Source organism: Bubalus kerabau, chromosome 6, assembly GCF_029407905.1.
Source record: "Bubalus kerabau isolate K-KA32 ecotype Philippines breed swamp buffalo chromosome 6, PCC_UOA_SB_1v2, whole genome shotgun sequence".
Lineage (NCBI taxonomy): Eukaryota > Metazoa > Chordata > Mammalia > Artiodactyla > Bovidae > Bubalus > Bubalus kerabau.
In genome coordinates, this window is record NC_073629.1 from 103,115,801 (window position 1) to 103,361,519 (window position 245,719).

The 245,719-nt window shown below is 49.4% G+C and overlaps 9 protein-coding genes, 2 long non-coding RNA genes and 1 other non-coding gene across 18 annotated transcripts in view; 7 read left to right on the top strand and 5 right to left on the bottom strand.

Annotated features, from left to right (window-relative positions):
- Positions 1-26,448, bottom strand: part of PTPRF (protein tyrosine phosphatase receptor type F) — an 84,012-nt gene extending 57,564 nt beyond the window's left edge. Inside the window, exons 1-5 of the mRNA XM_055586141.1 lie at positions 26,290-26,448; positions 19,400-19,476; positions 12,189-12,324; positions 3,402-3,547; positions 3,099-3,240 (exon numbers count right to left, since the gene is read on the bottom strand). Of these exons, the coding sequence (XP_055442116.1) occupies positions 3,099-3,240; positions 3,402-3,547; positions 12,189-12,279 (379 nt within the window). The 5' untranslated portion in view covers positions 12,280-12,324; positions 19,400-19,476; positions 26,290-26,448. The remainder of the gene's footprint in view (positions 1-3,098; positions 3,241-3,401; positions 3,548-12,188; positions 12,325-19,399; positions 19,477-26,289) is intronic.
- A 74,226-nt stretch (positions 26,449-100,674) lies between these two features.
- On the top strand, positions 100,675-103,611 carry HYI (hydroxypyruvate isomerase (putative)). Its single transcript, XM_055586146.1, has 8 exons — positions 100,675-101,008; positions 101,088-101,199; positions 102,220-102,334; positions 102,730-102,808; positions 102,898-102,947; positions 103,051-103,120; positions 103,209-103,343; positions 103,454-103,611. Exons 1-8 carry the CDS (start codon positions 100,714-100,716, stop codon positions 103,525-103,527), a joined length of 930 nt encoding a protein of 309 aa, XP_055442121.1. The 5' UTR covers positions 100,675-100,713; the 3' UTR covers positions 103,528-103,611.
- On the bottom strand, positions 103,605-156,054 carry SZT2 (SZT2 subunit of KICSTOR complex). Of its 3 annotated transcripts, none has more exons than XM_055586143.1 (72): positions 155,954-156,054; positions 143,681-143,806; positions 143,210-143,383; positions 142,743-142,913; positions 139,329-139,460; positions 138,428-138,569; positions 137,913-138,019; positions 134,189-134,399; positions 133,834-134,004; positions 133,240-133,474; positions 132,922-133,051; positions 131,845-131,987; positions 131,444-131,596; positions 131,197-131,311; positions 130,771-130,988; positions 130,473-130,688; positions 130,009-130,087; positions 129,717-129,811; positions 129,283-129,451; positions 129,000-129,114; positions 128,771-128,884; positions 128,412-128,582; positions 128,195-128,289; positions 127,835-127,958; positions 127,579-127,743; positions 127,288-127,492; positions 126,877-126,992; positions 126,522-126,768; positions 125,577-125,718; positions 125,376-125,468; positions 125,147-125,225; positions 124,752-125,045; positions 124,447-124,588; positions 124,173-124,268; positions 124,022-124,085; positions 123,608-123,793; positions 123,119-123,289; positions 122,944-123,031; positions 122,774-122,845; positions 122,396-122,477; positions 121,493-121,592; positions 120,661-120,790; positions 118,754-118,906; positions 118,549-118,651; positions 118,358-118,463; positions 118,161-118,272; positions 117,516-117,634; positions 117,244-117,408; positions 116,918-117,002; positions 116,618-116,782; positions 116,366-116,533; positions 114,919-115,052; positions 114,364-114,530; positions 114,153-114,250; positions 113,931-114,063; positions 113,701-113,831; positions 113,463-113,563; positions 113,213-113,389; positions 112,757-113,024; positions 112,574-112,653; positions 112,366-112,491; positions 112,062-112,261; positions 110,659-110,749; positions 110,354-110,434; positions 110,197-110,271; positions 107,467-107,680; positions 106,954-107,107; positions 106,691-106,813; positions 106,191-106,596; positions 105,961-106,077; positions 104,598-104,666; positions 103,605-104,436 (listed from the first exon to the last, which is right to left on the bottom strand). In XM_055586143.1, exons 1-72 carry the CDS (start codon positions 155,978-155,980, stop codon positions 104,293-104,295), a joined length of 10,170 nt encoding a protein of 3,389 aa, XP_055442118.1. In that variant the 5' UTR covers positions 155,981-156,054; the 3' UTR covers positions 103,605-104,292. The 3 variants fall into 3 exon arrangements, with proteins under 3 accessions (XP_055442118.1, XP_055442117.1, XP_055442120.1); XM_055586142.1 differs by having other exon boundaries at positions 122,396-122,597; XM_055586145.1 differs by lacking the exons at positions 142,743-142,913; positions 143,210-143,383; positions 143,681-143,806; positions 155,954-156,054 and adding an exon at positions 139,928-142,541 and having other exon boundaries at positions 122,396-122,597.
- A 111-nt stretch (positions 156,055-156,165) lies between these two features.
- On the top strand, positions 156,166-161,720 carry MED8 (mediator complex subunit 8). The gene is made up of 7 exons (XM_055586147.1): positions 156,166-156,184; positions 157,771-157,889; positions 158,892-159,036; positions 159,573-159,713; positions 159,908-159,989; positions 160,358-160,606; positions 161,336-161,720. Exons 1-7 carry the CDS (start codon positions 156,179-156,181, stop codon positions 161,398-161,400), a joined length of 807 nt encoding a protein of 268 aa, XP_055442122.1. The 5' UTR covers positions 156,166-156,178; the 3' UTR covers positions 161,401-161,720.
- An 11,513-nt stretch (positions 161,721-173,233) lies between these two features.
- LOC129656501 (transmembrane protein 258-like) lies at positions 173,234-176,829 on the top strand. Its single transcript, XM_055587128.1, has 2 exons — positions 173,234-173,455; positions 176,674-176,829. Exons 1-2 carry the CDS (start codon positions 173,234-173,236, stop codon positions 176,827-176,829), a joined length of 378 nt encoding a protein of 125 aa, XP_055443103.1.
- Positions 174,091-181,812, top strand: ELOVL1 (ELOVL fatty acid elongase 1). Of its 4 annotated transcripts, XM_055586151.1 has the most exons (10): positions 174,091-174,185; positions 176,304-176,509; positions 177,029-177,135; positions 179,630-179,689; positions 179,824-180,014; positions 180,234-180,314; positions 180,437-180,493; positions 180,584-180,689; positions 180,772-180,908; positions 181,077-181,812. In XM_055586151.1, exons 3-10 carry the CDS (start codon positions 177,045-177,047, stop codon positions 181,296-181,298), a joined length of 945 nt encoding a protein of 314 aa, XP_055442126.1. In that variant the 5' UTR covers positions 174,091-174,185; positions 176,304-176,509; positions 177,029-177,044; the 3' UTR covers positions 181,299-181,812. The 4 variants fall into 4 exon arrangements, with proteins under 4 accessions (XP_055442126.1, XP_055442125.1, XP_055442127.1 ...); XM_055586152.1 differs by lacking the exons at positions 174,091-174,185; positions 176,304-176,509 and adding an exon at positions 177,832-177,924 and having other exon boundaries at positions 177,033-177,135; XM_055586154.1 differs by lacking the exons at positions 174,091-174,185; positions 176,304-176,509 and adding an exon at positions 177,832-177,901 and having other exon boundaries at positions 177,038-177,135.
- A 174-nt stretch (positions 181,813-181,986) lies between these two features.
- CDC20 (cell division cycle 20) lies at positions 181,987-186,007 on the bottom strand. Its single transcript, XM_055586149.1, has 11 exons — positions 185,853-186,007; positions 185,492-185,680; positions 185,229-185,377; positions 185,046-185,142; positions 184,757-184,885; positions 184,463-184,659; positions 184,258-184,352; positions 183,888-184,116; positions 183,602-183,727; positions 182,588-182,705; positions 181,987-182,238 (listed from the first exon to the last, which is right to left on the bottom strand). Exons 2-11 carry the CDS (start codon positions 185,670-185,672, stop codon positions 182,060-182,062), a joined length of 1,500 nt encoding a protein of 499 aa, XP_055442124.1. The 5' UTR covers positions 185,673-185,680; positions 185,853-186,007; the 3' UTR covers positions 181,987-182,059.
- A 2,782-nt stretch (positions 186,008-188,789) lies between these two features.
- On the top strand, positions 188,790-189,656 carry LOC129655576 (uncharacterized). Its single transcript, XR_008716050.1, has 2 exons — positions 188,790-188,968; positions 189,435-189,656. It is a non-coding gene; the product is annotated as an uncharacterized LOC129655576 (long non-coding RNA).
- Positions 189,657-191,024: 1,368 nt separating this feature from the next.
- On the top strand, positions 191,025-210,798 carry LOC129655575 (uncharacterized). 2 transcript variants are annotated; one of them, XR_008716049.1, is made up of 4 exons: positions 191,025-191,224; positions 192,669-192,961; positions 205,446-205,509; positions 210,559-210,798. It is a non-coding gene; the product is annotated as an uncharacterized LOC129655575 (long non-coding RNA). The 2 variants fall into 2 exon arrangements; XR_008716048.1 differs by lacking the exon at positions 210,559-210,798 and having other exon boundaries at positions 205,446-205,893.
- On the bottom strand, positions 191,327-204,991 carry MPL (MPL proto-oncogene, thrombopoietin receptor). The gene is made up of 12 exons (XM_055586148.1): positions 204,913-204,991; positions 204,615-204,747; positions 204,092-204,270; positions 203,278-203,576; positions 202,483-202,645; positions 201,982-202,108; positions 197,026-197,204; positions 196,721-196,863; positions 194,243-194,402; positions 193,954-194,050; positions 191,820-191,907; positions 191,327-191,614 (listed from the first exon to the last, which is right to left on the bottom strand). The coding sequence occupies exons 1-12, from the start codon at positions 204,989-204,991 to the stop codon at positions 191,327-191,329; spliced, it is 1,935 nt and encodes a 644-aa protein (XP_055442123.1).
- On the top strand, positions 198,097-198,200 carry LOC129656662 (U6 spliceosomal RNA). Its single transcript, XR_008716453.1, has one exon. It is a non-coding gene; the product is annotated as a U6 spliceosomal RNA (small nuclear RNA).
- A 9,993-nt stretch (positions 210,799-220,791) lies between the features above and the next one.
- Positions 220,792-240,489, bottom strand: TIE1 (tyrosine kinase with immunoglobulin like and EGF like domains 1). The gene is made up of 23 exons (XM_055586155.1): positions 240,352-240,489; positions 237,429-237,746; positions 237,229-237,339; positions 235,640-235,795; positions 235,353-235,484; positions 235,053-235,193; positions 234,704-234,832; positions 233,768-233,913; positions 233,379-233,523; positions 231,145-231,303; positions 230,843-230,980; positions 230,360-230,656; positions 229,537-229,827; positions 228,651-228,841; positions 226,199-226,409; positions 225,927-226,037; positions 225,528-225,718; positions 224,484-224,597; positions 224,303-224,373; positions 223,104-223,144; positions 222,906-223,002; positions 222,721-222,820; positions 220,792-221,258 (listed from the first exon to the last, which is right to left on the bottom strand). The coding sequence occupies exons 1-23, from the start codon at positions 240,407-240,409 to the stop codon at positions 221,187-221,189; spliced, it is 3,420 nt and encodes a 1,139-aa protein (XP_055442130.1). The 5' UTR covers positions 240,410-240,489; the 3' UTR covers positions 220,792-221,186.
- Between the last annotated feature and the right edge of the window lie 5,230 nt (positions 240,490-245,719).

A 245,719-nucleotide genomic window follows, 5' to 3' on the forward strand; every position in this document is an offset into this window, starting at 1 on the left:
GGGAGTGGCAGTCTTGCCCAGGGAGCTGGGTGCAAAGGCCACGGAGTGGGAGTGGTGTGGGGTGCTTCAGATGTGAGAGGAGCTGGGCCTGGCACAGCAAGGCAGGGCAGGGAGCCCGGTGTGGACACGCAGGCCGGGGATGCAGCAACCTCTCAGCTGAGCCGAGTCACCCCAGGGAGCCCCGGGCCACTCCCCTGAAGTGCCCAGCGTGTGCTGAGCTACACGCAGTGCATGCTGCGCTGCACGTAAGGAACTCAACCTTGAGTCCCAATCCCCAAGCCAGCTTCCTCCTCTCCCCAGCCCTCCTCCCAGGAATGGCCCTGGCTCTCTTCTGACCCAAGCCCACAGCTGTAGTCAAACCATCCTTTCACCCCACTCCTACATACACCCAGCCTCTCTGGCTAGCAGGGGAGGCCTGGCACGGTTGGGGGGAGGTGCTTTCCTCAGGCCCCGCCCTCTGGCACCTTTGCGACCTCCTACTCCACTCCTTTCTGCCAAGCCCAGAACCAGTCAAGGTTACGCAGACCAACATGGCAAGTCAGCATTTCACCTTCCGGGTGCTGTGTTTCAGGAGCAGGACGGGGGCTCACTCAGGCCCACAGCTCCATCTCAACCGGGCCAGGAGCAGGCCTGGGGCCGCCATGCGCTCCCCAATCTCATCAGACACCTCTCACACCCAGAAGCATGAACACACCCCTGTCCCCTGCTACAGAAACCCTCCTCCAAGAAGGCCCCTCCAGAACTAGCATGTAGGGACTTTGTGGGGACTTTTCCTCCAACACTAATAAGAAGTCTCTCTTCCCTTTAATGCGAGGGCCTGAGAGATGCCCTCTGGGGTGGGAGCCACAGTCTGGCCCTTCAGCCACCTCCCAAATGCCAGGGCAGGGCAGATGGCTCCTGCTGGGGCAGCGAGCAACAGAAGGGACAGCAGTGCTGAAATACTTATCCTGAGCTCACGAGTGGGGAAACTGAGGTCAGGGGTGGCAGGGAGGAGCTCGAGAGCACCCAACCGTCAGGGATCCTGGTACAGGGCCTGTCCTCTGGGCCCCCACCCCTCAGGGGAGTGGACCGTGGGGGCTGCGTCACCCAGAGGCCAGGCAGCACAGACACCAGGCGCAGGCAGCTCACGCGTGTGGACCTTAGGGTGTGCGGCTTTCAGCCCTACAGCAGCGACCATTCATGCTGGAATCCAGCAAAGTGCTTAACTGCATCCCATTTAATCCTCCCAACCAGCTTGGGTGGCAGGCATCACGTCCCGATTTACAGATGGAGCAAAATGAGGCTCAGAGGCACAGCTACTCACCCAAGGTCATAAGGAAAAGAGAATAAGCGGTCCAGAGCCCCTGATCCTAGCCGCTGCCCCTCTAAGCTGGAGGGCCCTGCCCTGCCTCGCAGGAGACACACAGGCACAAAGGAGTTACCGAATGGATATGAACGTGAACACATAAAGCCACAGTGTAAAAACGGCTAACACAAAAAGATGTTCAACTGTTCTTGTAATCAAAAAAATGCAAATTAAATTGAGATGCCATTTTTTGCCTATTAACTTGGCAAAGATTTTTTTAATGGTAATTCCCACTGCTGGTGAGGATGTGCAGAAAAGAGGCCCTCTCATGCCCTGTTTGATGGGTGTGTAAACTGACACAGTCTTCTGGAAATATTGAAAAGGCTAAACATCGCATGTGGCCCTTTGACCAAGCAATTCCACTTCCGTGCATCTAGGAAATAATCAGGAAAGTGAACACATCTGTAAGGAAGCACGCAGTCCCTTATTTATACAACCAAAATACGGGAAACAACATGTGTGTCCAACAATAAGGGAATGGCTGAATAAATTAGGGTGCTTGCATGTGACACTCCCCCACAGCCATTAAAAACAATGATGCAGAAAAATACTTAATCGTGAGGAAGATGTTCATATGTTTTTTTAAAAAGCAGTCTACAAATCATTGGGCAGAATGTAATCTCGTTTTTGTTACATATATAATGCATGCACAGAAAATGGGCTATAAGGAAATAACCAAATGTTAATAGTAGTGGTAAGATAAACAAGTGATTTTTAATTTTGCTTATGTGCTATTTTATACTTACCAAAATTTCAACAGTGAACAGGTATTGGTATTGCAATTTTTTTTTTTAAAGCAACAGTCCAAGCCATATTTTGAAAATACATGCAGACATAGTCAGACTGATGCCTTCATCGTGGCAGGTGGGGGTGGGCAGCGATCATGTCACTCCCTGTCTGCGGCTTCCTATGTCCCCAGGAAAGTGTTTCGCAGCCTGGTTGGTCCTGTGTGATCTGTCCTCCAACCTCTCCAGGCTCATGTTGAACCACCTACTCTTGCCCACTTTACTGTGTCTTCCAGCCACCCTCTACCCCAAAGCCAAATGGAACCACTCAAGAGTTCCCTGAAAGCTCCACGGTCTCCTGCCTCTGGGCCTCGGTGTGAGCTGATGCTATTTCCCCACCGAGGCCCCCACCCCAACTGCCACTTGTCTTCAGGACTCAGACAACAGCTCCCTCCTCCCCTGAACCCCTGCGCGCCCCCCACCCGCCGCAGTCCCCTGGGCCTCTCGCACAAAACGCAGAACATACTGGAGACTGAAGTCGCAAGGGCAGGACCAGGTCAGATAACTCTCAGGACACAAGGAGTCATCAGGGCATGTTTGTGAATGAATGGAGGAGCCACCAAGTGAGAGAGGTCATTAAAGTCCACATACAGAGCCCCAGCCTCCAGCCTAGGGCCCTTGCTCATAACAGCGACTGGGAACACACTTCTCTGAAGCCCCTTGCCAGGTTCCACAAGAAAATCACATCCACTGGCATGAATCATGTACCCCAAGTGATACGTAGCTACCACCTCACACCGCAGGTCAGGCCCCAGACCCCAGCCCAGCAACACCCCGGCTCAGCACAACACAAAGACACCACGCATATGCCAAACACCCAGCAATCATCGCTGTCCACCACTGACCTTCTCTGACCCCAGGATGGCCAAACACACCACAGTCCACAGTGGGGCCGGAGCTGGCCGGCTGGCTGATCCCCTACATGAGTCTCCCCGCCCCCCGATGCCACATCCCTTTCCAGCAGGTACCTTCGAGCACTGAGAGCTTGGCACTGGTGTTGATCTCCCCCAGACTGTTGGTGGCCGTGCACTCATAGATGGCTTCGTCTCGCTGCACCCGCAGTGGCTGGATCCGCAGCACAGACCCTGCCCCGTCGTCAAACTCAATGACCTGCCAGAGGAGAGAGACACGGTCACAGCCTGCTCGGGACAGACAGCGGGGCCTGCTCAGGCTCAGCCTTTCTCTCAAGATCAAGAGGAGGTGATATAGGACCAGACCTCAAAACAGGCAGAACCGGGGCCCTGCCTGCCCCTTCCCACCCGAGGCTGTACCTCGAAGCGCTGGGAGCTGACTTTCTTCCCCTTCTTCATCCATGTGATGCGCGGCTTGGGTTCCCCCGTGGCTTGGCACACGAAAGAGGCCACCCCTCCTGACAATCCAGTCTGGTCCTCGGGGACCTTGACGAAGACAGGTTTGCCTGGAGAGAGAGGAACATCAAGTCACCAAGGGATGGTCACTGCAGACATGGCCTATGTTACAGCGGGCAGGCGTGGGGGAGGGGAAGGAAGGTCTATAAAGGAAACAATGGTAGTGATGCCCGGCCCTTACGCAGTGCTTCTTGTGTGTCAGGTGCTCTTCAAAGAGCTGTGAGCTCCTCAGGTGGGTTTTATTTCTGCTTATAGAGAACCCAAGGTACACAGAGGTGATGGGATTTGCCCAACATGACAGCTGCTTAGTGGCAGAGCCAAGATTTGAACCCAGGCAACTGAGTCTGGAGTACTGAGTCTGTACTTTAATTGCTTCACTCTTCCGTCTCCCATCCCCTCAACAATTCCAAGCTCCAGGACAAAGGCATGCTGAGAGCTGCTGGGAACGGCCCAGCCTCTCTCGCAGACATGACTGCTCTCCACCCAGGTGATGGTACCACCACCTACCCCAAGGCTCAAGCCAGAACCCATGACTCCTCCTCTCCCCAGCCCCCACGCACCATCAGTCCCGGAGGACTAGACATTCCACGTCCTAATCCAGAGACGTCCTATCTCTGGATGTCTTCCCAGGTGAATGCTCTCCTGTAAATCTACCCTCCCCACCCAGCTCCCACTGACTGGGTGATTGTCTTCTGACGGCCTGGACGTCTCCCCAGAGTTCCACCGAGAAGCAGCGGGAGGGGGAGAAGGGAATGGGCTTGGACACTGTACGGTCATGCCCACCCACACCACTCTGATATACAACAGGGTCAACCTGGAATCCCACCCAGGGTCATGAGATGCGGGAAACCGTGCCTTCATTAAGATGTAGCAATGCCTCGTTAATCCCGACAGCGGATCCATTTCCTATTAATCAGGCCAATGAACAGCTCCAGGAAGGCTGATACCGTGAGAAGTGACCTTTCAGACCACCTGCTCGGTGCTGATGAGGCCAGGCCTGGCCTGGTCTCTGGCACAAAAACATGTTTGTGCAATGATGATAATCCCACTCTGTACCTGGTACTTTATCTCATTTAGTCCTCCACTGCTTGTTGTCCCCAGTTTAGAGGCACAGAGAGGTCAAGTCACTGGCCCAAGGTCACACAGCCAATGAGCAGCACATCTGAGATTTGAATTCAAGCCTGTTTGACTCCAAAGCACCTGGCAGAAACAGTTCGCCTTGGTGTAGTTGGAGGCTTTGTCACGAGCAGAGTCAGGGGGGTGGCAGGGGCCAAAGCAAGACCAAAGAAGGCTGAGGAGTAAGTTGAGGGTGAAGAATTGGAGAGCAGAGTACAGTGACTGTTTAAAGGAGACTGGCTGTGATGGGGAAGAGAAAGAAAAGATGGCACTTGGAGGGTATGAAGATTGGAGGGAGGTTTTTACATTCTTGTTTCTTTTTTTCCTAAGATGTGACAGTACTTTTTAAAAATAATTTATTGACTGTGCTGCGTCTTCACTGCCGCACAGGCTTTTCCCTAGTTGCAGAGAGCGGGGCCTACTCTCCCGTGGTGGTGCATGGGCTTCTCACTGTGATGGCTTCTCTTGCTGCAGAGCACAGGCTCTAGGGCAAGCAGACTTCAGTAGTCGAGGCTCGCGGGCTTGGTAGTTGCAGGTCTCGGGCTCTAGAGCACAGGTTCGATAGTCGTGGTGCATGGGTGGCTCAGCTGCTCTGCGGCATGTGGGATCTTCTCGGATCAGAGATTGAACCTGGGTCTCCTTCATGGGCAGGTGAAATTCTTTACCACTGAGCCACCAGGGAAGCCCAAAAGATGGTATTTAAATGCTGATGGGAAGGAGCCAGCAGAGAGAGAAGGTGCTGATCCAGGACAGAGAAGAGGGACAACAGATGGAGCAGTGTCTCCGAGGAGGGAAGGGTCTGGGGACCAACCGCTAGGCTCAGGAGTGACAGATGCAGTGCAGAGCTGGGGGGCTCAGCCTTGCAGCGAGCAGGGAGGGGCCCATCTTACCCAGCACCCCAGGGTCCAGCGGGCTCTGGAGGTTTTGTGTAATTATTAAGAAAGGTCACTAACCATCTCTGAGCCTCATCTGCTAAACAGTGCTAGAGGCAGGGGTCTGGGCAGACAAAATGTGACAATGTCTGTAGGATGCTCCCACAGCTGGACACATGGCAGACTTCGTGGGTGGGCAGCTAGCACCCTTTTTAGCACCAGTGGTATTATCATTCCCATTTTAGAGATGGGGAGATGGAGGCTCAGAAGGTCAAACAGCAGCCAGATCAACACTGATCTGGTGTAAAGCCAGGGTTTGAGCCAGCATTCCAAAACCTAAGCAGAACTCAGGGCTTCCCTGGAGGAGGGAGACTTGGGGACCTACCTGACTTGCCCTTGGGAGTACCCAGAGAGGGCGAGAGCAGCCCTATTGGGGTAACACGCAAACCTGCTGCGGGCCAGAGTGGCACGGGGACACCACAAAGGTTCAGAGAGCCTCAGGTTGCCTCACTCTTGCCCCAACTGCCCTCTGGAGGCTCCAGACACTCCCGGACTGCAGAGCCTGTCTTTGTACGCTGGTCCTTTCACTCAGGTCTTCTCAGAAAGGACCCCTCCTCCCACGTTTGGGGGTGGGGAAGAGTCTCCTACCCACCCCTCTGCACACTGCACACCCCTCCCTCATACCTGCAGACTGCAGCTCCCCTCTCCTGTTCTGCCACCACCTTAGTCCAGACAATACCTTCCCTCGACTGGACACTGCACCAACCTAACCAGCTGCGTCCCTGCCTCCAGTCTTGTCCTCTCCAGCCTAGTGTCTATTCAGCAGCCGGAGCGAAGTGGCAGCCTCTTCCCTGATCAAAACCCTTTAGAAGCCTCCCACGGCTTCTGAAACAAGACTTAAACTCCTGTCGTGGTGGACAGAGCCCTGCCAGGTCTGACCCCAGCCCTTCACACCCCCCAGAGCCCTGGCTTCCCGTCCTCTGGATGAGCAATGCTCATCCTGCGCCTCAGGGCCTTTGCATAAGCTGCTCCTCCTGCCACAAACCTCTTAGACCACCTCCTTACCCACTGTCTCCTATGCACCTTTCTGGTCTCAGTTTAGACATCATTTCCTCAGAAAACCTTCCTTGCCCCTCTGCGGTCGCCCGACCTCGACTGGCGTGGCTCTGTGTTTGGGGCTTTCTGGTGACTCCCCTCTGCCTCACAGCCGTGCTCATGGTTTGCTACGTCCCGTGTGAGGCTACTGCTTTTGCTCCCAGTTTGTTATGTACACATGTGAGGTTATTACTTTTTCCACATTGTGGAGGAGTATTTGATTCATGGCTGCTTCCCGACAGAGAACAATAACCCTGGGCAGGGCAGAAACCTGCCTGCCTTGATTCCCTCCCTGTCCCAGCGCCAACCCCATTCCTGGCACAGGGCAGCACGGGGCACAAGGGAGGTGACCTGAAGACCATGGGGGAAGGCCTGAGGAGGAGGGTGGAGGCCTCCGGCCCCTCACACACCACACTGGGGAGCCCTCAACACCTGCTGGGGAGAGCAGCCCGGGGTGGAACCCCCCTGGTTCCTGCCTCAACCTGCCAGCTGCAGAAACCAGAGGCTGGAACCTGCTGAACCAGACAGCCGGGTGAGTGTGCCTGGGGGTGGGGCCTCTGCGCCAAACAAAGAACCGGGAGCTGGGGAGGCAGCCAGGTACAGGTCACGAGAGAGAGAAAGGGGCAGGCCTGAGTACAGTGGAGGCTGGACGGTGCCCAAGGCCTGGGGCCGTCGAGGAGGCGGAACCTCCCGGGGAGGCTGGAGAGGGGCCAGGGCCCTGCCCAGCCCACCCACCCACCAGGCTCTGGCAAAGACTGGCAGTGTGCAAGCCTGGGGCAGTCCAGGGGGCAGGTCTCTCCCCTTCATCAGACCAGACCCTCACTTCTCTCAGCCCACTCACCCCCAACAGGAAGGCACCTCTCATCCCACAGCTCTGCCAAGCCCTCGCCTCTTTCACCAGCTGGACTTCTGGGGGCACAAATCCTGTCCCCCTGCTGCCTTTCCCACACTCACTCCTGCTACCCTCTTGGGGCTCACCTATCTTGACTCTTTCAAAACAAACAAACAAAAAGTCTCTGCCACGGGCCAAGCACTGTGCGGGACACAGCTCAGGTCCTGTGGCGATGCCATCCCACCCAAGCCCATGGGCATCCCCCATGCCTTTGCATGTGCCAAGACCCTCTCATGCACCCTACCCTAAAGCCTATGAGAGCCTGCTCTGTGCCCCTCAGCCTCTGGGCTACAGTCACTGGTCATGTCTCCAGGCAGGCAGGTAACCTCAGTGACTTAACCACTCTGCCCAGTACTGACCAGAGCTGGCGTCCAGGAAGGGTCTGAACAGAACTCCCAAGGACACATGCCTGGAGGGGCTTTTTGCCCCACCAGAACGTGGGGCCACCTCCCCTCCATACCCACCCCTCCCTGACCACATGGAAGTCATGGCTGCACAGGCCTTTGGGCAGCAACTCCCAGGGGCATATGCCTTGGACACTCTTAGGTAGCTGAGCCCATGCCAAGTGGGAGGGAGTGGCCTAGGAGAAGAAACAAGTGGGCTGCCCTGGGGGGCCATGAGTCCCAGGGCCCAGCCAAACTCAGCTGCCGAAGGCTACTCCGCAGGGAGATGACTGCTATTTTGTACCTTCCCTGCAGCCCCTTGTACACAGGCACATAGACACGCAGCAGCCAGGGGCTGTAAGGGAGGGCAGGGAGGCGGGATTCCCCGGCCCTGAACAGCCTAATGAGCTGGGGACTCATTAAGGCTGGCTCCTGTGACCACTTCTGGCATCCCCGGGAGGGAGATCCGCTCAGAGACAACCCTGGGCTCCCAGGGGACACACAGGGAGCTCCAGGTCATGGCCTGGGATGGAGGGAGCGCGTACGAAGTGTCAGGTGCCTTCAACATGTGACCTCAGTTAACCTTTCCAGGTAGAAGTGACTATCCTCATTGTGCAATAGGAAAACAGTCCCTGAGAGGGAAAGCAAGCTGCCGGAAGTTCCACGGAGGGCAGAGTCTAGACAGGCCACCAGGTCTGGCCTCCCCAAGGATGGCGGGGGTGGGGTGGGAAAGGCACTGCTGAACCCCGTGCAGCACGCTGCCTGCCCCGTTCCAGCTCCATAGACCGGGTCGGAGCTGTGATGACAGACGCATCCCCAGTTACTTAGTAAGACTTTACCCGCCCACCTATACTTCTAGCCTTTAGGCATCCTGCTCTGCTGCTGCTGCTGCTAAGTCGCTTCAGTCGTGTCCGACTCTGTGCGACCCCATAGACGGCAGCCCACCAGGCTCCCCCGTCCCTGGGATTCTCCAGGCAAGAACACTGGAGCGGGTTGCCATTTCCTTCTCCAATGCATGAAAGTGAAAAGTGAAAGTGAAGTCGCTCAGTCGTGTCCGACTCTTAGCGACCCCATGGACCACAGCCCACCAGGCTCCCCCGTCCATGGGATTTTCCAGGCAAGAGTACTGGAGTGGGGTGCCACTGCCTTCTCCGCATCCTGCTCTGGGCTCCTATGATTTCAAGTAACTGGTCTGCCCTACGCTGTCCGGGAACAAAAGGGAGATGGTCCTCACGGTGGTCCTCTCATGGGCTCCAGGGAGAAGCCCGTTTCTCCATCTTATTAGGCAACACCCCCCCTTTAGCAAATGCCCACTCACCCTTCAGGGCCCCGGTTTTCCAGGAAGCCTCCTACCCGCTCCCACGACGCTTAGGTCACTACCTCTGGGGGTGCCAGCACCGCCCCCAGCACAGCGCACGCTGCAGTAACCCCACCGCAGGCTCCAGAAGCAGGCCTGTATGGATTCTTCCCACTGGGCACCTGACAAGCACAGAGCGGATCAGCAGAAACCTCCTCCTGCTCAGGGCCACCTCTGGCCCCACAGGCTGCCCTCTTCAGAAACACAAGCCCTGGCTGGGGGAGCCCCCGAGCCCCACGCCCAGGTCCCTGCTGGAGTTGACTCAGCATTGACTCGGGGCCTCTGGGCTAACTCTTGGCAGCTGCCTCTCTGCCCCTCTTCCCTGCACTTCCTCAGAGGCCAGGGCCCCCATTCATTTGTCTCGTTAAGAGGCCTATAGAAACACATTTGTCCGCTCCGCGCTCCACTGCTCCGGTCGTCAATTCTCTGGAGTGCCTGCCCTACCTTTTGCAGCAGCTCTGTCCACGTTGCCTGCTTGCCCTGGCTAGAAGTCTCCCAGGTCCAACCTAAGGCTGGCCAAGGGTGTGGGGGTGGGGACAAATCCAAATGTCTGTGCAGTGTGAGGCAGACCCTGCCTCCTGGGGTCAGGTCATCACAGCCCCCAGCCCATGCCCCTCTTCCGCTCTCTGCCTGTGAGCAGAACCCAACTCACCTATTGCAGCATCTCCAGCTGGTTCCTACCTTCAAGACTTTGGGCTCTGGTCCTTAAGAGACCAGCATGGAGGTTCTTAAGACTGCTCTGTTCCACTCCGCTCCTTCTAGGGGTTCAGGCCTGACTCCACCCTTCCAATTCAATTACTCATCTACCAAACTCCAGGCCCTGAGTTGGACAATGGTCTGACCCCCTGGGACTCGCAGACTTGGCACAGAGTCACATGTGCCCAGGGGAGCAGCACATGACTAAGGCTCCTGGAGGAGGTGATGGCTCCAGGTGAGTGGAAATCGTCAGGCGAAGGGGATGGGGAAGAGGGTTCCTATCAGAGGACACAGAAGAGCACGGGAGCAACTGAGAAGTCAGCACGGCGGGGGTGTGGTGAAGGATGGGGCAGGTGGAGGATGAGGCTGCAGAGGCTCAAAGATGCAGGGCCTGGACCCCAAGGCTCCAACCGAAAGGCAACAGAGAGCGAGGGATTTTCAACTGAGAGACAACATGATCAGGTTTTCATTTTGCACCATGACTCCCACCATGGAACAGAGACTGGAGACAGGAAACCACCAGGAGGTTGTGGCCTGCAAAAGCCCCAGAGAGCGCTGAGCCTGGCTTGGATGAGGCCGTGGGGGGAGAGGTGGATGCATTCCAAAGATATTCAGGAGGGAGAAACAGCAGAACTTGGTGATGGATTAGATGTGGGTATGAGAGTGGGAGGAGGCCCAGGTTTCTCACTTGGGTGGCTGGGTGGGTGGGAAAGCCATTCACAAGAGAGAGAACACAGAAAGATGGGCAGGTCTGGGGGGATGAGGGTGTGGGCACAGGTTCCAGCATGTTGGGTCTGAGCAGGAGGGGAGGCAGTTTTGCTCCCAGGTGTACTGTCTCTCACAGCCAGCAGAGTGGTCCTCCCTCTGCTCTCAAGCTCCCATTTGAAGTCCCTACGAGTGTCCAGAGTGAGGGTGGGGGAGCGAGGCCAGCAAGTCAGTGTCCAGGGGCTGACTCTGATGAGCTTTGGCCTCCTTGCCATCTCAGAGTCACACCCAGTGACTTCTACCCTGGGCTGTCCCTGCAGACTCCAGCTCTCTCCAGCACCCCCTACCCTGCCCTGCTCCTGCTAGCCTGGCCCTTTCATCACCAGCACCTTAAGGCTCTCATCACCCCACGCCCCGCACCCCAAGAGGAATACCCTGTCTCCCCCTTGCCCCACAAGCCCCACCCAGCTCAGCCTGGAGGACAAAGGGCGGAGCTCTCCAGTCCCACCCCCTCCAGGATCTGGTCCTGAATAATTAATGAGCCCTTAGGAGAAAGGGCTTGGGTGGGGCAAGGAGAGAGCTCTGCACCCAGATACTTGGGAGAGGGGGCTGAGGGAACCTATGGACTGCTGACCCCCAAGCTGACCCTCAGGTTGGCCCTGGGCCACCTCTGGGCTCCAGACAGGATGGGAACAGCCCCGTTCCCCGGGGACCTTGGCTCCGACCTCGCCCCTCCCCCTCCGTGTGTAGATTGGCTAAATCTGCCCTGTGCCCCGCCTCCCACCAGTAACCAAGCAGTGGTAACCATGGTGACGGGGCGGGCTGCGGCCAGTCTTGTAGTGCCAGGCAGGGGGAAGGGCGGCAGGAAAGGGACCAAAGTTCCGAGTTGGATGTGGGCAGGGGACAATCCCACCTCCCCCAACACACAAGGAGGGGCTCTGGAGTCCAGCTTCCTGTGGCCAAGTGCAATCTTCCCTCATTCTAAGGGCTGAGGGGCTGGGGGAGGGGATGCCCCTCTGCCTTGAAGTGGGGAAGGGAAAGAAGGGCTCAGCGTCTACAAGGGCCTAGACCAGGGGAAGGGCTGTGGTGGCTCCCTTCTCACCTTTCCCTGGACCTGTGCACACACCTGGTGTCCCATTCACACATCCACACACGTTCCTTGTATGCGGCGCCCCTATTCCCACACCATCGCTTGATGCAACCCACACTGTGCCTTCTGCACAGGTCCACAGCAGTGGACACAGACACGCCTGAGCACATCATCTGTGACCACACAAATCCTGGGCATGTCTCACCTCCAGCCCACAAACAGGGTCACACTCACACACGCCTCACCCTGCAGCACCTTAAGAGACAGGCGGGTATTCCACAGGGTGCTCCCGGAAAGTACAGGGCTGGGGTGCTCCTTGGAGGCGGGTGCTCCAAGCGGGAGGCCTCTCTGGGACAGAAGGTCTGGAGGTGTATTAGCCATCCGGTCTCTCCTGGTGACTGGTACCATCCCCCCTCCCAGAGTCCTACTAGGAAGAATGCATCCTTTCCATCTGGGAGGCCCCACACCTTGAGGGCCAGACTTACTGTCGCCATGGGCACCTGCCACCAAACCAAGCATCACAAGTGCAGGGACGAGGGGCACCATCGTCCTCCCTGGGGCTGGCTCAGGGGTCATCCGGGGCTCTAGCACCACGGCCAACCACAGCCTGGGACGATCAACCTGTGATGGAGATAAGGGCAGAGTTAACTGGCTGGTATCCACCCATGTCCCATTGTCCACCCGCCACCTCCTGGCTCCCACTCACCACCAAGACCACCTGGTTCAACAGACACCCCCACTCTGGAGTGTGCAATGACCATCCAGACCTTCCAAATCTTGTGCAAACCCAGACTCCTCATCAATTCCCTGGAGACCCCAAGGATAACCCACCAGTCATACGCAGGGAGAGTACGAGAGGCCCTCAGGTCATTCTCTAAACCTGAGTAGGGGGCAGGGGATTCTGAGACCAGAGGATGTACAGGGATGTTCCATTCCAGACCTAGAGTTTCCAACACGCCTCCGTAAGGAGACTGGGACAGGGAAACAGGGTCCAAGAGACACAGACACACAGGGGGAGACGGAGACCAAGACAGAGCAGTTAGCAGACCCACAGAGGCCAGGAACTCCAGAATTCTGGGGCCTCCTGTTGCCCCTCCTCTGCCCAGCAGAGCCCACATGCTGGGCACAGGCCTCAGAGCACAGCCCTGGCAGTGGCAGACAGGATCCAGGTATCAGAGGCTTGGAGCCAAAGCCGCAACCCGTCTGGGCTCGCCAGGACACGCTCTGGACGAGTTGCAGCCGCCCTGCCTGGCCACCCTCATCCTACCCAATTCCCATGGCACCAACCTTCTCTACAGGGAAATCACAGGGAGGCCCCAGTGGCCAGGACTGGGGGTGCTGGACCCTGAGAGTCAACCCCACACCTCCTCTGCCCTACCCCAGTGGCCCAGAGCAGATCAACTGACGGGGTGGCAAGCTTCAGATGGCAACTCACTCACAACTGCCCTCCGGGCTGAGCCAGAAACCTGGGCAGGGGAAGACCATACGGGATGGTCTGAATGCCTCCAGGCCTTTGCTTACAGGGCTCCTCGGTTGGGTGTGCTTCTTCCCCCTCCACACACACACTGTACCTGGCACCCATGTGGAGCACTCAGCATAGTCACACTAGACAGTATAGACACACTGCTATCACTCCCCGGCCCTGATGGCGAGCTCCTGAGGGTCTCTCTCCCACGGCTCCCATTCAGGGGGCTTCAGGAGATCTGCTCCAGTGCCCACCAGCTCAACTCACACCTTGCTCTGGGACAGGGGCTGGTGTACAAAGTCCCTCATTAATGCCCTGAGGACACAACAGGGCACAGAGTGCTGGTGGACACACCTTGGGGCTCCATGATGGTACCTACAGACTTGGGTGGGAGATGGGACCAGACCCGGCTGACCCACAGGGTGAGAGAATCTGCAAGGAGGTGACAGGGCTGGTAACAGGAAGAGACAGGACTCAAAGATGGCTCTGCTCTGCCCTGGAACTTGGACCCCAGTCTCAACCGGGACAAAGTTCAGAAGGGCAGAGGGCGAAAGTGAGCAAAGGTGCTGGGACAAAGCAGGAGGACCGTGAACTGAGGTAGGAGCTGACCACAAAGGGGAAGGGGGGAGCTGTCTCTTGTCCCAAGATCTTACCAGAAGTCTGAGATGGGCTCAGCAGCAAAAGCAAGAACACTGAAGCAGCCTGGTGGGCATCCAGCCCCATTTACCCCACACTTGGGGTTCTGCTCAATGATCAGAGTACAGGTAGCTGAGACCAGGAGAGAGGGCATCCCCACCATGATGCCTTGTATGGCCAAGTTGGGATGGAGGTCACGCATCACTAAGGCCCTGTCTGTCTGGGTGTGGTCACCATGGCACTGTCGTGCTGCACCATGACCACTGATATTCAACTTCCCAGCAGACATCAGGTGGTGAGCTGCCAGGCCGGGCTGTCATGGGGGTATGGGCCCTTGATAAAACCATCCTGCATCCTTGGTATGCATATCAGTGGCATGTCGCACCAAAGGACAGAGGCAGAGGGGACTAGTACAGACATCATGGGGTGCAACAATACGATATTCACAGAGGTTTCACTCCCAGGTATTGTACAAGCAGTCCAGGTGTGAACCTGTCCCCCCTACCACCAGTGCAGACACACACAGCTCTCTGGCATGGATGTAGAGGTGATGAAGCTACACAGGAGAGACACTGTGGAGGAACAGCACAGCACAACCATCATGGAGTGTAACTCCCCAGTATAATGGCCACTGAGCCATAATCCCCTGTAGCTGCCTTGGCATAGTAATCACAGCAGTAAACTCCCAGGCAGAGACATCATGGAGGTGTAGCCATCCTGGCCAGATGCCATGTGAGTGTGGACAGACATCATGGGTGTGCAGCTGCCCGATGGACATCACCGAGGTACATTATCACAGATAAATAACACCAGTTATCAATATCAGGGGGTGTTCAGTCCCCAGTACAGCCATAGCATCACTTGGTCATGTCTGATTCTTCTTTGACCCCATGGACTGTAGCCTACCAGGTTCCTCTGTCTGTGGGATTTCCCGGGCTAGAATACTGGAGTGGGTTGCTATTTCCTTCTCCAGGGGATCTTCCTGATGCAGGGATTGAACCTGAGTCTCCAGCATTGCAGGTGGACTCTTTACTGCTGAGTCACCAGAGAAGCCCAGTACAGCCATCGTGGGGTTGTTATTCCAGAGCAGATATCATGTGGTATCCTCTTGGATGAGATTCTGGCCATGGGTGTCAGAGAAACTGGGCCTCTGATAAGCCCACTGCCACTAAAACAAAGACAACTGGCCCTGACGTGGGGACTCCTGGCTTGCCCTGTGTATCTGGGTCTGGAGTGCCAAGGTCACTGCTCAAATGCAAAAAGAGGAGACAGAGGTAAAGAGGTTGAAAAGATGACGTTCCCTCCTAGACAGCTTCTCCCAGCAGTTCCATGGACATGGGGACACCCAGAGTGATGGGGAAACATGGGGACACAAAATACAGACACGTTCTCAGGGAATTACTCTGGCCAGCACATAGCTGTCCCGGCCAGGGCTTCTCCCTCACCAGCTCCGGGTACGAGCAAGCTGCCTCCACCCCAACTCTGGGCACAGAGCCCACCCCAGTGTCAGGCGGTGCCGGCTGCTCCCAGCTTCAGGGCCCCGCACTGAAGTCCCAGCAGAGTCCCAGGCCCTGAGTCTAGACACTGGCCCTGCCCCCAGCCCCAGGGTGCTCAGGGTCACCTGGGAGGAGACGGCAGGAGGGCAGTAGGGAGGCGGACTGACACCCTCCTGCCTGGGGTGGCCGAGAACCTTCTGAATTCAGTGCAATGGTGTTAGGAGCAGAGTGTCCACTTCTGCCCATGGCTGGGTGAGTCTGGACTCTCAACAGCCGAGATGAAAACACAGCCTGAGCACTTGCACACTCGGCTCGTCTCTGGATTGCACTGCGGACTGTCGGTTCTACCAACTGACATACTTGGGCAGGAAAACAATTCTGTACTGAATGCTATTGTACAGTATCACTGGATGCCATTTTTCTACACTCAGAATGGTTTTCATATATCCTTTTTCTTTACTATATCAGCATAAAGCTGCCAACTGCCCTTTCTTGGGAAGAACTGTCCTTTATTCTGAAATTTTGTCCTTGGTGTTAAAATGTCCTTTCTTATAGGAAGTGATGGGGGATAGCAGATAACAGTTATTTTTTAATAATGTCCTTACTTTGGCAAAATAAAAATGGCTAACCCCATGTCTGGCCTCCAAGTCCTTCTGGAAATTGTACTGGTTTGTGAAATTGAAGAGCCTGGGGATTGCTGCTGTGAGGAAAAAGAAAGGAACAGGCACCACACCAAGCCATAGGATTCAAACACAAACATCTCGGACAGGCCTGTAAACAGAGGCCAGGCCACCTCCATGCAGCCATCCACCCCTGCCAGCCTCAATGGGGGCTGCCCCAGAGAGACCATGTGACTCCAGCCATGGTGTGTGGGGGGTGTTCCCTGGCTGGAGAACAGCTGGGATCATTCCGAGGCCTCCTCATGAATATGCAAACACAGATTGATTTGTTTCCCTTGGGCACGTGTTATTATTCACAAATATTAATTAGTCTCCAAATACCACCTGTTCCTACAGCTTCCTCCCCACTTCCTCCCTGGGCCAGGACCCTGGCTCCCAGGGGGGCCTGGGGCCCCAGAATGGATGTTAGTAGAAAGAGGGGTATGCAGGGCCCCAGGGAGCGGCCGGCCAAGGGGAGGCCAGCGCCTGGGCAAGAGGAATGTGAGGGCGGGCAGCGCCTCGAGCTGTTCATCTTCTCACCGGCGGGCAGCTAACCGAGCCCTTTTGTCACGTCCCGGACACTTCACCGTGTGGCACTGCAGCAGCGGCCGCGGAGGCGGAAACAGGCCTTGTTACACTTGGGAAGGGAAAACCAACGTGTTTCCAACTCTCACCAAACCAACCACCAGATTAAGACGGGAATAAATCAGTCTCAGCCGTGCCGTGACCTCGGCCCCGAGAAAGGAGGCGGCCGGCAGCAGGCCGCCTTTGCTTCTCCAGCTAGTTGGTCAGGGTCTAGGGCACAGCCAGAATCAGCCCCCCTACCCAGGAAGCTGGGACCCTGACCCCCTGGCAGCCCTCAGCAATTCAGGCTCCTGTGTGAGCAGACGGGGAGCCTAGGAAGACTGTCCCAGAGTCGCTGGGGGAGGCACGAGCTCCAGCAGAGGCTTAGCTCTGGGGGCAGGAGACCAAGGGGCCAGCAGAGGCACCTTCCTACAGCTATAACTCCTAGGCCACCAGCCCTCTGGCCTCCTTCCTCTGGGGAGTGGAGGCTCCCCTGGGTTAATGTTCACCAACGTGGTGCCTCCAGGCCTCTGCACTCATTTTCTCTCTACTGGAAAAAAGGCCTTCTCCTGGCCCAGCCACCTACTCACCCACCAGAACTCAGCTCCAGTGGCCAATCAGTGCGAATCTTCCCTGAGTGGCCCTCCTCAGTTTTCCAGATTTGTACAGCACAGAGAAGGCAGCAAAAAGTGGCACAGACCCGTGCTTCTCAATCCAGGGTGATCTCGCCCCACGATGGGACATCAGGCGATGTCTAGATACAGTTCTGATTGTCTGATGGGGGAGGGGGTAAGTGCTACTGGCATAGTAGGAAGAAACGAGGAATGCTGCTGGACATCCTACAGTTAACGGGTCAGCCCCCCAAAATTAAGGATTATCTGGTCCAAAATGTCAACAGTCCTGAGGTTGAGAAACACCTCATTCGAAGAGTTGACTCATTGGAAAAGACTGATGCTGGGAGGGATTGGGGGCAGGAGGAGAAGGGGACCACAGAGGATGAGATGGCTGGATGGCATCACTGACTCGATGGATGTGAGTCTGAGTGAACTCAGGGAGTTGGTGATGGACAGGGAGGCCTGGCATGCTGCGATTCATGGGGTCGCAAAGAGTCGGACACGACTGAGCGACTGAACTGAACTGAACTGAATGTGGACAGGAAGATCGTTCCCGGATGTCCCCTAGATCCTGCCCTGGCCCCTGCCCCAGAACCAGTCCCTATGAGTACCCTGGACCCCAAGACCCCAGGTATGCTTGACTCTTACATTAGCTGAACCCAGGCCTCTGGATCTCAAGGCCTCTTGCCCACCCCCTCCCAGTCAGTCTTGCCTCCAGAAGCCCAGCCACATAGCACACCTTAGTCCTACCCCTCACATACGCCATCAGCAAGTGGCCTCCCCAGAGGACAGAGGGGCTCCATGTTCAGGCCCCTTTTCTGGTGAGACTGGGCTCCCAGGAAGATCAGACCCGTAACAGGTGGATGGACAGGTGATGGGTATCCCCATACCCACCCTCCCCATCTGACTTTTCCGACCAGTCAGATGCATGGCCTTGCCCCTGCATCTTCTACAGGCGCCCAAAGCCCTCCTCACCACACACAGGGCCTGGCCCCCAGCAGATGCCCGATACATGATCATTTCCTCCCCTCCCTAGGCCAAACCCATCTCTTCCACAGACCTCTTCACTGGCCATCATGCAGAACTGTCCAGGGGGGCCTACGGGGCCCTGAGCCAGAAGGCAGGGTGATGAACAAGATAGTCATGGGCTCTGCCTTAAAGGCACTTGCAGAGGACTCAGACTCAACCGGAACCCATCCTCCCTAACCCCTCCTCCAGGTCCCTACTTCAGCGACGAGCACCACCACGACCAGTCACCCAAGCCAGCCGGGCCTCCTCAAATTCTCCCTTTTCCTCATCCCACCTGTGCAGCTGGTCAATACGTTTGAATGCATCCTGCCTCCACCCCAACAACCACCATGTTAGGAAGATCTCATCAGCACCCATGTCTTCAGTGGGCTTCCTGCCTCTGGTCACTCCCTTCCAGCCCCTCCTGCACACAAACCAACGCTCCCTTCAGTTTACAGAAATGCATATCCGATCAAGGCCCTCAGCTTTGTCTGCTGCTTTTAGCCCACAGTAGACATGAAGATAACGTTTCATGAATGAACAAATGAATGGGAGAATGGGCGGATGAATGTGCGGATGCAGGTTCTCTGAGTAAGAACTTTCAGTGCCTTCATTTCGCGCTCAGGAGAGTCTTTAGTCTGACATCCAAGGCCCAACACACTTCAACTGCAACCAAACCCTCCAACTTCATCCCCTGCAACTATGCTCTGGGCTTCTAGCAGATAGAGAGAAGTCGATTTCAAAGAGACATGGAAGAATGGGCCCCAGATCTTGTGAGGATCCTGCTCTTTCTTCCACAACCTACAGTCAAGAGGAACAGTCTTTTCTATAGAAACACGGTGAATGGGAAGCACAGAGATCCTGGTGGAAGTCCTGCAATGTTACCCTGAAGCCTATTTCACACCTACAGCAGCTGACAAGCTGTATATCATTCCCCAGCCACCTCCACCACCCACTCCAGCCAGAGACTCAAGAGCCATCCGCAACACCTCCCCCCGCCACCCCCCGCCTCCTGCCCCACATTCAACCCTTCACCATGTCCTGTCTACTCGGCCTCCCTAAATAGCACTCGAATCCCTCCTCTCCACCTCCACCGCTGCCTTCCTTGTCCAGGCCTCCATTACCTCTCTGCCACACACACCCTGCATCACCATGTCCCCTGGCGACAATCCTTGCACGGCTCTCCACCAGTCTGAGTCTAAATCTGAACTGCCCAGCCTGGGCCTCCGTACCCCTACCTGGCTGGACACTCACCAGGTTTTGGCTTGCCCACGCCAGTCACTCTTGGACAACCAGCACTGAGGGCAGGGCACCGGGGCCTCCGCTCCTTCCTGGAAAGAGGGAAAAGGATGAGGAAACGTTAAGAACAGCACCACAGCAGAACATGTACTGACACAGAAAGACATTCAAAATGTGCTGTTTATGCAGGGGCGGAAAAAGCAGGTTATGGGACTGTTCAAGCAGGACGATCTCCATTTAGTAAAAATGCCCATCTCTTCGCTTCATTCACTCACTTCTTCCAGGCTCCTGAGCACCTACTATGCGCCAGCCTTTCTGCCAGGCACCCTGTATAGAGCCGTGAACAACACAGACCAAGCCCCTGACCTTGGGAGAAAATCTTGTGTCCAAGCTCCTTAGCATGACCTTCCAGCACAGCAGTTCTGCCCACCCACCTCTGCAGCCCCACCTGGCTGTGCTCCCTTGCCAGCCAGACGGCTTGACAATTTCTTCTTCTGATCCTCACATGTGCCATATTCTTACAGTCTCTCAGCCTTGCCTGTGCCCTGCTCCACTGCCAGAACTGCACTCCCCACCTGTTCTAGCCAGTGATCCTTCGGCTCTCAGAGCCAAGGGCACTTTCTCAGGGAGGCCTTCCAGGATGTCCCAGGCTACACACTTGGACCTTGCCTCAGAGCAGTGACCACAGATGTGATGATTTATTTATTTACACAATTGCTGAGTGGCCGCTGAGTCACAACCATAATAAGCGTGGTGCGTGCCAGCTCAGCTCCAGGTCCCCAGCTCTCAGCAGAAGGCCAGCGCATAGTAGGTGCTCTGTCAATATACGCTGACTGGGCAGATGGAGGCATGAATGAGTTCACGGAAAACAGCCCAACCTGGGGAGAACCGCGCCAGCATCCATGGAGCCTTCAAAGAAGCTTCAGAAGCAATGTTTATTTTTGACTCTGTGCTGCTCTATAATTTCTAAAATGAAGGTGTGCCCCTGGATGCCTCTTTCACTGGCACACACACAGTGACAGGGCCCGGCCCCGTCCTTCTGGAACCATTATTGAGCCCCTACCTGGTGTGGGTCCCCTCCTGGGTGGGGGAAGGGTCTGACCTGCCCACAGCTCTCACAGCCCCCTCCCCACTGCTCAGCAACCACCTCCCTGCTGCCCGCTCCACTTGGGCCGCACCTTGTACGGGTTTCTCCTCGGTCTCACGCCGCCATGCACACAGGGAGCCTGCCCCACACAGCAGTTCCACCCTGGCTCCTCCCCAAACGGACCCATAGGACTGAGTCAGGGAGCCCCCAAGGCCAACCCCCCACACCTGGCACCTGGGAATCAGCCTCACTTGAGACTGACCACCTCTGCAACACAGGGGATGTCCTCAGGCCGGAGCCCCATCCTGACTGACCAGGACCATTCATGCTGACCCTGAAGCTCACATCCTCTCCTACCTCCATTGCCCCCTCCCTCAAGAGCCCAAAGCCCTGCCTGGGCCTCAGGATGGTCACACGCTTCCTGCCCCCAGCCCACCGGCTTCTCCACAAAGCTCCCTGTGGCCCCTGCTCCCAGCACACAGACTGCCAGGTGGGTCTGGCCAGACAAACCAGCTTCCATGTCCCAAACTCAAAGGCCCGTTTGTCTGGGGACACCCACTGGAGCCTCACAGGGCCAGGCGTGAAGCTGTCAGCTCCATCGTTGCTCGGGGACCCTGGGGCAGAGAATGGGGAGGGTCCCCCAAGCCAGCTGCACTATGACCATGCCCAAGGCCACACCAGGAGCCCTGGGCCTGGTGCTTGGACCTAAGCTGAGCAGGAGCCACACCTGGATAGAGGGGGATGTGCCCCGAATGGCTTGGAGGTGGGTCAGAGGACAAACCAGGCAGAGAACCTTGCCCGTGGAAAGACCCTGAAGCACAAACAGGATTCCAGAAGAGCTAGAACAGCACCTGGAGCCACGAGTGCCCGAAACAACCTAAGAGAGTGATCGGAATCACCCGTCAGGGTCACCTGCAAAGCTCCCAGAACCACCCCAGACACAGCATCAGCCAGGGCTGCCGGGCATACCTGGGAGACCAAGGGGAGAGCTACTCAGAAAGGGCCTGGCTGGTACCGGACCCAAGTTAGGAATCACCAGCTGGCACCCACAAAGGCCTCAGGAGCGAGATTGGCATTTGTGACCAGGATCAGGTGAGCAGGCCTTGGCACCGAGCCAGGGCTGGCCCCTGGCAGGGCTGTCTGTCATTTGCCAAGTCTGGAAGCTGGCCTGGCAGCAGGATCAGAAGCAAGTTGAAGTCTAGAGGAGCACGGACACTTCTCTCAAGTGGCTCCCAGGCAGCCCCCATGGCTGCACCAGAACAGTCCCCGGAAGTAGCTGAAACACTGCCAAGGAGCCAAATGACTGTTCACAGATCTGAGCACTGGGGACAGAGTCTGGGTACATCTGGACCTCAGAGGCAGACACCTCATCTGACGCCCAGGGCCAGTGCAGGTGGGGAGACAGGGGACCCAACACGCTGAGGCCGCCCCTTCTCAGAATCCCCTTCCCCCCGTTCCCAACGTCTCTTCCCCAGGGCTTCATCCTCTAGTCTTCTCACACTAGCCCACCTGAACGTCAGATACACCTGAGCAACACGCATGACCCCAGGGATGGCATGAGGGCTGAGGGCTGAGGGCTAGGCACTCTCCAGCCTGCGAACCAAAGCTCAGAATTGCAGCTACTTTAGGTGAGCAGATGCCCAAAGAGTTTTAAAAGCCCTTCCCACTGTGATTCTTATGGGGTGGGTTTGCACCGCCCCCTTTGATGATTATTATAATAAGAACTGCTAACACTGAGACAGCAATACTTACTAGATGCCAGGCCCTATTCTAAGCACTTTCTGCATATTAACTTCAATTTTCAAACCACCGCACAAGATATGGACTTCTGCTGTATCCATTTTGACAAAAGGGAAAACAAATTCAGAGATGCTAAGCAGCTTGCTCAAGGTCACGCTGCTATTAAGTGGTTTTGAACCCAGCAGTTTGAAACTAGAGTCTGCACTTTTTACAAGTGAGGCTGTCTTCTCTTGGGCACAGCTCTACATGCTCTCATATAACTCTCCATCCTTCCTCAGACTTCTCCCCCGAGCTCCAGATTCTCACACACATCTCCCTTCTAAAAGACCCCCTCATCCCACCTTCAAATGCTCCAAGCATCTCAAAGGCCAACAGGTCGAACCATGAGCTTATTATCTGCCTCTCCCCAAATCCACCTTTCATCCCCAAGTCCCTGGCTCAGTGAAAGCCCTACCCAGTCACTCCAAGGAACCTAGACCCCTTCCTCTCCCTCACTCCCACATCCAATAAATCATCCTGTCCTAATAAACGTGTGCCTTCTAAATGGCTCCATGCTACCAAACCACCATTCTCTCTCATCTGACTTACCTTCACCCTTCTCCTCACTGGGTATCCTATTTCTATTTACTTCCCGCAGCCACAGAATCCTCTTCTGGAAACATGAATCTGATCACAGCACATTCCACACACCCCTCCCTCTCATTCAAGCTTTAATTATTTGGTGTTTCCCTTTTGTGTTCTCAGAGTAAAGTCATAGTTACTTAACAGGGCATTAGATTTGCTCTATCTCCGAACGCGCCACAAGTGATAAGACCTCTGGGTGTTTAGACATACTTTTTTTGTTTCCTGCTTGGAGTGCCTTTTCTTCAGTTGGAAAACTCCTATTCATCCCTCAAACCCCAATTCAGATAGCCCATTTTCTTGGTCTTCTTTGGGACTCATCTCATCTTGATCTCTGAACTTGTGGTGAACTCCTCCAATCTTCTCAGTTCAGAATGGCGACTGCTTTAGGTGAAGCTGATGCTGGGCTTAACCTTAGCAGTTCCTAAGAAGTGGGCTGCCTCTTCTACACAGCAGTTAGTCCCATAGGAGGCATGGCAGCCCAACTGAAAGCGCCTGGCCCAGAGTCTGGTACACAGTCAGCAATCAATAAGAGGTTACTGAATTGCTCTGCATTCTCATGATGCAGTCTGTTCCCCCAGGGACCATGAGCTTCTCAACGGCAGGGCCCTAGCTGCAAGCTTGGTCCAAGCACACAGCAGTATCAGTCACACCGGAAGCAATAGCCAATGCTGCTGATACACCGCCACACAGGGGATTCCCACGACAGCCTGGGCAACCAGCTAGGGTTGGACGACCTCTTCCATTCTATAGGGAGTGAAACTGAGACTCGGAGAACAGGATCTCGCCAAGGTCTCAAACTGGCAAGTGGAGGGGCTGCAGTGTGTGTCACCGCCTCTGTAGGAAGAGGTCTGGGTCCTATCCCCTGCTGACTGTACTGGACTTCCACAGTCAGGACTGACGAGAACAAGAATGGAGGGAGCACAGAGAGCAAAGGCCAGCATCTTGCTGCACATAAATACAATTCCCAAGGAACGCAGCCAGGCTGCTCTTATTGCAACGCTCCCCTCTCCCCGAAATCTCCTCCCCAACTGCTTCACCAGCACCCAAACCTAGCCTCCTCCCCTAGAAGCCAGGACACCATACACACGCTCGCTATGTGCACAAGGCTGACCAGAGGGGATGCCAGGAGCTGCAGGAGGAAGGAGAGAGGAAGAAAGTATATGAAAACTATTTTCTTTGTAAAGGGAGAAGAGGGAAGAGGAAGAGCAAGGAGAAAACAGAACTACAGAGATGTTTCCAAGGACAAGGGGAAACTGAGCAAGCAAAAATGTATGAGAAAATGTGTGCACAAGAAAGCATGAGGCTGCACGTGTACACACACCCTTCCTAGGCTGTGCACAGGAGAGCAGTGAGGGTGTAAGCAAGCACGCAGACTGGGACTTGGGCGTGCAAACACAGCAGATTTTGGAGCTCTGGCTGCTGCGCAGGCCCAAGTGTGCAAATCAGAGGGCACTGGGGAGATAAGTGGATGTGGAGTGGAGGTGGGGGGGGAGGGGGAGCTGAGTGTGGAAACGGGGGTGTGAGTGTGTGGCCTGGGCTGGGGCTGCGGATGTAGGGGGCTGTGCTTGGGGAGGCTCACCTACTCCTTCCTGAAGCCCTAGGCTCATTCATACCATCAGTGAAAAACTGGGATTTTCTTGCTCCCTGAAGCAAGAGTTAATAAGGAGCCAAGCATAGAATTTCCTGAGATTTTTCTGACAGAACCTTGCTCTGGATCCCACTGGATGCCATATGCCTCTCAAAGGATCCCTCAGCAGATCTCCTGCCTTCTCGGTGGATCCTTCACCATTGAGGATCCCTCTGGAAGCACCAGCCTTGGATCCTTTTCCAGGCCTCTCACCCCAATGCACTCCTCTGGATTCTCTGGTCAGATCCCACACCAGGTCACTCTGGGAGCCCGAGGGGAGTCTTCATCACCAACACTTCTGCAGTCCAGACTCTAGGCCTGCCCCGGGGGGCCCCAGGGGAATCCAGAGGACCCTACCCCCCACTCCTGCCAGCAGCCTCCTTTCCATTTTACTGCTCAGACAGGTACCCGGCACCCACCCATCAACCTGTTCCAACTTGGGGGCCCTGCACTGAGGGGTGGGGGGTGTTGAAAAGAGGAGAAAAACTAGCCCCATCCCCCACCCTGGGGTGGAAGAACCAGAGGGGCAGCATTCCAAAGGAACGAGGAGGAGGTCTGGGTCTCTGCAAAGGGGCGGCAGAGATTCCAGTCCGTGGGAGACAGAGACACCAAGAGACCAGCAAGAGACCCGACAGAGACCCGGGAAGGGAGACCCAGAGATGGGGGAGGGAGCAGAGAGACCAGAGAAGAGAGAGCAGAAAGCCGGGAAGAGCACAGAGAGACCCAGGGAAAGAACACAGAGACCCAAGAGAAGGAACACAGAGACCCGGCAAAGAGCACCGAGAGCCGGGAGAAAGAACACAGAGACCCAGCGAGAGAGAGCAGGGAGACCCCGGAGGGAGTCGCAGACAGCAGAGAGACCCCGGGATTGCTTGGGGGGTGGAGTGGGTTGAAAGTGGGAGGCCGCGACACGGGGAGACAGAGATACAGAGGCTTTGAAGGACGTAGAGAGACGGAAACACGGAGGGAAAAGGAGAAATAAGCCGAGACAGGATCGTGGGCACAGCGATGAGGACCGGGGCACACCAACACGGGACGGGACGCAGGGCGGCGACTGAGTGAACTTTCCGGAGCGGGTCCGAGTGGACACGTCCTCACGGGACAGGTCGCCCCAGGGCCTTCGGGTCACTGCACCCGGGGAGGGGCGGGTACAGCCCGGCCCAGCGCCTCCCCAGCCCGCGCCGGCGACCTGGGTTGGGGGTGGGGAGGTGGGGGTTTCCAAACTCGCGCCCCGCGCACCCCGGGACGGCACGTGCGCCCGGGCCGCGAGCAAGACGGGGGAGCGGCGGCTGCGGATCCCCCGCCGGCTGGGAGGGGGCGCCTGTGCGGCGGGGGTGGGGGCGCGGCCTGGACCCGCCCGGAGCTGGGGAGGCGATGGGAGGCTGAGGGCCGCCCCCGGAGCGTGTCCGCGCCGGTGGTGGGGGCAGACGAGGCGGGACCCAGGAGGGGGAGCCCCGACGCAAAAGGGAAACTTTGCGCTGGGCGGGGGGGCGGCGCGGGCTGCGGCTCAGGTGCGGCGGGAGGGAGGCGGCGAGGCGGAGAAAGGAGAAGGCGGCAAGGGGCGGCAGGGAGCTAGCCAGCCGGCGGCAGGGTGATGGTGGGGGGGTCCGTCTGCCGCGGGGTAACGCGGGGAGGAGCCGCCGGGCTTGGTGGGGGCGCTTAGCCGAGGCGGCGGGCGCGGCAGGTGGGGGCGCGGCCCGGCCTAAGCGGCGCCCCCGGCCCCCCGGGACCGCCCCCAGCTCTGCTCTGCGAACGCAGGGAGAGGGCGGGGGAGTGGAGAAGGGACCGATGCGGAGGGAACTGGAAGGGGGCCCGGGGGTCACTCACCGCCTATCCAGGGGCCGTCGGTCCGCATGTCCCCCCCAAGCCTCTGGGGCCGCTGCTCCCGCTCCTCTTCTGCCGCCGTCGCCGCCACCGGATCCCACTCCCGCCACCGCCACCCGAGCTGGAGCCGGAGCCGGAGCCGGAGCTGGAGCCGCCGCCTCTGCCGCCGCCGCCACCGATTCCGCCGCTCCCGCGCCAGCTCCAGCCGCGTGCCCGCGCCCACGCCCGCGCCCCTGCCCCTGCCGTGCGCGTCCCCGGCGCCGCCCCTCCCCTCGTGCACTCTCGCTCGTAGAGCTGCTGAGCCGCGTAGGCCCGAGACCGCAACCCAACCCCGCGTCTAAACCGACCCGGACCCCAATACAGAATCGGAACCCCAATAATAAGCATGGGCAGACCCAAACTTCCATACGAAGTCCGGATCCTACTAGAGGCTTTCAATCCAAATGTGAGCCTGATATTACTCTAGGACCCCATTTTCTCTCCGTAGAGATCTGAACCTGCGATTGAGCCCGGACCCACCCCAACTCAATAGTAAGTCCAGACCCCTAAATCTGCCGTGAAATTGGCACGAGTAGTAGTTTTAATCTGAACCCCTATATTAAACTGAAATACCAATTCTTAGGCTAAAACCCCATTATCACGTCTACTTGATTGTGACCCCAGCATCAACCCTGGTCCTTAAATGGACCCCAGTACCAGTGCTGAGCCCCAATCCCTGTGTGAACCTTCAAGTCCAATAGCTACCTTGCTATGGTAGCTACCCAGCACTTTTTTGTGAACCCCAAGCCTTTCCATAAAACTCTTAATACTGCAGTCCCAGCCCCAGGTCAATACCAACATGCTGTGAACTAGGATTGAGTCCCCAGAAAAGGACCCTAATACAAATACTGACTTCAGACCTCGTCCATTTGAGGGGCCATTTAAGACCCTAACTTGACTCACCTCTAGTGGTAATCTTGGAACCTAGGATTTATGAGACTGGCTTTGTAGAAGCTCCGTACAAATTCACTGCAGCCCCACTCACTCTACTCCTCTGACCCGATGTCAACCCCAACCTGAGGCTGGCCAGCACCCCAAAATCAACAATGCCAACTGTCGACCTGAGTCAGGTCCTGAATTGGCCCTTAGTTCACCACTCAATAGTGTCCTCCAAGCCTGATATAAACCTCAGTATTGAATTTCTGACTCCTCATATCAAACTTAAATGCTGACCCTATAAATCTCTGGCTAAACCAATAACTTACCAAAAGATTTACTACAGGTCCTAACTCATAGGAACTTGGTGAGCTCCAAACCAAGAGCCACACCTTGGCACCAAAGCCTCTGATCTCAGACCTACCGTGCAGTCCATATCACATCAGCCCTCTCCTGCCTGCCCCCCTCATGAAAGACGGGGAGCCTACCCTGACTGCCTAGGTCAGATGAGGACCCCTATGGGGTCTCTGATCTGTGGGGTCTCTGTGATATCTCTGTGAGTCTGAGGGTCAGGTGAGAAATAAAGTCTGGAGATTGTTGAAGCACCTGGTTTCCAGGAGCACGGTGTAATGTGCAGGGCAAAGGTAGAGGTGGGGGGGTCTGGGGCTAGGAGCTGAGTGGAGTTCTGGTTACCACCTAATTCACTGCCTGCTTTTGCCCAGGACTTGAATTTAGAGGTGGTGTGTGTGCGCCCCCTCGTGTGTGAGAAGGGGATGGGAGTGATTCTGGGCAAACAATCAGATCCGGATTCCAGATGACAAACGGATCAAAAATGAACATTCTTAGTCTGTGGTTTTTTATCCACTGATAATTTTGGTGTCCTGTGGAGGAGGTATTGCAAGTTTTGTGCATCTTTAGACATTTTGGCCTGTTTTTCAGAAGTGGAGTGAGTTTAGGCTTCGGGGGAGGGTTTCTTCTAAATTTAAAAAAGTATACTTTCCGGCCAGTGATGCCTGCTCCTTGCTGACTCGTGAAAACAGTTCTTCTTGGCTTCAATGGCCTATATTCCTTCCCTGATTGTCATTTCTCAGTCTCTTTTTTACCATCTCCTATTCCTCCCAGGATCTGTCTACACTGTCCCTTCTTGCACTCTGCCCATGGACCGTCTCCACCACCACCAACCAAATGCTGATGACTTCCAAATCTGTCTCCCTGGTATGGGTCTCCTGGGCAAGAATACTGGAGTGGGTTGCCATTCCCTTCTCTAGGGGATCTTTCCAACTCAGGAATCAAACCCAGATCTCCTGCATTGCAGGCAGGTTCTTTATTGTCTGAGCCACCAGGGAAGCAATGTTCTGAGTATTTCCAAGAGTCTTCTCTAGACCACTCCTCAGTTGTTGGTCAGGTAAACTGAATTTACTGTCTCTCCCACCCCAGATCTGCTAGCCCCCAGCAGTCCCATCTCAGGCAGCAGCACCTCATTCAATCAGTCACTGGGCCAGAAACAGGGCATCTTCCCTCTGCACCCTCATCTAATGCAACCTGTAAAATTTGAAATATAGAAAGGGACTAGAGATCATCCCAAGGGAGGTGAGCGGGAGTGGGGATGGAGAGAGAATAAAGGAGGAGGGGAGGAGACGGGAAAGAGACAGAGATAGCTTTTGACTTTTGGGCTTCAGTTCACACAAAAATCTCTCACGCATAGTCATAAAAAACACCTCTTAAGACTTACTCTGTGGGACTTCCCTGTAGTTTAGTGACTAGGACTTTGAACTCCCAATACAGGGGGCCTAGGTTCAAGCCCTGGGAACCTAGGGCTCTAGGTTGCTCTAGTCTGGGAACTAGATCCCACATGCCACAATTGAAGATCCCATGGACCTGAACTAAAAAGCTACTGCATGCCGCAACTGAGACTCAGCACAGCCAAATAAATAAATAAAATATTAAAAAAAAAAAGATGTCAGTCAGTGACAGTGGCTTCACACTCACACACACACACACACACACACACACACACACACACACACTATATATGAAGACTCTATGTTGAGTGGGGTCAGTGCCCTGGAAACAATGGTACCTATTTGGAGCCCTCACTTCCTCCAGGGAGCCACCCCTAACCTCTTGCTGAGTGGGGTCTTGCCTGCCCAAACTCTAAATCCTGGATGTCACCACCATTAGTATCTGTGTCTGTCCCCCCACCTTAAAGGTGGTGGGTTCCTTGAGGACAGGGCAGGAGGAAGGAGCCTGCCTTGTCCACTGCCACATCCCAGTGGCCAGTACTGGGCCCTGATACACAAAAGCTGCTCAGTATATTTTTATTAAAGGATTGAAAAGATAGATTTTCCCCTTCTGTGCTCAGGGACCATCAGACATAAGTGACCAGGTGAGGAAGCCTCCCTGACCAAGCCTCAGACCTCTTCCACACTTGGGGCTTCTGTTGGCCTGGCCTGGCCTGAGAGGGGCTTGTGGTGTTTGCTGACCTGTTGCCTGCAGACTGGGCCTCAGTGGGTCTGCAGCTCCGACAGCCCAGTTCCCTCAGCTCAGCACTGCCTGGTCTGTGAACCTAATACTTGGAAAGCCCTATGGGCCAAGGGCCTTACTCTCCTGTGGCTGAAGTCGGCAGCCCCACTCAATGCTATACCAACCAGGCTCTTGCTTCAACCCCCTCAGGGACACAGGGTTCTCAGAACCTCAAACCATTGGTCTCCAGCCCCCTGCTTGCCCATCTTTCAGAACCATGCGTGGTTCAGGTGTTTGCTGAGGTGGGGCATGAGACTGGCTGCAAGCAGCCGGCCCAGACCTCAGTGTGCCCAGCGCCTGGGACTAGACACAAGGCCGAGGTAAAAGAACCAGAGGCCTGGGCCCTGGGGGCATGTGGACGAGAGCTTCAGGTGGCTGGGCCTGTGCGTGCCTGAGCACTGTGGAAGGAGAGGAGCCAAGACTCGGTCCAGACTGCCAAACTCTGAGCTTGGGGTCCATGTGGACTTGACCTGCTGCCCTGCTCCTGGGCCTCGGGGGGAGGGACGTCCTTGTGCTCATCTGTGAAGGCCGAGTGCTACCACGTGGTAGGTCTGTGTCTGCCGGGCTCCAGCCCCAGGGGGGCAGGGTGAGGGGAGAGCCAGATGTCAGCTCCTACTCACTGTTCACCCTTTGTCCAGGTCCTGGGCCCACTGGACATTCTGCTCCAACTCATGACGTAAATACAGCTCTTAGTCATCTCTTAGTGGGTCTAAATCAAATTAAATTCAGCCTGAGTCCCTACCCACAAGATTTGTGAAAATTCCATATCACTCACAGCTCTCCTTCACCTCCCTCCAGTGATCCAAAAACGCCAAGGGGCTCACACAGCCCCAAAGATGCTCAGTCTGTGGTCCTCTTTGAGGAGAAAGGCTGAGGTCTGTTTCAGGCTGGCGCTGCTGCTGCAGACATCAGCTGTCCCTGCCCTGGGGCTTCCACTGTTTGTCCCCCATCTGCAGGGCCATTCCCCCACCCCTGGCTCTTTATGGGGGTTTCCCTCCCAGACCCTCAAAGTCGCAGCCCTTAGTCCTTGGTATTTGCAGTCACACATAGTCATTTTCTGGGGGTGGGGGGTGCATGCCAGAGTGGGATGGGGAACGCCTGTCCTCCTGCCCCGCTCTTCGATGCTGGGGAACCAACTCCCTAAGACTCGGTGGTGTTCTCTCTCTCAGTGCAGTCAGAAAGAACTCAGACGCCAGCACCACAAAACTGTGTACCATCTCAGGTGTTGAGTGGGAGGAAAAAGGCTCCGGCCTTGGAACGCAAAAGCCTGGCTAATGCCTTTCACTCCTGCCTGGTGAGTCACTCTGCAGGGGAGCGGGGGGGCGGGAGAGCAGGGGGCTGGGAGCGGGGAGGGTGTGTGTGTAAATGAGACAGGAGTTAATATCTCAATAGAACACTCTGATGATGACTTCCCCTCAAGCTCTGAGAAAATAGAGGCTACCCAGGGGAGGACACCCCCACTCTTAACTATCAAATCCAGAAACCCACCCTGTCTGTTCTTTCCTTTCTCCCTCCTGAGGTGAGCCCCTCAGTGGCAAGTGGGCTGACCCCATTTGCAGCCTCTTTACTGTTTCATTCCTATCAACTCTCCACCAAGCTCAAGTCTCTCCCATCCTAAAAACTCCCCTCCCTTGACTCCACCAACCCCTCCAGAGTGGGAGAGGTGGAGCGTTTCTCTGTTCTCCATCCTTGCGAACCCAAGAGCTGTTGACACAGGGAGCCTCCACTCTCCCGTCTCCTGTGCATACTCAGCCCACTGTGACGTGCATTCTGGGACCATCACTCCACTGAAGTTGCTCTTGACACGATGACTACCTGGGCTTCCCAGGTGGCAGTAGTGGTAAAGAACCTGCCTGCCAATGCCAGAGACCCGGGTTTGATCCCTGGGTCGGGAAGATCCCCTGGAGAAGGAAATGGCAACCCACTCCATTATTCTTGCCTAGAGAATTCCATGGACAGAGGAGGCTGGCAGGCTATGGTCCATAGTGTCACAAAGAGTTGGACACAACTGAAGTGACCTGGCATGCATGCACAATGACTATTCGCCTGCCTACTGCCCAGTCCCACGGCCATGCCTGTTTGCAGCTTAGTGGGCTTCTCCGTGGTCTTTTCCACTTCCTGCCCTCTGCCTGGGTCCCTTTGGTGCCAGTGCACACAGACCAGCTCTGACCTCGTTACATCCCCATCAGCAGGCTGCTAGGCCCCCTGTTCTTACCCTCAACACTGGCCTCGACCATCCCTCACCCCAGCACCTGCTGCTCCCACCTTGCTCAGGGAACCTGGAGATGAGATGACTGTTGGGTCTCCTCAGATTTCTCCGCTGTGGGCCTGTGTTCTCCTAATGTATCCGCTCTCTCCTGCCTTCACTTTTCTTCTTGTCCCACCTACATGCCAAGGCCTAATGTTTTAATTACACTCTTGTCAATCCCCCAAGCCCCTTTGCCTCTCTGCCTTTTGATGGTATCTGTCTGGCAGGCCCCCAACTCCAGATGCGCCCTCCTGTCCGCCTTCTTGTGCTTGCTCAAGCAGCCAAGTAACCCCACGGGTCAGAGTGCTGTTCCCATAAATCACAGCCGCTGACTGCACGCGCGCCCTCCACACCTTTCTCCCCGCAGCTTGGAACCCCACCTCTCTGCAATGGCTGTTTTCAACCTTCACCATTCTCTTTAAGCCTCCAACCAGCCCATTTCCTCCTTGCTGGCAGATGTGACCTGGCCTGCTCCTTTATAGGATTAGAGCCGCAGACAGGAACCCCCCAGTGCCTTACTAGCACAGTCACACATCTCCCTACACCCCCCCACCCTCGCTGCTTCAGAGGAAACACCCCTCCTCCCATCTCCTGCCCATCCTTGACAGCCTAGCCCCTCCTGCCTCTCTCTGTTATCCCCTCTTTCTCTGAGTTCTCTAGCCACCCCCCCTCCCCTCCCCCTCCCACCCCCCACCCCCGCACCTTACCTGGATCTTTTCCACCAACCTGTCCCTGCAACCTTAACCCTGGCTCCCTTCCCACCATTGGCCGTTGGGCATTCCTGTCCATTCAGACATTCAGTCAAACATTGCTTTCACCTCCCACAACTTCCCCAGAGCATAACATTTGAATGGGGTCCTCCATGCCAAAAAACATGATGGGCATTTTCCCCCAGCATTCGTCTTACTAATCGTCTTGATTACTAACTCCTAAAACATTAGCTTCTTTGAGTCCCTTGATACCATACTCTCCTGGTTTGTCTCTTTGGTCTCCTTCTCAGGCTTCTTTGTAGGGTCACCCTCCTCCCTTAAAGGCTTGTGTTCCTCGAGCTCATTCCTAGGTCTTTCTCCCTCTCATTGTGGACCCTCCCTGGTGATCTCATCTGTGCTACCGCTTCGATTACCACTCATCTGCTGATGATTCACACCTTTATGCATCCAGCCTGGAGAACTTCCTGTTCTCCTGACCAGGAGGATCCTAGCCAACAGCCTCGTCATCTCTACTTCCATCTCTCAGAGGACCTCAACCTGGACATGTCTGAGACCTAACACACGGTTCTCATTCTCTTGGGATTCTCTGTCTTGGCGAATGGCACCATTGTCCACCTAATAGGCCAACCAGAATCCTAGGAACCATCCCCAGATCCTGTTTACTTTACCTCCAAAGCACCTCTAATCTACCCCATTCTCTTCATCTCTAGCAATACTTCACTGGTCCAAGCTACTGTTAGCTCTTATCTGGACTCCTACGGTGGCTCCTAACTGATCTCACTACGTCTGCCCTGCCCTGCTCCAGTCTTATCATGTCACTCACTCCCCTTTTAAAACCTTCTAATGACTTCCCATTGCTCTGGGATAAAGAGCCAACTCCTTAGCAAGTACTAAAGGCCCTCCCTTGCCCGCCTCCCACATCATCCAGCACCATGCTCCCCACTGCTCAGTGCCCTGCATCTGCGCTAGGTTCCTTTCAATTCGTCAGATACTTGTGTCCCCACCCGCCCCAGCCACCAGGCCTTTGCACATTCTCTTTAAAAAATATTTATTTATTTGGCTGTGCCAGGACTTAGTTTCAACAAGCGGGATCTTTAGTTGTGACAGTGAACTCTTAGTTGCAGCATGCGGGATCTAGTTCCCCCATCAGAGACTGAAGCTGGGCCCACTGCATTGGGAATGTGGAGTCTTAGCCACTGGACCACCAGGGAAGTCCCTGAACCATTCTTTGTAAAAGACTTTTCTACTCCATCACTTCACCTTTTAGTTCATTCTTCAACTTTTGGTGCAAGCATCATTTCCTTGGGGTAGCCTCCCCTGAGGTAGGTCAGAGTTGTTTGTTAGACATTCTTACAGTGTCTTGTTTCTTCCACACGTAATTATGCAAACATATCTTTCTGGGCCCCTCACCCCATCTGGAAGGTGGGTAGAGTCCATGGGGGTTCCCGGCCACGTGGGCATTGGGATTCATAAGTGTAGTAGGGGCTTCAGACCATGGCTTTGGAACCATACAGGTTTATACCACAGACACCTCCAGGTTTCCAAGGGCTCCCCAAAGCTGCCAGTGCCACCAGACACCCCAGGCTGAACTGGCGACACTCAGGACAAATCAGTTACTAGGGGCAGGCCATCCTTTGGAGACATACTAGACCTGGCCTGAATTATGCGTGTGGCACTTACAAGCTACCTGGTCTTGGGCAAATTACTTCTCTTGTTTAAGCCTCACGTTCCTCTTCTGTAAAAGGGGGATACTACCTACTTTGTAGCATTGTAGGAATGACATAACACTGTGTTTGTAAAGAGTGTCATCTGAGCTTTATATCACAGGTTCTTGAAAATAGAAGCTATTTGATGATTATCAGAATTAGCACAACCAAGACTCTAATAGCATTGGTTTGGAGGACCACTTAAAAGCTAATCCCACTGGGGCCCCATATCCTAGTAATCCTCAGCTACTGTTTTAATGAGTGCCAGCTTCAGCATCCATGAGCCTCCTTCTGCACTTCCTTTCTCCTGATCCAGCTTCACACTGCTGCCTCCCCAGCCTTCGCCTGTAGTCCTGCAGATACCCTCAGCCTCTTCAGAAGGCCTGCCTCCAATTTCTGCCTCACTGAGGACCTGGCAACTGTCTCCAGGGAAGCTGCCATTCTCCAGTGCAGACTAAGGAGGCAGGGCAGAGCCTTCCTGCTCACGAAAGCCACGCCCACATCATTATTCCTTTCAGCCTTATGGAAAAATTCCTGCTCATTTAAGGCTCATGCCATCTGGCTCTTAAAGTTCATCGATTCAACCAAGATTTATTGAGTTCTTTTCCCTCTTTCTCTACCCTACCTTCTTTCTTAAAAGGCTTAGGTGACTTATTAAAAACATAAATGGGACTTCCCTGGTGGTCCAGTAGTTAAGAATCCACCTGCCGGTGCAGGGTACTCTGGTTCAATCCCTGGTCTGGGAGGATCCCACATTCTGAGGAACAACTAGGCCTGTGCACCGCAACTTCTGAGCCCACGAGCTGCAGCTACTAAAGCCTGTGAGCCTAGAGCCTGTGCCCGGCAACAAGAGAAGCCACTGCAACGAGATGCCCATGCATGACAACGAAGAGTAGCCCACGCTCACTGCAACTAGAGAAAGCCTGCATGCAGCAACGAAGACCCAGCACAGCCAAAAATAAAATAAGTCAATAAGCAAAATAGAAAACTTAAAAAACATATAAGATGCTTGGTACATAGTAAGACTCTCCTTATATTTGTGACTAAATGAATACATTGAAAAATGTTTCCCTCTCCCCAATTTCCCTTTAGAATTTCATCTAACCTAAACAGAAAAGTAGAAGGTTCAGTCTTAGATCTCCCTTGTGTTATTCAGTTAGAAGCTGGTGCACCATTTTAAGTGTTCTTCTAAGCTCTGTGGGTGATCGCGTCTCATAATGCTGGTCATCACCTGGCGCTTGGGATGTAAATTGCTCGAGAAAACTTTGCTTTCTCCCTCAGAACCCCAGCAAAGAGGTAGGAGGTGGAATCCTCCACCCTTCACCATAGCACATTTTTCTTCTTCCCAAGACCATCATATGAGGCTGGGCTGCCATGTGTGGCTTGCTTCAGTTTAGGCCAGGGCAGTTTAGAAGAGGAATCACAATGCAGAAGAAGAAGTTGCAGTGGAGTACTAACTAGGACTTTCCCTGAGATCAGAGAAGTAAGTATCTCAAGAAGCCAGTGCTGACATCACTCCCCTGCCCTCCTTTAGACAAGTTTTCTCCGAATTGCAGCCTTCATCAATTCACCCTTGCAACACAGAAAAGCCCCTCCTTCCCCACCAGCATGGGGGTCTCACTCCCTGGACCTCTTCTCTTTCCCCATTCAGTTCCCCAAGATAACTTGTGAGTCATATCTGCAGATTTGATCAATAATGCCTGAATGAACACCTCCTCCCCAAAATTATTCTTGTGGGAAATGTGTTGGCATTCTACTTCCCATTTTTCAAGGTGAGTTTCTTTACTTCAAGGATTTTCTTTTCAATATTCCATATCCATACTGGTTCCCTTAAATACTGAAGTTGTTAAACAAATACATTCATACCCGTAAAGACTACTTCTTAGGCCTAGTACATTTTAAAGTCAAACTGAGAAAGGAAATAATTCCTTAACTGCCTCAAATTAGCATCGTGTCTTCCCTTTTCCCTGGGAATCAGTAAATCCGATTATTGTGGCAAGGGTAGAATGTCTGTTCCTTTCTTGATCCCCTTTGGGATTTGTTTGAATAAGAATATGGTCCTAGTCCCTTTAATGACTTCTCAATGATTTTCACAAGAGAGGATTTGATGGCTTGATTTTAGGATGCTGGCAATTACATTCTTGCCAAGAGCTAATATCAATTTGGGGAAAGAGAAGGGGATTGGCCTATTCTCCCAGTTAACGAAAATGGAAAAGGATGAAACAAAACAAAACAAAACAAAACAAGGACAGTATTCAAGACTATGTAGGATGTACCTACTAATCAATGAAACAGACTTTAGAGCCCAGAAATAAACCTGTACACTTATGGTCAATTGATTTTTGACAAAGGTGCCAAGGCAGTTCAATGGGGAAAGGATTGTCTTTTCAACCAACAGTTCTGGGACCACTGGATATTCACATGCAAAAATATTAATTTAGACTCTTATCTCAGGCTGTACTCAAAAAGTAACTCAAAACGGGTCATATACCCAAATCTAAGAGCTAAAACTATAAAACTTTTAGAGGAAAACATAGGAGCAAATCTTCAGGACTTTGGGTTAGAAAGAGTTTTTAGATATGATACTAAAAGCACAAGCAATGTAAGAAAAATAATAAATTGGGTTTCACAAAAATTAAAAACTTTTCAATTCAAAGAACACCATTGCTGCTGCCGCTGCTAAGTCGCTTCAGTCGTGTCCGACTCTGTGTGACCCCATAGACTGCAGCCCACCAGGCCCCCGCCGTCCCTGGGATTCTCCAGGCAAGAACACTGGAGTGGGTTGCCATTTCCTCCTCCAATGCATGAAAGTGAAAAGTGAAAGTGAAGACGCTTAGTCGTGTCCGACTCTTCGCGACCCCATGAACTGCAGCCTACCAGGCTCCTCCGTCCATGGGATTTTCCAGGCAAGGTACTGGAGTGGGGTGCCATTGCCTTCTCCCAAGAACACCATTAAGAAAGTGAAAACAAGTTACAGGCTAGGAGAAAATATTTACAAATCTTACGCTTAATAAACGGATTTGTATCTAGAATGTGTAAAGAACTTTTACAACTCAATAAGACAAATGACTCAATTTAAAAATGGGTGGGATTTCCCTGGTGGTCCAGTGGTTAAGAATCTGATGTGCAGGGCAGGGGCCATGGGTTCCGTCCCTGGCCTGGAAAGATTCCACGTGCTGCAGAGTAACTAAGCCCTCAAGCCACAATTACTGAGCCTGCACACCACAGCTAGAGAGTGCGTGCTCGGCAATGAGAGAGCCACGTGATGCAATGAAAACGGAGCCAGATAAATAGTTAATTAATTTCAAAAAGTATCCACTTTCCAATGCAGGGATGCAGATGTGATGCCTGATTGGGGAAATAAATCCCACATCCCACGGGGCGACTAAGCCCGCAGGCCTAAACGACTGAGCCCATGCCACAACTAGAGAAACCTGTGTGCTGCAGCAAAGACATGACATAGCCAAATGGATGGATAAATGTTTTTAAAAATGGCAAAGTATTGAACAAACATTTCACCAAAGAAGGCATATGAATGGTCAATAAGCACATGAAAAGATGCTCATTGTTAGTCGTTAGAGAAAGGTAAATTAAAAGCACAACGAGATATCACTACACATCAATTACAATGGCTGTAATAAAAAACGCAGGCAGTAACAAGTGCTGATGAGGATATGGAGAAACAAGTTTTCACACATTACTTGTGGGAATGTGAAATACTGCAACACTTGGGGAAACAGTTTGAGATTCTTAACACAAATTTACCACGTGACCCGGCAACTTCACTTCTGGGTATCTTCCCAAGAGAAATGAAAACATATGTCCACAGAACTTATATGTGTGGAAGTTCACAGCAGCAGTATTTACAATACCCCAAAAGTAGGAACAGCTCAAATGTTCATCAACTGGTGAATGGATAAACAGAATGTAGTCTGTCTGCACAGTAGAGTACTATTTGGCAATAAAAAGGAATAAAGTACTGATCGCTTCTACAGATGAACTTCAAAAACATTACGCTCAGCAAAAGAAGCCAAACACAAAAGATCACATATTGTATGATTCCATACATATAAAAAGTGCAGAAAAAGCAAATCTACAGACACAGACAGTAGGTTAGTGGTTGCTGGTGGGAATATGCAGTGACTAGAAATGAGCACAAGAATTCTTTTTGAGGTGATGGGAATGTTTTGTGGTGATAGTCGCCCAGCTCTGTAAATCTAAGAATCATTTAATGCTACACACAAACACACACACACACACACAGCAGAAAAATTACAACTGGGGAATAACTAGAACTTTCCCTGAGACCAGAGAGCTAAGTATCTCAGGAAGCAAATGCTAACTTCACTCCCCTGCCCTCCTTTTTCTCTGGGCTACATCCTTCATCAATGCTCCCTTGCAACAAAGAAAATCCCTTCCTTCCCCACCAGGATAAGGGTTTCACTCCCTGGATCCCTTCCCTTCCCTCATTCAGTTCCCCAAGATAACTCATGAGTCATGACTGCAGGCTTCACCAAGTTGACCAGTAATGCCTGAATGGACACCTCCTCCCAAAGATTATTCTTGTGGGGAAGGGTGTTGGCATTCTATATGCATCCCATCCCATACAAGACAACGGGGTAGGAAAGAAAGAAATGGAACTGAGGATGATATTAATATTCAAAGGCACCAAAGGTAGAGCCTCTAAATTTGACTGAGCTTCCTGACAGTCAAAGAGAAAAAGGAAACAAATTGAGTATGCAATTCATAGTGTCTTTAAGACTGAAAAAAAAAAAAAAGACTCACTTGTTAAGAGCAGCTTTGCTTTTTCAGGTACTTAGACCTGAGAAAAATTTTTCCTAGTGAGAGGACACTGTAGGAACTAGTCAACATCTTGAGCACTATCCTACAGTCAATTTGAGTTTCTTTGACAGCTTCTTAGAATTAAGAAGAGTAGAACTGGTAGAATTAGGCTAGAGTCCGTCTAGTCAAGGCTATGGTTTTTCCAGTGGTCATGTATGGATGCGAGAGTTGGACTGTGAAGAAGGCTGAGTGCAGAAGCATTGATTCTTTTGAACTGTGGTGTTGGAGAAGACTGTTGAGAGTCCCTTGGACTGCAAGGAGATCCAACCAGTCCATCCTAAAGGAGATCAGTCCTAGGTATTCACTGGAAGGAGTGATGTTGAAGCTGAAACTCTAATACTTTGGCCACCTCATGTGAAGAGTTGACTCATTGGAAAAGACCCTGATGCTGGTAGGGATTGGGAGCAGGAGGAAAAAGGGACAACAGAGGATGAGATGGCTGGATGGCATCACTGACTCGATGGACGTGAGTTTGAGTGAACTCCGGGAGTTGGTGATGGACAGGGAGGCCTGGCGTGCTGCAATTCATGGGGTCGCAAAGAGTCAGACACGACTGAGAGACTGAACAGAACTGAACTGTGCTGCCCAAAGTGGTAGCCACAGTTGCATGTGGGTATTGAAATTAAAATGAGGACTTTCCAGGTGGCCCAGTAGTTAAGAATTCACCTGCCAATGCAGGGGACGTGGGTTCAATCCCTAGTTCGGGAAGATCCCACACGCCACAGGGCAACTGAGTCCGTGCATCCCAACTACTGAGACGCAGTTCTGGAGCTCCAGCCTAAGGCCTGTGCTCTGCAACGAGAGAAGCCACTGCAATGAGAAGCCTGCACACTGCAACTAGAGAGAAGCCGCCCCTTGCCACAACTAGAGAAAGTCCTCACACAGCAACGAAGACCCGCCACAGCCAAAAATAAATAATAGGTAAATAAAATTGCAAACAAAACCAGAGATCTCATTTCTCAGTCACCCAAGTCACATTCCAAGTGCTCAGGAGCCCCCTGGGCTAGTGGCTAGCATATTAGACAGTGCATCTGTGAGGCATTTCCATCACTGCAGAAAGTTCTGTTGGTGCTGCTGCTAGAGGAGAGCTTAGTAAAAACAAATAAAAGCTTAGAGTTGAGAATACCGGTGAAAGAGTGGTTCTGTCCCAACTTTGGCATGGATGGAACTCTTTAATCTGGGTTGGGGATGAGTGGAAATTTCATTTCAAAAACAAGGAACTGTTTTACCATAGATAACATTTTGACTTTTTCTAACCTTTGAACGTGGAGTGGTGGGATAAACTGGGGTCCCCCCAGGGTCATGCCCCCTTGAGGAACAACAATTGGTTAGTTTAGCTGTTCAGCTAATGACTGGGCTTCTGTTTGCTGAGTGGTATGTTCATGCTGGCAGGATTTTGATATACAGAGCAGGGAAGGAGTACAGCCAGGCTGGCAGGGAGAGGCTGAGATGTGGATGGATGGGGAGAGAAGGGGTGAATGTGGGTTCTGCCTTGAGCAGAGATGAAGGAGTAGGGACCTGAGGGGATTCTGCTATGCAGAGGTTCACGCACCTTTCTCTTCCAGAGCTCCAGGAAACTTTTAGTCACAGGGGAGTTGGGCTTGTATTTAGGGGGATTTTATGTGCTTAGGGGGATTTTATGATGTGTGGGGGCTTCCCTGGTGGCTCACCTGGTAAAGAATCCACCTGCAATACAGGAGACCTGGGTTCAATCCCTGGGTTGGGAGGATACCCTGGAGAAGGGATAGGCTACCCACTCCAGCATTCTGGCCTGGAGAATTCCACGGACTATATAGTCCATGGGGTCGCAAAGAGTCGGACACAGCTGAGTGACTTTCACTTTCTTATGATGTGCAGAGACCAACTTCCTGTCTGGCAGATGGTGACGGAAGCAGTGGTTCTGGGAGATCTAGTCACGTGGGGGTTAAAGGCTGGGTCTTGCCTGGGATTTTTTTCACCTGATGGGTGTTACTTACCTGCATCTTAGATTAAACCATTCTCATACTCCAGAGTCCAACCTCACTCTGACTGTCAAGCTTGCAGATTTATGGCACAAAGAAAGGAAGATTGATCAGGCCTGAGCTGTAATGAGGTTTAGAATCCCACTTCAAAGTCGGAGGGAAATTGTGGACACCACTCCGAGATAGAAATGACAGCTGTGGTGGTATCACAAGGCCCCCTCCGGGCCCGCATCTGCCTCCTGAAGCCTGAGATACACAAAGGCCAGAGTGGCCAAAAGGGCACATGGCCATGTGACTCCTGACCGCAGAGACAAGAGCTCTTTGTACATAACAACACACTGGCCAGGTGCCAAGAGGAGATTGTGACGGTGGTAGGAAGAGTTTGTCTTTCTTGATATTCTCCCAGCCAACAGCCCTCGTCTTCATCCCCATCCCTCAATATCTACAGTGAAACCAGATGGAACTGAGCAACTGACAGCTTGAACCAGAGCCCAAGGAGGGAGCTTCTGTAGGACGGAAGGAATGACCAGACACGGACAGGTCAAGCCAGAGATGAGAGTGAGAGGGTTCAGGTGAGGGTTTTGTTCGTCCCAGAGTCAGAGGGTGGTGGTTTTGACTACACTGAGAGCCTGCATGAAAAGGCCCTTGTAGACTGTGGCGCTGTTAGGGTCCAGTTATCCTTGAAAATTCTCTGGATACATTCTGTATAGATTGGAAGAAAAACTCAAGTCAAAAATCAACAGTGGGGACTTCCCTGCTGGTCCAGTGGCTAAGACTACATGCTCGCAGTGCAGGGGGCTCGGGGTTCGATCCCTGGTCGAGGAACTAGCTCGCTTATGCTGCAACTAAGGGTTCACATGCCACAACTATTAAAAAAAAATCCTGCATGCCACAATTAAGAACTGGCACAGTCAACTAAGTCAATAAATAAAAGTAAATATTAAAAAAGAAGTCAACAGTGATTTTAGCGCTTTAGGTGTGTGTTTTTTCCTGACTAATATTACAGTTATTTATAGTAAACTCTGCTTCTCCCTCACTTCCACAATCACAGAGTCATGGTGAGTAGTGTCAGTAAAAACTGCCCGGAAGTATTGACCGAGGCTGGCAACCCCATCATCCCACTAGGAGCGATAAGGAATATACTGAGGAGCAAAGAGCATCCAGCAATGGAGGGAAGAAGAAGAGAGACGGGGGCGGGGGGAGGGGAGGGGGAGGCGTGACAGTGCAGGGCGGGAGGGCACGGGAGGTTACAGTCACACCTGGCTCTGGAGCAGCTGGAAGGTGTAATTATTGAAAACGGATGGTTTGATCAAGCAGCGCCAGACAACATGGAGGGGAGGCAGCCGTGCAGGGAGCTGTGTGGACATGTATGATCTGAGCACATCTGGAGTAACAGATGCAAACAGTCGTCACTAAGGAAGCGTGTGATGATCCACTGCCGTTCTCCAAGGCTGTGGCCAAAAGAACTGAGGAAGTATTGATATGCGATGGGAGTCACTAATCCTGTATATTTCACATTGTTAGTGGTTTTGCCAACATATGCAATTGTCCCAGGGAGATAGGATACCTTTTATTTTGTTTAGATGGAGAGGGAGACTCCAGGGGCTCACACTAGGTCTTTCCCTTGAAAAAAGTCCTCTTCACCCATACAGGGCGGGGATCAGGAGCAGCTGGAGCTGTGAGTTCTGGCTACACCTCACAAACTGGAGAATGATCACAGGATAGAGCTTGGGCCTCACTGGACCTTATGTGAGGTGGATTCAGGTTCAGATCTTTATTTGCCCCCTATGCCACACACTCCCACTCTATTGGAGTTTATTGGCATCTGGATCTCTGGGAATCAATGTTAGATCAGCTTCGATGCCCAGTGGTCTCTAAAATGTCTAGGGTAATCACAGGCCCTGAATGAGGGCAGGGCATGCAGAACCCCACAGATCGGCTAATCTGTGCTCCTGTATGACCCCGCCAATCCACCTAACCCACCTCCCTCACCACTCCTCCTTGGAAGGTACTTTAATCAGGATTCTTTGTTGCACATGGCAGAGAAAGGACAATGTGTTGGTCTTCTGTGTAACTGAAAAGTCCAAGGTGTGGCAGAAAAAGTTTAAATTCTGCATCGTGCTTTTAATGTGAGTCAGCTATAATTAATACTTGTTTTCCTTGTATAATTTCTACAAGGGGGAAAGAACTTACAAATACTTTTTCCAAATGCCAAGAAATTCTACCACACTTACATTTGCTGGTTGGTTTAAATAAAACAAAAGCACTGAACTTATACTCAGTGGATTAAATATTACAAGGTTGATGGAAAGTTCAATTTTCTATAACAAACTTACAATGAGTAAATACAATTTCCTACAATAAACAGGCATCATAGTCTCAAGGTTAAGGGTTATAAAACAATAAACGATTGTAGTTAGAATAGAATTTTATAGGAGAGCTTCTTGCATACAAACTACTCAATATCATCATGACAAGATACAAAATAAGAATAAATGTAATTTGAAATAAGATCTTAACTCCATATGGTTAATATTCTCTCTCTTTCTATTCCTTGCACCTTCCAACTTACTCCTAGTCTTTGCCATACAAAAAATTATATCCAGCCTGATGCTTTGCATTCTCAAAAGCCCTCATAGCAATAACTTCTCATTCTCGCAAGATTTCTTATTTATTGTTTAAACTACATTTTCAAATACACATGAAATAAGATTGATATTAAATGATGATATAAATGATATTAAATATAATATTTCATTTCCTCCAAGGATGGATACTCAGACAAGGATGGGTCCAGGGGCTCAGATATCAAAGTTCTCTCCTTCTCTGTATCTGTCTGTGTCTCTCTCCATCTCACATCTCTACTTGATCTCTGGTTCACTTGGCTTGTTGGCCTCATTTTCTCCTATTGTAGAATTTTTCCTTCATGGGGACGGTGAACTAGCCTCAGGTGGCTCCAGTTTGAATGCTCAGAAGAGGAGGGAGCATTTTCTTGATGGAGTTGACAGGCAACTCCCAGGGAAGGGTCAGTTTGGCCCAGCTTGGCCACAGACCCAGCCCTGAACTAGTTACTAGGGCTAGTGAAATGGAATGATCTGCAGGCCTGTGTCGCATACCTGCCCCTAGGTTCTGGGGCTGGGGACTGAGTGGGGCTCAGTGCCACCTAAACATAGAATTACAGAGGGATATTCCTTCCAGGAAGGGATGCCAGGCAGGCAACCTCAGGCTAGGCCAAAAAGGTGGAAGGTGATGTTACATTGGGTCAGTGGCAATAATAAAATTGTGACATTGCTTGTCAAAGCCCGACTGGCAGTGAGACCCAAAGACCCATTAACAGACTATAGAGTTTTTAATGCCGAAGTGGATTATCGAGAACACATTTAAGGAACTTGGGTGTGGCACAGCCTTCCTGGCATGGGTTGCTACCTGCCTTACTTTCCAGCGCTGAATTGGGTATTAAGAAGCATGCTGGATATTAGCTCCAATGGCCTGCAGTTCCAGCATTGTTATCATCTGCTCTGAAGATGCAGCTGCTGCATTAGAAAGGTCAGGTCCTCAGGTCGCTGAGAACATCTTTAATGAGGGAGGGTAGGCCATTTGGAATGGCAAAGGGGTCTGGAAAAGAGGCTTGGCTGACAGCCTGGGGCAACCTTCAGAAGCTGCACTTACGCCCTTGAATGACATAACCCAACTCTGCCTCGCGGTCCCAGATGGAGGTGAGGCGTCCGCAGAGTGCTTTACCTGCGAGTGAGCAATGGTTGACAGTGAAGGGGAAGAAGTGGGTCCAATGGGCTGGGAGGGTACGGAGCACCTCTTGAGGCCCAAACCTCCTGTCCTAGAACCACAACGATCGCCCTGATTATCAGGACCCTGATTACACAGGACCCTGTGTGCCCTGTAAATGGACTGTGGAAGCAGTTGGTACAGTTTCAAAAAGGCTGCCCTGCAGCACTGAGGTCCATGCATGATGACTTTGGGCCTTGGGGAGGGAACAGATGCTGGGGCTAATTAGGGCATGGCTCCTCTGGCCCACGCCGGCAGAGGACATCCAAATAAAGTGGGACACCTGCGCCCCGTGCGTTATGTGGACAGCACTGCTTCCTGACCAGCCTATGTGGGGAGGACTCAGAGCGGCTCTTAGAAACAGCGTGCCCTGAATGTGGTCTTCTGAAACCAGAGAGTCCAAATCAGGAAGGCACAGCTCCTCCCATGACCAGGGGTCAAGAAGCATCCTCCACAGTAGGGGTGTGGAGGGAGAAGTTCTCAGTTTATGGATCTCCTGTCTTTATAAACCCTCACCAAAAAATTGTGAGATTTTTTAAGAATCATTTTGCCAGCAGACTTATAATTGGCAAGGCTAGGACCACTCCCTAAAATGGACCCTAACCCAAGGAATTCCATAGAACTTAAACATGCATGGGAGGCTCTTTCCAAATCAACAGTGGCAGTGACGCCGGTGTGCAGATGCTCTAATCCACGCCACGCCCTGGGAACTGCGCTGCTGACGGCTCTCTAGCATGATAGAGAGCCATGGCCACTGACTGATCTTATTTTGGGCTTGACAACAGGGAACACCCAGGGACAGTCTCACTCAGTATGCCACCACGCTGAAGGATAAACTTCAGGTGACTGATGGTTCATCACCATGGAGGCTCGGTGGAATGGTGCACAGAAAACAAGATGAGAGCCTGAGGAGCAGACATCTGTTGTTTTGGCCTGCTCAGAAGCTATTTATCCTTCCTTCGGTGACCACACTCCACTTTTTGCTTAGGAAACCACACCTCAGCCGCTCTCAGTCTGTGTCGTTTAGGGGTCAGGCACTCGGGGAACCCACGACAACCATCAGGCAAGACATAAAGGTAGATTCCTGATGAAATTGTTTAAGCCAGGGTTGGTAAAGTTTTCTACAAGGGCCAATAGTAAATATTTTCAGTTTTGTGGTCCTTAGATCTCTGTTGCGACTACTCCACTCTGTGGTCACAGGGTGAAATCAGCCATAGATAACATGTAAACAATTAAGCATGGCTGTGTTCCAATACAAAGGTATTTACAAAACAGGTGGCAGGTTCCATGTGACCTACAGGCTGTAGTTTATCAATCCTTTTTAAGTATCTGGATCCAGCTGAGCCTGAAGCCAATTGCCCTTGGGATTTTTCAGTTAATGAACCAGTGCATTCTCCTTTTACTTAAAGCAAATTGAGTTGGTATTCTTATCAATACAATGAAAAGCTTTCTTACTAATTTACCCAGGTATAGAACCAGGCTTGCAGACTACAGAGGGGGTTTCACAATGGATTTGGCAACCTCAAGTAGGCAGGAGACAGCTTTGCCCTAAGGGAAACCTTATATCTGATAGGGGACTGATCAGGATGCCTGACTGTTTATAACATGCAGCCAGAGAGGCAGGGCTGTTAAGAGTGTACATTCAAGCAAACTTCCATGCAATGGAGACCTGGAAGAGTGGGCATCTACCTGTCTGAGGACACTGACCATAACCGCATGATCAGTGGAACAGGAAATGCCCCATTGAGGCCAAGGAGAAGTCAGCCCTCTCTCTTGGTGAGGAGTGGGAGGAGATGAATGCTGAAGAGGAGGACAAGTGGGGAAGGATGCCTGATGACCACATGGAGTGGGAGCCTAGCGACACCTTGATCCCAGACACCTACTCCTCTCTGTGGGGATATGACAGCCCTCTTCACAACAGTTAATCTGGGGATGGCAGATGATAAGGAAAAAGAAAAGCAAGTAATGAAGGGAGGGTGGTGGGTGGAGAGCTGGGAACTGGAGCAGAGGATCAAGGGGAAACTTACCAGTCACTTGACTGATGGATTAGAGGATGATTTTGCCTAAGATGGGCACCCCCACCTGTCCAGGGGCTGCCTCCTCTGTGGGGCATGTGGATGCCCCAAGCCCTTGCTGCCCTTCGCATGGAAGGGATTTGAATCCCCCTTTATGAGGAAATAGGAAACTCCAGCCTCAACAGATATTCAGTTCCTTAAGGGGGTCAGTCTTTCTTTCCCTGGAACAGAGAGGAGTTGGGAGCCCATATACCTGGACTGGTTTGGGGTCTGGTCTTACTTTACCTGCTGGCTGAGCAGATGCCAAGGGACAGGAAGGGGGAAAAAGGCACTCTGCTCCTGGGATGGGAGATGACCTAGAGTGGCAGGTTTCAGATAGGAAGAGTTTGCAGTCAGAAGTAATTACAGAGAGACTAGAGGAGGCTGTCAGGGTTCCGCCCGTATTCCCCCTGGATGATTTTATGCATACCAGCTCCATAGCACTTTCACACTCAAGAATGTGCACTCTACCTTTGTCAGATGCTGAGCTCAGACAAGGGCCGGGGAACTGATACGGAGCAGCGGCAGCCTTTACCAGTGACTGTGGGACTCCCTGGTCAGGATGACCCAAAGTAGTAGCATTAGTCACTCAGTCGTGTCTGACTCTTTATGACCCCATGGACTGTGGCCCACCAGGCTCCTCTGTCTGTGGAATTCTCCAGGCAAGAATACTCGAGTGGGTTGGAGCTTTCCAATGCAGGGATTGAACTGAGTCTTCTGCATTCAGGCAGCCCTCAAAGTCCCTATGTGGAATGGAGCCAAGTTTACCCTCCGTGGGACTTTGCTCAGTATCCAATCCTCACTAGACCCCCCTCCGTGCCTGGTGACCCCACCTACTGCTCCGTTACTGGTTTTCCCAGGAATTCTTAGGTCTCCCTTCTTAATTCTTAAGCCACCAGGGCTTCCCTGGTAGCTCAGATGTTAAAGCGTCTGCCTGCAGACCTATGTTCGATCCCTGGGTTGGGAAGATCCCCTGGAGAAGCAAATGGCAATCCACTCCAATATTCTTGCCTGGGAAAGCCCATGGGTGGAGGAGCCTGGTAGGCTACAGTCCATGTGGTTGGTCGCAGAGTCGGACACGACTGAGCGACTTCATTTTCACTTCCTTAAGTCTCCAGCATACAAACTCTCCTTTCAGGGTTTGCTTCTGGGGAACCCCATCCTGTCTGGGGAACCCAAATCTCTGTGGTCCTGTGAACTGCACAGAGCAAGTAGACAAGGCGTCTGGTCCCAGGGTTGAGGTGGTGACCCCAGGTCATTGGGAAGGGGAAGGTGCTTTCACACGTGTGCACGGATCCCAGAAACATTTGGTGTGAGCTGTTTCCACGGTGCACAAGTCCAGCTTTGAGTATCTAGAATGGCCAAAGCCAGTCAGCCTGGGGACAATTTGGCCAGGTTTTCCTGAACAATTTTAGCCCCTCCAGAACCTGGATGGGCCACCTGCATTCCAGCTCTTAGTGAGGGAGGAAGAGAGGGAGGTTGGGAGAGGTAGGTAAGATTCTCAAAAGATGAGGCCTAGGGGAGAGGGAGATGAGTCCCTAGTCTGAGGGCCCCTCAGACAGGCTCCAGACCAGGGTAGACACCACTCCTAAGTTTCTTGCATGGCGATTCCTGGCTCTTATGTCTTCCCAGAGAGCCCAGAAAAAAGCAGACAGCCTTGGGGAAAAGCCAGGACAATCCAGGGCTTTGTGTCATGAAACCCTCCACATTCTTCTGCTCTGAAAATGTGTATAGATCGTGGCAGTGAAGGGTATGTTATAGCTCACCATGCCTGCAGGAAAAGAGCTTGGTGAACCCAGCGTTACTCCTGGGGAAGGGAGACTGAAGTGGGCAGTGCAGCACCCAGGAAAGCGAGCAGCAGGAGATGCAGGGCAATAGCCCCTGGCAGAGTAACCAGCTTCTGACTCAGCTTCGGGTGAATCCCAGGACCCGTGGGTTTGCCTCCACAGCCATCACACATTCCTCAGATCCAGGGCATCACCACAGGTTTTGGTAACCAACAAGAGTCCCCTGCAGGCCAGCAGGGGTCACAGGAGAGACCCTGGAGTTGACAGTCCTAAAGAGCCAAGCTGGGACTGGCAGGCAAGTCCATGAGCAAAGCTTCAGGAATGAAGGCAAGGATGTGGTGGGAAGGGAGGAGGGGGCGGTGCACGGGGCTTGAGCCAGAGGAAATGCCTGGGCACAAGCAAATAGCACATCTACTGCTCTGCCAAAGACCAGAAGCACCTCTTGAACAGGAGAGGTTGGGGAGATGAAGCAAGGCCTTCCCAGGGGTGCTGGGGACTGGCCAGCCAGTGGTGGCCTCTATCTGGCTAAGGATGAAGGGGGTTTTACATGCCGCTTTTGAGAGAGAGGCGTGGGGAGGCTGGAGCCACCACAGAGAGAGAACAAGGAAGAAAGGTTGGGGAGAGGGGACAGACGTGAAGCTGCTGTGGATGGAAGGACTTGGGGAGAGCCTGTGGGGAGCACTGGACTTCCCTGTCATCTCACAAACCCTCAGGAAAACCCACACTATCTATTGAGGCCTTCAGAGCTGGAATTCTGTTTTTCTGGGATGCAGCCACATACGGGTTCTGGCCTCAGGGCTGTCCGAGGAGAGCTGGCACAGCCCTGGGTGGCCCACTCATACACAGGTGACATGGTAAGCCAGTGAAATCCGGAGAAGGTTCAAGTGAAGGCGTGAGAGAGGCCGCTGTGCTCAGAATCCAAATGAAGATCTCCTGTCTCTGCTCCTCCCTTTCCCAGGACAAACACGGCTCCGTGCAGCCCTAGAGAGGGAGGTTAGTGGGAAGAATGGCTTCAGGACACAGAGAGCTCCCAGCTCCAGGAGGAGGAAGACGGATGGGTTTGCTGCTGATCAATCCCATTGGCCAGATCCTGGAACCGAAACTGCCCTGCCCAGGGGATATTTCAGGGCACATGTGCCAGGGGGAAAGAGGGTTTGGGGAGCCCACAGTGCCTGCCTTGAATTTGATTCTTGAATTTGAGGTGTGACTCCTTCAGAACTTCAGGGGCTTCAGAAAAAATTGAGGGACTTGGTGAGACCTCATGGAAAGCATGGGCTGAAGCAGGTGACACGGGCCATAGTGAGTCAACGAGGGACCCTGTCTCCAAGGTCATGTGAGTTTGTCACTGCAGGGGTGCTCATCCCCAGGGCTGGCTTTCAGGGAGCAGGGGTGTCTAGATGTGATGCTTGTGAGGGGGGCAAGTGGCGAAATTTGAATTATAGCTGCTGTTGGGACACCATTAATATCAAAGGCTGATAAGCCTGGCAAAAGGCAGTTTACCCCTATACTGTGGGTCTATTTTTTTTTTTTTAATTTACTATTTAAAAAAATTATTTATTGATTTTTGGTTGTGCTGGGTCTTCACTGCTGTGTGTGGGCTTTCTCCAGTTGCAGCGAGCAGGGGCTACTCTTCGTTGCAGTGCACGGCCTTCTCATTGCAGTGGTTTTCCCTGTTGTAGCACGTGGGCTGCAGGTGCATGGGCTTCGGTAGTTGTAGCTCTTGGGCTTAGTTGCTCTGTGGCATGTGGAATCCTCCCAGACCAGGGACTGAACCTGTGTCCCCTGCACTGGCAGGCAGATTCTTATCCACTGTGCCACCAGGGAAGTCCCTGTGGGTCTGTTTTTAAGGCAAGTAAGATCATTCTGAACAGAAAAGTATTCCTTTTAGTTGCTCACATCTGCTAAACTTCTGGACCGGTTATTCTCAACTCTGTCACACATAACACATACTTATACATGTAACGTATCCTTGAAGGGGATGCTGGCTGCTCTGCATGAACTCGGGACAGTGAACCGTTGTCCGTTGTCCGTTTTCCTGACTGACTTGGGAATAGCTCACTGGACTTTCATGTAAGTAAATACCCTGTGTATAATGATCTGAAAGTTAAAGTCTCTCAGTCATGTCCGACTCTGCAACCCCATGGACTATGCAGTCCATGAAATTCTCTAGGCCAGAATACTGGAGTGGATAGCCTTTCCCTTCTCCAGGGGATCTTCCTAACCCTGGGATCGAACGCAGGTCTCCCACATTGCAGGCGGATTCTTTACCAGCTGAGCCACAAGGGAAAACCTAGACCTTATCTCTGTGTTACAGGACAGCAAAGTGTGCTGTTAGCCTGTCAACTGATGCAGCAAATGCTGAGGGCTCTGCCATGAACAAAGGGGAGCTGCAGTCTGGGCTCGACCCTTGAACACAGTTAGGGAACAGGACACATGGACAGCCCCCTCCAGATGAAGAGCTGGCTCCTTGACACACGAAATCCAACGAGCAGTCCTAATAACAAGAACCACTAGCCCCAGTTCTAGTGCAAAATTACTTGACTGGGTCCAAGTGGCCTTTCTCCCGTGGAGTATCAATCACTCTGGGACAAGGGTCCCCAGAGTACGAAAGGGCCAGCCATCTAAAGCCACTGCCTTCCAAAGGTAGCTTTGTGTATAGCAGTTGCAAAGTTCTCTGGATTCCTCCACTGCCTGTGCTGAGCATGAGGACAGCCCCCCTGGAAAGAGCTGCAAATAAGAAGACAGAATGAATAGAATGAGAGGGACAGAGAGATGCAAAAGCACTGGCTGCAAAAAAATAAAGACAAGAGAAGCTGCCCTGTGATTTGGAGCCTTGTTGCATTCGTCCTAGTGGCATGCTGCTTTCTTCCTGTCGGTGACACCTGTTACTCCTTGGGGGACTCTCTCCTGAACTTTGAGACATCTCAGTGTGAAGGTCACAGTGTCCTGCCCACCTGACTTCCCCCAGACTCTCAGGGAGAGGTGTGCCACCCAGGCCTGGCCAATCAGAATACCCCATTCTCTAGGACACAGAGATCAGGCCAGAGAAGGCATGTGATCTGCGCTGGACCAATCACTAGTTTTCTGGGCCCTGCAAACGTACAGACGCTGAGAGAAACAAAGGCTTTTTTCTTTTGTGTTGCTAATCTGAGAATATGTGAATTTGGAGCTGTCAGCACCTATCTCCCCTGGCAACATGGAGGAGATCCGTCTAGAGCCGGAGAGGAGAAGATCAGCACGTGGAGGGAAGCCGAGAGCCCTGTGAGCATCAGGGAGGTGCTGGATCCACTGCGCACGTTGCTATAGGGCTGCCTGTGGCCTCCCCCTGCAGTGAGCCTCTAAGCCACAGCTCCCCTTTTCCTTTTTTTCATTTTTTCTCTTTGTTTTCTTTTACTTCTTCTTCTTTTTTTTTTTTTTTGCTGAAGTTAGTTTGAGATGGATTGTAACTGAGAGTCCTGACTTCTACAAATAGCATGAATGCATTAATTCGTTCATCAAACTTATTGAGTGTCGAACATATACCAGGCAGTGTCTTATACCCTAGAGCCACAACTATAAACCGGTGGATTTGATCCTGCCCTCAGAGAGCTTACTGTTGTGGGAAGAGGCAGAATAAAAAGAATCTCACCATCAATTATTTTATATACGAATTTTAAGAAGTGCCTAGAGAATGCGGGGAAAACCTGTAGAATGAAGCTCTGTGAGGGCAGAGCCTCCATTCTTTCACTCATCGATGTATCCTGCGGCACATAGGGCGTGAACGGAAGCGACTTAGCAGCAGCTGCGAGGGCAGGAGCCTCCATTTCCTTCACTCATTGATGTATCCTGCGGCACGAACGGAAGCGACTCAGCAGCAGCAGCAGCAAAAATACCGCTTGAAAAAATATGAACAAAAGACAAAATTCCAAACGTAACAGCGGGGAGGTACGAGGGTCAGGGAGTTTTTCCAGGCAGCAACATTTAAGCTGAGATCTAAAGAACAGGGAAACCTAAATGGGAAGGAAATTTCAAGAAGAGGGGTATATATACATATATAGTCTTCCTAGGTGGGCACTAGTGGTAAAGAACCCACCTGCCAATGAAGGAGATGTAAGAGACGTGGGTTCAATTCCTGGATCGGGAAGATCCCCTGAAGGGCATGGCAACCCACTCCAGTAATCTTGCCTGGAGAATGCCATGGATGGAGGAGCCTGGCGGGCTACAGTCCGTAGGGTTGCAAAGAGTCAGACGTGACTGAACAACTAACATACACACACACACACACACACACACACGTATAACTCACTTTGCAGTACAGAAGAAACTAGCACAACATTGTAAAGCAACTATACTCTAATAAAAATTAAGAATAAAAATAAAGAACAGGGAGGAGTTGGCCAGGACATAAGAGTAGAGGGGGCATAAATCATGGAGGGTGGGAGGGAGCAGGCCTAACAAGGAGTAAGAGGAGGCTGTGGCGTTGGGTGTAGGGAGAACTGGGGTATGCAGTAGGAGAGGAAGCTGAGGCAGGGGGTCTCACTGGAGTCTGCCAGTGATCTGGACCACAGTCCCAAGGCAGTGGGAAGCTAGCGTTAGAGCAAAGAACAGAGCAGTCAGAGTCCTTGGGTCTTAAATGGAAGTAGAGAATGAAAAGGGAGTAAGGCCTGAGCAAAAGCAAGGGTTGCCTTCACCCTGGTGAGAGATGCGAGATGATGGAAAAGAGGGCATAGCCAAGATATTTACAATGATTACCATCAAATGAGCGGAAATAATATTCACATACCCAATGGGAAATGATTTCCTGAGCTGGAAAATGATTGAGTAAATAAATCCATGAGTTTCAGGGAAAATTGATAAAAGAATTATATACCATGATATATCCTGGCCATGAAAAAAATTTCTTTTTACGATGAAGGGAAAATATTGCATGGCTCCTCAGATTAAGTGAGGTTACAAAGGGGGAAGTTTTAGATTGGTCTTAGGTTTTACCTCAGCATTTCTAAATGCTAGACAATAGGGAGAAATGATTATTAGTTTTGGATGAAAAAGATGGTGACACAAGAATTCTGTACCCAACCAGTTGTCATTCATGTGCAAAAACAATAGAAACATATTCCAGAGTTACAGAGAAGGATGTAGAAAATGTATCATTCATGCTTTCTCCCTAAGTAAACAACCTGCAGACATACTTCAGTGGCTCGAGATGAATTAAAATTAAGAACTTGAAGACGGGAACACTGTAATATAAAGGTTTGGTTGCAAGCATTAAAACCAACTAAATATATCATAAGACTTGAACAACAACAACAAAATATATAGGGTTGAAAAGCAAGTTGGATTTATAAACCCACAGTACATTTTAAAAGACAGGGAAATGAGAGAGCAGAGGGCAAGGCAGGTAAGTATACACACTAAAATCTCTATTTGACATAAAATAAAACATAAAGGAGTTAGGAGATATGGACTGCTCTTTACTTTCCTAATCAGAGAAATGGATGTTTAAGAATATATTTGGTAAATATAAAAGATGATTACCAGTTAAATTAAAAACAGGATTCAGATCAGATCAGTCGCTCAGTCGTGTCCGACTCTTTGCCACCCCATGAATCACAGCACGCCAGGCCTCCCTGTCCATCACCAACTCCCGGAGTTCGCTCAGACTCACATCCATCGAGTCAGTGATGCCATCCAGCCATCTCATCCTCTGTCGTCCCCTTCTCCTCCTGCCCCCAATCCCTCCCAGCATCAGAGTCTTTTCCAATGAGTCAACTCTTCACACAAGGTGGTCAAAGTACTGGAGTTTCAGCTTCAGCATCATTCCTTCCAAAGAAATCCCAGGGCTGATCTCCTTCAGAATGGACTGGTTGGATCTCCTTGCAGTCCAAGGGACTCTCAAGAGTCTTCTCCAACACCACAGTTCAAAAGCATCAATTCTTCGGCACTCAGCCTTCTTCACAGTCCAACTTTCACATCCATACATGACCACAGGAAAAACCATAGCCTTGACTAGACAGACCTTTGTTGGCAAAGTAATGTCTCTGCTTTTGAATATGCTATCTAGGTTGGTCATAACTTTCCTTCCAAGGAGTAAGCGTCTCTTAATTTCATGGCTGCAGTCACCATCTGCAGTGATTTTGGAGCCCAGAAAAATAAAGTCTGACACTGTTTCCACTGTTTCCCCATCTATTTGCCATGAAGTGATGGGACCAGATGCCATGATCTTCGTTTTCTGAATGTTGAGCTTTAAGCCAACTTTTTCACTCTCCACTTTCACTTTCATCAAGAGGCTTTTGAGTTCCTCTTCACTTTCTGCCATAAGGGTGGTGTCATCTGCATATCTGAGGTTATTGATATTTCTCCCGGCAATCTTGATTCCAGCTTGTGTTTCCTCCAGTCCAGCATTTCTCATGATGTACTCTGCATAGAAGTTAAATAAGCAGGGTGACAATATACAGCCTTGATGTACTCCTTTTCCTATTTGGAACCAGTCTGTTGTTCCATGTCCAGTTCTAACTGTTGCTTCCTGACCTGCATACAAATTTCTCAAGAGGCAGATCAGGTGGTCTGGTATTCCCATCTCTTTCAGAATTTTCCACAGTTTATTGTGATCCACACAGTCAAAGGGTTTGGCATAGTCAATAAAGCAGAAATAGATGTTTTTCTGGAACTCTCTTGCTTTTTCTATGATCCAGCAGATGTTGGCAATTTGATCTCTGGTTCCTCTGCCTTTTCTAAAACCAGCTTGAACATCAGGAAGTTCACGGTTCACATATTGCTGAAGCCTGGCTTGGAGAATTTTGAGCATTACTTTACTAGCGTGAGAGATGAGTGCAATTGTGCGGTAGTTTGAGCATTCTTTGGCATTGCCTTTCTTTGGGATTGGAATGAAAACTGACCTTTTCCAGTCCTGTGGCCACTGCTGAGTTTTCCAAATTTGCTGGCATATTGAGTGCAGCACTTTCACAGCATCATCTTTCAGGATTTGAAATAGCTCAACTGGAATTCTATCACCTCCACTAGCTTTGTTCGTAGTGATGCTTTCTAAGGCCCACTTGACTTCACATTCCAGGATGTCTGGCTCTACCTTTTAAATCATGGGCGGTGACAAAATAAAACATGTTATATAGCAAAAAGCAGAAAGTAAAGGATTCCTAAGTAATAGAGACACAATGTGTAAAAAGATCGTAAAAAATAATCTGATACTAAGATTTCAAGTAACTTCAAAAAAACAAGGGTGAGGAGTGGAGTACAGTTAATGATCTTATTTGGAGGGAATTTATTAGCTGATTTGATTCTTGACATTGACAGAAAAATCTTTTTCAATATTTAACAAAATATACAAGGACACCACTAGAAGTGGAGAAACAGAATTCAAACCTTCCAGACCACAAAAGGAACAAAGATAGACTGCTGCCGCTGCTGCTGCTGCTAACTCGCTTCAGTTGTGTCCGACTCTGTGTGACCCCATAGATGGCAGCCCACCGGGCTCCCCCGTTCCTGGGATTCTCCAGGCAAGAAGACTGGAGTGGGTTGCCATTTCCTTCTCCAATGCAGGAAAGTGAAAAGTGAAAGTGAAGCTGCTCAGTTGTGTCCGACTCTTAGCAACCCCATGGACTGCAGCCTACCAGGCTCCTCCGTCGGTGGGATTTTCCAGGCAAGAGTACTGAAGTGGGTCAAAGATATACTATCAAACCTCAAAAGGCATAAAGAGAAAAAGGAAATCAGACCATGATCAATAGAAAATATAGACTAAAATAGTAGGCATGAGTCCAAACACATCAGTAATCACAGTAAACTTTCAGTTTCAAATGATAGGATGGTCTCCCCAGCAAAGAAATGATAATCAACTGTAAAACCATTAAAATTAAAAAAAATATTCAGGAAGGATGCCAGAAATAAGATCAACACACCAAAACCGATAGCTCTGTTATTTCTCCACAGTAAACAATTAACAACAACTTCAAATACCTAGGAATAACTTAAAACAATGGGTGGAAGATAAGGAAATGACAAATTATCCAATAGAAAAATAAGCAAAGGTCATGAACAGTCAGTTCATGGAAAAAGAAAAATGGTTCAGCAGACATAAAAACAAGTTCAATCTCACTGGTAATCAGAGATATGGAAATTGAAACAATATTAATACCCAAAGCAAAAAATGGTCCTTAATATGTAGTGGTGGGGATGGAGTGGGGAAGCACATTCTCCCAGGAATAAACATCCGTAAAACATTTTTGTAGGACAATTTGGGAATGCTTTAAATTTAAATGCATGTGTCTTTTGACCCAGCAGTTCTGCTTTCAAGAATCTATTCTACAGAAATATCTGCACTCATGCCAAGATACTCATTGCAGAATTATTTATAATAATAAAAAAGGAGGGAAACAAATATCTAAAAGTAGAGGAACGATCAATTCAATTACAATATATCCATATGTAAGAGAGGGCCACGCAGCTGCCCCTCTTCTCTGCTTAGGTGATTTTAACATTTCACCTTGAAACAAACCTTCTCCATTCAGGGAAGGATAGCTTTTGTGGTATCCATTATTTATGCAGTGTACCCCTTGCCCTGAGAAAATGGCAAAATAAAGCTTTCTGTGGCTTCATCAAAACAGGATTCTTACAGACGCCCTTGCTGTGGAGGTTTGGTCTTTGAGGAGCAGGTAAACTGATTTGCATGAGAAGCACAAGTCCTCTGAGAAGGAAGCGATGGCAGTTATTGCCTCTCTTCGCTGACATTTGAAATTAAGGAGCCCTGATCAGGTGGAACACTAACATCCTAATGTAGATCTGCTGGTAAGAAGAACACAGTGGTTTCCAATACAGAAATTATCATGAAGGAAGTGGGAGTCTGGGCTCGAAACAGGTATCTAAGAGCTCATAGGGAAAGCTGTGCCTTTAGGTCAGGGCACCGCAGCATGGTAATGTTTTGGGGAAACTATAGTGAAGTTGCAACTCTCTTAAGAAAGACCCAGGTCAACAATGTCAGCATCAGAGTAGAAGAGCATTCATTGGGTGGTGGGGCCCAGGTTGAACAGGAACACCATGTGAAGTCAACTGAAAGAAAAATACTAGTGACTCAAGAGGGTCAAGCTGACCCCCTTCCATGGACAGTCATGTACAGATGGATAACCATAATGGCTGACAAGCCATGGTGTTACCTGGCTCTCTATAGCAATCTGACCTCATCTCCAATTACTGCTGCCTCCCTTGGTCTGGTCTAAGCCTCTTTATTGTTCCCTAAACATGCTAGCAGGTTCTTGTCAAATCTTTGGTCTTACTTTTCCTGGAAAGGTCTTTTCTTATTTTGCCTCACTTCTTACAAGTCTGCTCAAACATTACCCTTTGAGTGGGGCCTTCCTTGTTCATCATTTGAAAAATTACGAACCTCTTCCCCTTCCACACGTTAGCACTCCCCATTGCCTTTCTCATTTATCACTTATTTATTGTGTTTATTGCTCATTTCTAATCCACCTTCTCCCACCCTCACTAGAATGTAAGCTTCATGAAAGCAAATCTTTTGTATGTTTGGTTCACTCATTTATCCCCAGGACCTAGAACAGTGCCTGACACGTAGCAAGTGCCCTGTGAATACTTGCTGAAAGAATAAACAGGTACTCATAGAAAAACTCTTAAATACATAAGTGAAAAAAAGCGAATTGCCAAATAACATATTTAGTATTATATTATTCATGTGAAAATAATATATGTGTGTTTGTGTGTAAGAGGAATAAAGAAAAAATATCAAACTATGTGGGGAAGAAAATGGGATGGGGTAATTGAAGTGATTTATTTTTTAATCACTTAAAAATTAGTTTTTCATCTGTATACTCCTGTCTTATTCATATTATTTTCAGAAGAGTATGTATTTGTAGTATAATAAAATAGATAACAAATGAATAATTTTTATAACTAATATTAAGAGTCATGTCCGACTCTTTGCGACCCCATGAACTGTAGCCCACCAGGCTCCTCCTTCCATGGAATTTTCTAGGCAAGAATACTGGAGTGGGTTGCCATTTCCTTCTTCAAGGGATCTTCCTGACCCAGGGATCGAACCTGGGTCTCCCACATTGTGGGCAGATGCTTTATTGTCTGAGCCACCAGGGAATTAATATTAAGAGGGTAACAATTTAAGAACAAGTTCCAGACTTTTGGTATTGGCAGCATAGTTTGTGTCAGATTTGTCCTCTTGAAGAAAAATTTATAAACTCTGGCCAAAATATTTTTTAAATGAGTTGAAATTACTGGAGAATGACCAAAAAATAGGAAGAAATGTGAGGGAATTCAATGCTTGAAGGAATAGAATATGCTGGATGAGATCCATGCTTGTATGAGTTCTCCTCAGAGAATACTTCCCAGATCCTGCAAAGCATGAGGACAGAAGACAGCAGCAAGCTGTAGCCTGAGGAGTCAGGGGGCAGAATTTAGGGCTGTCAGAGAACTGGAACTTAAGGAAGGGAAACCAGGAAGGAGGGAGCTACAGAAGGGGGAAGCACCAAATCTATTCATAAAATGTCCTCAAATCCTTGGCAGACTTCTAAGCTATATGCGTAGAGAGACTCCAAAGGAAATAGGGAAAATAACTTCCTGAAGCCTGGAAGAGTTGAGCAGCAACTTCCATAGCTCTTCACTTCAAGGGAAGCAGTACCTGGAGTTTGAGTGTTATCATGTTAGGGGAGCTTGGTGAATACCACAGGCATTCCATTGAAATTCCAGAAGGACAGTGACCAGCCCAAGGAATTCTCCCTAATAAGGCCAAAGGTTTTATAGTAAAGCATAAAACCAAGGTTCCACAAGCTCAAGGTGATACACCAATAATTTACTGCCTACTATAACAAAACTCAACCCTCCTCAGAGGAAGATAACAGAATCCAGAATCTCCACAATGTTTTTTTACCTACAATGCTCAGTATACAATAAAAAGTTATAGCTGCTACTGCTAAGTCACTTCAGTCGTGTCTGACTCTGTGTGACCCCATGGATGGCAGCCTACCAGGCTCCCCCATCTCTGGGATTCTCCAGGCAAGAACACCGGAGTGGGTTGCCATTTCCTTCTCCAATGCATGAAAGTGAAAAGTGAAAGTGAAGTCACTCAGCCATGTCCAACTCTCAGCGACCCCATGGACTGCAGCCTACCAGGCTCCTCCATCCATGGGATTTTCCAGGCAAGAGTACTGGAGTGGGGTGCCATTGCCTTCTCCAAAAAAGTTATAGACACATGAACAAACAGGAAAATGTGACTCAGTAGAGAAAAAATTGAAGAGTTGACTCATTGGAAAAGACTCTGATGTTGGGAGGGATTGGGGGCAGGAGAAGGGGACAATAGAGGATGAGATGGCTGGATGGCATCACTGACTCGATGGACATGAGTCTGAGTGAACTCTGGGACTTGGTGATGGACAGGGAAGCCTGGAGTGCTGCGATTCATGGGGTCGCAAAGAGTCCGACACGACTGAGCGACTGAACTGAACTGAACTGAGAGAAAAAATAAGGCAATAAAACAAACCCTTAGATAACACAATGTTGGAATTAACAGACAAGATAACTGGGTTAAAGAACCTACAGGAAAATGTAAAGAATAATGTGTTTAGAAACAGAGAACCTCAGTAGAGATACAAAAAGTGTAAAAACACAAAAACAAAACCCCCAACTCTGTGAATGTTTATTGAATTGTGTGCTGTAACTGGATGAAGTGTATGTTATATAAATTATATCTGAATAAAATTGTTACATATATTTAAAATTGTCAGTGGAAATCCTTGCACTAAAAAATACACTAACTGAAATAAAACACCCATTGAATAAGATTAAAAGCAGTTTGGGAAAATGGCAGAGTATGATCCTCCAAAAATTCATTCCTCCATAAAACAACAAAAAAACTGGAAAACAATCGATATGATTAACATATGCAGAACTATGGAAATTAACCAGAAGCTTGGAGCAACCTGGGGAGTGTGTATTTAAGAAAAATGGTTGAGTCTCAGTTACAGCAGCAAGTTTTGTGGCATTTAAACTTGCTCTAGTCTCATCTCTCACTTTCCAGTCCTTCAGTAGCCCTGAAGGATAATAGCCCAATTCCCTCTTGGGAAGCCCTCTTGGCAGTCACTGGTGGGAATAAAATGGAGCTGGAGCTTTTTCAAAGACTTGTTCCCAAGAAGTGTCATTAGTTGGCCTGTGCCTAAAAGATTGCAATTACAAGACTGGTTTGAAGCTAGCTTATACAAGCAGCCTCATCCTTAGGGGAGGTGGAGGGTGGTGTTGGTTGAAAAAATTTACAGGCACATGTTTCAACTTCATGACTACCTGAGGCAATAAATAACAGCTGAGGGTAGCAAAAACGAGCCAAAAAGCATAAAAGGAAAATCTCAGGAATGCGATGACCATGGGGTCTTGAGAAGTCCTGTCATATTCTTGGCAGTCTACAAGGTCACATACATGTGTAGGGCTTGCACATGCTCAGGAAGACTAGAGAAAGACCTAAGCTCTCACTTATGGCTGGCCTTGAGGATTTGTGCAAATAGGAAGTGAAGGCTTAGGTGGAGTAGTGAACTGCCTGACTAGTGTGGAAGGAACACCCCAACACACACGCAGAAGCCCTTGACAATGACTTACTGGTTCTGGTTGTTTAAGAAAATCTCTCTCTGTCCAGTTGTTTGTTAATCAACAAGCTAACCAACTAAAAACCTATTGGCCATACACAATAAAGAATAAAGAAAAAAAAGGCTTTGTGTGTATGAGTTGCTCAGTCATGTCTGACTCTTTGTGATCCCATGGCTCCTCTGTCCATGGAATTCTCCAGGCAAGAATACTGTAGTGGGTAGCCATTCCCTTCTCCAGGGGATCTTCCTGACCCAGGGATTGAACCCAGGTCTCCTGCACTGCAGGCAGATTCTTTTCCATCTGAGTCATCAGGGAAGATTTAAAGAATTAATTCAGAGAAGTTACTGAAAACAAAAACAAATAAAACTCTACACAACTACAAGTAACAATAACACAAGCACTGGGGGGAGGTGTGATTTCCAAGGACCACATAATAGTATTTTAAATGCCTAGTTTTAACAAAAAATTATTATTCTCTTTATGTGAATACAAAAAAAGTTGTCACAGGAAAAAGGGAATTAATAAAAACTGTCCCTGAAGAAGCCCAGATGTTAAACCTGCTAGACCAAGATTTAAAATGGACTATTTTAAATATATTCGAAGCACTGAAGAAACCATGTCTAAAGAAATAAAGAAAATTATGAAAATGATGTATCATCATTTAGAGAATATAAAAAAAGAGACAATTATAAAAAAAAATACCCAAATGGAAATTCTGGAGTTGAAAAATATAATTAGAATGGAAAATTCACTAGAGGTCTTCATCAGCAAATTTGAGTAGGCAGAAGACATAGTCAGTGAACTCAAAGATAGTTTCAAATTATAAAAGCAAAAAGTGACAATTAGAAGATAAAAAAAGAAATGGGCGAATTAAACAACACTATAAATCAAGTTGATCTGGCATACATCTATAGAATATTCTACTCAGTACCAACTGAGTGTGCATCCTTCTCCAGTGCATATGGATTATTCCCCAGAGAAGACCATATGTTAGGCAATAAGACAAGACTTAATAAGTTTGAAAGAATTGAACTCATACAGTGCAAGTTCTCCAGGCACAATGAAATAAAATTAGAAATAGTTGGGGTGTTTGGGATTGACATGTACACACGGCTATATTTAAAAAGCATAACCAACAAGATCCTACTGTATAGCACAGGGAACTCTGCTCAGTGTTAGGTGGCAACCTGGATGGGGGAGAGGGGGAGTTTGAGGGAGAATAAACAAAAAAAAAAATCTTAAAAGCAGCCAGAGAAAAAGGACACAGGGGAACAATTATAAGAATGTCAGCTGACTTCTCGTCAAAAAAAGAAGTCCGGAAGACAACGATATGATATTTTTGAAGTGGGCTGGAAGAAAAAGATGGCCAAAGTAGAATTTCATATTGAGTGAAATATATTTTTTTAAATAAAATGAAATAAAGATATTTTCAGATAAGCAAAAGCTGAAAGAATGCATTGCCTCAAAGTGCACTGCAAGAACTACTAAAGGGAGTTCTTCAGGAGGAAAGAAAGTGTTATTAGATGGAAAATGGGATCCACAGGGAGGAATAAAGAGGACTGGAAAGGGAATATATGTTTATGTTTAAAAATAAAATAACTATTTTTATTTTAAAAATTCTTTAAAATTCAGTTGTCTGTTTAAAGCAAATGGTGGCAATGTACTGTGGGGCTTAGGAAATGTTGTTCTTATGAAATATAGCACAGAAGATAGGATGAGGTGCAAAATGGAATTATACCATTGTATACTACTTATGTATGATGTTGTATAATATTAATTCAGCATAGATTAGGGTAAGTTATGGATGAATGTTGTAATCCCTAGAGGAGCCACAGATAGTAACATAAAGAAGGTAAAAAGCCAAAAGACTTCGAAGAAGATATATGAATGGCCCCATAAGCACATGGAAAGATCTCAATATCCTTAACTGTCAGGAAAATGCAAATCAAAACCCTATTGAGACAGCACTTTACACTCACTAGAATGGCTATAATAATAATAAAAAAACAATAGTAATAAGTATTGGTGAGGATGTGAGAAATTGAAACCCTTATATATCACTAGTAATGTAAAATGTGTCACCTTGGAAACCAATCTGGCAATTTTTCAAAAGTTTAAACACAAGATTACCATATGGCCTAATACTTAAACTCCTAGGTGTATGCCCAAGAGAAATGAAAACGTATATACATACAAAAATTTATGCACAAATGCTCATAGCAGTATTATTCTTTATAGCCAAAATGTGGAAACAACTTATGTCCATCAACTGAAGAATGGATAAATAAAACTTGGCTTATACGTACAATGGAATATTATTTCACCATAAAAAAGAATGAAGTATTCATCCATGCTACAACATGGATGAATCTTGAAACCATCATGCTAAGTGGAAGAAGTCAGCCACAAAGACCACAAATTATATGATTCCATTTATATAAAATGTCCAACACAGGCAATTCTAGAGACAGAAAGTGGTTTATTTGTAGACTAAGGCTAGAAGTGGGCTGGCAGCAGAGGGAAGGGAGCTAAATGATACATGGGTATTTTTAGTGGGAGTAAAATTGTTTGTGCTGATGGTTGCACAACCCTATGAATATTCTAAAAATCACTGAATTGTATACAGTTGATTTGTGAACAGCACAAGGGTTAGGGACACTGATTCCTACACAGTCAAAAATCCACGTGCAAATTTACATTCGGCCCTCAGTATCTATTGTTCCACATCCATGGATTCAACCAGTGAGGAGGGATCGTGGAAAAAATCTGCATATAAGAGGACCTGCACAGTTCAAACCCATGTTGTTCCAGGGTTAACGATACTTAAATAGCTAAAGTTGTATGGCATGTGAATTAGATATCAATAAAACTCTAAAAAATACAAATAGAGAAGATGAAAACGGAATACTAAAAATACTTGATTAAGCCAAAAGAAGGCAGAAAAGAACACAATGAAACAGAGAACACAGGGAATAAACAGAAAACAACCAACAGTATGGTTGACTAAAGCCCAGCCGTGTCTATAATTATATTAGGTGCAAATAGACTGAAAGTGAAAATGTAGCTGCTCAGTCATGTCTGACTCGTTACCCCAAGGACTGTATACCACCAGGCTCCTCTGCCCATGGAATTCTTCAGGCAAGAATATTGGAATGGGTTGCCATTCTCCAGGGGATCTCCCCAATCCAGGGATTGAACCTGGGTCTCCTGCATTGTAGTCAGATTCTTTACTGGGTGAAGAATTCCTTTACCAGGGAAGCCTGTAAAAGGGGTAAATATCCCAATTAAACTGAAATCTCCAATGTTTGTGAATTTGACTAGTTCTCCTGATAAGTCTGTCAATTTTTGCTTTATGTATTTTGAAGTTCTATTATTAGGTTCTGTTATGGACTAAATGTTTGTGTATCCCCCAAATTTGTATGTTGAAGTCTTAATTCCCAAAGTATTGGTATTTGGAGGTAGGGCATTTTGGTAGTTAGGTTAGATGAGGTCATGAGTAGGGCCCCCATGATGGGATTAGTGTTTTTATAAGAAGAGGAAGAAACCAGAACTCTCCCTCTCTAGTATGTGGGGATACAGTGAGAAGGCTGCCTATCTACAAGCCAGGAAGAGGAGTCTCGTTATGAACTGCTAGCACTTTGATACTGGACTTCCCAGCCTCCAGAACTGTGAGACACACATTTCTATTGTTTAAGCCACTCAGTCTGTGGCATTTTGCTATGGCAGCCCAAGCTGGCTGATTCAGGTGCATATACATTGCTATGTCCTCTCAGTAACTGATAAAACAAGTGCACAAAAATAGTAAGGATATAGGAAATTTGAGCATTATCAACCAATTTGACCTAATGGGCATTTATATAACACTGATGCAACAACTCAGGAATATTTTAAAATATACAAGGAACATTTACCAAGGTAGACCATACACTGGGCATTAAGACAAATCTCAATGAATTTCAAAGGACTGAAACCATACAGCGTATGTTCAGTGATCATCATAGAATTAAATGAGAAACAAACAAAAATAAATTAAAAAAATGGAAAATTCCCAAATATTTGGGTATTAAAGAACAACATTTAAATCCATAGGTCAATAAGGAATTACAAGGGATATTCAAAACTATTTTGAATTGAATGGTAATGAGCTTATACCAAAATCTGGAGGATGCAGCTAAAGCAACACGTAGAAGGAAATTTATAGCTTTAAGTACTAATACTAGAAAAGACCAGTGTTAAAATCAATTATCAATGCTTCCACCTTAAAACTTTAACAAAGAAGAGAAAATTAAACTCAAAATAAGGAGGATAAAGGAAATAATAGAAATAAGAGTAGAAACAAAGAAAAGAGAAACGGATAAATACAGAAAATCAACAAATCCAAAAATCAATACAAATAACAAATTATTGATATATGTAATAACAGATTGGCTTAAAATCATGTTAAGTGAAAGAAGCCAGTCAAGAGTAGGATTCCATTTATCTGAGGTTCTAGATGGTGGCCGACTGATCAAATGCAGCCCAATGCCTGTTTTTATATAATCTTGAGTTAAGAATGGTTTTTACATTTTTTTAGAGGATGGTAAAAGAGAAGGGAGAGGAGAAATAGGAGTGACAGAAATTGTATGTACCCTGCAAAGACTGAAATGCTTACTGTCTGTCTTTTTACAGAAAAGTTTTCTAATGGTTGATTGAGACAAACAAAGCAATGGTAATACAAATGAGAGCGGTGTTTACCTTTCGGATAAGATGGGAGGATGACGGGGACAGGGCACAGATGAACGTTCTTGTGTAATGGAAATGTTTGCTGTTTTGATTGTGATGATTACTTGGATGTCAAAACTCATTGAAATCTGAGCATTTTATTGTACATAAATTTTACCTTAATTGGAGAACCAGGAGGTCTTTTCCCCACCATGAGCTGCATTCATTGATTAAATTAAAAAAGCATCTTTTAAAAATATGTTTACATTTTCCCCCTCATATCTTTCCTTCTAAGTGGGATTGATGTTTTGAATAAAGAACTTTGTTCTAAAGGTCTTCTTTGAAATTTTTAGCTTGACTGCGAGCTCATCAAATAAAAAACAGGTTTTATAGAGCTTCAGAAATTGTTTCCTTGGGATTATGCTTCCCAACTAACAATTTAGCATGATTGAAAATATAAATTTATGTTGTGAAGCCTGCAGCAGATGCTCTCTTTCCCAATGTTTATCTGTCTATATGTGATTGGGGTTTAGCAGTGTATTTTCTCCACTTACATGAAAAAACATGTGGCAAATTATTTTGCAGCATCTTCTGTTTTCCATCCATTGGTATGAATTTAACCGATAGAAAGTTGATTTGGTCTTTAAACTGATGTTAAATTTTGTTGCAGTATGATTCTTAATTTTGAGAGTCCAAGTTTTGAATTTTTCTTCTTTCAAATTTGTGATTTTTTTTTTAATGCAAAATGTTGACCTGCATTGGCTTATCTATATGTATATCAGGAGCCCTAGTTCCCTTTCCCTCTGTTTAAATGATGAAATGGGATTGTTAGGAAAAACTTTGTTATGTAGAATTTGGATTTTTCATAAAGCAAGATATGGGAGTAAAAACACAGAGTCACTAGAGGAGCTAATAATAGTATTATAGTTTTTATTTTAGAAATATTTCATGTGTAAGTAGGTTTCTATGACTCTTTTAGATAGTCAGCTGGCAATGAATAACAGGGAAGAAATATTGTTTTAAAAGTTGATTTAAAGATACCACTTCTGAAGAAAAAGGAGGAACAGTAGAAAATGGAAGTAGAGTTCTCAGACCTCTGCCTCACACCACATATAAAAATAAATTCCAGATGGGTAAAAATATAAATAGTCTATTTCTAGCAATAGCTGTCTGGAGAAACCACCCAGTATAGAGTGCTTAAAATGCTGGATGAAATACAAAAAGCATCTTTCTTTTTAAAGACATGGCAATGTCAGAAAAGGAAGGGAAATTGTCAGAAAGAAGAAGAAAGCTCCACTCCAGAAAAATTCCAGCTGGAGTTGGTGTTTGCCTGGTGACATCTGCCAATCCCTGGTGGCTTAGCAAAGTGCAGAGGATAGGGGTTGAATGTAAGAGGGCAGGGAGTTTGGATTGAAAATACATAAAGCTGGGATTTCCTGAGGCTGAACTAGAAAAGTGACTGAAATGAAAAAACGCCACCAACAGAAAAAGGCAAGGTGGACACCCATCTCCAATCTGGGGCTGTGCTCACTCGGAAATGATGTCTCATACATGTGCATAAAAAAACCCTCAAGCCCAAAACTTAAAATGATTCTGGGTTTGTAGTGCCCTAACTGCCTGGCAGAAGCAAACATGTGAAATTTTCTGCAAAGGAACACATTTTTACCTGGGCCTCAATTGCCACAGATAAAATTTCAAAGTATATGAGTTTACACACATTTGAAGAATCCTCAAACACAGGAGGTAATATGACACTACGCGTGTGATTCAGCAGAAACAATACCTAGAAGGATCTGACCTGTAAATATGACAGCTACTTAGAATGATCAGTTACAGAATACAAGAGACACATTGGAGTGGGTAGCTTTTCCCTTCTTTAGGGGATCTTCCCAACCCAGGGATTGAACTCAGGTCTCCAGAATTGCAGGCAGATTCTTTACCAGCTGAGCCACAAGGGAAGCCCAGAGACACATTAACTATGTTTAAATAAATACAAAAGACACCAAAAGTTTGACAAAGTAGCAACGGACCATCAAGAGGAATTAGGCAGAATTAAAAACGAACCTTGCTCCTTGGAAAAAAGCTATGACAAACCTAGACAGAGTATTGAAAAGCAGAGACATTGCTATGTCTCAAAGCTATGGTTTTTCAGTAGTCATGTATGGGTGTGAGAGTTGGACCATAAAGAAGGCTGAACACTGAAGAATTGATCCTTTCGAGCTGTCGTGTTGGAGAAGACTCTTGAGAGCCTCTTGGACAGCAAGGAGATCAAACCAATCAATCCTAAAGGAAATCAATCCTGAATATCTATTAGAAGGACTGATGCTGAAGCTGAAGTTAGAATACTTTGGCCACCTAATGTGAAGAGCCAACTCATTAGAAAAGACCCTGATGCTGGGAAAGATTGAAGGCAGGAGGAGAAGGGGATGACAGAGGATGAGCTGGTTGGATGGCATCATCAACTCAATGGACATGAATTTGAGCAAACTCCAGGAGGTGGTGAAAGACAGGGAAGCATGGCGTGCTGCAGTCCATGGGGTTGCAAAGAGTTGGATACAACTGAGTGACTGAAGAACAACAACAAAAAAAAACAAACCAAATAGAACTTTTGGAAATTAAAAATAAAATGGGAAAAAATAAAGAGCTTAAAGGGGAGATTATACACAGGTGGAAGGAGAAGATATAGCTAGGAAATTGCCCAGAATGCACTAAGAAGAGACAAAGGCAGCAAATATGTGATGAATTAAGAGATAAGAGAAAGCTGGGCTGGAAGAAGCACAAGCTGGAATCAAGACTGCCAGGAGAAATATCAATAACCTCAGATATGCAGATGACACCACCCTTATGGCAGAAACTGAAGAGGAACTCAAAAGCCTGTTGATGAAAGTGAAAGAGGAGAGTGAAGAAGTTGGCTTAAAGCTCAACATTCAGAAAACGAAGATCATGGCATCTGGTCCCATCACTTCATGGCAAATAGATGGGGACACAGTGGAAACAGTGTCAGACTTTATTTTTGGGGGCTCCAAAATCACTGCAGATGGTGATTGAAGCCATGAAATTAAGAGACGCTTACTCCTTGGAAGGAAAGTTATGACCAACCTAGATAGCATATTGAAAAGCAGAGATATTACTTTGCCAACAAAGGTCCATCTAGTCAAGGCTATGGTTTTTCCAGTGGTCATGTATGGATGTGAGAGTTGGACTGTGAAGAAAGCTGAGTGCTGAAGAATTGATGCTTTTGAACTGTGGTGTTGGAGAAGACTCTTGAGAGTCCCTTGGACCGCAAGGAGATTCAACCACTCCATCCTAAAGGAGATCAGTCCTGGGTGTTCATTGGAATGAGTGATGTTGAAGCTGAAACAATACTTTGGCCACCTCATGCGAAGAGTTGACTCATTGGAAAAGACCCTGATGCTGGGAGGGATTGGGGGCAGGAGAAGAAGGGGATGACAGAGGATGAGATGGCTGGATGGCATCACTGACTCAATGGATGTGAGTCTGAGCGAACTCCAGGAGTTGGTGATGGACAGGGAGGCCTGGCGTGCTGTGATTCATGGGGTCACAAAACGCTGGACATGACTGAGTGACTGAACTGAAGTGAACTGAACAGATAAGGAGCAAATGAGAAGACTACCATAAACCTAATAGGAGTTCTAGAAGGAAGGGGAGTTGCAATATTCAGAAATTATCATTGAGAATTTCGAAAACAGATGAGAGGTGTCAATTTTCAGTATAAGATTAAAAAAGACAATTCTCAAACAGGATAAATAAAAAGAAATATACATCTGTATAAGATGAAGAAAGAGCAAGAACAGATCATTATGAGGGGACAAGAATTTGACTGAAATCTGTCTTTTCAGCATCTACAATGGAACTCAAAAGATGGGAGGATTATATCTGCAAAGTTCTGGGAGAAAGTAATTGTTGTTGAATTATAAGCTCAGTAAAATTTCTGTCAAAAGAGAGGGCAAAATAAAGGTAAAATAAAGGACAAACAAAAACAGAGGAATTTACCTTCAATGGACTAAAGAAGATGCTAAAGATAAAGCACCTTTCGATGAAATACTCATCTTCAGTAGTCGAGGGAAATGTAAATTAAAGCCACAATGCTACTACTACACACCCACTAGAAGCGTACAATTTAAAAAGACTGACCAAGCACATCAAGCATTGATGAGAAATTGGAGCAACTGAAATGCTCATTCACTGCTCATGGAAAAGGTAAAGTGGTACCTTGGGGAACAATTTGGCAGTTTCTTTAAAAGTTAAACACATACCTACCATACAATCCAGCCATCCCATTCCTTGGTATTTACAGAAGAGAAAAGCAAATATATGTCCATACAAAGACTTGTACTAGTGTTTACAGCAGCTTTGTTTGCAATAGCAAAAAAACAAAACCAAAACAAAAACCTTAAAACAATCCAAAATTCACAAACAGGTGAACGGATACATAATCTGTGGATATGCTTACAGTGGAATACCATCTAGCAATGAAACAGAATGAGCTGCTGATGCACACAGAACGAATGTTCACAATATGATAGGTGCTGAAAGAAACCAGTCCAAAGTACAGTATCATTCCTTTTACAGAAAACTCTAGACTATGTATGCTAATCTTTAGTGACAGAAAAATGGATTAGCGCCTGTCTGGGGTTGGGGCAAGGGCAAGTAGGGGTGGGAGGTAGTGACCACCTGGAGTCATGAGGAAACATTTGTGGGGGATGGGTAGTTCACTGTCTTGATTGTGGTGATGCTGATGTGAGAACTTGCCAACTGCACACTTCAAATATACGCAGTTCATTGCATGTCAATTATACCTCAATAAAGCTGTAAAAAATGGTAAGAGGATGGGAGGGAGCAAGGAAGGAAGAAGAGAAGGAAGGAGGGAAGAAGGGAAAAGAAAAAGTGAATTCAGTGGTGTGCTGGAGCCTGCAGAATTCGACCATCTCTTTCCACATCCACATTCATTGATGTTACATCAGTAGCTGGAAATAGAACATGGTGAGAAGACATTCACTGCAAATCAGGGATCCGCCTAACCCCAGTGACTCCTAGCCACCGCATGTACACTGGCAGGACAAAACCAATCCTAGAAGTGCCTTAACGCAAGGGGGAAAAATGTGGGCAAAAAACATGAAAAACATGTGAATAAGTTTAAAAATAAAATGTAAACATTTGTTAATAATATCTACTTCGTGGGGTTACAGACAATGAGGTAGATCTAACATACAGAACAATAATAGCACCGCCGCTAAGTCGCTTCAGTCGTGTCCGACTCTGTGCGACCCCAGAGACGGCCGCCCAGCAGGCTCCCCCGTCCCTGGGATTCTCCAGGCAAGAACACTGGAGCGGGGTGCCCTTTCCTTCTCCAATGCATGAAACTGAAAAGTGAAAGTGAAGTCGCTCAGTTGTGTCCGACCCTCAGCGACCCCATGGACTGCAGCCTTCCAGGCTCCTCCATCCATGGGATTTTCCAGGCAGGAGCACTGGAGGGGGGTGCCATTGCCTTCTCCGAATAATAGCACATATGGTCTGAAATAGGGTGACTGGAGTTGAAAGATCCCAAGACTCATGAATTGATTGGGAGGAGGACACAGATATTAACTGTAGACTTTTAAGGTTAAATGCAAATGTTAAAATGTTTAGAGCAGCTACTAAAAGCATATAAGTGAAGTGTATACTTTCAAAAGAGGAAAAAATCTCTATGAGGGAAAACTCTTAATTAAATCCAAAAGAAGGCAAGAAGTGGTGTGCTGGAGACATCTTGTGCTGATTCCTGAGAGCTAATTGGTAAATTTTCAGGTATTATGCGAATCAGCTGTTAACCATATCTATGATTAGAAATTAAAATGGCAACTTACAATTAAATATACAAGGTTTGCTAAAAAGAGGTAATAAATACTCAAAATACATCACTTCACAGATATTCTACTATTATCCGTGCTCTTGAAGTTATTCATGTCTATTCTATCCGTCTGGTGGAAATACTGCGTGCTATTGCTCATTTTCCCAAACTCTGTAATTAGTGATGTCAAGTTGGTAGTTTGAAATGAGCCATGATAGGGGTGATTACACTCAGAAATCTGGAAACAGTACAGATCAGGGCTTGGTTACTTGTTTTGTTGATAATCTAGACTCAAGAAAGTGATGAAGAAAAATGTTGCTGCTGCTAAGTCACTTCAGTCATGTCCGACTCTGTGCGACCCCATAGACGGCAGCCCACCAGGCTCCGCCACCCCTGGGATTCTCCAGGCAAGAACACTGGAGTAGGTTGCCATTTCCTTCTCCAATGCATGAAAGTGAGAGGTGAAAGTGAAGTCGCTCAGTTGTGTCCGACTCCTAGCAACCCCATGGACTGCGGCATACCAGGCTCCTCCGTCCATGGGATTTTCCAGGCAAGAGTACTGGAGTGGGGTGCCATTGCCTTCTCCGGAAGAAAAATGTTAACACAGGTTAAACTTCAAAGTATGTTGTGTCTGCAATCTTTATATTGGGCATAGCACAAAATATTCAGAGGATATTCTTTTAATATTTGAGGCTATTATCTAGCTCAGCAAAGAAGATGTTCTTATTAATGTAAACAAAAATATAAACCAACATCGATGGCAGAAGCACACTTAGAGAGCTGGTGATTAAACTTTTTCTAGTTCACTACTGTTAGGAGGGGTGTGTGTGTGTGTGTGTGTGCAGGTAGCAGGTCAAAGTGAAAGCACAAGATAAGAGTAGAAATTATTTCAACTATTTCCACAGCCACATGAATGTAAAGGATTAGTCAGCCTATGTTAAGAAACAAACAAGCAAAACCCAATTAAACCCAGTTATACATTGTTCACAAGAGACACACCTAAAACACTGTTGTTGTTGTTAAGTCTCCCTGTCATGTCCGACTCTTTGCAACCCCAGGGACTGCAGCACACCAGGCCTCTCTGTCCCTCACCATCTCCTGAAGTTTACGCAAGTTCATGTCCATTGCATTGGTGATGCCATCCAGCCATCTCATCCTCTGACTCCCTCTTCTCTTTCTGCCCTTAATTTTCCCAGTCATTGGACTTTTCCAATGAGTCAGCTTTTCTCATCAGATGACTAAAATACTGAAGCTTCAGCTTCAGTATCAGTCCTTCCAATGAGTATTCAGGGTGATTTCCCTTAAGATTGACTGGTTTGATCTCCTTGCTGTCCAAGGGACTCTCATGAGTCTTCTCCAGCACCATAGTTCAAAGGCATCAATTCTTCAGCTCTCCGCCTTCTTTATGGTCCAGCTCTCACAACTGTATGTGACAACTGGGAAGACCATAGCCTTGACTATATGGACCTTTGTCAGCAGAGTAATGTCTCTGCTTTTCAACACACTGTCTAGGTTTGTCATAGCTTTCCTGCCAAGAAGCAAACGTCTTCTGATTTCATGGCTGCAGTCATCATCTGCAGTGATTTTAGAGCCCAAGAGGAGGAAACCTGTCACCACTTCTGCCTTTACCCCCTCTATTTAGCCATGAAATTAAAAGACACTTACTCCTTGGAAGGAAAGTTATGACCAACCTAGATAGCATATTCAAAAGCAGAGACATTACTTTGCCAACAAAGGTCCGTCTAGTCAAGGCTATGGTATTTCCAGTGGTCATGTATGGATGTGAGAGTTGGACTGTGAAGAAGGCTGAGCGCCGAAGAATTGATGCTTTTGAACTGTGGTGTTGGAGAAGACTCTTGAGAGTCCCTTGGACTGCAAGGAGATCCAACCAGTCCATTCTGAAGGAGATCAGCCCTGGGATTTTTTTGGAAGGAATGATGCTAAAGCTGAAACTCCACCTCATGGTGGAGTTTGGCCACCTCATGTGAAGAGTTGACTCATTGGAAAAGACTCTGATGCTGGGAGGGATTGGGGGCAGAAGGGGATGACAGAGGATGAGATGGCTGGATGGCATCACTGACTTGATGGACGTGAGTCTGAGTGAACTCTGGGAGTTGGTGATGGACAGGGAGCCCTGGTGTGCTGTGATTCATGGGGTCGCAAAGAGTTGGACACGACTGAGTGACTGAATTGAACTGAACTGAATGGGGCTGGATGCCATGATCTTGTTTTTTTGTTTTTTGTTTTTTTTTTTTTTTAATATTTAGTTTTCAGCCAGCTCTTTCACTCTCCTCCTTCACCCTCATCAAGATGTTCTTTAGTTCCTCTTTGCTTTCTGCCATTAGTGTGGTATCATCTGCATATCTGAGGTTGTTGATGTTTCTCCCACCTATCTTGATTCCAGCTTGTAACTCATCCAGCCCAGCATTTCTCATGATGTGTTCCACACATAGATTAAATAAACAGAGTGACAGCAAAAAGCCCTGTCGTACTTCTTTCTCAATCTTGAACCAATCAGTTGTTCCACACAGGGTTCTAACTCTTGTTTCTTGAACCACACACAGGTATCTCAGGAGACAGGTAAGATGGTCTGGTATTCCCATCTCGTTAAGAGCTTTCTACAGTTTATTATGATCCACACAGTCAAAGGCTTTGGCATCACTGATGAAACAGAGGTAGATGTTTTTTGGAATTCCCTGACTTTCTCTATGATTTAGCAAATGTAGGCTATTTGATCTCTGGTTCTTCTTCCTTTTCTAAATCCAGCTTGGACTTCTGAAAATTCTTGGTTCGCATAATACAGAAGTCTAGCATGCAAGATTTTAAGCATGACCTTACTAGCAAGAGCAATAAGGGCAATTGTCTGATGGTTAGAACATTCTTTGGTACTATCCTCCTTGGGAATTGGAATGAAGATTAACCTTTTCCAGTCCTGTGGCCACTGCTGAGTCTTCCAGATTTGCTGACATATTGAATGCAATGCCTTGATGGCATCATCCTTTAGGGTTTTGAATAGTTCTATTGGAATTTCATTGCATCTGCTAGTTTTATTAATAACAGTGCTTCCTAAGGCCCTCTTGACTTCACTCTCCAGAATGTCTGGCTCTGGGTGGCTGATCACACCATCGTAGTCATCTAGTTCATGTGAATCTTTTTTATACAGTTCTTTCATGTATTCTTTCCATCTCTTCTTGATCTCTTCAGTGTCTGCCAGGCCTTTACAATTTATGTCCTTTATTGTGCCCATCTTTGGGCAAGATATTCCCTTGATATCGCCAATATACCTCTATTGCATATTCATAGGGGATTTGACATAAGTCATACCTGGCTGGCCTAGTGGTTTCCCCACTTTTTTAGTTTAAGCCTGAATTTTGCTACGAGAAGCTGATGATCTGAGCCACAGTCAGTGTTTTTGCTGGCTGTGTACAGCTTCTCCATTTTCACCTACAAAGAATGTAATCAATTTGATTTCATTATTGGCCATTTAGAAAATGAAGATCATGGCATCCAGTCCCACCACTTCATGGGAAATAGATGGGGAAACAGTGGAAACAGTGTCAGACTTTATTTTTCTGGGCTCCAAAATCACTGCAGATGGTGACTGCAGCCATGAAATTAAAAGACGCTTACTCCTTGGAAGGAAAGTTATGACCAACCTAGATAGCATATTCAAAAGCAGAGACATTACTTTGCCAACAAAGGTCCATCTAGTCAAGGCTATGGTTTTTCCTGTGGTCATGTATGGATGTGAGAGTTGGACTGTGAAGAAGGCTGAGCACCGAAGGATTGATGCTTTTGAACTGTGGTGTTGGAGAAGACTCTTGAGAGTCCCTTGGACTGCAAGGAGATCCAACCAGTCCATTCTGAAGGAGATCAGCCCTGGGATTTCTTTGGAAGGAATGATGCTAAAGCTGAAACTCCAGTACTTTGGCCACCTCATGTGAAGAGTTGACTCATTGGAAAAGACCCTGATGCTGGGAGGGATTGGGGGCAGGAGGAGAAGGGGATGACAGAGGATGAGATGGCTGGATGGCATCACTGACTCGATGGATGTGAGTCTGGGTGAACTCCGGGAGTTGGTGATGGATAGGGAGGCCTGGCGTGCTGTGATTCATGGGGTCGCGAAGAGTAGGACACAACTGAGCGACAGATCTGATCTGATCTGATCTGATGTGTAAAGTTGTCTCTTGTGTTGTTGAAAAAGGGTATTTGCTATGACCAATGCATTCTCTTGCCAGAATTCAGTTAGCCTTTTCCCTGCTTTGTTTTGTTCTCCAAGGCCAAACTTGCCTGTTACTCCAGGTATCTCTGACTTCCTCCTTTTGCATTCCAATCCCCAGTGATGAATAGAACATCTTTTTTTTCTTTTTTTTTTTTTTTGGTGTTAGTTCTAGGAGGTCTTCTAGGCCTTCATAGAACTGATCAACTTCAGCTTCTTCAGTGTCGGGGGTAGGGACATAGACTTGGATTACTGTGATGGTGAATGACTTGCCTTGGAAACAAACAAAGATCATTCTGTCATTTTTGAGGTTGTACCCAAGTACTGCATTTTGGACTCTTTTGTTGATTATGAGGCCTACTCCTTTTCTTCTATGGGATTCTTGCCCACAGTAGTAGATATAAGGACCTAAAGCATAAGGACAAAGAAAAGTTGGAAGTAATAAGATGGGAAAGCATGTAACAAACAAAGCAAACTGGCATAGCTAGATTAATATCAATCAAAGCAGACCTTAAGGCAAAAAAACATGCCAAGCATAAAAACAATCAGATAAAGATGATAAAATATTAAACTTAGCAGAGCTCACATTTCTCAATGCATATATATTTGGATACATTTCTAAATATATATACATTATATATATAAAACTTTGAATTATATTAAGCAAAAATCAACAAAACTACCAGAAAGAATCAATGTATCTATTATAATTGTGGAAGTACTTTTTTCAAAATAGACTTTATTTTGTAGAACAGATTTATATTTACAGAAAAATTGAGAAGATAGTATGGAGATTTTTCCTATACCTCCTCACCCAGCAACCCAATAACACTCCCTTGTTATTAGCATCTTATACTAGTATGATGCATTTCTTATAATTAATGAACCAATATTGATAAAGTGAAAGTGTTAGTTGCTCAGTCGTGTCCAATTCCTTGTGACCCTATGGACGGTACCTGACAGGCTCCTCTCTTCATGGAATTCTGCAGGCAAGAAGACTGAGTTGAGTTCAGTCACCCAGTCGTGTCCAACTCTTTGCGACCCCATGAATTGCAGCACGCCAGGCCTCCCTGTCCATCACCAACTCCTGGAGTTCACACAGACTCACGTCCATCGAGTCAGTGATGCCATCCAGCCATCTCATCCTCTGTCGTCCCCTTCTCCTCCTGCCCCCAATCCCTCCCAGCATCAGGGTCTTTTCCAATGAGTCAACTCTTAACATGAGGTGGCCAAAGTACTGGAGTTTCAGCTTTAGCATCATTCCTTCCAAAGAAATCCCAGGGCTGATCTCCTTCAGAATGGACTGGTTGGATCTCCTTGCAGTCCAAGGGACTCTCAAGAGTCTTCTCCAACACCACAGTTCAAAAGCATCAATCCTTCGGTGCTCAGCTTTCTTCACAGTTCAACTCTCACATCAATACATGACCACAGGAAAAACCATAGCCTTGACTAGATGGACCTTTGTTGGCAAAGTCATGTCTCTGCTTTTGAATATGCTATCTAGGTTGGTCATAACTTTCCTTCCAAGGAGTAAGCTATAGTGGGTAGCTATTCTCTTCTCCCAGGAAACTTCCTGACTCAGGGATCAAACTCGGTCTCCTGCAATGCAGGCAGATTTTTTTACCATCTGAGCAACCAGGGAAGCCCAATATTGATATAATATTATTAAATAAAATAGTTTATTCATGTTTCCTTAGTTTTTTACCTAATATCCTTTTTCTGTTCCAGAATCCCATCCAAGAAACACATTACATTAGTCATCATGTCTCCTTAGGTAGGTTCTTGGCTGTGACAGTTTCTCAGACTTTCCCTGTTTTTGATGATCTTAATTGTTTTTGGAAACTTCAGTCAAGTACTTTGCAGGGTACACCTCTATTGGAATTTATCTAATATTTTCTCATGATTACTACACACTGGTAATGTTTTGGAGCGGAAGCCAACAGAAGTAAAGTACTATTCCCATCATATCCTATCATATTACATCAAAGGTATAGAGTATCAACATGACTTATGTAACTGTGGGTGTCGACTTCGATCACCGGGCTGAGTTAGTGTTAGGTTTCTCCACAGTAAAGTTTTTCTTTCAATTCTCTACTCTTTGGAATGAAGTCATTATGCGCAGCTCAAGCTAAAGGAGTAAGGAATTCTACTCCCCTTTTCTGAGGGCAGAGTATCTACATAAATTATTTAGAATTCTGCAAGGGAGATTTCTCTCTTCTCCCCCATCTGTTTATTTATTCAATCATTTATATTAGTATGGAGTTAAGGATATTTATTTTATACTTTGGGCTATAATGGATTACTACTTAATTTTTTTATTCATGTGGAAAATTTTCAACACAAACCTATTAAAATTTTAAAGACTGAACATTCAGAAAATCAGTAAGGATATAGAAGATTTAATAGATCAACTAATAGTTTGATCTTATGAACACAATTATAGCATTACACCCAGCAACTGAAGAATACAAACATATAAATTATTTTGAAGCATACATGGGACATTCATAAGACTGATCATGTGCTAAATCATATACTAAGTCAATATATTTCAGAGAATTAATGCCATTCAAGCCACATTCTTTGATCATAATGCAATTACATAAAAAGCTTTAAAATTCTATAAATTTGAAGATTTAAATGCATACTATCAGAATGATTCCTGGGCCGAATAAGAGATGAAAATGTTAATCAGGAAATATTTAGGGACTTTCCTTTGGTTCAGTATTTAAGGCTTCATGCTCCCAATGCAGCGGCTTGGGTTCAGTCTCTGGTCAGGGAACTAGATCCTCGTGCTGCGAATAAAGATTCCACGCGCCATGACCAGGACCTGGGACAGCCAAATAAAAGTAAATTAAAAATGATAATAATAATAATAATAATTTTTAAAGGAGATATTTAGATCAAAATATAAAAGAAATACAACATATCAAAACTTGTGGGATGCTGCTAAACAGAAATTTGGAGAGACATTGACATATTTTATTCAGAAACTTGTACAAGGAAAGAAGAAAATCTAAAAATATATGTGCTAACTATTTAATTTAGAAATTAGAAAAAAGGACAACAGAATAAGCCTAATGGAGAAGAAGGAAAAAAGCCAAAATTATGATAAAGAAAACAATGATATAATTGAAAAAATCAAGAAGGCTGAAACATTGTTCTTTAAAAATGATAATAAAGAGCAAGTTGGAGGAGTCCTCTACTTTTTCAAGACCTATTCAAAGGTACTGCAATCAAGTTTATGTAGTAATGGCACAAAGGTAGGCATATAGACCAATGGAAAAGAATAGAATACAGAAATTGACTGACACATATGTGATAAACTTATTTTGTACAAAGATGCAAATACAAATTTGGAGAAGGATACTCTTTTCAATAAACAGTGCTGGAACTATCGCACATTCATGTAAAAAGCTGAACCTTGACCCATACCTTTCACTTTACTCAAAAATTAACTCAAAATGATTATAGACTACAGTAAAATCCAACACTCTTAAGCTTCCTGAAGAAAACAAAAGAAAATCACCATGTCCTTAGAGTAGGCAAAGATTTTTTATATATGACAAACAAAATCTAGATCCACTAGAAAAATATAAACTTCATCAAAATTAAAATTTTCTGTGGAGGACACTGTTAAAGAATGAACAGATAAGTCATAGCTTGAAAGAAAATATTTGCAAAGCACATATCTGTCAAAAAATATGTGTACAGAGTAAATTTTTTAATTCCCAAAATTCGGTAATAAGAAGATAGTTCTATTTAAAAATAAGCAATCATTTTAAACATACAGTTTACCTCAGAAGATATTTGGACAGGAAATAAGCATGTGAAAAGATTCTCAACATCATTTGATATTAGGCAGGTGCAAAATAAAATTACAGCGTGAGACTACTACACACCTGTTAGGGTGGTTAAGGATACAAAGAAGCAAACAGAAACAGACAAAACCACGCATTGATGAAGACATGGAGCACTGGAACTCTCATACATTGCTGGTGGGAATGCAAAAAGGATACAGCCGCTTTGGGAAACAGTTTCACAGCTCATTATAAGTTAAATATATATTTTGCCTATGATCCAGTAATCACACTCCTAGGTATTTACCCAAGAGAAATAAAAACTTATGTTCACACTAAAACCTGTATACAGGGTTTCCTTGGTAGTCCAGTGGTGAAGGATCTGCCTTGCAATGCAGGGATACTCGTTTGATCCCTGGCCAGGGAAAATCCCACATGCTGCATGGCAACTAAGCCCACGCGCTGCAACTACTGAAGCCTGCATTCCCTGGAGCCCGTGCTCCACAACAAGAGAAGCCACTTCAACGAGAAGCCTGGGCACTGTAACTAAAGACTAGCCCCTGCTCGCTGCAACTAAAGAAAACCCACACGCAATGATGCAGACTCAGCACAGCTCCCAAATATTAAAAAGGCAAAAAAATCTCCCAAACCATATACAAATAAACATTGAAACAAATAAACCCAATAAACAAACAAATAAATCAACCATATACAAATGAACTTTATTCATAATTGCATAAATCTGGAAACCCAAATATTCATATTTGTGAGTAAACAAACTATAATACATCCAAACATTGTAATACTACTTAATACAACATATTATAGCAATGAAAATAACTAGCAACATACATTAACAGGAATGAATCTCAAAGATTAATGCTGAGAATAGAGAGAAAATCACAAAATGAAAAATACTCTAATTTATACTGTATTAAGGAGAAGGGGTGGTCTGGTATTCCCATCTCTTTCAGAATTTTCCACAGTTTATTGTGATCCACACAAAGGCTTTGGCATAGTCAATAAAGCAGAAATAGATGTTTTTCTGGAACTCTCTTGCTTTTTCCATGATCCAGTGGATGTTGGCAATTTGATCTCTGGTTTCTCCACCTTTTCTAAAACCAGCTTGAACATCAGGAAGTTCACAGCTCACATATTGCTGAAGCCTGGCTTGGAGAATTTTGAGCATTACTTTACTAGCGTGTGAGATGAGTGCAATTGTGCAGTAGTTTGAGCATTCTTTGGCATTGCCTTTCTTTGGGATTGGAATGAAAACGGACCTTTTCCAGTCCTGTGGCCACTGCTGAGTTTTCCAAATTTGCTGGCATATTGAGTGCAGCACTTTCACAGCATCATCTTTCAGGATTTGGAATAGCTCAACTGGAATTCCATCACCTCCACTAGCTTTGTCGTAGTGATGCTTTCTAAGGCCCACTTGACTTCACATTCCAGGATGTCTGGTTCCAGGACAGTGATCACATCATCGTGATTATCTGGGTCGTGAAGATCCTTTTTGTACAGTTCTTCTGTATATTCTTGCCACCTCTTCTTAATATCTTCTGCTTCTGTTAGGTCCATACCATTTCTGTCCTTTATTGAGCCCATCTTTGCATGCAATGTTCCCTTGGTATCTCTAATTTTCTTGAAGAGATCTCTAGTCTTTCCCATTCTGTTGTTTTCCTCTATTTCTTTGCATTGATCGCTGAAGAAGGCCTTCTTATCTCTTCTTGCTATTGTTTGGAACTCTGCATTCAGATGCTTATATCTTTCCTTTTCTCCTTTGCTTTTCGCTTCTCTTCTTTTCACAGCTATTTGTAAGGCCTCCTCAGACAGGCATTTTTATTTTTTGCATTTCTTTTCCATGGGGATGATCTTGATCCCTGTCTCTTGTACAATGTCATGAACCTCATTCCATAGTTCATCAGGCACTCTATCTAACAGATCTAGGCCCTTAAATCGATTTCTCACTTCCACTGTATAATCATAAGGGATTTGATTTAGGTCACACCTGAATGGTCTAGTGGTTTTCCCTACTTTCTTCAATTTCAGTCTGAATTTGGCAATAAGGAGTTCATGATCTGAGCCACAGTCAGCTCCTGGTCTTGTTTTTGCTGACTGTATAGAGCTTCTCCATCTTTGGCTGCAAAGAATATAAGCAATCTGATTTTGGTGTTGACCATCTGGTGATGTCCATGTATAGAGTCTTCTTTTGTGTTGTTGGAAGATGGTGTTTGTTATGACCGGTGCATTTTATTGGCAAAACTCTATTAGTCTTTGCCCTGCTTCATTCCGTATTCCAAGGCCAAATTTGCCTGTTACTCCAGGTATTTCTTGACTTCCTACTTTTGCATTCCAGTCCCCTATAATGAAAAGGACATCTTTTTTGGGTGTTAGTTCTAAAAGGTCTTGTAGGTCTTCATAGAACCATTCAACACAAAGATCATGGCATCCGGTCCTATCACTTCATGGGAAATAGATGGGGAAACAGTGGAAACAGTGTCAGACTTTATTTTTCTGGGCTCCAAAATCACTGCAGATGGTGACTGCAGCCATGAAATTAAAAGACGCTTACTCCTTGGAAGGAAAGTTATGACCAACCTAGATAGCATATTCAAAAGCAGAGACATTACTTTGCCAACAAAGGTCTGTCTAGTCAAGGCTATGGCTTTTCCTGTGGTCATGTATGGATGTGAGAGTTGGACTGTGAAGAAGGCTGAGCGCCGAAGAATTGATGCTTTTGAACTGTGGTGTTGGAGAAGACTCTTGAGAGTCCCTTGAATTGCAAGGAGATCCAACCAGTCCATTCTGAAGATCAGCCCTGGGATTTCTTTGGAAGGAATGATGCTAAAGCTGAAACTCCAGAACCTTGGCCACCTCATGCGAAGAGTTGACTCATTGGAAAAGACTCTGATGCTGGGAGGGATTGGGGGCAGGAGGAGAAGGGGACGACAGAGGATGAGATGGCTGGATGGCATCACTGACTCAATGGACGTAAGTCTGAGTGAACTCTGGGAGTTGGTGATAGACGGGGAGGCCTGGCATGCTGCGATTCATGGGGTCACAAAGAGTTGGACACGACTGAGCGACTGAACTGAACATCACAGGCAAAACTAAACAATATATAGTACATATATATGTGATAAAGATATAAGGAAAAGCAACAAAAATGATCAAGACCAATTTGGGATGATGGTTACCTTTGGGTTCAGGGAGGAGGATACATTTGAATTTGGAGAGGAGCATATAAAAAGCTTCAATGGTTTTGTTGTTGTTCTGTTTATTAATCTCACTGTTGAGTTATATTTCATTATTCTTAAAATTTTGCATATATATTATAATACTCTTTTGAATGTATTATATATTTCATAATTTAACAAAGATAATCATCTAGCTGTAATAAAAGGCAGTTGAGAATAGCTTGTATTGGATATTTTGCATCCAATATCTCTTTAGATCTTGGCCAACTCCTAAGATGCACATACACACAGTAAGACTCCAAGAAGCTTAGAAAAGAATAGCTGATAAAGTATAAGTTTGAGCAGGGATATCAACTAATGCATGCTGTTGAGAAGACAGAAGTTGGAGTTCAAATACTGCCAGGGTGAAAGGGCCTTCATATAATTTAGGCTTTTAGTTGTGACCCCAGAAAAGCCATCCTTGGGTTAAGGTCCACACATTAAGAGGAAGTTCTATGACCTTGGAACAGGGCTCTGCTCCAAGGGTATGTCCAACCCTCAAAAAGATTGAGGTATTTGCCCAATACTCTACCCTCCAGAGTACCCTTCTTATAGTTGGACTATAGAGAAAGCTGAGTGCCAAAGAATCGATGCTTTTGAACTGTTGAGCTGGAGAAGACTCTTGAGAGTCCCTTGGACTGCAAGGAGATCCAACCAGTCAATCCTAAAGGAAATTAACCTTGAATATTCATTGGAAGGACTGATGCTGAAGCTCAAACTTCAATACTTTGGCCACCTGATGCGAAGAACTGACTCATTGGAAAAGACCATGATGCTTGAAAAGATTGAAGGCAGGAAGAGAAGGGGATGACAGAGGATGAGATGGTTTGTTGGCATCACTGACTCGATGGACATGAATTTGAGAAAGCTCTGGGAGTTGATGATGGACAAGGAAGCCTGGTGTGCTGCAGTCCATGAGGTTTCAGAGTCAGACATGACTGAGTGACTGAACTGAACTGAACTAGCCTCCAGAAGAAACTTTAATTCTCTTTGTAGAAAGACAACATCATCAAATCCTCAATAATTTTTCATACACAATGACAGGCATCAATAAAAATTATGAAGTATGATTGAAACAGAGCCAAATGCTTAAAAATCAAGATAAAAATAGATCCATACATGATTTAGATATTGGAGTTACCAGACAGGGGCCTGAAAATAGCTGTTGTTAATATAGTCAAGAACATACATAGTATATTTAACAAGAAACCTGGAATCTATATGAAATGGTTAAGTTAAATCCCAGAAATTCAATAGAAAGGTTTAAAAGGTAACTAGACACAGAGGATTTATAAACTGGAAGACAGTCTAGAAAAGACTACATAGATTGAAGCACTGAGAGATTTAAAAAAGATTTTAAAAGACATAAGAAAAGGATCTTTAAAAAACCCATAAGAGACATGGAGATACAGTGGAAAAGTTTAATATATGTATAGTAAGATTCCCAGGAGAGAGAAAATGAAACAGAAGCAAATGGGACTGGCATAAAAACACAAATTCAAGAGACTTTTTAAGATTCTATGAGCTAAATACACACAAAACCATGCTCAGGCACATTAGAGTCAAACTAATAAAAACCAAAGACAGAAAACATATTTTAAATGGCTAGGGAGAGGAAAACACATTACTTTCATAGAAGGAAAATTATGACTTATAGCTGATTCTTCAACAGAAACAATGGAGGCCATAAGACAATGGAATGCCTGCCAATCTAGACTCTATACCCAGTGTAAATATCCTTCAAGAATGAAAGTGAAGTTGTTTCCCAACAAACAAAAGCTGGGAGAATTTGTCACTATCAGAGCAACATTAAAAACTATTAAAGGGGGTTTCAAGCTGAAGTACAATAATTCCAGTTGGAAGCACAGCGTTGCAGGTTTATACCCAAGGAGTGGGAAGTTATGTTTTACCTGCCTGAAGGCAGAATATTTATATAAATTATTTGGAATTCTTGTACAAGGGGGATTTCTGTCTTCCCCGTTATTTATTTATTCTATTATTTACCTTTGGGTTTATGGTATTTATTTTACACTTTGGGTTATACAGTAGTCTTTTACTTTATTTTCCTTTGCTCAAGTTGATCCAGCTTTGGCCACGGGGAGCTTTTCATTTGATTCTTGCATCCTTTTGACATACCTTAATCTTTTTTTTTTTTTTTTTTAAGTGCTTCTTCACTTTATGGCACTACAAGATGATGTAGACTTATCTTGTATATTTTGTGTCCCAATTTTAGTTAGCCATTTCTCTAAGGGCCCCTGGTTTCTTTGAGAATGGCATTAGAAACCAAGGTACAAGTGATAGCTGTGTTTGCTGTTAATGAGGTGTCATAATGTCCAGGCCCTCTCAGCTGACAGAGTAATGAAGAAAATGCGCATATACCAGACTGTGCACACACATATGCAGGTATGTGTGTGTGGGGATAAATAGTTATAAGTATATATTTCTACCTCTGTATCGATATTAAGCTAAATATGAGTTCATATAGATGTAAGGACATATATTCAGTCTCTATGGTAACCACTAAAAGAACAAGAAAATGTAAAATTGATAAGGTAATGGAGGGGAAAAATGGGGAAAAAATTAGTCCCAAAGATGGCAAGAAAGGAGAAATATAGGAACAAAACTTTGATGAAACAAGTAGAAAACAAAGAACAAAACGGCAGATTTGAATGCAAAGAAAAAGAAACAGTAAGAGTGTCAGGGAAAAACTAGTAGGACGTTCACCTCTCCAGATCCACTGTGTACATTTTTCCACCCTGCGCTTTGCCTTGGGGCCGACCCACATGGACTACGTCAGTGAATTCTTCATCTTCTGACTTCTTGTTGGGTTCAGCCAATGCAGATCCCCAGCAAGACATATCCCTTAGAAGTCCACTTGGACTGCTGTGTCCTGTGATCAAAAGTCATTGCTTCTTTCCAATTGACCTGCTCTATCAGAATTTTCTTATGAATCTCAGAAACCACTCCCTCTCTTCATCCCTTCAGGCCTGGGGATATTAATTATTCTGCTCTTCTTACTTCTGGATTAACGCATTATCCCTTGTGGGTCCCCTTGCACGTACACTGCCCAAACCTTAATAAATTGTCCCTTTATAAAACCTTCCTTGAATTACTAATTTCAGTGAACCATCTGTTTCCCATTCAGACTTGGGAATAATACAGTAATTGTAGAATCAGGAAACAGTCCCTCAAAATGAAACCCTGGAATTCAGTTGCTCAGATATTTAAGGATTACTATTATAACCTTGCTGGCAAAGACTTAGGAAATAAACAATCCATGGCATGTGGTGGCATCATCATTACTCAAGTTATCAATGGTGGCAGAATGAGACGACATGCAGATGGAGGACAAGGCATTAAGAGATCAAGTGGCTCTAACACTTCATTACTATGGCAAGAACAGTGGTTATAAAATAGTGGAACCAACTGGATTCTTTTTACCACTCTGAAAAGTATATATAGGCAGAAAGAAAATAAAGCTACAGAAATACAATAAAAGAAACATATGGAAAGCCAGAATACCTCCACAGCAGGAGTGAAGGAGTCTCTCGTTTCCAGTAACTGCAGAGGAAATATGGCTAAGAAACAATCCTAGGGTATGACTGTAAAGGTCATAGATTTGCAGTGCCAATTAAATGCCAAGTCTCTTATACCTGGTCAAGGTTATTGGTGGAAAGAGTAAAACTCTGACACCTGGGAGGGAAAGCATGATGCCCAAAGGGCAGAAAATTCTGGCCCTTCATACTCCTTCAAATCTCTTCTGCTGGCTGAAAAAACTAGCTCTTCTTTCTATAAAAGCCTTACAATAATTGCATGCAGGACAATTGCTTCATAAGCTGAGGTCAATTTTCTTTAGGTCCCATCTCCTTATCTCTTATCACTTTCAGGCCCATGCAGAACCAAGATGGAGAGGTATGTGCCTGTTCCAGAAGAAGATGGCCTATGTACTTAACAAGCTATAGAAACTTGCCAAGGTGTAGAATCAAGGGTCAAGCAAAAACGTGTGGTAGTGGATTCTAAGGATGTTAGACAAGAGGTTCTCAAGGTGTAGTCCCTGTACCAGTAGCATTGGCAACATCTTGAATGTGTTAGAAATGTCAATTCTTGGGCTTCACCTCAGATCTATAGTCATAAACTTTGGTTGTGTGGGGTAGGATCAGAAATCTATGTTTTAACAAGTTCTCAGGGGACTCTGATATACCCCCAAAGTTTGAGGACCACTGATAGAACAGATCCATTACATTCCCATTTCCTAACTCATCAGACATCCTCCTCTATGGCATTACTGCTCAAAGCAGTGGTATTGGATAAGAAATGCTGGTATCATCTAGGAGCTTGTTAGAAATTGCAGAAGTTTGGGCTCTACACAAGACACACAGAATCAGATTCTGCATTTAAAAAGCTCTCCAGGTGATCTGCATGCACATTGAAGTTTGAGAAGCCCTGTTCTATAGTAATGGTTCTCAAACTTCAGCATGTATCAGAATTATCATACTTTGAGGACAATGGTCCTGGATAAACCTGCTCACTTCTCCCCAGCCACAGCCCTCAGGAAGGCCTGGAAGACACTCCCCTCATAAAGGCAGTGAGAAGTCTTTGAAGAGCTTGCAGTCACTGGACTGACATTTCTAGACTGGAGATGAGGTTTAGGGATAATGCAAGGGAATCCTGTCCCTTGATCTCAGCAGTAATAATGGGATCCCAGAGTAGAAAGGTCAAGGTGGCCACGCTTACCTGTCAGAGACCAGGTAAGCCCACGATAAGTCACAGATATATAATGGCAATAGGAGTGCTTTGATCTCTAGATAACTGTGGCAAAAATTTTTAGAAATGAAATAGTTGGGTAGCCTGTGAAGGTGCTGCTTGACAAACACAGGTGAAAAATTCTAGATTTCTGCACAGAAACTGAGGGGAGGGTATTCCTGGCTTTTTACCCCATTGCTAGGCCCCTGGTAGCTTAGCTGGTAAAGAATCCGCCTGCAATGCAGGAGACCCTGGTTTGATTTGTGGGTTGGGAAGATCCCCTGAAGAATGGATAGGCTACCCACTCCAGTATTCTTGGGCTTCTCTGGTGGCTCAAACAGTAAAGAATCCACCTGCAATGTGAGAGGACCTGGGTTCAATCTCTGGGTTGGGAAGATCCCCTGGAGAAGGGAAAGGCTACCCACTTCGGTATTCTGGCCTGGAGAATTCCATGGACAAAGGAGCCTTGCAGGCTACAGTCCATGCGGTCGCAAAGAGTTGGACATGTCTGAGTGACTTTTGCTTTCAGTTTAGACCTAATTAAGACAGTTCACCGGAGAAGGCAATGGTACCCCACTCCAGTACTCTTGCCTGGAAAATCCCATGGACGGAGGAGCCTCGTAGGCTGCAGTCCATGGGGTCCCTAAGAGTCAGACACGACTGAGCAACTTCACTTTCACTTTTCACTTTCATGCATTGGAGAAGGAAATGGCAACCTACTCCAGTGTTCTTGCCTGGAGAATCCCAGGGACAGGGTAGCCTGGTGGGCTGCCGTCTCTGGGGTCGCACAGAGTCGGATACGACTGAAGCGACTTAGCAGCAGCAGCAGCAGCAGCAAGACAGTTCACAGACTCAGAGACCCTCAACTGAGGAAGAACCCTGCAATGTGGCTGCAGATAGATACTGTGTGTTGCCCCTGAATGTTGCTGTTTAGTCATTATGTCTGACTCTTTTGCAGCTCTATGGTCTGTAGCCCACCAGGCTCCTCTATCCCTGGGATTTCCCAGGTAAGAATACTTAAGTGGGTTGCCATTTCCTCCTCCTGGGGATCTTCCCAACCCAGGGATTGAACCTGTGTTTCTGGTGATTCCTGCATTGGCACCTGGGAAGCCCACTGTATCCAGATGACCTGCTATCATTAACCAAGGTAACTGTGCACTAGTGAAAGGTATAGTAATAGACATTGGCTCTGAATTCACGCTGATCCCCAGAGCCCTGAAGTGCCACCATGATCCACTAATGAGACTGAGAACTAATGAGAAGCAGATGGTGTATGGAATCCTAGCCCAAGTCTAAGACAGTGTCCTTGGGGTCATGGACGCACTGTGTTTCCCCCACCCCAGCTCCCAGAATAGATGGTGAAAAGAAAGATGCTTAATAACAGGTAGAATTCTTATATTAGTCTTTTCACCCATGAAATGAAGGCTATTATGATGAAAAGGGCAAAGTGTAAGCTCTTAAAATGATCCCCCCCATTTACATGCCCACCACACCAAGAAAGTCAGTCAGAAGCAGCACTTTCACCCTGGGGAAATTACAGAGATTAGTGCTACCATTAAACTTAAGATGTGCAAGGCTAGTGGTTCCCAGCACATCCCCATTTAACTCACTTAACTGGCTAGTGTGTGAACCAGGTGGGTCACACAGAAAGAGAATAAATCTCTGCAAACTTAGATAGTGATGCCAATCATGACTAGAGCACCAAAGAGGAAATCTTTGCTGTGGCAATTTAATACAGCCCATAGCACCTGGCATTCAGCTTCACCATTTTCCATTTCACCTGGAAAATATTTTCTTTCCAGGAAAAGCTGAAGCAATTTGAATTTATACAGCAGGGAAAATGGTATAACTTTACCATCTTTACCATGACAATGTCATGTCTCGTCCTCCCTGCCATAATATTATGTGATGGGAAATTAAGCATTTCTGTCTCTGACAGGACATTCCCACGGATGGTATTATGATCAGCTGACCTGTGAGTGGGAAGTGTCTCACACTCTAGAGGCCTTTGTAAGTTAAATGCGCCCCTGAGGCAACCTGACCCGCCATACAGGGGAAGTATCTAGGGGTTCTGTGGTCTGGAGCATCCTTCTGAAGGAAGAGACAGGTTGCTGTCTCTTGAATTTCACACCACAAAGCAAGAGACACACTGAGGTTGGAGGGAGGCCACTGTGGACCCCTCCATCTTGGAGGGAGCAGAGCTTGGTTCTCAAGGAGTAAATACATATTCCGATTGTCTTCTCTGCCTGAAGTTCTTCTTCCAAGATCATTTGTAGAGTTACAGAATGCCTTATCCTTAACCATGCTACCAAATGCTATACCATCACCTCTGACAAGGGGACATGATTTACAGCATAAGAAGTGTGAAGTCCTCAAAGCCACCCACATTCCTTCTCCATCTCCAAAGCCACCACTGGACAATTTCTCATGCACTAACTCCAAATCTCTTTCAGCAGGAAGAGCTCTGGCCCTTTTAAGGGCTCACCTAATTAGGTCAGTCTCATCCAGCTTCATCTCGCTTTTATACCTGATTGGGACCTTAACTGCATCTGCAAAATCCTTTCATAGCAATTATCTAGACTAGCATTGGATTGAATGACTGGGAGACGGGGCATGTACACCAAGAGCAGGAATTTGGAGAGACTGTCTCTGGATTCTGCCTACCATACCTCTCCTCACTTTAACCTGATTCCTTATTTGAAGAACACCAGTGGCAGTAAAGCCACGGTGTCAGGGGGGATTATGCAGATTGAGATCACCTCTTGATGAAATGGTAGTCAGTGGGATTTTGTGCATCTCGTTGACGAGAACACGAATTTTTTACTCAGATGAAGAATGAAAGTGCACACCGAGGAAAGAAAGAGGAGAACTCTGATGGACATTTTCTGTGTGTCCCTCATTGTATTCTACTCTTTGCTCTCTGTCCGAATAGATGGACCAGTGTTGGCTCCATCAACAGGTTCCCTTTCCCTGGGGCTTTGACTGGTTTATCTAGTGGGGAGGCCCACCAGGAGACTAGAGAGGAGAGGAGTCTGGTGGGGTATATATTTCTCAGGCTTCCTCCATACAGGCTGCCTCAAGCTGCCCGTGTCCTGCAAGTGAGGGCTTCTGCTCCTTGCTATAGAACCCTTTCCTCTTGGATTTCAGTCCCCTTGCCTGCACCCCCTTCACCCTTTCAAGCTTGGGAGGAGGAGCAGCTCTACTGTGACAGCCCTAGGGTGCTTCACTATCTCATGGATCCCCCCCAGCCCTGCCCACGCCTTCATAAATAGTCCCTTTATTCAATCTTCCAAATTATCCTAATTTGAATGTGCCATCTGTTTTCTGTTTGGACTCTGACTGATACAAGAACCTATTAGGAGATAGGCACCGGAGTGTGGCAGATGGAGATACAAATATTACCTTTATTACCACTACAACTGACACTGGACAATATGGCTTAGGTCTGCTAGGCAAGCAGGTGGCTGAGACTTCACCCCGAGGTCAGCCCCATGAGGGCTCAGCCCTGTAAACCTTACAGTGGGGGGAGTGGACCAGGAAGGTACTTTTTCACACAGAGAGGGGAGGATGGAACTCAGCTGAGCATTTAGGCTCCTCTCCGCCAAAAGAGTCACTCTGCTTCCTTGCGGAAGATGAGGAAGACCGGGCAGGTGCCCAGAGCCTTCTATACTGGGCAAACTTCCTTCATATTGGGAACATGAAGCCTGGGGGAAAGGCAGCACTGCTCCAACACTCTGAACAGCAAATACTAAAGACAAAGATAAGTAAAACAGCCAAAGACTTAACATCCAGAATTTCTATGAAGAACATCTATAAACTAATTAAGAATCCTACTGAAAAGTGGACAAAGGCTGCAAATAAGCAATTCACAGAAAAGGGAATGTTCATGGCAAATAAACATTTGAAAAGATGTTCAACTTCAGTAATAAGGAAGGACTTGATTTTTTAAAATGTTTTTTCCTGCATCAGATTGGCAAAAATCCAGCGTTGATGAAGATGTGGGGAAACAGGCACTCAGAGGCTGTCAGAACGAATGTAAACTGATAAAGTGTTCTGAAGGGTGCTTTGGCAGTGAATGAGAACTTTAAATGCGCTCATCCTTTGACCAAGCAAGTCTACTTTCAGAGACATATACTGGAACAATATTCATATTTGTACCCACATACAAAAAGGCATCCACAAAGATGTCGTATTATGGTTGTAATAGTGATCGCTTGGAAGCAATCTTTTTGTCCATCAATAGGGGAAGGATAAAAACTTTGTATTCTGGAATAAAATTCAGTTATTCACACTCGCACCCTTTGAGTCATACGCACACTGGTTATATTTAACAAAGTTTAAAGATTGCATGTGGATGGGTGTGTAACTAGCTAACACTCCATTAACAATACTGCCGAGAACAACATGCATATGTAGGGGAGGGGCACAGAAGCGTTTCTGGACACGATCCAGCCACTCAGTAATAGAATTTAGAAACTAAAGATAAAGGCCCAGTTATAGGAGCCTCCTTTTAAAGATAAGGGTGTATAACATGGAACAGCAAATATTATTATATTCTTCCAAGAATATAATGATCATGCAAGTACAAATTTTGTAGAGTGATTCAATGCTGTTTCACATAATGATATTATTATTCAATGTACTGTGTGAGTGAGATGACTCTGTTTAAATGTGCTGAAATTTTAGTTGTACAGTCCTAATGTAGATGTACCATGGGTACTCCTCTATGACATACTTGGATACAACAGAAACCTATGAAAGAAAAACTTTACCTAAGATTTAGTTTCCTTTTTGACACAGTTACAAGCGATCATGAATCCATGTGATACGGACTATTACTGGTAAAATTGAGTAAAGTAGAAAGTTAAATTCCGAAGCCTTGGAAATGCAAACTCAATGGCTCAGACAAATAATAATAATAGAGTGACACTAGATTCTTAAATCCAGGCAGCTGTAACTGAACACATGGCTGGATGTGAAAATACCTAACATGATATATGGAGCCTGATTTGAACATGCTGTATAAAAATGATAAAAAAGACTGGGAGCTCAAATAAGAAAGTTAAAATAGAAAGGAAGATGCTCTTGTATTAAAGCAAGGTAAGAAAGAGCTTAATGAAGATTGGGTGAAATAAAAATCATCAGCATAAATTCATTACTTTGAAAGATAAAGATTCTCTCATAGACACTGAGATGCCTAAGTTGCTGTGAGTCATTTAGCTTACTGCTACCAGCTATATGAAATTATATAAATTCATGAAATTATGCAAATACATAGCCCAAGTGCCCATGGTCCAAGTCTTTAAATTTTTTTTACCAAAAGAACCAAGTGTTTTTTTAAATGTGCACAATTCTTGGTTTGGTGATGGGAAAAGCAAGTTAGTTCTGAGACATCTCTTTCTGGGGAAGAGTTAAGATGAAGCAAGAAGACTATCCTGATTGATTCCCTTACAGAAGTGAACACAATGCCTCTCTCAGTTTTTCTTGCCACATCTCTCTGTTGTTGTTGCTTAGTTGCTAAGTTGTGAGCCCTCTTTTGTGACCCCATGAGCTGGAGCCCACCAAGCTCTTCGTCCATGGGATTTCCCAAGCAAGAATACTGGAGTGGGTTGCCATTTACTTTTCCAGGGGATCTTCCCGACTTCGTGATTGAACCTGTGTCTCCAGCATGGTAGGTGGAGTCTGTACCACTGAGCCATCTGGGAAATGCTCTGTACATCAAGTTTATTCTCTCTGGCTAAGTGTCATCCTGCCTATTTTATTTATATACAGAGTACATCATGTGAAATGCCGGACTGGATAAATCACAAGCTGGAATCAAGATTGCTGGGAGAGATATCAACAACCTCAGATATGCAGATGATACCACTCTAATGGTAGAGAGTGAAGAGGAACTGAAGAGCCTCTTGCTGAGGATGAAAAAGGAGAGTGAAAAAGCTGGCTTAAAACTCAACATCCAAAAAACTAAGATTATGGCATCCAGTCCCATCACTTTATGGCAAATAGAAGGGGAAAAAGTGAAATCAGTGACAGATTTTCTTTTCTTGGGCTCCAAAATCACTGCAGACCATGACTGCAGCTATGAAATTAAAAGATGCTCGCTCCTTGGAAGGAAAGCTATGACTAACCTAGACAGTGTGTTAAAAACCAGTGACATCACTTTGCCGACCAAGGTCCGTCTAGTCAAAGCTATGGTTTTTCCAGTAGTCATGTATGGATGTAAGAGTTGGGCCATAAATAAGACTGAATGCCAACGAATTGAGGCTTTTGAACTGTGCTGTTGGAGAAGACTGTTGAGAGTTCCTTGGACTGCAAGTAGATCAAACCAGTCACTCCTAAAGAAAATCAACCCTGAATGTTCATTCAAAGGACTGATGCTGAAGCTAAAGCCCCAATACTTTGGCCACCTGATGTGAAGAGTGGACTCATTCTAAAAGACCCTGATCCGGGAAAGATTGCAGGCAGGAGGAGAAGGGGACAACAGAGGATGAGATGGTTGGATGGCATCACTGACTCAATGGACATGAGTTTGAGCAAACTCTGGGAGATGGTGAAGGGACAGGGAAGCCTGGCGTGCTGCAGTCCGTGGGGTTGCAAAGGGTCAGACAGGACCTAGCAACTGAATGAAGTGTCCTGATGAGATATGGTTCAACTAAGGAGAAAAGAGGGAACAGACATTGGGTAGGCAACCAACAATGTCTATAACAGGTACTCTGGTTGGTCTAGCTTGGATCAGGCGTCCACTCACTGACCAGTCACTGTGGCTGGGTCGAGAGAGGGACTTGTAAGAAGACGGTAGAACCTATTCACACTTAAGATGAAGAAGTGGTGAAAGTGATATTCTCCCAAACAAGAGAAGAAAGAGAACCTCTATTAGATATTGATTGCTGCTAACAAATTACCCCAAACTCAGGGACTTAGACGACAAATGTTTACTACCAAAGAGGTTCTGTAGCCAGGAATCTGGGTGTGGCTTAGTTGGATCTCTCTGACTCAAATCTGGTCTGTCATGAGGCAGTCAAGGTGTTGGTCAGGATACAGTTATCTTAAGGCTCAGTGGGAGTGGACCTGCTTCCAACCTCACTCACAGGTTGCCAGCCAGAGGTATTGGCTCCTAGTTGCTAAGTTGTGGCCAGTTCTTAGTCGCTCTGGAAAGACTCTTAGACATAGATCTTTCTATAGGACAGCTCACAATACGGCATCTGGTTTTCTTCAGAGCAAGTGAGTGAAAGAGGATACCCAAGACATAAGCTAAAGCCTTTTTGTAACCTAATCTCCGAGGTGACATTGTACTATTTTTGCTGTATTCTATTTGTTTGAAGTGAATTGCAAGGTCCAGCCCATATTCAAGGGGAGGGGACATGATGACCAGGAGGTGGAGATCACCAGGGATCACTTTACAGGCTGCCTCCCACAGGTTCTGAGCAGGTAGAACAGTAAAGGACCACTAGCCTGAGCAGTAACATGCTGAATCTAAAAAGTAGCAATTATAGTCTAACACAAACAAGCTGAGTCTGTAGAAAAACCCTGAGATTCTCATGATAGTGAAAATGAAGATATTAATATAAAATGTGCCAACAAGCGGTAATAAAGCATATCAAAAGTTTTTAAATGCTATCATTTTAAATATAAAACAGATACAAAATATTTATAAATTATATGTAAGATACAGAGAATGTGATAAAGAAAGGTATGTGATCACAACACACCAGAAAAAGGGGACGACCCTTAATCTTGAAGTTTCCAACACCACCCCCTTCTCTCCCCCTCCAGAAGTCACCATCATCTTGGATTTTGTGGTCATGATCACTTGCTTGTCTTTATAGTTTTACCACAGATGTTTGTATCCCTACACAAGGTGTTGCTTGGTTTTCCCTGCTTTCAACTTCATGTTAGTGGAATCACACTGTATATATTTCTCTGTGATTTGCTTCTTTCACTCACAATTATGTTTCTGAGATTTATCCATTTGATGTGTTCATACTGATGTTTTCAATTTTATCCAAAGTCACTAAGTCTTCATGCATTACTCTAATCAAAGAGCAACTCAATTTTATCATTTAAGTCACCTGTTTTCCCTTCATTTTTATAAACAACACTGCAGGGCCATACTACATCTCACCTATATATGTATCAATGGACATTTGAGTTAGTTCCTTATTTTTGCTGTGTAAATAGTGCTGTTATGAACATCACTGAATTATTCTGGGTACTCTTCTCCACAAAGTTCTCCAGGGGATAAACCTGGGCATGGAACTGCTGGATCAAAGGTATATGAATGTTCAGCTTTAAGAGACAATGCCAAATTAATTTCCAAAGTGGTTGTAGTAATTCATACTCCTATCAGCAGTGAATAAATGTTCAAGTTGTTTCAAATCCCTTCCAATACTTGCTATTGTCTACCTTTTAAGGTGGGTTTTTTTTTTTTTTTTTTTGCCAATCTGGAAAGTATAAAATGAAATTTCATTAAGGCTTTGGTTTGCATTTCACATATGAGCTGTAATATTTTTTATGACATTGGCAAGTGCAATCAGTGATCAAATGAGACTCTGAACTCTACGTGCAAGTTTCAGCCATTATCCACATACTAATTTACAAGCTCTTGTTCTCTTAACTGATCATCATACCTGTACACATTCTGTGATTAAAGTTAAATGCAGGGCCTCCCTGGTAGGCCCGTGGTTAAAAGTCTACCTTGCAACGCAGGGAAAACTGATTCAATCCCTGGTCTGGGAAGATCCCACATGCCACAGCTTGCTAAGCCGGGGAGCTGCTGCTAAGTTCACGCTCCGCTTGCTACGGAAGCCCGAGTGCCCTAGAGCTGGTGTTGGACAACAAAAAGCCACTGAAATGAGAAGTCCATGTGTAGCTATGAAGACTCAGTGCAGCCAAAAATAACTAAATACATTTAAAAGAAAAGTTAAATGCAAAGAATCAAGATTTGTAATAATAACTTAGTGTAATGCTTATTTTGCAAAGTGGGATAAGGTATAGGCAAATGATGACTAAAGAAAATAATTTTCCTGGACATTATTCTCCTCTTGTGTATGCTTTGATACATTATGTGAAGGTGGATGTAAGGAGAAAAGTGAGTCATGAACATCTAGTTTATACATTATCTCTGCTGCCCTAAAAAGGGTACACAAGCAAAAAACGAGTAGACCATTGGAGCCTGGACAAATCTTTTTCCTGGTGAAGACCCAAGAAGATGGTGGTGTTTTTAAAGTCTTAAATAGAATTTGCATACTCAGAGATTTACAGTGAAGCAATACTTTGGCCACATCATGTGAAGAGTTGACTCATTGGAAAAGACACTGATGCTGGGAGAGATTGGGGGCAGGAGGAGAAGGGGACGACAGAGGATGAGATGGCTGGATGGCATCACCGACTCGATGGACATGAGTTTGGGTGAACTCCAGGAGTTGGTATGGACAGGGAGGCCTGGCGTGCTGCGATTCATGGGGTCGCAAAGAGACACGACTGAGTGACTGAACTGAACTGAACTGTTGATAAGGAATTACTTACCTTAGATGTTACTCCGCATTGTCAACAGTGGATCATAAACATGCTGAACTTGAGATTGATTAAAATGTTAAACTTAGTGAGGCCATATCCTGATTGGACAGTGCGCAAGAAACATGAAAGGCTTCCCTGATAGCTCAGCTGGTAAAGAATCCACCTGCAATGCAGGAGACCTGGGTTTGATCCCTGGGTTGGGAAGATCCCCTGGAGAAGGGAAAGGCTACCCACTCCAGTATTCTGGCCTGGAGAATTCCATGGACTGTATAGTGAATGGGGTCGCAAGGAGTGGAACACAACTGAGTGACTTTCATTTTCACTTTCTTCCAAGAAACATGTTTCTGGAGGAGTCAGAGTTCCAAGCATAATGCAGAGGGGCAAGAAATAAAGTGATTTGATTTCAGGTGAGCTGACATCCGTCTGTTCGTGGAGGCAGTGCTGAAGAAATAGTACCTGACAGGAACTTGGATTAATTTTAACTCTCAGCCTGGACCCGGGGTGGCTGGGTGAGCCTGACTTGAGTCGCAAGTGAGCAGTGACAGAAGACAGTGGACACTGGGTTCTCCTGATGTTGCACTTCAAGCTGCCTTTTGTCAAAGTTAGCACAGGAAGCAGATCAAGATGACTTCTATGCATGTGTCATCTGAGTGTAAAATTACATTTTTGAGAAGCCATTCCCAGGTGGCGCTAGTGGTAAAAATCCGGCCTGCCAATGCAGATAGACTTGGGATGGGTTCGATCCCTGGGTCGGGAAGATTCCCTGGAGGAGGGAACGGTAACCCACTCCAGGTTTCTCCCCTGGATAATCCCATGGACATAGACAGAGGAGCCTGGCAGCCTGCAGTCCATAGGGTCGCACAGAGTTGGACATGACAGAAGCGACTTAGTGCCTGCAGCACATTAGCACAGTCATAAAAAACTTAAGTATGGCCCTACTTTTTCACCATGTAATCCCAACCTGGAATCTGCCTATTCAATTGGGTTAGTGTGGCTGAAATAAATTTATTCGGATGATCTGAAGAAACACCAGGAGACTACAGACACAGAAACCACGGAAAGTCTAAATATCCTGGCCTGGGGAAGCGTAGACCTGGGACCTGCGGTGGGTTTGGTCAGTCCTGGGAACTCTAAAGCAGCGGTATCTCAATGTGCTATGCCTACTCGTAGTGTTCGGTTATTCTCCTTCTCTGTTCTAATTTTCTTCACCACCTGACTCCAGCTTATTTAGTTTCTACAGCCAAAACCATCTGCCAAACCCACCGCTAACTTGGCTCTCAGGATTTCCTTGTTTGAACTCTCCAAGAGGGAATCTAATTGGCCAGATTAGCCTTACAAACTGGACAAGGGTCTCAGGGCCGATCGGCTGCGCTTGGATCAGATGTCTTTCCGTGGCCCAATCAGCTGGGGCTGAGAGGGGACAGCCCGCCCACAGCCGCTCGGTGCGGAGTCCAGGGGTGGGGGCAGTTTTCCTTACAAGGGACTTTGAACTTTGTACCTACAAGAGGAACCTGAGAAAACGATTCAGAGATGGAACCTAAAGGTGCATTAAAGAGCTTCTGCACATCAAAGGAAACTATTAGCAAGGTGAAAAGACAGCCTTCAGAATGGGAGAAGATAATAGCAAATGAAGCAACTGACAAACAACTAATCTCGAGAATATACAAGCAACTCCTACAGCTCAACTCCAGAAAAATAAATGACCCAATCAAAAAATGGGCCAAAGAACTAAAGAGACATTTCTCCAAAGAAGACATACAGATGGCTAACAAACACATGAAAAGATGCTCAACATCACTCATTATCAGAGAAATGCAAATCAAAACCACTATGAGATACCATTTCACACCAGTCAGAATGGCTGCGATCCAAAAGTCTACAAGTAATAAATGCTGGAGAGGGTGTGGAGAAAAGGGAACCCTCTTACACTGTTGGTGGGAATGCAAACTAGTACAGCCACTATGGAGAACAGTGTGGAGATTCCTTAAAAAACTGGAAATAGAACTGCCTTACGATCCAGCAATCCCACTGCTGGGCATACACGCCGAGGAAACCAGAAGGGAAAGAGACACGTGTACCCCAATGTTCATCGCAGCACTGTTTATAATAGCCAGGACATGGAAGCAACCTAGATGTCCATCAGCAGATGAATGGATAAGAAAGCAGTGGTACATATACACAATGGAGTATTACTCAGCCATTAAAAAGAATACATTTGAATCAGTTCTAATGAGGTGGATGAAACTGGAGCCTATTATACAGAGTGAAGTAAGCCAGAAAGAAAAACACCAATACAGTATACTAACGCATATATATGGAATTTAGAAAGATGGTAGCAATAACCCTGTGTACGAGACAGCAAAAGAGACACTGATGTATAGAACAGTCTTATGGACTCTGTGGGAGAGGGAGAGGGTGGGAAGATTTGGGAGAATGGCATTGAAACATGTAAAATATCATGTATGAAACGAGTTGCCAGTCCAGGTTCCATGCACGATACTAGATGCTTGGGGCTGGTGCACTGGGACGACCCAGAGGGATGGAATGGGGAGGGAGGAGGGAGGAGGGTTCAGGATGGGGAACACATGTATACCTGTGGCGGATTCATTTGGATATTTGGCAAAACTAATACAATTATGTAAAGTTTAAAAATAATATAAAATTAAAAAAAAAAAAGAGCTTTTATAGCACATGCGCGCGCGCGCGCACACACACACACACACACTTTGAAACCCCTGTAACATGATCAGTTCTAGGCTGTTCAGGTGTGGACCGAGCAGCTAATTCAAGGTTTTCTCGGGGAAAACGAAATAATATGTTATAAGACCTCATATACACTGTGATCAGGGTTTTCTAAGACAAGACTGCACGTGTTGAGTTTTTGCCCTGTACAGGAAAGTTAACGGCTGCGTGGTGCGGCACATGGCTTTCAAAAGTTCTTTAATGAATAGATACTCTGGTTATAATGAAGGTAAACACCAAGCATTTGTTAGCATCCACGTTCCTTCACCCTAACTGGGCCCGCGCCCCCTCCCCATGCCTTCCTCTCCCGTCCGGAAAAGTGCACTTTCCTGGCAGGTCCTCGGCCCTTACCACCCACGGGTCTCCCAGCCGGAGAGGGCCGGCACCCAGCTCGCGGCGCCAGCGCGCCCCCGCGCGGCCGGGCCGGGTTCCTCCACCACTTCCGGGTCCTCCACGCTCCGCCCCGCCGCTCCCCCCAAGTGCGGCCCTCCAGTCTTTAACCGGACCTTGCATGCAGCCTGGGCCGTGCAGTCCCCGGCTCAACCCTGCCCGCCATTGCAGTCTTCTAGCTGCGGAGACTCCGCCCCGCGCGCGCTCTCGAGAAGCCATGGCTCCGCTCCGCTTCTCGGCCAACCTGTCGTGGCTGTTCCCGGAGCTGTCGGGCTTTCCCGCGCGGCTCCGGGCCGCGGGTAGTTCAGGCTTCGAAGCGGCCGAGATCGGCTGGCCGTATGCGGAGCCGCCGGAGGCGCTGGCGCGCGCGGCGCGGGAAGCCGGGCTACGAGTCGTGCTAATCAACACTCCCCCGGGTGTGCCGGGAGGGCCCGGGCCGGGACAGGGTGGGGCCGGGGGAAAGGACCAGGGAGCTGAGGCCCATTCTTTCCGCAGGAGACAGAGAGAAGGGGGAGAATGGGCTCGGGGCTGTTCCCGGGAGGCAGGCGGCCTTCCGAGAAGGGCTGGAGCAGGCGGTGCTGTACGCTAAGGCTCTGGGCTGTTCCAGGTAACCTCCCCTCTCCATTCCCCCGCCCCCATAATCCGCGAGAAAAGAGGCTCAGGGGTTCTCCCGTCTCTCTGCCTCTTCAGTCCTGGTCCCTTGTAAATTGCCTTTTGCATTTCATCTGTGTGTGTCACCTCAGTTTGCAACTCTTTCTTGCTCACCTCATGCTGGGAACTCAGTATGATCTAGGACATAACACAGTCAACAAAGCAGTGATCCATTAAGAGGACTGGTCAGTTCAAGGAGACCTTGGGAGCAGAGCAGGTACTAACTTGGTCTGGGGTCAGAGAAAGCTTCTTAACAGGTAGTGATGTTGAACTGGGTCTCCGTGGTGGGTGCTTTCTTGACCAAAGGAGCATTCCAGGCAGGGATGCAGTAGCCACACGCCCCTGGGGGCTTGGTGTATTCTGCAGAGATTATGAAGCTGGAGGTGAAGCCTATCTGCTTTGGAGGTGACTGAGAAAGATGAGGCGGTGAAGGGAGAAGGTGCGGGACTCAGAGTGGGGCTGATAAGGTGAATGTCAAATCCTGCACAGGGCAACCAGGCTGAGAAGGAACTGGCAACAAGCAGTTATGGGGCAGAGGGAGGAGTGTGTGTGCAGAAAACAGATGGGAAGCAGCTAAGAAACAGATGCAAGGAGGAGAGACAAGCAGCATGGAATACCTGAGCATAAGGGTCAAAGTAATTTTTTAAAGGTGAGGCTTGAGGAGAAGGGCCATGGAAAAGGAGAATCTGGATGTACAGGACGGGCTGCATAAAGGCCTGTGGTCTCTGAAGCAGGAGGATGGTGGGCCTTCAGAAGGAATCTGGGAAAGGTCTTGGTCTTAGGTTGATACAAGTGTCTGAGGGCACCGGGAGGCCTGAGCACCACAGCCAGGTGGTCCCGACTGGAGACCTGGGGAGACGGGAGGCTGGTGCAGTTGGAGGGCAGCTGGAAGAGAAGTCCCCAGGGAGCATGGGAGTGACGGCTTCTTCCAGGAGGATGGACTCCACAGCCCCCTCCAGTCCCATTTTCCCCACAGGATTCACCTGATGGCTGGCCGAGTGCCCAAGGGGGCTGACAGAGCCACGGTCAGGGGTGAAATGGAGGTAGTTTTCCTGGAGAACCTCAGGCATGCAGCTGAGGTTTTGGCTCAGGTGAGACAGTGAAAGGGGCTTCTCAGATGGCACAGTGGTAAAGAATCTGCCTACCAATGCAGGAGATGTGGGTTTGATCCCTGGGTCAGGAACGTCCTCTGGAGGAGGAAATGGCAACCCACTCCAGTATTCTTGCCCGGGAAATCCCATGGACAGAGGAGCCTGGGGTCACAGAGTTGGACATGGCTGAGCACGCACACGAGACAGTGAACACACACAGACACACATACTTCATGCATGTATGTATGTGGAGGGGAAGCACAGTAGGGAGAGCAATGAGGTGCAAGGCTGGGCCCTGGCCCAGGCCAGAAGGGCTGGAGATCGGCTTGAGTAGTGATTGACTGAGGGGGTCGAGCTTGGGGAGAGCTCTACTCATGGATCTGGCCTGGTGCTAGGAGAACCTCGTGGGACTGCTGGAGCCCATAAACACCCGCATCACGGATCCCCGGTACTTCCTGGACACGCCCCAGCAGGGTAGGCCCCCGGCCCCCTGCTGCCTCCTGTCCATTGATTCTCCAGCCCTCCTTGAGTCTCACGACCCTCCTCCCTGGTTTCTCTCCCAGCGGCTGCCATCTTACAGAAGGTGGGAAGACCCAACCTCCAGCTACAGATGGTAAGTGGGGGAGAGGGCATGCTTCTCAGAGGGCCGTGTTCTCCAAAGCCGGGGACAGTGGTGTGGGCTGCAGGGTCTCTGACTGTGGGAATCTCTGCTCCAGGACTTATTCCACTGGCAGATCATGGACGGGAACCTGACAGGGAACATGCGAGAGTTCCTGCCCATTGTTGGTGAGGGCCCCTTTCTTGGCTTCTTCCTCGTCTGCCATGAGGCTTCCTCTATCCTTCCACTCTTTCTACCCTCAACATCTACCCCCAGGGCACGTGCAGGTGGCACAGGTCCCAGGTCGGGGGGAACCCGATAGCCCCGGAGAGCTCAACTTCTCCTATCTGTTCCAACTGCTGGAAGATGAAGGCTACACAGGCTTCGTGGGCTGCGAGTACCAGCCTCGAGGTGAGGGTGGGCTGAGCCTGGCCCCAGGGAAGGCCTCTGGAGGGACAGTGTTGGACAGGGGCTGTCTTCCTCCTCATGGGCTGAGATGCTGCGCGCCCTGCTCCCCTCAGGAGACACAGCAGAGGGCCTGAGTTGGCTGCGTTCATACTGGGAGATGAGGGGCCGCCCACAGGCTGGCCAGTGAGGTCCTGCGCTCCAGCCACACGCCTCTGGGACGGTGAGCAGCACGACTGAGTCTCCTCTAATTAAAGACAACCTGCTGAACGTTTCCACGTGTGTGTGTTATTGGAGGGGAGGGGAGGACACACAGTGTCTAACTCTTCAGTTTCTTCGGGTCGCTTCCTCCTGCAGAGAAGGGCCATACAGCTCATGTTCAAGTCCTCCAGTCTGTGCCAGTGTTGCTGTGTCCGTGCTCCTTGTGTACAGATGAGAAACCAAGGGTACAACGGCCAAGGGACTTGCCCATGGTCACAGCTGCTTCAAAGGCAGAGCTGGGATTCGAACGGAGGTGTCTTATCTCAATGGCAATGGTCTGGCAACGATGTGCCAGTGGGAACTGATGATCAGAGGACTCGCGATGGGGGTGGGGGAGGTGGGTGTCGGACAGGATTCAGGCAGAGCAGCTCTAAGGGGTCTACCTGCCCCCTGATATGAAGAATTCCCAGACTCAGCCAGGTGAGCAGAAAGGAGTCTCCTTCTGGAAGGGCCCAGGGACCTGAGAGGACATGGGCACCTCAGGAAGTGAGTGGACCCTCTGGAGCCCTGTGCTGGTCAGTGGCAGCAAGTGTTTAGGGAGCATAGCTCCTGCTACAGGCCCCCAAGACACATTCACACGACCTCTGGCGTCCCTCAGTGTCCAGTCTTGCCCAGGGACCTGGAAGGGCTGGCCAAGATTTCAAGTGGGCAACCTTATAGAGCCATGATTCGAGGACATTCAGTGGCCCGTCCCTCAGAGGAGGCGGGTCCAGAGGGTAAAGCAGGCTGTGTTGATGACGGACTCCAGGTGGTGGTAGGTGGAGACCAGCTGGGCGGGGGGGCTCTCGCTGTCCTGGGGCTGCACAGGGAAGGGCTCTCGGAAAACCACTGTCAGAGACTAAGGAACAGGGAGTGGGTGCAGTGGTGAGAGGCGGGCAGGCTGGGCCCAGGAAGCTGGGCTCCCCAACCTCAGCAGGCTCTGGGGTGGAGCATTTGGGGTATAGCCTCCCACTAGGGCTGACACAAAGCCCCTCAACAGCCCCCCACCCCTGTTCTCACCGTCTTTCCCAAGTGGGAGTCCAGAAACACTAGCACAAAACAGTCCGTGAACTTCTGATTCAGCACAACCTAAAGACACAGACACAATGAGATGGACAGTGAGGCAGAGACCCTTCACGAGCACATCCTGGAGGTGGGGCCAGCCTGAGGAAGGCCGGCTTTCATCACCACCTGACCCCACCTGCACTGCAACCTTGCTTCTCATCCTTATTGGCTCCCAGTCAGCCTGTGCAGGACATCAGGATGAGGGGAGTGGTCCTTGACTGGAAGGCCCTACACAAGCTGGCATCAACATCTGAAGCCCATCAACAAAGGGGGGCTCTCTCCCCTCGACGAGAGTCCTCCTTGCCTCCTGGGTTTTGTGTCTCTGGCCTCCCGGATGTCTGTCCCTGTAGCTCAGCTTTGTGATCTCTCCCCAAGCAGTTTCTTCTATGCCCGGGGCTTCAGTGACCTCCTGTTTATTTAAGTCCTGCCTACACCCCTCTCCTGAGCTCCAATCCCCGATGTCCACAGACCTTCCAGACTGTGGTCCTGCAAGGTCCTCTTGGGCCTCAGACTCAACTCATCGCCCTTCCCCCAAACCCGTTCCTGCTCCAGCATTCTCGCCACCCACAGAAGCACCCCCATCTGCTCACACTCGCCCGCACTACCGCAGCCTTACCCTAACTAACCTCAGCTTCTGGGTGATGCTTTGTCACACCTTGAAACTAAGTCTTCCCCACAAGCACCATGTGGCAGGACCCCTCACCATGGGCCAAGTACTTTTTTTTCAGAAATCTTTTGAACCTTACCCCTCCTAAACTGCTGCTCTCAACTGGGCCCAACCTTGAGTCTTGCAGTCCCCAGTGCCCACTGCCGTAACTCTCTTCTCTCCACTGCCCTTCCCAGCAACCTATCAGTCTCTGATGTGCACATCAATCACTTCTGGAGATGGTGGAAAAACAGCTTCTGGGCCAGCAGGTTGGGGGTGGGGCCTTGGATCTGCACTCAGCCAGCTCCCAAGGAGGGCTGATGCTGCTGGTGCGAGGACCACACTTTGGTAAAGAGTCCTGAAAGCCCAAGAAGTCCTTTCTGGGACTTGAACCTACATGAACTAACCACTTAGGAGGTTCCAGAGCTTGGCCCCTGGGATCACTAGCCAAGGTTTGTGCCTTTGAGGGTCCTGAGAGCACAGCTCTAGGTTCTTCTCAGTGAGCCACAGGCTATGGCTTGGTGCTTGAAGAGTTTTCCTCCTATCTACCTGTGTCGTCACTCCCTTTCAGCCTCCCTCCAGAGCCTATGCAGTCAGGCTGGGGCTCCTTGAGGGGGACCCTGTCCTCCCCCTAATGAGGATTTCTTTCAGAGGAAGGCCAGGGAAACTTACCAGGTACTGAGTCCCCAAGTCTGGGCTCTGGAAATGGCGACAGCTCTGGGGAAAGCGGCTCAGGAGAACCTTGATCAGGCTTTGGTACCAGGAGACTGTCATAGACAGGAAGCAGTCCTGGGGGAAAGGTCCACAGGCATGGATCTGCTGTCCCAGAGCCACCTCTGAGACTCCCGCAACCTTTACCCTGGCTGCTGGTGGCATTCCAAGCACCCACCCCAGCCCCTTACCAGCTGCGGGTCAATGTCCCCAATGGATTTGGCGTGGACTGCTTCTAGGAGCTCCTCCAGCTCGGCCAGGGCCAGGCGCCCCCCTAGCCTCAGCCGATCAGGTCCTGGTGGTTCCAGCAAGAAGAGGCGCTTCCAAAGGGTGTCCCGACGGCAGTGCCCTCCAGCCAGCCGGACCAACTGAGCCAGCTGTGCCCGTGCCACGCCCACCTCTGCAGCCAGTGGGGGGAAGAGGGGAGCTGGTCCAGGGGCCAGATTGGCCCCGGAGGCCTCCCCAGGGCTACTGGCTGAGCTCCCAGGAGCCTCTGGCTCCGGCGTCAGTCTGGGCGGCTTCCGGAGCCGGCGCATGTCCGCAGTGAGTCTGGGGAACAGCTCTCGTTGGCTGGTGAGCACCACGAAGAACTGTAGCCTAGGGCGGGGAGGAGGTAGGAGTGTGATGGTCACAGTAGGGGAGACGGCCATTTCAGGGCAAGAGCCACGTTCAAGGTAGGGGATCTGCTGACCGAAGAACGTGCCGCTCGGCCTCTCCTTGCTCCTCAAAGGGTGCAGCACAGTGACAGACAAGCAGAGACACGTCAAAGTCGTCCTGGTGACGAAGTCCCTCAGAGTCGAGGTAGGAGCCAGAGCTGAGCAGTGGGGGCGGGGGAGACGTCAAACCTGAGGTTCTGATGAAGCCAGGCCCACCCTTTCAGCCTAAGAGAACACGGGTCCCCCTACTGCAAGGATGGCCCTGGCTCCAGCTCCACCTGTCCCCATCCCGCCTTACCTGTGCCATGCCGACACCAGGGCATACTCATTGTGTTCCGGGCCTCCTGGCCGGGCCATCCGAAGCGGCTTCATGTGGTAGGAGCTGGCGTGGTCGGCCACGTAGTTGTACAGCTGGTGGGCAGCGATGAGCGGGGTGGGCAGCTCCAGGGTCCCTGAGAGGCGAGTTACAGTAGACACTGAGCCCCAGACAGACACAAGGATCTGTGGGCTGGAGAACAGGAGTCCCTGAGGCTCTGACTGACAAGCAGACTGATTCTTTCTGGGGAGCTCCTGTGGGACATGGAGGCGGGACAAAGCGGCTCAGGGTACACGGGGTAGGACCTAAACTTATGAAACAGACTGGGAGTTACTTAAGACATAAAGGTGAGGACAGGGTCCAGGTGACGCAAGGCGACTGACAACACAGGAGAGGGGAGACAAGAGACAAGGCCTGGACCCCGAAGTGGTCCCTTCGGTCCCGGCTTGCGGCCTGTTCTTTTCCGGGTTCACTGGCTGGCCCTTGGGCACTGACCTTGGTAAATGTGATTGCGGCCGAAGTGGGGCCCATCAGGGTGGTGGGCCAGGAAGTGTCGCAGGAAGGTGGTCAGGTGGTAGCCGTGCCGTAGCACCAAGTGGGCGCCCAGCACGTGCTGATGCACGAGGCGCAGGTGGAAGTCGTAGCTGAACGAGTGCACGTGCATCAGGTCCCGCACCCGGTCGCACTCCTCTGTGAACAGCATGGACAGCTGGGGAGGCGGCGGGGGGACCAGGTCAGGGGACGATGGCAGGCTGCCCAGCGCACCCCCACTTCCCTCCTCCTGCCTGGGAAAACGCCGCTTACAATTCACCCTGTCCTGCGGGTCCCTCTGCCAGAAACGCTTCTGTGAGAAGCCCTCCTCATTACATTCAACTGTGTTGTAACTGTTGACATGAAACTGACCATTTTGAGAGATGAACCTCTGAACTCTGTATCCCAGAGTCCACTCAAGTCCAGCACAGATTTACTCATGTAATAAATACTTGCTGAGTGCCTACCACGTGCCTACCTGGTACTGTTCTAGGTGTTGGGGATACACACCCTTGCCCTCAAGGAGCTTACAGTCTAGCAGTGGGGACAGGATAATAAACATCACAGTAAATGAATACACAGCAGATTAGTAGATTGTTATGGAAAATCAGGTGGTAAAGCAGGTGCAGTTTTAAACAGGGTGGGCTGGGTAGGCCAGGTGTGTAATTACTGACTATTAGAAAGGTTTTTCTGGGCACTTCCCATTTCTCCAGCTTTATCTTCTTATCAAATTACTTGCTCTCCCCAAGTATATATCACATATTTTCTCTACACTTTTGTACCGGCCATTCTTTTTGCCTGAATGCTGCTCCCACTGACCCCCAAAGCTGGCTAGCTCCCACTCATTTGTAAAGCTTCATCTGGGACATCCTGTCAAGGCTAGCCCAGGGTGCTGCTAAGTCACTTCAGTCGTGTCCGACTCTGTGCGACCCCAGAGACGGCAGCCCACCAGGCTCCCCTGTCCCTGGGATTCTCCAGGCAAGAACACTGGAGTGGGTTGCCATTTCCTTCTCCAATGCAGGAAAGTGAAAAGTGAAAGTGAAGTCGCTCAGTCGTGTCCGACTCTTAGCAACCCCATGGACTGCAGCCTACCAGGCTCCTCCGTCCATGGGATTTTCCAGGCAAGAGTACTGGAGTGGGTTGCCATTGCCTTCTCCCAGCCCAGGGTAGGCCTTCTCTAGTTGATCTGCGAAGGAATGAATGAATGAACAAACCACTGATGCAGGAAGAAAGGAAGGCAGAGACACGGAGCTGGACTTCTCTTGGAGGAAATCAGCATTACTGAGAGTGTATTAACAGTTGGATAAGTGAGGCTGGAATGGCAGAATCTACATGAGCATGCCCCTTGGTGGCACTGGGCAAAAAACTAGTAGGAAAGGAAGTCAGTGACTGTAAATGAGGCAATTGCCTAGGAGTCAGAGTAGCTGCAGGATCCTGGGTAAGTCACAACCTCTCTGCTTCCGTTTCCCCATCCACTATGGAAATAAAGGAAAGGCCCTCATAAGTCTGAAGCAGCGTGATAAACCCTGCAGTCGCCAAGGATGAGCCTCAGATTGCAGCCCCAGTACTGCCACCAACTAGCTGTGTCCCTGGGGCACACCACTTACCCTCTGTGAACCTCAGTTTCCCCATCTGTACAGCAGGAATAAAATTCTCTTTGCTTAGAATGTATACTAAACACTTACTAACTAATAGCAATAATAAAGCAACTTAGAAATCTAAGTAGGGATACAGATTAGATATGCAAGGGCAGAGAGAACCAAGCTAGACAGAGATCAGGGGTCAGGGAAGTCAGGACTTCAGGAAGCTCAAGAGAATAATGAAGTGGGTCCATCCTGCCAATACTACAGCAAAGTGTGGAAGAGTACCTGCCTGACCAATCTCCCTGCTGTGCCCTAGGCCAGGTAGGTTCCTGCACCGAAGTCACCAAACTTTCCTGGATCTCACTCTCCTGTGATGACTAGACGAGGCATCCATACCCGAGTCAGAGCCCACCACCTACGAGCTGGATCTGAAGCTGTCCAGATTTGGGAAGAGTCTATGCCGTCTGTCCTGGAGAGTGACAGCCTGTGCCCAGTCAGACCCTGATCTCTTAGAAACTCAACTTGAGGTACAAGGAAGGCAGAGACCCTTGCACGACAAGCCGGACAACCCAAAGGGGCCAAACTCGCTCAAGGCTGGAGGGCTTCAGGTCCCTGACCACACTCGGTCCTGACTCATTCATTCATCCTGAGCCCTCCTGAGTGCTCAGCCCTCATGGGGTACAGAGGCCCTGCCTTCAGGCAATCAGACAGGGCTAGAAATAAAACCAAGTGTGGGGGTATGCTGTATGGGTGGGGACTCTAGTCCACACTCCAAGTGTTAGTGACTATATGAACAGTGCCAGGCTGCCCCCAGCTCTAAGCCAGGACTGGCACTGGCCCACCCATGTGTCACATTACCATTCAGCTCAAATGTCGTCACTGTCCACCCATCTATGGTCAGTGCCAGAATGACTCCAGGGCCAGAGCACAGCGGTCCCTGTGTTGCGCTGCCTTTCTGCCCCCAGTGCCATGCCTGAACACAGCTCTGGACTATCACAATGTGACTGGTAGATGGGCCAGTCATGGCACTGGAATGACCCAGCTACCCACAGCAGCAAATCATTGCTGGGGTTACACTTAGACCCCACAGCCCTCTGTCCCCACCACTTACCTGAGAGTTGACAGCTTGCCCCATGGGGATTCGGGAACATTCCAGGGCAAACTGTTTGACACAGAAATAACAGCCCTGGAGAGAAGACGAAGATGAGGTCAGGAGGGCAAGAGACAGGAGGGCCTGGCTCTCCTCACATGGTGCTCCTCCTGTTTACCTGAAAAGCCAGCTCCATGAGGATGATGCCCCCAGGCAGTGCCCGCTGCAGGTGGTATGTGGTGACTGCAGAGCCCGTGCTCTGCAAAAGGAGAAAGACTGGGGTTAGGGGCAAGGATGGGGGCTCTTGGGCAAGCAGGCCCCTGGGCCAATGACTTTAATGGTGCCAGGCTGGGATCAATGACCTCAGTCATTATCCAGGGCCCCTGACTTTAGGCCTTGGGCAAATAATTCAGGCTTAGTGATGCTGGTGTCTGAGGCATCGCTGATTTCACTGCTGGGGAAGGCACATGACGATGTGTTTACCTTGGGGCTCCCTTCAGCCTTGGTTTTCGGGCAGGAGAAGGAACCCCGTCCTTCTGTTCCAAGGATAGCCATGGCCCGAAGCCGACTGGTGCTGCAGAAAAGGAGGAGGGACAAGGGGGTGAGGCACGCTTGTGGGGTGAAGGGTCCCTGCTATCAGACCCAGAACCATTTCACATGGAGTCACTGTGGAGGCAAGGAGACAGGCTCAGAGGTAACCTGCTTGGGTCCCACGGTAGGTCAGTGGGCAGGCTGAGACTGGAGTCCAGGGCTAGACTGTGGTGCGGGGCTCTCTCCACAGCAGGTGCTGCTCTAAGGGGAGGTGGAGACAGGCCCCTCTCTTCCAGGGAGAGGATGAGTGTGGGGCCGGCGAGGCTGCCATGACTAAGGGGAGACCCCGGTGGGATATGGCAGTACCTGCTTGTTGGAGGCAGTAGGGGAGGGTGGGAGGGGAGAGGGTGATGTCCATCTTGAGACTTCACGGGGAAAGCTCAAGTGGATGCCTGATGCCCTGGTAAGGACGGTTCCTCTGAGAGGGAAAAGGGGTTCTCTTTTGAGCTGGGAAGGTCAGTTTCAGTGATCTAAAGCCTATTGTCCTTCCTTTCTCAACTCAGAGACAAAGGGGAGAAAGAGAAGTACTGTGAATGAGGACAAAATAGAAAGAGCCAATGAGACCCACTTATCATACTCAGGACTACAAACTCCTGGAACTGTTGCTGGGGGTGGCGGGGTGGGCAGTGGTCAAAGCCTTTGGCAGGAAGAAATGTCCCACTTAATTCTCAAGGAAATAGGGACCAGGCCTATTGATTGGAGAGACTTGAGAGGGAGGAAGGCCTGATTTAAAATTTTCCTCTAGAAACATATATTTAACCTTAGTGTCTTTGGTTTTAAAAGGGCATTCTGAATTTTGGGAAGAACATAGCTGAATGGGAAGGACGTGAACACCAGAGAAATCCCTGCCGCTGGGACCTGGCTGTGGAGGGCAATAAGCAGAGTTCCTCCTGGGGTCTGTCCCGGAGAAATGAGAGGGGCAACTGCATGAAACATCCTGGAGGCGCAGGCTTGTCCTCCTCCTAAGGCCGGGGAGAGAACGGGAGGCCGGGGAGATGGAGAGCTGGCTACAGAAACACTAAGGAGGTGGGAAATGGCTTTCTGGGCCTAGGGGGCATCTTGAGTAAGAAAGCATGACTTACATTTACTACTTTGAAAAGGCACCAAACTGAAAACAGGAGGGAGAAAACAAACTCACATATCTGGATATGTGAAATGAACTGTCATAGCGTGGGCCTGGTGAGCTGAATGTGCACATGGCCCTAATTACCCAAACAGGACCCAAGGGGAAGGGAGTGTGGGCCCTCACCTGCCATGGAGGAGGAGAGGAGAACAGGGAGACGAGAGGGGCTCACCTGCGGGCAGGCGAGGGGGGCCGCAGCGGCACCAGCACAAAGCCCATGCTCTGCAGATACTGCATGTACTGCTGCAGGAAGGCCAAGCTCAGCTCCTTCAACCAAGGCTCCTCCCGGGCGCCCAGCGGAGGCCCGTCCAAGGAGTCGCAGTTGGCAGGGGATTCTCGGCTTCCAGAGGCCGACTCAGGGCGATGGCGCCGCTGTTGGAGTGGAGGTTAAGAGAGACTCTACCCACCGGCAACCACCCTATCAGGGGTGAAGGAACAGAGGTCCTCCCGGAGAAATCCAGAGTCTGGAGCCTCACCTGTCCCTCCGGGGGCCCCGAGGTCTCTGGGGGCCCATGCAGCCAGGCTGCAGGGTCAAAGAGCAGGGCCGTTGCACAGTAATGCACCAGGCGGGACGACTGTTTCAGGGTCTCCAGCTCCCCAGCCTGGAGAAAGAGAGTGAGCACCGGGCGGGGGGCCAGGGCAGGGTCACAGGGCAGTCCCGGAGGACGTGGGTGGGGCACTCACACTGATGGGCATGCTGGCTGGGGCGGAGCGCTGCTGCCACGTGACAAACAGGTTCTCCATCTTCATCTGGCGCTCCAGCTCTAGGGGTTGGAGGCTTTTACTGGCAGACCCCAGGAGCAGCCGCCCCTCTTCCTGCCCGGCTCCACAGCTGGCCCTGCCTGCCGCCCGGCCCAGCACGCTCACCTCTGCGCTCTGCCATCTTGATCTCCAGGAACTGTTGTCCATGGTAGGTGACGGGATCGGGCGGTCTGGGCACAGGGCCGAGGGAGGAGGTGGGGCGGGTGGCCGTGATATCCCGCAGGGCCTCATCGAAGGGGAATGTGTCCAGGGGAAGGGGGCCCCCGCCCCGCGAGGACCCACTCAGCCGGCCCTGCTCACGGCTCAGCGGGGGACTTGCACTCCGGATGAGGGTCTCTGCTTCTACGGTCGGCAGCAGGAATGGGTTTGGCTCCTGAGAGAGACCAAGTCTCACAACGGGTCTGGGGCCTCTGCCCTCAGACCTCCTCTTCCACCCCGTGGCTGCCTCTCTGACTCGCCCTCCCTGCGACCTCTGCTCTCAGTCTGTCCCCTCTCCTGTTTCCGGACGGCAGCTTCCTTTAGCTGACTACCCAGGAGAGGAGGGGCCCAGATGGCAGGCACCTTTTCATCCCGCACTGGGAAGTCCAACTGGCCGTAGTGGTGGAAGAGCCCCAGCTTCTGGCTGAGAAGGCAGAAGATGAGGTGGGCGCGTGCGTTCTGCCACTGCACGAGGCGAACCAGAGCGCGGCCCAAGGCTGAGCCCAGGTCTGGAGCCCAGTTGTAGGTCAGTAGCTGGAGCTGGAAGTCAGGGCTCAGTGTCAGTGGGATCACAGAGCCCCTCCTACCACCCAGCCCCTGGCCCCATGCCTACCTTTTTGTCCATGACCTCCAGCAGCAGGAACCTCTGCCGGGGAGCATTTCGCCCCATGCTTCCGTCACCTCCAGGCTCAAAGCGCTGCACGGCTTTGGCAGCTATGGGGTCAAGGGACAAAATGAAGGTCTTGGGACTGATCCCTCTCAATCCCTCACTGACCCCCACAGAGTCAGAGGCTACAGGATCAGTCATTCTGAGACCCCCCCCCCACCCCTACTGCAGGCTGTGGCCTCACCCTGCTGGGTGGGTCTCCTCCACTGTGAGAAGTTCCTGCCCAGAAGCAGCAGGTGCCGCTCAGCTGCCGGGCGGGGCGGTGGGCCCAGCTGTCCAAGGGAACACGGACTGAAGAGCTCTGGCTCAGGAGTCCTAGTGGGAGGGAGGGACGGACAGAAAGCAGACCATCCACGGCCCCATTCCCTGGCCAGTGCCTCTCCCACCTCAGCTTCCGTGAGATCCCAAACTCACAAATGCTGCTCAAAGATGCGGACACTGGTGTCGCCAGCCATTGAGGTGACCAGAGTGGTGAACTCAGACAGGACGGATGGGAGGAGGAAGCGGGACACCATGTGAGTGGAGCTCCTGGACACCGAGGCGCATCCTGGATCCCGGGCACAGAGGTTGTGGTGGGGCTCGGGGCTGGGGGCTGGGGACTGGGCCACAGGCTCGGGGGTGGGAGAAGGGTCTCACCAATCTGAACCATGAACTCCATCCAGTGCTGAGCGACACGAGCAAACACAGGCTGCAGGGTGCCTGCCTCGCCCTCTTCCAGCTGTGTGGTCCTCCGTCTGAAGACACAGCAGGAGTAAGAGCCTCGCACCCACACACAAGACCTGTATGGTCACACGCACTCAACAACCCCTGTGACTTCACAGCACACTTTCCATGACAACACACATACCTTTGTCTCTGGGCCCCAGACTCTGGGCCAGCTGCCCGCTCGGTCCCACCCGGAGTCCGAACGCTTTCCGTTTTGTGACGCCTCCGGCCCCGAGTGTCTTCTGGCCGATCCAGGACAATGTCGTCAGTTGTTTTGGGGGAACCCAAGTCCCCACATTCTGTTTTACTCTGGGGGCAATGCAGTGAATGAGGAGGGGCTACTGGGAAGGGGAATGTGGTGGAGGATGGAGGCATCCAAGAATAGTTACAAGAACCCAGAAGAGCTGGAGGCTAACCGAGCAGCCTTGAGCAGGCTACTCAACTTTCTGGATCCTCAGTGGCCTCGCTAGTAACAGGCCTTTTGAAATCTTGCAGGCTGTGAGGATCTGACAAGGAAAGTGGAAATGAAAACACTTAAGCTGAGCCTATCTGTGTATAAGTGGGAACGTGCCATGTTCTGTATACTCCTGTCTAAGGGACAGAGCTCTGAGGCAGGGCCTCCAGGGAGTAGAGATGGGAGACAGGAGGCAGGCAAGAAGGCAGAGGTTAACCTCACCACCTCCCTTTATTCCATTACCAGCATATCCCAGAAGCTACGCCGGCCAGCTTTGCTGGGGGGAGTCACAGGTTCGCCAGGGCCAGGGCTGGGGGGAAAGGTGCTGGCTCGGCCTGCAGGGCTCTTGGTGTCCAGCGACCCACTCCTGAGACTCCCTGTGAGCAGCAGGCATTACAGACTCTTGTCACTGAACATCAACCCTTTTTCAGACAACCCAGCCAGCCCCAAGACTGGTAAGAGACAGACATGCCATTTACTTACTCTACCTGTTCCTGCAACCCAGCCAGCCCTAAGACTGGTAAGAGACAGACATGTATTTACATACTATACCTGTTTCTGAATGGCAGGGTGTGTGTGTGTGTGTGTGTGTGTGTGTGTGTGTAGGGAGTTCCTGGTTGTGTGTATGTGTATGGAGTTCCTGGTTGTGTGTGTGTGTGTGTACAGAGTTCCTGGTTGTGTGTGTGTGTGTGTGTAGGGAGTTCCTGGTCCTGTGTGCGTAGGGAGTTCCTGGTTGTGTGTGTGTGTACAGAGTTCCTGGTTGTGTGTGTGTGTGTGTGTAGGGAGTTCCTGGTTTTCCTGGTTGTGTGTGTGTGTAGGGGGTTCTTGGTCCTGTGTGTGTGTAGGGAGTTCCTGGTCCTGTGTGTATGTAGGGAGTTCCTGGTTGTGTGTGTGTGTACAGAGTTCCTGGTTGTGTGTGTGTGTGTGTGTGTGTGTGTGTGTGTAGGGAGTTCCTGGTTGTGTGTGTGTAGGGAGTTCCTGGTTGTGTGTATGTGTAGGGAGTTCCCGGTTGTGTGTGTGTGTGTGTGTGTGTGTAGGGAGTTTCTGGTCCTGTGTGTATGTAGGGAGTTCCTGGTTGTGTGTGTGTGTGTAGGGAGTTCCTGGTTGTGTGTGTGTGTAGGGGGTTCTTGGTCGTGAGTGTGTGTAGGGAGTTCCTGGTCGTGTGTGTGTGTGTGTAGGGAGCTCCTGGTTGTGTGTGTGTGTGTGTGTGTAGGGAGTTCCTGGTCCTGTGTGTATGTAGGGAGTTTCTGGTTGTGTGTGTGTGTGTAGGGAGTTCCTGGTTGTGTGTGTGTGTAGGGGGTTCTTGGTCGTGAGTGTGTGTAGGGGGTTCTTGGTCGTGAGTGTGTGTAGGGAGTTCCTGGTCGTGTGTGTGTGTGTGTAGGGAGTTCCTGGTTGTGTGTGTGTGTAGGGGGTTCTTGGTCGTGAGTGTGTAGGGAGTTCCTGGTGATAGACCCCCAATCTAAGCGAGTGATAACCGCACACAGGCATTTCCATCAAGTGTGTCACTTTGCTGATGCGGAGAAGGTGATGGACAGCCGAGAATGTGTATCTTAGATGCAGCCTCCGCCACGTCTCCCCAGACTCTCCTTGCACCCTGACCTGGAACACCGTCTCACCTGGATCTCTGGGGCTCTCCCCTCAGCCCTGGCCCTGGCAAACCTGTGACTCCCCGCAGCAGGACTCCACGTACCTGCGGATGTATCCTCTGTACACAGTGGCGCTGGCAGCAGCCAGAGCTCCATGATGGCATCCGCCAGGGCCTGGCGAGCTGCTGTTCGGAGCTTCTCCTCCAGCTGCACAATGCTGATGTTCCCCTTTTCCCACACATCCAGTCGAAGCCGTGGGGCCCCGCTTGGAGCTGGAAGAACAGGGTCCACTTGAGCGTGTCCCTGGTTTCCACAGCATTAAATGAACACCCCCTCCTCTGACCAAGCTGCCCCACCTGAAGAACTGCCCGGCAGGACTGGGCAGCGAGTGACCTGAGTCAGCTGCTCGAACTCTTCCTCCTGCAGTGGGTCTGGGGGCCCCGGAGAAGACGTGGGCCATGATGCCAGCGAGATGGGGGCTCCCTCCTCATCCACAAAAGCTAGAGTGATGCAGGCGACCCCTGGGTAGAAATCCAAAAGGAAAGCTCAGCTCTGCGACTTCTGGGCCCTGCCCTCCCCACCCCCCATCCAGCTGCGGGACAGGAACAGGCTTTCCCACACCCCGTGGCGCCACGGGCCCAGGGGCTGTGCTGTACCTTTGCCCCCAGTGCCCTGTCCTCCAGGCTTGTTGTACAAGTAGATGTCCAAGTCGGGGAGGCCACCCTGCGGCGGGAGTGGATGCTGCGGAGAGAAGAGCCTCTGAGCACTAAGACCAGGCAGATGGACACAGGCTTCAGGGAACGGGTGTCCACGGGGAGAGTGGGGAACAGGCACACGCAAGAGCAAAGGCAGACACAGGTAGGTATTAAGGGCCGGGTGTACAGAGGTCCACGGGTGCACAAAGGTACATGGGTGGGGATCTGTAGGAAAGAGCTAGTTCAGCAAGCATGCACGCAAGTGTGGACTGGGGGTGCAGCCTCACCTGGAAGTGGTTTCGGCTGTTGCTGTCCGTGTACTTGGGGGAGTGCAGGAAGATGAGCAGGTTCTGCCGCAGGTACCAGGCCAGGGCGGGAAGCCAGGGCCGGCAGCAGGGTGGCAGCCCCAGCTGCAGCACCTCTGAGGGCAGACTCCCTGGAGGCTGGATGAACTGCAGAGAAGGAAGGAAGGGGAGTCAGAGCTGAAGAAAGAGGTTCTGGCTGCGACTGTCCCGGCGGCTGCAGTGGAGTCACGCAGGGAGCCTGGGAGGGAGCTGACCTCCACGTCAGCTGGCGTCAGCTTGCAGTTCCGCACGAGCATGACCGTGATGACGTCTAGTGTGGCCTCGTCCAGGCGCCGACGCAGAACCCGTACGAGCTCATCCGTGATCTCAGGACCTGGACACGGCCACGGTGGGGAGATGGAGACACTGGCAGAGGATCCAGCCACCCCATCTCATCCCTTAACCCCAGACTCAAACAGGCTGCCGTACATCAGAAGCTGCCAGCACTAAGTTCTAGTTCTGCCAAGCTACTCAGCGTGTGACAGGCGAGTCTTACCTCTCAAAGCCTCGGTGCCCCCCTCAATACAGTGGGAATAATAATAGCATCTATCTCATCGGTAACATTCTTAGCCCAAGGCTAGTATACATTTATTGAGCCATAAATAAATGAGCCAGTTGCCTACTGGATACTTTGGGTTCAGTGTATCCCAAACCCGCCCCAGTATCTGGCCAATGGGACCACCATCTATCCACATATTCAGTCAGTTTAGATGTCTGGCTGCATTTTAGCCAGCTATAGGTCCTACCCTCAACATCCCAGAAGCCTGTCCTTTCCCACCCAGCTCCTGCTCGAGGGAGGCCCGGAGCTAGTGTAAGAAGTCTCAGACAACTGTGGAACCACATCTGGCCACTCCCCTCACCTGCCTGCCCCACGCCATGCACCAGCAGCTGGATATGTCTGTCCACTTGGCCCACAGGACGAGCAGCATCGGAACTGCGGCTGGATGCCATGTCCAGGGGAGAACGAGGACCCTGCAGGGACACTGTGATCAGGGCCTGGCTCCAGGGAGCACAGTCTGCAGGAGCACGGGGCAATCGGGGAGCGGGGGATACATGCCGAGGCTTCCTCGGAACAGATGGGCTCCTGGCTTCGGGACAGAGCAAGGGACGGGGGCAGGGCGTCACTGTCCCATGGCCGCTCACTGCAGGACGTCTCCAGGAGCCTGGGAGAGAGTGGCACGGGAGGGCTTTGGACCACAGCTCCTCCACTGCCCCAGGCTGTAGCCCGGCTTCCCAGGACCCACATACCGCAGGTAGTACACAGCTTTTGTTGCTCGCTCCTGATAAACAAACATGTTCTTCCGGTTCACCACAGAGAAGGCATTAAGCACAGAACGTAGGGCCTGGATGGCTGTAGGGGGAACCTGGTTTTAGAAAACTCTTTTCTCCAGATTCCCCACCCCCACCCCCGACCCCGCTACACTCCACCTGCCCTCTCATGCCAATCACATACCCCGAGAGACGCCCATGCTGGGTCCCATCTTGAGGCGTGAGTGGACTCGAATCACGGTTCCCCATACGACGTCACAGGAGAAATGGCCAGGGACAAACTGCATCGTGGCGGCCAGATACCCTCGGGGCCCACAGCTCTCATCGGCAGCATAATCTGGGGGACGGGAGATGGTGGGTCAGAAACGGGACACAGCCCTCTGCCCTCAGGCTTCTCACCTGTGAACTGGCCTACCTGTCCTCAACCCCCGACTCTTCTGGCCGATCGCTCTGCGGGGGGAAAGATGGTCGCTTTGGGTATTAAGATAAGCTCTTAGGAAGACAGGTCATAGCACAGAGGTTTTCAGAACTATCTCAGGAAGACATGGAGAAGGAGCTAAGAAGAGGTGTCAGGAAAGGCAAAGCATAGTCCTGGGGATGCTGCCAGGACACTCTGAGCCTGTCGGAATCTAATACAGGACATATCCTACTCATGTACTCATTGGGCAGTGCAATAATAATACACACCCCACTAAAACAGAACGTGTGTGACTGCTCACATACCCCTACGGCAGGGGCAACACTACGCCCTTTGCTCTGGAGGACAGCTAGCCCAGAAAACCCGAAGGGTTGGGTGGCTCTTTGCAAGAGACTGTGGCTGCAGCCCACGGCCTTGACCGACCCCCTCCAGGTTGATGAGGAACCTTCCAGTAGGTCAAGGTGGCAATCTGGTTTCCCACAGAAGCTGCTCTAAGATGTGAGCAGTGTACAGGACACCCAGGGGGCTGCAGAGTCTGGACTGGAATGCTGGTTGCTAAGGGTTTCAGCGAAACCATATAGAAAGACTAAAATGAGGAAGGGCTGGGTCTGGGCTCCGACTAGTCTCACATCCTGAGCTGTTGGGAGCCACTGGGAAGGAGTGCTTGGCGGTCGCAGCTCATACTCAATTTGCAGAAGATGTCTTCTAAACCCTGGGAAGTCCATCAATCACGGGGATTCTGCTTTGATATGGAACACATCCCAGGATGTGCTGAGAGACACGCTCTCCCGTAGCTGTTAGGAACATTTGTCTACAGACTTGCCAAGCATGTTAAAGATAAGGAGTGATCTGACGTGACTTTTAGAACTGAGGGAGAACGGCAAAGGAATGGCACAATCTGGCTTTTTCCTGTGAGCTGGGGTGAGAGGTCATGAGGAATAAGAGAAGGGAGCAGAAGTGTGGAGATTTTGATTCCCATCTCAAGTAGATGAGCGTGTGTTTCCTAACCCCAAAGGTTTCTGTGCCTGCCTGTCTAGAGGGACAGCCAATCAGAGGGCAAATCCTATGGGCACTCAGGCTGCACCCCTCCGGGCTTCTCGCCTGTGAGCTGGCCTACTTGTCCACCATCCCCTGCCCTTTCCTTGGCCCCAGCCATCACCCAGCAGGGGCGAGACGGTCATTTCAGAAAACAAGGCAGGGCCAGTAGAGCATGCCCTTAGGAAGACAGGCCACAGCGGCGCCTGCTCCGTGTCCCTTCTCTCTTGTATTCTTCAATGGTGCCCCCTCTGCTGGCTCTTTCCCGTGGACAGAAACATGCTCAAGTCTCTACCTTATTTTAAATTCCTGCCTTGCCTCCCACCTTCCTTTAGTTTCTGCCGGATCTATTTGCTTCTCCCTTCACTGCCAGGCGACTTGAAAGAGGAGTGCCTCCCGGCTCCTCCAGCCTAATATCCTTTCATGTTTCCACTTCCTCTGGTTTCCTACTCCTGTCTCCACTGAAAGCACTTTCACTAGCCACTGATGACTCCGTGGCAGCCAAACCTGGTGATCCTTTTCGGTCCTCTTCTCCACTGTATTACCTGGCACCGAGGACCAAGTAATGGTGAGTTACTCGGTCCGCCCCCAGCTTCTCAGCAATCTTCAGTAAAGGAAGGCTCCTGAGTGGGACTCACCATCGCTGGGCAGTGGTACCCGCTGACGGGAGTGGAAGGGGGTCTCACTACGCCACAGGTCTTCTTCGCTCTCAGCCACCAGCAGAGAGTTGCACACATGACTGTCATGCAGGTCCTGAAGAAGCAGCCGCTGAGAGAAGAAGGAACCAGCTCTCAGGGAACTGAAATACTCCCGCATACACTGCTGGTGGTGGGGGAGGGGGTGATCAAAGGCTAGAGAGAATGCCCATTATCACTCGGGGGTCGGAGGTCAAAAAGAGCATCAGTAATCACTGGGAGCTCAGAGATGGTGTCCGACAGTCACTGAGCTCTGGGCGCTGCAGCCAGTGAGGGACATCTGTCCCTCCTCTTTGCCAGAATCTATTTACTGCCCTTCAGATCTCAGCTTAAAAATCTCTTCTTCCCAGCTTTCCCTGACACTGCAGATGGTCAGATCCCTGTTAAGTGCTCTCACAGTCTCTGCTTTTCCTCTGCAGAAGCCTTCACAATTGCAGCGGAAATAATTTGTGTGCTTTAGTTGTTTCATATCCATCTCTCCCCATTTGACATAAGCTTCCCTCTGTCTTAATTCATTATCTCATCCCTAATGCTAGCTGAGTGCAATGAGAGGGAGCATCTCACAGTCACTGGAAGGGAATGAGAGAGTAACCCACTCTGGGGGTGGGTTGGGAGAGCTCCTCAGGTTGTAAGGACACTGGGGAGTAATAGCATCCCAGTAACTAAGGGTCAAAGAAAACGTCCAAGTTGGACCAACAGCCTCTGAAAGTCAAGTCCCTGGAAACTCCTTCCTCGTGTGGGCTGCACCCCAGGCCTGGAGAGCCCTGCCCCTTACCTGGTTGACCTCCCTGCACATCTCCCCAACTCGCCTCACCAGGAGCTGCTGCAGGCGGCGACACTCGGCGCCTGGCCCCCCATCCTCCCGAATCAGGCTCCTGGGGGGATACATCAGACACAGAATTGCAGTGGGGACGGAGAGCCGGGAGGGCGTCATGGGACGAAGGACCAAGAGGAGGGAAAGGAAGGGGGACTGGACAAGGGGAAGTAAACATGAAGAGAACTAGGAAAGATGGAATTCTCAACAGCAATTCTGGAAGCCTGGGCTCCAGGCTGGCCTCACAGCCTCCACGTAGGTACCACCTGAGGTTTCCCTCATGCAGTTCACCTCTTCTTTATCCTCCGATCTTCTTTGTCAGAATGGTGGGCCTCCCTTCTCTTAACATGCCCACCCCCATGATTAGAGATGCCTAAGTATGACGCTGCTGCTTACTAAGTGGGACCTTGAGCAAGCATAATATAGCCTATGTGTGCTGGAGTTCCTTCATTCTGACCATAAGGATAATAATACTTCGCAGGTATGTTACGGATCAAATGAGTGATCCATATAACAAACAGCACAGTGCCTGCCACATAGCAAGTACTTGTTAAATACTACCTATTATCCCTTATTTTTATATGCCTACAGCTCCTGAGCTGCTGTGAACTACAGACTCTCTTAATGCTTGGCTAGGAGCCAAAATCCTCATCAGCTTTTCAACTCCATTAGAAGAGCAGAGTGATATGCTTTGTTACAACCTGTGGGAAGTGGTCAGGAGCCCCCAGCCTCAGAGCACAAGTCAGATCCCTACCCAAAACCTGAGTCCCAAGTCTAGCCTTCTAACAACACTGAAGAGGGGAGCTGTGGGACCAGGGAGAAGCTAACGTCGGCGTCAGGGTGCAGGGCCCAGCTTTTCCTTACCTCGCATGTGCATACACTTCCACACGGTCCTGCAGCACCCGGACAATGAGCCAGAAGTCAGGCAGGCAGGGTCCAGGGAGGCCTGTGAGCGAAGGCTGTGGAGGCGGAGGCCCGGGCGGGGTCCGCAGCATGCAAGGGGGCTTCTCACCTGGGGTGCCCCTGGGGCCCTCACTGTCTGAGCCACTGCTGCCACCATCGTAGCCTGTGTCAAACGTGCTCAAGTTCAAGCTTACCCTTAGGCTCATGTCAGCCCCAAATGCACCAGCCTGGTGGGCCCCCTGGGTTAGTCCCTACTGATGGGCCTGCCCAGACCTTTCCCTATGCGGCCCTGAGTCCACTTCCCATCAGCTTGGTCCTCCCTGCTCTGCTCCAACGTACCTAGGTGGTCCGAGTCCACACTGCCCTGACTGGACATGAGACTGAGTCCCCGGCTGGGCCCAGGCTGGCTCCCTGGGAAGAGAAGGGAAAGCCTGGAGCCTCTCTCGATCCTGCCAAGGACGCTTTCTGAACATGGGTGCAGGGCCAGGGAGGTGCAAGCCCTCTCTTACCTCCCTGGGGCAGGTTGGGCAGACTGATGAGCAGGGGGCTCTGAGAATCCTCTGGGGAGCCAGGGGCTTGGGGGCTGGCTGTCAGGGCCTGAGGGTCAGGAAGTCAGGTTGGAGCACAGCCCCATACTTCCACCACCACCCGATCCTTTCGCAGGTCAGCCCAGGCAAGACTCACCTCCCCTTCAAGGCCTTCAGCCCTGTCCTCCTGGCTGCGCCAAGCCCAGGCCGGGGAAGTCCCAAGTTCCCTGTGGGACCCACCTGCCTGTTGGCCCACTGCCACAAAGAAGAAGCCACTGTCAGGGTCCTCAAGAAGAACATGACCAGGGAGGTGGAGGCGGCGGAACTCCTAGGGAGCAGGAGCCAAGGGCAGAGATTAGGCAGGAGCAGCTCTCCCTACTGGTGGGCCCCACACTTCCTCATCAGACCCCTCACAAGCACCCGGTGAAGCACAAGCTAGCATCCCCGTTGTTATGAAAAGGCTCAGTGACTCGCCCAAGACTCAACAGGCCTGGGGGCAAGGGTGAGCTGCCAGGCATGGGGTCAGAGTCAGACCACAGGGTGAGGAGGTGGACTCCAACTGAGAGAGGGCCTTCTGGTTCTATCCATGCAGCCTGGGGAAGGACAGGCCCCAGGGTGACCAGGGAGCGTCTCGAGGGCAGCATACCTCCTTAAACTGTGTGAGAGAACGCTCTGGCCCAAACACAAAACTCAGGGGCAGCGTTTGGCGCAGGCAGGTGGAGCGTCCAGGTGAGCTGTGGATGTGGGCGGCTGCGCGGTGCAGGGCCGGGCTCTGGGGGATGCCCCCTCTTCGCAGCGCCCCCACCATCTCATCCTCCAGCAGCCAGCGGATCTACAGTCAGAGAGCGATGCAGGGAGTGGTGAGGGGCACCCCCCACGCCGACTGGGGCATCACTGTACTCCATCAGAAGACACTGGAAGAGACTCTGCCTCACAGACTGGGACAGGCCTCACTGGACCCCAGAATAAAGGGGGTGTCTTATATCACCATCTGATGGAAAGGGTATCAGTTACAGTGCTGAGGGGTGGTTACTTAGGTTGGGAGAGGGAAGGCCCTCACCTCACTCATGGTGGTCTCAACAGCCAGTCTGTGGGGTGTGGCCAAATTAGACAGTCCTGGGTGCCTAATTGGAAGAAAGGTTTACGTACTGGTTTCCAGAGGACAAAAACCAATGGGGAGCAAGGAAGTCTAAGAGGGAGATAGGAAATACCTGTCTTCTCCTGGAGGTGGAAGTGGGGGCCCCAGCCCATCATCGGATGGCTGCCCTGGGGACCGTGGGAAGGACGCACTGCTTTCAGATGTTGACCTGAACAGAACAGGAGCAAAGGTCAAAGGTCAGCACCTATCATCCTCCCAAGGCCTCCTCCGCAATCCTTTCTTGGAATCCTTAAGGTACCTTTAGTCCCCAGGCACCCCTAAACTCCTTAATGGTTCCCATTAAGGATCCCAAGGCTCCAGATCCCCCACCAAACTTGCTGCCACACCTGTGGTGCTGAGGATCTGAGGTCGGGGGAAGCTCCACTTCCAGGGGCAAGGTCAGCACAAAGACATCCAGAGTGACACTGAGGTCCCGCAGAGGAACTCGGCCTCCAATGGGGGGGCCCTCCAGGCTAGAAAGCACCTGGCCTGGGAGAGGGGGGAGGTTAGGGGTCACTGGAGCCCTGGGACAAGCACAGATTCCAAGTGTCTAGGGCTAAAGAGTTATACCCAGAGGCTCTCTCCCACCCCCAGACAGGCAGGCAGGCTGAACCAGGTCCTGTGGCCCTCCCCTGGGGACCTCTAGACTCACCCAGGCAGGTGGGCAGGCTGCACACAGGTACTGAGCTGTGCTGGCCACGCAGCCGCACGGAGCAGGTGAGGTGCAGGAAGAGCGGCGGTAGGTCATGCGCCAGGCTCTCAGGCCCCGTGGGGGAGTCGCCCCCCAGGATACTGAAGGAGTCTTCGTCCGGGTTCACGGTGTCTGCGTCTGACAGCGAGGCAGAGTCCAGCCCAGCAGGCCCCAGGTCTGGTTCACGGCTCTCGCGGTACTCCACTTCCAGCTCTGGGTCACTCTCGGTGACCACGCAGCAGGCAGATGCGTCTCCTGGAGACACATGTCACGCGGTCAACAGGAGAGGCTGGCGGCGGAGGCCCTGGATGCTGGCTGGAAGCAGCCTTTACCCCTGTACCCACTGGCCTATGTACCTTCCTCTCCCATGAGCTCAGCCTCTGAAAACTCCAAGTCACTGACTTTTCTGTCGACTGTGTCCCGGGGGCCCTCATCCTGGGCGAGAGAAAGGGACAGCTTGACCTGAGGTGGGGCCTCAGGGGACCAAGCATCAGGGATCAGGAGGATCTGGGTGGGCCAAGCAGGCTTTCAGGGGCTACAGGCTGTGGGGAGGGAGGGAGGGAGGTAAGGGAGATGGCCGCTCACCTCACGCCTGCTGGATGGAGGGCAATAGAAGAAGTAGTGGGGGTTGGAGGGCACGGTGCGGAAGTGGAGACTGCTGATCTCCAGGAACTTCTCCTGTTTGGGGTTAGAAGGCTATGATGTCAGCTGCTATTCAGCTGAGCCTACACACCCTCAACCATGAGGGACCACTGCCCAGCCAGGGCTCTGTCTCTCTGCCCTCACCTGGATGAGGCTGTGAAGAGCATCATGGGCCTCTCCTCTGAGCTGGCAGACATCTGTCAGAGAGATCTCCAGGCCCGGGTCTGGATGCCCAGGGACACGGGTGCTCTGAAACTCAGGCTCGCTTAGGTCCTCGGTGTCTATGCTGAGCAGGGTGGGGGGTAGTGAAGCGTTAGGAAGCATCGTGTCCTAGAGGAACCTGCTTCCCAAGTGGGAGCAGCACACGATGGTCTGCCTCCGCCTCTCAGAAGGGTGCTGAGCACAGGACGCTCGCAGGAGAGGCCGGGAGAACCCACCCACCCGTCTCCGCTCTAACCGCCATATTGCTTGGTGGCTGGACATTTCTGTGCAACAGAGGAGTGAGTAAGGCTGACTCCTGGCTTTCAGCGGGTGGAGGGAGAGGTCATTCATCGTGGAAGAGAGACCCAGGTGGAGAAGCAAGGTTTGGTGGGAAAAGTGCACTCATCTGGGGGGCATGAAAGGCGGGGGATGCAGACCTCCAGAGAGGGAACTGGGCACCACCAGCGTACTCAGCCCTCTGCTCCTTCCGATCCCCCAGCGCGGACCCCTGCAGACACCAGACACACAGCTGTCTGCCTGCCTGCCTCTCTCACTCAACAGTTTCTGTCTGTGTGAGACTCAGCAGTTTAGGGCATTATCACTACAATCTGGATGTCCTCGGAACAAGCTTCTGCTTTCTCTGATGGCCACTGGCAACTCCCCACCACTAACCTAGCTCAACACTCCACACCAAAACAGGAAAGCTGGGAGAACCAGGAGAGTAAGATGGGGAGACTGCTGCCCATGTTGAATGGGAGACAGAAGCCTGGGCAGGAGGTGGGAAAGCAGTGGCCAAGCATGGCTGGTCGCTTCCCCAGGGCAAGAGGCCCCGGGCTACAGGGGCTTCATCTGTGTGCCCCCTACACATCACTCAAGAACCATCCCAACCTGGACTCAGAAGCCAGGACAGCTCGCTCCCGAGGCTCGGGGCCCTCCTCCATGCTGCTGCTGAAGAGCCCTGGGCTGAGAGGACCAGGGCTTGGGGGTGCATGAGGCAAACCCCGAGTGTGGCCACACAGCGCGAGCAGAAAAGGGGTGATGTCTATTTCCTGCAGCAGCTCCTCACAGGCATCCACTGCTATCAGCAGGTCCTGCGAGGTCACGCTCTGTGCTTGCTGCAAGCTCCGGAACAGCCCTGGGGGAAGCAGAAGGGGCCACGAGGTCAAGCTCTGTGAGGACCTCTCCAATCCCCATGGCCGTAATCTGCAAAGTGGGCTCCTCCTTGCCACGGCGTCACGCTCACCGCGGACGTAGCATCGCTGTGCATGCTCCTGTAGCAAGGCACAGTGGCTGGCTGCCCCCTTGTGCCTGGGCTCCATCCAGGCTGAGGAGAGGGAAGGCTGGTCGAGGAACTGAGTCCTAGGAATGGAAGGAAAGAGAGGGCTTGGCCAGCTCCCCTCAGTGACAGCCCACACTCAACCATCCCCCACCTTCCAGTGGATTGTCCCTAGGTCCCTACCAAAGGCAGTGACGGCCCAGAGACTTCAGCTGATGCACTGAAGGAAGTCTAGCACTGGGCAGGCAGGACATGGCCAAGAAGCTGAGCTCCTGACACTGATCATCAACTTGTGTGTCTCTCCCCTTGAGCCATGGCTGGGGGCCATGGTTGGCTGGGGGCTGGGAAAGGACCTAGGTCAACACAGAGGGCACTCACCGGAAGACGAGATCTCGGGGTGGCTGAGGGGGCTGCATGCCAATCATCTGCTCCCTCAATGCTTCCAGAGAACAGCTATAGATGTAAACAGGACACCGGGTCCGGGGCCCATCTGCACCCTCTGTCTGTGAAGCCTGGCGCCCAGGGTAAGCTGGTACGTCCTGATGGAAGGGTGGGCTCAGCTCTCCTGGATTCTGGGCACTGTCTGTGGGCAAGAGGTGGCCCATGGCATCCAGCCCTCTGTTCCCATTCCTGCTGCTGCTTAACCGACTTAAGAGTCAGCAGACTTACCACTGGCTGGGGTGACACTGAGGGTGGGGACCCGGGACTTTGTCACCGTGACCCCCGTTCCTGCCAGATCTTTCAGGCTGGGGGCCCCATTCCAATCGTCAAACTTAGGCCTCATCTCCTCTTGAGGGGGTCCCTCTAGGCCATATGAAGCCAGATGTAGGACATCTGCAGAAGAAAAGTGAGACATAACTCAGAGCCGCCTGGCGGGCCAGTGAGGGAGCTGAGGGGATGTGTGGGAGAGGTCAACAGTCAGTACCTGAGAAGGTCGCGGGGAGGAAAGTCAGAAAAACATGCTGGGGGGTCACAAGCCTTGCATAGCAGCGCCACTGAGGGGGCTGCGCAGAGCTGACGGGCCCGGGAGTTTCAGGAGGGCCTGGACTCTGTACAAGAGAAGCAAAATCAGAGCCGCCTGAAGGGACCACCCAATGCCCACTTCCTTCCTCTGCCCGCGACTCCACGCTCAGGGACAGCTTGCAACACTGGCGACCAAGAGGAACGACGGCACCCTGTCAGTGGCGGGCGGCACTGAGCCTGCCCAGACTTAGAAAGCTGGGGAGGAGCACGTGGGGACGGCAGGAGGTCACCATGATGAGAGGCCTGATGCACCAGTGCTGACCAGGGTGGGAAGACCGGGGTCTCCGATGGCCTGGGCGCCGCTGCCTGCTCGATCCTTTAGGATCCCAGGGTCCCCCACTGGTGGCCCCTCTGGACCTACAATGAAGGTAGAGGTGGATGGGAGAGAGCAGGGCTCTGAGATGCGGGAAAGGGGAGGCCAGAACCCAGACGGGAATCGCTCTGTCGAGTCTGGTGCCTGGAAAGAGGCGGGGGCTCACCTGGACTGTGGCAGGTCCGCCGAAGCACCTCGCGCAGGAAGGCCGCCTGGTCGGCGGCGGGCAGCGGGAGCTCTCGGTCACTCAGCTCCTGGCCCAGGCAGCCATGCAGCAGGCACAGCACCATGTCATTGGCGGGACATGGCCCCTCGGCGGGAGGGACGCCCTCTGGCTCTGCCCAACACACACTCCGCTCAGCACCCAGGGCCTCCTGCTGCCCAGTGCCCCCGGCTCCGCCCCGGCCAGCCCAGCCCTCCTGCAGCCGCCGCCCCCGACACCCTCTGCTCCTTCACAGACTCATCTGCTTTCGGTGCTCTAATACCCCTTGGCTGGCTGGCTCTCTAGGCACAAGGTTCACCCACCTCTGGAAAGCAGGAGGAAGAACATCTGGAGCTGCTGGCACTGAGGCAACAGTCCCATGAGGTCAAAACGGAAGGGGATCTCGTGGACGCAGGCGTCTCTTCCCTGGTCCAATCCTGGGAGGGTGGTGAGGGTTGGGGAGACAAGCGCAGGGAGGCCTGGAGTTCCCGTCTGCAGCTGGCTTCTCCCCACTCCTCCTCTGCTCCTGCCCAGAGGCCCCTCCCCACTGACCGGCAGAGACCCTTGGCTCCAGGGGCAGGGGACTCCACTCCTTGCTCTGGCAGAGCTGTATCAGGTACTCGAAGCTCAGCATGGAGCCTATGCAGGCAGCGTCCCGAGGGTGGAGCTAGGGGAGGAGCAGCAGAGGGCAGGCGTGAACCCCAGCTTCCAGCTCTCAAGGAAGCCCCACCAACACAGACATTCAGAACACAGAGACTGAGAGGGACCAGGAAGCCATCAGGCTGTGCTACTCCCAGGGGACTAGGGAGCGGTGGGGTCCTCCGAGGCCACTCACAGCTCGAGGGATCTCACAGTACGTCAAGTCCTGGAGGTGCCTCCAGCTTTCAGGGCCGGGTCCCACCCGTCCATGCTGTGGCTCCACCCACACCTCGGTGACCAGGTTGAGTTCCGAGTCCCCCTCCAGGGCCTCCACCTCCACATCGTTGTCATCATCTGTTGAGAAGCTAAAGGAGGAAGGACTCTAAGCCTGGAAGAAAGGAGAGTCCAACCCACCACCACCTGGTCAGGAGTCGGTCCACAGAGGGCGGGAAGGCCAGGGCTCACAGGACAGCCACAATTCACACACGGCCTTCTGTCACTGTATGTGCCCCATGAAGCGTCTAAAGACAGTATCCCCTGCCCTGACTTTCAAGGTTGGGAGACAGACCTTCAGGGCGCAGTAGGGGGAAGGGAAACTGGAGCAAAGTGGCTCGGGGGGTCGGGCCTCACCTGTCCTTGGTGGAGGTTGAATGAGGCGGAAAGAGGATGTACTGGACCACGCACGTGTGCCTCTCCTTGGCCGCAGCCTGCCCCGGGGGCTCGTTCTGGGACAGGAAGGGAGAGTTTAGACCCACCCCAGCCCTGGCCTTCAGAACTTTAGGCCCCTCGCCACACTCCTGGGATTGGCCTCAGGCCACAGGGTCCCAATGAGGCAGTGTTTCCATCAGTGCCGAACCCGCTCAGAGGTGAGTAGCCCTGGGATGACGATGGACCTTGGTGGGATGTGAGGGATGGCACGTACCTGAATCGGGAGCTCCAGGACCATGGTGATGATGCCTTCCCCACTGCAGGCGAAGTGGAACCCTTCCGAGAGCCGGACTCTGAGGCCCCGGAGAAGCAGCAGTGGGACGGGATGAGATGGGGAGAGACATTCAGCATACAACCCCTGGCCTCCGATGCCACTTAAGATGCCCACTTTCCAGTGGCCATCCAGGCAGACTTGTCTGCTCGTGGCCCTGTTCAAACCACTGGTCCCTCAGGGGCCAAATGAGAACCAGGGGCCAAAGTCACCAAGTTGTGGGGAAAGGTGGTGGGTAGGGGAGCAGCGTGTCAGCTCTGTGCTGGCTCTTCTGCAGAGCGGGGGCCTCAGAGATGAGGGCAGAGAGAGGGACCATGTCTGGCTTAGGCTTTCTGCCAGCATCCAAGCCCAGCGTTGATGCTTGCTCCCTCCCTGCCCTCCGTGGCCCGGTAGGTTGAGTGACGTACTCAGTGAGGATGGAAAGGAGCTGGGCGATGGCGCTGAGTGGCAGTGCAGGGGCCAGTCCTGACGGGACGCTCCAGAGCCAGCGCTGGTGGTACAGGTAGCGGGACAGTGATGCCAGGCTGGAAGAGGCTGAGCGGCCCGACACCAAGGGCAGTGGCCCCGGTGGCTCCAGGGTCAGCAAGAAGGGTGCCCGGTAGTCCAGGGGCAGCTTCTCATACCTGGGCAACAAGGGCAATTCCCAATTGACCTCTACTCATGCCCAGCTCATGTTCCTGGCCTGTCCTCACCCTCTCTACCAACCTGATGAGCAGCTTGTCCAGTGGCTTATGCAGGACCACAAGGCAGGGCCGGTCAGACAGGGCCTGCTGTGGCCCCAGCGTTGGGGGGGACTTGGAGGGAGAGTTGCCCCCACCAGTGCCCCCCAGCCCTTTTCGTTTCACCTTGGGTGTTGGCTCCTTGCTTTGAACCCGGTGGGGGAAACGCAGGCGCAGGATTTCTTCCCTCAAGTCCGACACAATCTGAGGGGAAACTGTGATCACAACCTCCTGCTCCCATCGGCTATGGACATGCAGAAGGGGTCCACAGACGAGGCGGGAGAGCCTGGTGCCCCACGGCTTATTGGTCTGGGGGGCTCCTCCTTCGACTGGCCCCGGGAGTGCTGGGGAGAAGGAGCCTGTTGACACTCCAGGGCTCGTGGGTCGGAGAGTGAGTTGGGGCCCCGCTCACCTTGTGCCGAGCCTGTGCTGGTGTGCCGATGAGGAAACCCAGGCGGAGCACCATGCACGGGGCCTTGGAGATGATGCGGACCATGTAGAAGGAGGAGGGGGGCTGGTCTGGGGCACTGGGGAGAAATGGAGGGTCCGTGAGCAGCCCTCGGCGGGGAGAAGATGGGTTTAGGAGGAAGGAGGGAGAGGGTCTGGGGTGAGAGGAAGAGACACGGGATGGGGGGAGGAGGGGCCATCACCGCGCCCACCTGGAGAGCAGCTTCACATAGGAATAGCCCTCGACTAGCACGAAGCTGCTCCAGTCACGGAGCAGGGAGGTCAGCGAGGAGTGCGAGATCCTGCACTGGACAGTGCTGTAGCGGCCGTTGCTGCCCGGGGTGTGCAGGTGCTTGGGGATGGGCCTGGAAGAGGGTGTGCGGTGAGGTCAGCCGGCCCGGGCCCAGGCGTGGGGGAGGGGGACAGGCTGCTACTTCTCTCTTCCAGGCCCTGTCTGAGGGTCTGGAGGCTCAAGAGCAGGAGGGCTAGGATGGCTGGAGCTTTCCTTGGCCAAGTCGGTACAGGCTCATCCACTGCCTCCCTTCCCGTCACCCCGCGTCCCTCCCGCGCCCTGCTCCTCCACCCCGGCTGTGGCCCGACCAGGGATACCCACGTGTCGTGCTCCAGGATGAGCACCAGGCGATGCATGTGCAGCCAGCGCTGCCACGAGTTAGCGTCCATGGACAGCACCGGCTTCCAATAGGCAGCAAACTGGGCATGGGAGGAGTCGGAGCCACTGTGCTGAAGCGACAGCACCTGGGGGCACGAAGAGGTCATGAATGACCTCCGCAGGGCATCAGAGCCTGGGGTGGTGGTGGGGGGGGGGGGGGTCAGAGGCGGCAGTGGTGTAAGGCTAAAGGAACCTTCAGCCCCGCCTGGGACAGAGGCAGAAATGCCTCCAATAGGAAGGCTAGGTCAGGGGCCCCCAGCCTCTAGAATCTCATGCCTAATGGTCTGAGCTGGAAATGCTGAAATAATAGTAAGAAATACAATGCACAATAAATGTAATGCACTTGAATCATTCCAAAACGACTCCCTCAAACCCCAGTCTGTGGAAAAACTGTCTTCCACAAAACCAGTCCCTGGTGCCAGAAAGGTTGGGGACCACTGGCTAGAGTAAGACAAATGAGCCCAGGGACAGGCAGGGTGGCCTCTTAAAGCTGAATCCAGACACAGGATGGAACTTCCATCACTGACTTTAGGGGAAAGCCTCTGAGTGATGGCAGGACCTCAGGAAGAGGGTATGATTCATACCCTCATGAGGGTGGAATAAGCCCCCAGCCCCTCAGTGCTAGGCTGACAGCTGGGGCCAAGTGTGGAGAAAGCAAAAGACAAACGGAGCCACAGTCCTTGAGAAGCACAGCAGTCGTGGTTGGCTGGAAGTGCGGGGCAGGCTGGAGGGTGCATGTGGAGATGGCAAAAGGGCTTGCAGCTGGCTGGGAGACCCCTACCGAGACATTCTGCAAGTCTTGACCTTGGACTCCAGTGATCCGTGGAGGGTCACCTTTCTCTAGAGACTCTTTCCTCCCCTGGGGCGGGGGGTGGGGGTGGGGAGGAGGGGGCTCTGAAGGCTAAAGTTCAGGGTCCTGGTTTGGGGGCCTCAGATTTGAGAGGTGAGGAAAATGAACGTGGTTCTGGGCTCCAGAGGGTGAGCCCAGGACAGGGAGAACGTGCGTCAGGGCCCCCTCACCGGGGTGGTGGAGCCGGGTGGGATGTAGAAGAGAGGCACTCCGCTCTTGGTGCTGTCGGGCAGCGTGAAGTGTTCTGGGACGGAGGAGAAAGACTGCAGGTGGGCGAGCATCTGGTCCGTCTGGTTAATGCTGCAGAGCAAGGGCCACCCTGAGCCTCCCCGGCCTCTGGGGAGTCAGGGGAGGGGAGCCCCAGGGGCACGTGGGAGTCTGGACACAAGCCCAAGTGCTCAGGGTGACTCTCTCCAGCCCCGCTTTCACACCTCCGCCCCTCCACACAGCGAGTGGGGCCTCCGTCACTGAGCGGCGACCCTGCTTACCTCTGCAGCGTGTTCCAGAACCGCCGGATAACGTGGGTCCGATACAGCGAGCGAATGGGTTGTCTCAGCGCGCAGGACACGTCATGCAGGATGTCATAACCGCCTTCCATTGTCACTTCCACCCGGGTGCCTCGAGGGCCCTCAGGCTCCAGGGGCCAGGGTGCAGTAGCCACGTACTCAATGCGCATGTTGTGTTTCCACAGCAGCACCAGCTTCACCTCCAGCTGGGACCCGCCTTCAGGGGAAGCAGGAGGGGAGGAGGGCCTGGGACTGGGTCCTGTCCACAACCTCCACCTACAGTATGCAACTCTAGCCTGGCCAAAGGTTCCAAGCCTGGTTCCACAGGGTGCAGGCCCAGAGCCCGCCAACAGACACAAACTGAAGTTCGCAGGCAAAATCTGAAAACAAAGCTAAGTCCAGGACACTACACCACTCTCAGCTGACTCACCTGGAACAGAAGGAGATGGAACTGGGAAGCTAAATGCGAAGAGAAGTAAGCCCAGCTCAAGTGACAGGCAGAGTCTGCCATGCATGATACACGGGGGTCTCCTGCTCTGTTTAGACGTGTGGGATACAGCAGGGCCTAGACCTTACCTTTGGCCAGTGTGACCTCTCGGACGCTGTAGCCCTCTCGAAGCCGCACAGACACGGTGCTGACCAAGTCAGCTGGAACCTCCTTCTCAGTGTGCTTTTTCCGGCGCAGGGCCAAGGCAGGGTTGCTGCTTGCGGAGACCAGGTGCTCATTAAACAGGCGGTGCTGAGAGCCTAGGGGCCGGCAGGGAAGGGGCAGGGGACAGTGTTACCTGTCAGCTGATGGAGGAGAACAGGGTGAAGTCGTCAGCCCAGTTACACTGCCTGGGGACCCGAGCCCTAGACAGATCCCTGTATCATCTCTGGGTCCACACTAGGATCCCCCGGGTTCCCACACCTGCCCCAGTCTGCCCCTCACCGCAGTAATATTCAGGGTTCAGGGCTTCCCCGCTGCGCAGGAAGGAGTAGAGGAGAAATGCCCGGTGGTAGACAGTCAGACCCAGGTTGCCTGGTTCGGGCTCAGGACAAGTGGAGAGGTAGGAGCCGAATGTTGCCATGGCGATAAACTTCATCAATTCCACGTTGGGTACGTGGCCAAAACTGCAGTCATAAGAGTAAACTCCTCCCACCTGAAGAAAGTGAGCAAGTAGAGACCTAGCTCCAGGAGAGACAATGGAGAAGAAAGTGCAAGAAGAGACTGGGCTGGATGGCAGCTCCCATCCCTGGCCCGCACAGCGGCAGCTTTCTTTCCCTGAGCCCTTCTGTCTGAAGCCAATGCCACCTGGCCACACCCCTCTCACCCCACATCAAATACCAGCCTGACCCCAATTCACTAAGATTTTGGCCAATGGCTCACCAAATTCCTATCATCATCTTAAGACTGCAGTGTCTGACAGGGTGCTTCTCAAACTTTAGGGTGCACACAAAGCACCTGAGGTCTGGGGTGGGAGCCTGAGATTTTGCATTTCTAACAAGCTCCCTGGCAATGCCAAGGCTGCTGGTCTGTGGACCGTAGTTTGAGCACTAAACCTATAGATCAGAGACTAGCAAACCACATACAACCTGCGGTCAACTCTAGTCTAGTATCTATTTTTGTAAATAAACTTTTATTGGAATATAGCACGCCCATTCATCTTCCTACTGTCCATGCCTGCTTTCAGGCTACAAGAGCACAGCTGAGTAGCTGGGACAACCATATGGCCCACAAAGCTGAAAATGTTTACTACTTGGTCCTTTGGAGGTATACTCTAGAATTTAGTAGTCCCCAACCTTTTTGGCACCAGCGACCAACTTCATGGAAGATGATTATTCCATGAACCAGGGTTGAGGGGGATGGTTTCAGGATGATTCAACTGTATTACATTTACTGTGCAAGTTATTTCTATTATTATTATTATTCCATCAGCTCTACCTCAGATCATCAGGCTTTAGAGATCAGAGATGGGGACACCTACAGATGGTTCATTCAATTTCCTGGCCACTCAGCTCCTTAACCCTCATCTCCAAGAACTTTATTCCACTCACCTGCCCCCTAGCTACACACTGGCCCCTGACTTCACCTGGAACTACTTCCTCTTTGTGAACTCAATTGCCACATCCCTGATTACACATAACTCTGTCCCATTTTTAAGTTCCTTTCATCCTCCTCCTCCTGCTGCTCTCTGATCCCATTAAGACTCCTAGGCCTTGAACCTTTGCTCTTTTCAAATCTATCCACGTCCTCCTGGGCCTCTTTTTACAACCCAGCCTGGACCGCATGTTCAAACAACTTCTTATGCAACATTCTCAACTCCCAGGCCCTCCTCACCATTTTTCTGCTTCCACCTGGAAACCCCAACTAGGATCACAAGCTCTATACCCAGATCCCAAATGAGATCTTCAGTTCAGTTCAGTCGCTCAGTCGTGTCCGACTCTTTGCAACACCATGAATCGCAGCACACCAGGCCTCCCTGTCCATCACCAACTCCCGGAGTTCACCCAAACTCATGTTCATCAAGTCAGTGATGCCATCCAGCCATCTCATCCTCTGTCGTCCCCTTCTCCTCCTGCCCCCAATCCCTCCCAGAATCAGGGTCTTTTCCAATGAGTCAACTCTTTGCATGAGGTGGCCAAAGTATTGGAGTTTCAGCCTCAGCATCAGTCCTTCCAATGAACACCCGGGATGGTCTCCTTTAGGATGGACTGGTCGGATCCCAAATGGAAGAAAAACTGCACAGTTGTGTAGGGTGGCGCCACACCAAAACGTATGACACCCAATCCAGCTGGTCCTTCAGGCTGGTCTTCAGCGTCATTCCTCCTCCTCACCTCTGCCTCCCTCCCTCACAGCACATGTCTTCACTTCTATCCTAGTCTCAGAGAAGCAAGGACACTCTTCTGCTCCAAGAATCCCTCAATTTATTTTTTGAGCCACCGTCCTCCTGTTAATTTAGGAACTTCACTCCATCCAGCTTCCTTTCCTTTATTTTCAAACTCTGCTCCACCATGGCCCTTTGGAAACATGAAGTCTCTAGCTTAAAACACAAATCAGAACACCCCTCTCTTTCCACACTATCCTCCCCTCAGGCTGCCGTTCTCTCTCTCGAGCATGCTTGCTCCTCCCTTGATCTGAACAACCAGATTCCACATGTCAACACTTGTCTCTACATCCTTCCCTTCTATCCACTCTTCCACACACTGCAATCATTTCTCTCACCGCCTTTTGACTATAGTAGCCTCGAAAAAAATTTCTATAACCTCCTAATTGCCAAAGGCAAAGGGCACTTTTCATTCCTCATTGTACAAGATCTCTCTATTGCCTCTCATGCTGTGAAGTACTCCTTTTTCCCCCCAAACCCTGAAATTCTTGACACCAGAGCCTTCTGGTTTTTGTCTGATTATTTCCTCTTCATTCTTTGCTGGGCCCCCTCTCTATGAAAGATCTTTAAACCCCAGTAGCCCCCAAGTTCTTTGGGGGTGCTTATCTATTCTCAAATGCCATGTGTAGGCTGCCCAAATCCTAACTCTCAATTAGTATGGACTCCTGAGTATCTGATCTACATGTCCGACCGCTAACGGCTGCGAATAGCAGTCATTTACTATGTAATTCTGCACTATGCTAAACCCTTCAAATGCATCACCCCACCCCCTGAGGAAGGTACTATTACAATCTCTGTTTACAAATGAATCCACCCAAGAAGGGAAGTGATGTGTCCACATCACACAGCCAGTAAGTGGAGCCAGGATCCCGGCCAGGCGTGCCAGACTGCAAAGGTGACACACGGGCCCCGGCACCATGTGCGCACACCTGGCCTCAGCGTCCTGTCCACCCCGCCCCAACTGCTGCTCTGTTGACTCTGCTGGCTCCCAGTCATCAGTGAAGTCAGAAACGTGGACACACCCTTAGCCCCTCTTTCTTGTTCACCCCTCACATCTCGCTAATCATAAGTCATGTTGATGCCGCCCCTTCATTTCCTTAATGCTACCCCCCATTCTCTCTTACCCTGAATTCCCCTAGTTTAAGTCCTGATCCTCTCATCTGACCACTGCAATTAACAGCCTCTCCGCCTCCACTCTTGTCCCTCCCCCAGCAATGAGTGACATTTATAAAACATAAACCCAGTAAGTGACTTTCCTTCCCTCTATCAGCATCACCCACACAATTATGCTGGAACTCCTCTAACACAGCAGAAGCGCCTTTCCATGCTCTGGCCTATGCCTACCCTCTAGCCTCACTTTCCACAGCTCTCTGCCTTCTATCCTATAGCCTGTCAATCCAAACTGGCTGCAGGTCCCTGAATACATGCACTCCCTCCTCTGCTTAAGCTAGTTTGAGCTGGGTTTTCTGACCCTTGCAACTGAAACAGGAATAACTAAATCTAATGAGGGAGGTAGGACTGGAACTGACTGCCAGACAGCAAATTCTGGATTCTTCTTACTATAACATGCTGTCTCTCACATCCTAAGGAAAGAACAAAGATGAGAATCCTCTCCCACCAGTTTACTATCCTGTTCTAGACATGATGCTCCCTCCCCATCCCCACCATCCCTCCAGAACTATGCTATTGGCTTTACCTGGGAAACCACTGCCTACAAGAAAGTAACCAGCCACATTCCACCTGGTAAGGTGTGATACTCTCCTCTCCTCCTTCCCAGAAAGTCCTTACCTGCACAAAAGAACAGGCCACAGTGCCACTGCGAAGCTGGTTCAGCAGCGTCTCACAGACAGCAACATCGGGGATGCTGGTCACTCCATCCGTGATCACAATGATACCTGGAGCAGGAAGCATCAGACTCAGACCTGGGGTCCCTCCAGATCAGAGTCACAGGGAGGCTCCCAAGGGACAGGACCTCAGTGTCCACCAACCACTGTGTTTTATAATCCTCCAATACCTTTCCTTCTCCCCTTCTCTCCTGCTTCAACCTCTCAAGGACTGGGTCCCAAACTCCTCCCAAGAGGTGATCTTGGAGCTCTGTTCCTTCCCACCAGGGTCCCTGCTGGTTGTCAGAGCTGGGGGTACTTGAGATACACACTACTGAACACTTACCTTTCACAAACAAGGAAACAGACGCACTTCCCTGCGGCCCACCAATCCTTTGGAACTTCTATCTTTGCTGATAATACCACCCACCCTTCCTGTACCCCCGTTTCCCCAATCTCACCAACATTCCTCCTACTGACCTGCACTGGAGTTGGAGGGCAGCAGCTGCAGTGCCAGGATGCCCTGACGAATCATACTGACCAGTCCAAGATCAGCTGTCACCATGGAAACGCCCACTTTCCGGCCTGAGGGCTCCCCCGAGTCTGGGGACTGGTCCTCGGTCTGGCCCAAGTTACAGAAAAGACTGAATGGGACAGATGGCGCTGCTACCCCATCCACAGCAAAGCCAGAATTGATAGTCTAGCATTGCCCAGGCCAGACAGGCCTAGTCCTATGAGCTCTCCAGTTCCCCTACTGTGTGGCCAAGTCCTGACTATGCTCCTTCCCCTGCTGTGCGCTTGGAGGCCGATCCTCAGATGGGCAGGGCGTCCAGCACCAGGTGAAGCACCTCACTGTCCTGGAGCAGGCCTTCCCTACCTTTTGCCAGTAAGGCCCCCTTTACATATTCTTCCATTGCCATTATGATATATATTAATACATCAATCAGATTAAGTCTTCAGACACACAGACCCGCCATCTGCCTGGCTACTTCTCAGATATCTAAAAGAACAGGAGAGTGCACTGTGGTGAACCCAAGCAGCTTTATCCCAGATTATACAAAATAGTGGAAATCAAAGTCACCCACGATCACCTTCTCAGATCCACTGGGGGGGAAGATTCAGGACTGAAAAAACACAAGCAAACAGCCTCCACATTTTCTCCCAGCAGCAGTGTGTGTCTTGGGGAGTCTAGTAAGCCTTCTTCCAACAGGGAACCTGTTGTGTGCACTCACTGGCACTTCTTTCCTTGGCGCCCTCTGCCCCTGGCTTTTAGCCCTTTTTTCCTGCTGTCTCTTCCCTCTATGACATTTGGCTTGTCCTTCCTCTGTCCCTTAACAGCTCCTCCTTCTAAGCGGCCTCTACCTGCTTTCCTCCCACATACCTGGTTCTGGCGGTCATACTGCTGCTGTAGCATGGTGGCCACCTTATCCTCAAAGAGACAGAGCTGCGCATACACCTGCTGCAAGAACACCTCCTGCTGGGAAGGCTCCAAGAGGCAGCCCTGGACCAGCACCTGAGAAGCACAAGGGCAAGAGCGAGACATGAAGGGCAGGGGGACGCCGGGCAGTACCCCTCTGGCCTCCCTATTTATTTGCCACACTGGGCTGCCCCAAGCTCCAGTATGGGGGCGCCACTAACATCTTCCAGTTTCCTCCATCTTGGCCTCCGGGACATCGTCTACAAGCTGCCCTATCTGGCCAGGAAAAGCCTCTTTTGACTCATACTTTCTTATTCTTGTTGATTTCCAAGCACTGCACACAGAAGCTGCTCTAGATCTTTTCTCTTTCTTAAGCTTAGAATCTTATTCCCCCAACGAGTGTTCCTTGCTTCTCTTTACCCTTAGCAGATAACTCCCACCCACCATTTTCACAGAGAAAGGAAACCAGTCAACAGGAACTCCCCACTCACCCTAACCTTCAGGGTGACTACTCTCTGACCCACCGAAAACACCCTCAGCATTTGCCAGGCATTTGGATCTACCTGTGTTCTTGTTCTTCCTTTCAGGCTCCGAAGAAGATTCCTCTTCCTCTTTTTTCTCCCCAAAGCTAATATCTCCATCTAATCTTGGATCTTTTGTCTAACATCTTGGTTCTCTCTCCATGGGGTTTCCTTCCTTCTACTTTCAACGTGAGTAAGTTCTCCCATCCTAAAAATTTGATACAGACCTGGCAGCCCCTGTGGTGGCCTTGGGATCTCTCCTCTCTCCCTGTTCTCATCACACTCCTACAATCTGCCCACTTCTCCCCAACTCCTGCCCTCCCACCCAACAGCTACTGCTTCACTCTCCATTCAGAACTGGGCCAGTGCGTGGGGACAGCCAGAAGAGGGCAGAGCGGGACTTTGGACGACTAAAGGCCTGACTGTGAGGAGAGGAAGACTGGGAACTGGGGCTGTGAAAAGATGAGCAAAATGTTCAGAGCTGTATTGTTCAGAAGAGTGAAAACTGAGTCAACCTAAGGGTCCAACAACAAAAGTTTGGCTAAATATATAATGACAAAAACACGATAAAATATTAAGAGAGGCAGTCATTTAAAACTGTTTTCAAAAAAATATTTAGTGATGTGGAAAAAATGCCCATATCATATGTTAAAAAAGCAGGAGGTAGAACTGGGTGTTTGGAATAAGCCTGATGTTTCTTCTGTCTCTGGACTGAGTAGAGGTGATGAGGGAAATAAACACATACTCAAAGAGAAGAAAGACATTCCATAACATGTCAAAAATAGCTATTTCTGAGAGGTATATTACGAGCAAGTTCTGTAGGTTTTTAAAAAAAACATTTTATATATTTTCCAAATCTCCTTCAAAGGGCATATAGTATAAACGTGACAACTTTTTGTTTTGAAAAACAGCAGGATGCATCTTGAGGAAGTTGCCTCACTTCTTAGCTGACTTAGTAACAAGTGGCCCTGGAGGCTTACCTAAGCTCTCAGTCCTCGTCTTCTCCACAGTGGTTGTCCTTGTTCAGAACGCACCTCCTCTGCCATGCTGCAATAATCTTCCGCCTGTTCTCCCTAGTCCAGAGTTTGCCCCCAGTTCTTCTCACTGGTCACAAACAAGCGTCATCTTCCTAATGTACACATCTGATCCTGTCACTGACATTCCAAACCTCCAACAGTTCTCTACTACCTGTGACTAATAATTTCAGTAGCTAACATTTGCATGTTTTCTGTGTGACAGGCATTGTTTTATTAACAAATGCTTGATACGTATTAATTCAGTAACCATGCAATATTGGTGACATCCCCATTTTGGAGAAAAGATCCAGATGCACAGAGAGGTTAAGTAACTTGCATAAGAACACATAGCTGGTAAGGGGTACAGCCAGGAAGCACATGAGGCATCTGCAGATACAGATGCTCTTTACCACCAAACTCCCCTGTAGAATAAAGTGCAAGTTCTTAGCCATGACATCCAAGGCGTTTCCTAATTCTGCCCCCGCTTCTCTCTCTAGTCTCCCCTTTACCACCCTCCTAACCCTCCCATCAATCTTCATTGTGGCCAGCTGAGTAACATGTGGCTCCCTAGAACCCCTGTGACTGACAGCAGTTTCACAGCTCTATGTCTTTGCTTCTGCTGGCCCCTCTGCCTGGAAAGCCCATTTCCTCTGTTTTCAATAATTAACATCAATTCATCCTTCAAGACTCAGTTCAAATGTCTTGGTCCAAAAGTCTCTCCTGCTGCTGCTCCAGGCTGGCTGGGTGCTCCCACAGCACCTGAGTCATAACTTATCAGTACCCTTATCACTTTCAACTGAAATTATCTCTTTCAATATCTGTCTATCCCACTAAGCTCTCAACTCCTCCCAGTAGGACAGGAACAGGGTCTGATTCATCCAGGACCTAGCCCAGGCCTGGCATCGATTGGGCTTCACTAAGTGTTTATCAAAGTGAACCTAACATCTAAACTTTTCTCACCTTGACCATGAGTACCTGCAAAGCCTGATCTCTACCTGGGGATGTAGTCCACCACCAACAGTCCTAACACCAGCACTAGGAGAATACTTTAATTCTGGGTAGAGGGCTGGGACCCAGGCATGTACCCAATGCCATATGCATATTTCAGCTCCTCAGATGCTGTTTCTTGCATCCTCCTCTCTCAAAGCCAGTTTGATAGCTAAGCTGACAATGCAGCCATCAGGAACAGTTTCAGGGTAAGCCCCTACCAATGAGTTAAGGGTGGTTACAAGCAGATGAGGGGAAACTGGGCCAATACTTATCTAAGCCCAAAACAGATATTCCAGTAACAGACTTGGCCATTCTCCAAAAGGAGTGCCTTCTGATAGCCTGTTTGGGTGTCGCATAAGCCTGTAATTATCTGTATGGTCAGCATTAACACCCGACAGCTCACAGGTGCTCAGAAGAAAAATGACCCTCCTCTCTCCTTGGAAGAAATTATGTTTCTGGGTCTTTGTTATATTTCAAAACCACAAAACTGTCCCAAAAGACCATCTCCTAGAGGCAGTGCAAGGAGTTAGGACAGTATCAAGTCTTCCGATGGAACTAAAAGGAGCAGGGGAGAGAAGAGACGTCCAGGAGCAGAACCAGAGACTGACAGGAGCAATGAGAGAGGCATTTGTCCAGTCAGTGCCAACTCACCTGATGCTTATGGGAAGGCCCTTTAAGGCCAGAGCAACAGACACTTTTAAAGAGGAGAGAGACTTGCAGAGATGACTAGGAATAGGTTTGAGGAGGGCTGGGGACTTTGAGCATGGAGAGTAGAGACAGGATAAGGACTTGGTCAGTGGACTACCCAAAATGAGGTCTGAGGATACAGACATGGAGAGAGGATGCAATACCTGATGGGACTGCAGGCCAATGATGGAGGAGTAGGCCTGGATAGTGACGTAGATCTCAGGCTGGAAGTCAATACAAGATCCAGGCACTCGGAAGGGCCGGAGCAGCCCGCCTAGGCAGCGGGAGAGGGCATGGAAAACTTCATCAAACAAGATCTCCCCTGTGGAATCATCCTGAGGGCAATGCAAAGAAAGGTCTCTCAAGGGTAACCAAACACAGCCCCGAGCAGAAGGCAGATATAAGCAGCTTCTGGGGTTGAGATTCTCAAGGTTGATCATACCCCCCAACACAGTGCACAGATGGGATGGCCTCTGTCTTCAAACACCCACCATTCCTTCACACACCTGTCTCCTTTCCACCGTGGTACCACTGTGGGATCATTCTTCACTTATCTCAGGCTACCTCTTCTTACTTCTCACTTCCTACCCAATCCTTTCTTCCCACTGCCTCCCCTCAACCAACCCCTTACCACAATGCCGGTAGATGGGCTGAGGTCCAGCTCAATGACAAACCGATACTGCCAGGCCAGGAAGGTGACCCGGGTGGATGGTACAAGGAGGAAGGGCCTGGGGACCACCGGCTCATCTGGCTGCCACCCGGGAGGCAGGACACTGAGGACTTCCAGCTCCTGCTCAGACTGAAGCTGATGATGGAGAGAAGAGGGAAGAGTCAGTCGCCCCTTTCTCTCCAGGACCTGACTTCCAGACCCAAAATGACACACCACTGGCTCTACCTCCTGCAACCCAACCAAGTACTTCTCCAAGCTGGAGAAACGACTAGACAAAATTTCCCCTGTGAAATTTTGTGGGCGAGGTCACGCGCCCCTCCTCGAATTGGACCCCTCAAGAGTTAGTCTCCCCTCCTGTGTCCAGCACTCTCCTAAAAAAGCAAAACAGACCCTCGGGTCAGCCCTCATGTTGTGCGTGTTTCTGGGCCTCACCAGCATCTCTTGGGGTGTGGCCTGCACAGTCTGGTGCAGGTGATTGAGGAACCAAGCCAGGCGAACATTTCGGGAGATTCGATAATCCTTTTTCATCAACAGGAACACCTGCCCGGCTTCTTCCACCTAGGGATAAAGAGATATTTTAAAAATCTATAAAAATTCACTAGTCCCAGGGACTTCCCTGGTGGTCCTGCAGCTAAGACTCCATGCTCCCCATGCAGGCGGCCTGGGTCTGATCCCTGGTCAGGGAACTAGGGGCTTGCCAGGTGGCTCCATGGGTAAAGAATCTGCCTGCAATGCAGGAGACACAGGTTTGATCCCTGGGTCAGGAAGATCCCCTGGAGGAGGACATTGCAACCCTCTCCAGTATCCTTGCCGGGAGAATCCCATGGACAGAGGAGCCTGGTGGGCTACGGTTCATGGGGTTACAAAGAATTGGACATGACTGAAGTGACTCAGCATGCACGCAGGGAACTGGATCCCATGTGTCTCAACTAAGGGTTCACATGCTGCAACTAAAGATTAGTGTGGCCACAACTAAGACCTGGCAGAGCCAAATAAGTATTTTTTAAAAATCTACTAGTTGCCAGTACACATAGATCACAGTGCAAGTAACTTGTCCAAAAAGCTCGGAATCCATTACCGAGAGGCAAGGCAGCAGAGGTGAAATGGTTACCCCCACTTCAGTGCAATGGGCTTCCCAAGGATTCAATTCTCATCTCTTGGTTCCCATTTCCCCTCTAAAGACATCTATGCAGATCAAGTGACCTTTGTACATTTCAATGGATATGTGAGTTTCTCCTATAAACTCTAAGTTCTTTGAGGGCAGGGATTGCATCTTGCTCTATTTTTGTGTCCCTGTGCTCAGCAAATTGCTTAAAACAGAACAGACACTCAATAATGCCCGGCAGTTCCTCCTATTAAGTCTTGACAACAGCAGGGAGTGAGAGCTCTTCACTGGGTGAATGGCAAGCCTACTGAAGACCTCAAACCCAACTTCTGTGGGTCACAGTCTCCCTCCCCATCCTTCTCAGCTGTCAACGCTCCAGTTCCTTCCTTCCGTTGCCTCACAGGCAGTCAGTTCAACAGTGTCCTAACGACCATTTGTTCCGTTGCCTGTGTCCTCACCTGTCGCGACAAAAGCCCGGCCAACTCTTGACTTAGGATGAATTTAACTTTCTTCCTTATCCACACATACACTGCACCGGCTGTACACTCTGACGGAAAGAAGCTTCCCACCTTGCCAGTGGTGCCACTTCTAGAGAACGTTACCAATCATCTCACCTTTTCCTGCTCAGCAACCCTTCCTTAGTCCCCTCAGGTTTTACAATCTGCCTACTCCCGTGGTCCCAGCAGATGAAACTGCCTACAGTTTTGCAGAGAAATAAGGGTCAGCTGGCCTGAACTCTTCAATGTTTCCTCAAGATTAACCCTTATCAGTAACATCCTTTACTCCCTTACTCTTGCCTCAGATGAAAAGCTTACTCTCCTCTCCTACTTAGACAAACTGCAAATTTCTCTTCCCATGTTCCTAGTGAGGGGGGAAATGCCAGGCTACGAGGAAGTGAGCAAAAGTCAGTGATATCCTGTTGAGAAATGGGATGTTGAAATGAAGATTTTTTTTTTCTCCAATAATGGGGAAATACCCATGAAGAAGAGATGGAAAAAGTCCTGGAAAAGCAATAATGATGGATATCTGATGCTGGAGAAGAGTTTGGAGAGCAGAGATGCAACGACTAATGATGAAGAAAGACCTTTCTCTCCAAGACAGAAGGCAAGCATAAAGAGATATAGAAGCTATGGATACACGTATAAGTATATGGCTGAGTACTCTCACTGTTCACCTGAAATTACCACAACATTTTTAATCAGCTATATCCCAATACAAAATAAAAAGTTTAAAGTTTGGGGAAAGAAATACAGAAAGGGACATTGAAAAACGGCAGGGATGAGAGTAGAAGGAGGAAGAGGGAAGAAACACATATTTATTGAGTACTTAAAATACATTCAATAGAACACTGTAGAGGTTAAGTATAAGAACTTCAGATTCGGACAGCCTGGGTTTGAATCCCAATTCAGCCTCCTATTAGCAGTGAGATTGTGGAAAAGGTACTTAACCTATATAAGTCTCAGTGTCCTCATTTGTAAAATGAAGATAGTACTGGTATTAGATTTACCAGCACCAATCCTAATACCAATTGAATTGCGCTGTTTTGCTGATGAAGGAAAACTATGCATATGAAGTCGTCAGCAGAGTGCATGGCACTTAGTTAGAACACAATAGAAGTTAACTATTACAGATTATGACCAGGCTCAACACTAGGCCCTTTACCTACGTAACCACATTCAGTCTTCACACAACACATTTAACAGAAGTTAAGTGGAGATCCAAAAAAGTTAGGCGGCTTAGCAGAATTTGTAGTTCAGTTCAGTCGTTCAGTCGTGTCCACCTCTTTGTGACCCCATGGGCTGCAGCATGCCAGGCTTCCCTGTCCATCACCAACTCCCGGAGCTTGCTCAAACTCACGTCCATCAAGTCAGTGACACCATCCAACCATCTCATTCTCTGTCGTCCCCTTCTCCTCCTGCCTTCAATCTTTCCAAGCATCAGGGTCTCTTCCAATGAGTCAGTTCTTCACATCAGGTGGCCAAAGTATTGGAGTTTCAGCATCAGTCCTTCCAATGAATATTCAGAATTTTCTTTAGGGTTGACTGGTTGGATCTCCTTGCAGTCCAAGGGACTTTCAAGAGTCTTCTCCAGCATCACAGTTCAAAAGCATCAATTCTTCGGTGCTCAGCTTTCTTTATAGTCCAACTCTCACATCCATATATGACTACTGGAAAAACCCTAGCTTTGACTAGACAGACCTTTGTCAGCAAAGTAATGTCTCTGCTTTTTAATATGCTGTCTAGGTTGGTCATAGCTTTTCTTCCAAGGAGCAAGCATCTTTTAATTTCATGGCTATGGTCACCATCTGCAGTGATTTTGGAACCCCAAAAAAGTAGTCTCTCACTGTTTCCATTGTTTCCCCATCTATTTGCCATAAAGTGATGGGACCGGATGCCATGATCTTAGTTTTTTGAATGTTGAGCTTCAAGCTAGCTTTTTGACTTTCATTAAGAGGCTCTTTAGATCTTCTTTGCTTTCTGCCATAAGGGTGGTGTCATCTGCATATCTGAGGTTATTGACATTTCTCCTGGCAATCTTGATTCCAGCTTGTGCTTTACCCAGCCCAGCATTTTGCATTATGTACTCTGCATATAAGTTAAATAAGCAGGGTGACAACATACAGCCTTGACATACTCCTTTCCCTATTTGAAACCAGTCTGCTGTTCCATGCCCAGTTCTAACTGTTGCTTCCTGACCTGCATACAGATTTCTCAGGGGGCAGGTCAGGTGGTCTGCTATTCCCATCTCTTTCAGAATTTTCCAGTTTGTTGTGATCCACACAGTCAAAGGCTTTGGCATAGTCAATAAAGCAGATGTTTTTCTAGAACTCTTTTGCTTTTTCAATGATCCAATGGATGTTGGCAATTTGATCTCTGGTTCCCCTGCCTTTCCTAAATCCAGCCTGAACATCTGGAAGTTCATGGTTCACGTACTATTGAAGCTTGGCTTGGAGAATTTTGAGCATTACTTTGCTAGCATGTGAGATGAGCGCAATTGTGCAGTAGTTTGAACATTATTTGGCATTGCCTTTCTTTGGAATTGGAATGAAAACCGATCTTTTCCAGTCCTGTGGCCGTTGCTAAGTTTTCCAAATTTGCTGCATATTGAGTGCAGCACTTTCACAGCATCATCTTCTAGGATTTGAAATAGCTCAGCTGGAATTCCATCACCTCCACTAGCTTTGTTCGTAGTGATGTTTTCTAAGGCCCACTTGACTTCACATTCCAGGATGTCTGGCTCGAGGTGAGTGATCACACCATCGTGATTATTTGGGTCATGAAGATCTTTTTTGTACAGTTCTTCTGTGTATTCTTGCCACCTCTCTTAATATCTTCTGCTTCTGTTAGGTATACATCATTTCTATCCTTTACTGTGCCCATCTTTGCATGAAATGTTCCCTTGGTATCTAATTTTCTTGAAGAGATCTCTAGTCTTTCCCATTCTATTGTTTTCCCCTACTTCTTTGCATTGATCACTGAGCAAGGCTTTCTTATCTCTCCTTGCTATTCTTTGGAACTCTGCTTTCAGGTGGGTATTGGGTGTATCTTTCCTGTTCTTTGCCTTTAGCTTCTCTTCTTTTCTCAGCTATTTGTAAGGCCTCTTCAGACAACCATTTTGCCTTTTTGCATTTCTTTTTCTTGGGGATGGTCTTGATCATTGCCTTCTGTACAATGTCATGAATTTCCATCCATAGTTCTTCAGGCACTCTATTAGATCTAATCCCTTGAATCTATTTGTCACTTCCACTGTATAATTGTAAGTGATTTGATTTAGGTCATACCTGAATGGTCTAGTGGTCTAGAATTTGTAGGCACAGGGTCAGAAGTCAAGCCCATGCCTGATGAGCTGAAAGCCCTTCTACTGAGCTTAACATATGGATCAAACTGGGGACTTAGGAGCAGAAAAGTTTTAAAATGGTTACAAGAAGGAACATGATGGAGGTTTATAAAGGATGCTGTGACATAATTCAAAAAGACAATTTAAACATCAATGTGATGTGATTCAGTATTACTCTGTGTTGTCTCTATATTGTCTAAAATCACACTTTGGGAAATACCACTGTTATACTGTTATCCTGCACGGGCCTGAGGTAGGCCCTGGCTAGGATTCTGGATTTTATCTAAGAATTAGGTCAAGCTACCTAAATCTTTTTTCAGCAGGGCAGTATTATTGTATCTGCATTTAAAAGAATCCCCCCCTGGCTACCACATGATTTAGAAAGCTCCCCTAATAACCAGGGGAGATGACAATGGCCTACAGCACAGCTACTCAAAGTAGCTGTTCTGTGAGCTGTTTGAGCCTGTTCCCTGCTGAGACAAGGAGCTGTACTAGAATGTAAAACCACCACTGCCTTTCACTGACGGTCTTGGGAAAAGTCAGTTGAACTAACCTTTAAGACAAGTGAGCTCAGTTGCACTTTAAGGAATATTTATATTAAGATGGACAAGAACTGATGATTAATCAAAGTAGGGAAGAGAAGTGAAGTCACTCAGTGTCTCCGACTCTTTGTGACTCCATGGACTATAGCCTGCCAGGTTCCTCCATCCATGGGATATTCTAGGTGAGAGTATTGCAGTGGGTTGCCATTTCCTTCTCCAGGAGACCTTCCCAATCTAAGAGTCGAACTCAGGTCTCCCACACTGTGGGCAGACTCTTTTACTGTCTGAGTCACCAGGGAAGTCCAAAGTAACCAAAAAAAAAAAAGGTGTCAAGGATGCTTAAGGTAACACCAAAAAAACCAGTAGGTTGCAGGATGATTTCTGGTAGCTAGAGAAATCAGGTATAGTTATTTCCTATCATTTCTAACCATCATTCCCCTCAGAAGGTCCCATCAAATCGAATGCTCTTATTGCCAAACTCTTAAAAAGACAAACGGGGTCTAATTGGCTTGAAAGGAAATAGCAGCAATTACAAGCCCTCTTTCTCTGATCCCTGGTCTCAAAATGAGTTACTTTTATAAACTAGGCAACCTCTCCCTCTGGATTGGCTGTGTGGTCTTAGTGACCTCTCTTGTATACATGTTGACTGTGCCACGGTTCTTATCTTGAAAAAGGCTGGGTTGGGTTCAGAATTATCAGAATAAGAAGGATATCCCAGTTCAGCAGCCCTTTCTGTTTATCACTCTATCCCCGGAGTCTGGTGCACGGCCTGGCAATAGGATGCGCTATACAATTTTGCTGAATAAGTGAATTCACTCTATGTTCTAAGCAAAGCAAATGCAACATTTAAAACCAATCATAGGCAGTACAACTCTTCTCAAGGTGAGGTCATCATAACACTAGTCTCCATGCTATTTTCCTTTTGTTCTTCTTTGGTGGTGAGTAAAGATATTTTTTTTTTTAAATGCCAGTTTGTTTCAGTTGTGCAAGGAAGTAGCCAGGAAAGGAGTTTTGTGGCCCATACTGGGCCAGGGTTAAAGGAGGGAGAGCACAGGTCTACGTGTCAGCACCATAAGGAGAGTTGGGGACACCTGGTCACTTCATCTTCTAGGACTAAAATCTTGGCCACTCTGGGCTTAATAAACGAACCTTTCTTTCCATGATTCCCTGTACTGTTTGGTATCTTGTTAGGCATTCGCAAAGTGGCCTGGATTTCTTCATAGCACCCACCAGAGTTAATACTGAAAAATTTGTGTACTTTTAAATGTTGATTTCCCCAACAAGTGTAGACACGGCGGGGAGGCGGGGCTGTCTACATTGTATTGTTCTTTGCTGTATCTCTGGCAACCAGCACAGTGCCAAGACACTTAGGGATGGAATATTTGTTGAATGAATGTATGAGAGAAATAGCTCCCACAAGTTATATTCACTCTCTTCTCTGTTTTAAGCTATGTTCTTAGTATCTTACCAGTGATTCCAAATTTTTCACCTTTATCAACATCTGGCTTTTGTTATTTAAGAACTCCTATCCTTCCTCATCTGCTTTGTGGAAAAACTATTGTTTGGATTTTTCCTTTGCCTCCATGAAAGGTGTTTTTACCAAGTTTTTTTTTCCCCCTACTAGTATGTTCTTTACTGATATTTTGTTCTTCTGTACAATTCTGGAATGGGGGCGGGGGGTGGTTCTGGTGTAGACTCTTAATAGATTTGTTTTAGATGCAATGACAGTATTGACAGCTGAGACTCTCTGGCCTTGAACTTTAGTTTCCTCCTCTATAAAATATCATCACCTATCCCAATGATGGATGAAGCACATTGTAAAGTTAAAAGTGCCACATAAATGCATGTATTAATAGTAACAAGGTGCTGCTGCTTTGAGTCTGGAGGAAGTCCTGCACAGCCATTCACTTCAGCTTTTTGTGCTCACCCTCACTTGGTTGGCAGAATTAGAAATTTCTTCACACTGAGCCAGAATCTGTCTTCTTGATATTACATTGACCTGCTCCTGAAATCTGCTCTCTTGAAAATATGTAACTCACTTTGGGTTTTACCTCCTGAGGCCACAGAGGGAAAATCTGACCCTCTGCCAAAGGAGAATCTATCAGATATCTGATGATGGTTCTGAGTATTTGCTGCTCCACAATAATCATCTCCAGGTTCCTTAAGTGTATCTCTAACAGCATGGTTTCAGTTTCCTATTTTATATCTTAGATCACAAGCCCATGAACGAACTCTGGCTGGTCTACTTTTCAACTTAAAATGTGGATGCCAAAATGGAGTATAAGACCCAGGTGAAGGCACAGATTCAGAGTATCCCACATTCTATTTACTTTGGGGAAAGCTTTACCATGCTGTTGACCCAAGAAATCTCTATGACTTTCTTGCTTCTGCTGCTTAGACACATCCCCTATTCTGTCCTAATGCAGCTGGCTTTTTTTGGACACACACAATTATTCAATTTGTCCTATTACATTGGATAAACCCAGCCTATTATTCTATTGTGAAGCTTAGGCTGCTGTTTTGCCTTCTAGTAAATCTCTTTACAGCTAAATTTGCCTGCTGATTCAATCATGATGCCATCAAGTCCTTATCCAAGTCCAAAGAGGACAAAGGTAAGGTGAGTATGCATCCATTTGTCACTCAACAAATTTATGGAGAGTCTGCTATGTGCCAACATGGGGCTAGGTCCTAAGGATATGATGGAAAGCAAAAATTGGCATTCTCTGCTCTCACAGAATTTACCCTATAATGAAAAAAAAAACCAATTAGATAATCACTCTAATTATTATATTAATACAAACTAGGTGTGCCTAAGGATAAGAATGTGGTTTTATGAGAGCATGTAACAAAGTAACCTGACTCAGAGGTGGGTCTTAAGAGAAAGTGACTCTGAAGGTTGAGCAGAGTTGACTGAGGAGGAAAAGGGGGATACAGCAGATGGAGGGTACAGACAAGCACTGTCCCATTAGAAGACTTTCTTCAGACTATTTGTTAGTAAGCTGCTTAATTCGAGTACTGTGTAGCTTCCGTTTCTCCACCTTGTTTCAAAGGTTATTTTGAATGACGGACTAACTCTTCAAGGCCAAACTGAAGTCTAGTTCATTAATCGGTTCTTACAGAATCCACACTCTTGAAACCAGGAACATTTCCTAACTCGAGCCTTCTTGCAACATTCCCCCTTGTATGTATCCTTCAAAGTCAACAACTACATTTTCACAAACATCAGCTCTAAGTTTTCTTCACTTTCAAGATGCAATTTATCAAAACCAAAAGATTCAAGAATTAATTCAGGCAGCTAGAGTGGTATTTTTCCAAGAGTGATCCAAGGACCCAGTGGCATCAGAACCACCTGAGGTGCTTGTTAAACTGCAGAAACCTGGGCACCACCTGAGACCAAATGAATTAAGAGTTGAGAGGGCTCAGGAGTGTACACTTCATGAGCTTCCCCCAAGTCATTCTTCCACTGCACTGGTTGAGAATTCCTGAGTTAGCTGTGTTCTCACAGCACTGACACTTACGTGGAGATTTAATCCCTGATACTGAATCCTCCTGCGGAGAAGGCAATGGCACCCCACTCCAGTACTTTTGCCTAGAAAATCCCATGGATGGAGGAGCCTGGTAGGCTGCAGTCCATGGGATCGCTAAGAGTCAGACACGACTGAGCAACTTCGCTTTCACTTTTCACTTTCATGCATTGGAGAAGGAAATGGCAACCCACTCCAGTGTTCTTGCCTGGAGAATCCCAGGGACAGGGAGCCTGGTGGCTGCTGTCTATGGGGTCACACAGAGTCAGACACGACTGAAGTGACTTAGCATAGCATAGCATAGCACTGAATCCTCCTGAGTTTGAAGTACACTGCAGTTGTCTGGCAAAAATAAAGCAGGGTTTTGAAGGCAGAGACCTGGATTCAAGTATGCTCTACTACTTGGTATCCAACTGAGCTTGGACAAGTCAGTTTTTCCAGGCCTCAGTTTCTTCTGTAATATGTGAATAAGAATGTCTATTTCAGAAGGATGCTGTGGCAATTAACCAGGAGAATCAGACAATGATAGAGAAAGCCTATCATTCTGGAACATTCATTGAGGCCTACATACCATTTATAGCAAGCTGAATAAGACATGAGGCATGTGCTGCACACTATGTACGCCAGGATGAAGGAAACAACGTCCATCTCATTAATTTGTTTTTTGTTTGTTGCCCCTGTCCCTTGGTGGTTAAGGTACAAATTATTCTTGAAGCCTTTTCCAACCCCTGAGCTGTTTTCTGTTAACAGAGTTCCACGAGAATTTTCACCTGCCCTTGAACCACTGTACATATGCCAAAGTCCTGAACCTCAAGCATGGCTCAACCTGGATCTTCTTCATCTGTCTTCTCTCTCACCCACCTCCCCCTGAGTCTGAGCACCTAAGATCACACACTGTTTCCACTGCTTACTAGAATAAGGCCTTGGTGAAGTTACTTAAACTCTCTGTGCCTGAGTTTCCTCACCTGTGAAAGAGGGATAATAACTGTGCTGATTTCACGGGGATTTCCCAAGTATTAGATGGTAACTCAGGAAGCACTTGTGTTAGCTATTCTCACTGTCACCGAGCCCACATGAGCAGCTGCTTCCTCTAAGTTCTCTGAAGGCTCACAGCTCCTCCTTCTCTGCTGCTGCTGCTAAGTCGCTTCAGCCGTGCCTGACTCTGTGCGACCCCACAGACGGCAGCCCACCAGACTCCCCCGTGCCTGGGATTCTCCAGGCAAGAACACTGGAGTGGGTTGCCATTTCCTTCTCCAATGATGCATGAAAGTGAAAAGTGAAAGTGAAGTCGCTCAGTTGTGTCCAACTCTTCGCAACCCCATGGACTGCAGCCTACCAGGCTCCTCCGTCCATGGGATTCTCCAGGCAAGAGTACCGGAGTGGGTTGCCATTGCCTTCTCCTCCTCCTTCCCTCCAGATTGTCAATTTCCCTTTGCCTGCAATGTATTCCACCTCTCCTCACTGCCACCCTCCACTCCTCCATGCTTAAATGTCATTCCTCTGAGAAGGCTTTAGGATCCACCCACTTCACTTAACAACTAGGTTAAGAACCCTTGTTAAACATTCACTCGCTCTGTACTTTTCCTTTGAGGCACTTATTATCATAATCCAATGTTTGTTCACCCCATTAAAATAAAGAGTGTCTTACACTGCTTCCTATCCACCCTGATACTTAGCACAATTCCAAGTCCATAACAGCACACATCATTTAAGTATCTGAGGAATGATGACTTCTTAAATCTGACTAGGCTCAATCTTTCTCTCTTGGGATTATAATAACCTCTAACAGTCAGTCACTTTTCTGCCAAGGGGCAGAACTCTTCATTCCCTTTACCTTCTGGGGTAATATTTTCAGAAATGCAAATCAAGAATTTAACAAATGAACTTGTGGCTGAGTGAGACTGCCAGGAACATGTGTTGATTCAAGTTATTTTAGGTTTGCATTGCTCAGTATGGCTACTGAGCACCTGCGATGTTGCTAGCACAAAGTGACATATGCTTAAATGTAAAATACACTCTGGATTTTAAAGACTTGGTACAAAAGAAGAACATTAAATATCTCATAATTTTTAATATTCATCACATGTTGAAATGACACTATTTTGGAAATATGGGGTTAAAGAAAATATATTATTATAAATTAATTTTACCTATTTTTTTTAACCTCTTTAAGCAGCTACCAGAAAACTGGCATATACGGCCTGCATTGGGTTTCCATTGGATAATGCTGTTTTAGACTATATGCATGAAAGGTCTGTTGTATTTCACAACATCCCTCCATGTCTTCTCATTTTAATCCACAAAACATGCTTCAAATTCCTTGAGTATTCCTCAGTAATGGTATTTCTGATGCATAGGCTACTCCACCAGCCCCGTGAGCACATTTGATCCTTTTTAATAGGGTAGTTTCCTACAGTTGTATTTAATCTTGGGTCTCATTACATCAAATCCTAATACTGGAGATTTACCATCCTGTGGCCACTTTCTTTTTGCACTGTAAACATTACGGCTAAGAACACAAGATCTACAAGAGACCACCTGTTTTGGAGTCCTGGCTCTGCCACTTACTAGCTGTGCAACTTTGTTACTCTTAAAATCTCCGTGCCTCAGTTTCCTCAACTGAAAAATGGGGATAACAGTGTCTACTTCGTAGGGTTGAGAGTAATCTTTGACATTGGTAAAGCGCTAAGTTGGTCTCTGGCACACAGTAAGCATTCAATAGGTAAGGACTCATTTCATGATTATACACCTCTCACCCTTCCCATCCACTCACATGTTCTGTAACATTGGGTACCTCTCCTAGTGATGTTTTCTTTCCAAATCTGACATTTTACACTTCTAATTCCAAAGCTCTGCTACTCCCCAGCTGAGAGTAGCACTTGGGTAAGGTACTTCACTTCTCTTGATTTTTAGTTTGTCTGTAAATGAAAATGGCTATTGTCACCTTCCTTGCACAAGTCTGAACCACACAATGTATACAAAAGTTCCTTGCATGGTCCTTCGTAGTTAATGGATGCTTCATTTGCATTTTCCGATTTAAAACGTGTGATCCTCACAACAGATCAGAAGATAGGTATTTTACAAAGAAGAAAACAGGATCCGGGAAATCAAGATTTGCCCAAAGTTGCACAGATAGCTACAGGGCAGTGCCAATACTAGAACGAGGTTTCACTCTGAACCCAACGTTTTTTCATGAAATCTAAGCTGCTCTCCAAAAGCATGAGCGCTGCTGCTGCTGCTGCTGCTGCTGCTAAGTCGCTTCAGTCGTGTCCGACTCTGTGCGACCCCAAAGACAGCAACCCACTAGGCTCCTCTGTCCCTGGGATTCCGCTAGAACCTAATTAATTTATGCTGTTTATGGCATTCCAATAATATTTGAAAGATGCAGCAACCGGCAAACCTGTCCACTGAAACTGCAACAGAAGATCAAAATACAGATTTTCTGAATGCCATTACGAGGTCAAAGAACCCAAGAGCCGTAGAGTTGAGAGTCGTGGATTAAATTTCGGCAAACAAAACTGAGCCACGAGTTCCTCCTCTAGCCCCCGCGAGGAAAGTAGGGGTGAGGAGATGCTACTGTTGGGCCTTCAGGAGGGCCAGGCGGCCCCCAGACCCCGAGGAGGCCACGGCCGCGCCTGGCCGCCGGACCCTCCCCCTCGGATCTCCAGGCCCAGCGCTGCGCCCGCCCGCCCCTCACCTCCGGCTCCGGGCGCTCCGAGGCCATCACACAGCCCTCCCGCGCCGGCCCGGGCCAGAGACGATGCTCCGCTCCTGACCCCTGACCCGGAGGTCTCGCGACTGGCGGGGCCGGAAGTGAGTGGGAGGGTCGAGTTCTGGCTTTCTAATTGGCTGACTTGGGAACCGGAAGAGGAAGTGATTGGCACCGCCCCCCCCCCCCCCCCCCCCCCCCCCCGCCGCCGCAATGCAGGTGAGGACTGGTTTGGCGCTAGTGACCGCTAACTAGCTTTGGGTAACGAGACAGAGAGTGGGCTGGCCGAGGAGAGAGTGAGGAGTTAGGGCTGAGAGGACGGGGTCGAGACCGCGACTGTGAGATAAGGGGACGCGCGATGGGGGCGAGGACCTCTAGAGAGGGATGGGGGTGGAGCCCGGCTGACAGGAGACAGAAACTGCAGTTAAGTTGGGACGGAGAAGGCAGCACTCACTGTCTTGCTAGGGTGTGGAAAAGGATCAAGTTGTAATTTGGGAAGGTGCAGTCCAAGAAAGATGGCTGAAGAAAGAGGTGGATTGGGCTCGGGCTCAGGCCCCAGCCTAGGCTGTTGGATGTCGACAGAACAGAGAATCTGTAATTGGAGAGAAGCCCGAGGGTGGAAGGAATTGTGGGACCGTGGTGGTCAGAAGCCAGACTAAGAATCTGAGGCCGTGGGTGGAACCCGGCTCCTGTCCTGCACGTTCGGGGTTTTGCAGTTTTGCTTCATTCTTCCTAGTGTGTACCCCTAGTAGTTAAAGGGTGAAATGAGATAAAACTGGAGATCGTAGACGTAAAGGAAATGCCATGGAGACCCCTCCGCTTTTAATATAGTTTGCCTAGTGCTTAGGGGCCTGTGCAGCTTTGTTGTTGTTTTGTTTCGGTTTTTATTTGTCACTGTTTGTTGCACAAGGGTAGTTGTTAGTACATCAGTGGCACCCCACTCCAGTGCTCTTGCCTGGAAAATCCCATGGACGGAGGAGCCTGGTAGGCTGCAGTCCATGGGGTCGCGAAGAGTCGGACGCGACTGAGCGACTTCACTTTCACTTCTCACTTTCATGCATTGGAGAAGGAAATGGCAACCCACTCCAGTGTTCTTGCCTGGAGAATCCCAGGGACGGGGGAGCCCGGTGGGCTACCATCTCTGGGGTCGCACAGAGTCGGGCACGACTGAAGCGACTTAGCAGCAGCAGCAGCAAGCTTGCAAAAGGGGCACAGGAATATTGGTACAGCAATAAAGTGAGTGCAGATTAATTTAGTAAGGAAGAGGTTGAAACAGCAAATGCTGAGGGAAGAGGAAGGTGGGGGTGGCAGCGGTGGTGACCATGGCAGTAGTCAGAGGAGCCTTCCTGTGTAGGTAGGTTTTCAGAGATTATGTCATTGCCAAGGAGAGCCAGGTTCACAAGGCAGGTTCTAGAACAGAGGACGTCAGAGGACGTATGCTGCTGAGGTGTCCCAAACATAATAAATCCCAGATATCACGTCTGGTGAAAATTGTCCAATGAGGGAGAACAGAGAAAAACCAAGCTTAATATAGGGAAACAGTCACGCCTGGCTTAAAAGCAATGAGAGGAAGGAATCAGTAGGTAAGAGGAATTGCGGTCAGATGAATGGGTTTAAAGGTCTAAGGGTTGATGCTATCTGTGATCCTAACACCAAATACAGTAAACAAGCTGACTCTCCCTGTGCCAATGAGATTCTGTGTCACTCTACTGGTGTTGTACACTGTCACCCTGGCTTTTCAGCCTTCCTCTATATGCATCATCCTTACACTCATCTGAGTAACCAACCTATTCCTGTTGGCTCAGAGGGAGGAAAAACAGCTTGAGGCATCATTAGACGCACTGCTGAGTCAAGTGGCTGATCTGAAGAACTCACTGGGGAGTTTCATTTACAAGCTGGAGAACGAGTATGACCGGCTGACCTGGTAAGATTTGCCAGGGCAAGCTGGGGAGGGCTCCATGGGTGGGCTAGGCCCCCTGCTGGATAGGGTATCTCCAGCATGTATCACTTTGCCAACATCTTTTGATTTAGAAAGAGCTGGGTTTCCCAACATTTAACACTGAAGTTGGCCTTGGGCCCCAATTGTAAGGGAAGTAGAGAAATGCCCAATTTCTCAACCCAGGTTCTTTCTAGCTTTTGATTCTCCCTGTTTGACTTCTCCAGGATGAGGTCCTACTGCAGTGGGTCCTCCCACCACAGTATTCATACTGGATTTCTTGCACGGGTGTTGTCAAGTCTTTTAGGTCCAATCTACTGAGAAAGTTTGGATCTGGAAAGGGATCTTTTACCCAGTTTTGAAGTTCTAGTGATTAAAGTGTAGCCACCATTCCTATTTTGCCATTGTCCTCACCCCATTCAAATAGAGTAGTTCCTCGTAGTCTATCAGGGATAAGTTCTAAGACGCACTGTGGGTTCCCGAAACTATGATAATACTGAATCCTATTCTGTATATACTGTGGGTTGTTTTTTTTTTTTCCTATACTACTTGTGTGGGTAGCATATACAATATGGATATGCTGGACAAAGGGATGATCAACATCCCGGGTGGGACAGAGTGGGGTGAAGCAAGATCTCATCACGCTCCTCAGAACACCTCCCAGTTTAAAAACATGGATTGTTTATTTCCTGGATTTATCATTTAATATTTTTGGACTGTGGTTGACCACAGGTAGATGAAACCTCAGAAAGTGAAACTTAGGATAAGTGGGGACTCCTATAATGACCTGTCTTTTTTCTGCATCTGTGTCAGAAATTCAAAGTGTATCCCTCTTTTTAACCCCATAATCCCTGTGAGCCAGTCTAGTTCTTGCCCAGGCCAGTGTAGGGCTGTGAGTGTTTTGAGGGTGAGTCTGGTTATTCCTAGTCCAAGGGACCCTTTTGAGGCTCCTTTACCAGGAACATTCTGACATCTTCTTACCACCACCAGGCCATCTGTCCTGGACAGCTTTGCCTTGCTTTCTGGACAGCTGAACACTTTGAACAAGGTCTTGAAGCATGAAAAGACACCACTGTTCCGCAACCAAGTCATCATCCCTCTGGTGTTGTCCCCAGACCGAGATGAAGATCTCATGGTAAGAGGAGGAGAGGGATGCAGCTTAGGAAACAATGTTCTTATGTGAGGACTGACAGCACAGTGGTTGGTTTCTATTCTAGAAATTTTGAATATGCAGTAATGTATGGCAATAAGTGGGGGCTACATTTTGGAGGCCTTGCTTTTTGTCCTTCTGGAGTTTGGGAGAACCACTCCCAAAGAGTGCTAAATTAACCTGAGGCCTACAGCACCAAGATAAAGACCTTTTTCCTCTTTCCTCCAACACCTGTCTCGAGCAAAAAGTTTGTTTTTTGTAACCTTTCCTAGTTCAATCTTTGATTAAAATGTGGCAGAGAGGGGTTTATCCTTAGATCTGGTAGAGATGGGGTGTGAGTAGATAGAGTTGAAGGATGGAATGAGGGGAATGGTGTCTTAGGAAGCCAGATATTATTAGTCTCAGGTTGTGTTTTCCCTGAAAATGCAGTGTTTGCCTGTGGAAGGAACTATGTGTATATCAGGCCAGAATTGAATCTTCTTGGAGTCCACAGTAGGATCAATAAAATCTGTGTGTTACAGAGGCAGACTGAAGGACGGGTACCTGTTTTCAGCCACGAGGTGGTCCCTGACCATCTGAGAACCAAGCCTGACCCTGAGGTTGAAGAGCAAGAGAAGCAGCTGACCACAGATGCTGCTCGCATTGGCGCTGATGCAGCGCAGGTTGGACTGAGTCACTGCCCTGCTGCCCTACACCCTCGAGTTTTACCATGAGAAGCTGAGTATTCCCACTCCTGTATTGTAGGGTATGGCAGTTGGTTATGCCTCCATTGCCCCTGGAATAGCTCGAGGAAGAAACTTTCCTGTAATCATTTCTTGCTTGCCCTAATTTCTGTACAAACTTACATGTGTTACAGAAACAGATCCAGAGCTTGAACAAAATGTGCTCAAACCTTCTGGAGAAAATCAGCAAAGAGGAACGAGAATCAGAGAGTGGAGGTATGGAGGGATTGGTAGCAAAGTGGTGGGGGAATGAGGGATAAGATCATGGGGATAGGAAGGGTGGTGTTGGTAGTGGTGAAATGAGGATGCAGGGATGTGCTGTTTAGCCAAGGGTATGCATCTATTCTGTTGGCCTTCTATATTTCAGGCCAGAGCTGGGGCAGGTGGAGAAAGGAGCAAAGAGAGAAGGGCGAATTCTGAGATAGTCATGGGGGTCCTCTGGCTCTTCGTCTGGGTTGCCAGGAAGTCTGGATGCTACCGAAGTCAGAACTCCAAGCCCTGGCACTCATACTGGTCTTCCTGGTGCTAAATGAAGTCCAGGGCCAGAGGCATACCTCAGGGTCTCCACTTACCTTGCCTTTCAGGTCTCCGGCCGAACAAGCAGACCTTTAACCCAGCAGACACCAACGCCTTAGTGGCAGCTGTTGCCTTTGGAAAGGGGCTTTCTAACTGGAGGCCTTCAGGCAGCAGTGGTGCTAGCCAGCCAGGCCAGCCGGGAGCTGGAACAGTCCTCACAGGAGCCTCGGGATTACAGCAGGTGCAGATGGCAGGAGCTCCAAATCAGCAGCAGCCAATGCTCAGTGGGGTGCAGATGGCCCAAGCAGGTCAGCCAGGTAAGGTGACAAAGATTGGCTTGGTGACAGACCTTGAGCAGGGATGTGAAAATAAACTGGGTTATCTGCCACACTTCCCCCTCACCCCATCCCCAGGGCTGGAGAGATTCTCCTTTTCTCCCTTGGACTGTGACCCGGAAAAAAACTCTTGAGAGTGAAGGTCCCATTTGAGACTCTGTTAACAGACACCAGACAATGAGAAAGAACTTTGACTGAAATTGCCCTTAGCTACCCTTCTGTCCCCTTTAACTTTGGGTAGGTGTATTGTCAGTGTCTCACCCTAGGTATTAGGATCATTGGGTAGATGTGTTGGGAATTGACAAGCAGGCAGGTTTTCCAGTGCTATGCCTATTCCTTGCTCTGTATACTGTCTCTTCTGCTCACTCTTAGTAATTATAAGAACAGTCTGGAGGAGTTCGGATATAAGCAGCTAGAAGAAATATTTTCTTCCAAGCTGTCTAGGCAAAGGGACAAGCTCTCTTTTTCTATTAGGGGAGGAGCAGGAGCCTCCAGGGATGTGTCCCAGCCCTTCCCACTATCCCTCCTCCTGACCATCTTCAGGTAGAGGGCTGGGCAGGGAGCCGTACCTCAGCCTTGTCACCCAAGGTCAGATGCCACAGATTCTGAGCTGATGGAGGAGGTGACAGAAGGGAACCTGGGAGGCAACACTTCTGATTTATGATGAACATCTGACTATGCTTCAGGTATCTTTCTTCATGTTCTTTTTAGGGAAAATGCCAAGTGGGATAAAAACCAACATCAAGTCGGCTTCCATGCATCCCTACCAGCGGTGAGTGTGAGTGGCAACCTCCACTCCCAGGTGTTCTTTTCAGAGTTGGGCAGTGAAACTGCCTTTTGCCCAAAGCTGACCTGGATGGGTACAATGAAAAGAACACAGGCTTTCGGCCACAGACAGATCCCATCTCCACTGCCAACTAGCTGTGTGACCTTGGGCAAGTGACCTACTTTTTCTGAGCCTGTTTTCTGGTTTATAAATGATGATAATACCTACCTCATAGGGTTGTTGTGAGGATTAAAATGGGAAAACGATGTAAAACACATAGCACAATCTATGAAATAATGAGTATTCAATAAATGAGAGTTTCTCCAGCCACTTCTTCCCACTGTCCCCTCCTCGGTCCTCGATCCAGAACTTGCCCTGATCTGAGACTGCTTCATGTCTGTGGTGAGCTGATGGACACAAGATCGTGGACCGCTCAGCTTTGTTTGAAATCCTGTGTTTATTCTGTGCTGCCAGAGATGGTGACAGCTTCTGTGTCCCTAGAGGCCCACTGCCTCCGCAGGCCTGGCTTCCCAGATTCCAGCCTGGCCATCTCTCCAGGCTGCAGGTGACGAGGCCTCTGGGCTGAGACAGACCATCCACTTATAAGTCTGGAGAAGCTTGGGCCTGCTCTACTCTCCATCCTCTCAGAAGCCAGTTCAGCTCTCATCTGGGAAATAGTCAGAGTCCCCTATCCTTTACCCAACCCTGGGCCTGTGAGGGAAGATGTTGAAGTCCCAGTAGATGGGGGCTTCCTCAGGAAGTGGCTCTGCCAGGCAGGGCTACATGAGAAAGGGTTTTGTGAGCACGTGAAAATATCCCTTGTTCTCCAGACCTTTTTTTTTCTTTCATATTTTGGAGGGAAAGAGGAATTGCACCTCACACCGTCTCTCGTCATGGTTGAGTCATCCTCAAAGTATGCCTGGTTCCTGGGCTCAGTTAGCATGGCTTTTCTCCAGTCCATGGAGCCAGTAGTTCCAATAAGGGTCAAGTGGATGGTGGGAGGTGGCAGCTGCCAGCACTTTTGCCTGCTTCTATAAAGCTGGAGAGGAGAGTGGGCTTGGGTCACCAGCTTAAGCTGCCTTTCTTGGCTCTCCTTTGCAAGCAAGGGCAGGAGTTGAGTCAGCAGAAGTGGACCAAAGGATTGCTCTGAATAAAGTTATTTAAGTTGATGACCACCGTGTCAGGGTTATCTGACAGCCGGTAAATTGAGAGAGCTATGTGGGGATTGGAGACTACATGTCAGAGACTTTCAAGGTTGCTGCAAGGCAATATTTGTAAAAATTTTACTTATTTATTTGGCTGTCCTGGGTCTTAGTTGCAGCCTGCAGGATTTTTGGTTGCAGCAGGTGAACTCTTAATTGCAGCATATCGGATCTAGTTCCCCAACCAGAGAGCAAACCCAGGCCCCTAACAATGGGAACTCAAAGTCTTAACCACTGGACCACCAAGTCCCAAGGCAATTCTTGTTTGTTCTCCAATAAAAAGTTTTCTTAGGTTTTTTTTTTTTTTTTTTCTCTTATCTGTAGGTTTGATCTAAAAGTCCTGAGAGGTAATAAGAGGGCCTGCTCATTCCTCCCAGCTGCCTTTTTTCTGTTCTCTTCTGTCACGTATTAGTACTTGGGTATTTGTTCAGTGCCAGGCAGGACTCTGCCAGGCTGTGGCAGCAAAGGACTGGAAAAGCAGTCACAGATGTCACATGCATTCTAGTTCCATCACGACCAGAAATGTATCCACACAGCTCACTGATTATAGTACACAGAGAGCCGAGAGTCCTGCCGTCAGCTCTGAGGCAGTGTCAGGGGTTTTCCCCACTACAGCAGGGCTGCCTTACCAGTCTGTCAGCCTACTCACCTGTTCCTTCTCCTCTCTCCCGTTTGCACTGGAAATACCCGAGCTCACTGTCACGTTGGATAGGATTCAAGGTGTGTGTCTCCAAAACCCCTGGAGTAGCTTGGTGACCACTGTCCTTTATTCCACCCAAAGATTCCTTCCTGTTGAAAGTTTCTAGAAAACTTTCAAACCTATTGAAACCAACCCCAAGTGTCTTTGTTGTCTCAGACTAATAGCAATGTCATTCCCAAAGTACTATTTGAAATGGATTCCTTGCCCTCCCAGAGTGGAAGTGCCCTCCTGCCCCAAGAGGAGCATACTCGGGACCCCACCTCCATCTCATGCCCTTAAGCAAACCGTCCTTACGTCTGTACTCACTCTGAGAGGACATGCTCTCGTTCCCAACCTCCCAACCCCAGGTCCTTTGGAGTGTACAAACCTAGCAGCATCACCAGCTCTGGGGCTCATACAGCCCAGCAAGTGTCTCGGTGGAGAGTATCGCCCATGCCTAACACACTCATCCCTAAAGGAGGGAATAGAGAGAATACTATAGAGTTTCAAGAAGAGCACATTGACCTGCTGCCCCCTTGCTCAGGTTTAAGATAAAAAGATGGCACTCTTCCTTCCCTCTGGTAGTGTTGTCCAGTTTCTGATGTTTCTGTTTTGCCTGGGTCCTGTGCTTGCTTCTACTCTTGGGGACCCGGGGAAAATGAGATTAGGCCATTGTCTCCCAGGTGTGTGTCTGGGATGGCGAAACAAGCAGCAGCTGTTAAACTTAAGTACAGCACAGAGGTCATCCTGTTGAAGGCGGAGGCTTACTGCATCGGTATTTGCATGACCCCCATTGCTAGGACCGCCCCCTCTCCAGCTCTGCCCTGAGGCTGGGACTCTCATTGCTGAACCTCTCTTTTGCACGTTGCCCCAGTCACCCTGTTTTCTTCCTCTGCTGATGTCTATTGCTGCCCTACCTAGTTAGGTCATTTAACTTGACCTTGCATTTTCTTGGAAAACAGTCAAGGTAGATAGGTTTTAGCTAAGTGCTCCTTCAAACTCCATAATCAGTCCTGGTGTTTGGACTGAACCAGAGCCGGTATAGTGCCCACCTCCTGTCCTGCTGTTGAAGGGAAGAAGCTGATCTCTGCAGGAATGCCCTAGTGCAAGGCCAGTCCCTTTCCCACCCCCTTCTCACCTCCCCCAGGCAGCTGGGAACAACCTCTCCCTTTGTCTGAACTTCTTGTACAGAATAATCCTCCTTATGGACAATGTATTCTCTGTGCCTTGTGGACACAGGAGCCGTGTGAGCTGATCCCAGCACCAGGCAGGACGGGGGCGGAATCCGTCCAAAGGCCACTCTAGATCAGCTCCTGATTACTGTCTAGAGAAACTGCCAAGGGATGTACATTTTCTTCCATCTGTTCCAAGTTGTGGGGGCTAGCCTATTGAAGTTTAGCAGTGGGCCAGGAGTAAGGCTGAGGGCTGTGGTCCCTTTGTGATTCAGTCTGGAGGGTTCACTGTACCAACTTATGGAGGCTCAATGTGGCTCTGGCCTGACAGCCTTGAACACACAGAGGCTAACATTTGGAAAGAGTTTACCACCCTGCAGGTGGGGCTTTCTAACTGAAACTCCAGTCACTGCTTCAAGATGTATTTTGTCCTACGGGACAACTTTCCTCTCTTCTTCCCTTTAACTTCTGTCTGTTATTTTCTACTGAGGCAGGTTCTGGCTCTCTGTTGTCACCTCTTGATCAGTTCACATGCTCTCAAGATGTCACCTACCATATGTACATGGCAGTTCCCCCAAGTACACAATGGACAAGGCCCCTGACTTCCCTGGGCCTCAGTTTTCTCACCTGGGTGCTCCCAGTGATACTTCCTAGCTTTCAAGTCTCTGGCAATGATTCTGAAGCCTGTATATCCCCAGGCATTTTTCATTTTCCTCATCACATGACTATGTTATGATAGGCAAAGTTTTTCTTAGACTGGCCTGCCAATCCCTTGAACCCCTCCAAACTGTTCCTAAAGTTCCCTGTCACCTGCAGCTTAAAATACAGACCTCCCTCTAGATCACGTCCCTAAAATTATTTCCTAACTTGCACTAGTTCTTTAGTAAAAGTTACAACAGAGATAAATGCATTGAATGCCAGAGGTCACCTTCCCACTCAGGCATCTCTTTCACTCCTCTGGGCAAGATACATGTACCAGAGACTCCCCCACCTAAAGGCAGCAAATTATACTTTTCCACATGATGATAACCTTCCCCATGAAATTGAATCCAAGGCACCATGGGCTGCTCCCCTTCCTGTGTTTCCTCTGCCATGTCATTCCCTTCCCTTCTGTTGCCCGAATTTCCCTCCTTCACGGTCATTTTGATAATTAATCTTCCATGGCCCACAGCCCATGTGTAGACCATCCTTGTTCTTTTGTACTCATTTCTCTAGGCTGCACACATTTTCATGACCCTGGTTAGTATCCTTCCGTGTTAATCCTTGAGCCCACGTCATCACTCACTTGACTCTCGGCCATGCTCTTGAAATACAGAGGCTACCACCACCATCTTCTTTCACGCCCCATACTCACTCTTTAGCCCCACTTCCACTCTTCCTCAGGAACTAGCCTGTCTCAGATCACTGTTAACCTGAGAGCTAAATCCAGACTTTTTTCAGTCTTTCTGTTTCTTACTTATCTCCATGGTTTTAAACAGTGCTGGCCATTGCTCTTCCACCTTTTGCCCTTCACTGACTCCCGCTTCTCTGACCATCCCTTCTCTGCAGCTTTTGGCCTTCTGTCCCTCTGCCTGCTTCTTGAATGTTGTTATTCTCCAGGACTCTGTTGTTAACCTTCTTTTCTTATTCTACTTGCTGTCTCTCTGACCACCACCTTTATGTACATAACTCAAACAAGTTTTATCAGACAGCCCAGACCTCTTTGCTGACATGCAGATGCCTATTGCGTATTTCTGCCCCTATGATCCACAAATACCTCAGGTTCTGAATGTGCCAGTCCAATCATCTTTCCCTTCCAACCTGTTTCTTTTCTAGTATCCTAGGTATGACCTAAGCCAGGTCTATGGAGACTGTCCTAAACACTTCCCCACTCTGTGTCCCAGCACCGCCCCACCCCCCACTCAGTCAGATACAAATCCTGTCAATTCTGCCTCCCCAAGATCCATCCATCCTGCCCTGTAGTTTGGGCCTGGAGCCTCGCCTTAAAAGTATTGTTTGGACGCCCTGCATCCAGGCTTGCCCACTCCAACTCATCTTCCTTGTGGCTGCCAGAGATTTATGCATATCTGATCACATTCAGTTCAGTTCAGTTCAGTCGCTCAGTCGTGTTTGACTCTTTGCGACCCCATGAATCGCAGCACGCCAGGCCTCCCTGTCCATCACCAACTCCAGAGTTCACTCAGACTCACATCCATCGAGTCAGTGATGCCATCCAGCCATCTCATCCTCTGTCGTCCCCTTCTCCTCCTGCCCCCAATCCCTCCCAGCATCAGAGTCTTTTCCAATGAGTCAGCTCTTCACGTGAGGTGGCCAAAGTACTGGAGTTTCAGCTTTAGCATCATTCCTTCCAAGGAAATCCCAGGGCTGATCTCCTTCAGAATGGACTGGTTGGATCTCCTTGCAGTCCAAGGGACTCTCAAGAGTCTTCTCCAACACCACAGTTCAAAAGCATCAATTCTTCAGCGCTCAGCCTTCTTCACAGTCCAACTCTCACATCCATACATGACCACAGGAAAAACCATAGCCTTGACTAGACGGACATTTGTTTGCAAAGTAATGTCTCTGCTTTTGAATATGCTATCTAGGTTGGTCATAACTTTCCTTCCAAGGAGTAAGCGTCTTTTAATTTCATGACTGCAGTCACCATCTGCAGTGATTTTGGAGCCCCCCAAAATAAAGTCTGACACTGTTTCCACTGTTTCTCCATCTATTTCCCATGAAGCGATGGGACCGGATGCCATGATCTTCGTTTTCTGAATGTTGAGCTTTAAGCCAACTTTTTCACTCTTCACTTTCACTTTCATCAAGAGGCTTTTGAGTTCCTCTTCACTTTCTGCCATAAGGGTGGTGTCATCTGCATATCTGTGGTTATTGATATTTCTCCCGGCAATCTTGATTCCAGCTTGTTTCTTCCAGTCCAGCATTTCTTATGATGTACTCTGCATAGAAGTTAAATAAGCAGGGTGACAATATACAGCCTTGACGTACTCCTTTTCCTATTTGGAACCAGTCTGTTGTTCCATGTCCAGTTCTAACTGTTGCTTCCTGACCTGCATACAGATTTCTCACATTACTGATCACATTACTCCCTTGATTAAAGTCCTTTTGATAGTTTCCTTCTTATGGTTCTCAAACTGGGGTCCACATACTGGTAGGGGCAGTGAGCCAGGCATACTGAATGTTATAGGGTAGAGCTCATCCTAGCTGCCCGTTTTACTCGAGGGTAAGTAACTTAAACAAAATGCAGAATTATCAGGCATGCAGTAAGGAGTAAGCAGACTTTGGGGAATTCCCACTAGTCCGAAGGGTTTCATACTAAGCTGCTAAATTCTCTGGGGATATTTATTCTTTTTTTTTACATTTACTGCAGCAGACAAGTTTGAAAAACAGCTTAAATTTCCTGGAAAAGCAAGTTGATATTTTTGTGATCTAGCTCCCTGGCTTCTCCCAACTTAATTTGTGCACTGTCCTGCCACCCAATCTATTCCCACGTTGTACAAATTGCTTGATGTTCCCTGAATGTAACTCTCTTTGGCCTCCCATTCCTTTATGCCCACTGTTCCCTCTGCACAGAACATTTTGTCCCATCGTTCTGTGATGAATATCCAATTTTCTTTCAAAATTCAGCTCACAGGTCACACTCTGAAGCTTTCCGAGAAACCTGTCTGTCCATAGCCCAGTGCCATTCCCACTAAGTGTGGTCAATGACCTGCTCTTTTATGCTCTACATTTGTACCTTGTACAAACTTATCTTAGCTCCTGCTGCTCTTTATTGCCCCCCCAAGTTCAAGCACCCTGCACTGTCAAAGTGTGACCAGTTCTTCTATCTGAGAGCTATATTTTCTTCTGCAAGAAATGTGCATGCCTGGCATACATGGCATCTGGCCCACTGTAAACACTTTAAGTGGTAGCTGCTGCTATTACTGTTGTTATTTGGTTGACCTTGGAGAGAGAGTATAATCTAGCATTTTGGTTAAAAGAGCATTTTCTAGTGCCGGGTTGTTCAGTTGCTTAGTCGTGTCTGATTCTTTGCAACCCCATGGACTGCAGCATGCCAGGCTTCCCTGTCCTTCAGTATCTTCTGGAGTTTGCCCAAATTCATGTCCATTGAGTTAGTGATGCTATCTAACCATCTCATCTTCTATAGCCCCCTTCTCTTCCTACTCTCAATCTTTCCCAGAATCAGGGTCTTTTCCAGTGAATCAGCTCTTCACATCAGCTGGCCAAAGTGTTGGAGCTTGAGCTTCAGCATCAGTCCTTCCAATGAATATTCAGGGTTGATTTCCTTTAGGTTCAAATTCTAGCTGTGCCACCTACTAGCTGTGTGGCCTTCAGCGAGTTACTTTAGCTCTGTCTGCCTCAGATTCCTTATTTCTAGGGATGATAATACTAGTGGCTATTTCACAAGGCTTCTGTGAAGTTTAAATATATTAATACATACAAAGCGCTTAGGATAGTGTGCCTGACGATAGTAGAAGCTCAGTAAATATTAACTATCCTCAGGGTAGTGTCTGAAAGTCTGCTGTCAGCAATTGTTGCTTCAATCAATCATTGACCAGTCCCTCTGTGCAGAGGTAACTCTTCCTCCCTCTGTACCTCATCTGTGCTCATAGCTACGTTCACACTAGGAGAGACTCTCCATGCACATTTAATCCCCCACTGTGTGCAGAGCAGACACTGGAACATTTCTGCACTGGCTTGCCTGATGCAATGAGTCATTTCCAGATCTAGTTGTGCGAACTTTCTTTCTCCCTCTTAGTTGTCACCTACAGACTTCTATTAAAGCCCAGTTTGGTCTCCTAAACGGTGATTTTGAGTTGAGACGATATGACAGGCTTCCTCACTGGCAGTGTTCCTTTTCACCCCTTCTAAGCTCTATCTGTTCCCTGTCCACACCATTTGAAGACCCAGTTCCAGTCTGTCCACATCTCATGTAAAGGGGGGCCTTCATCATTCAGAGGTCTCCCTGTGCAGCTGGGATGTGTTCTTCTCTGTCCCTGCTCACTCAGTCCAGGCTTAGGTCTTCACCGGTGGCTGTGTGATCCACTGGTTGTCACACACCAGAGCTCCATGCTTGCTCTCTTCCCTTCACAGTCACCACCAGTCCTTTAGGCCTTGTTTTGCCATGGCAGCTCCATGGTTCTTGTCACTATACTCTAAGCTATAGCCAGTACCTGCAGACTAGGTGCTGTCTCACACCTCCATGCCTTAAACATGCTTTGCTCTCTCCTTGGTGTGTCTACCCTCTCTTTTTCTTGCTCCAACCTCCTGTTCACCTAGGGAACAATTCGTCCTCCCAGTAGCACCTACTCCTGTGAAGTCTTTATCACTTCCTCCCTTTTACAGTTGACCATTCTTAAATTATACCCGACCTGGAGATGGTGACTGCAGCCATGAAATTAAAAGACACTTACTCCTTGGAAGGAAAGTTATGACCAACCTAGACAGCATATTAAAAAGCAGAGACATTACTTTGCCAACAAAGGTCTGTCTAGTCAAGGCTATGGTTTTTCCAATGGTCATGTATGGATGTGAGAGTTGGACTGTAAAGAAAGCTGAGCGATGAAGAATTGACACTTTTGACCTGTGGTGTTGGAGAAGACTCTTGAGAGTCCCTTGGACTGCAAGGAGATCCAACCAGTCCATCCTAAAGGAGATCAGTCCTGGGTGTTCATTGGAAGGACTGATGTTGAAGCTGAAACTCCAATACTTTGGCCACCCGATGTGAAGAGCTGACTCATTTGAAAAGACCCTGATGCTGGGAAAGGCAGGAGGAGAAGGCGATGACAGGATGAGATGGTTGGATGGCATCACCGACTCAGTGGACATGAGTTTGGGTAAACTCTGGGAGTTGGTGATGGACAGGAAGGCCTGGCGTGCTGCGGTCCATGGGGTCACAAAGAGTTGGACATGACTGAGTGACTGAACTGAACTGGACATTTATCCATTATGTGACCTTAGGCAGATTACTTTACTTCCAAGACCCTTGATTTCCACCTCCTAAATTGGTGCTATAATCCCATAATATGCTCAGTGAAAGGTACCTTCCACTTAGCATATTTAAAATTCAACTTAAGTAGCTCTTACTTTACTATAGGATAAAGTCCAAGCTTCTTAGAAGGTCATATACAAGGCCTGCCGGGCATATAGTCAGCACTGAAATGCCAACACTGTTCTTCCCCTGAGCAATCCCTTACACTCTCCTGAGAAATCTTGTGTTTATCACATAGCATGTTAGACTATTTTGATTACAACATATTACAATTAAACTAGCTTAACTGAAAAAAAAAAAGAGAGACCCAATGGATTTGGGTTATACAGATGGGGAGTTGAAGGGTGACTGGCTCCAGGCAGGTCAGGGGTTTGGTGTTGTCTCAGCTCTGTCTCTGCGTTTCTCCACTCTACTACATATAGCTCATCTCGTGGAAGAACTCTCTTGTTGCTTGGATTCTGTGCCATTAGGAGCACTGAGGGAAATGGAGAGAACACCATGACTAAAGCACCAGTGGGGCTGGGCAGAAATTCCATAAAGGAAATGAAAGCAGGGGGACGGGAAAGTATCTGAATGCAACCGGACTTAAAGCTACAACAGTCCACTGTGTGTGGTTTTATCTCTGCAGACAATTTGCAGATACTGTCCCCCACGCCCCGGCCCCCACCACAAGCAAACCCCATCCTTTCTCCTAAACTTACAGTACTGTTTCAGATTGCCTGTGGAAGGGGCCATCATTCCTCAAACTCAGGATATCCCAAACTGCATTCACTTCCTCCATCCTGCTCCATGGTGTTATCCAGCTTGCCAGCCTGGCTGTCAGTTCTGGTCCCATCCCCTCTTCTTCCTTCTTGCTCCGTTGCCCTAGGTTAGCCCCTCACCGTGTCACACCTGTGCCTCTGAGCTGGTCTCCTCGCTGGCCTCCCTTCCTCTGCCTTCCTCTTGATAATCTCACTGTCACCAGGTTTTTCTTTGTAAATAACAATGGGGATCATACCAACCCCTTAAAAATCTCCAGGGACATCTCAGTACAAACAAAACTCCTCTTTCTTTCATTCAAAACACTTCATGATTTGGGGCCAATCTACTTTTTAACCTAGCATATGAAGGCCTTTCATTCACTGGATCCTTTCGCCAAATAGAACCACTTCCAGTTCCCTGCTCCTGTCCTTTTCTTCCCTCCATCCACCCCTTTGTCCATGCTTTTTCCTCAGCTTGAACCATCTATGTTACTTCCACCTCACTTGCTGTGTCACCTTGAGAAAAAATCCTTCGCCCTTTCTGATTCCATCCTTTCCCCATCTGTTCAGCAGTGATCACAGTACTTGCCTTAGAGGACTGAACCATAAGAGCATATGGGAAGCAGCTGGCCCCATGCTTGCCAGAGAAAGTGTTGTATTTTCTCTCTCCCCCTTTTGGCCTTCCTCTCACATCTTTCAGATCTTGCTAACTCTCTTTCTTCCACCTTGATAACCTCCCCTGGTTTGTCCCCTCACCAAAAGCCTTCCCTTTTCTCTCTCCAGAACTCTTCCAGCACATTTTATCACAGCCCTTTCCCCCAAACTGAATTTTTTTTTAAACCTCAGTTCAGTGAACAATGAACAATACTCATAGGGTGTTGGCATTGGCTACCTACAGCAGATCAGGCCTTGTCTCCCTGACCTCTCAAGGGTTCAGACAGCCCCCCAGTTCAGATAGTATGATGAGTGTTTGCATGCAGTCTCTCTCTTCTGCTGGCTGGATGTCCTTCCTTCAGCCAAGGTCCCAACCTTAGGCAGAGGACACCAGTGAGCTGACTGAGGCCCATGGACATGCAGAATCATTAACCGACAAGCCCTTCCCCTCATCTTCATTCCTCTGTCCTCAGGTCGCAGCCCTCCCCTCAGCTCCTCCGTGCAGATACAGTTAGAAAGTGCCCTTTGTCCTTTACAGGTGGGGAAGGGACAAGCTCGACATAGGCCCCGGGAGACTGCTTCCATTTCTACCTGTCACTCCTGTGGCCTCTCAGCCTCTGACCCTCAGTACCTGTTGTTCTCAGCCAGTTCGCCTGTCGCCCCCATACCCTGTTCCCTCCACTGCTCCACCTGCTCCCTTGCAGGCGCATACAGATAATACCTTTTACCGTTTTTTTTTTCCTGCTTCTTTGATCCGATTTCCCTTTAGATTTTTTTCCCCCCAGAAACACATAAAACCACATGATCATGGAAATAAGAGTTGTTAGAGTTCAGTTCATACAGATGGTGGTTTTCAGACTGAACCCTTGGAGAAGGTAAATCAGTAGTTTATCTTCTGGGGAGAGAGAATGGAGAAAGGCCCATGTGAGTGAGGTGTGAATCAGAGAGGGTGGGGCCCAGGGGAAGTTGTCACCTCACTTCCCTTTAGTCAGGAAGGCTCCATGAATTTCAGGGGGAGTTTCAGCTGTTGGACTTGGTATTCTTCCCTACCCACATGCACATCTGGCCTTTATCCTTATCAAGAACGACTTCCTGGACTCTTTCAGCTTCTCCAGTTTATCAGCCTGCCCCCGGTGTAGGTAGCGTCCCATGGACCCTCTTACCTCCAAGATCTTCCACCAGCTTCCCTGCAGGTTCTAAGTGGTCCCATTTCCTAGCAGTCCATTGACAGACTTACCCTTCTTTTCTGTATATTTCAGCCTATAAGCTGTTTTCCTGAGCCAAAGTCTAAACCCCGTGTGTGCTGTATCTCATTGTCTGCTACACAGCCCATAAACATGCTTAAGCCTCTTCCCATTAAAAACAACCCTTAGAGGAGCAGTGGATTACCCTGAGCCCAGCAAAATGGAGCTTGAGGCCATGAGTAGATATACCCGTCCAGTGAACCCAGCTATCTTTCCCCATATGGCTGTGGTGCTGTTGGCCGTTGACATGTTCTTCACCTCCTGGTTCTTGGTTTATAAGGTCACCTCCACCAAGTACACTTGGGATATCTACAAAGAGCTCCTCATCTCTTTGGTGGCCTCACTCTTCATGGGCTTTGGAGTCCTCTGCCTGCTGCTCTGGGTCAGTGTCTTATGTCTGAGCTCCCAAGGGTTCCAACCAAGGGTCCTCACTGAGTCCTTCCTTTGGTAAATTAATTTTTGGTTTTTGTTTCTACTATTGCTGGAAGTATCCTACATGCTGCTCACAATAAAGGCATATATGTGAAAAAACAAAATCAAAACCTTTAGAATCAATCTGGAGGTGAGAGTCAGGCACTGATATTTTTAAAACTCTCCAGATGATTCTGGTGTGCAGCCAGGGCTAAAAAAGATAAACAGCTAAATCCAGACTTTGTAGCAAGCCATACAGAGCTCTTCATGACTGACTCCTGCCGACGTTCCCCCCTTACCCATTCGCCCTCTGGACTGGAGACTCCCCAGAACTCCCCATGCGCGCCATATCTCCTGCTTCCATACCTTCACACACATGCTTCCTTCCACCTGAAAACGTCTCCCTGCCTTCTTTAACACCCAGCTTTGGTGTCATTTCTATGAAGCCTTCAAGAACTAACCCCCACCTTGGGGTAAGGTGCACCCCCCCCCAACCCCTGCTGCTCTCTTAACCCTCTTGGTTTAACTCACCACTTGCTATTGTAACTGTTAATTTATCTATCTGTCTTCTTTTCTAGGCTGTGAATATTTTTCAGGAACCCCAGTGCCTTGGAGATGCCATTTGGTAGGACCTGGTTTGGTGGTCTATATCAGATATTTGAAGGTGCTTTCTCCTAGGACTAGGACTGGAACTGAAGGAAGTGAGTCTTTGGGCATGTTCATGTAGTCAGTGGGCGTTTACTGAGGGCTTGCTATGGTCATTCATTAATACCAGTGTGGTCCAGGTGACTAATGGTAGCTGAAGATCTCTCTCTGTACCAGGTGGCACAGTGGTAAAGAATCCTCCTGCCAAGGCAAGAGATGCGAGAGATGTGGGTTTGAGTCCTGGGTTGGGAAGATCCCCTGGAGTAGGAAAGGGCGGCCCACTCCAGTTTTTTGTCTAGAAAGTTCCATGGACAGAGGAGCCTGGCGAGTGACAGTCCATAGGGTCGGAAAGAGTTGGACAGAATTGAGCACAGCACCCACACACACATCTCTACCATATTTAACCTCAGGAACTGTTTCATCATTTTTAACAGTCTGCTTTGTTTGTCTCTAGATGGACACTTAGTCCAAACCTCTCAATAGTGCTCTCCAAACGGTGCTTTGCACAGTTTATTTAGGAAGCATTTGTTGAATGAATGCTCATTAATCAACATACAAGAATATACCTTCTTGCTTCACCCCTTGGCTATGAAATATCGAGGTAGAAACAGTGCTGAGTACCGTACCTGGGTCATCTCCTTTCATCCTCACAATCTAATGAGATAGGTGCCGTTGGAGGTTCAGCCACTTAACATTAAGTCATGTAAGTACTAACTGGAGATTTAAACTCAGGTCTTTGGAGTTAGGTGTGACCCCCAGGGCTACTGAAGTATACCTAAAACAATAAATATTTATTGATTCAACTGATACTGTCATCCCAAGGCAAGTAGAAAAGCTTTTGAATTCTTACTGTCTTCCCCACTTGACTCTGGGTCCCTCGACCTCTCTTCCCCTTCTCATTTGTCATTCACTCTAATACTCTGCAAACACTGTGGAGGGGCAGATGAGTCCAACATTGGTCAGATATTAGAGGTACAGAGACAACCAAAATATTGGTCCTTGCTGAGAAGAACTTACAGTGAAGGGATATGCAGATAATTGCATTGTAGTGAGATTGTGAAAGCGAAGGGAGGGACTGCTTTATTGGCTAGAAAAGCTGCTTTTATCTTGAGTTAGGAGACAGGGCTTGGAGGTGTGGCTGTATATGAAAGATGCTGATATCCTTGGGGAACAGTTAAAGCATAGGATGTGGCCCAGAAGAATGGGGGGAGGCTGAGGACCAGATCAGATAGGCCTTCAGGTACAATGCTAATTAGTCTGAGCTTTTTGAATATCTGAATTCTTTTGCCATTTCCTTTCAAGGGTAGGTACTGGTAGGTACTCTGTGGGCTGGATCAGAACTGTACTTTGGCTCTGACCTCTTAACTCTAAGACTAAACTTCCACATAGCTTGTTGTTGTTTAGTGGCTAAGTGTCTGACTCTTGCGACCCCATGGACTGTAGCCCACCAGGCTTCTCTGTGCATGGGATTTCCCAGGCAGGAATACTGGAGTGGGTTGCCATTTCCTTCTCCAGGAGATCTTTCCTAACCAAGGATCTCCTGCTTTGGCAGGCAGGTTCTTTACTGCTGCAGCACCAGGGAAGCCCCTCCACAAAGGTGCATTCCACCACTGATGAACACAGTGTTTCTCCCAAACCGCCACCTCCTCTGAATTCCACATGTACATCATACAGTCCTGTGCACAGTTACTGGATCACTGTGTGCAATTATTAGCACTGTTCCAGGAGCTGCTGGAGATACAGATTTCATTTTGCTGAAACCTAGTCCTCAACCCCAGTGGTTCTGTAGAGTTGGTGAGTGTATGGCATGAGGAGGGTGCAGGGAGCCAGATAGACAACTAAGTGTACAGAGTAAGACTAGCTGTCTCGGGGAAACCTCCAGTGTCTATTTTTCCAACCCTGTCAGTTTCCAGACCTTCTTGGGTGAGGGTGCTCTCTCACCTGCCCCCCACCCCCGCACCCGCCAAGTACCCTCTCTCACTGGCTGCCAGTGTGAAGTGATTTGGCTAGACAGTAAACCCATGTGGGGACAGCATCTGCCTTGTTCATTGATGTGCCACCAGCAATTAACCCTGTCTTGCACGTGGTAGGTGGTCAGTAATAATGTGGATATTTACTAACACAGGTCTGATTGCAGCCTCCTCAAAACTCTTTGGTTTCTCCTCTGCTTCCAGAATAAACCAAACTGCTCCATTTGGCCTTCAACATTCAGCCACAGCTGGCTTCACTTCCCCTTTTTCCTTTCACAACCTTGAAGAGGCCAGCGTAGCCAGTGATTCATTAATTTCCCCTGCCCCGGGCTACTTGTATTCTCCCACCTCTGGTCCACACGATCGTCTCAACAACTCCTAAAGCTGGGCTCACCCAAGTTTATAGGATGGTAAGGAAGCTTTCCCCACACAGCGGCTCCCTGGGCTGAGACCTTCCCGCCGACCGAGTCCACTCTCGGGGCATAGAGAGGCTGCCTGCAGCCCACCCCTCGGGTCCCACTCTCTCGAGAGGGAGCTCTCTGAGGGGACGGCTGACCCTGGAACTTGCTCCAAGGTCTCAGGTTGGGTGGATCGGTTACGAATAGAAGTTATCGTGCTGGTGGACGAATCCCAGAGGGTCCAGAAGGAGGCCACGCAGGGGCTAAACATTAGGAAGGCGCAGGGTACAGCCTGGGCGGGCAAGGGCCCGGGGCCAGGCCGCGCGAGCTGACCGAGGCGGGAGGCGATGCGGCGGGAAGGGGTGGGGAGCCGGGGCTGGGCGCGCTTCCTGCCAGGGGCCCAGCGGCCCGCCCCTGCCTCCGCCCTGCGGGCCCAGCAGAGCCGGGGCTGGCCGGCCCCTCCTGCCTCGACCAGAGGCCCAATCAGCGTGCGCCCCCTACCCGGCCCGCCCTCTCCCCCTCTGGTGACAGAAAGTCGGCCCAGCAGATGAGGAAGTGGCAGGCAGGCTGGCCCTGGGGACTCCTCTCCAGCCTTGCTCCATCCCAGCCCTCCACGACTGCCCGCCTGGCCCCCACTGGTGAGTCGGGACCTCCCAGGGCGGGCTCGCCACGTGCCCAGGCCCCTGACCCGCTGGGCCACCCGGCCCGGCCCGGCCCTGCCCAGGCTGTGGGCGAGGCTGTGCCTGTGGAGAGTGGGTGGGAGGTCCCAGCTCTCCGGGGCTGGGCCTCCCTCGCGCCTGGCCCCCATTTGCTTGAACCTGGGCCTTCCTCCACCACCTCCTACTCTGGCCCCTCTCCGTCTCTTACTCCTCCCTCCCCTTGGCGCCCTTTTGCACCCCCGCTGCTCCCTTTGCCTGTCTCCTTTTCCCTTCCATCCATCTTAAAGCAAGGAAGGACCAGACCGAGTTTCCCTACTGGGGACACACCCAGACTCTCCTCAAACTTGGGGAGAGGGCCTTCCAGAAGCCTGGAGCCACCCTTGACCTCCAGGGTGCCTGCGTGTGTGTGTGGGGAGGGGGGAGGTGAACTTGGGGATGGTGGCAGAGAGAGACTGGGAGATAACAAGCTGGCAAGCTCCCATGGGTCGAGGAGGAGCTGTGTGTTAGAGCACATGCTTCTGGGCAGGCCTTACCTTGGAATAAGCAGCCAGCAAAACTCTGTGAATGAATGAATGATGACAGCCATCGGTGAAAAGAGAGTTGTGGGTGTGCATGACCCTGGGCAGGTCTATGTCTGCACATGGTGTGGGTGATGTTGGCTTCATTCACCTGCAGGTGGGCTATGTGAGTTTATGTATGTGACCACGCTCATCTGAGACTCACAGACGCGAGAGGAAACCTGCATGTGAGCACAAGCCCTTGCACATGGTAATGCGGCTCCTGTGAAGGAGCATGTGTGTTTAGGTGTGTTTGCCAGTGTGCGCGTAGCTAGGAGCAGGCCTGAGTATTAGAGACCGTGCATGTCAAAGTCCACAAAGACTTGTCCGGGTAGTGTGTCAGACAAGGGCAGTTGCAGCCGGCAGGAGGCAGGTGGGCTCTGTGTGTGCATGCGTGTGCTGCCACTGGCGAGTTGTCGCAGGGGCGGAGGGAGAGCTGTGGCAGGGGCTGTGTGTATGGGAGGGCTGGGGGCCTGACCGAGGTGGGGCAGTAGTGGGTGGGCGTAGAGGTTGGGGGAGCGTCTGTGAGATGTGTGTGCAGCCCCCGTGACTGTCTGAAGTTGTGTTCTTTACTTGGTACCTGCAGGGTTGCTTCTCTGGGTGGAGGGAACCTGGCCAACCCAAGTTAACACAGCTCGCAGAGCACCTGCTGTGCTGGCTGTTTGGGGAGCGCCTTGCCCCTTGGGGGCTGTCTGTCTGGAGTCCCAGGCTCTCCTCCTGGCCAAGGCTTTTGTGTCCCTTTGAGCCCTCCCCCGACATTCCTTCAGGCTTGGAGAGGGGAGAGGGCCTAGTCAATTATGACCCCTCCTTGAGGGAGGGGAAGATTCCTGAGACCTCTCCCACTCCCCACCTCCTCACATGCCACTGGCTCCCGGCCTCTCCCTGGGAGAGGGGGTGATGGTACCCATTCTGAAGTAGGACAGCCTGAGAATTTATGGCTCATTTAGGAGAGGATGCCCGGGTATGGGTTTTCAGCAATTCTCTTTGGGCAGAGGCTAGGCCTGTGGCTGGAGTCCAAGTTTTTGCCTCAAAACCTAGAGTTCATCTAACTGGTCCGGGGTGGCTGGGTGGGTGGTGAGTCTTGCGCTTTACTTGGCTTTCTCAATCCTGGTGGGTCCTCCAAGCACTGACCTGTGACCTGGACCCACCCTCCACCTCGGATGCTGTGCTGTGGGGGTGGGCAGAGGGCGGGGCTGCTGCCAGATCTAGTCAGACAGGTGGAGCCGCCAGGGCAGGAGTCTCAGAGCCAGGCTTCTGGAAAGGAAGGGTGAGAGGAGAGCGTCTGAGACAGAGGAGAGGCTGGAGGTGAGAGCCCAGGAGGGCAGAGGAGAGCCCGAGGGAGTGTCTCAGCAGGGGGGAGGAGGGAGGGACAGTTCCTGAGAGGACAGGAAGGACCATCCTGGGAGCTGTGCATCCTAAAATGGGGCAAGAGAAATCAAAGGGGAGGACCTCTGGAAAGGTGAGAGACTGGTGAGGAAGGGAGAGGAGGGTCGTCCTGGAGATGAATTCCCTGGTGGTAGGAGGTAAGCCTCTCTGGAAGGAGACCAGAAATTGAGAGTCCTCTTGTGGAAGAAAAAGGGAGTGGAAGTCAGAAAGTAGAAATCCCTGGAGAGGAGCAGAGTGTGAGGAGGGGAGAGGAACGTGTGGAGAGAAAGGGCAAAACAGCCTTTCCCAGGCATGTAGAATGTGTGGGAAACAGATCCCCCACACACCCCATCCCTGCCCCCCATGGCCACCTCCTCGCTCTGGTCCCCAGCAACTCCTTCCTCTCACTGCTCTGTCCTTTCTGCAGCAAGGTGTCTGGAACTGTCCTGTCTGGTCTGTGTTCTGTCTATGGGTCAAGGGTGAAATTGGGGGTCGGGGGGGCGGTTGGGGGAACAGTCAGCCCTCTCTGACACCTATCCTGACCTCGCCAGAGCCCTTAGCGAGGATGGAGGCTGTTGTGAACCTGTACCAGGAGATGATGAAGCATGCAGGTGAGATGCTGTCTACTAGCCCTTCCTCCTTACAGACCCCTTGACCCTTTGTGACCTGACCTCATGTCTGCAAACCTGGTGGGGCCCATTTGGACTCTGTGACCCTTCCTTACTTTTTTTACCCTTATTCATAGATCCCCGGGTCCAGGGCTACCCTCTGATGGAGTCCCCCCTGCTAATGACCTCCATCCTCCTGACCTATGTATACTTCGTTCTCTCACTGGGCCCTCGCATCATGGCCAACCGGAAGCCCTTCCAGCTCCGTGGCTTCATGGTTGTCTACAACTTCTCACTGGTGGCACTTTCTCTCTACATTGTCTATGAGGTAGGCCCCTGGGATGCCTCAGCTTTATTCCTTCAGGATAATGGGTGGGCCCTCGGGCTAGAGGAGGCATCTTCTTTCCAGAGAGGCTCAGCTCTGTTTCTCCATCTAGAGCAGGGGTGCCCAACCTCCAGGCCATGATTGGGGACCACTGGTCTAGAGAACAAAAGAGATTTGGAGGAGGGAGGGATGTCTAGCTCTCTAATCCACACTTCTTCATAGTTCCTGATGTCTGGCTGGCTAAGTTCCTACACCTGGCGCTGCGACCCAGTGGACTTTTCCAACAACCCGGAGGCACTGAGGGTAAGTGGCGGCGGAGGCCAGGCCCCAAACAGCCAGGGGTAAGAGCACTTTGGATGTGCCTTTCTTATAGGCCCGTTTAGAGAGGCTCTTGGCAGTCCTAAGGATGTCCTGACTTCTTACAGATGGTTCGAGTGGCCTGGCTCTTCCTCTTCTCCAAGTTCATTGAGCTGATAGATACAGTGAGTAATTTCGTGAGATTTGAGAACGTGTGGGGAGAAAGACGTGAGAGGCCTTGGCTCTGAAACCGCTTCCCCCCACAATTCTCTCAGCTGATCTTTGTTCTCCGGAAGAAAGACGGACAGGTGACCTTCCTACATGTCTTCCACCACTCAGTGCTTCCCTGGAGCTGGTGGTGGGGGGTAAAAATAGCCCCAGGTGAGTGGTGAAGGCCACTGGGGGAGGGACAGGTACTGGGGACCAGAGGCTTGACTCTCCTGACCCTGTTGTCCACTCACAGGAGGAATGGGCTCTTTCCACGCCATGATCAACTCCTCTGTGCACGTCATCATGTACCTGTACTATGGATTGTCTGCCCTTGGGCCTGTGGCTCAGCCCTACCTTTGGTGGAAAAAGCACATGACAGCCATCCAGCTGGTGAGGGGCCCGAGCCTGACCCACAGTCGTCCCCCCGACATTCGGGTTTGGACCCTACCTTTATCCAGCCTACCTCACCTTTGACTTCAGCCGTCCCCACTGTGTTCTGTCCCTTTGCCCTCCGGTCCTCTCTCCCTGTGCCCTCTGACCCATGCCTTTTGGTCCCAGATCCAGTTTGTCCTGGTCTCGCTGCACATCTCCCAGTACTACTTCCTGCCCAGTTGTAACTACCAGTACCCAGTCATCATCCACCTCATCTGGATGTACGGCACCATCTTCTTCGTGCTCTTCTCCAATTTCTGGTATCAGTCTTACACTAAAGGCAAGCGGCTGCCCCGTGTACTTCAGCAAAATGGAGTTCCAGGTACCACCAAAGTCAAGGCCAACTGAGAAACATGGCCTAGCTAGGTGCCCACCTAAGTGCCTCAGGACTGCACCTTAGGCAGCAGCTGTCATTGTCCTCCCCAGCTACACCTGTGACCAAGGCTATGTGGTCAGGACTGAGCAGCAGACAGCTCTCTGCTCCCCACAGCTGGTACACAGAGACCACCACTTCCGTTCCTCCCTGACTTCTCCCGGCCAGCCCCAGGGATGTGGCCTCATTGCCCTCTGCCACTCCAGAGCCGGGGGCTGAAAGGGCTGGACACTTACTTCCCCCTCCCTGCCTTACACTTGGGAGAGGAGCACTCAGGGCTGGCCCCCACCAGGGTCTTGTGGCCTTTTTCCTCACACTGAAGAGGTCAGCAATAATCTGTCACTGTGGACCCAGGCTCCCCCCTTCTCCACCCCACAAGGAAGTAGGAGCTTCTTGGCCAAAGGTCAGGGTGGGTGGGGGGCCTGGGAATACAGCCTGTGGAGGCTGCTCACTCCTTTATGTCTTTATTAAAAGTGACAGAGGAAAGCACGGTGGCTGTGTGTGTACATGTGTCAATGGAAGAGGTGGGTACAAAGCCTGCCAGCCTGTCTGCAAACAGGAGGGATGGTCAAGGTGCCCACAGGATGGATGTTTCTAGCTCTCTGATCACAGTAGAGAGAGCCTCTGGGAAGGCTGCTGGCTGGGACAGAGGTCGTGCCAGAAGAGAGGGAGATGTGACTTTATTAGAAAAGTAAAAAACAAAAAACAAACCCCACAAAACACTGTGAGTTGGTCCTCAGCGGATGCCTTGGTGGATGAGGCTGCTTTTGGCCGCGCTGGCCTTCTCCCGCTCCCGCCGCCGGGCGGGGTCCAGCTCAAAGCAGCGCCACAGCCGCAGGGTCTCATCTGCTGCTGCGGATGCCACTGTAGCCCCATCGGGGCTCATGGTCAGACTGAGCACCCGGGCTGTGTGACCTGGGATGTGAGGAGGAAAAAAGTGAAAGCAATACATAGGATGGTAGGTACCTACAGCCCTCCAATTTTGAGAGTTTTTGTAACAGTTAATTGAGATAATTAATAATTCACATACTATAAAATTCATCCTTTTAAAGCACACAATTCATTGGTTTATAGTATATTCACAAAGTTGTGCAACCATCACAATGATAATTCACTCCATAAAGACAGTCACTCCTCAGTACTCTCTCCTCCCAGCCTCTGGCAACCATTAATCCGTTTTCTGTCTCCGCATTGCTTCTACTGGACATTTCATACAAATAGTCATACAGTGTGTGCCCTTTTGAGTCTGTCACTTAGCACCTACCTTTCAGCTCAGCCACCTTGGCCATGGTTGGGTACTTCCAAATAACCAGCTGGTTCTGGGCAAAGCCGTGGCCTGAGATAAGCTCCTTGTAGTGGGGAGACCAGAGGATGGAGCACACCTGCGGACAGGAAAAGGCACGGGCATGACACACACAGAGCCAGCACTACTCAAATCACAACCGCATCCGCCGTGGTGTTAGGCACTCCCAGAGGCTACAGGCTCAGGCTCGAATGACTGTAGTCCTTACAAAACCCTTTTGAGAGTTAGAATTATTAACCATTTTACAGATGAGGAATCAGTTGGAAGGACGTTCAGTACGTTGTCTAAGCTCACATACAAATTAAGCTGAACTCTGGCTCCAGAGCCTGAGGCTCGAATAAAGCAAAGTCTGCATGTACTGGGCAGGGGGGTGTCAGGAGAGGAAGCTGCAGTGCTTGCAGGGAGACCCACCTTTGAGCTAGGGCCTCAGATATCATTCTAAAACATTTGGATTATACACTGTAGGTAATTGGGAGCCCTTGCAGGGCTTGCAGAGGACAAAAACAAACTACCAGACCAATATAGAGGACAGACTGGAAGCAATAAAAGACCAGTGCTGTGAGTCTCCACAGGAAGAAGGATGAGGCCGAGGGGAGGGGACACATGTGAATGATACTCTGAGGGAAAACTGACTTATCTTGGTGACTAGGTGAGGAAGATGAAAGAGTCTTACTTGTTTTGATTTCTTAGTATCCTTTTCAAATAGCATAGGAGGAACACACGTTTCAGGGAGGCAAGGGGAAGCGACGAGTTTAATTTGGGACATACTAGTGTGGTGCCACGTTATAGAACATGGGGTTAGAGACAGGCTGGCTGTGGACTGTTGAAAATGTGTGTCTGGAGTTCAAGGGTGACTTCTGAGCTTGGAGATCATGCCAGTATTGCGTCGGTGAAGCCATTGGAGGGGAGGAGGTTGCCCAGGAAAGCTACACAGACTAACACATCTGGGAGTGAGGCTGGAATAATGAAAACTACCTGGGAATGGGCATCCACGGCACTCAGACAGGCCCCAGAGCAGACGTTCCAGATACGAATGTGTCGGTCACTTGTGCCCCCGCCAGTTGCCAGGACGTTGGACTGCCAGGGACACCAAGCTACAGCCTAGGTGGGATAAAGGTGAAGTCAGCAGGTACTAGAACAAGACAAGGAGTTATCGGGCACACAGATTAACTCAGTCCACTTCCATCATCCCATGTCCTCTTGACAGTCCCCAGGTTCTTCTAGGTGAGAGTGCAGAGGCCCGGCCCAGCCCCACTCTCACCTTGACAGCCCCTTGATGCTGGGTGAAGGTCTGCAGAGGAACCCAGCCGCCCTCTCCAGGAGCACTAGGCCACACGTTGACCAGATTGTCGTTGCCGCCACTGGCTAGATGCCGTCCATCCGGGGCCCAGCGCAACCCACACACTTCCTGGCTGTGGCCACTCAGCGTGGCCACATGGTGTTCCGCTACCCGAACGTCATGGTGGTGGATGTGGCCGGAGCGTGAGCCACTGCCGGAGGAGAGAAGGGAACCAGGTCCTGCAGCAGTGCCAAACAGGTGGCAGGCCAGAGCTGCTTCTGTTCAGAAGTGTACAGTCCAGGGAGAGGGGGGCCAAAATCTGATTTTGTAACAGATTAGCAAAGCCACTGACCTGGACAGGATATAGCTATTCCAACAGAGGGAGCCCACTCGGGCAGAATGACTGGTCATGTTTCGAAGCCGTTTCTGCTGTTGCACATCCCATAGCTACAGAGAGAGAAGACCATGAGGATCGGGACTTGGCATCAACATCGTGCTGCTGGGCAAGCCCCCTGGGTCTGGGGACAACAGAGCTGCAGCAGCAGGACAAGTCTCACCTGCACCTCGGCACTGCTGGTGCCCACAGCCAGGTAGTTGCCCTCTTTGATCCAGGCCACAGAAGATATGTAGTCCCCAGGCTGCTCCATCTGCAGCAGCTGCAAAATGTCACCAGTGCTAGCACTCCACAAGTACACGCTGTTGTCCAAAGCCACCGCCAGCACATTCCCAGAGCTCCAGTCCACAAGGTTCAGGTCTGCCGGAGGGGGAAGGGAAGAGCACGAGCCGCCTTGTTTGCCTTGGCCCTCTCTCCCCCACTTTCTCCAGCCGCCGGACGAGGAGGCTGCACTTACAGTAGTCATTCCGGATTTCAGGGGCGTCCAGGATGCGGTCTGGCAGGGAAGGGATGTAACGGCAGGTCTTCCTGCTGGAGCCCGGCGTGGCCTTCTGGCTATAGAGTACTTTTAGTCTGTTCTGGTAACCTGTGGCAACAGAGTGAGTCTAGACACTGGGAGGATTGACACTTCCGCATGCCCTTAGCCAGGAAGGCCAGATAAGCACTTCCTTCCCCTCAATCTTAGGTGGAAAAGGCAGACAGCCTTCTCACCCACCCTGAGCCCTGGGGATAGAATGACATCTTACCCTCTGGGGCATTTTGTGGTTTTCCACTGAGCCGAAGGATCTTGGCTTCCTCCATGTCAAAACCGTTCAGATTCAAAGCCCATGCTTTCTGATGTTCCTGGCACATAAGGGTGGGGATGAGGTGGCGGTATTATCTAGATTTCACAGACCAGTTTCCTGCCAGAAGTCCCCTGGGACACATACCTTCTTGGTGGGCGTCTCACTGTTGTCAGGCTGGTTCTCCTTGCTCAGGAGGAAGCTAGCTACCTCCATTTGGGAAGCATTGCGATGGGGGATATAGCGGTCACCGCCAGGTTTGCTGGGAGTGGTCTGAAGCTTGGAGCTGGATTTGCCTGGGACAGGGAGAGGGAAGCCAGACTGTCAGACCCGGCTCAGGGGGAGGAGGCGTGAAGGCTGCTTCAAGCCCTTGCCCTCCCCTCCTCCGCGACCCGCCGCACCCTACTGACCGGGAGTTCGGCCTGGGGTCCTGCCGGCGCTGTGGGATCGGTTGGCTGCCCGCATAGGCGAGGGGGCCGGCCCCGCGGCTTCCTTCGCTTTGCGCTGCCAGCGCGCAGGGGGTGCATTGGGGATGGGTGTATCCAGCTGAAGCAGCGAGTGCAAGTCACTCTCGAACACGAACTGGGCCATGGGAACGTCTGGAGGGAGAGGATTCCTTGCAGGGGCTCCCTGCTGAGCCCCAGAGTAAGATAGGCGACCGTGCTCTGGGGCGGCCGACCACAGTCAGGACCACCCCGGCCGCAGCTCCTCCCGGTGCAGCACCCTCGGCCGCGGTCCCAGACCGGTTCGCTTAGTCCAGCCGTCTCTCACCTTCAGTTTAGAGCAGGTTCCGATCCCAGACCGGCTTTAGCAGTGAGGACTTGGACAACTTAAACTCGCCGCTCCAAGCACTCATTGGCTCCTTCAAAATCCAACCGTCGCAACCGTCGCCCTAGCCCATTGGCCTCCACGGCACAGGGGGCGGGTCTTCCGGGGGAAGCTCCAGATCTCACGAGAGTCCAGCAGGCGAGCGGGATTTGAAGGCAGCTTCTACGCCACCAGGTGTCGGGAAACGGGGCGGGGTGGGGCGCGCCTGGGGGCGGGGCCTGCGCTGGCTGCCTTCCCCTATTGGTTTCATTCATTCCTCAGTCTCCCCCGCACCCGTCCTTCACGCTTCATGCTTGAGGATAGTTTTTATGATACGAAGTGCGGAACTTGGTGGAATGCCCTAAAGCACTTAGCCTGTTTAGAGAAGGCAGTGTAAGGCAGTGGCCGACCAGCCGGACCGAAGGCAGGCAGGCGGGTTGGGAGTGGGGTGCTGCAGGCGTTGACTGAGAAACTTAGACGAGAGAAGGCCGGAGCGTCCATTGTTAGCTTAGTGCTTGAGGGAACACTGCTAGAAGGAAGAAGTGCCTGTGTTTGTTTTCAAAAACTGTTTTGTTTGCTGTTGTTCAGAAACAAGGAAAATGAGGCTTAAAGAGGGGTGAATTCCTTTTTTCTTATCAAGAAAAAAGATCAGGATTCAGACCTGCCTATCTGGGAGATAAGATTGGATAAGCCCTGTGAGGGAAACTGGGGCTGACCCCTATGGAGCTCAAGAGATGTCAGGATTTTTAGAGATCCACGAGTCTAATCTGCGCATGGTGCATCTCCCCATCCCAGCAACACACCTGTATTTTACAGATGAAGAAACCGCAGCCCAGAAGGATTTGTGCGAGGTCACGTGCTGGTGGGAGTCCAGATCTGACTCCTGTTCAATAGAGTGCTCTAACAGTGACTTCAGTGAATTGTATGATATACTTAGAGGTGAAACAGCAATCATAAAAATGATAATGGGCACCATTTACTGACCATCTGCTAACTATGATGTTTAAAGAGTTTACGTACATTACTGCAGGTAATCCTTAATCCCATAAGGCAGAAACTTTATTCCCTTTTTACAAAAAAAAAAAAGAAAGAAAGAAACCAGGTCAGGGAAAGGTTAGAAACTTGCCCAAAGACACACAGCCAATAATAATTAGTGGAGCCAAACTAACCAACCTCAGAATCTAACCATATTCTACACTGTCCTAGAAAGAGGCTAGGGAAAAACAAAAATCAATCGTTAGCCTAAAATCAATTCTGATGATGACAGAAAAAATTTTGGAGTTTGCACCCAAATGATATTGTTATTATCTTTAATTTTGAAGCATTCATGTTATCTCTTTCCAATTACCTTGGGAAACAAGGATTTATGTGTCCTAGGGTTGGAAATGGGGAGTCCCTGAACCCTAGAGGACATAAAAGGAGTCAAGCTGGTCAGGGCCATAAATGTTAAGCTAAGGAGTTTGGACTTGTATCTGCTAGGTATTGAGTTAATGAGAGTCTCTAAAGGCATGGCCAGCAATTTGCAGTTTCTAGAGGGTCACCATAGAGGAAAAGAACAACAGGGTAAATAAGGGTACAACTTCAGGGAATTTGAACCTTGAAAAGTAAAGGAATGACAGGGCTTCTTTGGTGGCTCAGTGGTAAAGAATCAGCCTGCTAGTGCAGGAGACACTGGTTTGGTCCCTGATGCAGAAGATCTCACATGCCATGGAACAACTAAGCCTGTGCACCACAACTACTGAACCTGTGCTCCAGAACCCAGGAGCTGCAGCTACTGAGCCCACACACCACATTACTGAAGCCTGAGTGTCCTAGAGCCTGTACCACAGTGAGCAGCCCGTGCACTGCAGCTAGAGAGTAGCCTCTCTGTGCAACTAAGAAAAGCCCCCACAGCAACAAAGATCCACCACAGCCCAAAAATTAAATAAAATTATTTTTTAAAAAGACCATTAAAAAAAGACCTTTAATTTAAAAAATAAAAAAATAAAAATAAAGGAATGGCAGAAGCCACTGGAAACTGTACTGACATGGACCTTGAAGTAGGAGGAATTCTAATATGCAAAATAGTCGAGTGGTGACAGAAAAGGTCAGAGTTGGCTATTGAGAAATAAATCATGGGTGACCTTGGAGAGAAAGGGATCAGGGGAGGGGGTGCTCGTGTTTCCTTTGGAAGGGGTTGCAGAAAGGAGGGTGGGGAGAATATGGAGGCAGCAAGCATGGGCTACTTGTATAAGATATTTGAGAGTGAGAAAGAGGGCAGTTCATGGGAGCTGGAGGGAATGCCAGCACTAAGATCCTATGCATCTTTTATTTAAAATTTTTATTTTTGGCTATGCTGGGTCTTTGTTGTTGCCCGAGGGCTTTCTCTAGTTGCAGAGGAGGCTACACTTCGTTGGGTCGCCTGAGCTTCTCATTGCAGTGGCTTCTCTTGCTGAAGAGCAGTCTTGCTAAACAGCAGGGGCTCTAGGGTGCTTGGACTCAGCAGTTGTGGTGTACAGGCTTAGTTGCCTCGAGGCATGTGGGATCTTCCTGGACCAGGAATCGAATCAGTGTCAACTGCATTGGCAGGTGGGTTCTTATCCACTGGACTTACAGGGAAGTCCTGCCTATGAATCTTTGAAGGTAAAGGCAAAAGAGCCAGAGGAGATAGAAGAGGACAGGCAATGGCCTGTTGGTAGAGCAAGGTATCTGGATACCTGATGAGCTGCTTAGATAAGAGAACTCTCACCTAAAGGACCTGAGGGAGAGGGTATGGAGGGAATAAAATATAGGTAATATTCAGGGGGTGGAACAGTCCAGTTGGGATAATAATAAAGATAACTCTGTAAATGCTGAGTATTTACTATGTGCTTGGCATTGTGTTAACACTTTTAATTCTCACATAGCAAAATAGTAGAAGAGAATGAGATCGGTTCTGAAGAGCCAAACTAAAGATTTAGAGGTAAGGAGTGAGATGAACAGGAAGATCAATCTGGAGGCAACATACAGGCTGGATTTAGGGAGAGAGACTGGAGGCAGAGTCCGTTGGTAGAGGCTGTGATAATAGCTCAGTGAAGATGGAGAAGAGGAGACAGAATTTGGTAAGTAAAAAGGGTTAAGGACATGATGGCTGAATTGGTGTAGAGGCGAGAGTTTCAGTGGTTTGGTTCTCAGTCCTAGTTTTGGGTCCCTAGGAGTCGCGTTGGAGCCTGGAACGTGGCTTGGGGAAGGAAATATGGAAAGTGAGTATACTAGGTGTCATCATTTGTCCCGTCCAGGGCCACATTCATCCTGCTCTGCTCTGTGCCCTGTGAGGCTGACTCATATGGCCTGCGTCAGTGGACTCCCCTGGGCTCTGGTTTCTGTTTGTATTTCACCAGTAGGAGGATGTTATGGGTTAAATTGTGTCCCTCACCCCCAAATTTATATGTTGGATACTTAAGTCCCAGTACTTCAGAGTGTGACCTTATTTAGAAATAGAGTCACTCCAGAATATAATTAGTTAAGATGAGGTCATTTGGGTGGGTCCTAATCCAATATGACTTTCGTCCTTATAAAATGGAGAAGTTTGGACATACACACAGGTAAAGGGAGAACGCCATATGAAGATGAAGGCAGAGATGGAGGAGAGGCCTAGGAACAAGTCTAGGAACACCAGGAAAGCCCCAGAAGCTAGGGGAGAGGAATGGAACAGATTCTTCCTTACAGCTCTCAGAGGCAACCAACCCTGCTAAAACCTTGAATTTCTAGCCTGCAAAACTATAAGACAATAAATGTCTGTTGTTTGTGGTATTTTGTTAGGGCGGTGCTTGCAAACTAATACAGAGGGGGTCAAGGGGTGGTATTGGAGGGAGGGGGAGAACAGGCAGGAGCTGTTTGTTCCCCTGGTTCCATTACTGTCGCATCCCCACAGGCTGGCTGCAGCTCTCTGCCACAGCTCCTGCCAGGCAGCCTTCTCTGTAACCACTCTCTCCCGTGACCCCTTGATACCCAGGGTGGGGAGGGGTGGGCCCCACCTCTCAGTTGTTGTTAGCCCCAGGACACTGCATTATTCCTTGATGTTTTTACTGAATCCTGCCCCATCTTTGTAAATATGCCCTATATTAAACTCTCATCCAGATACCCAGGTTGAGTGTGTGTGTGTCATCTATTTCTGCCAAGACTCTGACTGATATAGTGGGTATGTTTGGAGTCAGCAAAAAAATACCATTTGTTTGAGAATTTGAATGGGTCAGGGAATCCATAATCAGAATGGCCTAAGCATATTTACCACTGCATATGAATGGCATAGAGGATGAGAGAGGTTGGCATGGGATGAGGTGGCATTGTCCAGAAAGATTTCCTTCATTTAGAAAACATTTATTGGAGGCCTTCTATCGTGAATCAAGCACTACTCTAGGTGCTAGGGGGTGGGGGAGGGGGAAGGCAAATGAATCACAGCCCTTGCCCTGAAGGAGCTCACAATCTAGTAACGGGAGACAGACATGTAAACAGTTATTTGCATAAAGCATTACAGGTGCTATAGTAAAAGTCTGGGTTGAAGATAAGAGCTTTAGAACGGTCAGCATGTAAGAAAGGCTATGAGAGCAGATGGGTTGGAGACTTAAGAACTGACTCTTAAGTGACTGCAATAATTAAGGAGTGGAAGATATGCCAAGATAAGAGATTAGGAAGGAATAATTATTATAGTCTAGTCTAGATATCTCAAACACTATGTCTTAGTTGGCACTATGTTGGCACTGCTGCTGACATTAATCCGGAACCCTCTTTCACTGTGTTTTACTTAGACTATCTCACTAAATACTCTTTACAACTCTATAGCATTCTGTATTATCCCTATTTTATAGATGAGAAAATTAAGGCTCAAAGACTTTGAGTTATTTATTCAAGGTCACACAGCTAGCAAGTGGGAAAGATAGGAATTGAACCTAGCTCTGACTCCACAAAGTTTATGCTGTCAACTATCAGTATACTCAGAGAAGCCCAAGCAGAGCCAGGAGAGATGGTGATGCATGCAAGCCATGGAGGAGAGAATTTAAAGGCGAAATAAGTAGTCACCATGACAAATGCCAACAGAGAGATTAAACATGTTGAGGATTAACAAGATCTGATTGGATCTTGTGATGAGAAAGCTTGAGGTGAGCTTTGCCTGAGTAGTTTCATTAGCAGAGTGGTAGCAGGGGAATAAATTGAAGCAGTCTGAAGAGCAAATGGGAGTTGGGAAGTGGAGGCTCCTTTTCAAGGACTTTGGCATTAAAGAGCAGAGAGAAAGGAGGTGAAATTTAGAGGGGCTTAGTCAAGTGAGCCTTGCCTGAGGAGAAAGAGTCCCAGATGGATGCCCGCAGCAGTGGTGAAAGGTCAGTGTTATGAAGTCCAGCCAGAAGGGCAGACAACAGGGAAGGACGTGAGATCTGAGATGGTTGTTGGGATGGGATGGTTAGGGAGCTCAGGAGGGAGAGCTAGAGAGTTTGGATCTGTCCAGGGTACTGGGAGCGAGGGACCTGCCAGCAGCTGAGTGGTAAGTAGGAATGGTTGGCGATGTGAGTGGCACAGTAGGACCCTGGCTCAGCCATTGGCGGGCACACAGACAGGGGCATGGTCCCCAGGCAAGAAGGCTGCAATCCTCGGTAGTCCAACTGGGCCTGAGAGGAACACAGGGGCAAGGGAGCCTTCTCTGAGGATCTAGGTAGAATTTCAAGGAGGCTGGGTTCCACTTCCTCATAGACATCTGAGACTGCAGCCTTGGGCTGGGAGAGATGGGGGGAAAGTGGTCTGGATTAGAGCAGGTCCTGTGGGAGCAGGACCTGGACTGTGCAGGAAGGAGGGTTGGGCTGGAGGTAGGGCCCAGGGATGGTATACTTGTGGGCCAAGGGCCTTGGAGAAGTTGTGTGATGGGGCAAGGAGCTCTAAGCAGAGCTGGTGGTGGGCGGTGGTATGGGGAGGTGCACTCACCGGACTCAGGGCTGCAGTATCCCTAAGGTACTGGCCAAGGACCCGGTGTAGGTCTGGAAGTGAGGGCCACAGGGCATGCCTCAGGCTCCTTGAGGAGAAGGAAGAGAAGGACACTGGGCTGTGGGAGTGAATTAGGAGTGGGGAGAGACCACTGAGGTGTGTGGGGAGAGGCAGTGAGGTGCGGGAGTAAGCTTGAAGAGGTAAGAGGAAGGTAGAGGAGCCCTCAGGTGGTGGGGGGAAGTCAGTGGTGTGGAGGCTCAAAAAAGCAGTTTGAGTGTCCTCAAACATTCTTGCCTCAGGGTCTTTGCACTTTCTATTCTCTCTGCCTAGAACATCGACTCATTTCCTCATTTTACTTAGGTTTCTGCTCAGATGTCATCCCGACAGGCCTTCTCTGACTACCCTGTCTAAAATAGAACCACCTCCCTTCCCCATCACTCTTTGTCTCCTGCTCTGCTTATTATTCTTTATAGTACTTGACTTATTGTATATTTATTAGAATCTTTATATATATATATATATATATATATACACATATAATGTAAATCCATGAGAGCAAAGAGTTTGTCTATTTGCTCACTCTTGGATCTACAGGGTATAGAACAGTATCTGACCCATAATAGATTCTCAAGAAATTAGTTGAATGAAGAGAACTCGTGGGGGCTTTTATTAAGTTACTGGGGAAGATGCTCTCCCTAGAAGAATGTGGGTTAAGGTATGTTGGGGGACCCTCCAGTTCCTTAGGCTCATATTTCCACAAGGAAGGACTTTAGCTGAATGACCTTCGGGCCTCTTCTTTGTTTTTTTTTTAATTGAGCCTCTTCCGTGACCACATTTTTCTCTCTCCAGGGGAGGAGGAGTGATGTATCTGGTAAACTGGGGGAAAGGAACCGGGTACACCCGGGCCAGCAGAGCAGCCTCCCTCTTCTCCGTCAACCTTTTAGCTGGATCCGGATACAGGCTACATCCCAGTCTGCTCATACATTAGAGAGGATTAAAAGCTCAAAGACGTGTTCAAGGAGAGATGTGAGCCCCAAAGAGGGGCATCTAATCCAGCCTAGGGCCATCAAAAGAGGCCACCTGGAGGAGTCACCTTCTGAGCTAAGTCCTCAAGAATAAAGAGATGTTACCAAAGGACTGAGGTGGTATGGAATCTATCCTTTATGTTTATAACTTCCAGTGACATTTATCCTCAGCCTTAGTCTCTCCACATAAACAACTCATTCATTAACAGCATTTATTTAAGGGTGTGCTATTTGGCAGGCACTATGCTGAAGATTTAAGGATGACCACGTAAGGCACAGGGAAGACATATAAAGAAATGAATGCAGTAAAATGCTTCCTGCACTATGAAAGAAGTCTGTATTGGGGCACAAAGAGACTAGCCAATAGGGGAGGGTCAGGAAAGGTTTCCTAGGAGTTGGTGAAGAAAGTTATTTAAAGATAAATGGGTATTAGTCATCCAGGGAGGATATTCCTGGCAGTGGGGACATTATGTTCAAAGGCACTGAGAAGTAAAACCACTGGACTTGTGGAGGAAATCACCGGCAGTGTGGCAAGGCTGATGCACAGGGTGGGAGGTGGAAACACTGGCAGGGGCACAGCCTTGCTTGTTTTCCTAGAGCCTGGACTTTATCCTGGGGAGCTAATAGTAAAACTTAAGGAAGTGGAGTGACAAGTTCATGTGCGCCGTTTTAGAAAGATTATTCTGGTGGCTGTGTGCGGCTAGATTGGAGGGAGAGGGGGCTCCCTTTTGGTGAGTCCGGTAGTTCCTGCAGGGCTAGAGCAAGGGTGCTGTTTTTGAGTGAGGTTTAGGAGGTGGAATGACAGGACCAGACTGGATAATGAGGAGGGAGGCGCCCAAGTGGTCTGGCTTGGGTAACAGGTGGACTTGTTACTGAGATGAGGAGCCAGAAGGCGGGGCTGTTTGAGGTGTCCCTCAGAGTGGACATGTTCGAGTGTAAGGAGGCGGTGGGACTTCCAGGGAAGACGTGCGGGGAGCGGCAGATGCCACAGGTCTGGATGTGAGATTGTCTGGAGAGCGGGCGTCATAGAGTGACCAGAGGATGCTTCTTTAGGGGCCGCCGGCCTTGCCCGGATCACACCCCCGTCTCCCACCTGGCTGGAGCGGTACCTGTAGTGCTCAGGAAATTGCCACCTCAGCAGCAGCAGGCCCAGGAGGGCGCTGACGCTCAGGACCAGGAGCAGAGCAGTCACCAGGAAGATCCAGACTAAGGGACAAAAAGCAGTCAGCCCTCAGGGGGAGGCGCCTGGCCAGAGCCCTGCCCGCAGGTCCACCAGCCCCACCCACTTGCTGTCCCGGGGCGCCGGGTAGGTCTGCACAACCTCAGCCTGGTGAGGTCGGAGCCCCGCCCCTCCACTCGCGCAGCCGTAGAGAGCCTTTGCCCCTGCCCGGCCCTCACCCGTCTCCGAGGCCGTCTCCACCCTCACTGAGTCGGACCAAGAGCTCCAGGGACCTTGGAAGGTGGGGCCATGGAGCCTGGCGCGCAGCTGTACGCGGTAGCGGGAGCGCGGGCGCAGCTCCAAGGTCTCTCCCTGGGCCCCAAGAGGTGGCTCCAGCACCTACGCAAAGGTGCAAGCGGGTGGTCAGGTCCCCGTGGGACGGCGTTGGGGAGAACTCGGCCTCTGTTTGACCCCAATCCTACCGCCTTGAATCCCCGGGGATACCTCCAAAGCGCCTCACTGGCAGAAAACACGAATCCCCGGCGGAAACTGGCTGGAGAGAACACTCGGACAGAGAGCCTCGCCCTGCCAGGCGTGGTACACCCCTGACACACTGACTCATCTACACACAGAACTACTCATCCTGACACATACATATGATACATCGGCAGAGATGCGGTACACACACACTGACCAGGGCGCGATGGAAACCCCGGACATACTCAGATACTCATAGCCGTGTAAGTGAAGTTGCTCAGTCGTGTCTGAGTCTTTGCGACCCCATGGACTGTAGCCGACCGGGCTCCTCGGTCCATGGGATTTTCCAGGCAAGAGTACTGGGGTGGGTTGCCATTTCCTTCAGCGAATCTTCCCGACCTAGAGATCGAACCCGGGTCTCCCACAGTTGCAGGCAGACGCTTTAAGGCCCGAGCCAGGGAAGCCCATAGCCATGTAAATCAGGCCACAAATAACATCCTTTCAGTAGAGGATGCCAGCACTGTGCTAGGTGCTGGGGGTACGAGGAGAGTCCAAGAAGAGGGAACAAACATCGCGTATACCAGCAGGGAGACATTATTAACTTGATCAGTAGTAAACATTTATGAATTGCTTGTGACAAGCCAAGCCTTGGGGTAGGCATTGGGGAAAAAGAAAAACAAGGTCTCACATGTCTTATGAAGAAGACATCCAAACAAGTAAATAGTTACAAGAAGTAATGAGTGCAGTAATAACAATATAAGTAAGGTACCACAGAGCCCTCAAAAGAGTGTTAAGCTGACTGAGTTGCTTGACTGTGGGTTACAGAGTGTTCTGTGTACCAAGAGCATGCATAGGTGGGCTAGAGGGTCAAAGATAAAACTGGTAGTAGAGATGTGAGGCCTATTAGTACAATAAACTCAACTAAATTGTTGATAGAGGGAAGGGGCAAGGGAGAAGGAGAGAAGAGGCAAGAATAATTCCAGGCTGAAGTAACTGGGTTAAGTGTTGCTGCCATTGCCATGGACAAGGAACAGGAGAAGCAAGTTTGAGGAAGAAATGCTGTATTTTTCGATTTTATTAAGTTCAACAATAGCCAGAACTTATTAATGGTAATGTCAGAATTGTAGTTACCTCAGAGGGTGTGTATGTGTGACCAGAGGGCATAAAATACTTCTGGGGTACCAGAAACAGCCTTTATCTTCATCTGGGTAATGGTTACATGGATGTATACACATGTACAAATTAACCAATTGTATATTTAAGATTTGTGTTACTTTATGTAATGTCTACCTCAATAAAAAAGTCTGGGGAAGAAAATGAGTTCAGTTTTGGATATACTGAGTCTGAAATGTCCTAGGGGGCTTTTAGGTAGAACTGTCTAGTAAGAAGTCATATATGCATGTGGTAAATGAGAATAAAAGTAGAGAAAGAAACTAATATGTAATGTCTATTGAGTGCCTTCTATCTACCAGGCAATATGCTAAATATCTACATATTTAATTTTTACTATAACTCTGGAAAGTACATAGCTTTATCCCCATTTCACCAGTGAGGAAACAGACTCTTCAGAAGTTTAGGTGATTCACCTATGGTATGGAAGTTATTTTCCACATAGGTGTTGGAATGAGTTTGGGATGGTTAATGTATAGTCATTGAAAACGGAATCGAAGCACTCACCTAGGGAGAACATCTAGATGTCGGTAAAGAATCTGCCTTCAATGCAGGAGACCTGGGTTCTATTCCTGGGTCAGGAAGATCCCCTGGAGAAGGGAATGGCTACCCACTCCAGTATTATTGCCTGGAGAATTCCATGGGCAGAGGAGCCTGTCGGGCTACCGTCCTTCGGATTGCAAAGAGTTGGATACAACTGAGCGACTAACTCTTTCACAGAAGAAGAGTCTAGGATGGGACTGCAGGAAGCACAACCTATTAAGGAAGTGTGGAAAAGAAGAGCCCGGGAAAGAGTGAGGAGGTTCAGTCAGAGAAGTGGTAGGAGAATCAGGAGAGAATGATGTCCCAAAAGCAAAGGGAAGAGAACATTTTAAATGGGCATAGTCAGCAGTGTCACATGTCAAAGAGAGATTAAGATACCAGTTGAATCAGATAGAGATAAACAAGCCCAGACACAGATACACATGAGTATACAGTGATATCTTGGTTATCACTCCTGATAACAAACATCCTGAAACTCAGAAATACCCCGAGTACGAGGTCTGGGGTCATTTGTTCCTTGACTGTACCTTCCAGTCCTGATGGCCTTCTGCTGTGTATCGGAGCTGATAGCAGGTTTCTTGGGCTGCCCAGGCTGATGGATGCTGCCATTCCAGTTCCAGCTGCCCGCTGGAGACCTCCCTCCAGTGCAAGTTTGGAGTGGGGATGAGCACTACAGGGATGTCACCAGGGACTGGCCTAAGCCCTTCTGTGCATGAGACATCGTGTCACCAGGGCCATGGGTCAGAAGTATCAGAGCTGGTGATCCTGGGCATGGGGTCAGACAAGGTAGGGGTGGGAACTGTGTGGGAGGAGAAGGGAAGAAAGTCCTTACCAGCCTGGTGGATCCAGAAAGGGGAGCCCAGGTAGCTGTGAACAGCACCCTGGGCTGTGGTCACCTCCACAAGGATGTGAATAGCACTGTTATTTTGTGACTTGAAGTGGCAGCGGGAGAACTGGGAGGACTGTGATCCTGAGTTTTTCTCCTCTTCACACTTCTCCCAGATGGGGTCCCTACAAATCAGGCAAATAGAGTCATTTGATTCAATGCCTGCTTCAGAGACTAATCCAGTCTCACAGGGAATTCGATTATAATCTAACTTGTTCCTTGGACAGGCCTCCAGGGCTTTCTCTCTCATGCCGTGTATTTTTTTCTGAGGTTTGCTTTGGAGTTCAGCCTCTTCTTCTTAATAAAGAGATAGGGACTTTCCTGGTGGCCTGGTGGCTAAGAATCTGCTTTCCAATTCTGGGGGTGGGGGCGTCGATCCCTGGTTGGGGAACTAAGATCCCACATGCCACTGGGCAACTAAGCCTGTGAAGAGCAACTAGAGAAAAAGCCCAAGTGCTGCAACAGAGACCCAGTGCAGCCAAAAAAAAAAAAAAAAAAAGCAAGAGCTAGATGAGATAGGGAAATTACATGGGCTATAGAGTTCAGGTCTTGGCTTATTGGTGTAAAACTGGGCAAATTACTTAATTTTCATCTTTGCCTCAGTTTCCTCATTTGTGAAATGTGTCAATAATACCTACTTTGAATGGGATTGTTTCAAAGAGTAAAGCAAAACATATTTATGTTCTGAATCTGTTCTCATTAGGCAGCCTTCTTAGTCACCTCTAAATGCTATTTTACTAACAAATTATTGTGACAGTCTCTTAACTAGCTTTTCTGCCTCTGTTTCTGTCACTCCCTTCAATTTGTTCTCCACACAGCAATCAGAATTTAGACCCAAAATGTTGATCTGATAATGTCCAGAATATATGTCAAAGCTATCCCTTTATTTTGACCTTTATTCTTGCCGCATTAGATGAAACCATTATCTGCTGCCTGGATTAAGGCATATTTCTAAATGGTGATCCTGCTTCCACTCTTACTTCTTTTTAATTGCACAGAGAAACATCTTTTAAAAATGTAAACACTTCAGCAGCACATATGCTAAAATGGGAATGAAACAGAGATTAGCATGGTCTCTGGGCAAGGATGACATGCAAATTCATGAAGCATTTCATATTTTTTAAAACGAACTTATGGTTGCCAGGGGCAGGGATTGTTAGGGAGTTCGGGATGGTCATGTGTACACTGCTGTGTTTAAAATGGGTAACCAACAAGGAACTGTAGTATAGCTCATGGAACTCTGCTCAGTGTTATGGGGCAGCCTGGATGGGAGCAGGGTTTGGGGGAGAATGGATACTTGGATATACGTACGGCTGAGTCCCTTTGCTGTTCACCTGAAACTATCACAGCATTGGTAATTGGCTGTACCTCAATGCAGAAGAAAAAGTTTAAAGTGAAAAAAATTAAATCATATGGCGTCACATTGTTGTTTAGTCGCTGTGGTGTCCGACTCTTTTCTGGCCCCATGGACTGCAGCCTGCCCGGCTCCTCTGTCCAAAGGGTTTCCCAGGCAAGAATACTGGAGTGGGTTGCCATTTCCTTCTCCAGGGGATCTTCTTGACCCAGGGATTAAACCCGCATCTCCTGCATTGGAGCTGGATTCTTTACCTACTGAGCCACCTGGGAAGCTCATATCATATCACTCTTGCTTAAATCCTTCCATGGCTCCCCATCACAAATAAAACCCAAACTCCACCCCAGAGCCTATAGGACTTCATATGGTTGAGTTCCTCCCTGCCTTGCCATTCTCATCTCCTACAAGTCTCACACAAGGTGATGACCCTTCATCCGATACACGGGCCTTCTCTCTGTGCTGCAAACATACCAGATCCATTGTCTTTGCAGCTCACCTTGCCCTGGATTGCCCTGCCTCTAGATCTCACGTGACTCGTTTCTTCTCGCCACTTGGGTCTCAGCTCATCTGTCACCTCCTTGGCAAGGCTTTCTCCATCCACTCATGAAATTAGCACCCACCCCCACCCTTCCACTTAGTCATTATCATTTAACCTTGCTCCTTTCCTTCTTGTTGGCCTCCCGCCATTCCCCTCCCCCAACTAAGATGTAAGTCCCCACAATGCTGGAAGCTTCTCTGTTTTGTCACTCTATCCCTGGGGCCTGGTACATAGTCACCTTCAAGAGTTGTTTGTTGAACAAATAAATCCTGTCTCCTTCCTGGTTATAACCCCTAAATAGCTAGCTATTACTAAAATCATTTACCATTTTATGTATTTTTATGTTTACTAGGTTATTCAACAAATAATTTATACTATGTGCTAGGTACTATGATAGACCCTATGAATACACAGAGGAAGAATTTTCAAGGAGCTGTCATTTCATTGGGAAAGGGAGAAAAACAAACAGATGGTATTTTTCTGTGATGTGCACAGGCTGGCTTGGGAGTAGCAAGGAAGATCATCTAACCCAAACGGGGTGGGTCAGAAAATAGTTCTTGTACAAGGCAGTGCCGAGAATGAGTCTTGGACTATAAATAGGACAAGCAAAGGGTACAAACAGGCATCCCAGGCACATGCTTGTGCACAGATAAGAGATATGGTACTTTGGGGGAAACTCTAAGTTGTGCAGAAAGGTTTTAGCACAGAGGGCTTGGTGGGGAGTGGTAAGTGTGGGTAGATCAAGGTCACAGGTGGCCTTATTGCCTTTCTAAGGAGCTTGAACTGAATCTTGCAGCAAGATGGAGACATTCAAGGATTTTAAGCAGAGAATTGTCATCACTAGCTTTGTATTTTAGGAAAGTCTCTCTAACTGCAGTTTGTGAGAAAGGATCTGTGAGGGTGGACTAGAAGCAGAGACATTTATTAGGACAATGTCATGGAATTTTCCATGCAAAGTGATGAGGATCTGAAAGCAGGATTGTGGTAGTGGGGGTAGAGAGAAACAGATGGATTCAAAGAGGGTACTGAAAAGGTAGAAATGACCAGAGTTTCTGATTGGATGTGGAGGGTGTAGAAAAGGCAGAAGTTAAGGGTGGAAAAGTGAGTTTATGGCAGGATGGACAAGAAGAGGAGGAGCAGGTTTTGACAGAGAGTATGTGAATTCAGTTTTGCCACCCTTTCATTCATGGCCCTCTTCATAGTATGGAAATCTATACAGCTATTAGAAAGAATGAGTTACATCATTACAGATGTCCAAGACATATTTTTAAGTAAAAAAGTAAGTTAAAAAGAAGTTAAAATGAATCATACATATAATGTGATCCAATTTATATTGAAAATTAAATATTATGTTTGCTGCTGCTAAGTCGCTTCAGTTGTGTCCGACTCTGTGCAACCCCATAGACGGCAGCCCATCAGGCTCCACCATCCCTGGGATTCTCCAGGCAAGAACACTGGAGTGGGTTGCCATTTCCTTCTCCAGTGCATGAAAGTGAAAAGTGAAAGTTAAGTCACTCAGTCATGTCCGACTCTTGGCGACCCCATGGACTGCAGCCCTCCAGGCTCCCCCGTCCATGGGATGTAAATGCATAGAAAACTGGAAGAATACACTAAAACTGTTAATGGTTTTTTTTCATCATTCAATCATTTTTTCTTTTTAACTGAGCACTTACTCTGTTCTAGGCCCCATGGTAAGTGAGAATACATTGGTGAGTAAAAGCAGACACTGACTTTGCCCTGATGGATCATGTTTAGTTAAGATCAGCCTTTCTCAACAGAGCTCTGAGAGAGAATTTTGTTATCAATCAAATAACCATGTAAGGTATAAATGTAAAATTATAACTATGTTAAGTATTTAAGAAGGAGAGGTACACGGTACAACAAGGATATAGAATAGTGCCACTGGACCTAAGAAGGCAGGTCAGGGGAGGTGACATTTGAGTTTCGATCTGAAGGATAAGTAGAGTTTAAGTCAAGATAAACAGGTTGGGTAAACAGCATGTGCAAAGATTCAGAGGCAGGAGGGATTGTGGCAGGTGGGAGGGAATGAAAGTAGGCCAGTATTGGAGCAAAGAGCACAGAAGGCAGCATGGAATAAGATAAAGTTGAAGGCACAGATACGGGCTGAGTCTTTTAGAACTTTACACAGTCACAATAGAATTCTTTTCTTTGTCCTAAGATCAGTGAAAGCTATGGATCTTGGATGAGTTTTAAGCAGAGAATGTTGCATTTATTTTTCTGCTTTTAATAACTCACTTCAGCTCCTGTGTGGAGAATGTTTTGGAGGATCCAAGAGGTGATCAGTTAGTAAGTCTTCTCAGTAACCAAACTCAGAGAAGAAGACGGCTTGTACTAGGGTGATAGCTGTGATGAACAAACATGGACAGATCCTAGAGATGTTTAATAGGTAAAATCAACAAGACTTGGTTATATATTAGATATGAAGGAGGTGACAGATCAGTGAGGTGTTTGGTGGGAATGCTTGAAGACCAGGTGAAGTTTTCATTGGATCCAACAGATAGTGAAAAGTTGCAGTACATATTTGGAGAAGGAAATGGCAACCCACTCCAGTGTTCTTGCCTGGAGAATCCCAGGGACGGGGGAGCCTGGTGGGCTGCTGTCTATGGGGTTGCACAGAGTTGGACATGACTGAAGCGACTTAGTAGCAGCAGCAGCAATAGCAATACATATCTGAGTAGGAGGAAGCCATGCAGAATTTAAGAAAGGTCAATTTGTCAACAGCATGCAGGGGCGGGTAAATTGGAAGTGACAGAGAATGTAGGCTGTTGTAATGGTCCAGGTGACATGATTACACTGAATCAAACCAACGCATTCCCAGGGGGTGAAGAGATGTTGAAAGGATACAATACCCAGTGGCGGATGAAAGCATGGAGGGCCTTTGGTTTGGGGAATGAGGAAGGGGACTGAAGAGGATAAAGAACAATCTCTCCTTTCTTTCTGCAGAGTTGTGTCTCTCTCCCGTGACATCAATCAGCGGTTCACTTCTCACCTGTCTCTGGGGCAGCAACGTGCCCTGCTGTGGTAGAAGAAGCCTTGGGCGCTGGCATGGTTCTGCTGTTGCCACTGACAGGTAACATTCGTCAGGTCCAAGGTAAAGCATTGTAGTCCAATTTCCCCTGGGATCAGAGAAGGAGAGATCCCCTGGAGAAGGGTATGGCAACCCACTCCAGTATTCTTGCTGGAGAATCCCATGGACAGAGGAGCCGGGTGGGCTACAGTCCATAGGATCGCAAAGACTGAGCATGGATGTGGAGAAGGAAGCCCTATCAGAGCCCACGTGCTCCTACCCCATAGGGTATCCAGATCATCTTTACACACATAACTTGAACATTTGCTCCTATCCTTTCTTCTCTCCTTGAATATAGTCCATCCTGTGCAGTAGCAAGTTTGAGATCATCAGGAAGGACCATGGTTCTCTGAGCTTCTATATCTAGCCCAGGCATCTCTAGAGATCTTTTCTATCTCCTCCTCTACTCCTCTGTTGACTCACCTGCATCGCCAGGCAGGTCCACAGTCACAGGGAGGGACCAAGATCCCCAGGAACCACGGAGAGAGACCCCATCAGGTTGGCTGCGTAGCTGGAGCCAGTAGGAGTTACCAGGCTGGAGTCCTGAGATGAGGCAGCTGCCACCCTTCGTTGTCAGAGATGGAGCCTTGGGAGAAGAATCCCAGCCTCACAATCTAGATCTGCCTCTCAGCCAAGATAGCCTCCATCTCTTATATATGAAACCCCACAACATGCCTGTGGAGAGACACTCAGTTCTTCACTGGATATAATACGTGCACAGACTGGGGGCCAGGTTGGTGGGTTTCAGGTGGAGTTCAGGGTTTTTTAGGTTTCCCTCGTGGCTCAGACAGTAAAGAATCTGCCTGCAAGGTGGGAGAGTCAAGTTTGATCCCTGGGTCAGGGAAGATCCGCTGGAGAAGGAAATGGCAACCCATTCCAGTATTCTTGCCTGGAGAATTCCACGGACAGTGGAGCCTGGTGGGCTATAGCCCGCAGGATTGCAAAGAGTCAGATACGACTGAGTGACTGATACTTTCACTTTCAGGGCTTTTTAGGGAAACCCCCACTAACTTGGGGACCTGAAGTGCTCAGTTGTGTTGGTCTGAATGACCTAAAGTGGGAGATTCCTAAATAAACATGGCTTCTGAGAACTAATCGGAGCCTATGCTAGCTCTCCAAGGACCAACCAGTCTGGAATGCCCAAAGCATGGCCTGTCCTTTCCTGGGGCAAAATTGAGGGTAAGAGATAGGAGGTGGAGCAGAAGAAGGCCAGGGTACTTCTCTAGTTGGGGAGGTCTGCTCTGGTCCAGTCTGTTGAGGCATCATGGGCTGCGCACATGGAGACTGGTCCAGGGTTGCCGCTAGGTTTGGTCTCCGCCGAGCTGGGCAGCAGGTTTCTGCGGACAGCAGCTGTGTGACTGTGGTGCCAGTGGAGTTCCTGGGGTCCTTGGGGCCATAGCGGAGTTCATGCCTCAGAAATTCATTGATTTCCGGAGCTGGGGCCTCCCAGCTGATCTGAAGTTCCCCTGGCTGGCTCCCACCCATGGCCTTGATGAGACTGGGGGGAGTTGGCAGGCCTAAGGGAGAGACAGAGCACATCAGAACTCTTTGGGTGCTGCAGTCTACAGCTCAGCCAGTGGACTATGGAGAGGGGTGCTGGAGGCTGGGGTGAGGGCAGCCCCTGGGGCAGGGGCAGGGAGGCTCCTTATCCTGTTCTGTCCTCGGATGAGTAGTGGCCGCACCACTGGTGGGTAGGCTCAGTGCTCCTCAAGAGCAGGGACCCCTCCTCATCTGTGTGTCCTTGTCCTGATGCCCAGTGCCTAGCACAGGGCAGGAATTCTGTAACTGATGAATGAGTAAGCCAATGAATAGGTTAATGATGGGAAGGTCAGGGTGTCTCTGGTGTGAAACGAAGTCTAGCTCTGGACGCCGAGGCTAAGAGGAATGAGAAAGGGGTCTCGAGGTGCCTCTGGGAGTCTGGTAGTGGGGGGGCACCCGTGTCATCTTGAAAGAGCACAGCTCGGTCTGATTCCAAGAGCTGGCCCAAGGGCGGCAAACAGAGGGGCCAGGTTGACAGGAGGATGCTGCTTACCCACAGCATCCACAGAGAGCACCCGCTGGGTCAGATTCTGGTTCAGAAACACATTCTTCACCCAGAGGTGCAGTTGAGAGAAGAGGCGAACTTCAGCCTGGGCCGGAAACTGGCACACGTAGCGGGTTCTAAAGGGCATCACATGCTGGGAACTCAGGGGGCAGGTGCGGGGCTGCTCCCTGTGGGCACAGGAGAAGTCTGGGCTACCTACACGCTCACCTGTCCAGCCCTGAGGACCCAGGTCTGGGCCCAAGCCCGACTGCTGTTTCCATTACCGCCATTTCTCTTCTCAGCGCCTGGGATGGGTGGGATTAGGGGGTACGGAGGCGCTGGAGCTGGCTGTATCCAAAGCACCTCTGTTCATTAAGTGGCTACTTCGGTCTCGTACTTGGACTAGTCCTCTGACAGGGCCAAAGGCAAGGAAGCTGCTGGAATAGGGCTCAGCTGTGGTATGCACAGGACAAATACAGGGGAGTGGTATATACACGATACACATATATGATACATAAGATACAACACATACCCCGGATAGGCATACAGCAGCTGATACATTTCACTGGGCGCTCCCTCTTCCTCATCCCAGAAGCAAGTGAGGTCCTCAAAGGTTCGAGAGAAACAGTTCAGGGACTCTGAGTCCGAGGCCAGCGAGGAGGCATCTGAGGAACAGCCGGTGAGTTGGGCTCCTGGTCCTCCCCGGCATGTTTGTGGGCAAGAGTAGGGGACCAGTGGGGGCCTCCCACTTTGCACTTCCCTCCCCACTCCGCCCGCCCAGGGCTCCATCTTCCTGGGTATGGGTGTTTGCTACCCTCCACACACCTCACCTTGGCTGGTGACTTGTGCCAGGTATTGGGGGACCGGGAGGAGGTAGGAGATGACCGCCAAGAGGGCCCAGGAGGGCATCTTCTCCAGCACTGTGTGCCTGCCTCAGCCCATCCTCCCTTCAGGAAGCTGGGCCCCAGTCCCCTCCCAGGCCAGCCCCTCAGGTTCCTGTCAGATACAGCCCCACGTCCTGTCCCTGTCCCTGCCCTTGTGGGGCCCATCCAGACCACACTGGGGCTGGGGGCCAGGGGAGGGGGCGTGGAAGTGGGCAGGAGGGAAGGAGGAATTTGAAAGGGAGGATACAGGCCTTTCATCAAGAGAGAGATGGGGGATTGCGTTTTTTTGTGTGTTTTTTTGACCACGTACCAGAAGCAGAGTAAGCCTCTGTGTTGGTCCACGTTCACTGCTGGAGAAGGCGTATTGTGATCACGGAGAGCAACACTTACTGAGTGTTGTTCACTGCTGACACGTGTTAGGCACTTTTTATCCCCTGACTCAGCCAATCCTCATAATAGTCTTATTATTTCCATTACAGTGATGGCAAAGCTGAAGACGCAGACAAATTGAAGATTTGCCTAAGGTGACACACCTCCTAAGAGGTAAAACTCAGGACATCAAGCTTAGAACCTAAGTGTTTAACAACCATGCCAGTGCCTCTGGAAGGTGAAATCCACCAAGAAATGACTGCCTTGCAGTGGTGACAAGATGGTGGCTGTTTCCACTTTAATAGGTTCCGTCACTTTGTGCACAAAGAAACACGTTCTCCTTGGAACTGGACAGCCCCCTCCACCGTGGGGAGCCTCCACAGCTGCCTTTCATCCTGTTGCTACTCAGAGTGTGGTCCATGGACCATCAGCGAATGCGCTACCTGGGAGTTTATTAAAATGCAGACTCCTGGGCCCCGCCCCAGACCTTCTAAAGCAGAATCTGCACTGTCCCCAAATCCCCAGATGATGTGAATACATATTAAAGTTTGAGAAGCTCTGGGCTTCAGAGCTTTTATCTGGTTGGCTCAGAATCAAGGGATGGTTGGTCTCAGCTCTCCAGCTCTAGCTCATCTTCACATTTGTGGTGGAAGAGTTGGTGGAATCCCTTCTCTGAAGCCCAAGTCCCCTCCTGCGACTGTTGTAACTGGTGGCTTCTGCGCCGACTCTCAGGAGCTTTGACTCTGGCAGCGCGTGGGGCCAGTGCAGGCCATGGTAACTTCCCACATGTAGCCCCGCTGACCTCACCTGGGGCTCCCCTCACTGGCTTTACAGACTGAGTATCCTTCTTTCTTCCTCCTGAATTAATGTTATTAACAAAGTGCTGTAGGGAGGGGTAGGAGGACTGTAGGATGTGAAACCTTCAGCCTCACCTGTGAGGTCTTAGCTTCTCTGGCATCACTTCTCTGAAGAAGTCCCTGAGGCCAGATTTGCCCTGATTCCCGTCCGTCTCTCAGCTTCCATGGGACCAGCTTCCTCTGCCCAATGGAGATGACATTGGATGCCTCTCCCAGCCCCCAAGCAAGGGGCACCAAATTTGTCGGGTCAAGTGAGAGGGGAAATAACTGTAATGTTCATGGAGTCCCATGGCTTTGATGCTGCGGATGTGTTGATGATTTCACAATTAATGTCTCTAGCTGTGACTCCCCCTCCTGGGCTCCAGATTTGGATCACCAACTGCCTACTTCGAATCTCTACTTCTACGTCTAATGGACATCTTATACTTACGAGGGCCAAAATAAAACTCTTGAGTCTGGCTTCCTCCCTACACCTTTTTTGTTTCCTCTAGTCTTACCTACTCTGTAAGTGGTGTCAGTCTACTCAGCTGATTAAGCACCAAATCTCAGTATTCCTCAATTCCTATTTTCCTTTTACCCTACATTCAAGTCATTAGCAACTCTTGCCAGAAAGTCTTTCAAAAGGTACCCTGAACCTGAATGCTTTTTACCACCTGCACTCCTACCATTTTAGTCCCAGTTTGAGTCACTGATAAGTTTCCTAACTGCCTCCACTCTTAATCCCTCCAGCAAATCTTCCATAGAATGGAGCGAGATGTTCAAAAGCAAATCACATTTCTTCACTCCCTTGCTTAAAACCCCTAATGTTTCCTACTGCACTTAGCATACCTCCTAAAGACAAGGTCCTGTCTGATCTGACCTCAGCCTACTTAGATCCCATCTCCTACCACTGTCTCCTTCTCTCTGTGTTGGTCACAGTAATCTCATTGTATCTCTCATTTGAATTCTCATCATGCTCAACCTTTCTGCAATGCTTGGTACTCCTTTCCTTCCTCGGGTTCTGCAATATGTCACATTCACCTGGTTTCTTCCCACTCCTGTAATGTTCCCTTTCAGTTTCTTTCTTTCTTTTCTCCTTCTCTTAAATGTTACTGTTCTAAAGATCTCCTTGCTTCCCCCTTTTTGTTACTAGTTTCTGAGTAGCCTCATGGCTTCAGTTCCATTTATAAAATCTACCACTAACTTCCCAATCTTAACACTCTTGAACTTCAAGTTTTCAGTTACTTACTAGACATCTTGAGTTGTTGTCCCATGGGTGCTTCCAGCTCACCGGGTCCCAAACAGAGCTATTCCTACCTCCCGCCTATCTTCCCTTTCTAGGTTTGCATCTCCCCATAGGCAACCTGGGTGTGTAAGCTTGGAACCTGAATGTCACCCTCAAATTTTCATTCTGCCTCCACTCCTGCATGCAGGTCTTACCAAGTCCTGTGAATTCTACAGAGAGAGTTAGGGGTGCAGAGCCCACCAGACAAGGGGCTTGTTTATGACCATCAGAGAGTTGAGTTGGGGCCTGTTTGCTCCTGCATGGAAGGAGGTCCGATTATCTGTCCCTTTCATCTTCCCATTTTTTTCTACTTCCACACAGCTGGAGAAAAATGCCTTCCTTGGCCCTTTGCTTTTGTAGAATATCAAATAAGGACTGGGGTAGCCCTCAGGGAAAGATCATTTAGGTCTGCTACTCTCTGGTCAGAGTCCAGTGGGTCCAGCCCATGTCAGCAGGCCTAGGCTTTCCTGTTGGGATATCAAGCCAAAGCCCTGGCCTACAAAAGTCTGTATTTATTCTCTGTGCAGCCGTTGCTGAGGGAACTCAAAGGGTTGCTGTGTGAGGATTGGCTCAGGCAGGTATGTGTTGTTGATCTGCTCTTTGGTGGGTGGTGGGAGTCCTGTTGTGTAGCATTTGCTGACCTTTGTGGTATAAGTGGGCTTCCCAGGTGGTGCTAGTGGTAAAAAACCCAGCTGCCAATGCAGGAGATGTAAGAGACTTAGGTTTAACCCCTGGGTTGGGAAGATCCCCGGGAGGAGGGAGGGGACAGCAATCCATTCCAGTATTCTTGCCTGAAGAATCCCATGGACAGAGGATCACAAAGTCCAGTGGGTCCAGTGGGTCACAAACAGTTGGAGAAGACTGAAGCGACTTAGCACGCATGCACGTGGTATAAATACTCCAGGGATTTCCCTGGCGGTCCAGTGGTTACTTCCAATGCAGAGAGTGCGAGTTCAATCCCTGGTTGGGGAAATAAGGTCCCATGTGCCACGTGGTTAAAAACAAACAAACAAAAAACCCAAGACCTTCAAAACAGCCAATTTCAAGCTACTCCTATGATGTGCTCCTGCCCTGTCCCCCCCAGATTTCCCAACATTGTCATTTTAATCCAGTCAGAAAGCCTGGGAGAGGCAGCTTTGGGCACTTGGTTTCTCCATCTCCCTGCCTCTTTCTCAGCTTTGGCAAGCTTCTCTCTAGAGTCCTTGTGGCACTGGCACCTGGGGCAGCGTGTCGGAGCAGTGTTTCCCCGTGTTTTCTTCAGTGTTACGTTTGCCATAGCCATTGTTGACAAATGATATCTCCTTACTCAGAACCTTTTCTGAAGCTCAAATTTGCTTTTATTCTTTCCCTGCTTAAAACCCTTTCATGATCCTTTGGACCAAGGCTCACCTCTTGGTGCTGGAGCAGAAGCCCTTTGCCTCTCTTTGTCCCATTCCTGACTCTCCCTCGCGATGCCCGCCTTGCTCTTTCCCAAATGCGATCCCCTTTCCCGCCACAAGCCCTTGCTTCCCTGAGCACAAAACCCTTCAGAACCTCTCAACCTATTGGCACTGTCTTTGTGATTCAAGATTTGTCCCGAGTCATTACTTTTGGGGACTCTTCTCTCCCAACTAAATGTAATGGGTGGTGGCGGGGGTTGGGGGGAGTCTAACTGTAAGAGAAAAATGCATTGTCACATTTCTTTCTGAGGCCTGGTAACTCTTCTGTGATCAGAAACAATGCGTGAGCCTTTGGGCCTGGGAAGGATTTAGAGAGCTAATTTGCCAAATATGAAATTCGTGAGAATTTTGAAGTGTATAGTGGTAACTCCAGAGAAGAAGAAGGAGGGCTAGTAAATGAAAGATGGCAGCCCAAGGAAAAGACGTCTTCACCAGGGAGAAATTTCAGTAGAACGGCTGTTGGAGGAAAATTTTAGAACAATGATGCCTAATACTCAGTTTTACGTTTATACTCTCTCTTCTGTGAAAGCTTAGCTTCCCTAAAGCATACTATTGGTACAGGCATTCTATCCACGAAAACTTACATGGTGTTTTAGAAACAAAGGGGAAAAGGTGACAATATCTGAGGAATCAAAAGACAATGGCAGCCACAGAAAGTGAGCAAAAAGCGATGAAAAATTTAGCAAGAACAGAAATTCAGACTGAGAGGCAATCATGAGGCTGTGCTAAAGTCCTAGTCAAACTAGAGATGGGTATGGACTTTCCAGAGGATGTGGAGTAGGGATGGGGCTGTTCTGATTGGATATAAAGGGAAAAGGTGACCTCAAAGGGTTGAAAGCCTTGAGGATATTTGGGTTACACCCACATTCCTCCCTTCCTCTGAGTCTCCCCAGAATTTTGCGCCTCTATTGGGCTGTTTTATATATAAACAGCCATGCATACCTTTGCCTTTGCTAGACAAGATGTTAACCCTGCTTAGAGGGTACCATCATTTTATACTCATGCTTCCTGGGGTAAAAGCTGGATGGGGTGGGCCAGCCTCTTCCTCTCTAATTCCCTGTCTCACCAGCTACCACTAAAGAGTGCTTGCTGTTTGCCAGCCCTGTCCTAACGCATTGTCTCATTACATCACATGAGGAATTGATTATATGCCCTTCTTCTGGGACTTCCCTGACAGCTCAGCTGGTAAAGAATGCACCTGCAATGCAGGAGATCCCGGTTCAATTCCTGGGTTGGGAAGATCCACTGAAGATGGGATAGGCTACCCACTCCAGTATTCTTGGGATTCCCTGGTGGCTCAGCTGGTAAAGAATCAGTCTGCAATGCAGGAGACCTGGGTATGATCCCTGGCTTGGGAAGATTCCCTGGAGAAGGGAAATGCTATCCACTTCAGTATTCTGGTCTGAATAATTCTATGGACTGTATAGTCCATGGGGTCACAAAGAGTCAGACACGACTGAGCGATTTTCACTTTCACGCTTTCTTACCTGGCAGAAGAGAAAACCAAAACTGAAATGGATTAACTGAGTTGTCCAAAGTCATGATTCAGGGGTAGAGCTGAGATTTGAATTCAGGTCTGTCTGGCTCCAAAGCCTGTTCTTATAACTTCTACATGGACACCTCTGACGAGGACTACTGTTTCCTTCACTTCATTCACTTACAGGAAGTCCCCTACATATGAAACTTCAACTTGAGGACTTTCAAAGACGAGGACGTGCATCTGGTTCCAGCAAGGGACCAGAACCTGTGCCATCAACGTCAGACGTGAGTCAAAGTGCAGCTTGCTGTCTGTCTCCTATTGCTGACCATCCTTCAGCTCTGCCATCTCCCACCTCCTCTCCCTCCTCCAGTCAGTCACTCTTCTTGCCTGTTCACTTGATGCCAATCACTGCATCTTAGCTGTTGTACTGAACTACTGTACTTTTCAAGGAACTGTGTTGTAAGATTAAACATGTTTATTTTTTGTGTTTTTATGTATTATTTGTGTGAAAAGTATTATAAACCTATTCTAGTACAGTGCTATATAGCTGATTGCTTTAGTTGGGCACCTTGGCTAACTCTCTTGGACTTACAAACAAATTGGACTTCTGAATGTGTTCTCGGAAAGGAATTTGTTCATATGCAGGGGACTTACGGTATTTAATATTTTGTGCCTGGCACAGGGTCACACTAGGCCAGAATCTCCCACAGGATGAGGCTGGGTTGAAAATAGGCATCAGGAGAGACTTAATTCAAGTAAAGGGACAAAGGATCCCTAGGTACCCACCAGTGACTCCAAGCGAGAGAGCTTCCGGAGACCCAGTTTGCTTAGCTCTCTGTTCTCCTGAGCTGCTGGGCTCTTTCTGAATCCATCTTTCCTGCTCAGGAAACATGAGGACCAGACCACTCCGGCCAGACTCTGGGAGAGGGCCTGGGGTGAGATAAGAGATGCACAACCCATGAGAGGCGCCTGAGCTGCCCAGAGGGCCAGGCAGGAAATCACCCTTTCCTTGGGGCTGAGAGGGGAATGACTCAGGGCTGACGGGTGGGAGTTCCGTTTTTGCAGCGCAGGCAGGCTGCAGCGAAGCCTGTTGGGCAAAGCGTTTGGGTTTGCCTTCCCCATAGCCGCCAGCCTAATGAGGCTTTAAGAGGCATGCCTTGGCCTTCCTTATTCTGCTTTCCATCATTTCCCTGGAAACAAGTTTGTGCTGCTGGTCTGGTCTCTTGCTCCAATGCTTATCCAACCCCGGCCAGCCTCTGTGGGAATGCAGCTGCTGAGAGAGGTGGTGAGGACCACAGCTAGACAGGACTGGGGCAGGTGGGGCTGCGAAGCCAGGCACTTTGGCTTGAAGGTCTTATTTGCAGTGGCATCCTGGGTCCTATGGTACCAAGTGGACATGTGAGCTCTTCTGCTGGGGAGGATACCCTTGGGGCCTGCCCTTAGCCCAGGACCTGGCATGCAGTATGGAATCAAAGTATTGGTGTTGGATTTGCAAGCTTGTATTGGGGGACAGGGAAGGCCGGCATGCTGCATGCAGTCCATGGGATCGCAAAGAGTTGGAGGTGACTTAGTTACTGAACAACAACAACAACAATCATACCTCAGCTGGGCCCTTTCTCCTGTGCCAGACAAGCACCATAGCACTGTGGCTAACAGAAAGATTCTGGATCCAAAATTCTCAGTTGGAATCCTAACTCTGCCATTTACTAACTGCCAGACTCTGGTTAAGTTACTTAAACTCTCAGACTTGTCTTTTCTGTTAAATGGGAATGATAATAATAGTACCAACCTAATAGGGTTGTTGAAGATTAAAGGAATTAATATATGCCAAGTTCTTGGGACGGTGCCTGGCAACTAAGTATCATGTAAGTTGTTGTTCAGTCAATAAGTTGTGTCCGACTCTTTGCAACCCCATGAATCGCAGCACACCAGGCCTCCCTGTCCATCACCAACTCCCGGAGTTCACTCAAACTCATGTCCATCGAGTCAGTGATGCCATCCAGCCATCTCATCCTCTGGTGTCCCCTTCTCCTCCTGCCCCCAATCCCTCCCAGCATCAGAGTCTTTTCCAATGAGTCAACTCTTCACATGAGGTGGCCAAAGTACTGGAGTTTGAGCCTCAGAATCAGTCCTTCCAGTGAACACCCAGGACTGATCTCCTTTAGGATGGACTGGTTGCATCTCCTTGCAGTCCAAGGGACCCTCAAGAGTCTTCTCCAACACCACAGTTCAAAAGCATCAATTCTTCAGCGCTCAGCTTTCTTCACAGTCCAAATCTCACATCCATACATGACCACAGGAAAAACCATAGCCTTGACAAGACGGACCTTTGTTGGCAAAGTAATGTCTTTGCTTTTCAATATGCTATGTAGGTTGGTCATAACTTTTCTTCCAAGGAGTAAGCGTCTTTTAATTTCATGGCTGCAATCGCCATCTGCAGTGATTTTGGAACCCAAAAAAATAAAGTCTGACACTGTTTCCACTGTTTCCCCATCTGTTTGCCATGAAGTGATGGGACCAGATGCCATGATCTTCGTTTTCTGAATTTTGAGCTTTAAGCCAACTTTTTCACTCTCCACTTTCACTTTCATTAAGAGGTTTTTAGTTCCTCTTCACTTTCTGCCATAAGGGTGGTGTCATCTGCATATCTGAGGTTATTGATATTTCTCCTGGTAATCTTGATTCCATTGCTGCCCTGCAAATAATTTCATCAGTACCATCTTTCTAGATTCCATATATATGTGTTGCTGCTACTGCTGCTAAGTCGCTCAGTTGTGTCTGACTCTGTGCGGCCCCATAGACGGCAGCCCACTAGGCTCCTCTGTCCCTGGGATTCTCCAGGCAAGAATACGGGAGTGGGTTGTGTTAGTATACAATATTTGTATACTAACTAATACAATATTTGTATTGTAACTAACTAATTTGTATACTAACAAATACAATATTTGTATAACACTAATTTGTGTTAGTATACAATTTTTTCTCTTTCTGACTTACTTTAATCTGTATAATAAGATCCACCTCATTAGAACTGACTCAAATGTGTTTCTTTTTATGGCTGAGTAATATTCCATCATATATATATATATATATATATATACACACACCATAGCTTCTTTATCCATTCATCTGTTGATGGACATCTAGGTTGCTTCCGTGTTCTAGCTATTGTAAATAGTGCTGCGATGTACACTGGTGTACATGTGTCTTTTTCAATTTTGGTTTCCTCAGGGTATATGCCTAGTAGTGGGATTGCTGGGTCATATGGTGGTTTTATTCCTGGTTTTTAAAGGAATCTCCATACTGTCTTCCATACTAGCTGTATCAGTTACATTCCCACCAACAGTGCAAGAGAGTTCCCTTCTCTCCACACCCTCTCCAGCATTTATTATTTGTAGACTTTTAGGTGATGGCCATTCTGATTGTGTGTGAGGTGATACCTCATTGTAGTTTTGATTTGCATTTCTCTAATAATTAGTGATGTTGAGCATCTTTTCATGTGTTTGTTAGCCATCTGTATGTCTACTTTGGAAAAAGTCTGTTTAGGTCTTTTCCCCACTTTTTGATTGAGTGTACCTCTGCTTTTTAATACGCTGTCTAGGTTTGTTTTAGCTTTCCTTCTAAGCAGCATGTGTCTTAATTTCATGGCTGCAGTCATCATCCACAGTGATTTTGGAGCCCAAGAAAATAAAATCTGTTGCTGCTTTTACTTTTTCCTCTTCTATTTGCCTTAAAGTGAAGGAGCGGATGCCATGATCTTAGTTATTTTTTAATGTTGAGTTTAAAGCTGTTTTTTGTTCTTTTAGTGACTGGCACTTTCAGTAACCCAGTCATGTAAACAGAAGTGTGGCAACCATCCTAGACTCCTCCCCTTTCCTTCCACACCCTTATTCACCCCCTGCTCGGTCTTTCACCCGAGTATTTCTTCCAGCTCATCACCACACCATCACATCTTCACTCTCTCCCTCTCTTTTTTAATAGCTTTATTGGGATATAATTCACATACCATAAAATTTGCCCAACTAAGTGTGTAGTTCAATGGCTTTTAGTATACTTTAGTGTTTATATGAAAGTGTAGTCAATTTTAGATCATTTTTATCTCCTCAAAAAGAAATTCTGTATCTTTTAGCTCTTGCCTTTATATCCCATCTTTCTCCCAGTCCTAAGCAACTTGCAATTTACTGACTGTCTCTAAAGACTTATCTGTTCTGGACTCTTCAAATAAATGGAATACAAACAAATACAATGTTAGTCTTTTTGTGACTGGTTTCTCTTAGTGTGGTATTTTCAAGATTCATGCATGTTATAGAGTACATCAGTACTTCATTCCCTTTTAATGGCTGAATAATATTCAACTTTATGGATATATCATATTTTATTTACCCATTCATCAGCTGATAGACATTTGGGTTGTTTCTACTTTGGGGCTAATATGAATAATGCTTCTACAAACATTCATGTACAGTTTCATGTAGGCCTGTGTTTCATTTCTCTTGGGTATATACCTAGAAATGGAAGCGTCAGGTGCTATGGGAATTTTATGCTTAATTATTTGAGGAACTACTATTTTCCAAAGAGGCTGCACCATTTTAAATTTCTATCAGCAATGTATGAGGGTTCTGATTTCTTCTTGCCAACTTGTTATTATTTGACTTTTGATTATAGCCATCGTAGTAGATATGAAGTGGTATCTCCTTATAGCTTTTAAAAAAAGGTTTATTGTCATGTAGTTGATTTATGATGTTGTGTTAATTTCTGCTGTAAAGTGACTCAGTTACACATATTCTTTTTCAAATTTTTCCGTTATGGTTTTCACAGGATATTGAATATAGTTCCTTGCACTATACAGAAGATTTTATTGTTTATCTATCCTATATATTTATAATAGTTTACATCTGCTAATCCCAAACTCCTAATCCTTCTCTCCCCCTACCCCACCAACTCTCCTTATAGTTTTGATTTGAATTTTCCTGATGACTAATAATGTTGAATATATTTTTATGTGCAAATGTCCATTCAGAGCCTTTGCTCACTTAAAAAATTGAAATATTTGTCTTTATTGTTGAGTTGTAATACTTCTTTATGGGGCTGCCCAGGTGGCAGTGGTAAAGAAACTGCCTGCCAATGTACAAGACGCAAAAGCCATGGGTCACTCCGTGAGTCAGGAAGAGCCCCTGGAGTGGGAAATAGCAACCCACTCCAGTACTCTTGCCTGGAAAATTCCATGGAGAGAGGAGCCTGGTGGGCTACAGTCCATGGGGTCACAAAGAGTCGGACATGACTGAGTGACTGAGCGTTCCACACTTCTTTATATTGGGTTGGGCAAAAGGTTCATTTGGATTTTTCTATAAGAGCTTATGGAAATATCTGAGTGAACTTTTTGACCAAGCCGATGTATTTTAGATACAAAGTTCCTTATCAGTTATGTGCTTTGCTAATATTTTTCACCATTGTGTGTGTTGTCTTCTTGATAACGTCCTTTGATACCCCAAGGTTTTCAACTTTGATAAAGTCTAATCTATTTATTTTTAATTTTGTTACTTGTACTTTTTGAGGTAATGAAGATTTACCCCTATGTTTTCTTTTAAGGATTTTATAGTTTCAGCTCTTGCATTTAGGTATTTGATTCAGTTTAAGTTTGTTTATGGTGTTTGGGTATAGGTCCAATTCATTCTTTTGCATGTGGCTATCACTTGGAAGGAAAGTTATAACCAACCTAGATAGCATATTGAAAAGCAGAGACATTACTTTGCCAACAAACGTTCATCTAGTCAAGGTTATGGTTTTTCCTGTGGTCATGTATGGATGTGAGAGTTGGACTGTGAAGAAAGCTGAGCGCCGAAGAATTGATGCTTTTGAACTGTGGTGTTGGAGAAGACTCTTGAGAGTCCCTTGGACTGCAAGGAGATCCAACCAGTCCATTCTGAAGGAGATCAGCCCTGGGATTTCTTTGGACGGAATGATGCTAAAGCTGAAACTCCAGCACTTTGGCCACCTCATGCGAAGAGTTGACTCATTGGAAAAGACTGATGCTGGGAGGGATTGGGGGCAGGAGGAGAAGGGGACGACAGAGGATGAGATGGCTGGATGGCATCACTGACTCGAGGGATGTGAGTCTGAGTGAACTCCGGGAGTTGGTGATGGACAGGGAGGCCTGGCGTGCTGCGATTCATGGGGTGGCAAAGAGTCGGATATGACTGAGCGACTGATCTGATCTGATTCAGTTGTTCCAATGGTATTTGTTGAAGATTTTTCTTTCCCTATTGAATAGTTTCAGCACCTTTGTTAAAAAACTAGTTGAGAAAAAAAACAAAAACAACAAAAAAAGGAAAAAAAAACCCAAAACTAGTTGACCATAGACACCTGAGTTACTTTCTAGACTCTCAATTCTATTCTGTTGATCTGTCTATCCTTACATCAGTACCATTAATTTTTATTGCTTTGTAGTAATTTTTAGAAATTAGGAAGAATTATTCCTCCAAATTTGTTCTTTTTCAGCATTGTTTTTGCTAATCTGTGTCCCTTGCAGTTCTCATATGAATTTTAGAATCAACTTGTCAATTTCTACTAAGAAGCCAGTTAGTATTCTGATGGGGATTGCATTGAATCTATAGATCAATTTGGGCAGTATTATTATCTTAACAATACTAAGTCTTCTAATTCATGAACATGAGATGTTTTTCCATTTATTTAGATGTGGCTTCATTTCTTTCAGTGATGTTTTATAGTTTTCAGGGTATGTTTTGCCAAATTTACTCCTATGTATTTTATTCTTTTTAGTGCTAGCATAGGTGGAATTGTTTTCTTATTTTCATTTTCAGTTTGTTCATTGCAAGTGTATAAAAGAAAACTGCTTTTTGTATATAAATCTCATGTTCTTCAACCTCACTGAACTCATTTATTAGTTCTAATAGTTTTTTTATTGGATTCCTTAGGATTTCCTGGATACATGATCATGTTATTCTCAAACAGGGACAGGTTTACTTCATTCTTTACAATTTGGATGCTGTTTATTTTTCTTGCACATCTGCTCTGCCTAGAACCTCCAGTACAGTGTTGAATAGAAGTAGGAAAAGAGATATCTTTGTCCTGTTTCTTCCTTTTCTTAGGGGGAAAGCATTCATTAAGCATGACGTGGATTTTTGTAAATACCCTCTATAAGGTTGATGAGGTTTCCGTTTACTCTTAGTTTTAGTTTCTTTTTTTAAACATGAAAGTGTGTTGGATTTTGTCAAATGCCTTTTCTGTGCCTATTAAGATGATCATGCATTCATATTATACTAATTTTTGGATGCTAAACCAACCTTGTAGACCTGGGATAAAGCCCATTTGGTTATGTTGTATAATCCTTTTTATATGTTGTTAGATTCTGTTTGCTACTATTTTCTTGAGAATTTTTGTGTCCATATTCATAAGCTATACTGGCTCACTGTTTTCTTGTGATATCTTTGTCTGCTTTGGGTATCAGGGTAATACTGGTCTTACAGAATGAATTGGGAGCTATTCTTTCTCCTATTTTTGAAGAGTTTGTGAATAGTTTGTATTTATTTTTAAAGCATTTGGTAGAATTTAGCAGCGAAGTTATCTGGGCACGGGCTTTTCTTTGTAGGTTGCTTTCTTATTACTAATTTAATCTCTTTACTTGTCCTCAGTTCAGTTCAGTTGCTTAGTCGTGTCCGACTCTTTGTGACCCCATGAATCACAGCACGCCAGGCCTCCCTGTCCATCACCAACTCCCGGAGTTCACCCAGACTCACGTCCATCGAGTCAGTGATGCCATCCAGCCATCTCATCCTCTGTCGTCCCCTTCTCCTCCTGCCCCCAATCCCCGCAAGCATCAGAGTCTTTTCCAATGGGTCAACTCTTCGCATGAGGTGGCCAAAGTACTGGAGTTTCAGCTTTAGCATCAGTCCTTCCAGTGAACACCCAGGACTGATCTCCTTCAGAATGGACTGGTTGGATCTCCTTGCAGTCCAAGGGACTCTCAAGAGTCTTCTCCAACACCACAGTTCAAAAGCATCAATTCTTCGGCGCTCAGCTTTCTTCACAGTCCAACTCTCACATCCATACACGACCACTGGAAAAACCATAACCTTGACTAGACGGACCTTTTTTGGCAAAGTAATGTCTCTGCTTTATTACTTGTCCTAAGTCTATTCAAAATGCCTATTTTTTCTTGAGTCAATTTTGGTAGTTCCTGTCTTTCTAGGAGTTTGTCTATTTAAAAAAAATTATTTATTTGTTTATGGCCTAACTGGTTCTTGATGCTGCACACACGGGCTTTCTTTAGTTGTAGTGAGTGGGGGCTACTCTCTAGTTGCGGTGCGGACTTCTCACTGCGGCAGCTTCTCTTGCTGTGAAGCACAGGCTCTAGCTGAGCAGGCTTCAGTAGGTGTGGCTCTCAGGCTTAGTTGCCCCACAACAAGTGGGATCTTCCCAGACCAGGACTGAACCCGTGTCCCCTACAGTAGAAACCTGGAATCTTAATCACTGGGCCACAAGCAAAGTTCCATTTGTCTATTTTATTGAAGGTTTCTAATTTATAGGCATGTCTTCACTGTGTTCCTCTATAATCCATTCTGTACATATTTGCTAGTGATCTTTTAAAAAATGCAAAACTGATCATGACACACCCCTACATCCAGTTCTTTTATGGCTGACCTTTGCCCTAAGGATAAAGACCCATATCCTTAATAGTGCTTATAAGGTTCAGCACAGGCTGGCCCGTGTCACCTCTCTGGGGTCATTACCCTCACAGAGCTATGTTCTCGCTTTGTTCCAGCCACAGGGAACTCTTTGCAGCTCTTGAACATACTAAATATTACAGGTGTTGTTTCCTCTGCCAGAGGTTTTCTTCTGTCAAGTTCCTGCTGCTTCTTCATGGCCCTTATTAAAATGTCACTTTTTCTGGAAAAGCTTTCCTGACTGCAACTCCTTTCTATGTATCCCCCAGATCCCCCTCCTGCTCCTATAGCATACACCACTGTATTTTAGTTTGTTTACAGGATCTGTCATCCCACAAGGGCATCTTTGTTTATATGTTGGTCCTTATCAGAGATAACGTTTTAATCCTTCCACCCTGGACCTGGAAATAGCCCTGCAATAGATCAGAAATGGAATTTTATCTGAGCAAATGCCATCTCCCCTAGCATGCATAGCCTCCCATTTATTCCAATTAATTTCTTCTTCTTAAAGTCTCTCTTAGCACTCTCTTAGCACTCAAGTCTTTTTGGAGTACACCCCTCCCCCAGCCTCCTGTATTTGTATATAATGTTATCAGCCGACACTTACTGAATACTACTTCCAAGGTTCAGTGCTGTGATCATATTCAGTCCTAACAACAGGGAGGTACCTATTACTAACTCCATTTTTCAGAGGAGAGAGCTGAGGCTCAGAGAGATTAAGTGAGTTGACCAAGGTCACACAGATAGTAAGTGATAAAACCAGGGCTTGGACATGGTCTATGTGATTCCACAAACTATGCTGTTAACCACAATGTCATGCTATGTTATGGCTTCTTTGATTTTATCGGATTCTCTGAAAAAACGTGAGAAGCAAGACATCTTGTTTTTTAAGGAGCAGTGGGAGAGAAACCTGAGGCCAGCAGTGACAGATCAGAAGAGTGGGCAAACCTGAAGCCCACACAGCAGAGGGTAGTGATGTGGGCCTAGCTTTCAGGACAGGGAGCGCCTCCCCAAACACTGAGAGACTCTGAAGAAGGCACAGGCATCCTGCTGTGATTGACTGAAGCTGGAAATGACTTCTGCCTTCTTCCTTTGGGGCCCACAAGCTGGGCAGTACCAAGCCAGGGAAGGTTGCCTACAGACAAAAGGAATATGGGTGCTCCAGACAGGCCAGACTCTGTCTGGTGCTCAGTCTGAACTGAGGCTGGGCTAGAGCCGATGCTGGGAGGGACTGGACAGAGCAGAGAATCCTAGACTGGCAGCTGTTTAGGGAGACATATTGGTAGTAGAGGCTGGAGAACAGGGAAGAGACTAGGGGAAAACTGGGCTTCTCATTATGATAGTGATGTGAGGGGGTGATTATGAAGTGAAAGTCGCTCAGTTGTGTCTGACTCTTTGCAACCCCATGGACTATACAATCCATGGAATTCTCCAGGCCAGAACACTGGAGTGGGTAGCCTTTCCCTTCTCCAGAAGATTTTCCCAATCCAGGAATCGAACCAGGGTCTCCTGCACTGCAGGCAGATTCTTTACCAACTGAGCTATCAGGGAAGCCCAATGTGGGGGCAGTGTATGTGTAAAATGAGTCTTTCAGGACATCTCCCACCATGGAGAGCTTGAAATAATGACAGTATAACAAGGGAGAGCATTTCTTTTCTTGGAAAGTCCAGTTTCTCCCTCTTTGGTTTAACTTTTCCCTGGGGTTGACCAGCAGTAAAAGGTAGACATTGGATGGAGCTTCTTAGAGCATTTATTTTTCCTGATTATGAGGCTGGGAGTAGGGCGCAGCTGAAAATGGCACATTAGTGGTGTGAGTGCTGGCTTGAATGGAGGGGTTGAAGCAGGGGTTTGAGTGGAGGGAGCAGAAGAGCGCAAACAGCTCTGGAGCAGCTGAGGCAGAAGGAAGGATGTGAGGGTAGCCCTCAGTGATGCAGGAGGCACTGGGAGAGACTGCAAGGGATGAGGACCCACCCACCCTGAGCCCACCCCATCCCTGGATCCCCATTTTTATTCCTTAAGTTAAAAACCAATTCCTTGAGGCAGCTCAGGCGACAAGGATCAGCAGTCACAGGTTGGAGAGCCGAGTGTGCTCTGGCCAGCAGAGCCAGGATCTGGTTGGACAGTTGCTCAGGCCTCCTCGGCTGTAGCGTCAATGCCAGCATATGTGAAGTTCTCAAACAGCGACATGTTCACATAGGCCTGGGGAGCAGAGAAAGCTTTAGTAGGGGGCCAGGGACTGGAGTATGCCTGCCCTGGAGGTCCTTGACTTCCATATGGTTGGGGTACTGGAAGAGACACTGATCCGTACTGGAAACTCAAGATGACCCCATGGCCAAGGGTGGTCCTCACCAGCCCAGAGCAGCAAGAATATCAGACCACAGCTGGGAAGCTAACATGAGAGACCCTTGACACAATGTTGGATAGGTGTTTTTTCATGCCCTTAGCTAATGAATTGATGGATAATGCATTCATCCATTCATTTACTTATTCTTGTACTCATAAGGCTATTTCTGCTGATTTACCCATTTTTATGGTTGCTTGACTATTCCTTCATTCTTAAACTAGTTTAATAATTTCTATAACTACTTAGCTCAGTTGGTAAAGAATCTGCCTGCAATGCAGGAGACCCCAGTTCAATTCCTGGGTCAGGAAGATCCCCTGGAGAAGGGATAAGCCACCCACTCCAGTATTCTTGGGCTTCCTTGGTGGCTCAGCTGGTAAAGAATCCACCTGCAATGTGGGAGACCTGGTTCGATCCCTGGGTTGGGAAGATCCCCTGGTGAAGGAAATGGCTACTCACTCCAGTATTCTAGCCTGGAGAATTCCATGGAATGTAGTCCTTGGGATTGCAAAGAGTCGGACATGACTGAGTAACTTCTGCTTTCATGGTTATTTGATTATTCCTTCATTCTTAAGATAGTTTAATCATTCTTATAACTAGTCATTAATTGATATTTAAGAACTCTTCTCACATTACTCATTTTCATGTACTTCTTCACTTAGATTTATTTGATAATTCATTTACTTATATTATTATTATCATTTACTTATATTAGATTCAGTTATTTAATTATGTGTTTTTTTGTCATGTGGCTTACAGGATCTTAGTTCCCAGACGAGGGATCAAACCTGTGCCTCCTGTAGTTGAATCATGGAGTCCTGACCACTGGACCACCAAGGAATTAAGGAATTCCCTTAATTAGTTTATTTGTATGATTATTATATCATTCACCCACTAATTCTATACATTCATTCATTCAGCTACTGTGTTACTCATCCATCCATTCATTTGGTGAGCTGGGACCATTCATGCATTCCACTCTGGCTCTGTGCCAGGTGAGAAGAGGTGTCCGTAAGGTAAGATAAGAAAGGACTGATGACCCCAGGAGAGGAAAGCAGGAAGTCCTGGACATGGGATCTGGGACAGGGACTTGCTGCTGAAGCTAATCAGTGGCCTTGGAAGGCTTTAGAAAGGCCCAGTGTCCAACTCAGTGAGAGCTAGAAAGGGCGCTACACCCCAGGGCCCAGTTTAGCTGTGGTGCAGCTGTTGGTGGGGACAGGGCCACGGAGACTGCTGCCTTCTGGCTCCTGTGGGCACTGTGAGGGCATGCCTGTGAGCTCAGAGAGCCCAGCTCTCCCCACACCCTGGTGCTCTCCTCACCTTCCTGGCTTCCAGCATTCGGCCCAGCTGTAGCGCAATCTGGGCAAAGGGGGGTCGCTCGTAAGGACGGTCCCGCCAGCACTGCCGCATCAGCTCGTACCTGCGGGTGGGGATCGATGAGATGAGGGTCAGGGCCTGCTGGGGTGACTGACAGGGGGCCCAGGGCTCGAGGCTGAGGGACTCACACTTCATCGTCACAGTTGCGAGGCTGTTCCATGCGGTAGCCCTGCGGCAGCTTCTCATATAGCTCGGCACACGTCATGCCGCAGTATGGGGTGCCCCCTGTGGGAGGGCGATGCTCTCTTAGCCCAGGGCCCAGGAGGAGGGTGGTGGGGGTCAGGGAAAGGTGGGGGCCCTCTGGGGAACAGGGCTCAGGGACTCACCAAGGCTCACGATCTCCCAGAGGAGGACCCCAAAAGACCAACTGAAATGAGGAGGATGCACTGAGTTACCTTCTAGGCCCTGGGGCCCAGCAGCTTAATGTCTACCTATCCCAGGTGTGCAGCCCCTCCCAGCCCCTACCTATGTCTACTTTGCAAGGGTCGGGCCTTGGCCAGGTGTGGTCTCTGCTACTGAAATTCCTTCACAGCCTCCCAGCCTCAACATAATCACAGCTAACATTTTTACTGTGCACGTGCCGTGGGCCAGGCACTCATCATTTAATGTATATGTTAATTCATCTACCCCTCACACCAACCCTATGATATAGGCACTATTATTATCCCCATTTTACAGACAGAGACACTGAGGCACTGAGAGGTTAGCTAGCTCACCAAGGTCACACACTTAGCAAGTGGCAGAGCTGGGATTCAAACTCAGGCAGTCTGGCTCCAAAGCCCTTGCTCTTAGCTGCCTCTTGTAACAGCAGCTGAGCAGATGAGAGGTGGCTGAGGCCAGGGTAGGAGTTCTAGTCGGGGGAGGCATTTCAAGGGACCTGGGGCAGAAGTAGGAAGTAGGGGAGTAGTGGTTAGAGGGGTGTTGGTGTGGTAGATAGTGAGCTGGGCAGGCCAGGCCAAAGAGCTTGGGGAAGGGCCAGGACCAGCGCTGGAGTGCTGGGCAGGCCAGGTTGAAGAGAGGGGCAGAGGTGTGCCAGGATGGCTGTCTGGAGGAGGGAGCGCAGACGCGGCTTCTGGGGGTCATGCTCTGGTTAGGTTCTCCAGTGGGGATGACCTGCCCTTCAGAGAGGAAGGTCAGAGCATTCTTTTGAGTGGTCTCTCCATTTACCCAGGCGTTATCCGCCAGCAGCCCCATACCTCTCCAAGGCATCCTCCAGTCTCTTAGTCAAACACAGCCCTAAACCATTCCTACTCCAATGCTACCCCTGAAACACCTTCCAAGATGAAGCTTCCTTCCAGCTACTTTCCCCCCCGCCTAACCCCGCCTTCCCATTAAGATGCTGGGCATGACCAAGGCATGCTTAAGACACATCCGTGTCACATCTGTGTCATACCTGGAATATACCCTAGGGGCAGCCAAGTCATGCCTTGGACAACCTGAGACATCTCTGAGGTGTGTCCAGGTCACACCTACATGCATCCTTAGGGGACCAAACCCTCCTGCCTGTCTGCACTCCCACACTCACACATCACTCTTGGTGGTGTAGACGCTGTAGTTCAGAGACTCAATGGCCATCCAGCGCACCGGGAGACGCCCCTGGGAGGGAGTGGGTTTGAGGGGTTGGGTAAGGAGAAAGGGCTGTTCAGCAGGTTTTGGGAGGCAGGGTGAGGCACGGGCCCTGAAGGGGAGGATTGAAGGAGACTTACCATAGTCTTCTTTACATAAACCTCCTCCCCCCGAGAAAGGCCAAAGTCTGCAATCTTGGAGGCCAGGTTCTCTCCGACCAGCACGTTTCGGGCAGCCAAGTCCCTGTGGATGAACTGCAGGCATGGTTAGAAGTCAGGGACGATGGACGATGATGGAGCCTGGGACTCCAGGGCCAGGGAGGGGGTCCACCTCATGGCTGGCTTCCTGGGCCCCTCTGTGCCTTTAGTAGCCCTTTACTCTTCTGCCCACCTACCCCAGGCCTCAACCTGGATCAGAGACTCGTGCCTGGGAAAAACCACAGTGGGGACTGTCATCCCTTCCTACTTGTGATCTGGGCCATGGCCAAGTTCAGGCTGTATCCTTCTCCTGGGACAACAGTTGACTTTCCCCCAGTGACCACACTGCATCTTCTCCTCTTTGAATGCTCCCTGACCCCGTCTCTCCCTGACCTCTCCCTGACCCCTGCTCCACTGATGAGAGTGGAAAGGCCCTTCTCTTGCCCAAAGCGATCTCTCCCTTGAGTTCCAGATCCTCCCCACTGGGCCCTCCACCTTCCTCAGAGACCTTGCTCTATCATCCCTCCCTCTGCCCGGGCCCCCTGCCCTCTACTTTCAAAGATACTCAATACATTAACAACTTCAAAATGCCTCCCTTAGTCTCACATCCCCTTCTCCAACTGTCCCCTCCCCCCTTTCATTCAAGCAGGGTGTCCCTGGACTTGGGCTCAGGCTTCCCGTCTGTTCCACCCTTCTCCTGGTGAGTCTCGCCCACTCCCTGGCCACCAGCACCCCTATCTCTGAAGTGACAGCTTCCAGACTGTTGTCCCTGGTCCAGGCCTCCCTCCTTGGTTCTAGGCTGACAGTTGTAAAATGCTAAGCCACACCCCCAAACACAGACCTGCTTTGGGGTCACATCCTCTCTATCCTCAATTCCATATCCAATTAGAGCCTGCTGATTTGATCTCCTGAAGCGCTTGATGGTCTCCCCTCATCCCTCTAGCCTACCTTCCCCAAAGACACACACACACACACACACACACACACCTGCTTCTCACTCAGGTACTGCATGCCATTGGCAGCATCACTGGCAAAACGCAGCAGCTGCCGGGAGCTGAGGGTGGAGGCTGTTCCGTGTTCCCGGGCAAAAGCTGGGTCAGTTTCCAGGACCCGGCTCTTGCGCAGAAAATCCAGCAGATTCCCATAGGGGGCATATTCAATGGCGATATACAAGTAACCTGGGAGGTGAGGAATACAGGGTGGTGATTTAGACTCAGACAACCTGGGATGGCAGCAGGCACCTTATGGTACTAGATAGAGAACCTGGTGCATGAAGGAGAACCAATAGTGATGTTTTGGTGTCCTGAAGTTTCCTATAAGCTACTAGAGGTCTTGGCTGATGATGCGGGTTTGGAAGAAGGGGTAGGTGATGAGTTGGGGGCTCACCTCGGTTCTCACAGGCCCCCAAGAGGTTGATGATGTTCGGATGATGCCCCAATTTGCACAGAACTTCCAATTCTCCCGCAAAGTCACGATGGTCATTTTCAGAGGCGTACTCTGTGTAAAGAATCCAATATCACTTTTGCCGGAAATAATCCTGGAGAAAGGGTGTGGGCTGTTGAGGGCTGGGGTCAGTTGCTGGTGGAAGCTAGGTGGGGCCTAGGGTTGAGGAAGAAAGGAGAGGGTCAGGGCTGGGGCAGGGGTTGCTCTCAGCGGACCTTTCAGCATCTTGATGGCGGCGTTCATCTTGAGTCCATCCTTCTTGATCATGGCCCGGATGACCTGGCCAAAGTTACCCTCTCCAATGAGATCCTCAAAGGTGATGTCCTCCCACTCCAGCACTGGGTAATTTAGGGGCTCGGGCTGAGGTTTTGGCCGCCGGGTCAGTGTCAAGGTGCCTGAGCTGAACTGCAGGATGGTCTCCTCGCCCTTCACAGGATGGGACAAGTAGGCAGACAGTCCACACAAGAGACAGGGACAGGCAGACAAAACAGTGATCAGACAAACAAACAGAGACCCAGACAGAGGGCACCCTGGTGGCCAGCCAGGCATGGACAAAGGACACATACTGAGACAGAATCATATGAGATGGAGCCACAGGAGGGCCAGTGGGTAGACCGGTATCCAGAGAGAAATGCAGAGACTGCAGGCTGGAGATCTAGTGTGTGGGCTCAGAAGGAACAAGTAGGTAAAATTGCTGGGAGCCATGGCATGAGGCAACGGAAGGTTGATACTCCTAACCCTAAAACCAAGAGGCACTGGAGTGAGCTGTGATGGGAGCAACGAGCGTCCCCTTATTCTTCCAATCCCCCAACCAGGCTGTGCTGTCACCAGGGAGGTTCTGGAGTGGATTCTGGCCTTGGGCAGTGGATCGGGGTATGTTTAGTGAGTACCCACTCCATGCTGAGCCTAGAGCAGCGGGCAGCCAGTGGAGTGGTTTTCTTCTCCATAGCAGAGAAGCAGAGATGACCCTGGTCCACCCACTTGGCAGCTCCCATAGCTCTCAAACCACCCGGGACCTGAAGACAGAAAGAACATAACAGAGAAGACCATCCATTTGCCCTAGCCAAGTAGGACCTGGGCCACCTGGGCAGGGCTGAGAGCAGGGAAAGGAAATAGCTGAGCGGGACCATGGGCACCACCAATATGAGAATACAAAGAATGGTTAAGATAGACCTGTTGGGGTGTGGGTCCCTATATGAGCTGCAGCCCAGCTTGGTGGGAGAGGTCTGAGGACACAGGTCACACGGATTCACATGAAACACAGACAACTGAAAGTGCACACCTGCACGCACACATGCATGTTCTAGTGGAGGCCACTAGGCAGGGCATCCATGAGAGGTACATGTGGACATGTGCTCGTACAGGAGAACAAGCGGAGGGACACATATGTCAGGGATACAGGTGCATGCAGACGGGGGCATTCACAGATGGGCACACGCACGCCCAGCACACGCGTTCATGCACACAGATACCCGCACATAGGCGCCTGGGGCAGGGGAATGTCTTGATATATGTTAGGATGCTACATCCATTTAAGGCTACTTTCCTGCTCCTTCCCTTCACATGCATACCCCTGACCCTCCCCCACCACAGCCAGGCTGCTTTTTGCACACACTGACCTCAGAGGGAGGCCAACGCAGCCTGGAACAAAGAAGCCGATTGAATCTCTGAAGGGAGTATTTTAGAGGCATGGTAGAGACAACAGCCTTGGACACTAGGCTTTCTATCACAAGGATCAGCCCTTGAGAGAGAAGAGGGTTTTTTTTGAAATGCCAAAACTTCTTTGTAAATACCGAGTCCAGGCACGGAGGACCAGGGCAGAGTTCGGCTCATAAGTGACAATGGTGGGGAAGATTCCAGAGGAGAGAGAGGTGGAGGAGGGTGACAAGATGGGGTGATGCGGGGGTCCCTGAAGGGGAGTTAGCACCCTCCCCCAGTCCTTACCCCCTCAGAGGGGGCCTGGTGCTCAGGTTTACAGGGAAGACAAGAAGAGTAGGGAGGCCTGTGCTTCTCGCAAGGAGTGACAGGTGAGGCTGCAAGCTCGGCTCAACTCGAGAGCAGTACAAACAGTTGGAGGAGGAGCTACAGCAATGGGTCTGAGGGCTGAAGAATATGCTGCCCTCTGCAGGGTCAGGGAAGGCCCTTGGAGTTCTTAAGTCCAAGGAGGCCCTGGGATTTGCAAAGATGGAGATTGAGATGAGGAACTCAAAGTGCAAATGCCCTTCTGGCCCAAAGGAGGTCACAGAAGGGCTGAGGACACGAGCCACAGATGCGTGCAGGAGGGCCTGGCCAGAGAGAGGTCCTCGTGGAGCCCAGGCATTCTCCATGTTCTCATCAGGCTTCCCAAGCATCCATCACCCCTCATGGGAAGGGGGAGAACCCCGAATTGACCCTGGTTCAATATGGACATAACTGAATGATTCTGAACTGGGAATACTAAATATTTCATCACTAATATACCTGGGCTCATGAGCTGAGTTCAATTCTGTAGAAATGGATAAAATTACAGATTGTACCCTTGTATGCTGTTGAATATAGTCTTACACCTAAACATCCATGCATGCACACATACACACTCACAGTGAACAAATACTTGTGTGTATACAGGGACACATATATACGCAGGGTCTGCACACATGTGCCTGGCGTCGGGTACAGGTGACTGACCGATCCTGACTGGTAGGTGAAGGTGCGTCTGCGATGCAGGCAGCTTTTGCGGATGCACGCCAAGGTGAGGAGGGCAGCCAGGATGGTGAGGCAGGTGGCAGACACAGAGCCCACCACAGCCAGGACCAGCTGTTGATCCAGGCCCTCTTCAGCTGCATGGATCTCTTGGACTGGGCCCTCAATCTGCAGCCCTGGACACCAGAAGAGGGGCAGATCACAGAGATGCCTAGGTCAGGGAACCTGGAGGCCACCACGGGGTCACACAGAGGTGGAGGTCAGAGATCCCAGGACCAGGGAGGGAGCGGGGATGTCAGGCCTAGGACCAGCAGGTTGCTGGAATGTCATGAGTTTCCCAGCACTCGGACAATGGGTCATAAGAAGGGAAGGGTCGGACTCCCCTGGTGATCCAGTGGTTAAGAATCCGCCTGCCAATGCAGGAGACAGGGCTTCGATCCCTGATTCTGGAAGATTCCACATACCTCGGGGCAACTAAGCCTGTGTGCTACAACTACTGAGCCTGCACATCAGAGCCCTCGAACCACAACTACTAAAGCCTGTGCTCCGCAACAAGAGAGAAGCCACGGCAGTAAGAAGCCTGAGCACGGCAACTAGAGAGTCATCCCCCTCACCACAACTAGAGGAAGCCTGAACACAGCAAAGACGACCCAGTGCAGCCAAAATTAAACAAATTAATTAAAAAAAAAAAGAAAGAAGAAGAGCCACATCAAAGAAAAAATGAAAGAAGGGAAGGGTCAGGGCCCTCACTGCCAGGTGTCATATCACTCGCTGGGAGGGGCCTAGGAGGCCCTGGATCCAAGGCAGAGGATCACGTGCCAGGGAGAGCACCTGAGACCAACCCCACCGCCCGGGCAGCCCCTCATCTCACCGTTGCCCAAGGTGGACTGTTCTACCACGTTGCTCCAGTCGCCAGGGCCCTGGACACTGGCCCGCACGCGGAAGAGGTAGCGCGTGCTGGCATTAAGGCCGCGGACGATGGTGCTCGTCTCCTCAGGCTTGTCCACGTCCATCCACAGCGGGTCTCCGGAGCCCCCTGCCACCTGCACCTCCACGATGTACTTGGATATAGGCCCGGCTGGAGCCTCGGGGCTCTGCCACATCAGCTGGATCTCAGAGTCTGAAAGGGCCTGAGCATGGAGGTGTCGGGGCGCTGGGGGCCCTGGGGAGATTGGGGTGGGAAGGTGGGGCTCAGATGGGACCAGGCTGTGTGACCGTGGGGTCAGACAGATCCGCTCTAGCTGTGTCCCCAGCTCTACCGACCCCAAAGTGGGAGATCCGCTGCCGACTTCTGTTTCTTCCTGGGCTGTATATTCCTCTCGCTGTGGCCTCCTTCATCAACAAGCTTCTGCTTCCCCTGACAACCCAAGTCTTCCTCGCAGTGTCCCCATGTCCCCCAGGCCCTATGTCCTCCTCACGCCCCACCCCCTCCCGTGACCTCCCTGGGCTCTCCTCTGTCCTAGTCACTCCTGGAGGCCCACATCCTCCTGGCATCCTGGATCCTCCCGTGTCCTGTCCTCCCTGCGCTCCTGTCTACCTGACATCCAGATCGTCCCTGCGCCCATTTCCATGTCCTGTGGTCTCTGCCTGTCCATCCAGGCTCCTGTAACCTCCCATGTCCTTTTGGGCCCCGTGTGTTCCCTGCATGCTCTGCCCTCCCTCGTCACGAGCCCACCACCCCCTCTGGAGCGTACCACTGGGGGGCAGAAGCACACGCGCTGCGGGCGAGGCCGGGCCCAGGAGGGTGCAGTGGTAGAGCCGCACGTCCAGCTGGTAGTAGGTGCCAGGCGTGAGTCCCGTCAGGAGGGCGGTGCGGGCCTGGGGGGACGAGACGTTCTCCCGCCGCTCCTGTCCCCGGGCCCCGTCCCACAGGCGCAGCAGGAAGCCGTCGCCCACCAGCGGCCCCGGCACGGGGGGTAAGGACCAGCTCACTCGCAACCGGTCGGGGCCCTCCACATGCCAGCCCTCCAGCCACGGCTTTAACAAGGGCTCTGGGGCCAGAGGTAGAGGTCAGAACTGTCTGGTAGGTCCTGGGGACCGGACGGGATGGTGAACCCCCAGGGATAACCTCCAGTGGCAAAGGCAGGGACCCCCGGGGCCGACAAGCTGAGACAACCCCGGAGTGCACGGGACAGTGACCCCTGGGGAACAGAAAGGGGTGACTCTGGGCCTCTCACCAGGACAGTCTGTGGTCATGAGGGTGGGAGGCCCCCAGGCCCCCTCCCCCCCTTCCCCTGGCCGGCTCAGCTGCACACGGACACTGTATCCCGTCTTTGGCCTCAGGTTCATTAACGTCACGTTCTCACTGGGGTCCACTGGGGGCAGGGTGCACAGCACACAGCATTCAGTCCCAACTCCGTCCAAAAGCCTCCGCTCTCCCTCAACCCCTCTCTTCTCCGCACACTCCCCACTCCCTTCCATCCCTCCGACCCCCTCATTGTCTGGCACCCCATCCTGCCCCTAGCTCTTGCCCCCTCACCCACGATGGTAGACCAGGCCATGGTGCTGTCCTGGGGCCTGTAGTGCAGGCGAACGGAGGCGATGGGTCCGTCCCCAGAGAAGGAGACCAGCGGGGAGACCACAAGCTGGCGGCTCTGCTTGGCCAGAAGCCTCGGGGCGGTCAGGGGCACTGGCGGCACTGCCAGGAGACTCAGGGTAAGCGTGGCCCACACGGCCCACCCAGCCCTCGGACACAGAGGCAGACTCTGCGCTCTGGGCATTAAAGAAAACTCTGGGTCTCAGGTTGGACCTGGGGACCCCCCTGGGCTGGGGGGAGACCAGGTGCAACAGATGATCAAAGTGGTCAGGGCCTAGGGAGGACAACTCGGGGCATAGGGACTCGGAAACAAGGAGATGAGGGTGTCCCAGCAGATGTTAAGTGAGGAAGTGACATGGCCAGACAGGGGTTTGGGGGAGGGCACTCCGCCATACAATGTGGGGGAGGGCAAAGAAGGCTAAAGCCCAAGGCAGTGTCACCCCGCTCTCTGCCCCTCCCCCATCATTCATCACTCTCTTAATTAAAAAAAAGTAGCAGGTGATGAAGCACCTGCTCGACCCAGATACTTCATGTTCATGGCCTCTAATTCTGACAACTACCTTCAGGCAGGGCTCATCATCCCTATCTTAAGAATGAAGAAACTGAGGCTCAGAGACATGGAACGACCTGCTTAAGGACATGCAGCCAGGGTTTAAACAAAGTCTGTCTGACCAGGCCATCTAAAATCAGCCCATCTTATCCCAAACAGCTTTTGTGCTCCTGCTTAGCTTCCTCACCCCATGGTCACTGTCTTTCCTGCCTTAGCTCTTCTGTCCAGATTATTGCATTAATGTCTCAACTGGTTCCCTGGCCTCGTCCAAACATTTCCCAGATGCATTTTCTAAGGAAAATGGATATATGTATAGATGACTGCATGCACGGATAAATGGAGGGATGGGGGAAGGGAGGAGGGTCAAGGAGGATTCAGGGGTATGGTAGAAGGGGTGGGAAAGAACAATGTTGTCAGGCAGGAACACATATGTATGGAAGAAGTGCTGGCCTGGAGGGAGAGGAAGGTCCAGTTTGGATCCTATGGAGCCCCTGGGCCTGCGGCTCACGCAGAGGATTAGGTGACCTGGACTAGGGCCCCTGAGTCGTGCACCAGGTGACTTCCCCACTGACTTCAGAACCAGACCCCCATTACACAGAGGTCTGGAACCCAGGAGAGGGGTCCAGGCTGCAGATGGTTATCTGGGAGTTGCCAGGGAACGGTTGAAATCTTAGGAATAGGTGACATTATAACTACTAATAGCAATAAATGTCAACATACATTGACCACATACCCTGCGTCAGGCACTGTGCCAAATGCTTAAACGCATCATCTAATTTAATCTTCACAGCAATCCTATCAAGGGAGTGCTGAAATCCTCATTTTACAGAGAGAGAAACAAGCTATGAGGGGCAAGGTAACTCGCTTAGACGATGGAGCTAGAATTTGTAGTGAAGATTCAAAGCCAAGTGAAGAGTGAGAAGAGGAAGGCTGGAGGTGGGACCCTGGGGTGGTAGAGGGGGCGACAGAGAAGTAGAGAGAGAATGGGAAGCAGAGTCCGACAGTGAGAAAGAGGGAGAGGGACAAGAGGTCTGGGCTCATGTCAGGGGAGGTGGTGGCGGGGTCAGGAGCACAGGGAAAGAGGACCAGGGGGTGGGAGGGGGTGTGAACGTCTGATGCTTATGGTGCTGCAGAAGGTGGGGGACACCTAGACGGGGGTGGGGGTGCTCAGCTCTCAGCAGTCCTGGGCACTGGCAGCTGCCTCCTTATTCACCAGGAAGCACTTCTGGGAAATGAAACAGGTCCACAGCCCCAGGCACTCCCCTGTTGTAGCACTGGGTGCCTGGTGGTGTGACTTGGGGCTGGAGGGAAGACAGCATCGCAGAAGTGGAGAGAAAGGCACCGTGTATCTGCGGGGCAGGGGAGATAGAAAGGAAGCATTGCCCGGGGCAAGGCTGGAGAGTGCCCCATTTCTGGGACATGGGTTCCCTTTCCAGGGGGGACTGAGCTACGCTCCAGCCTGGAGAGTGCCCAGTCCAGGCCTCAGGCTGACCACAAGCCCTCTTCTCTGCCTGGTGCTGGGCTGTGACCTTACATGCTCTTGCCCTTCCTGCTCCTATCTGAGCAGCCTTGGCTAGCGCCCACTCTGTCTGCCATCTATCCTCCATGGACCCGGGACATCACTGACCTTTGACATTGATCCTGAAGCGTCGACTATCCTGGCCACCAGACGTGGACACGCGGCATTCCCAGAGTCCACTGTCCCCAAGAGCCAAGCGGGGCACCTCAAACTCGGCTGTGGTTCTATCTGGCTCCACAATGGCCTTGGTGGACTGAGAGAGGCAGGGGAGAGGGACAGGCCTCAGAGAAAGTGTACCATGCAGCAGAGGTTTGTGTGTTTGTCCAGGTTGACGAGGGGACAGAGACTGGGAAGTGGTCCCTCAACAATCAGCCTGACCCAATTTGAGCTGTGATCAGGCCAGTGGGCAGAGCCTGCAGAAAGCCCCGAGGGGTGGAGGAGCCTGAGAGTGGGCAGAGGCCCTGGACTGCCAGAGACCCTGGGGTCATGGGGCTCACCAGGAGCACCGTGCCATCCGGCTTGCGGAGCTCCATGCTGCCCCGGACTGGGAAGGGGTTCCCTGCTGCGGCACAGTTGATCCGGGGCATTGTGTCTAAGTTGAACTCCAGTTCTGAGACCATGTCCAAGATCTGGGGGATCCGGTCTGGGGAGAGAGGGGACACTCATCCTGGAGGCCCTGTAAGGGCAGACACACGACTGCCACAGGGCCCCCTCCCTCCACCCCCCTGCCCCCCGAATCTTTCATCTTAGAGGAGGCACCACCAGCATCCCAGTCACGCAGGCCTGCAAGCCAGCAAAGTCCGGGCAACACCTCCAGGCCCTCATGCCCACCTCTACAGGCCCCCGAATCTGCCTCTTGTGCCCCCCGCCTCCTCAGACCCTCCCACACCGAGACCAGACCCCTCGCCGGCCTCACTGCCAGAAACGTGGTTTAGTCCTCTATCATTTCTGGGCCCCGTGACAGATCCTCTGGGCTCTCCTGCTCCCGCTCCCTCCCCAGCAGCTGGGGTCCTCTCTCAAACCCACACCTGAGAGCAGTTCTGATGGACCTCTTCAACCCTTCCCTGCAGGGCTATCATATTCAGCGCAAACCCTACAGCCTGTCATTCAAACGCCCCGAGAGCTGACCTCTTCTGAACACTTCCAGAGCCTCTCCTCATGCCACTGTCCTGATATTAAAGCTTGAGTCCTCAATTCCCCGGCCTTTGCCCTGCTCTCTCCCTAGCCATCTTTCTCCCATCCTTCATACCCCATCTGAGATCACACCTCTTTCCAGAAGCCCTTCCTGACTCTCTTGGCTTTGTCAGGGTCCCCTTGGGGCTCCCACCCACCATGGGCTGCTGCCCATCCCCAGGGGGAGGAGGGGCTTTGAGCCAGGGGGATGCATCTGGTGAAGCTGACCTGTTCCTCAGAGCCACCCCCCGTGCTCATACCTGACTTCTCACAGTGCATCCCATGCCACCCGGAGGGGCAGACACAGCCGCTGAAGCGGTCACAAGTACCACCATTCTGACACTGGCACTGGAGGTGGCAGTCAGCTCCAAAACGACCTGGGGCGCAGGCTGGGCACAGAGGGGGTATAGTTAGAGGGGCACAGGTCGGGGGGCAACAAGGGCACAGCTGGGGCCTGGGGAATGCCAGGCTTGGTGGAGAGGGCACTGGCCAAGTGAGCAGGGGACGGTGGAGGGCTCGGTGTGTGAAGCAGGGCCAGAAGGAAGAGTTGGGGCCAGGCTTGCAGCCGGCTGTCTGGTCAGAGACTACAGAGGGTGGGTTAGTCCGTACCTTCCTGGCACTGGCTTCCTCTCCATCCAGATCCACAAGAACAGCCATAGGGGTCTGGGAGGCAGAAGGTGAGGCCCCGGCAGCCTGATGTGCCTGGGCACTGCTCCTGGCAGCTCTGCCCAAAACGGCCTTCTCTGCAGGCTAGAAAGAGGGCATATGGGTATAGAAGCCTCTGTTGGGTCTCAGCATTCAAGACCTACTGGAACATCCTCACCCTCCAAGTCCATACTCGTGGTTTGCGAGTCCTCTCCCAGCCAGGCATCCTCTCCTGCCCAGGTCCTGGTGCCCCCTCCTCCTTACCCTGCTCACAGCGGGTCCCAGTGAATCCAGGGGGGCACACACACTCGCCGTCCTGGTCATGGCAGACACCTCCATGCAGGCAGCCTGGGCATTCCTTGGTACAGTCTTGTCCCCAGCGCCCCGCCTCACAGCCTGCAGGAATGTACTCTCAGCAGCTGACCCTCACCCACTGGACCACTGCCTCTGAGGACTGGGGCGCCCCTGGGGGCTCAGGGGGATCCACAGGAAGTATGCACAGGGGTCCCAACCTCCCATATCACCCACCACCTCTGCCCTCTGCTCCTGACCCCGCACGATGAGTCGAAAGAAGGCACTGCCCAGTGGGCTGGCTTCCAGGTATGTGGCACTGTAGATGCCGCTCGATGATGGCTGTACGTTTGGGAGCTGCAGCAAGAACTGCCCGTCCTGGGCCTCGTGCCGGTCCAGGGTGTAGAAATAGGATCCTGGGGGCATACACGGGATAGGGGCCTCAGCATCACACAAGAGCTGGGGTCCCCTCCCTCTGCCCACCTTATCCCGAGTCACATTAGTGTGGGTCAGGCAGAGTGAACAGACCGGGGGAAGGCACCAGCGAGTGTCTGGACCTGAACCAGGAATGTGGCAGGCAGCGTCTTTTCCATGCTCCACCAACCACTCAGTAAATCACCAAGCCCTGTTCAGTCCACGTCCTCCTTGTCTCCTAAAGCTGCCGGCTTCTCTCCACGCTCACTGCCACTACCCTGCTCCCAGCCTCCCACAGCCTTCCAAGCTGTCTCTCTGCCTCCAGTCCCCCTGCTTCCTGTCTGTCCTCCACTCAGGGTGATCAGTGAAATTTTCCTCAAATAGACCCCACCGTAGCTCCCCTGCTTAAGCTCTTTAATAGTTCTTTACTGCCCCAGGGACAGTATCGGACTCCTCAACACATCAGTTTCACCAGTTTGGCTACAGTGCAGCCCTTTAGCCCCACACTTCTCCACATCTTGACTTCTAGCATTCCAGAACTGCTCTATCTCTTCCAGAAACAATGTGGTATCTCACAGCTTTCTGCCTTTGCTCTTATCAATCCTCCTGGAATGCTTCTCCCCTCTTCTTTGTGCAGTTAATACCCAGGAGCCTCTCCCTCCAGGATCTGTGAACCCTAATATTAGGGTTCTCGTCCCTGCACCCCTCTCCACTTCCTCTTTGCTCAGGATGGAAGAGAGATTCTAGAGAACACAGGTCTACCTGACTCCACGTCTCTTATTAGTTCAGGGACCCTGGAGCTCAGGAGGCAAAACCTTTGGCTCAAGAGTCCAGGGACACAAGAGGCAGCCAAAGGGCTGCGGGTGTGAGAGCTGAGGCAGGAATCTTTGGGGCCATACAGAAAACTGGCTTCCTCCTCTGCAGTGGCCAGAGGAGCTGACAGGGCCAGGTGGGGGCAGGCCCGGACTGAGATCCCCAGGCCTGCCCCTGCTCCCGTCTGGACAGATCTCTGGAAGAGGCCAAATGTCCCTTGCCTGTGCTGGGGCTTTGTTACCCCTTCTTTTCAGCAGGGGGGTTTCTGCTCCCTGCCAGACCTGCTATGACAGTACTTGCTAACTTCTGGGAGCCCAACTGGGAGGGGTTAACACAGCTAACTGCGGGTGACAGGGAAGGAGGCAGCTGCCCATGAGGCCGCTGGTGCTCCAGGCACAGTAGGACATCTCACAGCCAGAGATGAGTTGGATGCAGGTGCGTCCCATGGATCTGGTGCAGGAGAAAGGATGCGCCCGGGGAGGCTGGCCAGAGCGGGCAACAGGTGTATGGAGTCACGGCTGTGTCAGGGGCCAGCACTAGGAGCTTCGAGGGCCATGGAAGTGCCGGGGTGTCAGAACTAAGGGTTTACCTGCCCACCCAGTTCAGACGCCTCCCCTCTTACCGTTGCTCTTCCAGATCACATCTGTCTGTTTCTCCTTGCGCACTCGCGCGGAAAGTACAGCTGTGTCGCCCTTGTTCACTGTGTGTGTGACCTTGTCCGGGAGCAGGTGGGCTGCGAGGCGAATGGAGGGCGGGGTCAGGGGTCAAGGGCAGCCCCTCCTCCCCTCCCCCACCCCCACCCTCACTGGCGGCCGGACTCACCCCCGGGGCTGTTGTGCACATAGAGGACGCGCGTGCGCCGCGTCCCCACGCCGCCCACGCAGGAGAAGACGCCCACCAGGTCGGAGGGCTGCGAGAAGCCGCGCACCGTCACTCTGCTCGAGCCGTTGCGGGCGATGTGCGGGGGCTGCCAGGGCCGCGGCGTGCGCACGATGCGGTCGTCCTTCTCCAGCAGCAGTGGGGGGCCCCAGGCGTCCGAGCCCCTGCCCGCCCCCGCCTCCCCGGACACGCAGGTCAGGAAGAAGCGCTGGGGCTCGGTCAGACGCAGGTCGGCCAGCAGCGTCAGGTCCACCGCCGCCCCTGGGCCGGGACACCGGGCTCCGATCTGGCAGGGTCCCGGCCCTCCCCCTGCCCCGCCCTCCACCTCTCGCCCCTCTCCTCGCAGCCTCTCCCCTCTCCTCCCCTCCCCCGCAGGCACTGCACTTCATCAGGCACGTCCATCCGCCTCCCTTCCTGTCTCTATCCCCTTCCCGGTGCACCGGCCCCTTTCCCTCGAGTCTCTTCATCCTAACAGAACAAAAACAAAAACAAAGCCCCTTCCCTAGCTTCCCCATCCCCTCCTTTCTCCAGCCAGATGGCTTCCCTTTACAGCCCAGCCTTCGGAAAGAAAGAATGATCTATGCGCCCCATCACCGTTTCCTCACTCTATTCCTGGCAGTGCCCTTTCCTGACCTGTCTCTACAGCTGCTCCGCAAAGGGGAGCCGCTCTCCCTGCCCCCCTCCACTCTGCCCCCCGCAACACCAGATTGCCGGCTAGAAGAGCGCTAAAGATCAGAAGTGTCTTGGAGGGACCCCTCCGGTTTCTCTGGTCCCCAGGTCGCTCCGGAATCTGGACCGGTTTGCAGTGCTGGGATTGAAGGCGGGAGAGGCTGCATTCTGCAGCCAGGTGGTTATGGGGCAGAAGGGAAGAGAGCTCTGGTCCCAGCAAAAGGCCAGAAGCAGGGAGGGCAGGCCCTAGGGCCCACTTGGGGCTGAAACATGCACGGACACCAGGTGGGCCTTGACCTTTGCCTTTTACAGAGCTTCCTCTGGACATACCTATCAAATGCATGAAACTGTAGAGAGCACAGAGAAGGGACAGCTAACCCAGCAGGGGGTAGATAGGGGCTGGAGCGGTGCCTCCTGGAAGATACAGCTTGAGGGTCTTAAAGCTGAGCAGGATACAGGGTGGGGATGGAGGATGAGGACAGGGAGAGGTCATTGGTGGGAAGGACCTTCTAGGCAGAGGACACGCCTTGGTGCATGCTGTTGCTTCAGTCGTGTCCGACTCTTTTGAGACCCCATGGACTGTAGCCCGCCAGGCTCCTCTGTCCTTGGAGATTCTCCAGCAAGAACACTGTCCTTGCCAAGTGGTTAGTTGGTTTAGATGCTGCTTTGCTTGTCAATGGATATTCTTTGAAAGCTTGCCACAAGTAAACGAAGCTGACTGTCTGTCCTGTGCTGAGCACCTGTTTTCCTTTGGATCCTCACACTCTGCAGAAGTTGGTGTCTTTCCAGAGGAGGGTCATAAAAATTGTTCTCCAGGCTTCCTCTAGCAAGCTCATCCCCTCTCCAGGCTTTCACCATCACTTCTGAGTCAATAACCCTGGGCAGGCCTCTTGGCTCTCCCCAGACTTGCTCCTCTCTGGATTTCCTGCCTCAGCAGACTGCAAAACCCACCTGAGATACAAACTTCCGAGACATTTCATACTGCTATCATAATGAATGTCTATCGGAGATCAGTTATATGCCACATCCTTTACTTACGTTCTCTTGTTTTATCATCCCAGCTCTCCTGGGAGGTCGGTATTATTACCCCAGTTTTATAGCTGGAAAATTAAGGCTCAGAGAAATAACTTACCCAAGGGCATACAATTAGTAACTGGCAGAGCCTGGTTGTCTGACTCTAAAGTCCACACTTTGAAGCACTATCCTGACTGCCCCAATTAGTCACAAAATAATTCTGTTTCCTCAGAACCTCTATAGACTTCATCCCCACCCTCAAGTCTGCCCTGGCTAACCCTCATCCTTGCTTCCGTGGACCATCCTGATAGCCACACTCTTCCCTCAGCTTGTCCTCCAAACTGACCCATCCAAGACCTTGTGACTCTCTGGCCTACCACCTTCCATGGCTCCCTATTGCCCCTTCAGGATGCAGAGCTTGCTGTAGAGCTCCCTTGCTGTTCCCATTGCCCCTCCTGCTGTGCTTTCCCTCCCGAATCCCTCACTCCCCTGTACTTCCATGCCTCTGAGACTTGTGTCTATTGTTCTGATTGCCCTGGAATGAAGACTACTCCTCTGAGTGAAGTCTGTCCTGATCCCTTTTCATCTCCTACCCTGAAGTAGATTAGGCTGACTCTTCAGTGCTCCTCTGTGTCTGTTCCGTGCTCACTCAGTGTCCCGGGTCTCCCACTAGACTGCAAGCCTCTCAAGGTGGCCTTTGTGTTCTAATCCTCTTTGGGCAGCACGCTGAAGGAATTGGCTACCACATATTCAGAAGCTCTTAGCAAGACCTCTTTGTAAATTACCTCATTGAAACCCAGTTACAGCCATAGGAGGTCAGCGTCATTCAATCTGTTGTACAGCTCTAGAAGCTCTCTGCCTCTTATAGCTCTTGGAATATTGTTGGTACTCGATAAATGTTTGTCGAATGAATAACTGAATTGAGTCCCACACACTGACTGTATGAGCACCCCTGAAAACTTCAGGGGGCCCAGAGACTCTGCTGCTCCCCACTGATGTTCAAATCCAACACAGTCTGTGGCTGCTTCCCTCCCCCAGTCCCTAGCTTCTGCCTGGGTTTTCCAGGCCCCGATCCCACTTTCTAGTGAATCAGGGTGTGGAGGAAAGAGATAGCAATGATGATAGGGTTTTCGGGGGCAGGGGTAGTCAAGACCCTGGGCAGGGAGGTTCAGGGGAGACTTACCAACATGAGAAGCCAGGAAGAAGATGGGGAGTAGCAAAGGGGGCTCCAGCCAGACCATACTCCGGAGGCTGACCGCGCCAGCCAGCACAAGCGGGGCCCAGGGCCACTCACTGGGTTGGTTGCTCAGCCTGTGCAGTCAGTGTGTTGGTGTTTGGGAGGAAGAGGAAATGAGTTAGCTTGGGTGGGAGGGGTGGCAGGGGAGAGGGGTGGGGAGGACTTATCCTGCTTATGGGCCTCTAGGCCCCCCTAGTCTGGCGATGGGTGTGGCCTGGAAGGTCCTGGAGTGGGGTCACTTAGGGTGGGGGAAGGGTTGTGGTAAGGACAGACCTGGGGACTGTTGGGCTGTTTCCCTTCCCCTCCTCTCCCCGTGGTCCTCAGTCCTGCCAGCGGGCAGGAGGCAGGAGACAGGAAAGGGAGGAAGTCGGTGGCTTCCTCCTATTGAGAAGGGATGGGGAGGATATTGTTCTGGGGTCTCTCCTCCCCCAGCACAAACACACGATTCCTTATGTTTGCACCCCAGGACACAGTTACATGGGTGTCCTAGAGAGCGGTTCATGTATGTAACACAAGGATCCGGAATGTATACAAAGGAACAAAACAACACCCTCAGGATAAAAGCCCTTTGATTCAATCTTGTGTTATTCTCTCAGTTTACAGGTAGCAAAACTGAGGCCTGAGCTTGCAGGACCTGAGGGCTCTCTGAGGTTAGGGTGAGGCTGGGACCTGAGCTTCTGATTTAGCCATTCCTCAGGGCTCATGCTAAGCCAACCCACAGAGTGCACAGGGGGTGAATAGCCTGCATTTGCAATCCTTGGCTTAAGCCACTAACAGAGGCTTCAGCACACAGTCTGACTGATGTCATTATCCTTGGACACTGGGGCAGCAGAAGCCCCACCCAGAGAGTGCCTGTAGCCTGACAGCAGCCTGGAGGCAGTCCTAGCCCTTGACAAAGGCTCTGAAGTCCCATGGATCTGCTGTGCCCCTCATCTCTTCCTGCCCTGGTGCCAGCTCTCCACTGGCAGTTGCCAGAGCAGAACATCATCCACGGGCATAGAATGCCCGCCAGGCTGGGGGTGGGGTCTGTCCTTGCAGGGAACAGAGGGAAGTGTGTTGGAGCCATTGGATGGCTGGGCACGCTTGTGAAATCTGACTCCTCTGGCCTTGAATGGAGTGGTTGGGGTGGGATGAGACCTGGTGCTAGGTTAGGGGACTGATTTGGAAGTCCATACCCTCCCTTTGGGGCTGGGACATCTTCCAGAATCTGTTGCCAGGTGAAAGCTGGACTCTCTTTTGTACTCATCAGGCTCTAATTCACTGTCTGGGGGAAGCTGGGCCTCTGCAGTCTAGCTGAGCTGGTTTAGGCATGGGACTCTTCTGAAAATCCCTGAAAACTTCCAGGAGAGACGTTGACTCCTGGTGTAGTGTGAAAAATGGATCAGGGAAAACCCCCCACCCCACCCCAACCATGTTGGCCCCCAGATTCCTCATTCCTAGATATGAGGCTGGGAAGAGCTTTTTGTGGATAAGACGCTAGTGGGAATGGGGGTGGTTGATGCTTTAGTCTTCAGCTTATCTTGGTGCCAAGACCTTTGACTCTGGCATAAGAAAGGAGATGGGAAATGCTGGGGCAGTTTGTCTGGCAGGGTTGTAGGCAGAACTTTTCCCTTGTTTCTGGGAAGGCCTAATATCGTTTTGTATGTATACAGAGAGCACTTGGGCAGCATCTGTTGTGGAAAATGACAGCTACTGGCACAGGTGTTTGCTCTGAATGAGGTTTAAGGCTCTGTGACTCTATAACATGGCAAAGACTACAGGTCCATCTGGCCGCCCCACTTTCAACTGAGAAACAGAACTCAGTAGTAATGATCTGTAGATGAACACAATGCACATCTTGCAGAGTTTGTATACAGGAATTTGTATTATAAAACAATGTCCTATAAGTGTAAAGTGTATTTTTACATGTGTTGAGATTACGTTGCAAGCAACTTAAATACCATCTGTTTACAAACAGAGTGTCACTAATGAACTATCTGTGCACCAACAAATTTTGAGTGGGTTGTGTGTACATCTGCTCTTGCAATAGGAATACTTAAACCATAATGCATGCCTTAAATTCTCAGTCACTGGAAAGTCACTGAAAAGTTACAGACCAAGAATAATGTTAATGCAGATATGCAGTTCTACACATTGTGAGGTCAACCTTCCAATCCAGAACAAAGCTGATAATAATAGAGCTAAAGATAACTTATTTTTTAAAAAAGCAAGAATAGCAGCATGACCAACTCCACACAAGGCTGATTCACTGCTACAAAAGCCACCTTCCTGCAAATAGTGGGAATGTCAGCTCTTGTCACATGGTCACATATAGGGGTTTTGCCAGGTCACCAGGTGTTAAGGGCAACCAGGCCTCCTGTGGAACTCTGAAGCAGAGATTTTTAGCAAACAATCCATGCCAATTTACTTTCCCAATGCCAGATTTTACTTACCTTCAGTTAGAATGTTGCTAGTAAGAAGCCTGCAGTTGGACCTGAAAAGGTAATGAAAGTAATTATCCTTTGCCCATAAGAACTGAAATAGACGTGAAACTGTGGAACTGTCCAAGGCCCATGGGGGCAGCCTCATGTTCCACTGTGGGGCTGTGGAGCTAGAGTTCTGCGTTTGCATGATTGTGTCAACTGTTGGTATCAACTGAGTGCTACTGAAAATGGTCGTGTATTTTTTCATAGCTAATCTGAGCTTTGGGGCTGCTACTTTTGGAGAAGTAGTCTGTTGTGGTCCCTTTGGGATGCCATAACAAAATACCATAGACTGGCTAGCTACTAAACAGTAAACATTTATTTCTCACAGTTCCAGAGGCTAGAAGTCCAAGATCAGGATGCCAGCATGGTCCGGTCCTTTCAGGTCACAGGTCCTCACAGGGTGAAAAGGCAAAGGAGCTCTCTCAGTTCTCTTTTATAAATGTATTACAGGCATCCCTAAGAGATAGTGTGAGCTCTATTCTAACGTCTCCAATAAAGCGAATAATATAATAAAGCAAGTCACATATTTTTGGGTTTCCCAGTGTATATAAAAGTTAGGCTTACTGTACTATATCCATTAAGTGTGCAATACCATCATGTCTAAAAAATATATGTACTTTAGTTAAAAAATACATGGGACTTCCCTGGTGGTCCAGTGACTAAGATTCTTCACTCCCAGGGCAGGGGGCCCAGGTTCAATCCCTGGTCAGGGAACTAGACCCCACATCAACTAAGACCGGATGCAGCCAAGTAAATAAATATAAATATTACAAATATTTTATTGCTAAAAAGTGCTAACCATTATCTGAACCTTCGGCAAGTTGTAATTTTTTGCTGGTGGAGGGTCTTGCCTTGATGTTGATGGTTGCTACAGGAAGGGGTGGCTGTGGCCGTTTCTTAAAGTAAGACAACAGTTAAGTCCATATCAGTTAACTCTTTCTTTCCTTTGAACACTTAGAGGCCATTGTAGGGTTATTAACTGACCTAATTTCAATATTATTGTGTCTCAGAGAAACCCGAGGAGATGGGGAGTGACGGGGACTGACCAATGGGTGGAGCAGTCAGAACACACATTTATCGTTTAATTTCGCTATCTGAGATGGACACCTGCCCCCAAACAATTACAATAATATCAAAGATCACTGATCACAGACCATCATAACAAATGTAATAAGAATAAAGAAGTTTGAAATATGAGAATTACCTAAATGCAACACAGAGGCAGGAAGTGAGAAAATGCTGTTGGAGAAATGGCACTGATAGCTTTGCTCGATGCAGAATTGCCACAGACCTTCAATCTGTAAAAAAAAAGCATTGTCTGCAAAGCATAACGCAAACCACCATAAGATGAAGTATGCCCATAATTTCACCTTCATGATCTAATCACCCAAAGGCCTCCACCTTCTAAGACCATCACATTGGGCATTAAGATTTAAATGTATGGATTTTGGAGGGAGACAAACATTCAGACCATACTGTCATACTTTGCCTAGGAGCAGATTAATGAGACTAAGGTTCTAGCCCTTGTCTCTGTAACAGTTGGCAGACTTCTGGGCCACTGGCCACATTTGAGTAGCATTAGTCTAATGGGTAACAGACAAAGAGGGTCGAGGGATAGATGGCTCAAGTCAAATGTCTGAATTTGAGAGTTACAGGGATCCCCCACTTTTTCTCTTTAATGAGATACCTGCCTTAGTACCTGTTTTTGCTGACCAAAAGAGATCCGAGGAGCATTTTCAATTTTATGAAAAAAGGTGAAAAGTGAAAATAGCATTCATCATTTGTTTTGCAGGGAGTTGTTACAGAGGCAGCTTATACCCTGAGCTGCTAGAGAGGTAGACCGCCAAGCTCCTTCCCAGAAACTATACTCAACATCTCAGCATCAAGCCCCCAAAGCTTTGATCTGTGTCTGTGAGCATCTGTGCTTAATCTTGATTTATTTTGTGCAACCGTTAGTTAATGAGATGTGTCCTAAGGTAATTGCTTCTTTGCTTTATGCCATCTCAGCTTAAAGGTTTCATGGGAACACTCTGATGGTGGGGAGACCCGTAGAGCATTTCTGGCTTATGGTGGAGTCTGTGGTACTGTAGGAGTGGCAAGGAGGTGATGGCCACAGGAGACGAAGAAGTCCAAGCAGGGTTTGGAAAGGTCATCTATAAGGATATGGTCCTTTTCACCCTTGTCATTCAGACACACTGTATTTTTACATAGATGCAGGCACATAAAAACCCTGCACTGAACATTTCCAGTACAGGCCTTCTTGATTTGTGTACCTTCTGCACATTGTAATGCATCATTTCTGTTTTTCCTACAAGTGGTTCTAAACTCTGTGGGTGGAGATGGGAAGGACAGATCTCCTCTAAAACAATGGGACAGGACAGACCAGTCCCAAACTCTGAAATTGAAACCATGGTTAAAAACCTCCCAACAAGCAAAAGTTCAGATCTGACAGCTTCACAGGCGAATTTTATCAAACATTTAGAGAAGAGTTAACACCTGTCCTGAAACTGTTCCCAAAAATTTGCAGAGGAAAGAACATTTCCAAACATTTTATGGGGCTTCCCTGGTGGCTCGGACAGTAAAGAATCTGCCTGCAATGTGAGAGGCCCCAGGTTTGACTCCTGGGTTGGAAAGATACTCTAGAGAAGGGAATGGCAACCCACTCCAGTATTCTTGTCTAAAAAATTCCATGGATAGAGGAACCTGGCAGGCTACAGTCCATGGGGTGGCAAACAAATAAAAGTTCAGGACCCGATGGCTTCACAGGCTAATTTTATCAAATATTTAGAGAAGTTAACACCTATCCTGAAACTGTTCCAAAACATTGCAGAGGAAGGAAAACTTCCAAC

Coding starts and splice junctions, on each gene's coding strand:
- HYI (XM_055586146.1), top strand. CDS start 100,714: ATGCAGCCTGGGCCGTGCAGTCCCCGGCTCAACCCTGCCCGCCATTGC. Junction 102,335..102,729: donor CAGCTGAGGTTTTGGCTCAG/GTGAGACAGTGA, acceptor GCCTGGTGCTAG/GAGAACCTCGTGGGACTGCT. Junction 102,809..102,897: donor CCTGGACACGCCCCAGCAGG/GTAGGCCCCCGG, acceptor TTTCTCTCCCAG/CGGCTGCCATCTTACAGAAG.
- SZT2 (XM_055586142.1), bottom strand. CDS start 155,980: ATGGCCTCGGAGCGCCCGGAGCCGGAG. Junction 117,409..117,515: donor TGACGCCAGCTGACGTGGAG/GTCAGCTCCCTC, acceptor CCTTCTCTGCAG/TTCATCCAGCCTCCAGGGAG. Junction 104,667..105,960: donor ACTTGGGGACTCAGTACCTG/GTAAGTTTCCCT, acceptor CTGTGTCTTTAG/GTTGTGCTGAATCAGAAGTT.
- MED8 (XM_055586147.1), top strand. Junction 159,714..159,907: donor TTGGCGCTGATGCAGCGCAG/GTTGGACTGAGT, acceptor CATGTGTTACAG/AAACAGATCCAGAGCTTGAA. Junction 159,990..160,357: donor ACGAGAATCAGAGAGTGGAG/GTATGGAGGGAT, acceptor CTTGCCTTTCAG/GTCTCCGGCCGAACAAGCAG.
- LOC129656501 (XM_055587128.1), top strand. CDS start 173,234: ATGGAGCTTGAGGCCATGAGTAGATATACCCGTCCAGTGAACCCAGCT. Junction 173,456..176,673: donor TCCTCTGCCTGCTGCTCTGG/GTCAGTGTCTTA, acceptor ACTTGCTCCAAG/GTCTCAGGTTGGGTGGATCG.
- ELOVL1 (XM_055586151.1), top strand. CDS start 177,045: ATGAGGAAGTGGCAGGCAGGCTGGCCCTGGGGACTCCTCTCCAGCCTT. Junction 179,690..179,823: donor GGAGATGATGAAGCATGCAG/GTGAGATGCTGT, acceptor CCTTATTCATAG/ATCCCCGGGTCCAGGGCTAC. Junction 180,015..180,233: donor CTCTCTACATTGTCTATGAG/GTAGGCCCCTGG, acceptor ACTTCTTCATAG/TTCCTGATGTCTGGCTGGCT.
- CDC20 (XM_055586149.1), bottom strand. CDS start 185,672: ATGGCCCAGTTCGTGTTCGAGAGTGACTTGCACTCGCTGCTTCAGCTG. Junction 185,378..185,491: donor GACCCCAGGCCGAACTCCCG/GTCAGTAGGGTG, acceptor TCCCTGTCCCAG/GCAAATCCAGCTCCAAGCTT. Junction 184,886..185,045: donor ACCACAAAATGCCCCAGAGG/GTAAGATGTCAT, acceptor CTGTTGCCACAG/GTTACCAGAACAGACTAAAA.
- MPL (XM_055586148.1), bottom strand. CDS start 204,991: ATGCCCTCCTGGGCCCTCTTGGCGGTCATCTCCTACCTCCTCCCGGTC. Junction 203,577..204,091: donor GCTCTCTGTGGATGCTGTGG/GTAAGCAGCATC, acceptor TCTCTCCCTTAG/GCCTGCCAACTCCCCCCAGT. Junction 194,403..196,720: donor AAGGCCATCAGGACTGGAAG/GTACAGTCAAGG, acceptor ACCTTTGCGTAG/GTGCTGGAGCCACCTCTTGG.
- TIE1 (XM_055586155.1), bottom strand. CDS start 240,409: ATGGTCTGGCTGGAGCCCCCTTTGCTACTCCCCATCTTCTTCCTGGCT. Junction 235,485..235,639: donor CTTTCGACTCATCGTGCGGG/GTCAGGAGCAGA, acceptor ACATTCCTGCAG/GCTGTGAGGCGGGGCGCTGG. Junction 229,828..230,359: donor TGTGCTTCTGCCCCCCAGTG/GTACGCTCCAGA, acceptor CAATCTCCCCAG/GGCCCCCAGCGCCCCGACAC.